The 245,553-nt window shown below is 51.1% G+C and overlaps 14 protein-coding genes and 3 long non-coding RNA genes across 26 annotated transcripts; 7 read left to right on the forward strand and 10 right to left on the reverse strand.

The window, feature by feature from the left end:
* Positions 1–807: 807 nt before the first annotated feature.
* On the reverse strand, positions 808–5,770 carry LOC137154857 (olfactory receptor 10W1-like). The gene is made up of 2 exons (XM_067550703.1): positions 5,758–5,770; positions 808–1,754 (listed from the first exon to the last, which is right to left on the reverse strand). The coding sequence occupies exons 1-2, from the start codon at positions 5,768–5,770 to the stop codon at positions 808–810; spliced, it is 960 nt and encodes a 319-aa protein (XP_067406804.1).
* A 1,827-nt stretch (positions 5,771–7,597) lies between these two features.
* LOC137154894 (uncharacterized) lies at positions 7,598–8,328 on the reverse strand. Its single transcript, XR_010920300.1, has 2 exons — positions 8,194–8,328; positions 7,598–8,038 (listed from the first exon to the last, which is right to left on the reverse strand). It is a non-coding gene; the product is annotated as an uncharacterized lncRNA (long non-coding RNA).
* A 4,824-nt stretch (positions 8,329–13,152) lies between these two features.
* Positions 13,153–14,094, reverse strand: LOC137154895 (olfactory receptor 10Q1-like). Its single transcript, XM_067550744.1, has one exon. It carries the CDS (start codon positions 14,092–14,094, stop codon positions 13,153–13,155), a length of 942 nt encoding a protein of 313 aa, XP_067406845.1.
* Positions 14,095–36,268: 22,174 nt separating this feature from the next.
* On the reverse strand, positions 36,269–47,913 carry LPXN (leupaxin). The gene is made up of 9 exons (XM_067550745.1): positions 47,823–47,913; positions 43,332–43,486; positions 42,931–42,986; positions 41,175–41,277; positions 40,709–40,891; positions 40,200–40,373; positions 39,965–40,046; positions 37,314–37,462; positions 36,269–36,979 (listed from the first exon to the last, which is right to left on the reverse strand). Exons 1-9 carry the CDS (start codon positions 47,833–47,835, stop codon positions 36,713–36,715), a joined length of 1,182 nt encoding a protein of 393 aa, XP_067406846.1. The 5' UTR covers positions 47,836–47,913; the 3' UTR covers positions 36,269–36,712.
* Positions 47,914–66,349: 18,436 nt separating this feature from the next.
* LOC137154897 (uncharacterized) lies at positions 66,350–68,414 on the reverse strand. The gene is made up of 2 exons (XR_010920301.1): positions 67,732–68,414; positions 66,350–67,159 (listed from the first exon to the last, which is right to left on the reverse strand). It is a non-coding gene; the product is annotated as an uncharacterized lncRNA (long non-coding RNA).
* A 644-nt stretch (positions 68,415–69,058) lies between these two features.
* ZFP91 (ZFP91 zinc finger protein, atypical E3 ubiquitin ligase) lies at positions 69,059–98,072 on the forward strand. 2 transcript variants are annotated; one of them, XM_067550624.1, is made up of 11 exons: positions 69,059–69,697; positions 70,404–70,429; positions 83,323–83,538; positions 83,831–83,867; positions 85,314–85,406; positions 86,014–86,142; positions 92,159–92,209; positions 92,669–92,747; positions 93,326–93,440; positions 94,048–94,147; positions 94,369–98,072. In XM_067550624.1, the coding sequence occupies exons 1-11, from the start codon at positions 69,351–69,353 to the stop codon at positions 94,880–94,882; spliced, it is 1,707 nt and encodes a 568-aa protein (XP_067406725.1). In that variant the 5' UTR covers positions 69,059–69,350; the 3' UTR covers positions 94,883–98,072. The 2 variants fall into 2 exon arrangements, with proteins under 2 accessions (XP_067406725.1, XP_067406726.1); XM_067550625.1 differs by having other exon boundaries at positions 85,317–85,406.
* Positions 98,073–100,256: 2,184 nt separating this feature from the next.
* On the forward strand, positions 100,257–104,005 carry CNTF (ciliary neurotrophic factor). Its single transcript, XM_067550746.1, has 2 exons — positions 100,257–100,370; positions 103,529–104,005. Exons 1-2 carry the CDS (start codon positions 100,257–100,259, stop codon positions 104,003–104,005), a joined length of 591 nt encoding a protein of 196 aa, XP_067406847.1.
* A 3,800-nt stretch (positions 104,006–107,805) lies between these two features.
* LOC137154899 (macrophage-expressed gene 1 protein-like) lies at positions 107,806–110,423 on the reverse strand. Its single transcript, XM_067550747.1, has one exon. It carries the CDS (start codon positions 110,323–110,325, stop codon positions 108,169–108,171), a length of 2,157 nt encoding a protein of 718 aa, XP_067406848.1. The 5' UTR covers positions 110,326–110,423; the 3' UTR covers positions 107,806–108,168.
* Positions 110,424–119,495: 9,072 nt separating this feature from the next.
* On the forward strand, positions 119,496–127,598 carry LOC137154800 (serine protease FAM111A-like). Its single transcript, XM_067550626.1, has 3 exons — positions 119,496–119,817; positions 120,589–120,710; positions 121,680–127,598. The coding sequence occupies exons 2-3, from the start codon at positions 120,615–120,617 to the stop codon at positions 123,540–123,542; spliced, it is 1,959 nt and encodes a 652-aa protein (XP_067406727.1). The 5' UTR covers positions 119,496–119,817; positions 120,589–120,614; the 3' UTR covers positions 123,543–127,598.
* A 7,248-nt stretch (positions 127,599–134,846) lies between these two features.
* DTX4 (deltex E3 ubiquitin ligase 4) lies at positions 134,847–157,224 on the forward strand. 3 transcript variants are annotated; one of them, XM_067550629.1, is made up of 9 exons: positions 134,847–134,960; positions 141,153–141,876; positions 146,431–146,492; positions 146,996–147,157; positions 147,484–147,545; positions 148,369–148,521; positions 150,390–150,551; positions 152,683–152,772; positions 153,786–157,224. In XM_067550629.1, exons 2-9 carry the CDS (start codon positions 141,260–141,262, stop codon positions 154,017–154,019), a joined length of 1,542 nt encoding a protein of 513 aa, XP_067406730.1. In that variant the 5' UTR covers positions 134,847–134,960; positions 141,153–141,259; the 3' UTR covers positions 154,020–157,224. The 3 variants fall into 3 exon arrangements, with proteins under 3 accessions (XP_067406730.1, XP_067406728.1, XP_067406729.1); XM_067550627.1 differs by lacking the exon at positions 134,847–134,960 and adding an exon at positions 134,998–135,910; XM_067550628.1 differs by lacking the exon at positions 134,847–134,960 and adding an exon at positions 140,750–140,859.
* Positions 157,225–159,622: 2,398 nt separating this feature from the next.
* MPEG1 (macrophage expressed 1) lies at positions 159,623–161,837 on the reverse strand. The gene has a single exon (XM_067550749.1). It carries the CDS (start codon positions 161,835–161,837, stop codon positions 159,675–159,677), a length of 2,163 nt encoding a protein of 720 aa, XP_067406850.1. The 3' UTR covers positions 159,623–159,674.
* Positions 161,838–170,307: 8,470 nt separating this feature from the next.
* LOC137154804 (uncharacterized) lies at positions 170,308–173,162 on the reverse strand. The gene is made up of 5 exons (XR_010920298.1): positions 173,017–173,162; positions 171,932–172,048; positions 170,704–170,763; positions 170,552–170,595; positions 170,308–170,460 (listed from the first exon to the last, which is right to left on the reverse strand). It is a non-coding gene; the product is annotated as an uncharacterized lncRNA (long non-coding RNA).
* Positions 172,341–180,655, forward strand: LOC137154803 (snaclec purpureotin subunit beta-like). The gene is made up of 6 exons (XM_067550630.1): positions 172,341–172,498; positions 175,079–175,197; positions 177,505–177,651; positions 178,753–178,867; positions 179,674–179,743; positions 180,288–180,655. Exons 1-6 carry the CDS (start codon positions 172,450–172,452, stop codon positions 180,319–180,321), a joined length of 534 nt encoding a protein of 177 aa, XP_067406731.1. The 5' UTR covers positions 172,341–172,449; the 3' UTR covers positions 180,322–180,655.
* A 2,257-nt stretch (positions 180,656–182,912) lies between these two features.
* On the forward strand, positions 182,913–199,163 carry TBX10 (T-box transcription factor 10). 5 transcript variants are annotated; one of them, XM_067550632.1, is made up of 9 exons: positions 182,913–183,114; positions 184,068–184,240; positions 192,487–192,771; positions 194,937–195,038; positions 195,611–195,782; positions 196,456–196,611; positions 197,016–197,083; positions 197,627–197,715; positions 198,123–199,163. In XM_067550632.1, exons 3-9 carry the CDS (start codon positions 192,707–192,709, stop codon positions 198,419–198,421), a joined length of 951 nt encoding a protein of 316 aa, XP_067406733.1. In that variant the 5' UTR covers positions 182,913–183,114; positions 184,068–184,240; positions 192,487–192,706; the 3' UTR covers positions 198,422–199,163. The 5 variants fall into 5 exon arrangements, with proteins under 5 accessions (XP_067406733.1, XP_067406736.1, XP_067406737.1 ...); XM_067550635.1 differs by having other exon boundaries at positions 195,650–195,782; XM_067550636.1 differs by lacking the exon at positions 197,627–197,715.
* Positions 199,164–199,552: 389 nt separating this feature from the next.
* On the reverse strand, positions 199,553–213,512 carry TCIRG1 (T cell immune regulator 1, ATPase H+ transporting V0 subunit a3). The gene is made up of 20 exons (XM_067550631.1): positions 213,481–213,512; positions 210,460–210,580; positions 209,897–209,975; positions 207,833–208,062; positions 207,273–207,367; positions 206,920–207,046; positions 206,669–206,751; positions 206,088–206,181; positions 205,686–205,898; positions 205,025–205,175; positions 204,616–204,755; positions 204,366–204,523; positions 203,949–204,042; positions 203,685–203,803; positions 202,835–203,048; positions 201,481–201,597; positions 201,156–201,275; positions 200,532–200,652; positions 200,111–200,282; positions 199,553–199,961 (listed from the first exon to the last, which is right to left on the reverse strand). Exons 2-20 carry the CDS (start codon positions 210,574–210,576, stop codon positions 199,880–199,882), a joined length of 2,526 nt encoding a protein of 841 aa, XP_067406732.1. The 5' UTR covers positions 210,577–210,580; positions 213,481–213,512; the 3' UTR covers positions 199,553–199,879.
* A 10,421-nt stretch (positions 213,513–223,933) lies between these two features.
* Positions 223,934–227,660, reverse strand: NDUFS8 (NADH:ubiquinone oxidoreductase core subunit S8). Of its 2 annotated transcripts, none has more exons than XM_067550637.1 (7): positions 227,564–227,660; positions 226,885–226,942; positions 226,655–226,717; positions 226,257–226,346; positions 225,821–225,993; positions 225,135–225,263; positions 223,934–224,909 (listed from the first exon to the last, which is right to left on the reverse strand). In XM_067550637.1, the coding sequence occupies exons 2-7, from the start codon at positions 226,922–226,924 to the stop codon at positions 224,778–224,780; spliced, it is 627 nt and encodes a 208-aa protein (XP_067406738.1). In that variant the 5' UTR covers positions 226,925–226,942; positions 227,564–227,660; the 3' UTR covers positions 223,934–224,777. The 2 variants fall into 2 exon arrangements, with proteins under 2 accessions (XP_067406738.1, XP_067406739.1); XM_067550638.1 differs by lacking the exon at positions 227,564–227,660 and adding an exon at positions 227,158–227,349.
* Positions 227,661–233,110: 5,450 nt separating this feature from the next.
* LOC137154809 (aldehyde dehydrogenase family 3 member B1-like) lies at positions 233,111–243,311 on the forward strand. 2 transcript variants are annotated; one of them, XM_067550641.1, is made up of 10 exons: positions 233,111–233,434; positions 234,821–234,983; positions 236,136–236,246; positions 236,444–236,564; positions 236,815–236,900; positions 237,193–237,274; positions 237,646–238,032; positions 238,267–238,433; positions 238,756–238,855; positions 239,362–243,311. In XM_067550641.1, the coding sequence occupies exons 1-10, from the start codon at positions 233,325–233,327 to the stop codon at positions 239,553–239,555; spliced, it is 1,521 nt and encodes a 506-aa protein (XP_067406742.1). In that variant the 5' UTR covers positions 233,111–233,324; the 3' UTR covers positions 239,556–243,311. The 2 variants fall into 2 exon arrangements, with proteins under 2 accessions (XP_067406742.1, XP_067406741.1); XM_067550640.1 differs by lacking the exons at positions 233,111–233,434; positions 234,821–234,983; positions 236,136–236,246; positions 236,815–236,900 and having other exon boundaries at positions 236,443–236,564.
* The last annotated feature ends 2,242 nt before the right edge of the window (positions 243,312–245,553 follow it).

Raw genomic sequence — 245,553 nt, forward strand, 5'->3', positions numbered from 1 at the left:
TACCCTCACTGTTAAAATTTTGAACCTTCTGTCCAGTCTGAATTTGTCTAGCTTCAACTTCCAGACATTAGGTCTTGTTAGACCTTTGTCTTTTAGACTAAATAGCCATCTATTCTCAGACTTCTGTTCCCGCTGTAGTCACATATACACTATGATCAAGTCACTTCTTAACCTTCTCTTTGCTAAATTACACAGATTGATCTCCTGGAGTCTATCACTGTAAGGTGTATTTTCCACCCCTCCAACTATTCTCTTGATTTTGGAATGTGTAGGAAGCAGCAGGGATTTTTGGCATCGAAGCGAGAGAGAGAGAAGAGACTTTTGGATAACAAAAATCTGGAAGTTCTGTATGCCAAAAATTTTTCACTGGAGACATTCAAGTCTCTCCCAGCGAGAATCCACCAGCACAATAAAGTAATTTAGTAAATTTCAGCAGCATCTTACGACTAGCATCTGCAGTGAATTCAAAGGCTTCCAATTTGCATTCTCCACAGCAGAACTGAGTTAGCCTATATGGCTGAGAAAGAAATCCCACCCTGTACTCTATGGTACACAAAACTAGATGTGTCCAGATGCATAATTCTGTTGCTTGGACAGATTTTTGCTTTCCTCTGAAGCATCTGTCCAGACCCCAGACCAGATGGATGCAGGAATGAAGCAGGAAGAGGGCTATAAAGTGAGTTGGGCTATTGGCCTGCAGGAGGCAGGATAACTGGTGAGATGGACTAAGGGCAGCTACTGACTGTGGGAGATCCAACGTGTCATTTCCCACGCCGACCTGTATCCTCGGCTAAGCTGTTACCCTGATCATCTCCTGATGACTTTTGCAATGGCCTCCTTGAGCTCCTTGTTTCTCAGGCTGTATATCAAAGGGTTGAAGATGGGGCTTCCAAATATGTATCCCAGTGAGATCAGCTGGTCCAGTTTATCTGACCAGCTGCCTTTGGGGTGCAAATAGACCAGGCCGCAGGAGCTGTACTGCAGCAGCACCACCATCAGGTGGGAGGAGCAAGTTTGGAAGGTGCGGCGCCGGCCCTCGGCCGAGTGGATGCTCAGGATGGTGTTGATAATGTAGATGTATGAGACGCAGATTAGCAGGAAGGGGAGGGCGACTACCAGGACACTGGCAATGAACTGGGCCATCGCCTCGGAGTGGGTGTCGGTGCTGGCCAGCTTCAGCACCTGGTTGACGTCGCAGAGGAAATGGTTGACCATGTTGGAGCCACAAAAGGGCAGGCGGAAGATTAGCACCGCGATCTGAAGGGAGAGCAGCCCCCCAAGGGCCAGTGAGGCGGCCACCAGCCCCAGGCAGAGCTGCCGCGTCATGAGGCGTGTGTAGTGCAGGGGGCGGCAGATGGCCACGTACCGATCGTAGGCCATGGCCACCAGCAGGAAGCAATCTGAGCTGCCCAAGCCGATGAAGAAGAACATCTGGGCCCCACAGCCCCCGAAGGTGATGCTCTTCCTCTCCTGCAGGGCATTCACCAGCATCTGTGGGAAGATGGTTGCGACGTAGCTGAGCTCGATGACGGACAGGCCCTCCAGGAAGAGGTACATTGGGGTGTGCAGGCGGGTATCCCCCTGGATCGCCACCAGGATGAGCAGGTTTCCTGCCACTGTGGCTGCGAAGACCAGGCTGATGCCCGTGAAGTGCAGGGCCTGAAGCCCCAGGCGGGTGGGGAAGGCCAGAAACATGAACTCTGTCACCACCGTGCAGTTCCCTGGGGATATCAGTCCCGCCGTCTCCTGCTCTGCTGGGAGACAGTGAGAGACACTGGGAGATGTATGGGGCCAGATTCCTCAAGTCACCCAGTCCCACTGCTTTCCCCCATGGCTTCTCATAGCTCTCCTTCCCAAGGCCTGGCTGCGCTACGGCGGTACTGCCGGTTGGACACTTGCTCTGGTGGCGGCCACACGCCCTCAGGTGCTGGGTGGCAGATTCTCCCCAGTGTCAGCCCCCCTGTCGGGGTTTTGATCCCCCCCCCCAGTCCGGCCTGCAAGACCTCTTGGCTGGTGGCATCTCCCTGTGCTGGGCCCTGTGCCCAGCATCCCCCTCGCTCCCGGCTCCAGACGGCTCCAGCCCCAGCTCCCCTCTGCCTCAATGCTGCCACTGCTCTGCCTTCAGCTCAGCTCCCTGGGCTGCTCCTCTGGGTCCTGCCGCTGCTGCTCTCCTTAGCTCTGCCCCACCCCTGCTCTGCCCAGGCAGCTTCAGCTCACATGAGGATGGGGTGGGCCCCCAGACCCCTGACTCCCTCATTGGCCTTCCTGCCCTGTCAGTCAGGCTGACCTGAGTGTTGGCCTCTCCCCATTGGCCCTGGGGCCTGTCCGTCTTACACGTGTGCTTTCCCAGCTCTGTGCAGATAGCTGGTTCAGCAGACCTTGATAGTACGACCCAGTGCAGTTAAGTGCTGGAGGCTGAAATGTTGTTGCCTGGGTAGCATTCTTTAGGCTGCTCAGTGCTTCTGTCCTTGAAGCTTCATTGTTATCAGCAGATAGGCCAGCATGTTAGTTCAGCAGACCTTGCTGTTACTCATAAAGAAAGAATACCGGCATGGTTCAGGGACAAAGGCCTAGGCCAGGTGTATTGCCATCAAGACACCGTGCTAGTGCCCTAGTTCCACGGTTACAAGGACACTAACAGGAGTGCCCTGTGGCAAGGAATGGCTCAGTCAGCAGTGGGACACTCTCCCTCTCAGCCGAACAAAGAATTAAGGCGCAGGACCCCAACATTTATAGGCTAAAACAAACTACTAACATACACAATTTACACACCACCTGACATATTTCATTACATCTGTTTGTTACCGCCCCTTGTTCCCAGTATCTTGGACAAAAAAAATCCCTGTTCATTGATTTGTCAAACCATCTTATCACGTACTAGACGGGGACGTATCTGTACTAGCTGTGATAAACTTACGGAAATATCTAGTGCCTAGTACATGAGCAACGACTCCAAGTTCATGTACTGGACAGTGAACTTATAAGCTTCTGCTTTAAAACATGGCCTGACTTCGGTTCACAGTCTCTGGTTCTGGCCTCAGATTTTACACCAGATCCAGTGCTCCAGGCTCGCTCTCTCTACTACAACATGAAGGCTGGTGTCACTATCCCTCATGAGGTCCACATACACACATCCCAGGCCTTATTCATGCCTCAGTTCAATTTGGGCGGCCTGGTTGGCCTTGCTAAATTAGCTATGCACTCAGAGTCCCCTGGACTGGATCGGTCTCTCTTTCAAACATTTCAGAAGATTGTGGGCCAGAAATGACTTCCGAAAAATGACACCTCCCCCAGCTTAGCGGATCGCACCTGTATTAGCACTGAGGATCTTCTAGCTCCTCTTTTCCACTGAGCAGCCTTAATAATTCTCTGTTCTTCACAAGAGTGTAGACACTGGACTCCACACAAGGAAGGGACTGTGATGCTATCTGGTATATAAGTGACCATTTATAATATTATTGATGTCAATATTGCAAAAATTGCAATAATTGGTACAAGTTATGCCATGTAAGGTATTATTGGAAAAGTTATGATTTACTGAATATGATAATCTCATCTATATGTGTGTATCATATTTGTATTGTAAACTATGAATATGGATGATATTTCTGCATCTGAAATTTGTGCTGTGCTACTGGGCTACACTCCCAACAGATTAGCACCAGCACTGTTCAGTATGATTCAGGTCCAATCAAGGGCCATCAGCTATACAATGAGACCTGGCAGGGAGAGAAGCCAGGGGTACGCCTATGAGTCATCAAGACATGTAGAAACAGCCTGTGAACAGGGAACTCCAAGTGCTTTTCCAATCACATGTGCTGTGGGGTTGTGTTTGAAACAGGCCACGTGGCAAAAGGATATCAAAGGCAGCTGCTCCATCTTGTCTTCATTCCTGCTTCCTTCCTACCTCTGGATCAACTATTCTACATCTGAAGCTGTGAAACAAAAGACTGACACCCATCCAGGTACTGGATGTACTCCAGAGGAACTGTACAAGCCTGCAAACTCCAATACTGCTAAGAATCTGATATATATGGACTTTGAAGTCATTTGTATGTATCTGATTGCTTTGACCCATTACCATCTCTCATCTTGTTTCTTTCCTTTTATAATAAACCTTTAGTTTTAGTTACCAAAAGATTGGCTGGCAGCGTGGTATTTTGGATAAGATTTAAACCAATATTGATCTGGTAATGTGGCTGACTTTTTGGGGATCAGGAGAACATTTTATACAGTGAGCAGAGTTTTAAATAACTTCTCACTTTACTGGACCTAGATGCTAATTGGGAGCCAGAGACTGAAATGTTATAAAGGGGGCTGTGTATTTCTTTTCTCTCTTTTTTTTTTTGGTGCTTCTTGATAACCAGTGTGAGAAATCAGGAGCACTATTGGTGGCTGGTTGGTGAATCTAACTTCAGTGTTAGCCAGCAGTTCTGGGAGAATATGTTCTCCTTTTGCAGCTTGCCCTGACCTTGGCGTTTTCAATGGGCTACCCTAGTCACGTATGAGTCACAGGGAGCATTATCTCCACTCACAGATGGGACAGCGGAGACCTGGAGAGGTTCTCAAAGTTGTCTGAGTTCAGAGAGGAGGAAGTCAACCCAGGCTGTGGGTTATAGCACCTGCCATGCAATGGATGAGTATCTCTGGGTATATACAGGTAGAAATGGGATGGAAGGGTCGGTTGGCACACAATGTGAGATGCTGAGAGAGAAGGTACCCCATACTAATGGAGCTTTCAGTGCTACTGAGGCACCAGTGGGACCGATGGGCCATCCATTCAGTTGGAATCCATGGCATTGTGTTGATTCAGGCGCCATGCAGGGAATATTTAGTGTCTGGAATGACAGGGTCACAGCCAAAATAGTTACATCTGCGCGTAAGGCAGGCCTGGGGCCCACAGACTCCATTGCACCCAGGCTTAAAGTTAAATATGTGCCAAGGTGCTGTCCTGAAAAGGGACGCTTTGCTGACTTGGAGCCTGTAGCAGTAAAATCTGATTAATTTCAGGCACCACAATACCCAGGAGCTGCTCCAACACAAAGCCATTTGCAGTGCGACAACTACACTTTACAAATATAACGCACCCTATTCTTATGGGCCAGTAGATGGCACTGTTTATGCATAGGATCAGCATTCAGTCATCTCTACAGTTTATATTTCTTCATCCAGAAATTGCTAGGAAAACAATCCATCTTCAATTCTGATCTTCAGCAGAAATTAACCTCACGGGGTGTGGGGCTGGGGGCTAGGTTTGTAGTTCTCAGGAGGTGAAATGCTTTCTATGTGGCCGTGGTGGAAGGTGCACCTAAGAAATGGGAGAGGGTGTTGATAGCTAATTCCACCAGTTGAGTCTATGAATTTGCTTTTAGGCTTGTAGCAGGGATCCCAAGGATGTTAAAGCAATGTTGCCAATTTCGTATGTCCCAAAATCATGGGATGGACCCCCAAAATAATGAGATTGCCTTAAAAATAATGACTACATTGGAGGGGGCATTATTTGCCTTCTGATTTTAGAGGTTTTTGGGTGCCTTTGCTTCATATTTTCAAGCTTTCCTCCACTATCACAAGGAGAGCTTGAAACTCACTTTTAAAAAAACAATTAAAGCCGAGATTCTCTTGCAATCAATGGATTCCTGCAGCTGTGGATTATAAGAAACGCACTACACGTCATGAGGCTGATGATAAAATCATGACAGTTGGCAACAGTGTAGAAAGGACAAGGAACGGCATATAGCGCATCCGCCGATGTCTAACCATTGACCGCCATGCTGGTGAGGACTAACTGGATTGCAAGCAAAGTGGCAGATAAGAAGGATCAGGAGATTTTTGTTTATGGGCGAGTTCCTGCATTTATGTAGCCAATTTTAAATGTCTGCTTGTCGGACCTTGAGCACGCAGATGGATCTGTGGATGTGTCTGTGGAACGCCATCCAGAGCCCCATTTACAAAGAGCTCAGTTGGCAGCAGGATCCCTGATGATAATAATATCTAGGTCTTTTGTAGCCCTTTTCATCAGGTAGATCTCAAAGTACTTGACAAAGTAGGCCAGTATCACTATCCCCACTGGTAAGACAGGGAAACTGAGGCATGGAGAGGCCAAAGAAAATGCCCCACAGCCTTTCACCAAAACCCCATAATCTTTCACCAATACCCTCAGCCCAACCCCTGCACGGCCTTCCCAGCGTTCACCACCTCCTGAGGAGGAAAGGATGGCAATGGGGGAACAATGTCCTTCAAGCCAGAGAGGATAAATCAGCACAGCAGGACTGTGAAGGTTCTTGACTCACCTAGAGGGGTGGCTTCTCCTGAGTGCTCCAGCCTGCATGGACGGGAGTCTCTGTTGGATCCCAGTCACCAGGAAGGCATGTGTGAGTCGGGGGGGACCAGCACAGGGGTCAGGTTGCTCAGCCTGGAGCTCAGCAAGTGGAGATAGTGGGGGAAACTGGAGCTGCCCAGCCAGAAGGTGTATTTATCTGTCAGATCAGACCAAGAGCCCCTCCCTTCTAAGCTGTCACAAAGAACTGGGCTGTGACTAGGAAAGGATGGGAGGACCTGGCTCCCTGGAGCCTACCTGGTCTCCGCCCCTGGAGTGAGTCCTCTGCCAGGCTCCCCCTTGGGGAGCTTGTTCTCCCATCTAAATTCCATGGGGTTCAGAGGGATGCTGGGGAAGGCATTTCTGCCACTCCAGTGTCAATGGGATGATTCTAAAGGCCCAGCTGCTGAACTAACCCCTATCTCAGGAGCTGGGGAAAAGGTGTAGTTCGTGTCAATGGTGCCCACACACAAATACACACCCCTGGGATATTCCACCATCATCAGCCCGCATGTTGACTGGAGTTGTTTCAAATGTCCCAGCGCTCATCCCTCTGACATGGAACTGAGGGCCCAGAGATGAAAGGCTCCACATCCCCTTCCCACCACCCCTGCACCATCCCCTCAATTTAGTCTGGTAGCTTGTAAAATCTTTGGGGCAGGGGGCTGTCTTTTTGTTCTGTGTTTGTACAGCAACTAGCACAATGGGGGCCTGCCCTGGGTCTGGGGTTCCTAGGCAACAGCAGAACACAAATAAACAATGGAGGGGAGAAACTATGGATCCCCTTCTCCAACACCCAGAGTGATCCAGCCTCCAGACAGGTTAAAACCAGTGTCTTAGAGTGCAAGAGATCCATCCTCTGTCTTCTGAGGAATCCATTCCCCCTGCTGTAACCTAGATCCAAACAACTGAGCTACTAGGAGGAACCATCACACCCCAATGAAGTGAAGAAAAGGACCGAGAGAAGGCGATGTCATATCTGTGAGGGCACCAATCCTGATTTCTTAGGAGCCCTGGGACATTTCCTGTGCGAACCCTAGGACAGGCCAGGTGAGTATGAGGGAAAGATGGGAAGTAAGTTGCCCTGGGATGATCCATATGGCTTTTCTCCTGTGGAATCTCCCCACTGCTTTCCCCACACCTACCACTGGGCCCATTTTAATAAATCCCTCTGAGCCCCTTGACAAATGTTCCCAAACTGGGAAATGGTTTTGGTGGCAAAAGGGCTCCTTAGGGAGAGATGACAGGTCTGACCCGAGACACACAAACATGGCAAAAATGACAGGTGAGACATGGATAAAGGTTGTATCCAGCGGTGACAACAGGGCCATCATGAATGGAGGGAAGTAACTCCACTGGGTGGAGGGTCGGCTCCTCACACAAAGCTCTGATGATGCACCTCCATCGCAAGAAGGACCCGCTACTAGTGCTGTCCCACAAGAAACACAACTACAGCTACCTAGCCTGCAACACTCCTGAAAGTCCACTTCTCTATGCCCCCCAGCTTTGCCACTTCATCTCAGTCCCCCTTTCCTGTAGCACCTTGGTGCTGCTTCAGTCCTGTTCCTCTCCCACACACGCAGCTCTACCACAACATCATCATCATCATCATCTCTGTTACAATCTTCCTCCTGGTCAATCAGTCAGTCACTGAAGATCTAGCAGGCTAAGGGTCTGAAACATGCTAGGCTGAGTTGTCATCCAGGTCTCTTTAGGCCCCACCTTGATGGAGAAAAGAGTATGGTTTTAGCTCAGTGGCATTATCTTGATTTGATGGAAAAGGCTCATTAGGACGTAGGCTGACATAAAAGAGGTGACTAATGGAGCTTGGCTTATTTAGCCTATGTTAAGCCCAGGCCATAGGCTGTCTTGCCTACCTGTCAGGGCGGGAAGCTGGCCTAGTGGTTGGAGCCAAAGTGACCAGAGCCCAAGCCAGGAGCCACGTTACCAAGTCCAGGAAGTAAGCCAGAGCCAAGAGCCAGCAATCAGGAGCCCAGAGTATCAGCTGGAGCAGAAGCCAGGAGTAACCAGGGGGAGGAAACCAGGAGTACCTGGCCCAGAAACACAGCTGCCCGTGTGGAACACTGAGCCATCATGGCTGTTGCGGTGTTTAAGAATGTGCCTACTGGAGTCTTCAGCCAATCGGAGGGCCAGGTGCATTAGAAGAATCAGCTGAGGGGCAATGAGCTGGGTCCGGGCTCAGCTATGGGTCCCTGACAGCCTAGCAAAACAATGGCTGATTTGAGTGCTCTTTATAGATATGCCAGGGAGGGAGAAAAGCTATTTAATCTGAAGGACAATGTTGGCACAAGAACAAATGGGGATAAACTGGCCTTGGGTAAACTGAGGCTGGAATTTGGAAGACCATTTCTAATTGCCAGAGGGAGATTCTGGAGCAGCCAATAGGAGTATCAGGGACAAACAACCTGTGACACGCTATACCCCACATACACCCTTATAGTGTGATTTGTGTATCATTCATGTTCACCTTTACAGTGTAACTGTGTATGGGCTGATGCAAAGTATGTCATATAAAGTGTTGTTGGAATGCTCATGGCACACTGAACATTGTTGTTATGGTAGCATGTCTCCTGCAATGTCACACTTATGTACAGATATGAAACTCTACTATGTCAAGACCCCAGATGTGTGTCTCACACGGCTTGAATAGATGCAGATGAACACAAAGCTGAGTGATCATGCCTCGCAGAGGCATGCATATAGGAACAATGGACTGGCTTAAGCACCTGTGAGCACTTTGGCTCAAGTGGAAGAAATCATGCCCATCGTGGGACATGGCCGATCACCTGACCCCAGGGGGTCAAGGAGACTTGTTCAAAGAGAGGCATCTTTGTCTCAGGGCCCTCCCTTGGAATCCAGCTATATAGCAACATCAAGGACACTGACAATGGCCCACCGGGGGGGGGGGGGTGTAGGGGGAGGCCTGGCTGTAAGAGGCATCTCAGCCAGCTGTGGGTAAGCTAACATCAAAGACTGAAAAGCTACTGAAATATTAAGTTTAGTTTAGGATGCTTGTTACTCTTTAGGTAATTGTGGTTTAACCTCTTGATTCATATTAATCTGACTTATGATCACTTAAAATCTTGCTGTAATCAATAAACTTATTTGTTTGTTTTGTCTAAAACAGTGCATGTGGACTGAGTGTGTGCAGAGACTTCATTTAGAGTGACAGAGCTGGTACATATCAATTTCTTTGCTAAATTGATGGACAAATGTAAATGAGCTTGCAGGGTGCAGTTTACAGCACTGAACCCTGTAAGACATCAGTTCCTGGGGTTGCATCTGGGACTGGTGGTGTTTGCTCAGGGGCAATTCGCATGAGTGGCTGGCTCCTACACTGGGCCAGGGACCGATTACTCACAGGAGGCTGGATGTGGGCTGACACAGGAGTGGGTGGTTCACACAGCAAAGCAGAGTAAATCAGGGCCCAGGAGTGAGGGATTGGGGTGACACAGCTATACACCAGTCCAGATTGCAGGGTAGGAACGTCAAACAACCTAAGTAGCTTTAAGGTGGAGCTTGATACATTTATAAACGGGCCTATATGATGGGGCTTCCTGTGAGAGCAGGGGACAGGACTCAAGTCCTATGTTCCTATTTGATGCCTAGCTCTCTTTGAGGTTATAACGTGGCCATTAACATGTGTGTTAATGTAACTCCTTTGAGCTAGCACACTTGAAAAGCATATTTTTTGCCCATGAAGAGAAGGATCTAGCAGCTCAGATTGGTTTGCGGGAAGCATTATCTGCATTCCCAGTTTGTGGTTGGGCTTTTTTGTTGTTGTAACGCTAGGGTTCCTTTAAAGTGTAGATGGGGAATCATGACTGAGCATTTCCTCAGGGGACGTTTTCCAGCAGTTGAACCTGGGATACAGAAGTCTCACATTGATATAATCATAGATCATATGGCCAGAACTTAAAGTGGAACAGATGCAGAGTAAGGCTACTAGGATGATCCAGGGAATGGAGAGCCTATTTTACGAGAGGAGACTAAAAGATTCATAGATTATACAACCAGAAGAGACCATTGTGATCATCTAATCTGACCTCCTGCGTAACACAGGCCAGAGAACTGCCCTGACTTAATTCCTGGTTGAACAAGCACAAGAAAAACTTCCAATCTTGATTTAAAAAATTGCCAGTGATGGAGAATCCACCATGATCATTGATAAATTGTTCCACTGATTCACTCACTCACAGTTGAAATTTTGAATCATATTTCCCATCTGAATTTTTCTAGCTTCATCTTCCAGCGAATGGATTGTATTATATTTCTGTCTGCTTGATTGAAGAGCTCTTATCAAATATTTGTTGCCCACAGAGGTGCTTATAAGCCTATTTTCCAGAAGGCAGCCACAACTTTAACTCCCCTCCACAAAATTTCATGTAAATGAATAATGTCTCGATGGGGCAGACTGGGCAATATCAGTATTATTCTGGATGAACTTGGTGCCTGCTTCTGTGTGTCTGTTTGTAATGGGTTATTTGTTATGGAACAGCCTGGGCTCAGGGCTGGGCATCCCACAATTCCTTAGCTCCCCAATCTGGGGCAGCAGTGCCAGGAATTTCCTTCGCTGAAATAGTGTGAAGATAATATTAAGAGGAGAAACCATGCGTGTCTAGGCACAAGGCACTGCTGTGGGTCAGGCAGATTGAGACATCAGTGTCAGCCCAGAAAAAAACATTTGACATTCCTGAATCAACATTTTTGGCAGTTTTTGTTCCATGAAAAGTGTTGGTGTGTTCATGTTTCATCCCAATTTGGGAAGAAAACAATTATACAAATATTGGACTCTCCCACAAGATGGAAATTCCAATTTTTTTAAAATCCCCATCTCGTGATTCTGATTCTTAATTTATTAGCCACTAACTTCAGCAGCTTCCAGGGCTGGTGCCCAACTTGAAAAGCACTTTTCAGAGAAGCTGAGAACACAGAACTCCTGCCAGAGTCCCTGGGAGCTGTGGGTGCTCAGCACTTTTGAAAATCAGCCCCCACGCCACTCAGGTTGGGCACATAGAATTGTAGGGACCCAATATTAGTTGCCACTTTTAAGAATTTTGGTTATGGTGTTACTTCAAAGTGCCCATTGCTGATCTGTAATATCTCTCTCTAGCTGCCCAGACACTCTACTCGTAGGTGTTAGTAATGCATGATGCCAGGGAGGGGAGAACCATTTATCATGTATTTTATTAACCAGGGTGCCAAGTAAACAATAATTTTTCCTCCAGCCTGAAACAATTTCCTGGCATTACTAGCTGGAGCTGATTCTAAAAGGATTCTTGGTCTGCCCCCTTTTCATTTCCCCCTTCCCATACAACCTGTCCAGTAAGAGTCAACAAGAAAAGGAAATTCAATGATCACTTGGTTCTGATGCATTGGGACCCTTTGGCTGGGTGTAGTCAGAAGCAAAAAGGGCCAGGTTCAAATACCTGGGGGTTCCCCTTAAAATTAACAAACACACCAGCTTGAGCACCCACAAGAAACCTGGGAAAAACCTTCCCTGGGAGCCCTTAAGAGGCAACACTTCCCCTCTCAGATGCATCAAGGAAACGTTATTTAGGGGGAAAGGAACACAGCTTTAATTTAGGAAAACACAACAATAAATCAACCGTACATTTATGTGAATAGTAAGTAAAACACTATATCATGGGCAGTAGTCCTTTGCCTCAGTTTCCACACTGGTCAGTGTGACCATCCGATGGACAAATGTCCCTTTCACACATCCTTTTCTCCCCTTCCCCTCCAAGTCCATGGTTAGCATAGTCCTAGAGCCCAGAGTACACTTCAGTTGGTCCATCATCAGCCCCTGTGGAGCGGAAGTTTGATTAGCTTCTATGAAGAGATGCTTTGCCACGGCCTCTCTGTTGTTTCTTGTCATGCCATCGCTTCTAGTTGCAATGCTAGCTTTATGATACTTCGCAACACACAAGCACCTGTAGCTTCAATGCCAGATCTGCAGCCTGCAGCACCTAACACAGCTATAGCAATTATAACTCCAGGGGTGCTGAATTAGTGGCACCTTGCTACAGAGGGTTCTCTGTCATCAGAATCGTAGATCCGCATCCTCAGGATCCTAACCCACACCCCTTCCCACATTCACTCAATTCTATCCTTATATTGGAGAGTGAACTAAAGAGCTAAGAAGATGCTTGAATGTTATCTTTACACTTACCTTCAAAATGAAATGAAAGGAGAAAAGACAAGAAAAACCCATTGTGCCCCCATTTCCATTACCTCAGGGTGCCAAATGGAGGTTTTGGTTTGGGTGACTTTTTGCTCAGTGCACGTTCAGTATAGTGCCATTGCCTTTTTGTCACACGATAAGGATGAGAACATTTCATTATCCTTACCCCCAAAAGTTAATTGTATTTTAATCAGAATGACCAGAATGTTCACATTGGGAGGTCCCAGTAACAAACATGCAAATGAGGTCAGGCATTGTGCCTTTTCCTCCAGTTCACCAAGAGATGGTGGCAGAGAGCTCCTTCCCTACAGCTGCCACAGGATGATGCTAGTTTTCACCCTGACCCTCTGATTTCTTGTGTCCTCTGCAGGTTTATGCCTCATGCACGGCAGCAATTAGGGCTGCCTATCAGAACCCATACGTTCCACTCCCAAATCCTCCAGGGCATCCCTACATCCTACCCATGGCATAGAAACAAGTGACCCCTGCTGTGTAGAGTGACTGGGCCTAAGAGTGGAAGCTGGGACTCCCCATGGTGGAGGAGAGGGGCAGGGATGGCTTGCAGAGATGAGGCTGGCAGGCGTAGCCTGGTCTCCCAATGGGAGAAGGTGGTAGGGATCGATTGTGCCCCTCACTGAGGCTGGGATGCCAGTGCCCGCCACACGGCTCTGCTCAGGGCCTGTTTGATGTCCTTGTTTCTCAGGCTGTAGATGAGGGGATTGAGCAGTGGCGTGATGAAGGTGTAGATCAGAGCTATCTGCCAGTCCTCGTCCTCCGCCGTGCCGGCCTTGGGGCGCAGGTAGACCAGGCCGCAGCAGCCGTACTGCAGCAGCACCACCATCAGGTGTGAGGAGCAGGTGTGGAAGGCCCGGCACCGGCCCTCAGCCGAGCGTATGCGCAGCACGGCGGCCACGATAAGGGCGTAGGAGAGGCAGATAAGGAGGAAGGGGACAGCCAGCACAGCCACACCCACGCTGAACAGCACGGTCTGGTGGAGGTGAGTGCTGCCGCAGGCCAGCCGCAGCACGGGCGGCACGTCACACAGGAAGTGGTTGATCTGGCGACTGCAGAAGGGCAGGGCAAAGACCAGGGCTGTCAGCTCCAGCGAGAGCAGCCCCCCGAGGAACAATGAGGCGGCCACCAGCCGCCGGCAGAGCCGCCGTGTCATGATGAGAGTGTAGCGCAGAGGGTGCCGGATGGCCACGTACCGGTCGTAGGCCATGACCGCGAGCAGGAAGCAGTCAGCACTGCCCAGTGCCACGAAGAAGAACATCTGGGCCCCACAGCTGGCCACGGGGATGGCGGTGTGGGTGTCCCAGACGCTGGCCAGCATCTGGGGCACTACCACAGTGGTGTAACACACCTCCAGCCCCGAGAGGCTGCCCAGGAAGAAGTACATGGGCGAGTGGAGGCTGCGGTCGGTGCAGACCACCCCGAGGATGGAGGCGTTGCTGCTGATGATGGTGAGGTAGAGCAGGAGGAAGAGCACAAAGAGGAGCTTCTGTGTCATGGGCACGGACGAGAAGGGGCGGAAGACAAACTCGGTGACGAGGGACTCGTTGGCGTGGCCCATGGGCCCCGGATGCATCTCACCTGCTGGGAAACCAAGGAACCAAGAGTTACACAGTGTCTCACCATGCCCCATCGGCTGTCACAATGCATCAGACTCCTAGTGGTTAGGAATGGGGCTCAGAGTACCCTGCTGCAATGCAACCTGGCTAAGGCACTGAGCCGGGAGCCGACAGACCTAGGTCTTCATCTCTGCGTTGCTGAGTGAGCCCAGTGGCATCATCTCAGCTCACAGGGTGACTTTCAACTTTCACGGCTAAGAGTTTTAAAAGCAGCTGTTGGTTTTGGGGCCCAAATGGAGACCTCTTAAAGGAGTCGTTTCAAAGGGGATTAGGTGCCTGAATATCTTTCAGTATCTGGGCCTGAGTGCTCAGCATTTTCTAATAATCACACCCTGTTTGTGATGTCCCAGGCTGGGCACCCGAAATCACGAGTCGCTTGATTGGAGCCCCTTGTTGTGATACTTCCCGGCCTGACTGTCTTTTGCCGTGGCTTCATTTTTACCATCCCGGAGGGCTGCAAGACCAGCTGAGCTGGAGAAATTCTGAGTATCTGGGAATGTGGGGTTAGAAGGGAAAGCAGAATGCTAGCTCAGACACACCCAGCCCCCGCTGTCATAAATAGACCCACGGGGTGCATGGAGCTAGCTAGTCTGAAGGAAGCACCCCAGGTCTGGGAGTTTATGGTGAGTTTATGGAAATCAGCCAGCCCCAGACCTGAGGGTAGTGACAGGGCCCTTTGCTGCAGGTTGGTACGGCCCAGAAGGACAGTTCTTTTTGATGTATTGCCCTCCCCCCCTTGTCTCCAAGCCCTGGCCCTGATCTGAGTGGTCAGGTTGTTTGTATCCCCCCAGATCCTGGAGGCTGGGGAGGTGTCCTGGCCCCCCCAGATTGCAGAGTGGCAATGGAGCTGCTGCTAGTACCTATTGCAGCCCCATGGCCACTGCACTCCCTGGGCCTGAGCCTGCTCTCACATGCCCCGGTGAGAATCAGGAGTGACATCAGGGAAGTCATTGGGATCACACTGGAGGGAGATCAGAGTCAGGTCCTGTCTGCAGGGTATACTGGTCAGTGGCTCCAACAGCCCAGTCCGCAGACAGGGGCAAGGAAGGTTTGCAGGGCAGAGCTCCGTGGCGCTCGGCGGGGAGGAGGCACAGCTGGGTGCAGGGTGCCCACAGCCTGCCTCACACAGATCGGGGCAGGTTGGCACAGTACCCCTGATCCCAGACACAACCAACCATTCCCTTGGATCTGAGTCATGGGCACAGGCGTGGAACACACATGGATATACACAAACGTATACACACATACATGCACACACTCATATACACAGAGCTACACGTACATGCATACACACACACACACACTCACGCATGCACACACACGCACAGGCACTCCGGCTGCTGGGAGGGACCATTCCTGACAGGTTTCCTTGGGGTATCCCTTCCCGATGGGCACCAGCCTTGCCCAGTAGCATGGCCTGACGCCCCTCCAACCCCCATGGTGTGGTTGGGCTTGTGCCCATAGCTATCACTGAGGACATAAGGTAAGTAGGGGCAGGGTGTCCCAGAGGCCAGGAGAGAGCTACCTTCCTCCTCCTGCTACCTGCCTCCTCCTCATTATTACCCCCATCTCCGGGCAGCACAAGGCGCCTCTGTAGGCCAGGTGCCCCAGTCCCCCATCTCACCAGACAGACCCTGGGCTGGTATAAATCACCATGACAGTTAATGCAGCACATTGTCACCAGCGGAGGATCCCAGTAACCCACTGGGGGAGACTTATCAGCAGGAGGGGACGAGAGCTGGGGAACGCACTGTCGGGAGCAGCCCTGATCAAGCAAGGGGGAAACCCGATGGGGTTCACATCCAAGAGTACATGGTACATCCATCCTGGCAAGAAAGGAGGCTGGCCCAGTGGTTAGACCACTAGTTTGGGGGTGGTCAAGTAATCTACTCTGCCACAGCCGTCCTGTCCAAGTCACACAGGGTACGTCTGCCTTGGAGCCGGGAGGTGTGATTCCCACGTTGAGTAGATTCCCACCTGCCTGAGCTGGTGCCTAGACATAGTTGTGTGGCTGTGGCTGTCTGATTTACGTAGCCAGGGGGTTGGGTGGGATTGTTCTCGGGCCTGCCACTATGGACATGCTGCTACCTTTAGGCACAAGCATAGCCCCGGTACATCTCTGCGAGCTGAGACTCACACCTGCCAGCTCAAACGTCGGCGTGCCCACAGTCTCTCTGGGCCTCGCTGCCCCCTTGGCACAACAGAGATAACTCTGCCCTACTGCACCAGGGAGCTGTGAGGCATTCGGGTCCTCTGGGGCTGGCCAAGGGCCCGGGATAGCTGGGGGAAGGGAAAGGGTAGAGATGCTGCAGGAATGACTGAACCACGGCATTGGGCCAGTAAACCACAGTGATACCCCAGTTCTCCAGGAAATCTCCATCCCTGATCTCCTCTTCTTCTCCCGTGGGGCCAGCTGAACACAGCACTGGGTCCGTGAGTCTCAAGCCTCATGCTTCAGAACCCCAGCAGAGCGGAGAGGAGTCCTGCATCAGCCGCTGTTGAATACTGGGCCAGAGGGACCCCGGTTTTATCCAGGCTGGCAATTTCTTCCCTTTCCAGGGTCTGGACTGGTGTAAATCACCATGACAGTCAATTCAGCTGTTTGATATCAGCAGAGGATCCCAATAAGCTAACAGGGGAAGATATCAGCCGACCGAGTCCCGGTCGGGGGAGAACTGGGGAATGCGCCATAGAAAGCAACGTTGTACTAGCTACGGAGGACCCAGTGGGCTTCACATACAGGAGCCCATGGTACGTTCACCCTTGCAGGGCAGGAGGATTGTCCAGTGATTAGGCACCCCTTCTCCTTGGAGGGGTTGTCATCATGGGGACCAAACCCAGGATCCAAAAGCTTGAGACAAGGGATGCAGCTCTGCTCCCCAAGACTCCTGCAGACTCATAAATCTTTCAGCGGTGCAGTCACTAGCAGAGGACAGGGTGCTATATGGAATAAACCAGGGTTACAGAAGTATCCAGGCTCCAGCTACAGACTGAGTCAGGCTATCAACCCCTAGAGCTCTTTGCTCTGCTCCAGCTTCAAAACTTCTGAGGTTACCCCACACTGATCAGGGGCTGGGACAGGACCCCAAATATTCTGATACCACTTCACCAACGATACTGCTGCAGCTGTACTGAAACAAGCCAGCCCTGATGTACTTCCAGCTCTCTCTGTGCTGAGCCTTGGGGCGTTTTCCTACCTCTCGCGCAGATGTGGGAGAAGCTTATATTAAACTATTAACCATCACAGTGCAGCTGTGGAAGGTAGAACCTGGGGCTGGATGGAGCAGCAGTGGGGAGAGAGCCCCACCCTTCCCAATCACAGCCGACAAAGCCCAGGGACAAGAAATGGGGGGGCATCTCCACTCAGTCATTGCCCCCCTGAGCTAGGACACCACCCTGAAACTGGTGCATTCTGGGTAAATACGTATGAAAATGAATATGCTGAGCATCTCCCCCCCCCACACACACACACACATTCTGGGTTCCCAATTCCAGGCCCCAGGGCTCCATGGGATGCTGGAGCAGGGTTTGCTGGCTCTGGGCAGGGGTTGAAATGACGTCCTTACCCCACCAAGTCCTGGCCGAGTCCAGCTCCTGGAGCGGCTTGGGGTGGTGATGGATTGCGCTTCATGCTGTCACCTGGCTAGGAGGCCAGCTCCAAAGGGCGATAGTGACCCATGTCCCAGATGAGACCTCGGAGACTGCTGGGTGACGGAGGGCAGAGAGCTAGCGAGTCTGGCAATGTCCAAAGGCTCCTTGACGCCGGGCTCTGGATGCAGAGGGAGCCGGTGGAGGGATGTCAGAAAGGGGGAGTGTTTTTCTCTAGCAGTGTCAAGAGACAACATTAGAGCATCGCCCTATCCCATTGCAGCCTCTGCCTCCGCCCTGATGCAGCCAGGGTATTTAGCTTCCCCTCCGAGATCTGTCCCTGGGGGCGCCACCTGCCCTGCCCCCTCATCCAGCACTGATATGCACTTCCTCAGTTGGAAACAATGGAGTCTGATGCCATCCTGCCCATGCCATTCTGGCCATGGAATCTATGGCCCCCTCCCAGCAGGGTCTCTGCCAGGCTCTCGTTCTGGGTTCAAAGAAGAACTGGATAATTGCATGGAGGAGAGGTCCATCAATGGGTGTTAACCACGATGGCCAGGACACAACCCCATGCCCAGGGTTAACCAAAATATCTACTGGTCAGAGGGGGATTGGTCTCTCTTCTCTGCTCTGAACACTTGCCCTGAAGCTCCATCACGGGCCACCTTAGAGACAGGATACTCAGTACAGCCATGATCTGAACCAGTGCATCAGCTTTTATGTTCTCCTCACTGTGGAGTACCAGACAGCAAGGCTCAGTGGATCTGCAATGAGAGAGATACAAGGGCATCACATCACCCACACCATCCTTTTCCCCATGTGGGCACTAGCTACTCAAGGAATCTTTACCAGTTGTGCTATTTTAGCCTGGAAGTAGGAGCACAGGGGGTGCTGTTACAGAGGTTACCCTGGTTTGAAGTGGTTTCCATTACATACAGTGTTTACAGTTTGGTTCAACAGCTCTCAACACCCCCTCTATAAAAATTGTTCCAGCTCCCCTGCTAACCAGCTCCTTCTACATGACAGTGTATGGACTGGCACCCACCACCTGACTCTCCACAGTCACCAGATTCTATAGCTCAAATCCCATCTAAACCTTACCTCATCACTCCTCTTTATAACTCTTGCTTTCGTCCCAATATCCAGGATGGTCCTAGGCTCTCAGTGCACTTGCTGTGAGCTACCAGAGTATTGTGGGTAATGGTATATTCAAATGAGGATCACTGGGCCTCCCAATTTGGCAACAAAATCAGTTTTTTCCTGGTTGCCCTGAGCTTCCTAGTTGTGAGTAGGCAAAGCATTGTGGGTAGTGGCATATGGAAATGAATGGCACTGGGTATCTCCATTTGGTCTCAGAACCCTCATATCTTATGCCACTCCTAGGAGCTTCAGGGACTGTGGGCAACATTTAACCCCAATAGAAATCACGGGGGCCTGGCTGCGTTGAGAGTGGAGGGGCCCCTACATCCATAAATGGGCCCTGTGTTGGATTCCAGGGTATTTTATGCCAGATGGGAAATCTCCCCTAGCAGCCAGGCCTAGGTAGCTCCGACCCCACTGCAGCCAGGCTGGGCCGGTCACAACCGGTCCATCCCCTCTAGCCACTGTAACATGCTATCCTCATGCCACCCATCACAATGGGCTCTGCCCACCCAGGTTGGATATTAGGGCTATTTCTTGAATCATATCAGTCTTCATGTGTCTCTAGCGGTGTTCCTGAGAGTGGTCTCCACTGTGGGTTTTTTCATCACTCTTCCTCCCCATCCCCTGCTGGTGCTTTGGCACCCCCTGCCCTCCCCAGCACCCTCTGGGCCCAGGGGGATGCCTGTTCCAGACACTCTAAGATCAGACCCTGGGCCCTGTTCTCATCTGCCTTGTTCCTGTGCCGAGGGCAGAAGTGGCACTGAGCCACCAGTGACCTCCCTGCCTTCCATGGCCATGCATGGCACTGCACACAGCCCCTGCTGGATGGGGCAGCTGCTGTTATTAACAACACAAACTCTCCAGTCCCTAAGGCAAAGAACAACATGCCTAGCATAAGTTAGAGCAGTCTCAGGACTGCTCTAACTTACTCTCTGCTCTGCAGGCCGCCTTGTGGGCCCTGGGGAGCAGAGAAGACCCAGAGCTTAGAGCACTGCGGCCATGGCCCTGACACATCTCCTATGCCAGAGGCTGAGAACAGGGCTGATGCAGGTTCTTATGCCAGTTCCATACTAGCCAGAGAGGCCCCTGCTTTGGGGGATTCTCGGAGAGACTTTCAGGACCCTCTACTCTGCCAGAATGAGGGAAAAGGGTCTGCATGAAGAGCCATACTTCTATCAGACAGGTGAGGCCAAACCTGTCCCATGAGCTGAGATCCTGGAAGCTCCCAACAGGTCACTGGAGCCAGGGAGCCCAGGGAGGTGGGGCTGAAATTTACTAAAAATTCAGTTTGAAGGGTTTGGGGTTTTTTTTGGAGGGGGGGGGGGCAGGGAGAGGGTTAGAGTGTTACCAAATGTTGAAATTTTCAGCTGAACATTTTTTTTTCTCCATTTTTCTTGAAATTTTCTGCAGGAATAAAACCCCATTTTCCAACCAGCTCAACAGACAAAGGCCATGGAATGGAAGGAGTGAGGACAAATCATTGCTATGGATGAATAAATAGGGATGAAAGGATGGATACAAAGGAAAGCCCCTTCTGTTAAAATGTATGACTGTAAGCATGGACACCAGATGGATCAGTGAATGGATGGCTGGACCACTGGATGGATGGATGGATGCACTGTTCAGGATGAACTAGAAGCAGCATTGTGAATGGAGTCCCATCCCACCACCTTTCGCTAATAAGAATGGCTGGACGCTGGAGCCCATATGGCTTGTGAACTGTGAAGGATGGAGCAGAGATGCTATAGCTACCAGAGACAGCCTGGTGACCATTGCCCCTCTGGAGAGTCACCATCAATTACAGCTGCACCTCGCTGCTCTTCTGGATGGCTGTTGCAGACAGCACCTTGTTGAAGAAGGGCTGGAGTCCTGGAGGAAAAGGAGGAGGAGGACAGCTGAAGTGGTGCAGGGACCAAGCCATATCTTTTAGGCTGGGGATCAAGGGAGAATCAGGGGAGGACGTGGAGGATTATCTGGAGCATTAGTGCCAAGTTGTTAATTTGGCCCAGAATGGAATTCTAGATCTGGGATCTGGCTGTGGGTGAATGACAGCCAAGCCCCAGGGCTAGGCAATGGCTGCTCATGGGCCATCCTGGAATGAACTGGCAGAGGGCTCACCACTGTTCCTAGGGAATGCCATGGTCAAGAAGCCGAAGGGCAACTGAGCACAACAAAGGGATCATAAAGTCTCAGTGAAATGAGACAGACAGCACCTCCCCACTATGGAAAACCTTTACCCTAGCAAAACAGACAGCAACAGATTTCCACCTACTCCTCCCTATGTCTTCCTGATCTTCAAGGCCCTCCATGGCCTGGATCCAGTGTATCTGAAAGAGCCTAAAGACCCAGGATGGGGACCATAGTCAACATCTCTGCTCCTCTGGCACAATGCAACTCACTCACACCAGGGCAAAGCTGGCCTGTGCGGGAGACAAACCATCCTTGGGCTCCAGTACTAACCCGGGGAACAAACTCCCCTGGGAACTAAGGACCATCTCAATCCTCCCCACCTTCCTCACCAAGTGCAAGGGACACTGCTCCAATTGGCCTTTGCTGATAGAAACCCAGAGCAGCAAGGACATCTAAACAAAACAACCCAACCCCAGAATGTGACTCCACTGCAGTGAAATTGCTGCAAGTCTCTCCATCTTCGCCGGGGCCCCTATGCCTCCTTGTTATCAGACCCAACCTTGGCCTGCAGGGCAAGCAGGAGCGTCTCATTAAGGGCCTGAAGCCTGCAGAAGGGAATGTGCTGCACCCTGGGCATTGTACAGAGAACCATGTCACTGGACTGAGTTCCTAGTAACTCTTAGCTGCTATTCCAGTGAGACCAGGCAGCCAGGGTATTGGAGCAGACATGCCTTGGATCCGACCCATGGTCCGTCTACCTCACTTTCCTGTCTTTGCTAGTGGCCAGTACCAGAAGTGTCAGAGGAAGGCATAAGAACCTTGCAGTAACAGATGAGGGATGATGTTATGCTGGAAGGTATTAAGGGCAACCATGGATCACAGAGCTGGGTAAAGTTGATCAGTGTGCTAAGCACCTTTACTCAGGCTAAATGAAGGAGCAATTACATGCTCTTTTGTGTAGTAAGAGATGGAACAAAATAAGCCACCACCCAAGGCCAGCATGGAGAGACTTGAGCAGAAGCTAAGCCATGTGGGCTGAAGGCTTTCCCTAGGCATTGATTGAAAACAAAGGGACTGGGGCATTGATTGGTTACATCTGTGTGTCTGAGCGGCAGACAGAGAAGGAGACAGCAACCAGACAGCAAGAGAAGCAGCAAAGAGTATGGTCCTGAGAGGAAGCAAAGAGACAGAGGTCTTTGGGGCGCAGGGCTGGCTGGGGTGGCAGACTTGGATTTCTGAGTAAGGAAGCTGTGTGCTATTGTTTGTTCCTATTGTGTTCAGGGAAACAGATCTTTGTCTTCATTCTTTGTAAATGAACAAGATTGCAACAAAGCTATACTTGACTCATACCATCAATATCTCCTCCTAATTGAAACAATGCATCAAGGTCCCAAATATTGGCAAACTTCTCAGGCTGAGGGGCACAATTATCAGCCCCCATTAGGTGTCATCCTGGTCTCTAGTAGAGATTGGGTTAAGCCCTAATGCAGTAGGTTTACTATCCCTGCCACACGTTTTGTTAGGATTAACTATGATAATATTCTTGATATCCATGCTAAGGTCAACAAAATTCTGTCAAAACTGTTTTTGAAGGCAACTTTGGTTTTAGCTAAACAAAATATTTTTACAAAAAGTGCCTGCTTTTTGCAGAAAATTTTGATTTTCAAAAAAAATCTGAACATCCACAAACCAAAATTTTTCAGTTTTCAGTCAAAAACTTGAGAAATTTCAGCTGAAATTTTTCTTTTTTGGGGGCTGGGCTCCCCAATTGGACTACATCTCCCATGATGCACCACAGCAATGTAGCTCCCATGATGCACCAAGGTATCTCAGCAATAGGGGAGACCTTGATTTATTATAGGAGATTTAGTCCAACCAGAGAGCCTGGCCCATGAGGAAAATGGGGACGTAAGTCTCCTATAAAGCACTGCAGTTGCTTTTCTAAATCAAATTTTTGGTTTTCAGCCCAAAGTTTTCCATTTTAGGGGGGTGGGGGGGACTGTTTTGGCTCTAAGTTTTTGGTTTTCAATTTTTCACCGAAAAGATGACATTTTCTGTGAAAATAAAAAAAAGGTCCGATGAGCCCAAGTCCAGTCCCTTTGTGAATCTTGACAAGTTCTTGGCCTCAATGACTTCCTGTGGCTGAGTACCACTGGCTAATTACATGTTGTGTGAAAAAGTATTTCCTTTTGTCAGTTTTGGAGTTCCCTTCTGTCAATTTCACTGACTGTCTCCTTGTCCTTGTGTAAGAGACAGAACAGAAGTCCTGATCTCCCATCTCTCGACTAGTCTGTGTTTTACAGACTTTTATCACATTCTCACTTTATGAGGTAATCAGTTCCAGTTTTTTCAATCTCTCTTCATAGAAGAGTTTTTCCAGGCCCTTGATCATTCTTGTTGCCCTTCTCTAAATGAGCAACATCCTTCTGGAGATGGGGCAAGCACAGTATCCTGAGGCCTCACCAGTGATTGATATAAAAGCATTATCATATATTCTGTCTATAACTCTTCTGCTAGGAGTTGACAGGAGAAGAATGGAGCAAGTTCAAATATGTAGAGATTCCTCTGAAAATTAGCAAATGCACTGCCTTGAACCCCCACCTAGAAACATACTTCCCCTGGGTGCCCTTAATAGGCAATACTTCCCCTATCACAAGCACTGGGTCTGTGTACAAAACAAGGAAATGTTATTAAGGGGAAAGGGCATTATTTTGGGAAAACACAGCAACAACCAAGCCCTAGTTGGGATGATATAGCTGAGGTTAGTCCTGCTTTGAGCAGGGGGTTGGATTAGATGACCTCCTGAGGTCCCTTCCAAGTCTAATATTCTATGATTCTATGACTAAATCAACAATATATTTATGTGGATGTCAGCATGTGGGAGCTCTTGGGAAGGAGCTTTCCACTGCCGTCTGTTGGTGAACTGGAGGAAGAGACAGAGATAGCAAGTCAGTTTCATGTTTGTTATCCACCTCCTTTTCCCACATTTACATTTTGGGTGTAGTGGTAATGAAATGTTATTATCCTTGTTGTGTGACAAAAGGGTCTCAGGCCTGTACCTAATACGCCTTAGGTAAAGAGTCACCCAAACCCATACCTCCATCTGGTACCACTGGATAATGGAACTGGGACAATCAGAAAAGTGAAAAAGCTGCTTCTTGGAAAGGAATATGATTATAGAGGTAAGGATTCTGTTTAATGTTGCAATATACCGTTGAGCTCTCTTGCCAATGTCGTGAGAGAACTGAGTGAACTCCAGTAGAGAGTTAGGTCTAGCCCCCGTCCAACAATTCTAGAGTTGTCTGGGCCTTGCAACAAGATGTGACAACGCAGTGAGAGAGGGCAGCTTGGGGATAAAAGACAACAGTGTAAAGGCAATGGTGAGTTGTCTTTTCATGGAAGATGAATAGATGTCCCCTAGGGGCAGGAGATGGAGCTCTCCACATGCACTCCTAAATTTTAACACTTCACCTGCCACTGACACCACAGCATGAGTGAGCTGTGCAGAAGGGGAAAGGGGGGTGTAAAAAGGGACATTTATCCATTGGATGTTCATGCTGGTCGGTGGGGAAACTGAGGGAAAGGGCTACTGGCAATGATACTGTGGGGGTTAGACATGCCCAGACATGCCCAGGTATGTGCTGACAGAGATATTATATTTGTGTCTGACCATTTTCTCATTATTACCCTTTAGGGGGGTTATGTGGGGTCTCTGCCGAAAGTGAAGGTCAAGCTGATTTTCATGGCTATTGTGAGATGTTTGTCTGGGAAACAACTGTAGAGTCATGGATCATGTAGGATCCTGTGTTCCAAATCTGGACACCTGAAAATGAAACCTAGCACCTGAAGAGTGGAGAGCTGAGAGCTGAGCCAATCAACATGAGAACAAGGAACACACCTGGAGACAGCTGTTGTTTACTGTCTGGAGTAGATGCAGGTGGGAGAGGTACAAAGGCAAACCCCAGAGTTCTAGGATTGAACAAGAGCAGAAGGTTGGCCCAAGTGGGGATCCATTACTGGAGGGGTCTCTCTGTCAGCAGGAGTGGCTCATGAAAACCGGGTCGCCACTTTTTGGACTGGTCAAGCTCTCCAAGAACTAACCACTGGGTGAGAAACATCTTAGTAGACAGGAAAGTCACTGAGAGACAAGGTGGATGAGGTAATATCTTTTATTGGACCAACTTTTGTTGGTGAGAGAGACAAGCTTTTGAGCTTACAGGGAGCTCTTTTTAACATGTGGGAAATCTACTCAGAGTGTCACAGCTAAACACAAGGTGGAACAGATTGTTTAGCATAAGTACTTAACACATATTTCAAGGGACCATTCAAGATGAAGTGGCTACAACCAACCTGCATATAGCAAAGTCATTAGTTAATAAGTACAGGCTCTAGATTGCATTTTATGTTCTTATTTTACCTATAACCTTATGTTTCCGAACCATTTACTGTTTAGCTCACAAACTCTTGGCTCAGCACAGCAGCTGGAGCAGTGTCAGACCTAACCCCCGGACAAGCTGTCTCCTTCCTGTTATGCTCCACACCCCATGCCTACATGGCAGGGCCTGGTCCTGTTGTTCTTGCAGCCACTGTTTTATACTTAGAAAGGGATTTTGACAGTGGAACTTTTAAAGAGAAGTGGGTGTAAGTTCCCCTGCCTGCATGCATGTGTGTGTGTGTGTTGTGGGGGGGATTGTTTTTATGATGGTAGCAAGGGCCCAATTGTGCCAGGTGATGAACACATGTGAGCGCACATGCAGAGCATATTTCTAGACTGTAATCAATTGCACTTAGAGCAGACATATCCTGTAATGGAATGCTACACTGTATTACACTGTTCAGCCACTAGGCAGTGCATTAAAAGCAGAGCATACACGGCACAGCATTAAAAGATCTGATGATGAACACATCTGGCATGTATAAGCAAGCTCCGTAGCCGGTCCATCTCTGGTACAGTAACATGACAAAGGGTCAGAAGTAAACTAAGAACAGAAACAGAAGGAATACAGCAACAAAGGTTGCAAACAGAAGGAATAAAGCAACAAAGGTTGCAGGATCTCATCAACATACTGCTCTTCAATGCCCCCCGGGAACTTCAGCTTTGACAAATCTTCAGAATGGAGAGACTGGAAACAATATTTTGCAAGATTTCACATTGCTACCAAGCTTCACAAGGAAACTGATCATATATACAGGTATCATCTTTAATTTATGGTATGAGGAAGCAAGTGAACCACATCTTTAAATTCTTTGACTTTACTGAAGATAGTCACAAAGATGACTATGAAAGGGTTCTGGCTGTGTTTGATGCATACATACTTTATACCTCAGAGAAATGTGGTTTATGAAAGAGCATGTTTCCACCAGAGAATTCAAGAACCAGGGGCAAATACTGAATGTTTTATAAGAACTCTGCATACATTGGCTGAAAACTGTGATTCTGGGAATGCAAAACATAAAAATATCAGAGACAGGCTAGTTATTGGATTAATAGATATAATTTTTTCACAGCAGCAACAAATGAAGAGAGATTTAACTCTAGGCACAGCTATACAGGTTGCAAAACAACCAGAATTAGTCAAACAGCGGAACAAAATGCAGGAGCAAGATGAAAAACCTGAAACTAGCTTAAAAGCTATAAACAGACACTTGAGTGTTAAAAGTCATTATCATAAAACCCCTGAGATAAGGAGAGAAAACTGCCAGGCTAAGAGAGACAAATTCCAGCCTCCATGCACAAGGTGTAGAAAAAGTCATTTCACAAGAAATGATGCATGTCCAGCCAGAGGCGTATGGTGTAATACATACATGAAATATGGACATTTTGCAGCTGCTTCCTGCACCAAAGCAGAGTCATATGACAGACAATCAAGAGCTATTGTTTCTGGAATCTATCACTTGTGGTGACACAAGCTGTGGACCAGTGCTCGGTGTGGGTCACAGCTGAGAAAATCATACAGACTGATAAAGATAGGGCAGACACACCCCAAACTGGTGGTTATTCTAACATTAGATTCACCAAACCAGTAACAAAATGAGCTTCTGTAGTACCACACTGCTTAACAAGAAGCCAGTCCAATCCTTTATCACCACCCAGACATCTGGTCTTTATGATGTAAGGTTACTGAAAACCAGATTCATCAGATATAAAGTTCTTCCAGTCCCAAAGGATCAGCCACTTCACCAGGTCAATATATAACTCAGATCGTATCCAAAAATCACACTGATGCCAATCCTTTAGTAGCTAAATCTAAAGGCTTAATAACAAACAAGGGAAGAAGACAGTTGTTAAATGATTAAAAGAATCAGATACATTACACTTGATTGTCAGAGTTTTCAGGTCAGGATAATAGCACTGATGTTAAATCTGCTAGCTTGTAATAAATCTCTGGTTCATCCAAGCAGGTCGGGGGTCATTCAGTCCTTTATTCAAAGCTTCCTTAGAAAATCACAGTCCAGAGATGAGAAGCAGGAATGAAGACAAAGCAATGGTGTCACAGCTTGCATTTTATAGCTCAGCCCATGTGCATGAAAAGTTACTGCCCAACGTGGAATCCAGGGTCACATGAGCATGGAATGTTCCTAGTAAAGGATGGATTTTTAGATCATATGTCCTCATCAAAACATGCTTTGCTGAATAGGAGTAGCCATTGGCTCCATGCTGTCTGAGGCGTTTTTAGGAAGGGCTCATTGAAGAGCTGATTTCCCTTAATGGTCCATCATCACATGAGTGACCCATTAACCAGTGATGGCTCGTCTGAATGTAAATTTGTCTAGGGGTGTCACCCAGGGACACAGCACATGTTTGAGATACAAATACATAGCAAGTATTCATAACTTCAGGGTCCTCTAACTTGCCTCCTATAGAGTAGTTCAAAGGGAGCAAACCCTGTAGATTCTTGGGGTACACTCCTGCATGCATACAGTAGATAGCGAAGCAAGACATCCAGTCCTTTTGATACCTGGCCACATGTATTTTCAGCATAGATTTCAATGTTCCATTGAACCTTTCCACTGGACCATTGGTCTCTGGGTGGTAGAGAGCAGCTTTTAGTGCTTTACTCCACACATTTTCCACAACTGCTTAAAAACAACAGACATAAAGTTGGCACCACGATCTGACAAGATTTCTCTGGGGAAACCCACTCTGCTAAAAATAGTAAATAATGTTGTAGCTGCTGTCTCTCTCTCAACATTAGACAATGATGCAGCCTATAGATACCTGGTAGTAAAATCCACCAACACAAGAATATACCTCTTTCCATTCCTGAAAGATTTAGGGAGTAGTCCTACAATATCCACAGACACTGGCAAATTCCTCCCCAATAATGGGGTAGTGGCTGGAAGGGGGCCTTACTAGGTCTCTTTAACCTTTTGTGCTTCTGACACAAATCACAGATCCTGCAATAATCCCTCCCTGTCTTGAAAAGTTGAGGCCAGTAGAAATTTTGCATTAGCCTGTCAAATGTTCTGTCTATACCCAGGTGCCCTGCAAATGGACCATCATGAGCTAACTTTAGCAAGTCACCTCTATACCCATTGGGTACCACCAGCTGTTTGCAAATCCCACCATGGGGATGCTTTTTCTCTGTAGGAGACTCTTTATACAGCAAACCATCTTGCATGAAAAATCTGCCTCTTCTTTCCCCACCTGGGACCTGATTCTGAGCATCAGTCCTGGCCCTTTCTAATGAAACATCATTTTTGCGGTGCCACAATTAACTCCTTCTGTGTTTCATTCAAGTTCAGAGCCTCCTTTGATGTCTCAGACAAATTCTCAACTGGCACAAGGTGGGAGACATTTTCTGTCTGTTCACAATTTCTCTTATTGTCACCAGTCTAGGCACCTGCATCAGAACCATACTTCCCTTGTTGTCTGATTATGACATTAACTTGACTAGACATAGTTACAATATTATTACCAACTAAAACATCAGCAGGTAGCAAATCCCTGACACCAACCACTAAATAACATTCAAAACTTTGCCACTTAAGGTGGATCCTGACTAATGGCACTTTCACAGAATACTCTGAGAGAGCCACTAGAGTTACACTCTTGTCTGGCAGCAAATCTTCTGGCCTGACAAGACTAAAGTAATATCAGATACAGAATCAAACCAGCCAGTACTCATGATTCCATTGACCTTTGCACTCTTTATGAATTCCTCATTTCCTCTCCATGGCTCAGTCTTCACATACTTCGTGAGACTAATTCCTTCCTCAACCACATCTGAGCTCAACGAGGTAGCATTAACATTTGCAGGGACTGCATTTGGACTCAAGATGGCAGTGCTGGGGCATATTTAGCTAGCCTCCATATTCATAGTGACTTATAGAATTTATTGTGTGGTTTGGGGGTGCTGGCTGTGGGGTATTTCTAAGATTTGGACAATTTGGTCTTATGTGGCCGGGGGCCCACATTGGTGGCAGAGAACCAGCTTCCCCTTATGGTAATCATTTTTATACTTTGTGGTTCCATGACATTTTCTAACCAAGTTGGGGCTAGACTTACTTTTAAACTCTCCCTCTCTTTTAAACTGTGGTACAGAGTGATTATTTTTTCCTTGGGGCTTACGCCTTTCAATTTCTATATTCTATATATGATCAGCGATTTCTGCAGCCTTTAAAACCAAATTAGGTTCCCTATCACAAATTGCTACTTTAATATTTTCAGGAACTATTCTTAGCAGTTGCTCCAAAGTAATCAAATCTAGCAGCTTATCAAATAAGCTTTTGCCCCCATAACCCATTTTTTTACATAACCCAACAATTTATGGGCACACGCCACATAAGTAAAATCATTAGACCTTTGGAGATTTCTAAATTTCAGTCTATAAGATTCAGGGGTAAGTAATCTTAAATTGCTCCAATATAGTTTCTTTAAACCTTACATAATCCATAGGCTCTTCTACCCCCATTTCATTAAATACCTCTCTGGCCCTTGTACTCAATCTGGTCATCAGGAATTTTGTGACTACCCCACAGATGGTCAAAGGTGGATAGAAACTGTTCAACACATTCAGAATCTTTATAAATTGGACAGATTTTCTCCTAGACTCTACAGTTGAGAGGAGATGGAATTCCAGGCTGTGGCTGATTCTTTTGCTCTCCCAGGACTTGGAGTTGAAGTGTGGTAGCTTCCTTCTCAGCTTGTTCTATTCGCTTCAGGTGAGCTTCCTTTTTTATTTCAGCCTCAGCTAGGCATCCCTGGTATGTGCCCTCCTCTGCCTTCTCAGCCTCTTTTTTTTCTTCATTTGAAGTTCTGCCAGTTTTTCTTCATGCTCCAACTGCTGATTGTTTGCTAGTATCTGTATTTGAATTGCTTCTTCTTCTGCCTTCTGGTCCCATTCCATGAGCAGATCTCTCATCTCCTGATCTGAGATGTCCCCTGTAAGGGCTATTTTCTTATCCCTACATCATTTTAAAACTCTTTTGCGCTCAGACCCTCATATAATCATGGTTGACCCATGGTCACTGATTTTTAATCCTTAAAACTCTCAATCTCAAATTTAACTTTTGAATAGTGTGGGGTCCTGATCCAAAGCCCAGTTTACCTGGTTCTGTGGAACCCACTGACTATGCCAATATGGACCAATGCCTGGTGTGGGTCACAGTTGAGAATGCCAAATTCAGGACAGACTGATAAAGATAGGGCAGACACACCCCAAACTGGTGGTTATTCTGACATTAGATTCACCAAACCAGTAACAAAATGAGCTTCTGTAGTACCACACTGCTTAACAAGAAGTCATAATACAGTCCCCTTAGGTAATCCTCCCCTTTATCACCACCCAGACATCTGGTCTTTATGATGAAAGGTTACTGAAAACCAGATTCATCAGATATAAAGTTCTTCCAGTCCCAAAGGATCAGCCACTTCACCAGGTCAATATATAACTCAGATCTTACCTAAAAATCATGCTGATGCCAATCCTTTAGTAACTAAAAACTAAAGATTTAATAACAAACGAGGAAAGAAGAGAGTTGTTAAATGATTACAAGAATCAGATACATTACACTTGATTTTCAGAGTTTTCAGGTCAGGATAATAGCACTGATGTTAAATCTGCTAGCTTGTAATAAATCTCTGGTTCACCCAATCAGGTCGGGGGTCATTCAGTCCTTTATTCAAAGCTTTCTTAGAAAATCACAGTCCAGAGATGAGAAGCAGGAATGAAGACAAAGCAATGGTGTCACAGCTTGCATTTTATAGCTCAGCCCATGTGCATAGAAAGTTACTGCCCAACGTGGAATCCAGGGTCACATGAGCATGGAAAGTTCCTGGTAAAAGATGGATTTTTAGATCATATGTCCTCATCACGTGTCCTTACATGCTTTGCTGAATCATAGGGGTAGCCACTGGCTCCACGTTGTCTGATGCACTTTCAGGAAGGGCTCATTGAAGAGCTGATTTCCCTTAATGGCCCATCATCACATGAGTGGCCCATTAACCAGTGATGGCTTGTCTGAATGTAAATTTGTCTAGGTGGTATCACCCAGACACACAACACATGTTTGAGATACAAATACATAGCAAGTATTCATAATTTCAGATACACAGATGATACATGCGTATACACAGGATTATCATTCTTAGCAGATTACATTTTTTCCATTGATATCTTACATGACAGACTTTGTATTAGATTTACTGCAATTGTGTAACAGTAGTGATATGTTAGTGATTCCTACTGTACATCTGGTCATCATTCTTTTCTATATAGCATCACACAAGTAATGGGTTAGCCCCATGAAATTACCCAGGGATCCAGGTGGGTATGCCCAGCCCACACTGCCACCCCTTTGCTGCTCTGGGACCCAAGCTAGGTCAAGCTGAAGTCACAACCAGTGATTGCAATCTAGACAATCCAAATTAAAGCTAGCTCGGATATGTCAGATCAAGATGCCTTCACATGCCATGACTGCAGTCTAGACGTACCCAGAGCAAGTGACAATCCTTCCCCAAAGAGCTAGCAATCTAAATACATAATGGAAGAATCATTATCCCCGGGTTACAGATGGGGAGCTGAGGCTAAGGGATTGGACCAAGGACATATAGAGAGCCTGTGGCAAAGCTCGGTAATGAAGCCAGCTCTTCTGCCTCTTGGACCACTTCCCTATCCACTGGGCCACCCTTGATCTCACATAGATGTAATGCATGTTTCCATGAGCTCTCCAGCAGTGTTCCCATAAAGATACTCTTATAGGATGTCATGAAGGTTGTCTTGGGCTGCTGATCCTGGCCCATTGACATGAATGTCCCATTGCTGTGCATGATGGATAATGCTCAGTCATCTGAGTCACTGAGTCAGAATGGGGTCTTTTCTCTACATCACCAGCGAAAGTACCACAAGTCCTGTTTCCACTGTGATGCTGAATACGTGTTGGCTGATGACTTTTCATCAACTGCCACAGCTGCTGTGAGTGGTGGGATCTGCCTTAGAAACTGGGGGGCAATGGAGATGTCTCTTCTCCCAGTTATGTACATCTCCATGGTGGCTGCTGCATGCTGCTTATTGTCCAGTATTGGCAAGCGCACAAGGGAGCATAGGCAGCAGGCTACAGAAAGGGCATGACTTTCCCTGCCAGTGGGGAGGGAGGTTGAATGCTGCGGGCACTAAGGGAGCAACTGTGATACAAGACACACCCCACGCTCTACTGTGACTTCCTCCAGCGATTTCCCCTTAGCTGGGTGCAGGAAGCAGATGCATGAGCATCAGATTCCATTGTGATGTGGATCAGCAGATGAGAAGACCATAGGAATGCTCCTCTCAAGATGATCTCTGAACAGCTGTGGGTTCACTGCACTCACTTCAGTATGGCTGGCTGGGCTGGTGCCTTTATAGCCCAAACTCGGTTCCCCCACAGCAGTCAGTGGAATGAACTAACAGCTTTTATTGTTTGCATCACAGGAACACCTAACAGCCCCAGCTGAGATGTGGGGCCCATTGCACCAGGTGCTGTGCAGACCCCCACTGAAATCAGGGACCCCATTGTGCCAGATGCTGCACAGAACCTTACTGTGCCCTGAAGAGCTTACAATCAAAACAGACCAAAAGGGAAACTGAGGCAGAGGGTGATGCTCACGGTCACCCAGGAGGTCAACGGCAGAGCTGGAACAGAACTCAGGTCTCCCGAGTTCCTATCTCCTGTCCTAGGCTAACTAGACCTTCTAATTGGGTTACATTTATTATTTACAGGCAACCAAATCTCAAATCCAACCCATGGGAGCACTCAGTGCTGCTGGCAGGATTCCTCCCTGGGGCAACTTGTGCCTTAACAATGGGTAACGGCAGAGCTGTGTGACTGACCCAGTGATGCAGAATCAGGGACTTGTGTTTTACTACATCGGCTGGGCAGGTAGGCTGCTAAAAGGGCAGAGGCCCCAGTGCGTGCTGCTGGGCTGCTTCTGGCAGTACCATCACAGCAGCTAGGGTGGCATTCAGTGTACCAAGGGACGGAGGCGTAATAAACGGCAGGGTCTTGCGGTAGCTCCTAAAGGAGTTGACCACCCACCCTGGTGGCCACCAGCTTTGCCCCCCAGGTCCTGTCCTGTGGGGCCAAGATCCACGCCCCTGTCCTGAGCACTCCCTCCCTCTCCCCATGCCGAGTCTCATTAGAAGCCTGACCCATCCCCACTGCGATGGAACCGCTCCTCTTCCCCGGAGCGCCATCTCCTTCCCCCACTGGATGCTCTGCCACAGGCTAAGCAGTAAGAGCTGTTCTCACAGAGGGAGGGTACAGGACCCTGACGCCGGGTGCCGGTCTGGTGCCAAGAAGCTATAAGGTTGGTAGATGGCCTGTCCATAACCAGCATGGCCATTACCATCCTGTGCTTGGATACTGGACCTCTGGGCAGGTGTGCCAGAAGCTCCCTTGAAGTGGGGAGGCTGCAGGCACCCGAACCATGGCCCCACCCCCCACTCTGCCCTTCCCCAATGAGTCCCCGCCCTGCCTCTTTCACCGAGGCCCCGCCCTCATGCCACCTCTTCCCCCAAGACCCCGCCCCTCCCACTTGCTTCTCTCCACCCGATCACTCACCCTTAAGGCAGGTAAAAAGTGATGGGGCCATGGCCCCCTCACCCCCCCCATTCTGGCACCCCTGCCTATGGGTGTTCTTCTGTCTCCACAGCATGGTTAGTCCAACTGGGCCAACCTAGATCAGGGGAGATTCTCCCCTGCCCTGAGCTTTCTGCAAAGGAGGGGTGAGAAGCTGCCAGAGCAGAATGGAAGCAAGATAAGGTAAGGTCTGGATCCTCAAAGGTATTTAGGTACCTAACTCCCATGGGAGGATATGGTGCCTAAATGCTTATGCAGGGAGTATGGTGAGTGGAGAATCATGCTCGGTGACTTTGACTGCAATCTGCTGCTGCGGCTGTTGATTGCATTCTGCTCAATTACCATCCACTGGGATGGATTAGTCATGCCAGACCACAGACAGCCTCTGCCAGGAGAGCAGCTCAGTACAACAGTTGTGAAGAGGCATGCAAGGAGGCGGCAGATGGCTGTGGTTTGGTGCAGTGAGCACCAGCCAATAACAACCATCACGGCATTTCCTGTTGACAAGCGCAGCACAGGCCTGTGGGATGGCTGCTGGCCAAGGTAGGGCCATGTTATGAAGACACGGTTACAGAGAGCTCTTCTACCCAGAGCAGTTCCAACAGGTGGAAATTTTCCATCAACATGGGGGGGAAGGGGGGTGACAAAAATTGGGTTTTTAACTAGACTTTTTGTTTCCCTTCAAAGGGTTTGCTTGCCTCAGAATTTTTTGTCCAAAACCCTCAATCTCCCAAATAATTTGATTCTGAAAAGCTGCTGCAGTGCCTTATGGGAGTTGTCATTGGGTGCTTCGTGCCCCCCTTCTCCTCTGAGAGTTGGGCTCCCCAGCTGGACTTTGTCTCCTGTGATGCACCGTGACAACGCAACTGCTAGGCTGCAGCCACCTCCCCTCACCAAGAGGGGAGATTGTGGAGCTCTTGGGAGATGTAGTCCAACCAGGAGCCCAGCCTGTAGAGGAGGATGGGAGCAGAAGACACCTGAACTACAGATCCCATGAGACACTGTGGCTTCACTGGTAGCAGGATGAGGTGTTCAGCCAGTGCTGGAGTCAAGCATTAACCACTTCAAAGATAAAAAGATGATAATGGAAGAAGCTGCCAGACCCTTTTCACTGATTTTATTTTTGTAGGTGGATATTTTGTTTTAATATACCCCAAAAAGCTCACAGGCACACTCTACCTCTGCCTTCCCCTGTGTGGAAAATATAATAATGCCAGTCTATAAAGCACTGGTGTGGTCTCATCTGATTACTGCGTGCAGCACTGGGCAATCCCTCTCCATAAGGCTGTTGCAGAACTAGAGGGGTTCAGAGAAGGGTGACAAGAATGAGCAAGGTCCTGGAAACACTCTCTTATGAAGGGAGATTGTTACCTTAGCGAGGAGCCGGATAAGCGGGGACTGGATGGAAATATATAAAATAATGAATGGTTTGGAGAAGGTAGATTGGGAGCTTCTGTTCTCCCTGTCTCCTAATACAGGAAAAAGGGGACAGCCAGTGAAACTGAGAGATAGCAAATTAAAAAAGTAAGTACTTTTTCATACAGTGCAGAATTAGATTGTGGAACTCACTGCCAGGGGAATTCCGCTGATACCAAAAACATAATAAGGGAGTGGATATTTACACGGACAACAAGAATATTCAGAGTTCATGATTACAAACATATTGTGGAACCCATTGGCTTAAGACAACTTCTGACTATTAGAGACCAGAATGAAACCTAATACAAGGGGCAGATAATCCCACATCTTCTACTGCAGGGTTCTTACCTCTTCCTCTGCAACATCTAGTACTGCCACTGTCAGAGACAGGAGACAGGGCTAGACGGAGGTGAGGGTCTGATCAGGTTGGGCTGAGAACCTTCCGGCCCAAAATGGAAACGTGGATGTGATGTTGGGGAACAGAAAATAAAGACAGATTCTGCTAATGAAAGGGACACGACAGCTGCTGGATGGACCAAGTCTTTACATGGAGCAATGAGCTTGTTCTATGTTAAACCTGCTCCCCCAGCACCAAAAGGCTCTAACCCACCTCTTGACGCCACTGTGTTTGTTCTTCGTTCCTGATTGCTCCCCTCTGAGGTGAAATCCAGGGATGTGGCTCCAGAAGTCTCAGGATCAACCCCTCCTTCCCCTCCTCCCCACACTCCTGTGCAAACCCACAAGCCAGACCAACCACAGAGAATGCCTGGATGTTTATTTCTGGGCAGCACCCTCATCCAATTACATAGACCACGAGTATAGCTCCAAGGTGAGAACAGAGGAGCAGGTGAAGTCGTGCATCGGAGGGGAGAGAAGCAGAGCACAGCCTGAAGGAGCAGAGTGGCCAGGCAGGGATGATCAAGGGGGAGGGGCAAGTTCCAGGGAAGGAGACTGCAGTGGCTGTCACTGGGGAGGGACTAGAGGAACCCTCCTTGCCCAAAAGATACTGGGCCAGGCCTTTAGCTGGTATAAACGGGCAAGGCCAGCAATGGAGCTCTGTTGATTTAAATGATCAGTGGTTTGGGCCAACTGAAGGGGCTGCTCTTTGTTGACTCTGGTCCCCCTCCCTGTATCTCAGCCCCGGACTAAGGATGCCAGAGGGGGTTGTCCCATGGAGCCGGTTTCAATGCGTAGCCCCCTCCCCTCGGGCCAGCGTGGGAGTCACACGAAGAGCTTGCCATAGCAGATCTGGCAGTAGGCTTTGTCGCCATGGTCCCGGAAGGTGCCCTTCTGCAGCTGGCCCAGACAGAAGGCGCAGATGAAGTGCTCAGGGTGGAACCTGCGCCCCATGGCACTTATGCAGCGCCCGGTGATGGGCTTCCCACAGCCGTGGCACACTGAGCCCTGGCGCTGGTGGAAGTGAAGCTCGCAGTAGGGGCGGCCGTCTAGCTCGAAGAAAGAGCCCGTGGTGAAGCTGCAGAAACAGTCCTGAGGGGGAGGGGAGGGAGCGTCAGAGAGTCGGGGTATTGAGACTTCATCCCTAACTAAGCGCCTTGCCAACCCTGCATCCCCCTCTCCCGTCCCGCCCCCATATGGGATCTGGTCCCTTCTCCAATCTAGCCTTTGGCCCTTCTACCCTAGCGCTTCACCCAGCCAGCCTCCACACGGGAACTGGTGATCACACTAAACTGCTGTGGAGGTTTTTAGCACTCCACAGGGGAGAACCTCCTGACTCTCACCCGACCCCATCCTGCTTCACCTTCCTGAAGATGAAAGCCCAGGTGTCCCTCCAGCCCCCCCGTGTGGGACTCCACGCACTCACCCCACACACAAAGCACTCGGGGTGCCAGACGCCCTGGAGCGCGGACAGGTAGTTATCCATCACGGGCCGCTCACAGGCTCTGCATTTAGGAGAGAACATGGCCAGGAAGTCCTTCTTGCAGTATGGCTTCCCATTCTTCTCATGGAAACCTGCGGAGACAAGCAGGGAGAAGACATCCATGAATCCCATGAGAGGTCACAAAGAGTGACCCTTCCTGCCCAGCTCCAAACCTCCCCCAGGGAGCTGGAGTATGTACCCAAGTTACACTGCCAACTCGTATTCCTGCTGGGCCTGGGCAGTACACTGCATATGGATACTCCTCTTTAAGATGCGAATTTTTCACAGCCACACCCCTCCTGTTTTCCTTCTCATTCAGCGTTGCTCCCCCTGTGGCCAAACTCAGGAATTATAGGGAGAGGTTCTCACTAGTTTTTAGGGCTCAGATATTTAAAGGTATTTCAGGCGTTGCTGCGGTCAGCGTAGCAATGCCTAACTGATTTAGGAGCCTAAGTTGCAGAAAGTGTCTAAATCCCTTTTGAAAATGAGATTTAGGCTCCTAAGTCAGTCAGGCATTGTAACGCTGAGCACAGCAACGCCCAAAATACCTTTAAAAATCTGAGCCTAAGGGATGTTGCTTTATGACTTTCCTAGTCATTGCTGAGAATTCTCTTAGAGAATTGCCCTGCCTTACTGAGAAAGGCTGGGTTTGTGGTTACAGTCCTGCGCTGGACCCTCACATTTGGGTCCAGTACCGAGCTCTGTCACAGACTCCCTGTGTGACCCTGACAAGCCACTTCTCTATGGACCTCAGTTCCCCTTCAATAAAATGAACATAACCATCCTTCCATTCTCCCACCCTTTGTCTTGTCTATTTAGTCTAGACATTCTTTAGGGCCAGAACTGTCTCTCGATGTGTGTCTGGGCAGCGCCTGGCACAAGAGGGCCCTGATCTCAGCTGGGGCAGGGACTGTCTCTCGCTGTGTGTCTGGGCAGTGCTCGGCGCAATGGGGCTCTGATCTCAGCTGGAGTCTCTGGGTGTTACCATAACAATAAATAATAATAATAAGCCAGACATCCCCGCAAGCAGGAATTCATATTCAACCCACTAGCCAAGGAGCTGAGTTAGGCAATCTCATGACAACGGGGTGCACTACAAGAGATGGGTGCATGTAGAACCGGCTGCCACCTGTAGGGACAGAACTGGGATAAGGCGAGATCACTGCGCCAGGAATAGTATTTGGATCATGGAAGAGGCCCGAGTTAGGATCACGGCCCCATTGTACTAAAACTGTGCACAGTCCCTACTCCAGTGGTTAAGCACCTTATCGCTAGCCAAACTTCTCAAACTTAGTACTAACAAGAAGTCACTGAGGTGGGGAGTCCCTGAGAACAAAGGCAGGAGGGGACAAAAAAAGAACCAGCCCCAAGAGGAGCTGGGACCTGAACTCATCAATTAAACTTTCCACAACATTGCTGTAATTAGCAGCGTGGGAATGAGCAAGGCCCTCGGCACTGGCTGTCTCTGAGGTGCCAATTACTGAGCAGGGCTGGCGGGGACACGGCCGTTGAGTGCCTGCCTAGGAAACCATCCCATGGCAGAGACGGAGTGTTTTTGCTCCGGGCACCTGGGGAAATTAACGTGCAACTACTTCGGGCAGCCCAGCACACACGCATACTGCAGAGGGAGGGAAATAGGGTCTTAAAGGGGAACTGATGGTGAAATGGATGAACAACAGCTGCTGCTGTGGGGATTTCATGCCACTGGCCAGGCTCTGACCATGTGGTCACTGAGCGTCTTATGGGCTCCGCTGTGCCACCATGGCACAGTTAAACACTGTCTGTGTGACACCTGTGGGAAATGGAAACCAGGGCTACTCCCTGGTGCTAATGGCAAGAGTGCTGGTCCCAAAGCCTGTGTCCGGTAGGGCCTCAGAGTGAGGGAATCTACTCGCATCACTTAGCAGTATTGCAGTGAATGCCCAGCAAAACGGCTGTTCCCTTCGAGAACTGCTCCTGGTCTGTTGCCCCTCACAGAATCACAACTCATGACAGGAGGCCCAGGATGGAACAGCAGGAGGAGGGAGGGTGGGGAACCCAAGTAAGGATTATGGGTAAGGAATGGTTCTGTCATGACGGTCATGGATTCTGTGACTTTCTAGGACCTTCGGGACTTCTTCAGGGGCAGGGCTGGAGCAGCGGTCAGCCCCGGGGTTGCTGTCATACAGCTGACTGGAGGTAAGCCCTGGGCCCGCTGGAACAGGAGCCTGGATTGAGTCAGACCCCCTGGGATTGAAGCAGCAGCAGTCAGCCCCTGCTGCAGGATATTTTTAGTAAAAGTCAGGGACAGGTCGCAGCTTCCATGAATTTTTGTTTATTGCCCGCGACCCATCCCCGACTTTTCCTTAAAATACCCGCAACAGAATCTTAACCTTCATTATGGGGCACTGACAAAGGGGGGAGCTCAGGCTGGGATAGCAGGCAGCTGTGGTTGGGATTGAGGGGCACTGGCAAACCTGGGGGGTGGGAGGAAGCCGAGAACAGGGGGGGAGTCCAGAGCTGGGATAGCAGCATGGCGGTAGTCAAGACAGAGGCCTAGATCCATGTGGAATCCCAACTTTCCACGTATGGCAGGAGAAGAGCAGGGGACGCACCATCATTGTCGAACATCTTCCCACAGTGAGCACAGAAGAAGTGTTCTGGGTGCCAAGTCTTGTCCATGGCCGTCAGGACTTTCTGCAAAGAGAGAATGAGGTGATGGGGGCATGCACTATGGGCAGAGAAGCTACGAGAGGTGAGGGGTCAGAAAAAGCAGCCTCCTGGATAATCTAACCAGGAGCCTCCCCTGGTGGGAGTTAGAACCAGGAGGGCAGGGCCAGCTTCATTTACCTCCAGGATGGGCGCGGCACAGTAGGCACAGCGGGGGGAGAAGAGGTGGTGATAATCCTTTTGGCAGTACCCCAGGCCGCCTCGCTCATAGAAAGGGCTGGTGCCCATCTCCTGTCCACAGTGGGTGCAGGTGAAGTGTTCGGGATGCCACGTCTTCCCAAGAGCTGTGATCATCTAGAGACGGGACAAAACCTAGGAAGTCTTCACCCAAGGAATCTCTGCCACTGAGCCAATAGGTACACAGGGGACCCAGAGGTCTGGGGAAGCCATGACAGGAATAGGGGCCCTCGCATGGTCCCAGAGATGGCAGCTGAGACAGCAGGAGACTCAGCTTTAATGGAACTTCTTAGGGGAAAGAGATCCCTTCCCCTAAAGGGAGGACTGGGGGAAACGTACTGCCTGACCAAGCAGATCTGATAGCTCTGAGCTGCAATCGAGAGTGGAAGGAGCCATCCTTGGTGGGACTGAGGGACCGGCAGATAGCCTGGGTCCGTCCCATCCCCTCTCACCTTTCCAGCGATGGGTTTGCGGCAAGAAGCGCAGTCGCCCTTAGGCACGGCGGTGATGCCAAGGTCCTGCAGGTCTTGCGTCAGGTCCCCCAGCATGCCCTCAAGGGTGCTGCTGGGGCTTGGCCCCACCACAGGCGGCCCCCCAGCATGGTCCGGCCCCACGGCACAATCCACCGCTGAGATCTGCAGCAAAGAAGGAGCTGGAGCTGGGAGAATGTTCAGCTTCATGTTCCCGCCAGGGGCTCTGCCCTACAGCTCCCCCCACCTTCCCCTCACTGAGGAAGCTGTTTCTACTGCACGTGGGACCCAGCAACAGGAGAAGGAAGCCAGTCTTTGCCATTTCCAGTAGGAAAGTGAGGCCAGGGCCATTCCAGACGAGGAGCCCAGGGCCTGCATTTCAAGTGAAGCTCCGTGAAGTGATGCCCCTGGTTCTTCTGGACGAGGGGGTTGCGTGGCCAGGACTCACCTTGGATTGTATCTGGCCCAAATGGGATAAGAGCTCATCCAGCTGCTGGGCAGCCGACAGGGGAGGAGGTGAAGGAAGCTGCAGCTGCGGAGCTGGAACCTTGCTGCAGGTGGAGGAGAGAGATCCATGTCAAAGAGGAGAGCCGATCCCGGCTTCAACCACACCATGAGCCCCCTTTACCCAGTTCCCAGCAGCCAGACCCTGCCAGCCACCACCAGGCCCTGGGAATGCCAAGGGCTTCGCTGGAAGTGTGGTGCCCACCCCAGTGGGCATGCAGTGGAGCAGGGTGGGAGGGGTGTTTCCCTTCTCCCCATCCCCAGTGAGCGCCTGACCCCCAGAGCGGACGCTGGATGTTCCTGTTGAGGAAGTGAATTAAGATAAACTGAATTAAGGGCGCTTTAACTTTGAATGAGAGCATCCACACGGGGGTTTAATGTGGTTTAAGAAACCCACTTTAAAAGGTCATTTGGATTAACTTTCCTGAGTGTCACCATGTAGACACGCACTAAATTCAGTCAGGGTGGAAGGCTGGGCAGGTGGGGATGTGTCTGGGAGAGAGCTGTGGAGTTTAGGGAAGGCTTCCCCCAACAGCCAGGTAGTGAGCAATGGCCCTGGCAGGAAGGGAGGGGTGGAGTTGGCTCTGGGTGTTTGGAGGGGGAGGAGTATAACCCACAACTAGTGGAGGAGGCAGGAGAAGGAAATGACTGGTAGTGGGGATGGGGGTCAGTGGTGAGATGGGGGGTATTCTAACCATGCGCCACCCTCTGAGCCAAGCCACGCCCATACATCCAGGTACCACCCTCTTACCAATCCAGATACCACCCCTTTATCCAACCTTGCCTACAGACTCCCCAGCCACCTCCCCCCCACCTTAGCCAAGACCCTCTCTCACCCCCAACTTACAACCCACAGATCTCCAGTAGCTGAATATTTCTTGGGCCACGGTCGGCAATGACTTAAAGAATAATGTGACATTTAAATCGTTATTAAGCTCCCGATTCAATTATTTCAATCAGAGATGGTAAGGACTTCAAGCTAGAGGCCATTTTGCCATGTGCGTACAGCAGTTGGCACAATGGGGCGCTCCTGACTGAAGCCTCCTCTACACCAGTACAAATAAATAATTAACCCACTAGTACAGCTCCTTCGCTGCCCACCATGTACCTCCCTTCGCCCCGGCAGCAAGGGAGCCAAGGAGCATTTGCACACAGGCACCCTCGGGTAGCGTGGTGCAGATTTGCTTCTCTGAGGTTGTAAGCAGAGGTTGTGGGTCCTCCCCACCTCCTGCGGGGGAGGTGTGTGTGTTAAGCCTGTTGATTTGTACAATGGCAGATGGACTGGTAACTCCCCTGCACCACCGTGTCCCCAAACCCCTCCTTCACCCTGGTGATTCTGCCATGTTTAGGGCCTCATCATTTGGCCCGGAGAGCTAGTGTTCCACCCTGCCTGCCTGCAGACTCAGCCCTGAATCCCACCGTGTTCAGACTGAGATGGGCACAACTCAAAGGGTTGGAAACTTCTTTTTGAACCATGCTTAGATCCTAGAGAAACTGACAAGGCCACCGGAGAAGGGTTGGTGTGGGCAGTGCCCCCTCAAACCGGCTCTCTCCGACCGTGGCAGGGGATCAGGGTTGGTTAATTTTTCATGAGGCACCATGAAGGAGCGGGCGTTTGTGGGAAGCAGTGACGAGGAGCTACGGACGGGTGTGCTGGAAGGATCAATAAAACAGTTGTCCCCTCCTTATACAGCATGTACCTGTAGACATTTTCGGCATCTGATTCCTGGAGCTGAGTACTTAACGCGGGCTGTACCTGGAAACACAAAGAGCAAGGGATATACAAAGAATGCAGCCCATTTCCCTACCCCCAATCCAGTTATACTGTATTTCCAGATCCTGCCTCGCTGTGAATGTGCCTAATTAAGGAGAATTAGTGGTTAACTGATCATCTGGAAATCCCTCCTCCACCCTGGGCATTCTCTTAAATTACGCAGGAGGGGCTGGATGGGCCCGGAACATCTCTAGGGCACAGATTTAACTTTCTGCGGGAGACAACCTTCGTGTGCTGAGTTCTGCAGGGTCTCAGCCTCCCCGTTGTAGAGAATGTATTTCTGCTGGGTCCCCTGTATGTAGCCCCTGCATGCACTGATGGGAATACCTGCTGGGTCCCTGAGGCGACTGGCTTCTGGTTCCGGACAGCGCCAGTCTCAGGTGCTGCCGTGGCTGGCCTCTGCTCACTGGAGCTGTGTGTCGGAAAGCAGTAATCCCCTTTGGGGTCCTTAGAGCTTTGCTCCAGTTCTTCCAGCAAAGCATCTGAACAGGAAAACCAGTTAGAGACAATTAAACAATGTACACTACCCCCTGCGTCCTCCACACTGGACACATAACACTTCACCCCCACACCTGCCATCTCCTGGGTGCAATCTATTGGCTCTCCAAGAGAGCACACCCTATTCCCCACACCCTGCAGGTGGCAAATCTCTCTACCACTGTCATGCCGAAGCTAGCATATCCCACTGATAGCAGCCACTGCTAGCCGGTCCCCCTCACGCAGTGAGGAAGGGCTGACCCCTCCCCTAGCCCTGGTCTCACCAGACAGACAGTCTCTGTCTCCTCTTCCTGCAGACTGGTAAATCACAGGCATCTGTGTCACTACTGACAAAGCCACCATGCTGTCCCTTGACCAGGCCTGCAACTTGAAACACACGCCAGAGCTCACTGGCCTTTCCTCCATTCTATTCCCCCAGCCAGGCCCATCCTTTCCTTCCGACTACTCGCACTCATCATCTGGCGGGGACAACAACCTCCTCTTCTCTGACACCCCCAGCTCGCCCCCTTCATCCATGCAAAAGACTACGACTTCTTTCCCTTGCCAGTCAGCCTGATCACATCATTATTCCCCCTCCACTGGCCCTCTTCTTCCTCTCAAGCTCAGGCTTCCCGTCTTCACAACTCCATCCCTCCCTACTTATTCCCTCATCTTTCAGGGAACGTCTACACTCCAGTCCCAAGATGTGATTGCAGCACCTGGAGACAGATCTGAGCTAGCTGTGACCTAGTTCAAGTATGTACTCAGAGTCCTGGGTGGACAGGGCTAGCCTGCACAGCTGCCTGTGCTGTCTTGACTTCCTGCTGTTGCTACTCTAGTTATCTTTGATCTAGCTAAATCAAAGGTAGCTCATGTAGGTCTGCATATGTTGCCATCACACCTTCTGATTGTCAGGCAGATATACCGCCCCCTCTGCTCCACCATCTTTGCTTTCCCGCTTGTGTGTTCCTCCTGGGAACATCCCTGCTGTCCTTAATTCATGGCACATCGTCCCTGAACAGGTCCATAAAGCTACCCCCCCCCCCCCTCTCCTGCTACACATCCTTTCTCAAGACCCACTTCATAGATTTTAAGGCCAGAAGGAACCATCTCATCTGACCTCCTGCATCGCACAAGCCAAATAATTACCCCTACTGAGCCATACATTAAGCACAGAACTTCTGGTTCAGCTACATGGTACCTTTTAGAGAGACATCCAGTCTTGAGTTAAAGAGGCCAAGGGATAGAAAATCCACCCTGTCCTTCAGTAAATTAGCCCAATAGTTAATTTCCTTCACTATCAAAAATTTGCACTTTATCTTGTAATCTGAATTTGACTCCTCCCTGTTTCCAGTCTTTGGACTTTTTTCTGCCATTTTCTGGTAGATGAAAGAGTATCTCCAACCCACATAAGTATCTATAGACTGTGATCAAATCTCCTTTTAACTTCTTGGATAAGCTAATTCAATTGAGCTTCTTAAGACTTTCACTATAAGGTTTTCCAGACTTTGAATCATTCTTATAGCTCTCCCCTGATGTTGTGTCTGCCACAACTCCCATAAGAATCAGCCAACATTTAAGTTGGTGTATGCCAGAGAGCCTAAGGATGTTAGGCACCCAACTGCAACTGAAAGTGAATGTAAATCTGGCACCTGAATCCCTTAGGATTCTTTGGAAATCCCAGTCTAAAATATCTAGGTTGAGGGGCAGCTCGAGAAAGTAGATATTATTAACATATTGATGTAGATAGTCAGCTAATGGATCTCACAAAAAAATGTGCACAACAAATGTGCACAACAAACTCTTTTCCCTCATCCTATGTATGTGTTATGCTGGAAGGTGTCAATAGCAGCCATAAATCATAGACGTAGTTGAGGCTGATGGCTGTGTTCATCACTATTCATTCAAGCTAAAGGGAAAGAGCAACTAGGCCCTTTTTATGTACTCAGTAGTACATTATGTAGTGATAGCTGGAAATAATAGAAGCCACCACCCAAGGCTGCAGGGAAAGGCTTGAGTCAGAGCTAAGCCAGGGAGAAAGAAAGTGGTTTCCCTGGGACTGACTGAAAACAACAGGGCCAGGTGATTGTTTGGCAAGCTGTGTGTGTGAGAGAGACGAAGAGGCAAAAAGTGAGAGAAGCAGTCATGAGCACGGCCCTGGGAGGAACACAAAAGACAGAGTTTGTTTGGAATACGCACTGGAAAGGCAAACTTGGATTTCTGAGCAAGGAAACGGTCCCTTGTTGTTTTTTCCGACAGTGTGCAGGGAAATGGGACTTTGTGTCCATTCTATGCAAATGAACAACATTGCACTAAACAACATTAGACCTGATTCATTGCACTGATTTCTCCTCCTAACGGAAACAAGCCAGCAAAGCCTGGGATATTGGCTAAATGCTTGGGCCAAAAGAGTAGCATGTGTCCTTTTTCTCTGTAGCTGATAAGATCTTTGGAGCAGGGATCTATGCTTTGTTTATACGAGGGCTAGCACAATGGGGCCTTCTTTTCAAATTTGTGGTTTCTAAGGAGGCCAGTCTTGTAGGTAAGGAACTGGACTGTGGCTCAGGATTTGATTTCCAGCTCTACCATCATCCTGTGTGATCTTAGAGAAGTCATCTAATCTCCCTGTCACTATTATTTATATTGGGCAAACATTTAGAGGCCTCAGTCAAGGACCCTTTGGGCTAGGTGCTGTACACTCAGATAATGAAAAGACTCAAGGAGCTTCCAGTCAAAAGACAATTGGTGGATATAGCTAAAGGGTGGAGCACATGGAGAGACCCGTCTCTGCCACTGGCTTGCTGAGTGACCTTGGGCAAGTCACGTTCCCTCTCTGTGCCTCAGTTTCCCCATCTTTAAAATGGGGGAAATGATACCGCTTTCCGTTGTAAAGCACTTTGAGATCCTCTGATATAGAACAGCTTGGTACTGTTATTGTGATCAGTGTAATAAGCAGCAGACACAAAACATCAGCTGCCTGTCAATTGTTTCTTAGGCATCACGGCAGGAGTTTTAAAAAGAGACATGAAGGTGCCTCAGCTTTCTGCCTGTTTCATCTTGTGGCAAGGCATTCCACAGTCTAATTAAGCACTGTGTGGGAAAGTATTTCATTTTATTCATTTTGAACTTGACACCTTTTAATTTCACTCAACGTTCCCTTGTAATAATACACCCCTGCCTGCCAGGAGTGTTCTGAAGACAAATCACGTATCAGTGAGGTGCTCAAATACTACAGGGACAGGAGTCAAATAAGGACCAGGAGAGATTGTTCAACCATCAGGCTGTTAGGCTGTGCAAAGCCAATAAGATCGATCTTCCTAATCTGAAACTGGGCCCTGTGAGGTGAGCAGCCACTTCTGAAACACTGCAACTGCCAGGCTGGTTCAGACCTGACGACCGTCTAGGCCAGTATTCTCTCACCGACAGTGGCCAGCACCAGGCACTTCAGAGGAAGATGCAAGAAACTTCTCAATCCCTAGTGATTAGAGGCTGGCCTAAATCTCGAAGCACGAGGTTTAATATCTCTTCCAAAACTGTACACAAGCACTGCTATAAGCAGAACATCCAGTTATCCATCTGCGTCTAATCCCTTTTTGACTCCTGCTAAATTCTTGGGCTCACTGACACCTTGTGGCGAGGAGGCCAATGGTCTGTGTGGGAAAAGATTCCCTTTTGTCCATTTTGAACTTGCCACCTTTTAATTTCATTCACTGCCCCCTTGACCTTGTGTTGTGAGTTGGGGGGAACAGAAACTCCCTCCCTCCCAGACAGAACCTCTGCATCATCATCCCCGGCCTCGACTTGCCATGTCTGTATTATTACCATCCCTTGTTGAGGTTAGCAACCCTACACTCTGGTCTCTCTATCTCATTATCACATCCGCTTCTTGTTCACACCATTATCAGACATCCCTGTCTCTCAATCATCACCCAGCCTTGCTGCGGTATCGCATGTCCATCTCCCCCACCAGACTCGCTAACTCTCAGTATTTCCTGAGACACAGTAGCAATGACTAGTTCCAGGTTCTGCTGCAGCCCGCCTTCCCCTCCGGTGCCCCTTTGGTAGCACACAACCTCATTGTAACCACCCTCTGGGCACCGTTATCCCTGGGAAGAGAGGGGTCATGCTGCAAAGGGGACATCGAAGTCACAGCCCCGTCTATTTTGTCTTCTAAATTTGCAATTTAGGTGAGGAACAAGGAGAAGAAGAGGAGAGGAAAGACAGAAATACCCATGCCCTCCTGGTAGCCTGGCTGCTGTGGTGCCAGCATCAAACCCAATTTGGGGGCCTAACTCAAGAGTCCACTCCTTGCTCTTCCCCTGAAAGGGGGGGCTCACTTACCCAAGTCGTCCATCCCCCGTTCGCACAGAGCCCTCTCTCCACCTTGTACCGAGGAGAAGAGCCAAGATCTCTCTGGTGGCTCAAGCACAGGGCGAATGAGCAAGGCAATGAGCGAAAGGCTCCTGCAGACTCTTTCGGTTCTGCTCTTCAACTGCACTTCCTCTCGTGCCACTTCCTCTGCACCTTCCCTTTTTTGTGGGTCACATGATTCAGATAAAGCGTGATGTACTCACTCAGACCACAGAGAAGGAGAAGCAGGGAGGACTGGCCCAAATAGTCTTACAGATCTACCACACAGGAGATCCGGGTGCTTTCTTCTGTGTGATCAGGGCACCCTGGTGACCCTGCATCAAGGGGAGCAATTGTACAGAGGGAGAATATCTCTGAACTCATTCTGCTGGGAGTCTTTATCCAGCTGGGAAGAGGTTAATGGGTGAAGAACCCCTCATGGCTGTTGAAAGCCAGCGAAGATCCATTATTATTCAATTGTTCAAGAAATCACCCTGTAATGTTAATATCTTCATTTGTTACCATTTTGTCCCAAGCCTACTGTGATATGACCGTGCCCAGGGTAGCCAACTGATGATGCAAGGTTCAGGGCAGGCTGCAAAAGGAGAGCAGATTCTCCCAATCACTGGTGGGTGACGCTGAAGCCCGGCTTCCCAACCAGCCACGAACTGCTTCTGATTTCCCCTCACTGGTTATCACGAAGCCAGTCCACAACTGCCCACAGTCCCCTTTATTGCATTCCAGCTCCAGGCTCCAAATCAGCACCAGGTCCAGCAAAGAGACCAGTTACTTAAACTCTCTGCTCTTTGCTAAAAAGGTTCTCTCTGGCCCCAAAGGGTCAGCCATCGCACCAGATCAATATAGGTTTGGATCTTACCCAAATATCACGCTGCCAGCCAATCCTTTAGTATCTAAATCTAAAGGTTTATTGTAAAAAGAAAGAAAGAAACCATGAGAGAAATGTTAAAGGGTTAAAGGAAATCACAGATATACAAATGATTATAAGTCCATTTGCATCAGGTTTCTGGAAGAGATGTGGATTTGCAGGCTTGTATAGTTCCCTCTGGTTCACATCCAGTACCTGGATGGGTCTGAGTCCTTAGGTTCAGCTGCAGGATGGATAAATCCAGAGGTAGGTGTAAGTCTGCAGCTGGACAGGAACAAAGGCAAAATGGATTCTGTGGTTTGATCTTATATACCCTCTGTCTTTTGGCCATGTGGCCTGTGAAACTTACAGGGGCTAAAATGGAGTCCAGAGTCACATAAGCAGGTTCTGGTGACTCATTGGTGATGCTGGCTTTTCCCTCTAGGCCCCTTGCACCTGGGAATGCCTTAACGGGCCATTATGCAGGCCATTGTTCTGCAGCCTTCCTATCTGGGGTGTTGCCCAGGCAGAACAATTTGAAATACAGATATCTCAAATACATCTATAACTTGCATTTCACATATTACACATGAACATAAGTATTATTATCTTACTTAGTATATTATAACCTTCCGAACAGTACCTGACATGGCATATCCCACATGGATTATTATGATTCTGCCAAGCTGATGTCACACAATATACTAAATGCCCCCCGTCTCAAGCCAGCCCGCATGACACCTACCCTTTCTGAAGAAGTTCACTGGTCAGGTTGCCATGTAGATTATAATAGATCTAGCATCAGCTTTTGATACCTTCCAGCCAGAGGCTTTCCTGACAAACAGGGATGGATGGGGCACTGGATGCTTTCTGGTTGCATCAGGCAGCTTTTCATCCAGCCTCTGGTGAGGCCACATAAGGTACCTTTCTGATGCCCTTCCTGCTCCAGTCTGCCCAAGGATTTGGAAGTGTTTGGGGCTGCAATGGCTTCAATATGCTCTTCTCTATGTCTCCTTTCCATCAGATCTGGACTGTAGTTTCCTTGCTTTCCCAGTGCCTTGCTGAGATATGGCTCTGCAACAAAGTTGACTGAGATGTTGGATGCAAACATATAGAGAGACACTCATTCGGGAAAGCTGAAAATGTTGGTTGGCAAAGGAGATAGAAGAACTGCTCCATCCACCAATAGTTACGTCCCCAAAGAGGTCTACAACTTCAGAGAATTTGTTTTGGCCATTAGTCTGCCCCTGGATTCCCAGGTACCAGTGAATCCACCTTCATGCAGTTAAAAGATGCAGCTTTTCCTTAAGAATGCAAATTTCTCCATTGCCATGCAAGGCCTTTGTCACTTCCAGGTTAGATTGCTGTATCATGCTCTACTTAACCCTGCTCTTCAAAGCCATGCAGAAGCTGTAGCAGGAGCAGCCCACTTTCTCAATGGAGTAGATTGACATGAGCATCTCCTGTGCTCCATGAATGCCAATAACTTCCCCATGAATGCCAATTATCTGTTTCTGGATGCAAATCAAGATGTGATCTGTTAAACTCTATAGTGTTTGGGATCCAGCATCAGAACATAAGAACGGCCATAGTGGGTCAGACCAATGGTCCATCTAGCCCAGTGTCCTGTCTTCCGACAGTGGCCAATGCCAGGTGCTCCAAAGGGAATGAACAGAACAGGTGATCATCCAGTGATCTATCCCATCGCCCATTCCCAGCTTCTGGCAACTGGAGGCTAGGGAACTTCAGAGCATGGTTTTGTATCCCTCCTCATCCTGGCTAATAGCCATTGATGGACCTAACCTCCATAAACTTATCTAGTTCTTTTTTGAACCCTGTTATAGTCTTGGTCTTCACAACATCATCTGGCAAAGAGTTCCATTGTGTGTTGTGTGAAGAAATACTTTCTTTTCTTCTTTTTAAACCTGCTGCCTATCAATTTCATGTAGTGACCCATAGTTCTTGTGTTATGAGTAAATTACACTTTCTTATTTACTTTCTCCACACCAGTTATGATTTTATAGACTTCTATCATATCCCCCCTTAGTCATCTTTTATCCAAGCTGAAAAGTCCCAGTCTTTTTAATCTCTCCTCTTATAGAAGCTGTTCCATACCCCTAATCATTTTTGTTGCCCTTTTCTGTACTTTTTCCAATTCCAACATATCTTTTTTGAGATGGGATAACCAGATCTGCACGCAGTATTCAATATGTGGGCATACCATGGATTTATATAGAGGTAATATGATATTCTCTGTCTTGTTATCTATCTGTTTCCTAATGATTCCCAAATTCAGTCAGCTTTTTTGACTACTGCTGCACACTGAGTGGATATTTTTAAAGAACTATCCATGGTGACTCCAAGATCTCTTCCTTGAATGGTAACAGCTAATTTAGACCCCATCATTTTATATGTATGCTTGGGATTATGTTTTCCAAAATGCATTACTTTGCATTTATCAACATTGAGTTTCCTCTGCCATTTTGTTGCCCAATCACCCCGTTTTGTGATATCCCTTTGTAACTCTTCATAGTCTGCTTTGGACTTACCTATCTTGAGTAGTTTGTATCTGTCATGCTGGGTAGATTAGGGGAGGCATTTAACATATGGGTTAACATCAATGTGTCAAAATCATAATATCTCATGTGAGATATGCCATGTCAGGTATGGTATGGAAGGTTATAATATGCTAAGTAAGATGATAATACTTATGTTCATGTGTGATGTGTGAAATGGAAGTTATAGATATATTTGATATATCTGTATTTCAAATGGTGCTGTGTGAATAACAACTCAGACAGGATGGCTGCAGAACAATAGCCTGCTTAATGGTGAAAAAGGTAAAAATCTAAAAGAAATAAAATAGTTGTAGGTATAGAAAAGTAATACTTTTGCTATATGCATATATTAACTTAGAAAGTTACTTAATCAGCTTCAAGCCTAAGAAATGCATGAGAAAGAAAAGAAGGGGGGGGCTAATAGATAAAGAAGAAGTTGAAGGCCGAACAGACATCAAGCGCCTGGATACAGATAAAGGGCAAACCACAAGGTGTAGAAATCAACGTCTACCCCCCTTCCTGCTTTTGCTAAGGCTATGTGCCAACCTAGGTTAATTAACGGGCCCAGTAGTCGGGAGTTATCTTCCTTGAAAGGAAAAACCCTTGACTAAACAATCCCGTTAGAAAAAGGTCAAAAAGGCACCTTAAAAGACGCATGCGTAATGAGGTGTTAGAATATTATCGCACGCCCTGCATAGAAAATTGGTTCATTAGCATGAACATGGAATGACGTTTGTATGAAAAAGACCATGTATGTAGTAGGCGGTCGCGAAAGGTGTAAACCTTTTAGTACCCAGCCAATGGGGAACGAGGGGAGGGATTCTTTCGGCCGGGATAGGAAATATATACTGCTGAATAAGAAAGGAGAGGGGCGCTCCTTTCAGAATAGATTTTTGTTCTGGAGTTGTGCCCAGCTTTGCAAACCTGTTAAAGAAATAAAACTAGTTTTTTTTTACTCTTTACCTGTATCCGATGTTCTTTATTAGACCTTTTTAGTCCTAAGTGGACAAATTGAAAAGATATTTCTTACAATGGCCCATTAAGACATTCCCAGGTGCAAGGGGCCCAGGGGGAGAAGCCGGAGATATACCTGATGAGTCACCAGGATTTGCCCATGTGAGTCTGAACTCCATTTTAGTTCCTGTAAAATTCCACAAGCAGCATGCCTGATGAGGCACCAGGACTGGCCCACGTGGCTGTGGACTCAATTTTAGTGCCTGTAAAACCCTACAAACCGCATGGTCATGGCCAGAGGGTATATAAGGCAGAGGCCTTGGGAATCCATTTTGTCTTCAGTCACCAGTCTTCAGCCAGGACTCAGCTTCAGGTACCAACTTACCTCTGGATCAGCTCATCTACAATTGAACTGAAGATGTGAAACCAAGGATTGAGACCCACCCAGAGATTGGGTGCACACCAGAGGAACTGTACAAGCCTGCAAACTCCACAATTCTTCCAGAAACTTGATGTATATGGACTTACAATCATCTGTATGTATTTGATTTGCTTTGACCCTTTAACATTTCTCTCATGGTTTATTTCTTTCTTTTTACAATAAACCTTTAGTTTTAGTTACTAAAAGATTGGCTGGCAGCATGGTATTTTAGGTAAGATCCAAACTTATATTGAACTGGTACTGTGGCTGAGCCCTTGGGGTCAGAGGGAACCTTTTTAGTAAAGAGCATAGAGTTTAAATAACTGGCCTCTTTACTGGACCTAGTGCTGATCTGGGAGCCAGAATCTGAAATGCAGTAAAGGAGGCTGTGTGTATTTGTGTACTGGCTTCTGTGGGGATTCAGAAGCGCAGTTTTGTGGCTGGTTGGGAAGTCTGGCTTTAGTGCCACCCACCAGTGCTGGGAGAATCTGCTCTCTGTTTGCAGCCTGCCCTGACCTCGGCATTATCAGGTGTCTACCCTGGGCATGGGATGGGTCACAGTATCATCTGCAAATTTTGCCACCTCACTGTTTACCTCTCTTTCCAGATCATTTATGAATATGTTGAACAGTACTGGTCCCAGGACAGATGCATGGGGGACACTTCTATTTACTTTTCTCCATTCTGAAAATTGACCATTTAGTCCTACCCTTTGTTTCCTATCTTTTAACCAGTTACTGATCCTGGAGAGGACCTTCCCACTTATCCCATGACAGCTTACTTTGCTTAAGAGCTTTTGGCGAGGCACCTTGTCAAAGGCTTTCTGAAAATCCAATTACACTATATACACTGGATCACCCTTGTCCACATGCTTGTTGACCCCCTCAGAGAATTCTAGTAGATTGGTGAGGCATGATTTCCCTTTACAAAATCCATGTTGATTCTTCCCCCAACAAATTGTGTTCTGATCATTCTGTTCTTTACTATAGTTTCAACCAATTTGCCTGGTACTGAAGTTAGGCTTACTGACCTGTAATTGCCGGGATTCCTTCTGGAGACTTTTTTAAAAATTGGCATCATATTACCTATCCTCCAGACATCTGGTACAGAAGCTGATTTAAATGATAGGTTACACACCACAGTTAGTAGTTCTGCAATTTCACATTTGAGTTCCTTCAGAACTCTTGGGTGAATACCATCTGGTCCTGGTAACTCATTACTGTTTAACGTATCAATTTGTTCCAAAACCTCCTCTAATGACACCTCAATCTGGGACAGTTCCTCAGATTTGGCACCAAAAAGAATGGCTCAGCTTTGGGAATCTCCCTCACGTCCTCAGCCGTAAAGACAGATGCAAAGAATTAATTTAGTTTCTCTTCAATGGCCTGATCTTCCTTGAGTGTTCCATTAGCACCTCAAACATCCACTTTCGCACTGGTGGTTTAGCAGGTTTTCTGCTTCTCAGGTACTTAAAATATTTTTTGCTGTTACTTTTTGAGTCCTTGACTAGCTGTTCTTCAAATACTTTTTTGGCCTTCCTAATTATATTTTTACACTTCACTTGCCAGAGTTTACGCTCCTTTCTATTTTCCTCAATAGGATTTAACTTCCACTTTTTAAAGGATGCCTTTTTGCCTCTAACTGCTTCTTTTACTTTGTTGTTTAGCCACGGTAGCACTTTTTGATCCTATGTTTTCTAATTTGGGGTACACATTTAAATTGAGCCTCTATTATGGTGTCTTTAAAAAGTTTCCATGCAGCTTGCAGGGATTTCACTTTTGGCACTGTACCTTTTAATTTCTGTTTAACTAAGTTCCTCATTTTCGTGTAGTTCTGCTTTCTGAAATTAAATGCTACTGTGGTGGGCTGCTTAGGTGATTTCCCCCCAACAGGGATGTTACATTTTATTATTTTATGGTCACTATTATCAAGTGGTTCAGCTATATTCACCTCTTGGACCAGATCCTGTGCTCCACTTAGGACTAAATCAAGAATTGCCTCTCCTCTTGTGGGTTCCACCACCTAGCTGCTCTAAGAAGCAGTCATTTTAGGTGTCAAGAAACTTGATCTCTGCATCCCATCCTGAGGTGACATATACCCAGTCAATATGAGGATAGTTGAAATCCCCCATTATTATTTAGTATTTTTATGTCTATAGCTTCTCTAATCTCCCTGAGCATTTCACAGTCTATCACCAACCTGGTCAAGTGGTCAGTAGTATTTCCCTACTGCTATATTCTTATTTTTCAAGCATGGAATTACTAGACATAGAGATTCTATGGTACAGTTTGGTTCATAAAATTTTTACTTCATTTGACTGTATGCTTTCTTTAACATATAGTGCCACCACCCCACCAGTATGACCTCTCCTTCCAATATATTTTGTACCATTGATTATCCTCATTCTACCAAGTTTCTGTGATACCTATTCTATCAATAGTCTCATTTAATACAAGGCACTCAAGTTCCCCATCTTAGTACTTAGACTTGTAGCATTTGTATATAAGCACTTAAAAAATTGTCACTTTTTAGCAGTGTTTCTGATCAGATCCTACCCATAGTTTATCATCTTCCCTCCTCTCCTCCTTACTAATATATAGAGAATCTCCATTAATAGATCCTCTCCTAAGGGACGTCTCAGTCTGAACAACGTGCTCCTCCGTACCTGTTGGCTTTCCCCCAGCCTTTAGTTTAAAAACTGTTCTACGACTTTTTTAATTTAACGTGCCAGCAATCCGGTTCCATTTTGGCTTAGGTGGAGCCCATCCTTCCTGTATAGGCTTCCCCTTTCCCAAAAGGTTCCCCAGTTCCTAATGAATCTAAACCCCTCCCCGCCTATACCATTGTCTTACCCACGCATTGCAGTTCTGCCTGTCTAACTGACCCTGTGCATGGAACTGGAAGCATTTCAGAGAATGCTACCATGGAGATCTGGACTTCAATCTCTTACCTAGCAGCCTAAATTTTGCCTCCAGGACCTCTCTCCTATCCTCCCTAAGTCATCAACCTTGATACCTTTCAGCACCATGTGTTGCTGACAAGCCTATGGGATCTAGCAGGAGTGGATGAGTCTCTGAACCTTTCTGGCAGTATCGGGCAGCTGTTCATCCACCTTCAGGGCTCTCTCAGGTGAGACCTCCCAAAGGAGAGGCTGTTTCACTCCCATGGCACCATATAAGCCCAGCTCAGATGAGGTGCTTTTGCACAGAGCACTTAGTTATGCACTTTTGGGAATTGGAGGCAGGGCATTTCCAATGGAGGGGACACTGAACTCTTACAGAACTCTTATACTATGGACGTGCATCAGAGCCATTTTTTAATGTGTTTTGATGTGTTCTTGATGTGTGTCTTCAATAAAATCAAGGTTTTTGGGGCAAAAGCACTCTTGTGTGTACCAATCATTTATCAGACGGAGATGTTGTGTCGCCCACTGATTTATTTTCTGACACTGCCTGGAAAACAGAGACTAGCTACCATCGCTTTGGGTTCAGATAACCACAGGTAACAGCAGTGGCCACTATGGGCAGTTGAACTTTATCATTGTATCATAGGACAGGAAGGGACCTCGAGAGGTCATCTAGTCCAGTCCCCTGCACTCATGACAAGACTATGTATTATCGACCATCCTTGACAGGTGTTTGTCTAACCTGCTCTTAAAAATCTCCAGTGATAGAGATTCCACAACCTCCCAGGGCAATTTATTCCAGCGCTTAACTACCCTGACAATTAGAAATTTTTTTCTAATGTCCAACCTAAACCGCCCTTGCTGCAATTTAAACCCATTGCTTCTTATCCTATTCTCAGAGGTTAATGAGAACAATTTACCTCCTCCTCCTAAGTGAGGCTTCATTTAATTGTTCCGGGTCAGTAGGAGGAGGAGTGCATACTATTGATGTTATTTGTTGCATTTTAATAGGGAATGCACTTTGCATTACCAGAACTAGCCACTGGATGTCAGAGCAGCACCACAACAGAGACCAGGATCTCAGAAAAAATGCTTTCCTGGTTTTATTGCCTCTTCACACTGAGCTGTGTGGCCAATTTGTTGTGACTGGGACTGATACATAATGAATTGAAATTGTGGGTAAGAAAGGGGCATGAGGGAATGTCAATTCATGACACTTGTAACAAAATTCTGCCCTGAAGCCAATGAATACACCACAAACATCACCCCAACACTCTGCGAGACTTTATAGAACGTATCTCAAATTTATGTAGTCATTTTTCATTAAACCTAGAGCTTAAACCTCCTTCCTCCATGGCCCAGGTCCCCTCCAATGCATTGCTAGAGAGCTTGCTGAACCAGTAATCCAAACGACAAACTCCAGTGCCAAAGACACTCCTAATTTTATAGCATGGGTCCCTCACGATCAAGGTCATTCCCAAGCTACTCTCATGACCATCCGTGCCTGAGATCTAGTGCTAGAGTCATCCACAACTCCATATAACAAGCCAGAAATCCCCTCAAAACCAAATGCATGCATGCTTCTTTGAAGCACAATCAGTACCCCTTGGTCCCAGATCAAATGCCCAAATGCTTCCCAATCCCCTGCCCTAAATTTTTCACCCCAGTCTAAACCAATGGGTTTCTCTTCCTCATTAGATCCAAGGCTTAAGCTCCTAATCAAGTTCCCAGCCAGGTAAAGAACACAGTTTTATGTGGGGAAAAGTAACCTTCTAAGAATGCACAGCAACGAGGGGATGAACACAGGAGGAGAGAACAGGGCTTAGAGCAGAGACTTGTGCATTCCCACCACAAACCATTCAACACCTCAAGGGAGCTGCTGCCCTTGCCACAGCCTCAGACCCCAGTATCCCATTCCCACCCCTGCTCAGCTGTCACTCTCTGGCTACTATGGAATCTCCACCCCATTCCTCAAATAGCTCCACCCTCCGCAACTGTCACCCCCAACTGCCGTGACACCTACTCTCTCCGGCATTGCTCATGTTATGGAGGAGATGCACCCTAGCATCCCTGCTTACTCTCAGGAGTGAGATATTGGCCTGTATGGCCCCTGCCTATGGAAAATGCTGGCACAATTTGAAATTTTGTCCCTATCTACCTGCATCGATACCCCAAACAACCACCCAGAACCTTTTCCCCACCGTGCCCTGCTTGATCGATGAGCTGTGCACTTGCCAGAGGACAGTGAGAAAGAGGTGTATTTTACAGTAATGCATCAATGCTGTTATTACACTCACAATAATGCTTCTGTTCACTGTTTAGTGTGCTTCTACAGATGTGCCCTTGAGGGGAAACCCTCCACTCCTGCTGAGCACCTGATATGAAAATGACCACAGAGAAGCAAAGAGGAGATGTTCCAAGAACTCCTTCAGTCCTCTGAGGCATAAAAAAGAAAAAAGAAAAAGGAGTATAGAGACACACTGTGTCCAAAAATCAGAAAACAGATAGGCAGGAGAGGAGGGAAAACCAGGAGCAAGTCACTGCATGTCATGAGTGCATGATAAGAGCCATGGAGGAGCAAACGGATCTACTAAAGTTACTTATAATGCTGCAGACTAAATTCATATGTGCTCGCCCCTCCTTGCAGCCAATACAGAACTGCTTTCCATGCCCTCTCCAAACTTCACCCACACGTTCCTCCACCTGTCTCGATACCCTGTTCACTCCATCCCTTCAGACAGCTTTCAGAATGATAGCTGGACTTACACCCAGCTGTCATAGCTGTCACATTGCTTCTCACTGCTTTCTCCCCTCCATCCCAGCTTTTTGTATGTGTTGTGAATAATTGTTATTGAATAAAGACATAATCTGAGCAAAATAAGCCATCTTTATTTGTCTCTTGCACATAGTGATTGCACCTCACACTGATACACAGTGCAAGATGCATAGTAGTCATAAAATGGCACAGTGCTGTTTACAAAGCATGTTATTGGTGCTCATTGTCAAAATAGTTCCTCCAGGCCTCTCTGATTTGAATGGCCCCGTGTTGTGCTCCTTAATAGCCCTGACATCTGATTGTTCATATTCAGCCACGAAGTAATCTGCCTTTGAGCTCCTTCCAGAGTGAAACTTTTCACCCTTAGCTTCAGAAATATTATGGAGCACACAGCAGGTAGCTATAACCATGGGAATATTTTCCTCATTTAGGTCCAACCTGACATAAAGGCATCACCAGCGTTCTTTTAATTTGCCAAACGCACATTCAACAGTCATTCGGCACCTGTTCAGCCTATTATTTAAGCACTCTTTTTGCTATCCGGGTTGCCCGTATAAGGCTTCATGAGCCATGCCAGTAAGGGGTAGGCTGGATCTCCCAAGCTACAGTCATTGCAACATCCCCCATTGGAATCCTTTGGTCTGGAAAGAAAGTCCCTGCTTGCACCTTTCTGTACAAGCCAGTGTTCCTGAAGATGTGTGTGTCATGCACTTTCCCTGACCAACCCATGTTGATTTCAGTGAAATGCCCACAGTGATCCACAAGTGCTTGCAGTACCATAAAGAAGTACCCCCTTTCTATTGATGTACTCTATCGCAAGATGGTCCGGGGCCAAAATTGGGATATTCATGCCATCTATCACCCTGCCATAGTTAGGGAATCCTATCACTGTAAAGCCATCCCTTATTTCACACGTATTTCCAACACTCACAGTCCTTCGTAGCAGAATGCAATTGATGGCACTGCACACTTGCAATAACACAGCTCTAATGGCAGACTTCCTGACTCCAAAGTGATTAGCAACCAACCTGTAGCAGTCTGGAGTTGTCAGCTTCCACACGGCAAACACCACACTTCTCCACTGAGAGGACAGCTCTCATTCTGATGTCCTTGCATCACAGGGAAGGGGCGAGCTCTGCATAGAGTTCCATGAAGGTGGTTTTGCACATTCAAAATTTCTGCAGCCACTGCTTGTCATCCCAGACCTGCACAATGATGTGATCCCATCACTCAGTGCTTGTTTCATGTGCCCAAAAGTGGCAGTGCACCGTGTGCAGATGCTCTGTGAATGCAAGCAATAATCTGGTGTTGTTCATTTACATGGCAGGTCTGGCGCCTCGGATTCCAGTTACACTTGGGAACTCATGATATACTGCATGATCAGCTGAGATGAGTTAAGAACACTGACATCAACAGTGGAGAGCAGTGCAGGATCCATTCTTTCAGATAGAAATGGTGGGAGCACTGAAGACTGGGGCCATTGAAAAATGCCGCGAAACGCAATCAGAAACCCATGGAATGACGGGATGGAAATCACTGCATCCTGGGATGTTAAGCCTGCATCCATGATGCACTGCGATCTTCTCCGCCTTCCCTCAACCCCTAGCAGAACAAGGTGACGAGTTGCACACTGCGATAGCTGCCCACAGTGCACTGCTCTCACTGTCAATACTAGAGCACCAACTGTGGGCACGCTTTGGTGACACAATGATGCTGTGTGGACAGGCACAAGCATTGTAATAACAGCGCTTTTTTGATCATCACTGTAACTTGCGTTGACAAAACTTTCTAGTGTAGACAAGGTCTAAGGAAGCTTTGAACAAAGGACTGAATGACCCCCAACCCATTGGGTGTACCGGAGAGACATATTACAAGATAGCAGATTTAACATCACTGCTATTATCATGACCTGCAAACTCTGAAATCAATTATAATTGATATGATTCTTTTAAACATTTAATAACTCTCTTCTTTTTATATATATTATTAAACCTTTAGTTTTTAATTACTAAAGGATTGACTATGGTGTGATATTTGGTAAGATTCTAAAGTATATATATGGACCTGTGGGGGGTGGGAGGTGACTGATCTTTTGGGATTAGAAGAAACTTATGTATGATGAATCTGGTTTTCTGTAAACTCTCACCATAAAGACCAGCTGTCTGGTGGTAATCAGGGGCTGGCGTGCCCAGGAGACTGTGTGGCTCTCTGTGAACTAGTGTAGTGATACAGGAGCTCATTTTTAGAACTGGCTTGGTGAAATACAACGATAGAATAAACCACCAGAGTTTTGGGGTGTGTCTGCCCTGTTTCTTACAGTCTGTCCTCAATTTTGATATTCTCAGTGGTGACCCACATCAGGCAATGTCACACCCTCTCCCCTACGCTGCTACTGTCTTAGATTCTGTCCTGGGGTGGGAAGGTTTTGAGTAAGTTCCTGTTGGGGATGACTTGGTTTGTGTTAAATTATCCAGTGTTTCTAACAGTGGTTACACAATTTTATCTTTTAATTCTTTTCAAAGTGGTGACCTTGGCCAGCCAATTGTCTAAACAGAAGAACACATGCATTTCCCATCTGCGCAGATAAGCTACAACTACTGCAAAGCATTTGTGTCAAGGTCAACGCCTTTGGCACCGACAGCAGTCCAAAACACCAGACATGAAATCGGTTGCGTTGTTTTCCTACCATCATTCTGGAGACACACCCATTGGCTAAGACGCATCCGTATGTGCCAGTAAGGCCCTGTTTAAACTACAGATATTTTCTAAAACTTTCCCTATTGATTCAGCCTCACTGATGTTAGAAATGTTGGGAGTTATAGTGTAGATAAGATGTTGCTGGCATTTATAAACATCATGTTATGAAACCGTACATATATAGGTTTAATTGACATTCAAAATGGTGTTAAACATGACACACAAAGCTCTTTGGAATGTTTCTAACTCTCATACATTAGCCCTGTTAAAGTCCTAATAAATTAAAAACAAGGCAAAAAGAAGTTTAATCTGTCTTTTATGCCTCCTTGAAGTTTGCCTTCTGATACCCTCCCCCCCCCCTTCGCCCTCTGCAGCTTGTTTTCTTCAAAATAAAGACTTCATAGATCCTATGTACATGTGAATTACTGAGCTGCAATTTGAGTCTTTTTTCCTCCCCCAATCTGCTGAGAGGCAGCATTGTAACAGCTTTAACCAAGACAATGTAGCTGTGTGTTAAGTGCAAGGGGTGTTCCTAGATCTTGTCTAGGTAGGTGAAGTTGATTGACATAGCTAGTCCACTAGAATTTAGCTATTCTGGAATAACACCCCTTTGTAGACACTCTGTTTTGAAATCAGAGTGATTTTATTCTGGAATAATTACTCTGCAACCAGAACAGAGTCATTATTCTAGAAGTCACATATTTCAGTACAGAGTATTCTCATGGGGGGAGTTATTCCAGAATTGCTATAGCAGAATAATTATTTTAGAATAACTGTACTGGTCAATTTCCCTCACAAGCCTTTAGAGAAAGACATGTTATTTGTATCTGCTTGGAAAACAGCAGTGATGCCAGAGATAACTGTAACTTATGTGCTTCTCCCTTAAGATTTTCCTTGCAAGGGAGAAAAATTTTAAATTTCAAAATGTCTGACAAGAGGGATTTTATCAAAAAATGAGTACAGAAGTGAATCTTTATGGATCATGAGTCCCAAACTGAAAATGTGAACAAACTAAGGAAAAGCTTTGCAGATCATTTATAAAAATGCTGGTGACCTAACATTGCTGATGTGAATGAAGCCAGAAAACTGCCCAGGGATAGCCTGAGACAGAGTTTCTGCAAGGTCCTGAGCGTACAACCAGTTGCTTTCCTTTAGAAATGGTGGGATGGTTCCCAGAATGACTATCTTGAAGTATTTTGGCCAGTTATTGATTAGGGTCCTTGGATGTACTTTTTGATGTTCAGGGAACACAAGGAATAAAATCCCTTCCCTCTTTCATACTATGGCATGGCCTTGAGGGTTCTCATTTTCAGCAGGAACTGGATTTTATGAAGCAGCTCTTCATAATAAGATGGTGCCCCAGAGTATTCTCAAGTGAAAAAATCTGGAGGGGTTTTGTAACCTGACTGTCTAGCTTCACCAAACAATGCTCAGGACCTATGAATCCAAAATGACCAGAGGCCTTTGGGAATAAAAGGCTATTAAATCTGCTGCCAACAAACAAAGATCCTGACAGGCTACTGAAACTGTTTAGCTGGCTAAATTCTCTGAAATTCTTCAAATTCCCTTTGGTATTTGATGTCTGTGACATTTAGCCAGCGAGGGTTAAGTAGCCAGCAGGCTGGCAACCCAAAATCAACCTTTAAGAACATATTAGAAAAGTACTGAAATGGTAAACAGGACCATCCCCTGTAGATAGTTATCAAAGCCATGTTAAGTAGCCTAGAAGTTTATGTATAGAGCTGCATTGACAGAGAATCAAAAGTAGATATTAATTGTATTTGTCTGTGTTTACCTATAGCCTGTTAGAAGTTTAACAATGGGACCTAATTAGTTTGTAGTCGCTAAACTTCTGTTCCTATCTGCAATGTTTCATTACTAGATTCTATTAATTCAGAGATCAAAAAAGGTGGAATTCATTGTGTAATAATATTGTCTTAATTTCTCTTTGAAATTTGTGACTCCTGTCATGCTGGCTGGATGGAGGGGGGAAGGGGCATTTATTATATTATTTAACATCAATATGTCAAAATTATAGTAATTCATGTCAGATATGCCATGTCAGGTACTGTTAGAAAGGCTGTAATGTGCTAAGATGATAATGTTTATATTCATGTGTTATATGTGTAATGGAAGTTATGGTTATGTTTGATATATCTGTATTTCAAATTGTGCTGTGTCTGGGCCACACCCCAGACAGGATGGCTGCAGCAATGGCCTGTTTGATGGCTCATTAAGAAATTCACAGGTACAAAGGGCCCAGGGCGAGAAGCCAGGGATATACCTGATGAGTCACCAGGACTTACTTATGTGACTCTGGACACCATTTTGGTTCCTATGAAATTCCACAAGCAGCATGGCACAGACCAAAGGACATAAAAGGAAGCTGCCCGAAATCTATTTTGTCTTTCAGTTTTTTGTCTATCTTTAGTCTCTAGCCTACCTCTGGATTAACTCATCTACAACTGAACTGAAGCTGTGAAACAAAGGACTGAAACCCATCCAGGTACTAGATGTACACCAGAGGGATTATACAAGCCTGCAAACTCCACAATTCTTCTAGAAACCTGATATATATGGACTTTCAAATCATTTCTATGTATCTGATTGCTTTAATCCTTTAATGCTTCTCTTATAGTTTGTTTCTTTCTTTTTATAATAAACCTTTAGTTTTATTTACTTAAGGATTGGCTGGCAGCCTGATATTTTGGGTAAGATCTAAAGTTATATTGATCTGGTACTGTGGCTGACCCTTTGGGGTCAGGAGAAACCTTTTTGGTAAAGAGCATAGAGTTTTAAATGACTGGTCTCTTTACTGGACCTAGTGGCTGATTGGGAGCCAGAGACAGAAATGCAGTAAAGGGGGCTGTGTATATTTGTATTTTGGCTTCTTAATAACCAGTGTGGGGAATCAGAAGAACTGTTTGTGGCTGATTGGGAAGTCTGGCTTCAGTGTCACCCACCAGTTGGGAGAATCTGATCTCCTTTTACAGCCTGCCCTGACCTTGGCATTTTCAGGTGGCTATCCTAGGCACGGACAGGTCACAATTCCACATTGTAAAACTACCTGTGAACTGCATGAATGATTATTTGCCTTATGCTAATCAATGCAACTTTGGTGTATACCTACCAAATAGGGATTTAGTTCAAACCAACAATGTGCATTACCTGTTCTTCATCCAAGAAAGGCCCACTGTGATGTCTGCTGTCAGTAGGCTATTAGTGTTATTCAAATAACAAATATCACAGGATCTTTTTCAGGGGTTAAGGCAACAAGCCACATTTATTGTGGATACAGAAATTTGGTAAATAGTATCAATAATGCAAATACCAGGGAAACAGGATCAACACTGTAACAATATCAATATTGTGCTTTACTTAGTGAAATAGTATCAATAATGTAAATACCAGGAAAACAGTATCAACATTGTATCAATATCAATATTTTGCTTTACCTCTTGATTACAAATACAGAGACTCTTGTTAATAAAGTATACTTCACTGAGACCTTTCAATTGGTACTTTCATTTACACTCATACACATAGACAAGCATACACAGACAGGGAGACAGACAAACATACATGGGGTCTCACAGATGTTATAGTTACCAGCCTCTTGGTGCTCATGGTAGTCACTAGCCAGGGGACTGTAGCACGAGGGTGAGGAGCAAGGTTTGGCCCATGCCCATTGGTACTCCTGGGTGGTGTGGTGATGTAGACCCGAACCTCCAGCCTTCATCTTTCTGTCCCATTTTATAGGAAAAATATCACATGTAAGTCTATGGGTTTTTGCTCTGTCATGCTGCGTCTGCATTTGGTGTGATCCTTAATCACCCACATTGTTGCAAGCCTGATCAGATTTTGTTCTTTGAAGTGGACTGATTCCGAAGTTATCAGGGTGGACTCCTCTTCAACCAGTTGAGTAGTAAAAGTTATTATCTTCGCTCCTTTCTTCCTCTCTCAAACCTGTGAGGTTAGGCTGGTGTTTTTCTTCAGCATGTTTTGACATCCCCTACTTAGATCAATTGTTCAATAACTCTCCCTGTCTACACCACCTCAATTACTCAGCCATTCACACTCCAATCACTCAGTGCAAACTCCTAGCTAAAGAACTTACATGTATTTTAAAGAAAACATTATTTCATTTTTGATTTAAGCACATATAAAATAGGATTTTAACAAATATTCAGAAAGTGGGTAAAATCAACAGATAAAATTGTCAGTGGAGTGGTTTTACTAATAATATTAAAACAGATAGAATTATTCAAAGTAAAGACAGACTTGAATTATTACTAAATAATATGAATTGGAGCCATGTCAAACTGGAATGTAGGACTTACAGAGAATAGCTTGGACAAAAATCTGGGTTCTCTTATTCCAATGATATGCAGTAAATGAATATTTTAAAGAGACCGAAGTGAACATTTCAAAGGGTAAAACAATAAGAGTCAGTTGAGGTTTTAGCTTTTGATTAAAGGTACAGTGTATCAGGTTAAAGTGCCTCTTGGTAGGAAGTGGGGGGGGGGGGGGGCGGGAGGAGGTGTTTGTGGCTCTGTTCTTTCATATATTTCATAAAAGCAGGATTGGGCCAACATCAGCCTGCTAGAGAACTATAAAGGGACTTTGGGGCCTGATCCTTACTATCTCAGATCTGCTTAAACTTTGTCAGGGGAATTATAAGCCTTAAGGACTGAGGTCTCCAGTTTGACTCTGGATTATCCCTGCAAATTCCCATGGAAGAATTTGAACAAGCTCTGTACATGATCTGCCTATTGGACTATAACCTATTGAACTAATTCTAGAAGGACTTTTACAAATCATCAGCTCACCATCTCTACTACGAAACTGGCGTAAAACTTTACTCATATCTGTATGTATAATGATCTTTTAATCACAGTATTCTTTCCTTTTTAATAAATCTTAGATTAATTAATAAGAATTGGCTGTAAGCATGTATTTGGGTAAGATCTGAAATAGTCATTGACCTGGTGGGTCATGTGTCCACCTCTTGGGATTGGTAGAACTTTATATATGCTGCATAAGACTTTAACTAATCCTCACTATATAGACTTGGCTGTCTGAATGGGAGCCAAAGGCTGGATTGCTTAAATGGAACTGTATTTTAGCTTGTTAGTAACCAGTAAGGTATTACAGAAATTATTTTGATACTGGCTTGATTTATTCTATAATTAGAATTAACCACCAGTTTTATGGATCATCTGCCCTATTCTTTGCAGATTGCCTTGACTGAGCATTCTCAGTGTGGATCCTCCATTGACCACAGTCACAATGTCTATGTCTGTAAAAAAGGGATGCTGTACCCTACAAATTCTGCTACTGAAGTGGTGTGAACTGCATAGAAGGGGACTGCATGCCCTTGAAACCAATTGTGGAAGTAAAAGCTGGTTTATGAAAAGGAACCTTCCTCTTCTCACCCCCATGGCGGCAGGGAGGCTGAGGAGCAATACACAAACATAAGAAACCACAGGGTGGCCTCCCTCTCCTTTGCCTTTTGTAAAGTGGCCTCCAGCTGTTCCCCAAAAGGTTCTCTCCTATGTAGGGTAGGTTCTCATGCTTTTTCTGGATCTCCTAGCCAAAACCAGAGACCTGGAGCCAAGCAGATTGATGGGTGGCCATTCCAGAAGCAGCACCTCTCCCTATTGTATTGTCCGCATCAAAGGCTGCTTGGACCTGATACTGAGCCACACTCATGCCCTCGTTTTGGAGTTCCTGGTTTTGATCCTGCAAAAGGGACTTAGCCAGGGTGGAAGCCTATTTTCAAAGCTCAACTTGTCCTTTGGTCGTTTATCCGGCAATTCAAAAGACAAAGGGTTGTGGCTGCCGAATGGTACACCCTTTATCCAAATGAATCCAAGTGTCAAAGCGCAGAGTTCTGGGGCATGGCCCCAGGCATTTGATCAATATTTTCTCTAGCCATCGCTGCCTCTTGTGCAGGGACAGAGAGATGTAACCAACAGCGTCTTCAAAGAGTAAGTATTTTCTCTCATTGTCATTGAGGCAGGGGCTGTAGTGTGGCATGTCTGCCACACTTTGTTCATCAGCTTGGCCAAGACAGGGTGCAAGGGCATGGCAACCATATTGGAGGGAGGCTCATCATCCATGTACCTATCAGTGATGCTCCTTGTAGATTCCTGCAGCGGAATTAAATCAAAATGAGCCAGTTTAGCCAACTGGGTTTTTCTAATGCAAAATCACTGTCCTACTGTACCTCTGCACTAAAAAAGTACTTAACATCAGATGAATCATCTATTGCAGATGTGCCACAGCAACAGCCACCATTCCGCAGAATGTCACAAGGCTCCCAGTCAGCTGACTCTGCATGGTATGCTGATAAAGTTGGGAGAGTTGATGCTGCCTCAAAGGATGTTGATAATGATTGCACAGGAGGCATTGGCATCCAACCCGATGCTTCATGTGATAAGGGAGCTGGTTTTTGGGATGCAGATGTCAAATTTGGTCCAAAAAGTATCTGAAGCTCACTGGAGCTCAACAAAGGGTCTGAACTGAGAACAGAGGATGGTTCTCAGTGCAGCCTTCGCAATTAACTGAAGGTCCGAGAGAATACACTGCCACTGAGACTCTCTGGATTGGTCTTCCTTTCCTGAATTTACATGGAAGGAAGACTGTGGAGATTTTGACAAGAAGCTGCCTGGGATTGTCAGCAGAATAGGTTTGAACGTGGCTGACTGTCTCTTGCTCTCACCTAACATTGTTTCGGGGAAGGCAATGCCTTGTCACGGAACCCAGAGCATGGTTCCATTGAGTGCAAAAGCTGAGACGTGGAAAGTGTTGAAGTCGTGCTGAGGTCTCAACCTTAGAAAGTATTGCTAAGGAGCGCTTCCATGGAGCTGCCCTGCTGGGCCTAGCTGCAAGCCAAGTTTGTGCCAACATGTGTGGTGCTGACACACAGTTCTGGTGCTCAGCAGCAGAGGCCAGCTCAAGACTGTGCTTGGCACATTTCCCCTTTATGGCCCCATTGGCCAGTTGGCAAGAAGAGCTTCCCTCGGGGAGGTGTCTTTGAGAAGGGAAGAGGCTGTTAGAGGGATGGAAGCACTCTCTATGGAGCTGGCTGGCCTAGGGCACCATTCTCGTGCAGGTGTCATGCCCAGGGCCAGGCCGCCAGGGGTTGTGCACATCCCTCACCAAGCTATTCCCCTCGCACAGCACTGCTGCCTCCCCTGTGCATGGGAACGGGAGGAGGGGCGGCAGCAGCAGGCACCCAACCCAGCTCCACTAAGAGACCCATGCCCAGGTGCGGAGCAAGGGAAAGGCTTGATGGACTGCAACCAAGGAGGATCAGGCACCAAGTCCTGAGAACTCCCCCTGCCCACAGGGGGCGGGAAGAACAAGGGCCTTTTGTAGATGAACAACTCAGGGGGACTAGCATTTCCCAGCAAGCTTTGGGGCCACTTCCGGTTTCGTGTCGCCTGCGAGCGGACTCCCAGCCTTTGAATTCGGAGACTACAACTCCCACAATGCGCTTGGAGTCCGGGCTCAGGCGGAGCCGGCAGCGGAAGTGGGCAAACGTTCCGCAAGCCCCGCCCCCCCTGCGCCGGCCGCCATTTTGTCACCGACTTTCCCCCGCCATCCGACGGGGCTTTTTTTTTTTTCTTAAAGGAGAAGCTACAGCCAAAAAAATACCCCTCCCCCGCTCCGGCACCGCGAGCGGCGGGGACGGCGGGGGAGCCACTGAGGGGGGTGCTGGGGGCTAACGGCTCCCTCGCGGCCTCTCCCACGGACCAGGGACTCGGGGGGACCGGAGGGGCCCAGGCGGCGGCGGGGGCGGTAGGAACCACGGTAACAGCAGAGGCCAGGCGAAGCGATTGCGCCTGCGCGGCACGCGCGCCACCTAAACCCCGCGCTGGAGGGGCTTTAGGGCAGTGGGGGGGTAAAAAGGTCACCGAATTGGGCGCGGGCGGCGCGAGACGCGACTGTTAATCTGTTCGCGGGGTGGGGGGGGGGGGAGGCGCGCGCGTGCGCGCTACGTTTGGGAACGCCGACGGCGCGCGTGCGCGCTCCGGGTTAACTGCGCTCGCCGATTGGCGGGCAGACGCGCGGACTAAACCCAGTGAGGCTGTTGATTCGCCGGCTCTGGAGAGGGGCGTGGCGTGTCCCTGATCCTTGCGGTTTGATTGGTGGGCGGCGGGGAAGGGGCGCCGTGCCCCGTGCCCGGCCTGAAGCCGAAGCCGGCTTCTAATTGGCTGCGGTTGAGCGGCCGCCCCTGCGTAGGACGGGAGCGGGAGGGGAGGTGGGCGGCGCGCGACGCCGCCGGGGGAGGAGCGAGGAGGAGCAACCGCCGCGGCCCCTCCGCTCGCCGCCCCGATGCCGGGGGGGACCGAGCTGCCGGGGGGCGCCGCGGAGCAGGCGGAGACCCAAGGGCCGCCTCCCGCCACCGGCCGCCGCCGCCCCCCGGCTCCCGAGCAGGGAGAGGAGTCTGGGGGCAGCCGGGTGCTGAGGGGAGGCCGCGAGCGGGTCCGGGCCGCCGCCGCCGGCGGGGTCGTGGGGGGAGCCGCTGCCGCCGCCGCCGCCGCATCCCGCCGTAGGAAGGCTGAGTACCCCCGCCGCCGCAGGAGCAGCCCCGGCGCCCGCCCGCCCGAGGAGCCCGAGCCGCCGCCGGCAGCTGCCGCCCCGCAGGGAGCCGGAGGCAAGAAGGGGACTCCGCGCCCCGTGTGAGTACCGGCCCGGGGGAGATACCGGGGGGAGACTCGGGATCTCCTTCCCCCCGCCCCACTGATTGGCGGTGGGACTCTGGATCTCCCCCCGCCTCACACACACACACACACACTAACGTGTACACACTGATGAGGGGTGGGGGAGAGAAACTCTGGTCTTTAGTCTTATCCGAATCCACTTGTACTTCACTTCTCTGTGTTCAGATATGTACTCCTATTACAAGAGGGCCCTCTATTCAGAAGGGCGCAGCCTTTGCATTGTGCAAAAAAGGAATTGCTACTCAAAGGCATTGAATGAAAGTTATGGTAGTTTGGCAGCTACTTGAGTAGTGCTGGGGTTACGGGTCCACTGGCTTGAAAGGTGCATGAAACTCTTAAGACAGAGCAATAAGGGCATGTCTCATGTAGCCGAAAGAGTTTTCCTGTTAATATGCATTTCAGAATGTATTTTTGTCTCAACATACGAATGCCATAGATTTTACTCAGTGTGAAAGTGAAGGAAGGATCCCATGAAGAAACTGCCAGTTTTATTTGAAAATGGTTAAAAACCAGCATTTCAGGACAAGGAAACATTTCTTTTGCAGGAGCTGCCCACACAGTTTAGAAGTTGAGCTCATCTTCTTGTTTAATGGGGTTAAATGTTAGCTGCTGCCATATTACATAAACTATCTGTCACTTATATTTACTTTTATATTTCTTTCAGTTACACGCATAAAGCAGCTGGTAGAGGTAAGATCAGAATGCCTCTTTCATTCTCATTTGTTCCTTATGATTAATGTGTGGCATCAGGGAAAGGGAGACCTCCTCTTAAGGCTCTGCTGCATCTTCCATTTTAAGATAATATTTCTTGTTTGTTTGGTGTTTAATACTGCAATAGTGCCCCACGGCCCCAGTCAAGATTGCGGTCATATTGTGCTAGGCTCCATACAAAAACACAATTCAGGATTTGAAGAGCTTCCAAAGTTCATGGGAGTCTCTGTGCACATTGGATTACAGGATATGGCCCTAGTGTGACACATGAAAGGTGCAGGAAGAGGGATACGTTCAAATATATACACTTGTATGTACATATATATTTGGTCTTTATTATGAATATTGTCATCTATCGCCATCTGCCTCTCAGTAGATGGCAGTAGATTTCTTCTAGGTGCTGCAGCACAGATGACTGAGAGATTTGGAGGAGAGGATAGTGGCCTTGTGGATCAAATCAGGGAGAGTATTCAGTGTGTAAGGGGCATCATGGGAGGAGTGGAAACACTATGTGCAAAAAGCTGACAAATGGATATGCAGGCTGACAATGGTGGAGCAGAGGGATGATAGAAGCTTACTCCTGACTCAAGGGGTTTCTCTTGAAGCAGTTTACAAAATAAGGTTTAATGCAGTGTTTGGCAGGTTGAAATGGGGAGAGCCTCACAGAGCAGAAATCTCTGAGCAAACTCAGAACACAGAGACTGTATACATGCACAAACTGCTCACTTTTCTCTGCTGCAACTTTCAGTTTAATTTTGATTTGTAGGCATTTGTGCCCCCCAAAATTTGGGGCATCTCTATTCAAGTGATGTTCTACAACTTCCTATTAGCAATAGTCTGTGTTGTCTTTTGTTGAGAGACAAATAAATAGTTGAGGAGGAAGAGGAAGGATTGTTGGATGCAATGTTATAAATGAGCAATTTGAGCCTTAGACCCAAGGCGCATACTGAGACCTTACAAAGGGAGAAACCAGGGGCATCTTCAGAGTTCAGTCCAGCTGGGTGTTAAAATAGATCACTCTTCCACCTGCCAACCAGTAAACTAATTCTGTGATGATGCACAATGTGTGCTTATGAATTTATTTAACGTATACACCACTAATAAATGTTCACATTTTGCTGTGTAAAGAACATAATTAGTGATGTATGTTGAAAGAGTTTTAGTGCCTTCTAAGTCAGAGTTAAGGTTGCTGGAATGTGAAAGGGGAATGTCACTGCTGTTTATTGGATGCATGAATCATAATTAAACATTTATGTAAATTATTTTACATAGTCACTCCCAATCTACTAAATGCTTAAGTTTTTTTAATTGGTCATGCTGCTAAATTGGCATAATGCTTCCACTTTTTTTTTAGTTGCTTAACACTTTCTGAAACTTCATGTTTCAAATTGAAATTTCTTAAACTTAGTCTCTGTTTAAAGTTTAATTTTTTTTAAATTTAAGCAATGAATGCTTTAGCTGCCCTTAAATGTGAAAATGGGGAAGACAATTCTCCACATTGAAATTCTGGTCCTTTTTTCTTTATGAACCAGCCCTGAAGCCAAAATGGATAGCTTGAAATTTGGAATGGAAATAGACCTAACTGATGAGCTGTGCCTAGCCTTGTTTGATAGGAAAACTTGCTTTGAGTTTTTCGCCATTTTTAAAAAAATCCCATACCAAGTAAGAACAGTAGAAGAGCAGTACGTGCAGGAGAGCAGTAGAGCTGTACATGCTCAAAGCATGCACAAAAAGAGCTATGTTTATTGATTGTACAGCACCTAGCATAATGGGTTTCTAGTCCATGGCTGGGACCGCAGACACTGTGATGGAACAAATATTATACACTCCATGTTTGTACTGAGTGAACCTGGGAACATGGAAATGTCCAGTCAGGTATATTACTCTGTATTGTCAGGAACACGTGGGGCTGGGGAAAGTTTAAAGGTGTACAGAAATTAGCCATATTCTGGTTTACTGTAGCTTTATAGTATAGGAAGATGCCTGGCACTCTTCACCACCACACAGCTCATGGTGTGCAGGAGAGCGGCTCCCTCCTAAGATGTGATGGGCTAGAATATTTTGGTGACATCTAACCAAATGGTATCAGGTTGTGTAGCTTACATGGTATAATGTCAGTTCTTGCTAGCCAGCAGATCTTTGAATCCTGGAGAGTGAAGCATCTTTTGTCTTTTCCCATCTTTAAAAAATATATATATCCCTAGGAAATTCCATAGAATGCTAGGTTGGTAGAATATTGCTGTTGCATATTTAAAGATTCAAGTCAACATTAAATTTATACATAGAATTTAACTGGGCATCCCTATAGTGTGCATTATAGTGTGATTTATTTATCACATACCATTAAATACAATATGGTTTACAGTTTTTTATTTAGATTAGTGGTTTTAAACCTTTTTTGGCTTGTGGACCCCTAACATTTTTCAAATGGAGGTGCAGACCCCTTTGGAAATCTTAGACATAAACTACAGACCCCCTAGAGGTCCAAGGACCATAGGTTGAAAACCACTGATTTAGACAAATGTGTACAGCATCTTGTAATGACTGCTCATTTGTGTATACCCCACAAATAGTTCATGGAAATCATTTAGTTGAAAAGTGCACAGTAAACCCTATGTACACAACATTCATCTTATGTATTCCACTGAACAGGAGTGTAAATTTTCTGCAGTACAGTAAATAGGCCACCAAAATTTGTAGCTTAGTAAGCTTGTAAGCTCTTCGTACTTGGAATTGTACTTAGAGTTGCAAGCATCTGTGCTGCATCTTGCAAAGAAAATGTATAGTTTATGGGTGCAGAAAGAATTATTATTTAATATGTTTATTACAGTAATCCCTAAGGGCCAACCAAGAGAGGGGCTCCATTGTGCTAGGCAATGCACAAAGAGAGTAGTAGATGGTCCCTACCCTGGAGAGCTTACAGTCTCCATAGACAGGACAGACACAGGGTGGGAGAAGGGGTGTAACACACAAGCAGAGTGAACCATGAGATGGCAGAATTATTAAAATAAAAGCCATAAAGAATTGCGATGACCGTAAACTAGTGTTGTGTAAAAGAATAAAAAAAATTAGCGTAGTATATATCGAAGGGCTCACCAGATCATTGATTTCAGTGCATAGGCACAAAAGTCTGCCTATAGAATCTGATAGCAAGATCGTGGGAAGGTTAGGGTTGAAGAAGGTGTGCATTGTATTTGATTATTTGTATTTGTGATTGTTATCAAACTAGCTCACATGAAGGCAGTTAAAGTTACAAAGTCAGCCTTAATTATTGTTTCCTGGTTGTGTGCTTTATCATGCAACTGTAATAGTATCCTAATATATTTTATAGGTTGATGGTATTTTGAGATGGTCTTGTACAAGTACTCCTTTAGTTTTATTAACTATTTTTTCAGTATACTATTAAATCCTTTTTATATAGCTCTTACATAAAGTCTGCATGAACTTTCATAAAACTAATATCCATATAGTCATAGACAAACTGTGTACTATAGTTCATATGTAATTTCACTCAGGATTAGATATTCTCAAGAAAGATGTTAAAACTGTGACATTCTAACTAAAATGCTAAAATTGGGAACTACTGGTTTGTAGATTTAATAGTTACATTTTGAATCTTGCTTTTCTGTCATCTTTGAATTGAAAATTGACTTCATAAACTGAACTTGTCAGTCATGCAGATAGTGACCCCTTTAAAGCTACAAAGCAGCTTTCTTTCTAAACCTCATCCCACCGTTGATCTGACTTTACTCATTGATATATTTTCAGCTAAAATTTTTGGTTTCTGTCAGAAGCTGAGTGTTTTTGAAAAGTTTGCATAAAATCCTTTTATCCAGTTAGACGTTCTGAAGGGTTTTAACCTCTTATAAAAAGATATTATTTGGTCGGGGCTAACTTGGTGTGTGAATAAGGCCTTAAATGAGCAAGAAGCACTTTGCTAAGTTTTGAAAAAAGGTGTGAATATTTGAAACTTCAGGACTAAGTACTTGCAGTAGAAACATGCACAAAAGTGCAAACTTTGCTTTTAATTATGGATTTTCTGCATTTGTATGTAGCCTAAGGACTCAGTTGCTGGTTCACAAAACACATATGCTTTGCCTTCAGTTATTAGTGCTTGTAAGCTGTGCAAGAAGTTTGCTTTTCTTTGTTCCTCTGGAAAAAGAAACTAACATTCATGCAAAGTAATTCACATCGGAAAACATAATCCCAACTATACATATAAAACGATGGGGTCTAAATTAGCTGTTACCATTCAAGAAAAAGATCTTGGAGTCATTGTGGATAGTTCTCTGAAAACATCCTCTTAATATGCAGCAGCAGTCAAAAAGGCTAAAAGAATTATGGGACTCATTAGGAAAGGGATAGATAATAAGACACAAAATATCGTATTGCTTCTCTATAAATCCATGGGATGCCCACATCTTGAATACTGTGTGCAGATCTGGTTGCCCCATCTCAAAAAAGATATGTTGGAATTGGAAAGAGTACAGAAAAGGTCAACAAAAATGATTAAGGGACTGGAAAAGCTTCCATATGAGGACAGATTAATAAAACTGGGACTTGTCAGCTTGGAAAAGAGACAACTAAGGGAGGATATAGTAAAGGTCTACAAAATTATGATTGGTGTGGAGAAAGTAAATAAGGAAGTATTATTTACTCATATCACAAGAACTAGGGGGTCACCAAATGAAATTAATAGGCTTCAGGTTTAAAAAGTACAAAAGGAAGTATTTCTTCGCGTAATGCACAGTCAACCTGTGAAACTCCTTGCCAGAGGATATTGTGAAGGCCAAGACTATAACGGGGTTCAAAAAAGAACTAGATAAATTCATGGAGGCTAGGTCCATCAATGCGTATTAGCCAGGATAGGCAGAGATTGCTGTTTGCCAGAAGCTGAGAATGGGCGATGGGATGATTACCTGTTCTATTCATTCCCTTTGAAGCACCTGGCATTGGCCATTGTCAGAAGACAGGATACTGGGCTAGCTGGACCATGGTCTGACCGCGTATGGCTGTTCTTATGTTCAATCTTAAATTTGGAAAATCAGACACTAGAGTCACAAATCCCCTAAGTAAATCCCAATCACATTCAGTGTTTGTATTTTTTGCCTTATTCAGTGCAAACCACTAAAGAGAGCATTCTTAAAGTATACCAGGAAATATACAAGAAGTTTAACATGGCAGTTAACTTTTCCAGAGTATAACTTGAGTGCCCTGATCTTGCAACTTTAGTTTTGCATTGTTACTTTTTTGCATTTAATACAGGAATTACTTTTGTGTCCAGATACTTCCTAATTGTATTACTACAGTACACAGTAATACAACTTGCTACATCTGTGTTTCTGAAGTTGCAAAGAGAAGACTTACTCTGTTTGAGAAATAGAGTGGGACTACAGAAAGAAGTATTATAATGCTACAAGCAAGAGGGAAGAGTTAAAGGAGACTTATAGGATATTTTTAAAAACAGGGTTTGTCCTTTTTTGTTTATGATGTATAATGAAGGCCTGAAAGGTGTATTCTGATTTTTAACCTTAGAACCTTGTTAGAAATATCAAGTCTGGTCTCTTTGTGTTTTTCTGGAGGGTCTCAGATATATATATTATGTGCTTATGTCTTAGTTGAAGGGGTGGGTATAATGTTAGAAGGATGGGGATATAGGCCCAGAATTGAAGTGTAATGAGGCTTTTGTTTACTTACCACAGCAAGGGTGGCAAATCTTTTAACAAGTGTATCCTTTCTCCCAAGTGTTCATTACATAATGGAATTAAAGGAATGATAAAAACAAATTTTAAAACATGACTAAAAATCCCTTCCTATCTCAATTGCTCAGTTCTGTTGTGATGTTATAGTTCTCTAGTTACCATGGTCTTTCAGTGTGGATAAGACCTACATTTCTAATTGAAAAAACAAGCCAGAAAACCTTCTTGGCAAACCTTTCAAGTCTTTATACATTACAAAAAGAAGCAAAAAAGGAGCCTCAGATCATTTTATTTCCTTTGCAGGTCACCATTATGATTGAGTGTGCAATTTAACTCTGGATTTACTGATTCTTTCTTGTGTTTAACTATGCAGCCTTCACATTGCTTTACTGGGATGTCCCTGGATTTTCAATCAAAAATGAAAGAGAAAACATGTGAAGTACATGCATGGATATATAAATGTGCACATGTTGGGGGATTTGACCTGTCAGAGATGGGGCGTATGTTTTTTGTGTGGAAGATTCAGCAAGGCTGGGTAGAGAGGTTAAGAACTTATGATCATGTGTACTGATGTGCAGTCTGACTTGAAGGATTGTTACACATACACACTTAACAACAAGATGAATATGGGTGAGGAGATAGGATGGGAAGTATCCCTGTGTACCTTTGCAGAACATGGCTGTAAAAAGAGCACATTAATGAGTGTAGTCTGTATATATGTGTCCAGGTGTGAGTTACTGTGGTACTTTGCGTGTGTTTCTGGGAGCATCCATTGAGCAGCGAATGTCAGTCCATTGTTTAGGGTTGGTGAGGGTGTCAAATCCTTTAGCCATGCTACTACTCAGTTTTAGCTCCAGTGACGAGACAATCCAAGTAGATATTTCATATTGTGCATATAGGTTGAATATTCAGATGTTTATAACATCACATATTTTATAAACTTACAAATGAGGACTGGTCTTCATTAGGAGGGTAGTCATCACAAATTTGAAAATTGAAATTTAAACTATGAGTTAACCCTGAAAAAGTGTATTGGACTTAAATAACTCAAATTGCCAAACTAATTCTTCTTGAACTTCCCCAAAAATAAACTTTATGTTGCATCCAAAAAAGTAAAGTTTCAGAAGTGTTTGAAACAGTTGCAAACCAGAGGAAATAGGGGTTTACACTAGACTCGTTTTCAGCCTCATTCGTAGCTGTGCCACAGCAGAATGACGAAATCATATTTAATACAGCTCGATAGTCAGACGATTGTGCTATTTAAAAGTCTGAATGTACATCCCAGAAAGCTAGCTTATATTAATACAGTTTTGTTTTCAGCTTAGTAGCTCACCTGAAACTCTATAAAGCACAACTGAATCATTTTTTGCTTACATTTAATTGTGCATAGTTAATTTGATTGTCTACTCTGCATTCAGAATGCCACTTTCAAACACTCAGAATTTAAAAACGAATTTTTTAAAATTCAACAAAAGTCCTTGCTCCTCATTTAAGAACCAAGTTTAGTTAGTTTGGGTTCTTTGTACCTGGGAAGGTGGGAAATGAATAGGTAAATGGCATTTTTGTCATACTGTTGCAATTCAAAAAAATAAATAAATAAAATTGATTTTTGCAACAAAAAATTATCTTTGGACTCAGATGGAGCATAAAATGTTTTAGCCCTAAATGGGAGTCATAAATAAAAGTTCATGAGCACCTGAAAATGGGTCTATAATGGGAAGGCCTGCAAACTTTTATATAGCTTTCACTGGCAGTGAAATCTGCAGTCCTAGAATAAAAAATAACACTGTTGTAAAAACTAAATACAGCAAATTAAACAATTGCCATTTTAGTACTTACAGTGATAATGGTTGAAAGGGTCCCCAAACTGCTCCTGAAAAGGCACCATGCCATACTGACGGAAAGGAGCAACTTAAAACTCACTTTCTTTGTTCCCTCTTTCTCTTCCCTACCCCTTCCCTGTCTGCCTGTTTGGTTATCTCCCCCTGACTCCCATCATCCTTCTGTTTAATGGGAGGATTGGAATACTTTGTTTTTATTGATGGAATCTCAACTGTGCACTCTTAGGAGCTGGTGCATGGGGGTGACACCATCAAAATAGCCCACCTAAGTAATCAGAATGAGACTGCATATTCATTGTCCTCAGCCAGTTCTAATGGCTTGAATCAGTCACTTGTAAGATACCATTTTAGACTCTTCCCTCATCACATGATTGATTGTACCTGCTTATTGTCACTGGCTAACAGCAGCCAAAAAGTTTTAGCTATGATGTACTTTTGGTACACTTGGAAATCAAGCTAAAGCTTCAGTTGCAGATTTTACAGGAGATTGTGGCTCTTAACAATGGACCAAGTTACATCAGCTTTTCAGGAGACAAGAAATGTAATAAAGCTCTTGACCCATTTTTTCTCTTTATGGTGAATGATATATTTTAGCTGTCCAGTATCTGATGCTTCTCCAGGATTTCACTTTCCTTTTCCTCCAGTGTTCTGATTGCATACACACTTCATAGACAAGCTCTCCTTGAAGTGACTCTTCTGCTGGGACTCTTTGCTCAGCCAGCATGCTAAAGTACTGATGCACTCTGGCACTCTTACATCACACCCATTGGGTTGAAGAGAGCAAGAATGTAAACCAAACTCCTGGAAAGTCACTCTTAAGGAAAAAGCTGGTATGGGATGGTGGTATGCTACTGATAGATAAGAAGGAAGTGTACTAGAACCGTGGAAATTTCACTGTTGCCTTCCAGTGAATTCTTATGAGCTGTGTGAATGTGTTTTTTGCCATGCTGCAGAAAGCTGAGCTTCAGAAGGAAAAAGTTGTCTCAAGCAGTAGAAGAGTTGGGCCTTTAGCCCTTTTGATATGTGGCAGCTTCAGCTACCCTTACGTACACATAAAATAAATTGAGTGACTCTGATCTCAGGTTTGAAGGAGAGAGGATTTTCTGCTGCGGTATCTCTGTGCAAAATGCTCCAAAATCCGAACTTGCACAGTGAATAAAACTGTTTACCTCATGCATCTAGAGTTGGGACTCGTGCCCAGCAGGTGTTGAATTGATTATGGAGCGTTACTTGAAAGCATTCAGTTGAGAGAAGTGAAACATTGCATGTCCAGAGTTCTGTCCCCTTGATAGCTTGGCATGGAACAATAAAAAGTCATAACAAATCTGTGCAGCTAACTCCCTTCTTTTCACTGGGCGGTATTTTCATTGCATGTCGTAATAATATTTAAAGCAGTTTAATGCTTACTGTGATGGAAGTGGAAAAGCTCTCTAATTTACAAATGCTGTATGTTGATCTGGTTATTAGGATGTTTACCCTGTGAATGTATTTGTAATAGGGGGCTGTAAGGATAAACAAGCAGGAAGGGAGGAATGGCTCATGATGGAAGCTGCTTCTCAGCAAATATTTAATTAAGAGACAATGCCAAGACAGGGAAAGGCCTGGGAACCAGATCAAAAGAACTCAGGTGTCACTCTGTCAGGAAACAAGGATGGTTTTTCAGGGCAGTTTCCCAAGAGAACCAAAGTAAGACACAGGCACCTAGGAGGTGTCTGAAGGGGGTGCCTAGGTCACCCTCAGGAAATGGAAAGCCTTGGGGTAAGATAAACACGCATGTAGACTGTTTTAAAATCCTTTCTTCCTCCAAATGCTCCAAAATCAGAACTTACACAGTGAAGAAAACTGTTTACCTTGTGCATCTAGAATTGGGACTTATGATGCCCAGCAGATGTTAAAATAAACAATGTTGTTGTTAGAATAAACAATCCTTTGGTTTAAAAAGGCTGTTTGGTCACTATACACCAGTGGTCATAGAGTCCAGAAGAGAAGAACCGTGGGTGCCAAGCTTACTCAGACCTGCCTGGTAAGCACGGTTGATGCACAGGATGCTGTAGCTCAGGGCCCAGTCTAGGAATAGGCCAGTCCCAAAGCAGAGAGAGAGCACCAGGTGGGGTTGTAATATGTCTGCAGCATCCCCAGTGGAAGGATAATGGCTACCACTAACACATTGGGTCATGTGAGCTAGACAAGAATACAACAGTGGGAGAAGGTGCTGCCTTTTCCTTCAGAGGGTTCTCCGATCTATAGACACAGATTGCGTTCAGAGTAATAATTGTTAGGGACGTGTGAATAATGAATTGGAAGGCTGGCTTCTTTAAAAGAATCACTCTTTTCCTCCTTCAGAAATGGCTAAGCATTCTGCGGAGGAAAGGCTTGATTCTACAGTGGTTCATTGGGATCTCTTCTTTAGGACTGATGAATTGCAGTGAATATCAGTTCTGAGTTCATCTGTTACTAAATCTGAATGTTTGTTGCAGCTACATCTTGCATGACACAACTGTGACTTTTATAAACATGGCCTATATGTGCCCAGGGTAGAGAATTCTGATGTTTGTAATGGTTTTAAACTAATAGATGTACATTAGTTCACAACAGATTTTAATGTAAAACGAAGAATATTTGACTTATTGTATTTTCCCAATATACGTCAAATATTTGTGTTTTGGCTGTACAAAACTCAGTTTAACATGCAAAGAGCAATGAATCTGCTAGACAAACTGATACTAAGCAGAGGAAAGTGTGGTAATGAGAAATCGGGAAATGACTTATTAAACATTTTTACTTCAAACAAGTGCCATGTGGTGTTTTGGGTAAACTTTATACATAACTCTGATTGAAGCCTGTTTCAACTTGATTCACTGAATTAAACCTTAAAATATTAGTTTTTGCCACCCTGCCAGCCAAATAAATGTGTAAGACATATGTCACATCTCCAAAGTGGTTAACATTTTTCAAGAACAGTTGTAAAAGGGTTAGCACTTATGTAGAGGTGGTACTTGATAGGGAAATCTCAATTTATTCCATGGACTGATTTGTAAATCCACCAAAATGAGAGCATTTTGAATTGAGACAGAGGTAAAGCAGAATAGGGCTACAGATCTTAACAAACTGGGCAGCAGAGAAATGAAATCGGTTATGCTCTGAAGTTAAAGCTTGCTCAGTATATAATGGGGGAGGAGGAACCAAGTTATGAAAGTTGGTTCCCTTTGCCCATCTGACTTCATTAATTCTGGGACTCTGAATTAAGACATCAGAATGATGCTTTGGGTGATTTTCACATCCATCTGTTTGGGCTGCTGTTTTCTTATTAGAATTCAGCCCCGATATCAGGAGAGGCCATTTAGTCTGTCTCAACCTGTCCTTACAAAACTAGGGGCAAGTCTACACTATCTCTTATGTCGATATAACTTGCGTCACTCAGGGGATGTGAAAAACCAACACCCCCTCCCTCCCGAGTGACGCTGGTTACGTCGCCTAAGTACTGGTGTCGACATTGCTATGTTGGCAGGAGACACTCTCCCACTGACGTAGCTACTGTCACTTGTGGAGGTGGAGTAATTATGCCAACAGGAGTGCGCTCTCCTGTTGATTCAGAGCATCTTCACCAGATGCACTACAGTGGTGCAGCTGCACCTATATAGCGTTTACAGTTGGGAAACTAAATTGCTTACTTAGCTAGATTACTTACTCACTTTGCCAGACTTTCCAAGAATAGAGAGTACATACAAATGAGCTAAAATAGACAAGTAAAGAGGAAAGTATGTATGCTCAGTTTAGAATGGAAGTCTCTTGGAGAGCTGCACTTTGTTTATGTTCTAAAGCAGTAACAAAATAGTGAGCATAGCCAACAATTTTTTTCTTCTGCACATCAGGATTCAGTAAGTGTAAAGATGCACTTGGCTTCATTAGGGCTAATCTGATGGAAAAATGAAAAAAAATCTGGGAGTTACTGGAGTACAAAACGAATCTTCAGTTTTTCAGAAAGTTGCTCACACAACTATTTAAACCAGTTTTATTGACTTCCTAAACATTTACATGTGGGGTTTAATCTCAGATGCATCAGCCCAAAAGGAATAATTTTTAGTAGTTAAAAAGGAGTGAAAATGCAGGTTAAGAATGCGAGGGCTCTTTAAAATTATTAAAGGTGATTGTGATGTTGCTTGCTCTTCTTGCATAGAAACTAGCAAATTAAAGCAGATTCTTCAGGATTGTTGCAATATGTAAATTTCAGTTTAAACTGCAGTGTTAGAGGAGTCTATGAACAAGATTTTCAGTGTGAACCAAACTTTTGCAGATTTTTTATAAAACTTGCTTACTGAACTCTGCTATTTCAGTGCTTTATAATAAACCAGAGGAAAGTGAAGGGCAACAAAGACGATCAAGGGTCTGAAATGGCTTCCATACCAGGAGCGACTAAAAAGATTATTAGGGCTGTTTAGCTTAGAAAAGACACAACTAAGGGGATATATGATAGAAGCCTCTAAAATCATGAATGAATGGTGTGGAAAAAGTGAATAGAGAGGTGGTGTTTTCCCTTTCCCTCAATTCAAAAACCAGGGGTCACCCAGTGAAATTGATGGGCAGCAGTTTTAATACAAACAAGAGGAGGTACTTTTAATACAATGCACAGTTAACCTGTGGAACTTATTACCAGACCATGGTGGGATGGCCAGAAGTATAACTGGGTTCAAGAAAGGACTAGATAAGTTCATGGAGGATGGATCCATCGATGGCTGTTAGCCAAGATGGTCAGGTATACAACCACATGCTCAGGGTGACCCTAAACCTCTGACTGCCAGAACCTGGGAGTGGAAGACGGATGGATCTCTCCAAAATTTCCCTGTTCTGTACACTTGCCCTGAAGGTCTGGTACTGGATACTGGGATAGATGGATGATTTCTCTGAACCAGTGTGGCAGTTCTTGTGTTCTTAAGTCTTTTCCATGTGAGCTGTAGTCTGAGAAACTTAATTTTTAAAAACATCAGATTATTTTGTTATCTTTAGTCTGAGTTACAGGGATCAGGGTGGCTTCCAGAGAAAATACATGCATAGAAAAGTGTGATAAGATTTTGAAGGGCAGCTCTGTTTATATGCTGTACCAAGAGTCCTCCTCTGTGAGGTGAAGTATCTAGCCTGTAACCTGTCTGTATCACTATGCAGAGGTAGTCTATATCTACAATTATTAAAGTTCTCCCCTTACCCCCTTACTGTACAGAAAGGGACATTTCCATTATTGAATAAGCAATAAACTGGTGGAGATGTGGCCAGCAAAGTGTGGAGATGGGTTTGTTCATTGTTAACCTAAGAATTGCTTTGGGTGTTTCTCTCATAGATCCCAAAGAAGAGAGGGAGGAGGAAAATGTTTCCACCATTCTCACCCACGGGTCTCCTGTCCGTGCAGCCAGGCCAGGCCGAGGCTGGCGCAGCAGCAGGACAGCCACTGCTGCTCGCCAACGTGACACAGAGAATTTGCGCAGCTCCAGGTCTAAGACTGGATCCCTGCAGCTCATCTGCAAGTCAGAACCAAATACGGATCAGCTTGAGTATGGTATGTAGCAATTGGGAGTGGGAAAGATTGGGACTAAAGTTTGAGCAATGCCACCAGGACAATTGGAGGCTGACGATTTAGGTACAGGAGACGTGTTAAAACATGAGCAATGTGCTGGAGTCCACTGGCAAAAGGCTTGGTGCCTCACTTTCCTGGGCATAGTCTTATCAGCTGCACACATCCTGGTGCTGAACATTGGCTGAAATGCCTCCAGACAGATATGTACATTGCAGTCTGCTCTGTGTCCCTTGTGAACAGTGATTAAATACCTAACGGTGGCCTTTCTTTTCAGAGGTCACTGAAGAGCATCAATCTCCAACTGGAATCAGGTAGGAAGCTCTGGTTTGGGCCTTTTTCTTTCTGGTTAGGACCATTGGAAGAGGTGGTATCAGCTTGATTGGATCCAAAATTAACTTTTCAATCTAAAGGATCCTGAATTTACCATTTTCATTCAGTTTTGGGTCTTTCCTCACTACCCTGGATTGGAGGTGATACCTTACACCGCAGAGCATGAAACGATGGTGTGGGGAGTAGGCAGTATGATGTGGATTGTATCCAGGCTGATTACATAGCATAGGGACTCCTTCATCAATAGATGTTAATGTCAGGTGGCTTGGAGAACCATTGTTGGTAGAGCCTAGTAAAGCTTGAAAAGATAAAGCAGGGTTGTGTTCCCATCAGGCTGTTAGGCAGAGCAGAGCAGCCTTTGCCTGGAGGGTCTATTTTGAAGCTGTCTCTGATGCATACTGTCATAGTTCAGGGCAATTGCACCTGTAGTCCTCCTCTGTAGTCCAGCAAGGGCACCTGCTATCAGCCCTCTGGCTCCCCAGCTATCACCTCTCCTGGGGAAGACCTGCATCTCTCTCCCTCCCAACTCTGGGTTATTTCCAGGCTGCACACTTGCCTGCCTACACTGTAAATTCCCCAAAAGGCAGACTGTCTTAGCAGGCCTGCTTTGCCTTCTCTTCAGAGGCTGTAAACAGTGTAATTGCAACAATTAGGTGACCACACCGCTCTCTCAGCAACCACATATATTCTTCAGGTAAAAGCATTACTAGAACATTAAAACAATAAAAGAATCTACATGCATGCTAACAAGCTTACCAGAGATCCCACCCCCACCAGCCCCAACAAGGGCCCTGGCAGATGAACAGCTCTTCAAACCACACCCAGGGTTTTTCCCCTGTGGTTACAAGTTTGTAATCCTCTTGACTCAGAACAAGCACCCCCATGAATCTGAGAGTCATTCTCTTATCCACTTCATGCCTTTTGATCTGTCCTCTTGTAACAGGTGGTCAGCAGACAAAAGGTGGTCTTTTCCTCAGGAAACTTCAGAGGCTGAGTTTGTGCATCCCTGGAGGAGTTTACAGTTGCATAGACATCCCCTAGTGACTTCCCGGAAAACCCACTTTAAAAGTCCACATTGTTTCAAATAGTCCTTTGAAGCTCAGAACCCCTAATAGAGTTTATATTAATCAGACTCCCCACTAGAGACATTACATACAGTTCCCCAATAATACAGAAACTGGTGCATTTTCAACAACGAACTCCTAAGATACTTAAACTTAATTCATTAAGGTTCAACTTAATTCCATAAGGTTTGTCCAGGATATGGGAGGAAATTGTCAGATCTATCACACATCACTTTCCTTAATTTTCCCTAAGCACTCTTGTCTGAAGGATATTCTGCCCTGTTCCAGAGAGTGTCATGCTAGACTTATTTCATATATAAGCAGTTCCTACTGCCTCCTCTCTTTTGCCTTCTCTGTCATCAGCAGTGATGAAGAGGAGGAAATGCTGATCAGTGAAGAAGAGATTCCCTTCAAAGATGACCCAAGAGACGAAACCTACAAACCCCACTTAGAAAGGTACACTGGATTATATACGTATATAGCTTGCTAGGCCAGAAGGGACCATTATGATCTAGTCTGATCACCTGCAGAAAACAGGCCAAAGAACCTCACCCCATAATTTCTGCATAAAGCCTAGAACTTTGTTTGAGCTTCTAGCATCTATTTTAGAAAGATGTTTCTGACATATCTTTTCCAGATTGATGAGTCCCACAGGCTGTGTCGGTGTCACCACTGCTTAGAGCTAACAGGAAGATTACCTTATCTAATCGATCAGGAGACTTGGCTTTGAGTGCCACTGTCTACCGGCTTCTCCCTGTACCTTGGTTTACTACAAGGATTATCACCCTCTTTGCAGGGAGGTGCATGTAACATTTGTATAGGAGTCCAAAGTTGCCTGTTGAACTCCTTCCCCTCATGGACCTTAATTAAAAGCATAGGACAGAAGGAATATGGAAGGGGGAGACACAGCAGAGATGGTTACTAGAGTAGTGCAGGTCCCAGGGATTGCTGAAGTGGGATGAGGGGGAGGGTAGTGGTGTTTGCACTGTAAATACAGAGGGCACTATGACAGACAGAGGACTCCTGCTGAGTACTAGAGGGTATCATATTTGTATCTTTGCAGGGACACTCCAAAGCCAAGGAGGAAAGCAGGGAAGGGGAAGGAAGAAAAAGAGAAACAGAAGGAGATTAAAGTGGAGGTGGAGGTGAAAGAAGAAAGTGAGTTTCGGGAAGATGAGGAGCCACCCAGGAAGTGAGTAAAAGATCCCAGAAGCAGCTTTTTCTGCATGTATGCTTTTGTGTAGGCATTCTGGCCAGTGTCTTACGCTTTCCCCTTAGGGTTTTGTGGGAGACAGGAGTGGTTCTTTCCCCTTCTTCACCTAAAAAGTGATTGAAATCAGTAGGGTGAAAGGATCAAAATTCCTTATCATGGTTGGGGATCACCTCTTCTAAGATCCTGTCCATGCTGGGCAAGGAGACATTAAAAAACAGTATTTCAGTATGGTTCAAGCTAAATAGTCTTGTAACATGGCATGGCCAGCCAGTCTGGATGAGGCAGCATTGTGTGAAAACAGGCTTTGGTTTTGTGTTTTTTAATTGTATGGCTTTAAAACACATTTTATTGGCCCCATCTATGCTGGTCATCTAAACTGTATTAGAAGTGATGTGAGATGGAGCAGTTATTCACTGTGGCTCCTTAGCTCATTTTTAAGCCCAGTGTAGAAGAATCTGCATAAGGAAACTAGTCTGGAAGAGTGAGATCTTTCTCTGGAGCATGCATCCAGGAAGACATGAGCATTGTTTACACACTGCCATGGGAGAGGGACCCCTCTTTCATATCTGAGGCAGGCATGCTTGGGTGTGGGAAAGCAGAGAACATAAGAATGCCCACACTGGGTCAGACCAGTGGTCACCGTAGGCCAATATCCTGTCTTCCAACAGTGGCCAATGCCAGATGCCTCAAAGGGAATGAACAGAATAAGGCAATCATCAAGTAATCCATCTGCTGTCATCCAGTCCCAGCATCTGGCAGTCAGAGGCTTAGGGACACCCAGAGCATGGGATTGAGTCTCTGACTATCTTGGACTTATTCTCCAAGAATTTATAACTGGATTCAAAAAAGAATTAGATAAGTCTTTGCCTTCACAACATCCCGAGGCAACAAGTTCCACAGGTTGACTTTGTCATGTGAAGAAATACTTCCTTTTGTTAGGTTTAAAAACAATCTATTAATTTATCAGGTGAACCCCTGGTTCTTGTGTTATGTGAAGAGATAAATAACACTTCCTTGTTCACTTTCTCCACACCATTCATGATTTCACAGACCTCTATCATAGCTGAATAGTCCCAGTCTTTTTGAATTCTCTTCATATGGAAGTTGTTCCATGCCCTTTGCTGCCTTTCTCTATACATTTTCCTTTTCTACTAAAACTTTTTCAAGTTGGGGCAACCAGAACTGCACACATTATTCATGATGTGGGCATACCATGGATTTATATAATGGCATTATAGTATTTACTGTCTTATTATCTATCCCTTTTCTAATGGTTCCCAACTTTGTTAGCTTTTTTGACTGCCACTGCACAGCGAGCGGATGTTTTCAGAGAAATATCCGCAATTACCCCAAGATCTCTTTCCTGAGTGGTAATAGCTAATTTAGACCCTATCGTTTTGTATGTATAGTTGGAATTATGTTTTCCAATATGTATTCCTTCGCATTTGTCAACACTGATAAATGAGCATTGTGCTGTGAGTCCAGCAAGGGCTTATCTAAGCCAGTGGTTTTCAGCCTGTGGTCCCTGGACACCTGGGGGGGTCCACAGAGTACATAGAAGATTTCAAAAGGGGTCTGCACCTCCATTCAAAGTTTTTTACAGGACCACAAATGAAAAAAGGTTGAAAACCATTGGTCTAGATGAGCAAATAGTTCACCGCAAGCTAGGGTATAAATCTCCTTTGCATTAGCCTGCTGCACGCCAGCTGGTGCTGTAGACCCTGCTGCAGCGCACTAACAGTTCTAGCGCACTTTGGCCTGGTCTACACTGGTGACTTAATTCGAATTAAAGTCCCTTAATTCAAATTAATTACTCCCGCGTCTACACTTGCACATTGTTAATTCGAATTAAGGAGCCTTTAAAATCGAATTAATAAAACCACAAGTGGATTAGCGCCTGAAGTGCATCAGTTAATTCGCATTAGTATGAGTGTGGACGCAATGGGACTTAATTCGAATTAATTGGCCTCCAGACTGTATCCCATGATGCCCCATTTCAGTACCGTCCCCCAAAGCAGCCCCGGAAAGATTTAAATCTTCATTTCCTGCGGTAAATGGGTTTAAAATCCAAGCTGCGATCACCCCCCCACACAAAACAAGCCCTTTGCAGTTTGTCTCTTTAAGGGTTTGAAAGATTTCACCACCACCCTCCCCGCGTGGTGAATGCGTTTTAAATGCCCAGCAAGCCCTTTGAAGTTTGTCCCTTTAAGATTTGTCCCTTTGAAAGTTTAGCCCTTTAAAGTTTGTCCCTTTGAAAGATTTCACCACCCACCCCTCTCCCCGCGTGGTGAATGCGTTATAAATGCCAGCAGTGAGAGGAAATTCTTTGCTACATTGTTTCAGTGGCCAATCATGAAAATTGATACTTTCTTAAGAGTTTATTCACAGTGATTCGTGTGGATACATTATATCATGCTTTCCATCAGTGAAATAGAAACATTTGTATCACTGTATTAATATACTAACTGACTCGACTCCCTTGTTATTTATCTTACATTCTACAGACACCTGTAGAATCAAAATCAAAGGCAAACAATATACAGGGGGTGGTGGGGGGAGCGTAAAAGGCAAACAGCATACAGTTCTAAAGTAATCCAGGATAAGCTGCGATGTATTTGTCATGGTCAAAATGAGAGCATAGTTCAGCTGGCTCCACGTGCCTGCAGCAATGGCGATCGGGGGAGTAAAAAAACAGCATGAAAATCCTTTTCCTGTTTGTTTGGGGGTGGGGGAAGAGGGTGGGGGAAGCAGCGCTGCATCCTGGGATGATGACACTCATCACAACAGCCTCTATGGTTAGTTGCACTGTGGGATAGCTTCCCACATTGCACTGCTTTCTAATTCGAATTAAAGCTGGCCAGTGTGAACGCAAGAAACCAGCACAAACACTGTAGTGTGGGCAGTCTGCAGCGCTTTCTGTAAATCGCTTTCTGTAATTCGAATTAAGCTAATTTGAATTAGTGCTGCTGTGTAGACATAGCCTCAAATTGACTCCCATTTCGAAGTGAGGTAAATCAGAGTGTACTAGGGAACTTTTAGTGTGTGGCAGCAGGGTCTGCATGGTCAGATAGTACTCAGAAGACTAATGCGCTGTAGATTTACACCCCAGCTTCCTGCGCATTGTTTGTCTAGACGTTTCCAAACTGTCTTGAGGCAGATGAAATTTTGCAGCAAATAGGCAGGATCCTATTGCACTGGGGGATAAAAAAAAAAATAGCAAACATAAAAGTAACTTGAAAGCACTCGGTGTGAAACCTCAAAAGCTTCAACCTCTTTCATTGCTCTGTCACTTCTTGAGCTAAACATTAAAAAGCTCCTCTCTTTAGCAACTGAGATAAATCATCTGGGATGCATCTAGGCAGAGGTTTTCATCCTTTCCAAACTACTGCACCCCTTTCAGGAATCTGATATGTCTTGCGTGCCCCAAGTTTCACCTCACTTAAAAACTACTTGCTTACAAAATCAGACATAAAAATACAAGTGTATCATAGCACACCATTACTGAAAAATTGCTTATATTCTCATTTTATCTGTATGAAATTTTAGTTTGTACTGACTTTACTAGTGCTCTTTTATGTAGCTTGTTGTAAAACTCGGCAAATATCTAGATGAGCTGATGTATCCCCTGGAAGATCCCTGCGTACCTCCAAGGGTATGCATAACTCTGGTTGAGAACCACTGATCTGGGGCAATGGTTTTCAACCTCTTTTTCATTTGCAGACCCCTAAAAAATTTTGAATGGGGGTGCAGACGCCTTTGGAAATCTTAGACATAGTCTGTGGACCCAAGGTTGAAAACCACTGATCTAGGGTCAGGGGTTTCCAAACTGGGGTACATGAGCCACTGGTGGTATGTGAGCTTAGCATTCCATCAGTTCACTGGTTTATGCACCATTTTCTTAAGTTGTTGGGAAGTGAAGTTTGGGAACCGCTGGTCTAAGTCAAGGCCTCACTGTAGCATGATGTAAAAAGGAGCATTTTAATCTTGAGAGAACTTCTGGATGGGAGAGGGAGAAGAGCAGGTCTCTCTCTGCTGGACTGCATTGGCAAAAAGTCAGCTGCATGCAGAGTTCTCAGTCCCCAACTGTGGTATCTGTTCTTAGCTGTGGTTGTTGATGTTTCTGCAAGTCTAATATTAAAGTGCAGTGGTCCTCTGAAAAATAATTCTTCTAAACCCTGGCTTTGTAGGGCCCCCTGATATCTTCAGTGACTCCAGTTCAGACCTACTCAGTTTGAGAAATTAAAATTATACCAGTCCTGTGAACTCATCCTGAGATCTGACAGTTCCTGCGGGTTCTTACTAGCTCACATATTGCCAACAATGAAGATTCAACAAACAGAATATTGTTAACAATTCTGCTTTGTGAACCAGGAAAGAATCCACCTCTCTGCTATAATCGTATTCATACTGCAGTGTTAACAGAAGTAACACGTCACTTTAGGCAGGTCTGTTCCAGAAGGTGGTGCCATTTTTATACAATTGTTCTTCAGAGCAGAACCACACTTAAAGCTTTTTGTATCTAGGTGTTTGTTGAACAATCACATGGGTTGCGGTGTTCAATTCTTGAGTGCTTGATATTGCAGACTAGAGAATGCTGAGAGAAAAGCAACAAAAACTATTCGAGTTGAAAAGATTCTTATGAGTATATATTAAAGGATTGATGTGATGTCTCTTTTTTTTTTTAAAAAAAGAGCTGTCTTACTTTGAATCTTCTTGTGTCCATGTCACACCTGATTGTTTTTCTGACACAAGAGGTTTTTTGCTATTTTTTATGCCTGTTAGCCATGCAGAGCAGAGATAGCAATGGAGAGTGAACTGACTTCTATATTAGCTTGACTATTAACAACACTGAGTGCAGAAGCTCTTGTGCTCTTTATGCCAAAAGGGATCTCACTTTACTTTCAGATCCCAGCTTTTTTTTCTGGACAGTTAAAAACACCTCCTATAAACTGAGCAAACTTGATAGTGTCAACCCCATAGTCTCATGGACTGTTGCATCAGAGAATCATAAATCAGAGTGATCTCTTCTATTGGGTCTTCTAAGCCATATCCCTCATCTCTGTCAGTGCAGGTTCTTCTTTTGTCTGATACCCGTGTTAACAACTTCTGTTTCTTTTTCACTATACAGATTTTTTGTGACTACTAGTGTATGTTTTAAAGATTCTCTGTGAGCTCTTTTGTACAGCTTTGTGAGCTCTTTTATATTTCCAGAGGGGTAGCCGTGTTAGTCTGTATACAGCAAAAACAATGAGAGTTCTGTGGCACTTTAAAGACTAACAAATTTAATATTTTTATATGTGTTTGTATAGCATCCAATATCTTGATGGCCTCTAGGTGTTACACGACAAATAATTGACCTGTATGACACACATACCTGGCTGCAGGGAAAAACAGTAAATGAAAAATGTCTGTGGGGAACTGTGCTTTCTGCATCTTTCAGCTCCTCATTCTGCATGAGATCCAGAGCAGTGGGACGGATTAGCTACATGGGCTGAGCATGGCTGGATTGGTGGGTTTGGCCCCCTCTTGTGGCATAAGAATACAAAAACCAAAGTTATTGTTAATAGTTCTTATGGAGGGACTTCCCTATAAGAGTGGCACATTCCCACTGGAAGGAATCTACTCCCCTCCCCCCATAATCACTTGGAAATCCTCTAATGTAGTGTTCTGGGGGCTGCAACAAGTGTCTTAAAGTTTGGACGGATGCTGGTTGTCTTAGGTCATATACTGTATATAGCCTTGATCCAAAGGCCGTGAAGGTTAGTGCAAAGACTTATTGACCTCCATGGGCTTTAGGTCAGGCCCCTGTGAAAGCTATTCCTTGCTCCCCCAGACTGGGACTTCCTCAGGCTTTGAAATGGTGGATTTCTCCCATCAAACAGCCATGCTATGAATTGATCATGTGCAGATGGCTTCCTGTTCCATCTTGGTTGTGCCCTTGTGCCTTGCATAAAGGAGCATAAGTTTTAATCCTCTCTCTCTAATCCTATCACAGGAGAGGACGGAGGAGAAAAGATGATAAGAGTCCACGGCTGCCCAAGAGAAGGTGAGTGGCTTTCCTTTTCTCCATCTTCCTTACTGTAGATTTAGCCTTTTCCATTTCTTGAGTGGAGGGATTTACCCCCTTCAGAAACAGTTATTTCGTATATGTTATTGGGCATAGTTTAGAAATAATTGTAGCTCACTCAAAAGCTACCATGAGATTCGCTATGGATTTTGGCAGTCAGGTCATTTTCATTTTGAGCTGACAAAAGCTACAGGTGCTCTCACTGTCATTTCTTGGTAATTAATTAGCACATAGGGGTGGAGAGATACAGTGGAGAGTATGCTTGAATAGAGTCCCTTTTAGTGCACAAATTGAAATGAGCTGACTCGCAGGACAGTTGAACTGGTGAGTCTTCACTTCCACATTTTCAGTGAGCTGCACTAGCTTTCTTGTCTAATCTGTTACTGCATCTACTTCATATTCTCCAATTAACCTCTTTACGTATTCTTGTCGTCTTAGGAAGAAGCCTCCGATACAGTACGTACGCTGTGAGATGGAAGGCTGTGGCACAGTCCTTGCCCACCCTCGTTATTTGCAGGTCAGTCAGGTTCTTCCACTTGCTTGGATCTGGGATCAGGGAGCTGCTACTCGTTCACCGCAGTGTTCCTTTTGAATGCTGTTTGTTGGTAGGGGAGGTGCTGGTTTATTGAGTGCAGCACTGGACTGGGACTCAAGAGATTAGGTTCTGTTCCCAGCTCAGCCCACTGGGTAACCTTGAGCAAGTCACTTTCCCTACCTGTGCCTCAGTTTCCCCATCTGTTAATTGGGGATAATGATGCTGACCTCCTTTGAAAAGTGCTTTGAGATCTACTGATGAAAAGCACTGTAGAAGAGCTAGGTGTTATTAGTAGACAGTAACAAGTAATGTAGCTAAGCCCAGCCCTGTTGTAATTGTACCATACGTGTGTCTTCACCTGTATTTCTGCTTTTCATCAGATCTCAGAGCCTGGTATAATTGCATCCTGTTAGCTCTCCTGCAATGCAGAAGGAGGTTGATTGTAGCCCTTTACAGTCTGTCATGTTGCTTACATTATCTTCTCAGCTGGGATCTGGTTTTCAGCAGCTCCTTTGGTCAGACAGGAAGGAGGCTTGTAATTTTTTTGTTGTCTTTCCTAGCACCACATCAAATACCAGCATCTGCTGAAGAAAAAATACGTGTGTCCCCATCCCTCCTGCGGACGGCTCTTCCGGCTCCAGAAGCAGCTGCTGCGGCATGCCAAACACCACACAGGTACTGGAGAGGTGGGAGAATCCAACCCATCATCCCATGGGTGGATGGAGAGGGGAAACACCTAGGTCTCCTGGGGTGAGGAAGAGTCTAACCCAGGTAGCGTAGAGGTGTGATGGCTGAAGGCTATTCCCTGCCTGCTGGGACTGCTGCCTAATTGCTCACACTCTCACATTAGACAGTGAGAAGAGGTAGAAAGAAGCCTCTGGATTTGTACTGTAGCATTCTTTTATATGGCATATCGGTTGCCTTTTTTAATAGCGTCACCCTGTTTTCTCCACATTTAAGATGCTCTTTTCAGGCTTTACTTTTGTCAAGCATGTGGGATTGGTCAGCGCTCCCCTTTGAGACCATCAGCTCTACCTTTAATCATCCTCAGGGTTTGCTGTTGAGCAACCTGAGACACTTCCTCCTTCATTAATCCTGCTGAGGTCAGACTGTTCTTAACACTTAAATTGCTGCCTCGCTTTCAGGTAGCTTCACCCGAGAACCTTAAAAATTAAAAGTGGGGGCATGGGGCAGTTTTCAGGTGAGTGGACTCTCAACCCAAAAATGTGGTTCTGATCCAGATGCAAGTGCTAAACTGAGAGATGTGTCTGCTGCTTTACAGATCAAAGGGATTATATCTGCGAATATTGCGCCCGGGCATTTAAAAGTTCCCACAACTTGGCAGTGCACCGGATGATCCACACAGGCGAGAAGCCTTTACAGTGAGTACTTCCGCATTGTCTTGCCTTGCCTTTTGAAATGTGCCTCTACTCCTTCAGCTGGCCACATTTCCCCCAGCCACAGCTGACTCTGCCTCCCACTCCTGTCTGTGATTCCTGCAGCTCTCTCTCACTGTCCGGGCTTCACTTCCCTGCATTCTCTGTTGCATCTTCTCCACGTGTGTCCATGTTCCTATACTGACCTCTTTTCTCCCACTCCCCAGGTGTGAGATCTGCGGGTTCACCTGCCGGCAGAAGGCCTCTCTGAACTGGCACATGAAAAAGCACGATGCAGACTCTTTCTACCAGTTCTCCTGCAACATTTGCGGCAAGAAGTTTGAGAAGAAGGACAGTGTGGTGGCACATAAGGCCAAGAGCCACCCAGAGGTGCTTATTGCTGAAGCACTAGCTGCCAATGCAGGCGCCCTAATCACCAGCACCGACATCCTGGGCACTAGTCCAGAGTCCATTGCTCCACCCACCACCGATGGCCAGGGCCTGCCCCTCCTCCCTGACCCCTTGGGAAGCACTGCCCCTAGCGAGTGCCTATTGCTGAACCCCGATGGGATGCCAAAGGCGTACTGCAGCGGGGCTGAGCGTGTGAGCCTGATGGCCGATGGCAAGATCTTCGTTGGTGGCAGTAGCAGTGGGAGCACGGAAGGGCTGGTCATGAACACGGAGATTCTGGGAGCCACCACAGAGGTTCTGATTGAGGATTCTGACTCTACCGGACCTTAGCAGTGAGGGAGCACGTGGTTGTTGGGACAACTCGGACTTTGTATTTAAAAGAAAAAATGGAGAAACTTGTTAAAAAAGAGAGAAGTTAAACAAATTTAAAATACTAGTAAATAAGCGAAGGGCCTGCTCCCCTCCAGCGTGGATCACAGCACACCCCTCTTCCCAACCCCTTCTCTCTCCTACTGTCCCTTTTCAGAAAGGGGATGCTGCCATTATCAGAGCGAGACAGACAGAGCAAAGGAATTCTCCAAGTGAAGGGAAGCAGCCAGAAGCCCTCGCTCCCCATCCAAACCCAGGCGCCTTCCCTGCTCCTTGACAAATCCCTGTTTGCAAACTTGAAGGAGTTTGGGCTCCAGACCAGCTTCTCATTCGTAGGACTCCCTCTGCCCAACTTCTATGCATTGCTGCATTCTGATCCTTGCAGTCTTGTCTTCTTCCTTCTGGGGCTGGGAGTTTGGCTTGGCACTTTAGGGCCCCTCAGCGGGTGAGCTGTAAAACAGCACCTGTTCCCCCTCTCACACCCCTCCCCTCCGTCACTGACGGGAAGTGGAGGGAACACCCTGGCGCTCAGATGGTGCTTGCTTGCTGAGATGCTGGGGCTTGGCTCTGTACGAGAGCCCTGTGTGGGAGAGGCAGTGAGAAGAGTCTCCGACTGGTGACGGTCATTTGCACTTTGAACATGTTTCGTTTTTGTGTGGTGGTAACAAAAGTCCTTATTTATTGATCAGAGGGTCTGGTATTTTTTAATTACATTTGGGGGGGATCGGGCTATTCCATGGTGGGCTCCCTTACATCAGTGGAACTCCTAGGGGTAAGCCATGCTGGAGCAGCAGCTGCTAGGGCTGACCCCCCACCACAAAGAGAATCAGGGTGAAGAAAGCACTATGGAAGCTGCGTAGCTGTTTGTACACAGGGCAATGTGACAGACCCCATGGGAGAGACTCCATTTGCATTGTGGAGCTTTGGAGCAATTGTTTGCTTTGGGGTGGGGGGCAGGTGATGGGGGGTGAGTAGCTTAATTTTAGGGCTCTGAACTGCAGAAATACAACTTATATTGTGGTCTCTCTCCCTCCCCAGTTTATTCCAAGCTCCTCGCATTAACACTTTTTTTTCTCACTGATTCATCCTCACTCCCTGGCATTGGAAGGATTAGCACTGTTAGCCAAGGGACTTATTCCAGGTTTTGTGACAGCGGTGTAACTATGTGGTGCAGATCATCACATTCCCCATCCAGTTCTGCTTCTCCTTTCCTGAAAGAGACACAGCTCTGGGGAAGAGATGGGGCATAGTTGTCTTACATGTGATTTGAATAGAGGCAGACTGGCTGACATCTGATTGTGGGAATGCCAGCTTCTCTCCCTGCACAGACACCCCTGAAGGATGGGGTGGGTTCCCCCTACATATGCTCTGTACAGGGCCAGATTTCGCATTTGGATGCAAATGTTCCTCCTTTCTGTGAAACACAGTGGTTCGGTTTTGCCTGGGCGCGAGACATGGGTGCGCGTAGCCTAGTAGTAAGACAGTAGTTGTCCCTCAGAAAGGTTTAAGACATCATGTGTCTTAAATATTGAACTGTGGACCTTGGCTCTGTCCATTGTCAGAAACTTTGTGTGGTGACCCAGTGACCTTGCAGTTGTTTGCTTTTGGGAAAAAGTGAAGATTTACCTGTTTGGTCATGTCCAGGTGGCTTGGAGGAAAGTTACAAATCTGGTTTGCTGTAGAGCTGGTTGGAAAATGGATTTTTTTCTGCAGAAAATGTTGACAAACTAGAAGAATTTAATTTTCATTGAAAATTTACCACAGAACGTTTTGACTTTGTCTAAAAACTGAAAACAAGCTGACAAACAAAAACTTCTGGGAAAATCACAGCAAAATGTTTGTTTCTGTCAGGTCAACCCACACTGAAATATGTATGTCAAACATATTGCAAAACATTTCACTTCAGCTTGGGTCAGTTTAACATTAAACTATGTTTACCTGAGCTGCTGTAGGTCATACAATCTGGCCAGGGAGCCCAGGCCATAGGATCTCCCTTGATGCACCATGTTCTTCCTTCTTTCTGATTGGTTGTGTGTGTCATCAAGTCACCTGGTTGTGGTGCATCGTCGGATATGTAGTCCAGCTTGAAAGCATGAACTGTAAAGTTGTGCCATGAAACACTGCAGTGGTAGCTTGGGAAGATGTGATTTAATGTTGAAATGAGACAAAACCAACTTTACATTTGGAATGTTAAATTTTTTCATATCCGTCAAAAACATCAAAACCATTTTAATATTTCCAAATTGAAGATTTTGGCTTTAGGGCAGGAAGTTGAAATTTTCTGCAGAAAATTAAATGAAATAAAATTCGCTCAAAACCAGTTTGGATGGAAAGCTTTCAACCAGCCTTAGATATGTAGTTTTGCTGGCCAGGACGGCTATGGCCAACTCACGTGACACACGAATTTAAAACTCTTCTAGTCTAGGTCTTCACTTTGCATGGATAAATGCTGTTGTGGTGCGGGTTAACTATGGCTGGCCAGTCAACCAGACCCTGCTACAGACCAGTTCCGCAGAAGCTGTGTGAGAAACCCTCCGTCCCTTGGTTTGAAGCCTGGTGTAGACCAGGCCTTCCGTGGAACACTAAAAGGAGAACTAGCCTTATCAATTTCCTTTTATTTCTAAGGATGGCACTAAAATGCTGTGTTGGGTGGAACACTCACTCGCTGTCGGGTGGTGCAATAGCTAGACAGTCTGCGGTGGAGACTGCCCCATGACTTAACCTGCAGAACGATGTGACCCAGTCACCTAGCGTGGGTGATAAGGATGTGGGGCTTATGTGTTTGATTTTCTTCAGCAGAAGGAAAGTTTATCATATTTCCAGGAGGTAGCAATGAGTGGGTAATTTGGCTCTGAAGTCCTTCAAACCCGTCATCTTCTGTGCCGTTCTCCCATACACTCTTCTCGTTTTAGCCTTCCTCTTCCTCCCCCCTTCCCTTTGATCTCAACCTGTTGTTTCTGCCCTTAAACGCAGCCTTCTAACCTTAAGGCAGGAGAGACCTGTGTAACTTCCCACCCCGGGTTTAAAAAACTAAAACTGACACTCAATGACTTCCTGCCGCTTCTCCCCCTCCATTTCTCTCCCACCACTCGCATGCAGTTTGCTTCAATAAATTATTGTAGTAGTTTGCAATAAACATTTTTGTATTTTTTCCCCATGTATTTATTTTTTCCTCCGGCCGTGGGAGCACATTGGGGAGCTGGGCTTAGGGTGCTTCCTTTTCCCCTTTCATGTATGCTGCTTGTGGTGACTGACTTAACATCCCTTCCCCTCCCCCCCTTACAGTGTTCAGTGTGGACGCTCCCCATGTAAGCTGCACCCTCCGCAGTTGAAGTTGCCTCTTCTGCGCAAGCTTAACTTTGATGACCGGATGCTGAGTTTTGCCCAGGGGCTGTTGCTTCGTGCATGCGGCCTCAGCCACCCACCGTGTGTCACTCTGCCACCACTCCACCTGGCATTGATGCTTTCTTTGAAAGAGCTGGCTGGGCATCCTTCAGTTCCTGGGACAGGGTGGGGAGGCAGGGGACGCAACCCGGGTTAGCATGAAACCTTGCCATTGGGGAGCGGGTTAAGCTTTATACTGCTTAGCAGCACTACCTGCAGTAGCCACCAGGTGGCAACACAGCTGTTGCATTGGCACACCGCTCTAGTGTGGAACAAAAGCTGGGGAGAGGAGATGCATAAGCTGACAAGCCTTTGAATGTTAAACCTTGTCCCACAGCAATCTCCACAGGGAGAGGGGGAGCCCAGGTAGCTACCTGAACCCAAGTTGGGGAAAGGCTAATGTAACATGTAATAATAAAGGGATGCTCTGCTTTTCAACTCCTGTTTTCTCTTAATCTGGGTAAGACATAACCAAAATAAATGTATAAAGGAAAACACAATAAAAGTTGTTTGTCTTGGTGCATGCAGCTTGTCTGCAGTGGTTGTGGATTGTGCTGGGACATAGGGGAAGGATATAGTTATATATTAGCAGTGTGGGAGCCATTTGTTTTCAGTTATTTTTGAAAAGGCTAAAACCCAATTACATTCCCAGGGGACTGCAAATAAGCAGGGATGGGGGGCAGGGTAAGGATGGATGCCCCTAGTACCATGCCAGCTGGATGGAGCTTTTTCACTCTACATTACCAGTTTGAATCATGGTCAAGAGTATCTGGAAATCAGGCTGAGCTGTTAGGTGACATGAGTGTGGAGGGTCTGTCTTCCACCTAGGACACGCTCATCTCTAAAAGCATTGGAACTCTGAGTCTTAGCAGAGAGCCAAATCCTTGTCTGTGCATTTTTGGGTCCACAAACTCCTGTGCGTGTGCAGAAATGGGGCGGTTGCACGTTCTGTCCTGGATTTGTGAGACCTCAGCAGGGGTCTCTGGGCCTGAGCTCCCACAGTGTGGACTGGTGCTCTCTCCAGCCTCAACTTGGGGGGAAAGGGGAGAGAAGCGGCCCATGGTGACAGAAAAAGTTCACTGTCTCTGCAGTGATGGGCTCAGGAAATGAACCTAGCTGGGATTTTAAAACCAGCCTAAAAGAGGTGGCTTGATTTTCAAAACCACTGAGCAGCCGCTATATTCTGTGGACTGCAGTGGGGAGATAGAGGGTGCTCAGCATTTTGGAAATCAAGTCACTTATTTAGGCAACTATTTTTGAAAACCTTGGCCCCTGTGTAATGGTTGCAGCCTCTGGCTGTTGATCAGATCCACTTGCTGGACTAGAAAATTCAATTAGGCGTGGAGAATGCATTCTTATTTTATCTTATATTCATTTATCTGGCTATGGTTTGTCTTTTGATTAACATTGGCCTACAGATCTGGGAAGAGAGGGCTGAGGGCACTAGACCTGGCTCAGCATGATAGGGAAGAGGGAGAACATCCCAAACAGAACAGGAGGATGGGGGGGAAGAAAGGATCATATCAGGCTTGGTGTCTCATGTCAGTGGGGGATTAGCGGGACACCCGTTTGGCAACGGTCTGTGAGTTGTGAAGGACAAACATAGCTGCAGAGGAGTGGACTAGAGCTGTACGGAGGTAGGTTGTGGGAGAGGAAGGGTGGGGTGAGTGGGAGACTGATTCTGGACCAGGGATCTTGAAGGAGCATGGAGGAGGGCCGTGGAAAGAGATGAAAAATCTGTTGCTCATCTCGGAGGCAGGAATTCTCAATCCCTCCCCAGACCTCGGGATACAAGGGGGGGAGGGGAAGGGCGCGTGAGTGGCCAACGCACGCTCAAGCTGGAATTTGCGAGCTGAGCAAGGGATTTTTCTCACTTGGCCGTGGCACAAAAAGCCCTGTGTGATCCCTCTGGCTCAGCTGCTGTCTGTATCTGGGACAGCCGGCTGGTGCGATGGCTTTGGCTGAGCGAACGCCTGGGACCCTCCAACGCCGCAACCTCTGCAGCCGTGCCATCCTCCTGGCCAGGAAGATCCACTCTGATGTGGCCAGCCTCCTGGAGTCCTACGTGAGTCTCCCCCTCTCCTGCTGATCCCTCGGCCACTCGAACTGTGACATCTTGCCTGGCGGCCAAGCAAGGTGGCACCTGGCTCTGGCACTGATGCTGCCTTTTAAAGCAAAGGGGGTGGCTCTAGTTTCACCTCCCTGGCTTGGGTTTGGGGTGCAGCTTCCCATACTAGACATGGCTGCATATTGGGTACAGGTATAGGATGAGCATGGGCGGTGGGGTGTGGAGGGGTGGTGTTATTCAGTCACTTGGAACAGCCAGCAGATGGAACCTGTAGGGTGAGTAAAAAGCTCCTTGTGCAGCCTCCCTGGAGGTAGGGGATAGACTGAATTTCTCCTGTGTTTGGCGCAGGGAGAGGAGTAATCAATGCCTCCTCCACTTGTTGCAGAGAATCCAGGCTCTTCTTTGTCCTACTGTGCCTCTAGTGTAGGTTCTAGTGTCTTCTATCACTCTTGAAATGGAAATGCAGCCACCTCTAAGGTAGAGCACTTGAGCATGCATCATACACACCCTCCTGGAGAATGAACTAGCGCCCTCCAGAGCTGAAAGCCTGAGCTGCTCCAGCATGAGCTAAAGACTGCTACGACCTCACCCTCCTATCTGGATCAGGGACAGAGAGCACATGTAACATGCTCAATTGAGGCTGTCTCCAGTTGACCCTTTGATGGGAGGGAGCATCCATCTATGGGATGTCATGGGTGGTGTGGGGGAATTCAGGCAGGGGGTGGGTTAAAGTTCGTGCCCTTCACCCTAAAATGCAGCAGGAGGTTTGATGGTGGGAGAGGAAGGACTTTGGGTTTGTCTCAACAGATGCTAGAGTGTGGTTGGAGGGGGAGGAAGGTGGGTGTTAATATTCAAGGTCCCTCTGGCATGGTGCCCACAGAGCTACTTATAAACTGATCAAGTCACCTCTTCACCTTCTCTTTGTTGAACTCAATAGATTTTGCTCCTTGAATCTATCACTATCAGGCAGGTTTTCTATTCCTTTAACCGTTCATGTGGCTCTTCTCTGACCCCTCTCCAATTTATCCACATCCTTCTTGAATTGTGGGTCCCAGAACCGCACGTGGTATTGCAGCAGTGGTTGCACCTCTGCCAAATACAGAGGTATAATAACCTCTCTGCTCGAAAGTCCCTTTTGTGCATGCCAGGATCACGTTACCTCTTTTGGCCACAGCATTGCCCTGGGAGTTCATGTTCAGCTGATTGTCCAGCACCACCCCCAAATCTTTTTCAGAGTCCCACATCGGCAGCACCTAGGGCTGGCTACCATTTTGGTTGACGGCAGGCCTTGAACCAGGAATTTCAGAGCTAAAAGCATGACCTGCTGCAGCTTGAGCTAAAGAACCAGCCTCTCTATGGAAGGCTGTCGCAGACCCATATCCTTTGTGGCGCAGGGACAGAGGGGGACACAACATTGGCCAGTGGTTACCCCCCACCCCACCCAGCTGTCCCATTTAGGGCTGACTGAGGTCAGCCGCCTTAGGTCAAGAGAACAAGCTGGGCAAGGGGCAGGCCACCTTGTCCCTGCTGGTGGATTCACCAGCAACAATTTCACAAGCTCTTGTCTCCTCCTGAATCATTTCTCGGTTGTTCAGACAATGTGGAGCAGCCAAGGGTCAGGGCAGTGACCGTATCAATCGAGTTCTGGTTCATAATAATCAAAGCTTCCCCTTCCTTCCCTGGCCCTGCCATGGCCTGGCTCAGTGCCTCAGTGATGGGTGACTTTGATATGCCCCAGGGTACAAGCTGGACAGCTGTGTCCCCTCAATACTCCAGCCTGGGGTGCCTTTTACACTGCTTTGCTGTGAGAACAACCCCTCCTGGACAGGTCTCACACAGTCTCTAGCATGCAAAATCACTCCCAGCTGTATTACGTGAAGGCTCTGGCTAGCCACTCATGTATTACTTGCAGGGCGATGCCAGCAAATTCCCAGTTCGAGACCTTCCCCCTGAAACATGCATCTTGTACTGCCCAGCCTTCTCCTGCTGGATAATACAAGCTCATAGGAAGTCTGTCATTTCATCAGTGGAAAATGATATGCACAGACCCTGTTATCTCAAGTGGAGGTTCCTACACCCTTCAGTCCAAACACACTGATAAAACAAGTTTATTAACTACAGAAAGATGGATTTGAAATGATTACAAGTAATGAGGCATAAAAGTCAGAATTGGTTACAAAGAAAATAGAAAGATCAAATGCATGCTAAGCGTCTAACAAGCTACGTGAACTTAAAAACAAAAGATTTCTCTCACCGTAAGCTGTCTGTACTGGCTGAAAAGCCTCCCAGCCCAGAACTCCTGCCCCAGTTCAAAGGTATTTCCTTTGTTTTTCAAGCATTGTAGCTGCCGAGAGTAGAGACATGGGGGGAGAGGTAATTTGTGCTTTGTGCGTGTCCTCCATTCTTATACCCTTCTCCCCTCTCTGAGGATTACCTCCAGCTGGGGTTTAGGCAACAGGCAGGCAGTTTACATGGAAGCTTCCAGCTGTCCTATTGTCAATATGTATAGTTCTCGCTTACACCCTTCTTCCTGCCAAGAAATGGCTATTTAATAGATGATTGTCCAATTGATTATGCTGATACCTAGCTGGGGCACCAGAGTGTCTTTGTCTCTGAAGAAATGGTTTAGGCCTGCCTTTTTAACTCTGGAACATGTCACAACAGTGTTATGCAGTAGAATCTTATAACTTTACATACAATGTTGCCACACACATTTTACCCAGACAATAATGTTCAGCAGATTATGAGTTTTCAAATGATACCTCCCAAGGCATCGTTGTACAAAATTTATCCTAATGTAGTAAAAAGGTACAGTCTGACACCGTGATACTGGGATTTCCCTTCTCTCTGGGATGGATTCTGGTTATCAGGAGAGGAGTAAGTGGGTAGGATGTTGAGGGGATGTGACTGGGTTTGGCTGGTGGGCTGGTGAGGTGGAGTGGATTGTTTTGGGGTGATGGTGTGAGGGAGGGGAAGCTGATAGGGTGGAGATGGGGGCACTGGTGGTGAAAGGAGAGGAATGGATGGGGCTGATGGGGAGGTGATGGTGGGAGGCAAAGGTGGTGAAGGGAGGGGAGGTGATGGTGTGGGTCACTGGGGTGAAGGGAGGCAAGTGGGTGGGTCTGATCTTTCTGTAACTGCTCCCCCACCCCCAGGTGGAGAGGCAGGGGCTGGACAGGACCATCAGCCTGGACTCGGTGGACGGAGTGCCAGGCGCGGCTGTGGAGCGGTGGGGTGAGCTGACGGTGGCCGAGCGGCTGAGTGCCAACCTGCAGGCTTACCGGGCATTTCAGGCGCTGCTGGGCGAAGTGCTGGAGGAGCAGAGGACTCACCTGACCCCGACGGACACTGACTTCCATGCCTCCATCCAGTCCATTCTGCGGCAAGTGGTGGCCCTGGCCTACCAGCTGGAGGAGCTGCTGGTGCAGCTGGGGCATGGCGGGCTGGCCTGGGAGGCGGTCGGCCCCGAGGACCCAGGCCATCGCAGCTTGTTCGAGATGAAACTGCGGGGCCTGAAGGTGCTCCGGGAGCTGGCTCACTGGACAGTGCGGTCCGTGCGAGACCTGCGCCAGGTTGCCAAGCACAGTCAGGGCTCTGGCACTGCCCATGGGGGCCAGGCCCAGAAGGAATGAAGCCACTGGCCTGCCTGCCAGTGGGGCAGATGGGGCCACCCTCCCCCACTCCCTTCAGCAAGCTCTCCCCCCCTCCTATGGGGATGGGAAGGTGGGGTGGCTCAGCTGTGGGCAGGGGGGTTGAGGGAAGGTGTGGGAAGGCTCTGTGTATGAGGGGCGGGGACAGGAAGCATCTCCCACCTCTCAACTTAGAAGCGGATGACCCCATTTGCTCACTGTGGGGAATCCTTGGTCCAGCTGTGAATCAGCTGGAGCCGGGAGCAGCCTGGGGGGCGAGCAGGGCTGCTACAGGGATTCCCTGCATATCCCTGGTGGCATCCTTCTTTTCCCTCTCCCACTGAGCTGCCTCCTTCCTCCTTCTCCCCTGTGGCAGATCCTGGCTACAGGGTCAGGCTGGGCCCTAGCACAGGGAAGGTGGACGTGGGAGGGGGGACACAGTGCAGAGCAGGTCAGATGTGGGAAGGAGTGAGATCTTGGCCACTGGGGCGGGGGAGCGATGTCTTCCAGGGCAGCGAAAGGAGGGGATGGATAAAGGGGCAGGGGGCTTGTCTGAGGCGGAGGGAGAAGGGCAGAGGGATGGGGAAGAACCTGGGAAGGGGAGGGAAGGGCAAATGGCAATGCCCAGGTGAGGACGAATCAGGCTTTCCTTCCCGGAGCTCTACGGCCAGGTCAATGGCAATAAATCTCTCTTGAACCCAGGACCCCGCCTGACTGCCGCAGAGCCCCCACCCACCTCCCACGTGCTTTGAGGCTGGTTGAGGGCATTCTTGATTCCCACCTCGGCCTTGCATTGCGCGTCCCCTGCCCTCAGATCACACTTACTCTATTTGATGGTCTGGCTACAGGGGGGCTGAGATCTTAAGGGAAGAAGGCCAGAGAAGCGTCTTCATTTCACTCCCTCCCCTCCCCCCAGCCTTGGCAGCTGGGGTCTCCTCTCCCACCCCTCAGCCTTGGCTGCATTTAACCAGTGTCTTGGTGCTTGGAGAGCTAACCAGGAAGTAACAGCTCCTGCTTAACAGTGAGATGGGGGCCCTCGACCAGCAGTGCTCCTGGGCCAGGGGGCCATGTGCGGCTGTACCAGATGCTCCATGAAATCCCCTAGGGCTGTCACTGTGGCTGTTGGTTTGATGTGGTAGGTGCCCAGAGGCTATGGTGGTGGGCAAGAGGATAAAGCTTCAAAGGTGTGAAAATCAAGTGAGCAGCGGACCCGTTCTGCCTGACGCAGGGCAGGGGGCTGGAGATGCTGCTAGAGCTGGCTCGCTGGACTGTGAGAACTGTCTGGCTACGGCCTCTAACCCTTTCCAGACCCTGATCCCCATTTTTCAGGTGGGGAAACCGAGGCATGGCATTGCCCAAGGTCACATGAGAAGCTTGCATCAGATGCAGGAGGGGAACTGAGATCTGCCTACCTGTCCTGCCCCTTAACCACGCAACCCGCAAGACTGGATTGGACTGATTGATCTGGCTGTTTTGGGGTCATACACTCCCACCTGGGAGCACTGAGCCAGGAGAAGCAGCTGCCAGGATAACCCTGTTAAGAAGGCCTTAGGGCCCCAAAGTGAGTGTAGTAAATTCCACTGAGGTTCCCCGGAAGAGCATTCTCAGCCTATCCCCCCACATCTTCCCTCCTGCATCTGCCCTGGAGACAGAGCAAGAGCAGAGTCCCAATGTATAGAGAAGACTTGAAAAGCCTGTTCTCTTTTGTTTGCGCCACTTTTCCTGGCTGACTCCCAGAATGGATGGAGAAGAGGGGTAGGATCTGGCAAGAAAGGCACAAAAAGAAGTGACTTGTATCCAGACTTTTTTTTTTTTTTTTTTTTTTTTTTTAAAAGCATGCATTTAACTCAAGTGCTTTGTAAACTGGTGGGAGAAAAAAGATCTGAGTTAACAATACATTCAACTGAGGGCTGACAGCTGGAAATCCAAACCTGGGCCTTACTTCCAGTTACCCTGCACAGCCAGGGACACAACTTTGATCCTGATGTTTTGAAGGTAAAACACAAGCAGAAAAATAAACTTTTAGTTGTTGTTTTATATGGAAAAATATCCCTTTCAGGATTTTAAATCTCTGTATCTAACAAAGGCTTTTCCCTAATGCTTATCCCTTAAAATATGATACCTATGTGTTTTTTGATAAAGTAGTAAAACAGACCATACACCCCCCTCCCCCCACACACACACCTTCCTCCACAGGTCACCTTTAAACACTATCCTTCTCCCAGGGCTGGTTTTAGAGTATATGGTTAACTTTTCTCTCAAATATTTTGATACATGTGCGATGGTCTAGATCTGATAGAATTTCTGGCTTTTTGCTTTTGAAAAATTGGAAGGAATAATTTAATCTCTAACTGTGTTGATGGAATAATTAATGATGATATTTTAATACTGACCCAAGGAACTTGGAGCCCTGTAATTTTACAATCTCACTCCACGATCTCTGCTTCTTGTAGAGGGGATCTTAGAATGATTTGCTTGGGCTAGTAGAAGGTTTTCTACTGAAACCTGAACATAACAAAGTGATTGAGGAAGAAACGGAATCTGTATCTTGATTTTGCTTTTTCACCCCCCAAAAAGTTGCTTTACCTATTTTTGTTAGAGACACAGTATGTTTTGTTTTCTTTTGGACACACACAATATTTTGGACTTAGCAGCGGTTGAAATGTTTAGCATAGTTTGGGGTGATCATTGCTGTCAGCTATTTAATACTGAGCAGAAATAAAAGACTTGGAATGTAGCAAACAAAATGTTTGATGGCTGAGGGAAAGGAAGGTGGGGGAATACAGAAGCGCAGGGTATGAGGGTAGTTGTATGGCAAAGTAACTGACTTTGGGCTGTTCCCTCCCCTGTCCCCATCTCTCCCCCCCCCCCCCCCGCCTCCCGAAGATTTCACCACAGCTTCACCTGCCCCCTCCCATGCAAGGAAAAAAACAACAAAACAGAAAAGGAAGAGAGAAAACTGAAATGAAAGTCTTGAAACTGCATGAGTGGGTGAGCCAGGAACATTAACCCTTAGAGTGCTGCAGTCTGGGCTGCTCCTTAGCCTTGCTAACTTCCTCCCCACCCCCCTCCATCAGCAGGGCTCATGCCTCCCATCATCGCCTGTTACAAACTCCCTATTTCCCCACCAAGCCCCCATCGCTGGTTCCCACCTACCCCAAACTGATGGCTCCTCTGTTACCTGCCCCCCCTCCCTTATCTCCAGTTATCAGCAAGCTACTGAAAGTCCTGTTCCCCAACAGCGGCCTCTCCCCCACAATGCAACCTCCCTGCTGGCTGCCACCCACTGCACAGCCTCTAACCCCCATCTCCCCACCACTGCCCTAACCTTCCTGAAAACCACTGGCAAGTCACCCTGCCCCCCCCCTTGTCTGTCCCACAATCTGCCCCTTGCTGCCAAATCCACCCAGTAAGGAACATGGAGGGTCCCAGCATGCTTTGCAGCTCAGTCCTGCCCCACAGCACAGGCTTGTGGGTAGCCACAGGAGATTCAATAGCAGCCCCAAGAAAGATGGCAACGTTGTGAGCCAGGGTGAAGGTCTCTGGCTAGGCCCGGAAGCCAGGGGCAGCTACTCGGGTCTGGTGGGGGCGGGTGGGATCCCAGCAGAGCCAACGCTCACTGTGCTCATTGCGCTATGTAGTGCAGTCATCAAAGCCCAGCTCCTGGCGTCGCAAGAGTCCCTGAGAGTGTCCGCGTTCCTTTTTGTATAACGTTTCCAGCCCTGCTGGCTGTGGGAAAACACCCCCATGACGTCCCCCTCCCCCAATGCTGGCAACACCCAGGAAGAAAAAAGACAAACAAATCCCTCAAAACGTTATTTTAATCAGTCTCATGATTGTTGAACCTGGGGGCCTAGTAATCCCGGGATCCTATGTACACATGGTCCCCTCCCCTTTAAGAGGCAGATTTTCCCACTGCCAGACACCTACTTTCCTTTGTTCTGGTTGGTGGGTGGAACGGTGCCCCCCTTTGGCCAAACATAGGAACTCCCTTCCAGTTGCTAGGGGGTTGCTAGCCTGTTCTAGACAGCCTGCAACCCTAATGCATTAATGTTATTAAAAGCTACTGCTGTCCCAACCTCACCACACCCCGTGCCCCTCACCCATGGGGCGTGAGCCATTCAGACCTCACCCCAGGGAGAGTCCTTGACCCGGTTCATGGGGTCTCAGGCCGAGCTGGTCCCAAGAGACGTGGTGGCTCCATAGCTCCCTTGCTCTTCCACGACACAGCTGGACTGTACCTCCTGGTATCCCCTGTTCTTGTACCTCCGGGTGCCGTAGACAGCCACGGCGATCGCTGCCACCAGGACGAGCATCACAGCCACTGAGATGCCAGCCACCGCGCCCCCCGTGGGCCCCGTGTGGGCCTGAGCCTGGAAGAGCTGGGCCATCTCTCGCTCATCGGTGATGTTGGCTAACCGCCAGGCTCCAGTGCCCTGCAGCTTCACCCAGGCCTGGCTGCTGTCCCCCTGCACCAGGATGGTCTCGGCCACGCTGGTGTTGGGGGTCGGCTGGCGGAGGAAGGGCGGGAGCTTGATGTGTGCCAGCTGCTGGGCAAAGAGCATCCCCGCCTGTAGGCAGTAGAGGATCTGGCAGCCGTCGCTCAGATAGGCTTTGTGCTGGCTGTAGCCCTGGGGGCACTTCATGGGGTAGGCAGTGGCAGAGTCCTGGTAGAAGAAATCCTGGAGGATCCCAGGGCTCTGTCCCTTCAGGAGCCCAGCCAAGGGGTTGCCGGCCTGGCAGCTGAAGAAGCCGCCGAAGGGCAAGCTGAAGCGGGTGCCCATCTCGTAGTCATCGCTCACGCACACCTTCAGCCCATCGAAGAGCGAGAGTGGGTAGAAGTAGGATGGGCAGGCGTGGGCTCCAGTGAGCGGGTTCTCCTCCCCGGCGCTGTACAGCCCCCCAAAGAGGAAGCCAGAGCCCTGGGGCACGGGGCCAGTGGCGGCACACCAGTGGGCCGTGAAGCGCACCGTGGTGGGGTAGTAGCGGACGCCGCACACCTGTTGGCAGCAGGTGAAGAAGAGCCAGCAGGTGTGGCACTGCCGGTGGCACTCGGCACGGGGCTGGCTGGCCGTGCGCTCCTCGCCATGCAGCGGGATGGGTGTGTAGCCGGCCGGGCAGGAGAAGCCCCCCGTCAGCGGGTTCTGGGTGCGGTAGGGCTGGCACATCTCTTCCACTGCCGGGCCCGACATGCCGAGGCATTCCTGGAAGATACCCCCGAAGGTGAAGTTGGTGTTGGCCCCCAGGCACGAGCCATCATCCACGTTGGCCTGGAAGTTGAAGTTGCTGGCGTCGGCCTTGACGCAGCCCGGCTGGGTGTTGACGGCATAATACAGGCGGATGGCCTTGTCCACTGTGACCGCCACCCTCCTGGCTGTAGGTGCCGGCAGCTCCGGCAGGGCCTCTGGGCTGATGAAGAAGGGCAGGGGCAGGCCGGCCTTGCCGATGGCCACCAGGTGGTTGGGGATCCCTTCCTGCCACTTCTGGAGCGTGATGCCTGGGTAGAAGGGCACGCTGCCCCGGCTCTCGATGCGCGAGGCCACCGTGTTCTCCAGATAGCTCTTGGTCAGCTCGTCCTGAACCTGCGCCGCGGCGCCGATGCCCACGTTGACCTTGCCAAAGAAAGTGGCAGAGGCCGAGGCGGTGATGCCCGCCTTCAAAGCTACATTGTCCTGCAGGAAGATCTGTTTGATCTGATCCTCCTGGATCAGGCTGGCTCCGGCCTCCAGCGTGGTCAGGACGTGGGTGCCATAGTTCAACACCAGCAGTTCAGCCAGGTACCTGGCCTCCCGGCTCTGGTTGTTCTCCAGATGGTTACCGATGGCCAGGAGCTGGTGCCGGAAGCTGGGGTGGAGGGTGAAGGCCGGCTGGGCCTTCACCGAGTAGATATGGTGCCGCACTTGCACCCGAGTGGTGACCGTCTGGTCATAGATATTGTAGGTCTTGGTCTCTTGGCACCCGGCAGAGAACTTCCCATTGAGGACGCCTAGGAAGGAGGCCTCGGCGTTGATGGAGCGGGCAAAGGCATCGGTGTAGGAGAGCCAGTCCTCGATCAGCTCGGCATGCACTTCCACCTGGCTCTCCCGGAGCGGCACCACCTCCACCTCATCCGGCAGCAGGTATTCACCATCCTCCGTGGTGCGGCACTGCGTGTAGTTGAGACTCATCACCCGCCCCACCTCCACATTGCGCAGGTTGTCCCAGCCCCCTCCTGGCAGCACCTCCAGCACGCTCACGTTCAGGGCCTTCTTGCAGGCCTGGAAACCGGGTTCCATGGCACCCACCCCCGCCGCCATCAGCAGAGCCCAGAGCCAAGGCACCATGGCCGTGCTGTTCGGGAGCCGAGCTTCCTTCAATGGGATGAGGCCCCTGCTCCTCTCTGTGTCCCCTCTCAGTTCCTTGCTCTCTCCTGAATACCAGCCTGACTCTTTCCCCAGTGAGATTTCTTGTACAGGAAGCCTCTGATTTTTAAATGTGCAGATAAAGCACCCACAAAAAAAAAAAAAAAAAAAAAAGAACAAAAGAGGAACGCTTGCTTTGTCCAATGGCCTTCGTGGAGGTGAAGCCTCTGGATACGCCCAGCACTGAGTCACCCACAACATCATCTGATTTACTCTCCCCTCAAAAGAGGAAGAGAAACTAAATTAACTTTTAAAAGTTCCTATGCCCTGTGGCACCACCCCCTGGAGAGCAGATGAGAATTGGCTAGTGTGAGGCCTTGGAATTTCCAGCCCCTGGCACAGACCTAGTCCAAACAAGTCCTCTGACTGGGGTGCAGCGGAAAGGGGATTCCCTGCGTTGGCTTTTCAAGCCAAGGAATTTCCCTCAGAGAGGCCCCAGTGGGCCAGAGCGACATTGCCAGAGCTGCACAGCGTGCAGTGGCCAGGCAAGATCAGCCCTGGAGCTGCGGAGTGGGGAAGCAGAGGGTGGGGAGGAATCTGGCAGCCCTTTGCTGCTATGCCTTTCTGTGCCGAGCATGGGTAAAGGAGGAGTCCTGGGGAGCAGGCCCCCTGCTCAGTAATGTCTCTCATGGCTGTTTGGAGTGAGGCCAGAGCCCCCACTTCCATGCCCTTCTCCCCCGCCGGCCAGCTTTTGGCGGACGATCAAGGCCTGGCCCAGGGCCATGGGCTGTGCCTTGGTGTGAAACAGCAGTGGGGCTCTTCCTTGCCCATGGCTGCAAGCGGGGGAGAGGCCCTGGGCCTGGGCCAGAGAGGGGGAACATGGTGCAGAGGATCACTGGGGAGGCGGGCACTGAGGGGCAGCCATGTGGAAAGGGCGCTTTGCAGGCTGGCACATGATCCTGGCCCCAGGGTGACTGCGGGGGGGGGGGGGGAGATTTCTCCTGCCTTGCTGATTCACTCACGCTGATTCACTGCCTGAGGAGCTGCAGGTGGCTGTGAGCCCCTGATGGGACTGAGACCCGCAAACACCGGGGAAAGGGCCAGCAGCTGAGGCGGCTGCTGCTTCAGAGACCAGGAAATGAGCACAGGGGGATCGTGCTGGTGGCAGTAATCCCTCTTACACCCTGAGGGAGAAGCTGGCTGTTTTTGGGCAGGGCTGGTGGCAGAGCCACTGAGGAATTGCGGTGGGGCAACGGGGTCACTTACAATCACCCATGGGGCTGCAGAGCTCATGCTACACGTACGATCCAGGATCAGGGCCCTCCTGGCTCTGCCAGCCCTGAGCTCCTCCGCCCCCAGCTCCGCTGATGCCTCCTCAATCCCAACCCATAGCTCCCTGCTAGTTGAGCCCTTGGCTTCCCCCCACCCCCTCAGTTTTGCTGGTGCCCCTCAAATGAACCTGCAGCCATTCTGCTCTCTTGCATGGTCCAGTCAGAGAGCCGTAAGAAAACCAACGTGTCAACCCATCCTAGCTTCCAACCAGCTCTTTTCATTAAAGTCTCAAGCTAAAAACACAGTGTATTTTCAGCAGTGACCTGTCACCAGAACAAACATGGGGTCAAGCCCTGCAAAAAAAAACCAACCCTCAGTCCTTGCGGGGGGGAGAAAAAGGGGGGGATCATACCAGAGACACCAGAGGATGGTAGCCTTGTTCTTACACTGGTCTGGCACCTCCTGCCGATCAAATCTCATTGGATTGAACTGAAAAAAGGTGAGGAAAGGAGGTGAGTGCAGTGCTGAGCCCGCAGGGTGAAAAATCTTTCTGAGATCCTTGTAGTTAACAATATCCCCAGCGTTAGATCACCTGCAGGTGTTGTCAATTGGCGCGCATGTGTGTGCTCTCGCTATGTGCTGTCCCCGCTCTGCGCAGGCCACGGACCCAGCAGACCACTAGGATCTTACCCAGAAAGACCACAGACTCGTGAAGGACTAGATTTATTGCTGACGAAGCATGGTCCTAGTGCCCTATACGTGCAACCGGCACACTAGCACATGTAGGCCCGTTACAATGGACTCAGCTCAGTCAGTGGTGGGACTTTCCACTGCTCCCTCGGCCGGACAAGGGTGCCCCTCCTATGACGCCTCTTTTATACATTGGTATAAACAAGTTACGTATCATGCTACCGACAGAGTTATCATGCTACAGACAGAGTTACCGACCCTCTGCCTTGTACCTGTTGGTTTGAACAAAACATCTCCATCCATCATCCTGTGCTCCTATCCTTACTTGGGTCAGCGTACTCCTGCACCGTCTCCCAGGACTGTGTTTATGCCATAACTGTACATTGGGGCGTGCCTGGGCTAGCCTTCAGGAAGTTGTTTACATGAATACCCAGGGCCTAGTACTTCTTGGAAGTGCCTGTGTTTTAGCAACGCTAGCCATGCCTTTGTCAAGTTCATGCACCGGACAGCGAACTGGTAGGCAAGCGTTTGCTTTAGGACAGGACCTCACTTTTGCAGTGAGCCTGGCTTTTGCTGACTTTGGTTCAGGCCTTGTGCTCCAGGCTTGCTCTCTCTCTATTCCAGTGTGCTAAATGGCTCTGTGGGTAAGAGGTGGCACAGATGTGGTACCAGAACATCCAAACTCTGATGAGGAACTACATCACTGTCCCTGAGCCACATCCCAGAACCAGACCCCGCCCCCTCAACTTTCAGCTGGCGTATGGCAGCACCATTCCACTGCATGTTCAGTTGCCATGAATCCAACGGACTGCACTGACTGACACCAGCGGGGGATGTGGCCCATGGATGCCCGCGGAGCTACGGTTGACCGACCCAGCTAGGGATCGCTTTTTATAACTGTGCAATTGCTCCCCCATAAACAACAGTGACTTTTGTTTTTTTGGGGGGCGGGGTGAAAGTCCTGTCAGCATCCCAGTCCGGCCAGAGCCTGGATGTGGCCACAGGTTGGTCGGGGTGGGAAGGTGGCATAACTAGCTTAGATCTGCTCTGAGGCCTCCCCCACGGGAAATTGCCCACCCGCCTGTCCTCCTGTCCAGTGACCTCGCTCATTCTCGCCAGCACAGCCCCTGACCTTCTCGCTATGTTTTCAAGGGCTTCCCACGGCCCTGCTGAACAACCAAACTATTGTCTGTGAAGCAGCTGGATGAAAACAACCCTCCTCCTGCGCTTTGATTTGGAAGACCTCTGTGGGCTGTAAAGAGGGGGGTGCCCCAGAGCAGAGACTACGTCAGCCTGACCAGCCGCCCCTCCCCATGGTTTTTTGCACAGTTTAGATCATAGAACTCTCGCCTTCAGTGGGGACAGATGGAGCAGGGGGAGCTGGCGAGCAGCTCCCCGCAAAGCCACTTGTGCAGCTGTGAAAGGCACCCCCTGCTTTTGCTGCTGTTGTCAGCTGGCGTGCATGTGCTCGCAGGACGCTGTACCAACCCCACAGAGAGCCAGCTTAGCAGACCTTGGCGGTACTACCCAGAAAGACCACAGGCTTGGTTCGGCGGCGAAGGTGCTTAGCCAGGTTAATTGCTGACGAAGCCCGGTCCTACCGTCCCTTAGGCACTACAGGTGCCCTAACACATGTATGCCCATGATGATGGCCTCAGCTCAGTTGCCCCTCCTATGATTTCTCTTTGATATATCGATACCAACAAGTTCCGCATCATGCTCCTGATGTGTTACCAACATGTTATCCCCTATGCCTTGCAGCTGTGCATTCCAACAAAACATCGCCAGCCATCATCCTGTTCTCTTTGTCCTTGTTTTTACTCGATGTGTGCGCCCGCACCATCTCACCGGCCTGTGCTTATAGCAAAACCGTATGTCGGGGTCTACCTGTGCTTGCCTTCTGGAAGCTATTTACATGAATATCCGTCTGGGAGTGTCTGTGTTTTAGCAATGCTAGCCATGCCTTTGCCGAGTCCATGCACTGGACAGCGAACTGGTAGGCAAGCGCCTGCTTTATGACAGTGCCTGACTTTTGCTGATCGCCTGGCTTTTGCTGACTTTGGTTCAGGCTTCAGGCCTTGCACCAGGCCCTGTGCTCCAGGCTCTTTCTCTCTCTCTGCAGCTGGAGGGCATAGGATTCCCTGGAGGCCCTGGTGTGGCTCACCCCGCCGCCACCTCCCCCGGGTCCCTTATGGACCTTGGAATCTGTGTTATTGGGGACTGTGCCTTTAAGGGCTGACCTTCACAGACAGAAAGCCCGGGCAGGGTGCTGGGAAGCTTTTGTCACGCAGCCAGTTGGAATTGGACACAGCGTGAAGCAGAGTATTGCAAGCCCCTTAAGCACTGAGGCCCAGCTCCTCAAAGGTATTTAGATACCTAACTCCCATTGATTCAGCAGGAGTTAGGTGCCTAAATACCTTTGAGGATGTCAGCTTAAGTGTTCACTGAATAGCATAGAACCGACCCCTTGATCCTTCCCTGGATCTCCAAGCACCCAGTGCTCCTGGCCCCGTCCTCAGGTTCTCCCAGAAGTGGGCAGGGCAGAGTTATTTAGTCAGGTGCCTGGTCCCTTAATTGTGGTGGTGGTTGAGTTGTTCCATTTCGTGAAGGAGAAAGTCCAGGGGAGGGCAACGAAAATGATTTGGGGACAGGAGCACGTGACTTATGAGGAGAGGCTGAGGGAACTGGGCTTGTTTAGTCTGCAGAAGAGAAGAAAGAGGAGGGATTTGTTAGCAGCCTTCAACTACCTGAAAGGGGGGTTCCAGGGAGGAAGGAACTAGGCTGTTCTCAGTGGTGGCAGATGACAGAACAAGGAGCAATGGTCTCAAGTTGCAATGGGGGAGGCCTAGGTTGGCTATTAGGAAAAACTTTTTCACTAGGAGGGTGGTGAAGCACTGGAATGGGTTACCTAGGGAGGTGGTGGAATCTCCATCTTTAGAAGTTTTTAAGCTGCAGCTTGACAAAGCCCTGGCTAGGATGATTTAGCTGACGTTAGTGCTGCTTTGAGCAAGGAGTTGGACTAGATGACCTCCTGCGGTCCCTTCCAGCCCACATCTTCTATGATTCTATGATCAAGTAGCATAGAACAGTGTAACTAATTCAGTGACTGTTAGTGCCACCTACAGGCATAAACTGGAAAGGCACGTGACCATTGCTAATTTTCATCCACTGCAATTACGCTGGGCAGGTTGGATTTACATATATATAAATTTCAGTGGATAATATTGATGTTTATTTTAAGCATTGTTTATTGTTATCAATTTAAATTTTCCCAGTTGCAGCCAATCATGGTGTGGGGAAGTCAGACAATATTTGTTTACTGACAGGCTCTAATAAATTCTCAAGCAGCATTTTTCTTACTTTGACTATCTGTAAATTTCAGTTAGTATGGATGGAAATGTTTTTCATTGGTTTGTGTGTATGGGGAAGTCATTGTTACTGACATTTACCAATAAAAATCTAATCCTTCCAAGCCTAATTGTAACAAATTTGTCACCACTGTGCTATACACATAGAGCAAGGATGGAGCTCAGCCAGAAAGGAGGCAGAGATAGAACTCCAAGTTCTCATGGTTCAAAAGCTCAGTTTGTGCTAAAAGAGAATCTCCATTAGCTATTAACAGTATAGGTTATGTGACAAACAGAGTACTTCTGATTCCCAGCAGTAGCGGGCACTAGTAACACATACACACGATCTCTCTCTCTCTCTCTCACTCTCTCTCTCCAGTTCATGACAATGCCATATAAAGCTTTAATGGGAGAAAGTGACAAGAGGCTGGAAGACCTCAGGAGGAATTGGAGGAGAAGACTTGGGGAAGTGGGAATATCTTTATGGGAAAAAAATCTCCAGGGAGGAATGAAATCTCAGGGGTGTGCAGAAAAGACTTGTAAAAAATAAGACAAAATTCAGTGAAAAAGAGATTTAATTTGTTCATTAAAGAGACAATTTACTAATCGGTGTATTTGTGTTTTCATGCTTTCGGAGAATTTGCTTTTTAAAAATATAACCCAACAGATTTGCCACATGCCTCAGAATCGGAGAGGGAAAATTCTGCAGATGATACACAAACTCCCTGCTGATTTCCCAGAGATGCCAGCCATTCGGTACAGTGTGATTGTATTGCAAGTCCCAGCAATGGGACCTTTCTGCTATTAATTGTTAAGTTGAGTTTTTCCACTGCTTTAATTAATTTTTTTTAATAGTTGAACAGAGGCACAGAGCATCCACAACTTTCATTTCCCCATACCAACACAACCAATCTGAGTTGTCATGCAGCCAGACATCAGTGTGTGCAATTTCATTATATTCTTGTTTAATTTAAATTGTGATGGGGGTCTGCATTGATTTATCCACCCTCTTCCATACACTGTAGCAATTGCACTGTGCACAGCCAGTCAGATTCCTCTGGAAGGGACTTTGATCCCAGCAACTCTTAAATGAGACAGTGATTGATGTCACAAACCTGTTCTGGGCAGGGTGGTGGTGATAGAGGCCAGTGCCTAAGAGTCCCAGAGAAAGGAGGCTTGCAAAGTTTATTTCCCAAATCAAACTGATCCATTCACTTCCAGCAGGTGTGACACACTGCACCCCATGTACACCCTTCTGGTGTGATTGTGTATCATTCATGTTCACCCTTATAGTGTACCTGTGTATTGTTTAATGCAAAGTATGTCATATAAGGTATTGAATGCTCATGACAGGCTGAACATTATTGTTATGTTTCTTGCAATGTCATGTGTATGAAGCTCTGCTATGTAATATTCTCAAATGTGTGTCTCACATGGCTTGAATTGACCCAGGCAAACACTAAAAGCAGAGGTAATTCAAATACACTGCATGTTAGTGCCACTTACTGGCATAGATATGGCAAGGTAAGTGGTTATTGCTAATTTTCATGCCCTTGTAACACTTATCACCACTGTGCTGTACACGTGGAGCAAGGACAGAGCTCAGGGAGGCAGTGAAGATAGAACAAAGCTTCTCAAGCTCTAAAAACAGCTTACTCAATTCACCTGTGCTAAAGGAGAATTTCTGAGCAGTACAGGGCATATGATGAGTATAATACTTCTAATTCCCATTCTGATTCTGATTAGAGGGTACTAATAACACATTCACACTGCCCAGTTCATTATAATATCATGGGAGAAAGTAGTAATTTCTTTATTATTTCAAATCAAGAAGCTCATAAACATGTAATTTTAGTTGGGGCTTGTTGTTGCTTTAAAATTAGCCAGTGGGAAATTATTGGGAAGGAGTTGATGTGGAGAGGAGCAGAAAGTGAAACTGATTCTCTGATGCCTTGCAGTGAGGTCATTCATACCTGTACAGAGTGAGTATTAAAATGTCATTGAATCAGCATTGGAACATTTTGTACTCTCTCTAGAGCTCTAGGAAAGAGGTTGTTGTCCTATGGCATATGGCTTCTGATGGCACAATTAATTAGATATTGGGTAGGTGAAGTAGCCACTCTGTCACGGCAGCATCAGCCGGAGACATCAAGTGCATACATCCACTATCAATAGGAAAGCATTCCATGACAACCTGGAACTTGGCACACTGTTTGTTTGTAAGCACCACAGGGGCAGGATGGCCACCTTGTAGTATTTTGGGAATAGCTACTTGTGAGATAAAACAATGAGAATTTTGTAGCACTTTAAAGACTAACAAATTTAATTTCAGCAGGCATAAGCTTTCGTGAGCTTCAGCTCACTTCCTCAGATGCAGTTGGTAAAAATGATACAGCAAATAGAAAACATATATAGAAGGCAACATATGCATATCCAAGGGTATAGATAACAATGGGGTAGGTGGATAAAAGCCGGGTACTTGAGGCTTAATGACAACCATTGAGTAGGAGGTGAGAATGGGTGATCAGAGCAAATTATTTCTTGTAATGAGATAGCCATTCCAAATCCCTGTTTAAACCCAGTTTGAATGTGTCAAGTTTGCAGATAATTTCTAACTCAGCAGTTTCTCTTTCAAGTTTGTTTTTGAAGTTTTTTTGGAGAAGTACAGCAACTTTCAGGTCAGCAACAGAGTGCCCTGGGAGATTGAAGTGTTCTCCAACTGGTTTATGGATATTCTTTTTTATGTCTGATTTGTGTCCATTTATCCTTTTGTGTAGTGATAGTCCAGTTTGGCCAATGTACATGGCAGAAGGGCATTGCTGGCACATGATGGCATATATTACATTAGTGGATGTGCAGGTGAATGAGCCCCTTATCCAACCTGAAGCAAATACTCACCAGCAACCATACACCCTACAAAAAGTCTAATCCAGGAACCTATCCCTGCAACAAACCCCATTGCCAGCTCTGCCCACACATCGACTCTAGTGACAGCATCACTGGTCCTAACCATATCAATCACACCATAAGGGGCTCATTCACCTGCACATCCACTAATGTTATTGCTGTATACAGACTAACATGGCTACCCCTCTGGAACTTACTTATGAGCTGTGGCTCCTTTTAGAAACCAGGAGGAAGAGGAGGGACCCAGTGGGAGTCATCATGTTTATGTAGAACAGAGGTGGAGAAGGTATGTCCAGTAAGTCCCTGTGAATAAAGTTTGTTCTTCTTTCCACTGAAACCTGAGTAGTCTTTAAGTTAGTGGGATACCACCAACCATCAAGCAGCCCTGGGGTAAAGATGTGCCTTAAACCCCGTGTCTAAAATGGATCCTGTTGTAATGAGGAAGAATCTTTAATTTGGGCCATGTGGTTGTTCTGAGAGCGAGGGGATCGCTCTAGGGGGAAGATGGGAATTTCGCAGGGGGAGATATTTGGGGAGGATCAAAGAGCTGGGGGGGGGTGGAGTTTTAAAAAACAGGGAGCGCTGGAGTGAGCTATAAAAAGTCCCATCATGATTCTAACAGACCCATTGCCACGTCGGCCTCTGCCTGGAACGACACACCCGACACTGCCCCTTATGGAGCAGCAACCCCGCGGGCGTAGTCGCCCTACCAGCGCCTCTGCAGAACGTGGGAAAATCCCCTGCCGCTTTCCCACTCCATGAGGGCGGGCCCCATGGAACTGAAGGGGAAGTTGTCATGGTGACCGAGCAGCCCCTCTCCCCTATTGGCTGCGTTCTTGGAACGAAGCCCGGAGACCTCACCGCCCCCCTCCTCTCTCCAACCCCGCAACAGCGGGGAACCGGCAGCCAATCAGCTTTCCAGGACGGCAGCGCCTAGGCCCAATGACGAGTGGATTCGCTCAGTTCCGCCGCCTTGCTCAGCCGCCCCGGCGGCCAATGAGAAGCGGGTGCCTGCTGTGATCCGCCGCCTCGCCCGGCCCCACTCCCTAGGGCGGGAATTATGTGATTGGTTGCCGCAGGCCTGTCTGCCGCGCGCGCCTTGTGGGCGAGAGAGAGAGAGACTGGGACGTTCGAGCCGCGCGCGCCTTGGTGGGAAGAGACCGGGGCGTTCGAGCCGCGCGCGCTTGCCTGGACTCGGATCCGGGCCTGAGCCCGAGCCCGAGCCCCGGCAGCGCGGAGAGCAGAGACCCGAGAGCCGGTGAGAGGCTCGAATTTAGGTCCTCCCCCCGCGGGGGATTGACCGGGAAGGGCCCTGTGCGGGAGCCGAGAGGGCCAGGTGGGGAGCAGGACCCCGGGGAGCATCCTGTGGGGGCCAGGAGGGAGGGCAGGACCATGTAGGCGGCTGTCAGGACACGATGGAGGAATGGGAGCACGGAAGGACCCCATGGGGAGCTGGATGGGGGGAAGGACCCTGTGGGGGTCTAGGAGGGAGAACAGGAGCCGGTGGGGGCCTGGAGAGCAGGACCCCATGGAGGGATGGGAGCCCGGAAGGATCCTTTGGGGATCAGGAGGGAGGACAGGATCCTGTGTGGGGATTGATGGATAGATCTCATGGGTGGCCAGGAGTGGGGGAGGACCCCACAGGGAGAGTAAAGTGGGTAAATGAATCAAAATCTCTTTTCCAAAGGAAATAAAGAATCTCTCCCACCTAGCCAGTCCCTCTTTCCCTTCCTCTTGGGTACCTGCCTGCCCCCCTACAATGGTAAGTGGTCAGTACTGAATGTGACCTGTTGCTCCAGCCAGGTGGGGACAATTCATAGGGATTGCCAAAGGGAATGGTGTTTCCAAAAGCCTATGTGCAATGGCGTGCTGTTTCCTAACCCACTCTGCCATGTGCCATGGATGCCTGACAGGTAGGGGTGGTGATGAGGTGTGAGGATGATGGACAGAACAGATGGGAGGTGAATAGGAATTGTCTGTACTCTCCTGCAGCTGTCTCCTAACTCTGTGAAATCTCTTGACTCCTCAGTTTCTTGTTCCTGTTTCTGAGCCAGCATGAGTACCAGGAAGCCCTGTTCTGCCAGGAAACGGCCTGTTGGCAGAAGTCCAGCCAGGACCTCCCAACAAAATACCATTGAATCTTGCTGGCAGGTAATCCACTTTGAGGCAGGTTTCCTCATGTGATAAAATAATAATACATTAGCACTGTGGTAGCCCAGACAAGCTCCAGTTATGGTCCAGGACCTTACTGAGCTAGGTGCTGTCAGAACACAGAATGATAAGACAGTCCCTGTCCCAAACCCCTTACAGGCTAAGTATAAGACAAAAAATATGTGGGGACAGATGATGGGAACTCAAGGAAACAATGAGTATTGGTCAGCGTGACAGGCAGTAGCATGAGCACACCAGCTGTCTAATTGTTGTCAAGTTCACACTTGAAGCACTGGTCTGGGCTTTGGTTTTGATGTAGTCATTGTCACCTCAGAATGACCCTGCCATCAGGGAGTGTGGGGGAGTGTATCATTTCGCTTTCAGGCCCTATCCACTAAATGCTCTTATTTTGCTTGGGTGTAAGGTAATCCTGAGCATGGTTTAGTTAACGTGTGCAACACAGATTTACTGGGTTGCAGCAAAACTATATTAGTCAGTCCTCCCAGGCAATCCCACAATGCTATGGGAAGGACTAGTGGGATTTCGTGTCTGAGTGAGCACCAGAGATAATATTGCCAATCAGAACATGTTTTGGAAGGAGTGTTCAAAGCCCTTTCTAATCTTTTATTTTTTCTTTATATGTTACTATTCAAATGCAGATTTTTAGGAAGGGAACTAAGTTAAGGTTAACAGGAACAGGTGCAATATTTTGGGATAATCCCCTCTGTGTTCTTGGCTAGAACCAGAAGAGCCATGCCAGATTTTACACTTTTCTCTTACATGGCAAGACAGGATTTTATGGAAGTGGTATGTGAACATGCATGCAGTGCAGACACGACCAATAAAGCCTGCCGTGATGTACCTCTCCACTGAGTCTTGGTGCATTGATTTAGCATAACGCAGGGCTACAAATGGGAAATTGCAGATGTTGTTTATTGACATTGTGGGTTTTTTGTTGTTGTTGTTCAGCAAAAGAATGGGCAGTCTACACCAAAAAGGATGAGATCTCACACTGGCGCCAGTCCTCTGAAGGACATTGGTAATACCCTGATGTCTAGTGAGAAACCTGGAACCCAAGATCCTGGACCCTGTGGGGATAGAGAATTCACTGTTAAGTTAAATGGAGGGAAGTACGTGGTGAAAGGCAAAGCCAATGACAGTATTTACACTTCCCTCATGGCTCTGAAAGATGTCCAGACTCACATCGAGAAGCAGCACGGCAAGGAGCTGTATCTGCAGGGAAAACAAGGGATTGAGGCATTTGTGAATTTGGGAATGCCCCTCAAGTGCCTGCCTGAGAAGTCCCACTTTGAAATGAAGTTTTATAAAATGAAGAGAGACCAGGAAGGTGGCAAGCAAGGACACCGCCAACTCGACACCACAGGGACTGAATGTGTTGTATTTTATATTGCACCCCTTGGAAAGAGAGCACCTGATGGAATGCAAATTCAAAAAATAATGTGGTGCCAGAAGCTTGTACAAGAGCGCTGCAAGATATGCATATTTGCTCCGAAAGGGGAGATCATCAAGAAAGCTCTGTGTGAGGATGGACGGTTTCTGCCCATCTTGGAGGAAAAGGAGTGGTGCCTAGTGGAGAACAGCAATAAAATAACCATTAGTGAATTTCCTGTCGATGGGCTAAATAATCGCTCATTTGAGGTGGAGCTCAAAATTGAACGTGCCATTAAAGCAAGGACTAAGCAGCATGGTGCAGCCACTGGGGAGCAGCAGGGGGAAGCATTCTATCAGTTTAAACCCGCTGTTCTGGCCCAGTATTCTGAATTAAAGAATCAAAGTGAATTGATCGAAGAGTTCTTTAACGAGGAAGTTACAGAGTCAGGCAAACATGTCAAAGATCTGCTGGAATTGCATAGAAAAAATTTTAGTAAGGAGGCGAAGAACTCCACTCCAGTTAGGGTGCATAAACTCCTTGCTGGACTCAGCAACTCAGTAGGGTATATAGACTGGGACTACAATGGAAACAGGGGCTGTGCCACCTGCTTTGTGTTATCTAAGGGGTACATCCTTACCTGTCGTCATGTGGTGAGCGATGTAACAGGACCAGGAGTCGAGGAGCAGTACTGGGCCCAAGTTAGTCCTTCTGTCAAGGTTGCCTTCTCTTATGAAAACAAACACCCTGAGGAAGATGATTGGTTCGACGTTGAACCACGCTTGGAAGTCTCAGACCAGGCCCTTGATTATGCCGTCTTGAAATTGAAGGAACGGAGCACCAAATTCCCAGATGGGTTAGCAAAATTGACATCTTCACCACCATGTAGCGGCCTGATTTTTGTCATTGGCCACCCAGATGGAAAGGAGAAGTCCACAGATGGCTGCTCTATAGTATCCCCGCTTGAGCGGGGGTGGAGGTGCATTGAACGTCTCCAGAAACGGCAGGGAGAAGGCCACAGCAGCACCAGTTGTGGTACCATCCCTGAGAGCAGAACCACACACTGCATCCACATGTTCACCCCAAGGAGCTTCCAGGAAGTGACTAACAATCCTGACATAGTCACCTATGACACCAGCTTCTTCTGTGGCTCCTCAGGCTCACCTGTGTTTGATGCCTCAGGCCGTCTGATTGCCATGCACACCGCTGGCTACTTGTACAAGTACCACAGCCAGGAGCACAGCGTTGTTGAGTGGGGCCATTCGATGGAGGCCATTTTGTCTGATATCAGAGAGAAGAATCCAGAATGCTATAAGTCTGTGCTCTGTGACCTTGCGGGAGATGCTGAGGCTCCCTCTGGTGGCTCTGAGGACACTGTAGAGGTTCCCTATAATAACAGCGCTGAGACCAATGATGTGATGATGGAGACTGATGGTGACTAGGAAAGTGAAGAAGACTTGGAAAGCGATGACTTAGTGGAGGATTTAATTCCATCTCCAGTACCCACTGCCATAATCCTTGCAATGTTTTTCTGATGCCACCTCCCAGTGGCTTGTTTGTTGGAACAATTTTATATCTGCATTCCGCAGCCTTTGTCATTCAACTTATTTTTGCTTGGTGATTCCCATCAAAATTGAACCCTGGTCTTACCCACCCACAAAATCCCCATTCCTCTGACTTGACTTCACTTAATACACATGAATAACCACTTACGCCCTGGGAGATGGTGGTGGTAAGAAGAGATCCTTACCTCCATGGGTCTTGTTCCATCATTTGGCTGTGTAACATGCATCTTCACTGCCAAGAGATGCAACTAATTAGTGGGCTCTAAAAAGGATTCTGTAATTAAGCAAGCTTTGAAAATACCATGTTCTGTCTCCACAGGAAGAACCTTACTCTGAGGTCTTTCTTTCTGGTAATGAAGCAACAGGGTCATAATTTTAAATTAGGGAAATTTTAAGTTTTAAAAGTTAAGTTTTATATTATAGGGTTTTTTTTTTTAATTCTGGCCATTTATTTTTTTAAACTAAGTCATGAAAACAAGTGTTATAAAATAAGATTTCTAGAGCCTTAGACTATGGATTGGGTTATCAGGGAGGGATTGAATCCTACTGCAGGGTTTTTTTGTTTCATGCCGAGGTCTTGTCTACATGAAAAAGTTGCACCAGTTTAAAGGTGTGAAATTAAACTGATTAATTTACACAGAGATCTGCACTACTTAAACTAATCACTTTCTTTCACATTTTAGCAACTTTCTCATGTAGACAAGGCCTCAGAATCAGCTGAGTCTTTATAGAACTGTTCCATCTGCCAGACAAGTTTTATGGAGCATAGAAACTTTGGGGTGAGAGGAAGCAACTAATAAAACAGTTGTTTTACTTGATTAGAATGAAAAGACCCCAGGACAGCAGTGTCAGAACTTTACCCTAACGTGGTTAATATGGCTTGCCAAGATTGAAAGGTGAACTGTAAACCACTTTTAAAATTGTACTTGTGTCGTCTTATACCTCCAAGAGGCAAAAAGGTTTGAAAGTTCTTACTTTGTGTGTGTGGTCTGATCTTTCCTATGTCTTAGGGATGTTCCTTGTGAGCTCTCACTCCTTAACTAAAAAGGGTGAGGCTATTCAATCTTCCTTTATTCAAAGGCTTCCTTTATTCAAAATGTTAATCAGTCATTGGAGGTAAACAGGTGTAAAACAAAACCCAAAGATTTAAGCAGTCTACTTAAAATTCTTTCATGTTAAATACTTAATGTTGTTGTAGAAAGCTAATCTTTTGTAAATTTTAACTGCACAACTTTTTTGCATGTATAATCTTTTGCCTTTGGAAAAAGGAAAATTTCTATAGGCAAGCATTCCTGTTCAGTGCACAACTCCTAGAAGTAAAGAAGATACCACTGCCTCGCAGGTCATACGCTGAGAGACTAACTGATGCATCTTAATTTGATGTTTCAAGTGTGCCTTTCCAGCACTGCACATCTATGCATGTCCTAACTGGATCTGAGTGTTTTAACGCACCAGGTAAAGACAAATAGGACCAAATCACTTTTAATCCAGAATAAGAGCATCTGTGGGTGGGAGACAGTATGTCCTAGTGGATAGGGCATAGGACTAGGACTCTGGAGATCTCAGTTTAATTCCTGGTTCTGCTGGGTGACCTTGGGCAAGTCCCTTCCTTTCCTATGCCTGAGTTTCCCTATCTGTAAAATGGGGATAATGATACTGAACTTTCTGCAGAGGTCTTTGAGATCTACTAATAAAAATTACTCATAAGAGTTAGATGGTCTTTTCATCCAGATGAAAAGTGCCTGCACATGGAGTTATTTAGGAACAATTCCATGTGTAAAAAAGTCTGGGCTTTCTCCTCAGCCATGGCTATGTACCAACTAAGTTTCAGACATCATCTACTCTTTAGTGGGGGAGTCCAGCAAACTTTTTTTAAGGGCAAGAAAATATTTTCCTACAACGCAGCTTAACTGAAAAGATTTTCCTTACCATTTTCCTCAACATATTCCTCTTTGGACAGATGCCAGCTATGAGAAAAACAATTCTGCCCTAGTGTGCACAACTCGAAAAATTCCAAGCAGGTAAAAACAGGGTTACAGTAGAAACAGTTGTGCAGCCCAAACTCCAGCATTCAATGCTAGCTAAATGCTTCTGGGCGAACTGCAAGAAATGAAAACTACAAGCTAACCAGGGTCAAATGTGGCCCTCTGTGGGGAAGCTCCATGTGCTGCAGACTGATGCTGGGGCACTTGTACCTCCTGGTCCTCACTAAGTCTACCCCCACCCAGTGCTAGGGATAGAGGTGCCATCTTTTGGCCAGACCACTTGTGGTCATTAACAATGCCACAGCACTTTTTTTGAAGCCAAACCAAGGATATTAGCCATGCTATTCTAACTAAAGTCTGTCCCTGGTAATTTGATTTTAATGAATAGGAAGGAAAAAACTTGTAATTTCAGTCAAAGTTCTTCGCGTCTTTTTCTGTACATTGTGTTGCGCATTTACCTGTTAAACTACATTTCACCCTAGAGGTAACAGTGTTTTAGTGGTAGGCAAGCGATCCCTATATTCAATGGGATAAAAGATGCATATAGGCTTTATAGCTCTGGCAACTTAACCCTTTTTTCCTTCTGTATGTGGTGCTCACTGGTGGTGGATCTCAGGAATTAGAGAGTGTATTTCCACATTGCTTTCTTTTATAATCTTATTATTTGGTTAGTGGCTTTTTGCTTTCCATCTTTACTGGGAATAAGCACTCAGGAATCAGACTTGTCTGGAGAGAGGAAGTCACCGCACTTTTTATTAATTGCACTAGCACTTAACTGACTCGGAGTCTGCTCAGGATTCTGAAATCATTTAGTTCACCCCTGAGTACGCTCAGAGGCGTAACAGGCATTAGGAGCATTACTTCCATACTAACCCTGCATTATTATCAGCATAACTCGTCATTTGTTCCCTAGCGTTACAAGCTACAGGGACGCTCACTGGCAATATATAAAATCCAATTGTCCCAGTCCTTGTGCTTCAGGGCATGAAATGATCACCCATGGTGAGGTCTGAGAAGGAATTTCCCTCTTGTTCAACACTACTCAAATGGCCAAATGCATTATGGAGGCTTTTTGCCTTCTGCTTAAGCATCTAGCATTGGCCACAGCTGGTGTGGGATTCTGGGAACTAGATGGACCAATGCTCTGAGTTTTTATAGGAGATCTGTTCTTTTTGCTGTTTATTTCTTCCCAAACCCAAAGTGATGATGAGTTGTAGCTGGATTTAATTTTATATCTAAATTATCAGTGTTGTGTGTGTGTGTGGCTGAGGAAAAGATTTTTCTGGCTTGTAGAGCAGGTGTTGCATGACATTAGAATTGGTGCACCAGACTCTACAGGGAGCGACACACGCACTTGTATAAGAAATACTGTCTTCAAACTGGGCCACAGAATGACACACCCTTCTTCAGTTTAACCTGACACATTCCTTTTTATCTCAATGCCTGGGGGATAGTGGTGGGAGAGGGGAGTTTCCTGCTCTTTTTGTTCTCGCTCCTGTGAAGCGTTTTAAAGTAAACAGTGCCCTACACTGTTGGCAACCCAGCGGTTACAGCCTTACCTTACCGCAGGGAACCTCAAAAGTGAAACTGACTCATTGGTTTCATCGAGCAAGTTGAGACTAACGAAGAGTACATCAAGGTCATAAGTAAATTAGATGAATGATTTGGCTTTTTTAATTCTCTAAGATGAAGTTAGTAATCAGATAAAGGAAATAAAGGCTATTGAATCTGACAATGTCACCTAGAAAAATTCTTAATGGGAGAAAATAAATGTTCATATCTTTGTATTGATGCTCGTGCTGATTATATACATACCATACTATGTATCTGTACTGCTAAGTCCTTATACATCAAATAGCTGTGCAATCTGTCAATCTTTTTAAATGTTTTTTAAAAAATCTCTCATTGTGATGCTTTCATTGAAGTTTTTATTAAGCCAGTAAGAAAACTCTATCATTTAGTATGTATTGCGGGAGGGGAACGGTCAGGTATGGAGTTCAGTGAGTTGGCAGAGTCCAAAAAGCCTCCAATGGTATCACCTTGTACTGTGAGTGCTTCAGATCTGACATAGCAGCTCAGTGCCCGGACAGCAAATCTCCAGAGAAAATCACTGTTCTGTAGGAAGTGGTGTCACTTCAGTAGGCGGTGCTCTTCCCCCTCCATACTCAGCCAGCCTTGAGAGCAAAACTGTTGGAGGGAGATGTAAAACAGAGCCTTGCTCCTTGGAGCCTATGGTCCTTCAACCCTGATGTTCCAGGCAAATCCCCGCTTGAGTTATAGCTCTGTAAAGCTCTGGATGAAAAGGCTTTGCTAGTGAAAACTCGCCCCAACAGAGCTGAATCTTCCATCTTCCTCATTGGGTGGAGATCTCGTGTCTGCACCAGTCCCCTTCAGTGACTGGTAATTACACACAGCTTGGTGTTACTGTGATGCCCAGTGCCAGGAACTCCTTGGTACAAGGGCCAGGACACTGGTGGGTTTTCCTTATCCACACACTCCCTCCATACTGACTCTGCCTGAGCGTCACAGATCTCTGGGCCAGTAGCTAACTTGCTGCCTTTGTAAATCCAGGCCCCCGTGCTCTGGACTGTCAGTTTCATTTGACTAGGGAAATGTGAACTAATTTAATCTCCATCCAAGAGATGCCACCTCCTGCTCTGCATCCGAGGAAGGGTCTTGTCTGCCAGCCAGATCTCAGATCTCAGCCCCAGGAGGCAGCTGTTCTTTCCAATCACTGTCGCTCTGGGTGCCTTGCCTCTGCACTGAAGGAGTTGGCTCAGCCCTGAAAGCTGTGCTGTGCCCTTTGCCAGCAGTGCAGGGAGAGACTGACCAGAAGCGGGAGATCCCAGCTTCGCTCCTGAAGCTTCAAGGCACTTGGGCATCGGTCCCAGACTTTTCACTAGGTGACTTGTTTGTATCCACTTGGGCACTGGACCAGATTCTTTGTGGCAAAACCTAAAATAGACCTGATGGCTCGTCATGAGAGGTGCCAGGGTAGGGATGTTAACCCTGTTGCCCTGGTCAAACTCGAATGGGTCTTAGACCCACCCCTGCAGCTTCAGTTCACCATGGGATTCCTGTGCAAAATACCATGCATTTACCACGCTCTTCCCCAGAAGTGGCTGCATCTTGGCAATGGGGGAAGCAGACACTGCCTGTAGGTTATACCAGTCTGGGTCATTCAGGGAATGTAAGATCTTTGCTCTGGATATTAACCCCTGAACCCCAGCTGGTATGACTCCTGAGAAAAGCTTGATATCATAGCTTCTCCTCAGTCCGAGGTCGGCACTATTTCTTCTTGCCCTGCCCTATCTGGTCCTTCCTCCCCCCTCACCCCCAGCACTGTCCCAGCTTCAGAGTGTTGGCTAGCATTCTTCAGCTTCCCTGTACACAGATGCAGTGTGTGTCACTGTGGTCAGTCCAGGGTGATGGGGCAGGCAGCCGGGAGCTGCTTAGGATCCCCCTGGTCTCCTTTGCTTCTGCCTGCTTGCTTGGCTGGGGTGATGTCTCTGATCCTCTGCCACTTCACTCCATGCTGTCCTAGCTATGCCCCAGTTGTCTTTACCTCCCTGATTTCTCCCATCCATTCCCCCAGCTGCTCTCCATCCACCCCTCTGCCCAATTATTTTTAAATCAGGACCAGAAGGGGAATTAAGGGAATTTTTAAAAAACCAGTCCGCTCTTTATTTACCTTTCACCTGGGCCTGGAAAGCCCCAGCAGCAGCAGGCTAAGAGGATACTCCCTGACAGTTTGTTTTCTAGAAGAGCACAGACACACTCTTGTTATCTCTGCAGGAAACTGCTTCCTGGTGCCTGGCCAAGCCAAAACAAACTGGGGTTTGCCTGTAGCTACTGGAAGCTCACAGCTTGATTAAGTGAAGGATGCTCATGATCTCTGCTCATTACCAACCATTTTCATGGAATCCTAAAAGATTAATGTTGGAAGGGATCTCAGGAGGTCCCCTAGTCCAACCCCCTGCTCAAAGCAGGGCCAACCCCAACTAAATCATCCCAGCCAGGGCTTTGTCAAGTGAGGCCTTAAAAACCTGTAAGGATGGATATTCCACCATCTCCCTAGGTAACCTATTCCAGTGCTTCACCACCCTCCTAGTGAAAATGTTTTTCCTAATACCCAACCTAGACCTCCCCCATTGCAACTTGAGACTATTGCTCCTAGTTCTGTCTTCTGCAGCCACTGAGAACAACCTAACTCCATCCTCTTTGGAACCCCTCTTCAGGTAGTTAAAGGCTGCTATCAAATCCCCTCTCACCCTTCTTTTCTGCAGACTAAAAAAACCCAGTTCCCTCAGCCTCTCCTCATAAGTCTTGTGCTCCAGCCCCTGAATAATTTCTGTTGCCCTCCACTGGACTCTCTCCAATTTGTCCACATCCTTTCTGTAGTGGGGGCCCCAAAACTGGATGCAGTACTCCAGATATTGCCTCACCAAAGCTGAATAGAGGGGAATAATCCCTTCCCTCGATCTGCTGGCAATGCTCCTACTAATGCAGCCCAATATGCCGTTAGCCTTCTTGGCAGCAAGGGCACATGGCTGATTCATATCCAGCTTCTTGTCCACTGGAACCCCCAGGTCCTTTTCTGCAGAACTGCTGCTTAGCCAGTTGGTCCCCAGTCCTTTCCTTCCTCTCTTTGCTGGCTGCTCCAGGCACAGAGGAGTAAATCTAACATTGTTTCAGTACTAGAACTTTTAACTGAGTGTGTAGCCAGCTGGTTGGCTCTGTGCATAGTTTATGCCCACTCTTCTCAGGGTTAGCACACTGGCATTTGATGGCACACGTCAGTTTCTTGTAACCAGGGCTGAATACGGTCTTTACTGTACAGAGGTGACTCTCTCAGCTGTGCCACTGTCACTGGACTGGCTGAGCTCTCTGTGTGGTAGTATCCCCCAGAATGCATTGCTTTGCCAGTGCAGCTCTGTGTGCACATCCTGTGCAAACTCTGTCCCCTGCTGGGGCAGGCTGGGAAAATGGCCTAGATTTTCCCACAATGCAATGGCTCAAAACACAGTGTGGGTGATACCAGTGCACAAATGAGGGTGATGGCAGGGTGTGCCGGGGGGCGACAGTTGCTCTGTGGTTTCAGTGAGGTTGTATTGGTAACCAGTGCAAAGGAGGGCATTCCAAACATCTCATAAAAATAAGGTGGGGCTTGAAGCCCCCAGAATTACTAATCACTTCTGAGCTGGGGAGTAGTTAAGCCTATCAGGGAGCAAAAGATGTGGCATGGCTGAGAGGGGACAAGCCCACTAGGGGGCACCTTTCTGGAGTGGAGATTTTTAGCGGGGAAGTGCTGATTTGTGGAGAACAGGGGAGACAGGAGTGGGGCGGGACCTCTGCATGGCTTGGGGATCTCTGCCCAGCAGCTGCCTTCCCCTGTTGTGGGGTGCATGAGCTGCCCAGGGCTCGAGGATGGCTCTGGTGTGTTTCCATGCGACGATGTCTTTGTGGAATTGTTTCAGTGGGGCTGGAGGCCAGCCAACAGGTCCATGATCAGGATCACACTGCCACAAGCGGCCATGCAGTTCCCATGCTGCTGCCACGCAGCTTTGTCCAGCTCCGTAGCGTAATCTTTCGAGCAACACACAGTTCTTCTCAGACCTGAAGAAGGGCCCCATGTAGCTGGAAAGCTTGTCTCTCCCACCAACAGAAGTTGGCCCAATAAAAGATATTACCTTGCCCGCCTTGTCTCTCTAGTAAACTATGGTGGCAGTAACTGAGCTCCGGGGAATTGATGACCCTTAGCTATGTAGCACTAGCTTGGCCAGCAAAGAGCCATGGGTGGAACTGCTGGCTTACATGGATCATCTCATCTCGGCTAATAACAATACTACGTCGAACAGTTGATGTGCCTTTTACAGCTGGATCTCAAAGCACTTTCCAAAGATGAACTAGGTCATAGCCCCACTGCACAGAGATTCATAGATTCTAGGGCCAGAAGGGACCACTGTGATCATCTGGTCTCTAACCTCCTGTCAAACACAGGCCGGAGAACTGCCCCAAAATAATCCCTATTTGATCTAGAGCAGATCTTACAGAAAAACATCCCATCTTGGTTGAAAAATTGCCAGGTTTGGAGAATCCACCACAAAGCTTGGTAAGTTGGTCCAATGGTTAATTAGCCTTGCTGTTAAAAAAGGGCACCGTATTTCCAGTCCAAATTTATCTAGCTTCAACTTCCAGCCATTAGATCTTCCATTGGATAGAAGAACCCTACCCATGATCAATCTTCTATTCTCCATGTAAGTACTTATAGACTGTGATCAAGTCACCCCAGAATCTTCTCTTTGTTAAATTCAACAGATTGAGCTCCTTGAATCCGTCACTCTACGGCACGTTTTCCAGTTCTTTAATCAGCTCAGGGGAAGGAACTGAGACCAGAGAGACAGAGACCTGATCGATACTTTACAATTAGATCGACCTTGCTACACCACTCAGGGCTGTGAAAAATTTCACGCTCTGAGCGCCGTCGTTAGGTCGACCCAACCCCCAGCGTAGACGCAGCGAAGTTGACAGGAGAATTCACCTTCTGGACGAATCCTCGGAGAGGTCGATTAACTACAGTGATGGAAAAATCCCTTCCGTTGATGTAGGAAGCGTCTACACTACGGGGCTATGCTGGCACAGCTGCAGCGGGAGGCGGCTGTAAGCAGATAGCTGTGGGATAATATTCAGCCGCTAGGTGGCCCCCTCTGTAATATCCCTTACCTGAGCATAGGCCGGCCATACCTGGCTGAGTATTAATGTCCCTTAAAGGGCACACGTCTCTGGTCACGCTGCTATGATGGCAGCTCTGCAGCCAGGCCACATCTGGTGCAGGAGCCTGACCTGCAAGTATCAGCCCTGCAATCTACTGTGCGCAAGGCGTTCATGACAGGCCCAGCCCCTCAGAGGTATTTAGCTGCCTGACTCCCATTAAAATCCCTGGATCTGGGCCTAACTGATTCCTGAGTCCAGAGCAGAGCTGGGAAGCGAACCCAGGAGTTCTGGTGCCCAGACATTAAGCCCCGCTGGGAGGATGTGATGCCTCAGCGCTACAGATACGGCCTTCACTCACATCACACAGCAAGGTGTTGGGGGGGGCACCAGGCAGCGGGCGAGCGCGCAGTCCAGCCCATTGGTGAAGGAAGGGTGAGGCTGAGCTCTCGGTTGGCTCTCACCTCCTTTTCAGGGCTCATCATTAGCTCCACGATAACGATTTCTCTTTTTAGACGAATACTAATGAATCCAAGAGACTTAGCAGGGGCCCTGCTGGGGTTAATTATGGGACTTTCCTGGGGGTATGAGAGCCGCCCCGGCCACGTGACTCTGGACATCCCAACTGGAGGCTGCCATAGTGTGAAATCGGATCCCTGGCTCCTGGGTTGGTGTCTCAGGACTGTGGGGGGCAGCTGTAGTGCTGCTGGTGGCTCCCATCTAGCTGACATCTGCTCTCCCAGCTGCACCTACTACCGCTGCCCTGCTGGGGAGTTGTTGGGCTCCGTGCTGCTGAGAGGGAGGCATCACTCATGCCTAGGAAGTGGGGGCTCTTGGGCAGGCGAAGAGGAAACCTGAGCTGGGCTTTCCTCCCCCGCCCCACCCCTGTTGGGGGAGATCTTTCTCTGGCAGCCAGCCCCATTGGCTGGAAGAGTTTGGAGCCTTGTTCAGCCATGTGGGGGACAGAGGGGAAGGGAGAATCAGTGGCAGGGGGTAGCAGCCAGGAGGGAGTAGGGTCACAGTTAGGAAAGGGCTCAGACAGTTACAGAAAAATTTTCTAGCCATGCTATAACCCTAGCATCCCCAGGAAACTGCCTGCATCCTGGTGAAGGGAGGCATCTTCTTGACCAAGGCTTCTCGACCTCCTGAGGGGGTGTGATTTTTACCCGTTTAACTCAGATGCTCAGCAACAGCTGCGAGAAACACTCTGTGCATCCGACAAAGTGGGTTTCTGCCCACGAAAGCTGATGCCCAAATAAATGTTAGTCTTTAAGGTGCCACAGAACTCTCGCTGTTTTGCTAAAAACAGACTAACACAGCTACCTACCCCTCTGGAACTCTGCGTGTGAAAGGGGCATCAAGGTTTCAGGGCAGTCAGGCTGTGGGTGCCGTTCTCTACGAGTCAGGAAAAGCTATTGCAGTTCACAGACCTGGTGGGCGGTGTACTGTATGCACAACCCAGGCTAGCGGCACCTTGTCTTCCTCTAGTGGCTGCATCACACTTAGAGATTTATGAATGCCAAAGCTTCGGGGCTGCCAGAGCCCACCCTTTAGCTCAGGCAGTCAAAGCCACTGCTTTATAGCTGCCAAGAGTCACAGGTTCAATCTCTGTAGGGAACTATTTATGGTGTCACTCCACTGCATGCTATAGACAAGAGATGCTGGCTCTGTGGTTGTTACCATGTGTAAAGGCAGTGGGGAAAGAAATGAGTGATCTTTGCAGGTGGGGTTGAACCTTCAGGGAATCACTACGCAAGGGTCACTGTTCCTCTTGGGCCTATGCCCAAGTTTCTATGAAGCAGCTCCAACAGAATGACTCACTAACACATGACCTTGATGCTCAAGTCACTTCTCAGTAAAAAGGCTGTGGGGATCCTGTTCCTTCGCAAGGATTTGCACCACTGGCATGCTTGGGTCATAAAGACCCAGACACCTGGCTATGAGTTGCCTATTAATCAGGGTTTGCAGCTGTTCAAATGGGTGCTGGCTGTGCACAGTGCTCTGTCTGTAAACACCAAGCAGATTGTGTTGACAAATTCTGAGGATGTTTGGGAAGGGGAGGGCTGGCTGGGAGGCAGCCAACACAAGCCCTGAGAGCGCAAACCAGGGAGATTTGAAAGGGATCATGTCGGGCTTTAAAAGCCACAGATCTGAGTTTAGGAAATTAGGAGTTAGGCATTCAACTACAGAGCTGTGTGGGGAAGACCAGGGCAGGAAGAGCAGGGGGTTGTGAGTCAGGATCAAAGGGCACCAGCAGGGCTGGGCTAGTGGGGGGGCTGCAGGCTGGGATTAAGGGGCACCAACAGAGCTGAGGGGCACAGGGCTGGGATAGTAGGAGGCTGCGGGTTGGGAGTGGGGGGAGCACTGGCCCAGCTGTGTGTGTGGGAGGGGTGGGACTCACAGCCACCCTCAGGCCCACCTAGGACCTGAATCCCCCGCCCCCACCTTCTTACATCAAAATGCTGATAAATGGTTTAACCTGCAGGTGACATCCCCCTGTTTTGGGGCAAGATGGTTCAGCCCAACCCTGCAGCTGCAGTTTCAGCTACGTGGCCAGCAGGTGGCGCCCTGAGTGACGCTGGGCGGGGCCGGGCATGAGGTAATGTGGTGAGAGGGGAGGGGTAGCGTGAGGGCGCTGGAGACGCCGCGTTCCTGGCAGCTCGCGCTGCGGTTCAAGCTCCCGGGCCCCGGCTGTAAAACCCAGGCAGCGCATGGAAGTTGCTTAGGGGGACGGTGCAATAGACAGGCGGGAAGCAGGCGACCGGGCCGTGCAATGGGGCATCGCTTCCCGGCTTTAGAAAGGGGACATCGCGCTGGGTGACGGCTTGCATTTCTCTGCCTGCGCCCGGGAAAGCCCGGCCACCCGGATTCCTTTAGAGCAAAGAGGCAGGACTGGAGAGCAACAGGGAGGTGGAGCCGCTGCTCATCCCGTGCAAAGGGGGGAGAAGGGGGAGAAGAAAAACTAGAGCATGAAATTCCAAGAAGGGCTTGTTGCTGAGAGAAGCAGCCGCAGCAGCAGGAGGCGGAGGAGCTGCAACTGGTGTAACTGAGCACCACCCACCCTCCAAGAAACCCAGAGCCAACGAATCCCCGCCCGTCCCGGGCGCCCCACTGCAGAGCAGCGCCCCGTGGCCGGGCGGCAGCAGGGCTTGGCGGAGGAGTGCAATGGCTGGGCGCTGCAAGAGGGCTCCGACGGGGCACGTTGCAGGGAGGGGGGAGTGAGGGCGAGCTGCGTTCCCCCTCCACCTCAAAAGCAGCCAGGAGAATCGCCCCCCTCCTCTCCCTTTGATTTGTTGCAAAGGTCGCGGGCCGATGCGGCGCTGAGCCTGGCCGGCGGAGCCATGCTGCTGGCTTCGGCCGTGGTGGTCTGGGAATGGCTGAACGAGCACGGCCGCTGGAGACCCTACAGCCCGGCCGTCAGCCACCACATCGAGGCGGTGATCCGGGCCGGGCCGCGGGTGGGCAGCGTGGTGCTGGGCCAGGCGGACCCTCGGCTGGCGCCCTACCTGCTGGACCTGCACTCTATGCACCAGTTCCGCCAGGACACCGGTGAGTGGGGGACGGGACCGGCCGGCCTGACCCGACCCGACCCGGATCGCCCCGCACGGGCGGCGGGACGGGACCGGCCCGGCCTGACCCGGATCGCCCTGCACTATGCACTGCCTTATAGGAGGGGGGGAGCCGGTCCCCTATTTCCTGTCCGGATCAGCCCGTCCCGGTCTCAGATCGCTCTTTCTTTTCTCTGCCCTGTAGTGCCGGCCCTGGTCTATATCACACTATATTGTCATGATTGAGGGGCACCGGCAGAGCTGTGAGTGGGGGGAGCGGGGGACGCCCAGGGCTGGGGTAGGAGGGGGGTGTGGGTCGGGACTGAGGGGCACCAGCTGAGCTGGGGGGGGGGGGGGTTTCCCGAGCCCGTGAGGCCGGTGTTCCCAGCCGAGCTGCGCCTGAGGCAGCTCCTGTTGGGATGGGATCTCTGGGTATTTCTGAGGAACAGGAACCTACCCAGGAAAGCCACCTAGTGAGCGCCTTGCCTGGGAATCCCTGGGCGCCTGTGATCTCACAGCCACCTGGGGAATCCCTCAATGTATCCCCAGAGGTGGGGGGAAGAGAATCCAGTTGGGGCAGCTCCCCCAGCGTGCCGGGTGTGGAGCAGTGCAAGCCTGGCACGGGGGCTGTGGGTAGCCGGTGCACCTGGGAGGGGGTGGTGGAGCCAAGGTGATAAGGGAAGGGGCTGGAGGACTGGCAGGGGAAGAGGTGGCAGCGAGGGAGCGCTGCAGGCGTGGGTGGGGGAGGGGAGTCAGAGCTGGAAAAGACCCCCACTGGGATGGGGCAACCCCTGCAAGCAGAGGGGATCCCGGTTTGGTGTCAGCCCCTCTCCGCTCTGTTATGAAGTGGGGATGTGCTGCCTCTTGGCTGAAGCTTTGCCCCATGGAGAGGGCAGTGCAGAATTTGGCTGTTGGCATGGGGAGGGCAGGCGGCCCCAGCTAGGGCTACCATTAGGCCGCAATGGCCAGCTCCTTGGCTATTCTCTCTGATACTCTCGGCTTGGTGCCCTGTGCAGCCCCGTAGATCCAAGGGGATAAGCTGGCTGTGGGGGCAGCGCTGGAGTTGTCAGTGGTCTTGGCCCAGACCTGCGTGGCTGGGCATGATGCTGAGGCAGACGGTCTCCATGCCCCCAACCCTGGACATTACCAGGGGATCGTGGTCTGGCACCTGGGTGGTGACCCAGGCGGTGGGCCCTTCTGGATGGGGTGCTGGTTTTGTTCTTGACATGACACCCCCTCCAGAAGCCACTGGTGTCCGTGGCTGGGAGCTGTGGTCTCATGGCGGTTGTGCCCGTCCGGGATCCTGTTTCATTTTTCCATGTTGCTGGGCAGGGTTCCAGAGCCCTGCAGGTGAACTGCTCCTTGTGGGAACGGTGTTCCTGGCACAGAGATGGTTTTAAACCCATCCCACCCCCCCACTCCCCTGGTGATAGAAGAGGGGCTCTCCATTTCTGTACAGGCCTGAGATCTGCAGCCAGCCGAGCTTTGGTGGGATGGGGAGTTGATCTCCAGTGTGGGGCTCCCCCTACATACATGGGGCTCCCAGTGTGTGACCCCTCATTCCCCAGGTTCCAGCTGAGAGGAAGTAATGGTGAAAGGGGGGCTCTGATGGAGGGAGGGGAGTGGGGCGGCCAGGCCCTCCCCCCCTCCACCCACGGGCAATTGTTCTGCTTTTGGCTGGCTTGCTCTGAATGTTGTTATTTTGGGTCATTAAGGGGCTCTGATGTGGGGAGGTCGCGACCCCGGCAGGGCCTTGAATAGCTATTGTCTCTTTTCTTCCCTTCTTGAATGGGAGGCCGGCTGCAGGTCTCTGGCTATGAGGGGAGGAAGGGGGGACTTTCCCACAGGATTGCTGCACAGCACTGGACCTGCCAGATGCTGAAATGCCAGCACTGGCTCCTTCTCCTTCTCATCTGGGATTATAATAAATTATGGAGCTGGGGGGTGTAACTTGCTTTCTGGTTCAGAGCCTGATTTCTCTCCCCGCCCCTCCCCACACAGAAATCCCTCAGCAAATCCCTCTTTGTCCCCCACACATCTCATTGTGTGGCCTTTCTTGTTGGGAGGGGGGGAACTTAAAAATTATTTTACCAAAAACTCAAGAGTAATTGATCTTGACAGAATTCCTCAGCCAAAGTTTGAAAAATCAGGTGGGAGTGATTCAGCCCCCCTCCCCCGCCTTGTTAATGTGCACAATTAAAAACCCTATTGTGACCTCCCATGGAGATTTAATAAAGTGCTGCAGCTGACAAATTGGGGTGCTGTATCCCAAAATTGTAGCCCTATAACTATAGAGCGGTGCTTATGCTGTGATAGCTGTGCCCATTTGGGAAGAGACATAAAACTATCCCGGTATAAACCGTGCTAGGTGCGGTACTGATTTAAACATTTAGCTAGAATCTCACCAAAATAATTACAGCGGTACCCAACAGGTGTGTAGAGCAGCCCTGAGATTCCTTGTGTTTTACAACATGCTTACGTGCGTGTTATGAAGCACTGTGTGTAATTAAAGTTAAACTCCAGTTGTCAGACTAAACAGTCTAGGTTTCTCCTTTGTTCACATGCTGAGCTGCAAAATTCAGTGTTTTCTATTCTACTTCCACCACTGCAGTATCTGGGTGCCACACCATCTCTAATATTTATCCGCACACACCCGTGTGTGTGTGTCTCCGCTTTACTGATGCGGAACTGATGCCCAGAGAAACTAAGGGACTTGCTGAAGAACATGCAGAAAATCGGTGCCAGAACAGAGAATTGACTTTGGGTGTCCTAAATCCCAGGCTAGCACCCTAACCACCGGACTGTCCTTCCTCGCCGGGATTTCTAATGGGCATCTGTCATTAGTACTGATTAGTGCTATGTTGTTTTAAAGTCTGTGGAAATTTGTATTTTTGGGAGCACCTTATCTCACAAAGAGCCGAGTCTGGCAGCTCCACATGTGTTTGGTGCGGTAGTGACTGGATGAGGTGTAGCATGTAGGGCTAAAGGTAAGTTTTTTCATAAGAAGTTTGATCCTGCAATATCGAAGTCAGGGGAAATGGTGCTGCTGACCTTAATGGCAGCAGGGCTGGGGGCAAGAGGGGAAACACAATGGAGCAGTTTTGTGCCACGGACATGTCTCTCCCTGAGATCTCATGCTGTCAGAATAAGCCCAGCACGGTTTTAAAACACGAAAACATTGGAGTTCGTGCAATACATTAACTAACTGAGCAGCACTGGGTCAGAGAGGGTCCAGACAGCATCCATGGAGTGCTGGATCTGAATGGTGTTGTCTTGTGTTCCATTGACTAATGTGGTTTGGCTTTGCAGGATCTGTAGTTGTAGCGCTGCTTTCTCAAGTGTGTTGCCTTGTGACAAGTTTTTGCATCAGTGTCATAAAATGCTTCCTTTAAAAACTAAGGAAATTCCCAAACACACAAGTGTTCGAAGGCTACACAGGGAGATTGGTTACTTAAAATGGGAAGACAAATTTTGTAGTAATTTTAACAACAAAAAATCTGAGATGCAGGAAGCTCATAGATGAGGTTCCACAAACAAACTGGACTCTGCACTTTTACCAGTGCCTGTCCTCTCCCCATCCCCCAACTCCCTTGCACACCCACGCTTCAGCCACATTCTCAATATGCACTGCAAACCTTGAATTACCAAAAATAAAAGAACCCCCTTGCACCATGCCAGAGGTGAAATGAGTTAGAGGGGCTCAGCCCAGTTCTGGGGTGCCCACACAAAGTACTGGAGCCCACTGGGACTCCCCCAAGACTGGAGTCTCATGAGTTTTGGGTTCTGATTCGTGCTGGGAATACTATCAACTGCTGTAATGTAGATACACTTCTACACCCCATTCCCTCCTTTTCATGGAGCTGCAACTCACACATAGCCTCTCCTTCCATTCAGCCACCTGTTGACATGGAGATGCATCTCTGCTCTTATCCCTCCACCTACAGCCCAGAAATAATGTTGCCTTGGATACCTGTGGCTTGGCTCGGCTACAAAACGTAGCCACCTTTGAATGCAGTCCTCTGCGGTTCGTTTACATGGACTGGGACTGAGTGTTACAGACAGTGTCAAACTGAATTCAGTTTGATTCAGTGAATGTCATGGCTGCAAACTGCCTTCGGAGATGGTTATGCTTAGGAGGAAAAGCAAAACCCAGGGGATGAGAAGCTTAGGCTGCCCTTTCTGTACCCTGTTGATTGCAATGCGCCTTGTGTCTGCAACCTCCGCAGCAGTAGCAGATTCCGTAGGGAGGTGGAGTCAGAGTTAAGGCTCTTTGTGGAACCATGGCTGTAAATTTTCTGACTTTTTTACAGAGTTTAAAAAAAAAAAAAAAAATCATTATTTCTAGCCCATAAAGGCCGCAGATCAATTGGGCACTCATCTTGCTACACTCTCACGTTACATTGGTCTAACTTAAAATCGGTTTATCAAAGGAGTGCAACTTTTGTAAATCTATTGATGAGGGACAAGCTGCTACTAGCTGGGCTAAGGCCTGGTCTACACTTAAAATATTTGTTGCCGTGAGTGTGTGAGAGTGTGTGTGTGAGTGAGTGATAAAAATGTCTTTTTGCTGGTGTTGCTTATTTTGTTCTGGGAACAGATATAATCTATACCAGCAGAGGAATTCTTGTTGGTATAAGCAGTGTCTCCACTAAGAGAGTTTGCCAGGGTAGCTATACCAGCACACCCTTTCCTTTCTAACAGAGAGGGTGATTAACCACCAAAAAATTTAGCAAGGCTCGTGGTGGATTCTCCATCGCTGGTAATTTTTAAATCAAGGTTGGCTGTTTTTATAAAAGCCCTGCTCTAGGAATTATTTCGGGGAAGTGTTACACAGGCAGCCAGACAAGATGATCTCAGTGTTCCCTTCTGACTTTGGAAGCTATGAATCTAGTGTAGACAAGGCCTGATGGAAGAGAGTCCACACGCGCAGTTGTGCTGACAAATGAACAGGTATAAAATCAGCCCTTCCCCGTAAGCTGATGCCACTTTCTTTGTAGTGCAAGGAACATTCTTTGCTTCAAAGACATAAAGTCCAGATCCCTGAAAGTGCCTAACTCCCATTGGTTTCAGTTACAATCTAAGGCTCTGGCATCTTGCTTTTGGGGTGACCTGGTTGTGTCTTGCATCCCCCGGCTCATAGCCCCCATCCCATCCCATGGATGCTCTCGGGGAGTGGGGTAAGGAGATTGTCCCTAGTCTGGCTCCCAAAGACTCTTATCTCTGTATTCCTCTCTGCCCTCCAGGCACCATCCGCCCGGTGCGGCGCAGCTACTATGACCCCTCCTCGGCACCGGGCAAGGGCGTGGTGTGGGAGTGGGAGAATGACAGTGGCTCGTGGACGCCCTATGACATGGAGGTGGGCATCACCATCCAGCATGCTTACGAGAAGCAGCACCCCTGGATCGACCTCACCTCCATCGGCTTCTGCTACATCATCGACTTCAGCACCATGGGCCAGATCAACCGGCAGACCCAGCGCAAGCGCCGCATTCGCCGCCGCCTCGACCTGGTCTACCCCCTGGTCACCGGCACCCTGCCCAAGTCCCAGTCATGGCCGGCCAGCCCTGGCGTTCCCAGCTCGCCCCCAGCCCCGCCCTGCACTTGCCCCCAGTGCCTTCTGGTCATGAGCGTCAAGGCAGCGGTTGCGGCCGGGTCCAACAGTGGGACTAGTGCCATGGCCCCCCAGCAGCAGCAGCGTAAAGCCACCTCCCTGTCTGGCGGCCCCAAGCCCCCCATCCTAGCAACTGGGCTGAAGCCCCCGGATGGCACGGCCACCACACGCAGCTCGCCGAAGACCCTGGCCTCCCAGGTGAGCCGGAGGCAGGCGGCCAGCACACCAGCCCTGAGCTCGGCCACCAGCCCACCTGCCGCCAACGGTAAAGCCACGCGCCCCAGCCTCAACACCCTCAACCGCACCCACCTGCAGCGCCTGGCCATCGCCCAGTCCCGCGTGCTGATTGCCTCCGGGTGAGTGAGTGAGCGAGCGAGGTTCCCACTGGGGTTCTTAATGAATCTGGGGGGGGAGGGGAGCAGGGTGCCCAGGTCACAAAATGCCAGCCCTCCGCTAGCTGGCGCTAATCGTCCTCCCTCTTATCCAAGGATCAGTGAAGGGGGCTATGGAGTCCTTGGTGGCTTTTGGCAGGACCGTGCCAGGGGGAAGCTTGCCCTGGAGTAACCTGTTCAGCACCCACTCTGGGAACAGGCTTCCAGAGCTGCCCAGCTGGACCTTTCAGCTGTGTTTAATTAACATCTGTTGAAACCAGACCCTATGTCGGGGGTCCCGCTGTTTGCTTCTGGTGCCCTTCACCCTCAGCTCTGTCCATAGGTGCTGCCCCCGGTAGCATGGGTCTGTCCCTCATGGCTGCCCCTCTGGGACCATGCCATTGCTTTGATCTCACGCTGTGTCTGTACTTTCATTTTGGTGTTGCTGCTCTTTGGCTTTAAAGGCCTTTGATAGTCCCTGCTATCACGGCCAAGCTGTCATGGGATGGGAGGCAAAGTAGTGGTGTGGATTAAAATCTGGATAGGAGTCAGAAAGCAAAAAGTAGGGTCAAGTGGCCAGTTCTCATCATGGCAGAAGGTGAACAGGGGATATAGTTTTCCTATGAGCCCCCAATGTGTTTGTTATATTTATTAGTGATCTGGAAAGGAGGATGGATGTGCAGGAGACACAAAGATGTTTAGATGAGTTAGGACCAGTGAGGACTCCGAGAAACTTCAAAGATACCCAAACAAGCCAGAGGGATGGGCAACCTGATGACACTGAACTTCATTTATCAATAAATGCAGTGTAATGCACATCGGAGGGGAGAATTTAAACCACTTGTGCATTATACATTAACTGCATTGGCTCAGGAATAGGTTGCCATTGTAGATAGCTCAGTGGAGACCTCTGCTCAGTGTGCAGCTATGGTCAGAAAAGCAAACCAGGCATTAGGATGCATAAGGAATGGGATGGAGAATAACACAGAGAATATTGTAGGGCTAATACATCAATCAGTGGAGTGGCCTTGCCTGGCTGTCGTTGGCAGCACATGTCACCCTGTCACCAGAAGGATGTAGAATTAGAGGGGTTCAGAGGAGGGTGGTGAGAATGGCCAGGGTCTGGAAAAGATTGAAAAAGACCACAAATATTACCTTACAGAGGAAATGGATTAGAGGGGACATGATGGAAATCTGTAAAATACTGAGTGGTCTAGAGAAGGGAGATCAGGAGCTGCTGTTCTCCTTGTCTTATAACCTAAGAACATGGGAGAGTCAGTGAAATGGAAAGGGGAGAAATTCAAAATTGATTAAAGGAAATATTCTTTCACACATTTTATTATTGGCCAGTGGAACTCACTGTCACAGGATGTTGTTGAGGCCAAAGACCTAGCAAGGTTCAAAAAAGGACTAGATATTTCTGTGGTTAACAAGAATATCCAGAGTTATAACAGTCAATGCTAACAAACATTGTAGCAGGGTATTGCATCTCCTGCTGCAGGACTTCAGCCAGTCTCTAGTAGAGAGCAGGATGAGACCTAATGTAGGGGGAAATTATCCCATGTCTGCGGCTGGCTCCTTCTGCCACATCTGGTGCCAACCACTGTCGGAGACAGGAGACTGGGCTAGATGGATCTGGGATCTGATCTAGAATGGCAGTTCCCTCCATGAGTGAATCCCCACCCAAGTGTGCAGGATGCATTTACACCCAAGGACTGGTCTAGGTCACATCAGCCAGTCACGGCACGGCGTTCCAGCCAGAAAGACTTGGGAGTTTTGTTAATCACTGGCCTGGGGATTCCATAGTGCCTGTATTTTAGCTACAGCTGGTGGAGGAAACACCAAGGTCCCTATCCCAGCTGGTGTAAATCAGTGGGCCCGATCCCCAGCTGAAGTCAATGGGCCATTGCTCCATTGACTTCATCTTCTGATTTACAGTTGTTGAGGATCAGGCCCAGAATCTTTCTGGTGGCTATCTGTTGGGGCAACAGGGATCCCTCGCCTTCGAATCTACATTGGCACAATCCTCTGGGTGTGGTGGAAAGTAGAGTGAAGAAATAAAGCCCCTGTGACTGTAGCCCCCATTGCGGCCCCTATCTGTCCCCCTCTTCCCGCCATGGCCCCTCTCTTTCCCCATCGACACATACCAGAGACCTCCTTAACCGTAAAATGGGGGAGGCCCTCAGTCCCCTTTTGAATCTTAATGAGGTTGTGAGACATTCTTTCACTCAGCCCCACGGGGGGGATGGGTGGGCGCTATCAAAAGGCCTATAGAAAGCTTTTCATACGGCTGCCAGATGAGAAAACATCTCGCCCCATCCCCAGAAATCCCTTTCTTGGCCATTTAATTAGCGTGGCTCTCCCCTTTTGTCTGGTTTTGCCATCGGCCTTCTGTCGCCGTTCGCCCGTGCCCGTGACCCCTCCGGGAAACTTTCCCATGGAAGAGAGCAGGAGGAAATGGCCATGGGAACAAAAGAGGCTGTGAATAGTTTGGAGACCCAGGCAGGGTTTCTAAAGACCAAGAAAAAAGGGGTGGGGGGGCACGTCTCTAGATTAGAGGATTCTTCGTCTCTGGCTAGGCCTCAGTCTGTCGCTATGGCAACTGTTGTCCGGCTAGAAGGTGCCCGGCTCTGGCTTGCCCTCCTCTGTTGCTGTGGTGCCACCCCCGGGAATGAAATAGATCCCTCAGCATCCCCTGCCCTAAGCCGTGCCAGCAGTCCAGCCAGGAAATGGCATGTTCTGATTGAGTCAGGCATACCAGTGCTCCTGACGTTGCACTGCCAGACCCTTTTGGCTCACCGGGGAGCTCTCATTCTACAGCCTCGCGGGCATTTGTCCCTTCCAAGGCTGCCGAATGGGACGCGGGCATCCCCCAGTGCAACATGTGAGGTATCGTTTTGCCATCGTCGCCCCCTAGATTCCCCATTCTTGCTCACTTCTTCCCCTTGCCCCCCAAACCTGCTTTGCCCTTCAGAGGAATATGCCTTGATGGAGAACATGAGCAAAGAAAGCCTAACTGAGACACTAGCAAGTAGCGGGGTTGGGGGAAGGGGATAATGGGATGAGAGAGAGAGAGAGATGGACACCCATTGCGGGTTCAGCCGACCCCACTGGCAATGAGGGGCGCATGCCCAGTGAGCAGTCTGCAATGGCGCATGTGTCTGCAATTTCTTGGGCTCAGCATGGTTGGCAACAAACACTGGACACCAGAGTGGGGTGTATAGTGGGGCCTCTGCCCCTTGAGTTTTGGCTTGTGCCCAGAGCCCCCACTCCATGGTATATTTCCCGAGTCTTGCAGCAGCACCTTTTCCTTTCTCTAATTCCATCTCAGGCGGACGTGGTCATTAGGCTTTGCGCCGACCCAATGTCTTGCGATATTCAGTCCCAGCGCCGTGAGCTGGGCCAGATCAGCGCTACCACCCCCAGGGCTTGGTTGTAGTTCCAGATTTGATCGACTGCAATCTACCAGACCTAGAAATGAGTTCTTGGATGAATTGGAATTGCCTTGATTGCCATGGCAGAAGCACAATTTGTACTCCTTGCCTGGCTGCAGAATAGCTAGCGCCGGAAAACAGTGCTGTGCTCCATCTGGATGTAACTGGAGCTTTCTGCTGTTATCAGGCTGGCATATACGGGTCTGAAGAGCATGTGTGGGTGGATCGTTGGGCTGAGGTGATTTTTTCAGGGCCAGGTCTGGAGGTTCGAAATACTCCAGAGGGTCAGTGCAGTTGTCGTCAGGACAAGGAAATCTTTGGGGTAAGGCCTCGTAAGGGCTAGATCTCTGCTGTAGCATCTGCCCACGTTCTCCTTAGCCTGTCGTTGTCTCTGGTGCCCTTATTTTCAGATCATAGGACAAGTGTCTCCCCCCACGCACAAGTGCACACACAAACTCACCCCTCCAGCCCTGTGCTCCCACCTGGCTTGGCTGCACACCCAGGCTCCCGGGTTCCCATGCCGGCCTCTCCTAGACCAGGTTTTCCTGCTTGGCCTGCAGCCGGATGCAAAACCTGCTGGTCCGGTTGGGTTGTGTGAGTAGTGCCTGTCCCATCACCCACGAGGAGGAGTGGCATGAAGAGAGGACGGGCACCAGCTGGGTGCAAGGCATCCTGGGACGGGGAATGTGCCACACGCCCTTGTTGTGGCAGCTCCCACCCCAGCCCCCTTCTCCAGTGGGGAGGGGGGATCTCTCATCAACTTGGTGCCCTGCCACATTCGCTTCCTCGTTGGCTGAGCCCCTTGTGTGGGGCAGTTGTGGCCGGTGGTCCCCAGGGCGCTCAGCCCTCCAGCCCCGAACCGTATCCCCTGCTTTCTGGGGGATTCACCCCTGCCTATTGATGTTCCTGCTCCCTCTCTCTGTTAGGGGAGCTCCTTTGTGCCCCTTGCTAGCCCTCCACTCTCTAGCCAGGACTCCTAGGGAAGGGAACAGTGGCCTGAGACCGGGGAGCCTCTGGGAACCTATGGGTCCATGCATTGGGTCAATCAGTGGGGCAGGGACTGGCCCCACTGTGAATTCTGACCTCCCCCCATCCTTCCCCTCAGGGTCCCCACCATCCCTGTGAAAAACCTCAACGGCTCGAGCCCCGTTAACCCCGCGCTGGCAGGTGAGGGAGCCGACCTGTCGGGCTGGCCTAGCATGACTGAGCAATAGAGATCCCAGAGGGAAGGGGGACAGACCCACACCTCTGGGGCTGGTGTGGGGAGTGGGCTTTGGGTGGCACCTGTGTAGAAGAGGATGGGGGGAAGCTGTGGCAGGAGGGGGGTTTCTGGGCAAGCCTGTACCCCAGAGGAATGGGGGCAGATTCGGGCCCCTTTGTTTGCCAGATAGGAGGGGGATCCCTGTTCTAGATGGGGGATGGAGGGTGGGAGGGGGACTCGTAGTCTGTGGTTTGGGGCGAGTGGGGCTGGGGTGTCTGCTCTATGAGGGTGCAGGGCTAGGGAGCATCTCTGGGTTTTATTGAGGGAAGCAGTGCTTGGGCAAGGGGGATTCATGGGGGGGATGTATGTCTGTTACAGGTGGGGGGCGGCTTCCGGCTGCTGGCTAGAAGGGTTTGTGCGGGGGGGTGCCTGGGTTTTCTCAGGGCCTTTCCCCATCTCCCTCCACCAGGAATCACAGGGATCCTCATGAGTGCAGCGGGGCTGCCTGTCTGCCTCACCCGCCCCCCCAAACTGGTGCTGCACCCCCCACCTGTCAGCAAGAGCGAGATCAAATCCATCCCGGGCGTTGCCAACACCTGCCGCAAGACCACCAAAAAGCAGGCCAAGAAAGGTGAGTGCGAGCCCTTACCCAGAGTCTCGGGGCGTGAGGTGTCACCCCCTCCCCCCTGCACACCCCTAAGGGGGAGCCCCTTCCTATCCCCATGTCCTGCCAATCTCCCCTCTAGGGGGAGCCCCTTCCCTTTGGTGCCATTCACCCTGACCTCGCTGCATAACTTCTCCTCCCCTACAGGCTCTGTTCCCACCCTCCCGCCCATCCATCCCTTCCCCTCGGCCCTCCTTTTCTGGAGTGCCTCATGTCTCCCCAGACACGTTCAGGGCAATGGGGGCAGTGACTTTCTTGCTGCCACGTGCTGGTTCTTTTCCTCCCCGACCCAGGTAAAACCCCGGAGGAGGTACTGAAGAAATACTTGCAGAAGGTGCGTCATCCTCCAGATGAGGTGAGAGCAAAAGGCATGAGGGTGGGGTGGCCCGGTGTGCCCAGCTCCCGTCTATTGGTTTCTTGGGCTAGGTCGGTCTGTCTGTCTGTCTGCCCCTGTCTTGAGCTAGGTCTTCACTGCCCAGATCTCTGTATTTTTGCAGTGCATTAGCTCTCTAGCTGTACAATCCTGGAGAAGACAAGGCACAGGTAGATTGGACCTCGCTGTAGCTGGTCAAAGTCAATGCATACCCGCCTCCCACCCGGGGTGACCTCCACTAGCTACAGCGAGATCAGAGCCCCCTCTGCCCCAGGATTGGACAGCCCGCGAGGGCTGTCCTGCCTTGGTTATCTTGCCGTGCAAACGCCCCGTTTTGGGGAGGGAGATGAGTTGCATGAGGTTGCTCTCGCCGAGTATGTGGTGTGGGGCCTTGCATGCTGTGTGTGTGCTGTCTGAGCGGGTGTGTGCACGTGGCAGAGTTGCACTCAGGGTGTTTCGTCCCTGCTTGCTTCTGGCTGTCAGCGTGTCTTGTCCTGAAGGGTGCTGGCAAACAAGGCTAGGTTACGCCACTGGAGCTCACAGGTGCCTGTCCTTCCCCAGAGCACTCACCCTACCCTAGGGATGGGGCTGTGATTCCTGGTTAGCTGAACCTCCACACTGAACCTATCACGGGGGGTGGCAGCTCTTCCTGTCTGGTGGGACCTGGGATGAGACACCCCGCCACCCTCCCATTCACTTTGGCCTGCATGCTCAGTCACTGCCAGCTTGGGCTGGGTTTGGACCTGGTCCGTCCATCCGTCTGACTTGATCTTCTCCTCTCGCTGCCTCCCCCGCCCCCGAAAAGGACTGCACCATCTGCATGGAGCGCCTCTCCACCCCGTCTGGCTACAAGGGACCCCAGCCAGCCGTCAAGCCTGACCTAGTGGGGAAGCTGTCCAAATGCGGCCACATCTACCACCTCCACTGCCTGGTCGCCATGTACAACAATGGCAACAAGGTGCGTGGTGGGCTCTGGGAGAGGCGGTGGGGGGCTTAGCTCAGCTGCCATGCGGGGTTCAAGCGAGGACTGGGTCCTAGCATAGAACGTTCCCTGGGGTTGGATGCTGAGCCAATAATCACTTCACTTGCCTGGGGCTGAATCTTCCCTCCTGATAGGCTGTAAGAGCCCAGCATTCGCTCTGTTATTTCCCCTGATGCCTCCCATTGGCTCTGTGGGACAGGAGGGTGTTGCTTAGCGGCTTTGCAGTGAGCACTGATTGACCCTTCCCGAACGCTTGGCTGTCTCCATGATCATCAGTGAGTCGAGTTGAAACCATTCTCAGCGTGGGTCTGTCTCACATCTGGCCCTCCCTGTCCAGAAGGTCTCTTCCCTTAAAGTTTTCAGTGAATTTTCCACAGCTTTCCTGTGGTTTTATCCTGTTTCATTAAGACTCATCCCTGTGCTGCAAAGATGATCTGGTTTGCTGCCCTTCATGTGCTGGAAGTGAGACAGTAGTTAGAGATACAGACAGGGAGTCATGAGACTGTTGCTGATTTGCAGACATGGTTGGAAAATGTCCCCTACCCCCCGGAGAATTTTGAGTTTTCAGCAAAAAAAATTTAAAACTAGAATAACTTGGCTACAATCAAAATATTTCCATTTGGAAAGCAAACTGTGGTGCCTTGTGGGAGTTAGTTTGTGAGTGAATTCTGACACCATTCTCCTCTATTGGCCAAGCTCCCTGGTTGGATTACATCTCCCCTGGTGCATCATGGTCTCATCTCTTGGTGAGAGGAGGTGGTTGCATCAAGGCTGGTGGATAGCCATGATGCATCATGGGAGATGAAGTCTGGCTGAGCAGCCCAGTCCATAGAAGAGAATGGGAGCACAAGACAGCTGAACTACAACTCAGTTTCCCCATCTGTACCATAGAAGGTATTGTGAAGAGAGCTGAATAATGGATTTTTTTGGTTTGCTGCTGACAGTTTTGAAAAACAAAAAAATAATAATAATGGTTTGGGTCAAGCTGAATTTGAAAATTCTGAAAAATTTTGCTGCATCAAAAAAGCTCGTTTTGGGTTGAATGAAATGTTTCAGCAACCCGAAATATTTTGTTTCTGGGCATTTTTAAAGATGTAGAGTCACAAAAAAGGACAGAGAAGGAGACGTTGGTGCTACCTCCTTTAAAGCTTTTTCCCAGTGATTTGGGCACTCCCCTGAATAGACAAAGATTCAATTCCCCCTCTGCAATTGAAATTGGGGGTCTCACATTGCAGAAAGGTGGGCACTGGGAGAGGTCTCTGTCTTTTTTTTTTTTTTTTTTTTTTTTTTAAAACAATTCACGCAGATGAGCGTTGATCAGTGCATTCTTCTTTGGAAGAAGATGCATTCAATATATTCTAGGGAAGGTTGAAGTTTTTCTAATGAAGAGCAGCTTTTCAAACCAAACACACATTTTTGTTTTGTTTGAAATTTTTTTAGGGAATCAAAACATTTTTTTGCTTCATTTTGATTTTCGTTTTTGGGGTTTGCCCTCACTGAAAAAAGTTGAGGGGAAGGTGTGAGGAAGAAACGTGAAACTTACAACGAAACTTTTTGGTTTTAATTTTAAATGGAAGAAGGGAGGAAGAAATTGTTTAGTCAAAAAACCTGAAGAAATGGGGTGAACAATTTTGAAAGAAACAAAGAACGTTTCATTCTAAATAATTTTATGGGAAAAACTCTTTTTGATCATTCATATTATTTCCCCGTCAAGGTGCGCAGCAGTCCGTGTGGTTCAATATTGGGGAGAGGGGAGCTTGGGGACAACAGTGAAAGTGGGAGGCTGGAAAAGTTCTCCTGATTTAATTATTTCTTTCTCTCCTTTCTTCCTTCGGTGCTCTCAGGACGGGAGCTTGCAGTGCCCAACCTGCAAAACCATATATGGGGTGAAGACTGGGACTCAGCCCCCTGGGAAGATGGAATATCACCTCATCCCCCACTCGCTGCCTGGGCACCCTGACTGTAAAACCATTCGCATCATCTACAATATCCCTCCAGGGGTCCAGGTGAGACCCCAGCTCTGCAGGAGGGACGGGCGTGTGTGACACTTTCCAAAGTTACCTGGGGTTGGGAGGCACCTCACTACCACCTTAACATGAGGAAGCTTTGTCTGTGCCTGCAGGGGGTCAGCTCCCTGCCTTCATAGGCGACACACACAATCCCCTCTAGGCCTTGTCGGTCCCCCATCACTCAGTGGGGTAGCAATAGGCACACTCCAACCCTTGAGCCCTCTGAGCATCTCCTTGGAGTGTCCAGCCCGTGCTCCACTTGACACCCTCACAAAATTCACAGGTTCGCTGCTCCCAGAGAAGCGGTACGCTCCAGCTTACCAGTTTCACCTCCAATCATAGAACCACAGGTTTAGAAGGGTCAACCAGGGTCATCTAGTCCAACCCCCTGCCAAGATGCAGGATTTGTTGCATCTAAACCGCCTAAGACAGATGGCTATCCTGCCTCTGTTTGAAAACCTCAGTGAAGGAGCTTCCATGACTTCCCTAGGCAGCAGGTCTGTTCCATGGTCCTGCTGTTCTCACCATTACAAAGTTTTTCCTGAGATTTAATCTAAACCTGCTAATCTCACCCTTTGAGAGCAACTTTTCTCCATCTCTTTTTTATGGCAGCCTTTCAAGTATTTGAAGATTATCATGTCCCCCCTTCATCTCCTTTTCTCCAAACTAAACATCCCCAGTTCCTTCAGCTGTTGTTCATATGTCTTGTATTCTATCCCTTTGATCAGCTTTGTCACTTGCTTCTGGTTGCTTTCCAGTTTCTCTACATCCTGTCTATATAGTGGTGACCAAAACTGGACACAGTCCTCCCACAAAGATCTAACCAGCACCAAGGAGAGTGGTACTATCACCTCCCGTGACTTGCATGCTATACCTCTTTTAACGCAATCTAAAATTGCATTTGCTTTTTTTGTAATAGCAATCACAGCTCCGTGAAACACACGGAACTTATCTAAGTGTATAGTGAAAACAAACCACAGTTTATTTAAGAAGGCACAGAGATTCGAATGATGGCAAGTAGAAATTTTGGAAACGAAAGATGATGACATATAAAGTAAAATCATAACGTGTGTTCTAAAACCTAGACTTCCCTAACTAAAGCTCACCCCAAAGCCCTGCCAGTGTTTTTCAGCCAGGCCTGGCTGTGGTCCTTTTTCCATGAGGCAAGACAGGCTATCAGCTTGTGTCCTCAGTAAAGAATGCAGGGGGTATCTCTGCCCCCGCCCCCCTCTCCCCCCCCTCCCCCCCCCGAGATATACCCCAACAATCCATCATCTGTACTTGTAAACAGGATCCCCCTCCTGCTGTTTTATTTCATCCTGTAAATGTCCTCACTAGATTAGCATTCTGGCTATGTATGCGGATAGATCAGTAGCAGAAAATAGACAATGGCAAGACAGGGAGGTAAACTCAGCCTGGAAGGTATTGGTCTGAGGCAGGTCATCCCCTGTTTGCCTGCCTTAACTCACATACCTTAAGAACAGAATTTTCAGTATAGATGCATAACTCCTTAAATATTATCTATACATACCTTTCACAGGGATTTTGACGACCAGTGGGCTACTGCCCATGACACCTCATGTGCCATCCTTTAGTGAATTATTATGCATATATCTGACCCGGGGATTCCTATAAAACTCTATGCACCCCCTGTGCCCTCTGCCAGTTGGCACCAGGAGATCCCTGGATTACAGCATGTGGGTGTGGAGGGCATTTCTTCTGAGAGCAGCAGTTGCTGTATTGACCCATGTGGTGCAGCCGTGGAGAGATCTCTGCAATTGCTCCATACCCCAAGGGCTATCTGCGGTTGCGACCTGGTTCCAGGAGGGGACGATCGTGCCAGCCAGCAGCTGTTTATTTGGAAGTACTGCCACCAGGAAGGCTGTGTGGGGAGCTCGGAGTAATGTCTCTCTGCAGGGCTTCGGTTCCCTCACTCTGCACCCCCCTCCTCTCCCAGCGGGGGCTTGTAGCAGATCCAGCAGTGGGTGATGGGGTCACTGGAGGACGCTGCAGTTGCATAGCTCTGCAGCAGGGGGGCGCCGCGATGACTCAAGATTAACCAGAGTTCAAGCACCTCCTCAAGGTCTCAAAGGATGCTATCTTTCTCTCTCATTCTCCCTCTGCACAGGGCCCAGAGCACCCGAACCCCGGGAAAAGCTTCACAGCCCGCGGCTTCCCTCGACACTGTTACCTCCCGGACAGCGAGAAAGGCCGAAAGGTAAGGGGCACCCTGGCCAGTCTCTGCCTCCCAAACCCAGGTCATTAGGGCAGTGTGGGGTGGGGTGAGCTTTACCAGAGGGGGCAGCTGGTCTGGGGAAGGGAAATATACAGTAAGCAGGCATAGCACACACCCCTAATGTGCCGGATGGAAAGTGATCTCCAGACCTGGAGATGGGACAGATCACCGCTGCAGCGTGGGGTTATTGTCCTCTGGAGCTGAAGAAAGAGGCTGTCACCTCCTCCCTGGAGGAGCAGTTGAGGGAGGGAAATCTGTAGAAGATACAGGATTGCTGGACTAGCCCAGGTGTCTTTGAGAGGATGCTGATGATGGGAATTCATACGGGATCGTAGCCTGGTGTGTGTGTCCCTGACGCAACCTATTCTTAGGGGACAAGCTTTAGCCATAGGATGCACCAGCTCCTTTCACTTGGTTTCCTGCAGAGGACCAAAGATGCCAGGAGCCCACCATTTCGGTGACGTCTCTAAGGACGATCCAGGCCTTTTCAGAGGCTATAGGTTCATTCCAGCCAAAGCCCCCGTATACTCTACAGCCAACTAAACCTAAATTCAGCAGCGCTCTGTGCGCAAGAGACCAGATGCAGCGTCAGCTCCAGACCCTTAAAAAAACAAACAAACAAACCCAAAATCAAACCATGGAGATTTTATTTTCGTATCAGAATTCAATAAACTCTAAGTTTGCGGGTCATAACGTGTGGCAGCATTTTGTATGGAGAAAACTGCCCTGCGATAGCTGTCGTGGGAGGCAGGTGGAGACTGGGGTTGAGGAGCCAGGTTGGTGGTGGTAGGGATAAGTATGTCATCTGGTTGATCAGCTATGAAATAGTTAACAGCGTTATCATTTCACCTATCATTGTTAGGTTTCAGAGTTAACACCACACTGGGAGGAAGGGCCACTTGAGCTCTGGAGAGTCTGTCTGCAGACTTTGGCCTGTCTTGGGGTGGGCTCTCAGTTGCTTGCCTGTTAACCCCTTCCCTCCTGCACTCCTCCAGGTGCTGAAGCTGCTGCTGGTGGCCTGGGACCGGCGCCTGATCTTTGCCATTGGTACTTCCAGCACCACAGGCGAGTCGGACACTGTGATCTGGAACGAGATCCACCACAAGACAGAGTTCGGCTCTAACCTCACGGGTCACGGCTACCCTGATGCCAACTACCTGGACAATGTGCTGGCCGAGCTGGCGGTGCAGGGTATCACGGAGGAGAGCACGGCCCTGGAGAAGGACTGAGAACCGGGGGAGGGGAGGGGGGCATTCCTTTGTGGAGGGAATGGTGCTTTGCCACGTGGCTGTGCCCCACACTCACTTCCTCCTCCCTGCTCTGGTGCTTGCACCCCGCCCCCCCCCCCCACCTCCTTCTTCCACTGCCGTGAGGCTCTGAGGGCACCAGTCGCACCATTGAGATGTGTGGCTTGCAGTTGGGGCGGAGGAGGAGGCCTGTGGAGCCTCACCAATGGGGATATCTGTGGGGCCAGGCTCCCAACATGGGCGCCGCCCCTCACCCAAGGTTACGTTAATCTTGTTGCACTTGCCTGGGAAGGGGGAGGGGGATTGAACCGCTAAACCCTGTGAAAATGAACTGCCTCTTTGGGCATTGCCCAGTGGGAAATGCTCCTGTCCCATAAGGCAGCTCCGGTACCGCATGGCAGCTGCTGCAAAGGCCTGTGGGAATGCCAAGGATTCAAACCAGCCCCCGTTGTCTTGCCCGGTTAGGAGGCTGGTTGCGTGTTGTCATGTCACTGCTGCTTTCATGTTGTGAGCTCAGTGTGAGTTGGAAATGTGCTGTTCACAAGTCTGGTACCCTGTCTCACCCTGCCAGGCCTGCCTTCCCGGTCCCATCCCCAAATCGGGTCAGAACCAGGCCTGCTGCCCACTCGCATCTGAGCCTGGGGGAAGTGAGATGGAAATCCCATCTCCTTGGTATGTTCCAGACTGGGTCTGGACCGGAGCTTGGTGGGTACAAGTCTCCTTGCGCTGCTCCGAAGTGGGCTGAAGCAGAACTAGTTCCTTAACGGTTCGTTCCAGCCGGTATCTGAATGGTACTAGAGCAGGGGATGGGAATCTGTGATGGATGGATCAGAACCAGGCCCATTCTTCTTTCCCGCCCACTCTCCCTAATCCATTCCAACCTGGGTCAGAACTAGTCCAGCTGGCTCAACTTAGTCCAGTGGGAGGAAGGAAGGGGAGAGAAGGGAAGTGAAATCCCTAGTTCTCTGATCCATTGTGTACTGGCTCGGAACCAAGTCTGGTTCTGCCTGTCTCTGTAAGTGGCGTTTGCTCTAGGGTCCTCCAAAACTGCGTGTGCTGATCCCTTTGTACTGGGGAAGGAACCATGCCCCAGAGATGGCTGTGTCTGGTCAGAACTGGGGATGAGTTGAGTAATGTTTGGAGGGGAGGGGAGGTCCGATTTCCCTGGGCCCCCTTGCGTTCTTTGAACTGTTTGTATGGGGGAGTGCCCCCTGGATACTGATCTGAATTTATATACCTCATGTTTTGGGGATTTGTTGTATATATGTATATATATATCTCCCGTCACGCTTGACGACATAATTGCCGCTAGGACGTTTAAAGGAAACGGTACTCAAGTTAGACCCGGAGGCCAGGTCTGCTGGCACTCGACATTCACTGGGGAGGGGGCGAGGCAAGCCAGGTGGCTGTCTTGAAACAGAGGCGCCAAGTCAGGCACAGCCCCATTTCAAAATGGCTGCCGCACTGGCCCCGCGGGATGGTGGGAAAAGGGCACAAACACACGTTCCCCGTTAGCGTGACTCTGTGCTGTTCCCCTGAGTGGTGTTTGATTCCTAGTGAGCCCAGACCCATAGTCGCCTCTCGCCAGCAGTGACGGGGGGGCCTTGGCCATGCACCGGCCCTAGGGTTAGCCCCCATGTTGGGGAAATGGGAACCCAATAAAATCTCCTAGGGTGTCCATCTCCATAACTCTGCTCAGCATCTGTGGTGCTGCCACCTAGTGGTCTCTTTGCCCCTCTGTAGCTGCAGTGGTGGGGCCCCTGGCTATGCCTCCCTCTTGTGAGACGGGGAACGGGTGGGCGAGGGGGCTCCCCGCTGGTATCCTGGCCCTCTCCTGTCTTGTTGCTTAGGTCTTTGGCTCCTTGGGCTTTTCTAGCTCTGGGATTTCCCCTCCAGCCCTTGTGAAGTCCCTGTAGGGCGGATGCAGAGGAGAAAGGGGCAGGTGATGTGGCTGGGTGGGGGCAGGTGAGGCGGGAATGGGAAGGGATCGGTGTTGTGATTGGCTGCAGATAGGGTTTGACGGAGGAAGGGAAACCCAGAGACTTCACAAGGCCTGTTCACGCTGCCCCGGAGGGTTCACTTCACAGTGGCCCTTTACCTGGGTGCCTGAGGGGCTGATCCTTCCCAAACTACCCTGGAAACCCCCTTCATTGCCCCCCAGCAACCCTTCTCTTAGTGAGGGGCTGAGATCATTCTGTCCTAAGCACCCCCCCATTTGTCCCCAGTGGGTGCATGTGTCCCAAGATCCACTCCTTTCTGTATTTCTCAAACATTTTCTAATGATGGGGGGAAGGGTTGTCATCCTGCCCCCAAACCAGAACCGGGGAGGGGGGGGATTTTCAACCAAAACCTTTGTCAGTGAAACATACAGAAATTGAAACATTTCATGTCGACTTTGCTGGCTTGTTTCAGTCCAAAGGAGGAGGGGGGGGACACTAAAAAAGGGGAAACTTTGCATAAAAAATTTTTTTTTGCTTCAAAATCACCTTTGATTTTCTTTTTTAAAAAATACGTTAAAAATGCTCTAAACTTGAAACAAATTTTTTTTTCTTTTGGATTTGCCAGGATTTTTCAACTTCTAAATTATTTTTTTATTTTGGAACCACCAGCAAACTGAAAAACATGAATTGCACAGATATACTCCCCACCTTTGAGATTCTCTGCTGTGAGTATCTCAGCTCCCTGCCCTAAGCCCCACCCAAGTCCCGTATTCCCCCCTCCTCACTAGTAAGATCCTCACACAGACCCACCTCCTAGAAAAAGCAAAATTCCCTTGGGAATTAATAAGCCACTCGGGCCCTTCTATGCTGCTCGCTTCAGTCTGACTTGGTTTCCTGATTGTTCCTCCTAGGGTGGGGTGTTTAATATGTCTCTCCCCCCAGTTTAGTTTCTAACTGTGGTTTTATACTTTCTCCAGAAGAACTGGGGCAGGGTGGATGGGCCATGGGAAGGGTCATCCCTCGCCCTCTCCTTGTGTGTCCTCGTGCCGGTGGCTGTGGGGTGTGTGGTGGATGCTGGGAGTGGGGCAGTGTCCTGCTATATATTGTGGTGTTTGTGAACGGTGCGCTTTGCCCGTCTCTCTGGTGTGTTGCCATGCGGTGGCGCTGCCCGCCCGTGAGGGCTGTATGTGCCAATTAATAAATGGAGAGCTCTCCTGCCAGGCTGGGGGGCGTTTGCTGTCTGCGTCTCCTGGGCCTGTCCGTGTGTCTTTTGTTAACCGTTTGTGGCATTAAGTGGATATGTGAGAGCCCTTTCAAGGGTGAGGGTCGACCCAGGGCCCAAAGGGAGTTACTGAGTCTGAGTCCACGCCAGAGCTTCGTGTGCTCAAAAGATGGTCTCGTTCACCAACAGAAGTTGGTCCAATGAGAGAAATTACCTCGCCCACCTTGTCTCGCTAATAATCTGGGACCAACATGGCTGCAGCATCGCTGCAAACAATCTTTACATTTCAATGAGTCGAGTTGAAACAGTTCTCTGCGTTGGTCTGACCAAGTGGGCACTGCCTCCCTCACACTCCAGATGCGATGCTGTCTTGTTAGCTGGGAATATTTAATACCTCAAGGAAGCTTAGTCTTTCTTTCTCTCCCCCATCTGCCTCAGAGTCCATTTTATGCTCCTTGAGCGCAGCAAGACGTAGAACAGGGTGGGTTATACTTGGAGTGACCCCTAAAAACTTGGGGCTGTTTCCCTAGGGAGGAGCAGGGCCAATCTATGCAGAACCTTCTTGATCTGGGAATCTGTCCATCCCCCTGAACGCATGCTGGATTTCATAGACTACCACACAGTATATATTTTTTTACAATCTTTTTTTTTTTTTTTTTAATGCATTGTCGCCTGTGCACTTAACTGCTGCTTGAAATAAAAGAGAAAAGCTGCATCTTTCTAATCTATTTAAGTAACCTGCCGGAGGTTAGAGAGAAGGTAGTGGCTGGTTCAGAATATTGAGTTCCTCTCCTGCATCCCATTCCCAGGAGGCCATGTGTCCTTAATGGCATGTGAGCCGGCCGTGAGCACTCAGAAATGGGTCGCGGGGGAGGGAGGGGAGGATTGGGGTGAGAGGCTATTTTCAATAGAACAGCACCTACAACCATTTTTGTTCTTGCTTTTATGGGCTGTCTCCTGGGAGCACACTGGAGAAATTTCCTCCTCCTGTCTTATGATAGCACAAGAGCAGGGTCTTTGGCTGTAGTGTTTTGCTCTGCCTCACTGGGTGCTAATGAGGTCTGTCTGTCCATTGGCTATCTGCTAGCGCCTTCTCCCAACCGCCCCACCCCCATCTGCTGGCTGAACATCTTGGCTTTCCAGCTGGGGAAACGGCCACGCGGTAGTGGCGGCTTGCCAACAGTGGCTGCAGAGTGCTGTGCTCTGTTAATCTGCTGCTGTGACCCACCAGGCACTGTGGCAGCAGTCTCCGTGCAGTGGAGGGCGAAGGGAGGCCCAGGACTGTAGCATGAGAGGAAGGGGCAGGAGAGGCTGGTGCAACACCCCAAACTACACAGCCCTTGAGGTGTGGTCACATGGGTATAGGTGAAATGAAAGGCGTTAGAAGCCGCTATGTCCGGGCAGTGGGTGCCAGTGATTAAAGAGAGAGGCAGGCCCCAGACTTAGGGTTCCCACAAGGGGATGGGGGCTCTGAAATCCTGGCATAGAGTACTTGTATTTCCCCATCCCTTGGTGTCAGCTCCTGGCATTGCTGCATGCAAGGGTAGATATCTGCATGGCTACTGGCTGAGATGGCTCTGAATTTGTCCCCCTTGACCATAGATCCATTCCATCCCCTGCTCAGACACCTCTGAGGGTTGCAGCCCTACCTTGCTGGAGCTTTCCATGGAGACTGGCTCCTATTCTGGCTGGTTAGGCTTTCCCCTTGACATCTGGGCACTTGGAAGGGGCTCATGATTTGGGATGCTGCAGTTATGGGGGGCCCAAAGTGACCCCCCAAAGGGCTGGGTGCCAGGCTAGTCTGAATCGGGGGCCTCCGGGTGGGCCTTAGGGAAACAGGCCCCCAGATCATTCTGAATAAGTGGCAGGAGGTTTGTAGGGTTGGTGGGGGTGAAAGGGGCAGAGAAGCTCTGGGCTGGCCCATGAAGGGGCATTTAGCGTGATCCCTACACTGTGTAATGCCTGGGTCAGAGGCTGGCCCCCCGGCCCTCTCCCCCAGCGCTGTAAGGTCGCAACCAACCCCCGTCCACTGCAGCTTGTTTCCGGCTACCCTGCTGGTTAATTACCCTCCCGCCCATGGGCCCCAGGGGAAAGCCAGAGTTGCCCTCGCTGTCTCTGTCATGGCTGGGCGGTTCAAAGCACAGACAGGACCCGTCCCCACTCCAGCATCTCCTTGAGGTAGAACTCAAGGGTACCCCTGACCTGACTCCCGTGCATGCACACCTCTAGCTCCAGGAGGCTGGCCTGGCCGGGGGTGGGGGGTTGCAGCTCAAACTAATTAATAGTGCAGTGGGGACCCAGCTATTGAGTGGGGGAGGGGCACGTGCCTGTGCCACGCAGTGGAGGGATGGGATGGGGAGGGAAGCTTGCAGTTCTGCCCCGGGGAAAGGAAGACCTCACAGCTCTGCGCAGCGGGAAGCTAGGTGCTGTGCCCGGAGGTGGAAGGGGGCTTTTCCTAGTAACAGCCAGTGGGAGTTAGCCTGCCTGGCTCTCCGGGTCTTGCTGGCCTCTCTCCCCCAGCTCAGCAGCGGTGCCGTACGCACAGCTGTCTGGGACCAGGCTCTGCCCCTCCTCCACTGCACGGTACCCCCTGCTCTTGTACCTCCGGGAGCCATAGACCGCCAAGGCGATGAGGACAGCCAGGCCAGTGGTGACAGCCACTGTGACGCCGGCTGTCTCCTTGCCCGACAAGCCGCCCCCACTGCCCAGCCCTGCGGCGCGGCGCGTCTCATCAGGCTGCCCGATCCGCCACAGCTGAGTCTGGGTGTCTTTGACCCAGGAGCGCTCTCCATCAGCGCTGGTCACCAGGACAGTGTCCATGCCCACCAGAGTCATGGCAGGTGGGCGGGTGTAGGGAGGGAGCCGTGCCGGGGGCAGAGCCCCTCCGGTGAAGATCCCGGACTGGACGCAGTACTCCACTTGGCAGCCGTCGCTGATCAGGGCCAGGTGCTGGCTGAATCCCGCTGGGCAACGCTTCAGGTAAGGGTCATCTACCGTCCCCTTGTGGCCCCCCGCCAGGGGGTTCCCCGTCTCGCAGCTGAAGAGCCCCCCGAAGGGCACGGAGTACCTATACCCCATCTCGTAGTCCTTGCTGACACACAGCTGGAGCTGGTCGAAGAGCCTCAGCTGGAAGAAGCCAGAGGGGCACGACTGGGCGTTGGTCAATGGATTGGCACTCCGAGAGCTGAAGAGACCCCCAAAGAGATACCCAGAGTTCTTGGGGACCTGGCCGCTTGCCTTGCACCAGAACGCACTGAACTGGACCCGGGACAGCCAGAAGACATCCTGACACACCCTCCTGCAGAACAGTCCCAGCACGCAGTCGCGGTGGCACTCCAGGTGGCTGTAGCCTTCCTCTCTTTCCTGGGTGCTCAGCCATACCGGGGCATAGCCTGCGGGACAGGAGAACGCCCCGGTGAGTGGGTTCTTTTGTTCTAGCCCCTGGCAGAGTACGGCGGTATCTGGGCCTGCCAGCGGGACACACTCCTGGTAGGTGCCCCCAAAGGTGAAGTTGGTCTCAGCCCCTTTGCAGGAGCCGTCATCTGCATTGGCGTGGAAGTTGAAGTTTGTCGAGGTGGCGTCCGTGCAGCCAGGGTAGGTGTTGAAGGTGTAGTAGCGGCGGGCGGCCGACTCCACCCTCTTGGAAAGCTTCTTCACTGTGGGGCTGGGCAGCTCTGGCAGGTGGCTGGGCGTGATGAAGAAATGCAAGGGCAGGCCAGAGCGGTCAATAGCCACCAGCTGGTTGGTGGTGCCTTCTTGCCAGGTCTTGAGGGTGACGCCTGGGTAGAAGGGCATGCCACCAATGCTCTCCACCCTGGAGCTGGTGCGGCTGGCCAGGTACTGTTTGGTGAAGCTGTTCTCCATGTCCAGTGATCCTCCAGTGCTGAAGTTGATGATGCTGTGAAAGGAGGCCCCTGCTGAAGCGGTGATGGCACTCCGCGTGGACATGTTGTCCTGGACAAAAGTGGATTTGATCTGATCCTCTTGCAGGAGGCTGGCCCCAGCGTCCACTGAGGTGATGACGTGGGTGCCATAGTTCAAGATCAGCACTTCTGACAGGAAGTCTGCCATCCGGCTCTGGTTGTTCTCTAGGTGGCCCGCAATGGCCACCAGCTGCTGGCGGAAGCTCTTGTCCAGGGCTGCCCCAGGGTCGAACTTGGCAGTGTAGACCAGGTTCCTGATCTGGACCCGGGTGGTCATGGCCTGGTCCTTCACCTGGTGGGTCTTCAGCTTGTGGAAGTCGCTGGAGAACTTGCCGTTGAGAGAGGAGAAGAGGGAGACCTCTGCATTGACCGAGGCGGCCGTGGCACTCTGGTAGCCCATCCATGATTCTATGATCTCCGAGTTCATCTCCAGGTTGCTCTGCTTGCGTGGGATGGTGAAGACCTCATCTGGGATGATGTAGGAGCCGTCTTCTGTGGTTTTGCACAGCGAGTAGCCCAGGCTGATCACTCTCCCCATATCCAGGTTCCTTAGATTGTCCCAGCCCCCTCCAGGCAGCACCTCCAGACCAGGGAGCTTCAGAGCTTTCTTACACTCCTGAACCCCCACGGCAGGTGGTGCTTCTGGAGGCTTCTCTGCTCCTTTCACCCAGGCCACCAGGCTCCAGGAGAGAAGGGTTCCCAGCAATTTGTTCATGGCTGGAGCAGCGCTCGCAAGATGCAGCCGTCTGAGCAGAGAGGAGGCAGCTGTCAAAATGCCCTGGTGGCTTTAGCAGCTCCGATCCCAGCCCTCTGCGAGTTCCTCCTTTCTGGGCTCGACTTAGTGATCAGAAAGAGGGAAGTGAGAGTGGATACATGTGGGAATCAGACAGAAAGCCAGCCAGTATGGCAGGGCCCTTCACCTCCCTCTTCGTGGTGGCAGGAGATAGATAGATAGCTATTTCCTGTTCATTACAGTGCCCAAAGGGCTGTAGAGCAATGGATTATTGCCCTGTCTTCTCCTGCCAGTCTCCCATTCTGACACCGGAGTCGCCCATCGGCTGAGTGGGAGCAAACGCTGAGACCTTGCAGGTCAGCTTCCCAGTGCAGGAGCAACTGGAATCCACCCTGACTCTGCCTCAGTGAGCATCACTTCCTTCATTTACATCTCGGCACCAGTTCTGGAAGCTTGGGTGGTCATACACACCGTGTAGCGCAACCCCTGCTCCTGTGAAGCTGAGCCCAGCACAAGTGCCGGGGTCCCAGGGAGAGCTTTCCACTCAGCAATTGACTCCAAGGGGAGCCCAAGTCAGAAAGCCAACTATCCTGCCAGATGCACAGATCCCTGTTGTTAGAACTGTCTGTCACCCCACACCACCTGCACACACGTCTTCCGAAACTAAAAACTTGCTCACGCACTCAGAACTGAGAAGACTGTTACAGCGCTCTCTGTTGTAACAGTGAAAAGGGGAGAGGTCCCTGCCTCCACTCCACATCCACACTCTAATTCCGGGTGGCACAGGGACTTGCTGACACCAGGTCTGCATGGGGAGGGAGTGAACCCTGGCATTGATCTAGTTTCTGCACCTGCACTGCTAGAGATGCTGTTGCCCAGACGGGGTTGAGTTTAACTCAGTGCTGTAATGACTGAAGTGATGGAGGGGAGGGGTTGGTTTGGCCAAAACTTCGCTTCTTTGCAGAGCCCTGCAGCCTGTTGCTATCCCAACCCGGCCCCCCCTCCTGCTCTCCCGCTGTCTCTTAACCCTGACCCACAGCGCCTGGCTGTTCCAGTCCTGGCATTTCTTCCCCCCTCTCCAGGCCCACCAGCTCATCCCTGCCGATGCCCTTCACTCCTGACCCCCAGCCCTCTGCTATCCCCTCCCTGCACTTCAGCCAGCCTCATCTGCAGCCCCCTGCCGACCCAGCCCCGGACTTCCCACACCCAGCTCTGCCTTTGCCCCTCAAGCCTGATCTGCAGCCTCCCCTGTCCTGCTATTACACTCTGAATACCCTCAGCCATCTCCACCTTTCCCCTTTACTCCTGCTACGCAGCCCTTCTTGGCCAGGGAGCCAGGGGCAGCCCTGCCATTGCGCTTCGCTCCTCACCCCAGCTGTGACTCTGCTGCTCTACGAACCGAACCGCAGCTGTGGTCAGCAAGTCACGGCAGTCATGAGGCGAAAGGTTTTCTCTTCTCGTGCCCCTGAGCAGCAGTTTCACTTCAACTATTCGCTTATTTCTATACTTTCTTTGCTCCCAGGGTGGGTCCTTCTGTACTTTAGGGTTGTTAATTTGCACTGTAGGGTGGTTGGTAGGTATTCTTCTGCCTTCAGGGTCAGAATGGCAGTTGGTGTCTTTATTCCCCTTTCTGTTGTCAGAGCAGTTGAGGTTGGTGTCTTTTTATGCCCTGCACATACATTCCTCACTCACACGAAGCGAATTTATCAAGATGTTTTTAGGTTCAATAGTTACGAGTTTCAGGAAAGAGCTCACTGCAAGAAACTAACACGATGGAGTCCACGTCTGCCACACTAAACAGCACTGTACCATTATCATAACAGTAGAGGGAACATTTCTCTCTGTCTCTATCTCACTTATGTAGATGCCTTGTTTTACTGTATCTGATTTGTTTGCACAGCTCCTGGGGAGGGCTCACACAGAGAGATGCAACACAGGCAGCCTCTTCATTGGACTAACACTAAAACCAGCCAGGACTGGCTGAGCTATCCCCTAATAGTCCAGCTCTATTGCTATGGCAATTAGGCAAGACACAAAATACACCACACTAAGACTGACGCATTTCTCTTCCTGAGGGCTCTCCCAACACTCAGCTGTAGGGACAGGATGCTCTTGACACGAAGAGTGGCGCACATGCCCTTATCTGGCCAGCCAAAGGTTAACGGTGAATCTTGCGGCTCCAAAACGTGTCTAAAGAGGAATAAATCTTCCAAGCGGCTGCTATTGCTTCCTCTTCCTTAGGCCATCACTTCCTCTTGCAGGACAGTTTCAGCAGAGGATCTAAAGGGGATGTAGGTGAAGGGCGGGGGTGCATTGTGGATGCCGGTTATTAGCAATCCTGCGACTGACAACTTTTGGTTATTTGCAGCATTGTGCAGGGAACCGATCCCACCCCCTTGGCTTTACTGTCGGATCCTGCTGGTTAATTATTATATTTTGCCATGCACCTTTGTTCCTCCCCTTTCCCACCATCCCCCACGCGTGGCTCTGTTTCTCACAGAAAGCCCTGACCACAGGCGGATGGCTGGGCTGCAGCCAGGACCGGAAGCGCCCTCGTGGTAGGGCATGGCCCAGAAAGCACAGGGAGAGGCACCGTGTAGCTCTGCAGGCCCCTTGCTCCCTTTGGAAAGTCCTGGCATCCAGGCTGCAGCCCCGTTCCCTGCTGTCCGCAGTCCCCCCTCCCACTGCACAGTCCCAGGGCTCCTGTGCGGGTGGTGAGGCGCACGCCACTGTCTGCGGCATGGGCCTTTTCTGCGCTGGCAACTTTTTGCTGTGAACTGAGAAGTTGCTAATAACCAGCATCCACTGTGTGTGCATGTGTCTATACCTAACTATACTGGGTGGGGGGAGGAGTGTCTGCACCTCTCCATATGGTGTAGCTATAATTCCCTATACTGTGTGTGTCAATATCCGTCTATACGGTGTGGGTGTAGTATGTGTGTTTATATCTAGCTATACTCTGTGTGTGCGCATGCACGTGCGTGTGCATTTTTATCTATCTCTACTGTGTGGGTGTGGGTGTCAATATCTAAATATGCTGTGTGTGTTTATATCTACCTATCCTCTGTGTGTGGGTGGGTGGGTGGGTGTGGGCAAAGCCATGAGGACTACAGATTTTATAGGCATAGCTACCACTGGGGGATGTGGTGATAGCCCAGAACGCTGGTCTTATGGGGGAGGCACTGGCTGGGGACCCCCAAAATCTAGGGTCAAATCCTAGTTCGGCCTCAGACTGCCTATGTGATCCAGGCCAAGATGCATAATCCAGCTAGTGCCTCTGTGCAATGGGGCTAATATCCCCCTGCCCCCCATGTCTCCCAGGGTGGCAGGAAAGCAGTGGGAGGCCAGGGGAAGCAAAGGCAGAGGAGGCCAGGGACCAGTTGAGCTGCAGGGTATCAGTCACAACCAACAGGAGGAGCCGTGAAGAGGGCAGGAAAGCTCTTTGCAAGGCAGGACCAGCCGCGTCACAGACACAGCCCTGTCCTTGCTCCTTTTAAACACTGGCTGGAAGTGACCCGGAGAGATGGCCTTAAAAATAGATAAAGCAGCTAGCAGATGGTTTCCTGGAGCGTCTGTTTCCTGAGGCTGAGCAGAGCAATGGGTGTGGTGTGACAGCTCTGGCAGGACGGGACGGCTGGGACAGGTGACGTCAGGCTTAGGAGGTCAGAAAACAGGGAAGTGTGAGCGTAACGTGCCCTGCACGTGAAATTGCCCAGCCCAGCGGCCCCCCCCCGGGCGGTCGTTTGAGTTTAATTTTACAGGCCCCATTCCCCCGTGTTCAGCTATGACAACATGGTGGGCAGGGCCCAAAAGGGCTAGCGGGAAGCTTGCCCCCAGTAGACAGCAGGCAACTAGGCCTTAGCTGACTGCTCTTCGAGGCGGTAGAGAAAATGGGCTGGCACGTCTGACGCGAGGCATGGCTTTAGAGCAGCCTTTGCCACTTCTGCCCGCCCCAGCAACCACAGCTGCCACGCCTTGGGGCTGGCACTAGAGCCGCTGATTTACCTGAGCCACTGGAAGAGCAGGCGGCAAGGCGGGGTCGCGTGGCTCAAGCCGAGCCAGGATGGAGGATGTCTGAGGGGAGTGGGAGCCTGGAAAGGGCCGTGGTGCCGGAGGATCAGAGAGAGCGAGGGGCAGAGAGCATGGGGGCTTGTTGGGGGAGATGGATGAGCTTGAGGCAGCCGGGGGGGGGAAGAATGCTGGTAATGGGGGTACGAGGCTGCAACTTCAGGGAGCTGGAGGGGGGGAAGCTGCCCTGCCCCCTGCTTCCCATTAAACAACTCCCCCTGCCTATATCCTGCTCCCACCCCCAGCTGCCAGCCTGCCCCTGTCCTACACCAACCCCATCGTGAGTCACCATAGCAGCTGGCTGCTGCTGCTTTCCCCTTTCCCTGCTGGCTCCGGCCAGCTGGGCACCGCAGCCTGGGGGCAGACAGGTCTCCTTGCTCTCCGTGCTGGTGCTGGAGGAGGGATTGCAGGGAAAATTCCATTCAGCTCCCTGAGGGATGCGGGAGCTCCTGGCAGGGCTGCAGAGAAAGGGAAGGGGCAAATGCAGGGCTTAAATAACTGGGAGCTGGCAAGTGGGAGGGATGGTTTGTCCGTCTCCCCCACAGCTCCTCCTCCTCCTCCTCTCCTGTGGCAAGACCCCCCAGCTCCCGGATGTTTCAATCTGCTTTAACCACTGGGCAAATGAGGGTGCGTCCTGCTGGGAGCAGGGTCCTCGCAGCTGCCCTAGCGAGTGGAGCTGCATGGGTGTGGTCGCTTGGGCTCAGAAGTTTAAGGAGGGGGCTGGGCTTCAGAGTCGAAGCGCCAGCCTGAGCCGCAACTGAGCGCCACTGTCTACACAGCCAAGCTTAGCACTGTAGTGTGTGCCTGCGTATGCTGAGCTGGGCTCGGAGGCTCACTGCTGCTGCCTGTGTAGACAGGCCCGATGAGCTATTTTTCAGACCTCTTGCAGCTCTTCTCTGAGCCCTTTCCAATTTTTCAACATCCTTTTTGGGGAGGCGCCAGGAGCAGACACAGTATCTGGTCTCGCTGAGGCCGGATACAGAGGTTACATCACCTCCCTGCTCCAAGTTGACGTCCCCTGCTTCTACAGCCAAGGTCTGCCTTTGCCTACAGCATTGCCCCGGAAGCTCATGTTCAGCTGATTTTCTACCATGAGCCTGAAGCCCTTTTCAGGGCCACTGCTTTCCATGACCCAGTCCAGCCAGTGTATCTGTCTGCCCTGTGTTCTTTGTTCCTGGATGCTTGATCTTGCATTAGGCCCCGTGAAAACACATGTTCAAATGAGCCAGTGCTGTGCTGGTGAGTCCTGTGAATACAACCCACCTTCGGACCCAGAGAAATGCCGCCCCAGTGTTAACGTAGACTTCCACTAAAATCTTACCGTCCCTTGGCTTGGACAAGACTGACCTCTCCTGGGAAGAGAGCGCTTCCTCACAGCTCTTACCACCCAGCAAGAGTTTTATGGGGGCACTGGAGAGGTCCCCACACCCCACTCTCAGAGTGAAACGGGGTTGCTGAAATAAATCTTCTCTAGGAGAGGCTGCACAGCTGCTGCTAGCTGAACAAGCTGCTGAAAAGGTTTTCACCCTGTAGGACCCTCTTTAGGAGCACATTTGATTGTTACCCCAATTGCCCGGAACAGCTAGTTGACATTTCTGCGGTCTTGCAGCGTGATCCAGTTAGGAGAAGAAACTGAAGATGGAATCTGGTGCTTTTGACGCAAACATGTTCATTTACAAACAAGGTACAAAAGACCTGTTCCCCTGAACGCAGAAGGAACCAAAATAACGGAAGGCTGCGTTCTTGCTCACGGGCCCACCCACGCTACTTTCAGCCACCAACCCTGATCCCAGGACTTCCCTCTAAGCTCCTCCCCAGGGTGTCAGGAATAAGACCCCGCAGCTGGGGTGGGTCACTCTCCTGACAGCCTAATGAGCTGCATCTGCGAGACCACCTGACAGAGGGTCCCATCTGACTGGCTGAGGAAGCTAGCAGGCACTTCAGCAGCTGCTCAGAGCATTTTCCCAAGGCTGTGCTAGCCAGCCCCGCTCCTGCCTCACTCCAGGTAACCTGGTTCTGACCATCAGCTCCAATTTGTGATTTCGGTTCTAACCTGGGTCTCCGATTCCTGGTCACTGACTCCTGCTCCAACCACTAGGCCCATCTGCCCACCTCCTGGTCTTACAGGCTGCTGCTTTGCTTGCTTTCTCAGCTTCTCCTTCAAGTGATGGTCCCTACTGTATTCCACTGAGGGAGCTGGAGCTATTCAAAGTAGTGGTGTCCGTGCGGGCCACGCATGCGCTCTTGTACTGCCTCATGGTTTCATCCGAGGCGATAAAGGACGAGCTGGACTGATCACACCCTCAGTTCCTTCTCACCACTGCATGGTCCAAGTCAGAGCTTCTGCCATTCCCTTGTGACACACTTTCCAAGTGTAGCAGAAAAGATTGTTTTATTCTTGTACATTGTTAGAATTTACTTGGTTTTGTGTGGTCATTTTTAGCGTTAGTTATAGTTTTCTTATGATTTAAGGGCTTTGGGATGCCACTTTGGCCGGTCCTCCCCACACACCCACAGCTGGGTACTGGATTATCCTGAAGGCACCTCAGCTTGTCTCACCTTCACACACACACACACCCTGGTCAAACAATAGCCAGTGGAACCCCTGCCCCCACAGTGCTAGTTTCTGGGCAGACTTTGCTGGGCCTTGTTTTAGCTGGGCCTCCTTAACCAAAACCATCAGTTTCAGGGTGGTTTTAACCTGCCCCATCACAATTATTACAGGTCTACGTTTCACAGAATAGCAAGTTCTCCACTGATTCCTCCTCAATCTGCTTTCTTGCTGTTCAGTGTCCCCACCTTCTCCATGTCTCTCGTCTTCTCCCCCCTTCTCATCTGTCATTTTGTATAGATGGATAAGGGGTTAACTGAGGTCAGGTCTACACTACAGACCTATATCGGTAAAATTACATCACTCACTCCCCTGTTTTCACTCCCTTGAGTGCCGTAGTTACATCGACTTAGTGCTGTCCACACAGTGGGGATTATGTCGGCAGGAGAGCTTCTCCTATCAGCAAGGGAGGTGGATTAATGATGCCAAGGGGAGAAGCTCTCACGTCGGTGTAGGAGCATCTTCACTTAAGTGCTACAGCAGCCCAGCTGTGTTGGTGCAGCCTTTGAAGTATAGACCTGCCCTGAATATCCTGAACCTGACACACTGTTCCATTTAGTTACTGTCTCGTCCCTGGCTCCACTAAATACGGACAAACGCTTTGGCGCAAATGGATGGGTCTATAATAAGATTCCGGGATTGTCACTCTGTCTGCATGTCACGTGGAAGCCTAGAATGTCTGGGACTGAGTGAAGCGATGGAAACAACTACAGACAAGACTGGTTTAGAGCTCTCTCTTTGTTTATAGGTTCATTAATCCCTGGGCTTTGCATCCGTTATCCCGTTTTTAAGTTCTCAGCTTTTTTTAAACACGTCTTTACAAATCACACCCGTGTGGCCGTACAGTACAGGCTTTCCGCCAGTTTTAAATAAATGTTTCCCTTCAATGTTTCAGGAGACCCTTTCAGAGAAATGGATTTTGTTTTTCAACTTAATCCCAGAGACAGAACACCACTGAACTTTTCCAGCTACTGCAGCTATGACGTCCGTGATGGACTTGCGTAACCAGTTGTGCAAGATGGTCTGGATCAGAGTTCGTTATCTGATCAAACTCTGCAAACAGAGCAGGTCTAAAAACCACCTTGGCTCACCTCAGTTTGTCCACATTTTCACTCAAGACCAAGGCTTTTTAAATAGCGTATGGTAGAAAAGTCCAGAATCCAGTCATGCTGGTTTGGCAGGCATGTAGTTCTTATACAGACAGTAGAGGTTGTGAAATGAAACTCATGATAGGACCCCACCACGAATCCAATCCAAAACGGACACCATACCTGAACATCGAAGCTGAGGGAGAAACTGTCCCTCGCTCTTTTCTCATGGCTAAACTGCTCCTTCTGTACAGTTGCTCAAGTCTGGTGTCCGCACATCAGAAAGGATGTTGAGAAACTAAAGGGTGGTGAAGACAGCTACAAGAGGTTTGGAAAACCTGCCTCAATGAACAGCCGCCAACGGGGAAGGTGGGGAAGTGACTTGCCCAACACCCACCGGGTCAGTAGTGGAGCCAGAAATAGAATCCAAACTTCAGACTTCCAAAAGGCCTTTGACAAGGTCTCGCAAAAGCAGCCCACACACTGTCAACCAATGCATGCTGGAGGGGAAAAGTTAAACCACTCCCGCACCTTACAGGGTTCTAAATTAATGGTGTCATCTCAGGAAAGGGACATCCATATAGACAGTGCAGTGAAAACCCGGCTCAGTGAGCACAACTGCAGTCAAACACACAAACGAGCTGTTGGGGTGCATAGATAGAGATGGGATAGAGAATACTCCAAGGACTGTTTCTAGTGCCTTTATTCAAATCAATGATGTGGCCTCATCTGGGTACCACGTGCAGCCCTGGGCACCCGTATCTCCAGGAGGATATTGCAGAGCTACAGGGGTTCAGAGAAGGGCGATGAGAAAAATCCTGGGGCTGGAAAAACTCTCCTATGAAGAGAAATTGAAAAGATGGGTGATTTTTACTTTAGAGAGGGGGATGGGAAGGAGGGGCTAGGATGGAAGCTTATAAAATACTGACTGGGCTATAGAACGGAGGTCAGGGGCTGCTGTTCTCCTGGTCTCCTAGCATAAAGAAAAGGGAACAGTCAGTGAATCTGGAAGGTGGGAAATTCAAAACTTTTAACAGGAAATACTTTTTTGTACAGTGCAGGATTAACCTGTGGAACTTACTGCCAAAGGATATTCTTGAGGCCAGGAAGACTGCAAGATTTAAAAGGTAACTGGCCATTTCTGTGGATAACAAGAATATTCAGAATTATAATTAGTGACAACAAAAATTGGGGCAGGGTTATTAAACCTCATGCTTCAGGGCTTAAGACAATCTCTAACTAGTAGAGAGCAGAATGAGACCTAAGCTTATCCCACATACTGAGAAGTTCTTACAGCTTCTTCTTCAGCATTTGATATTGGCTACTATTGTTGACAGGAGACTGAGCCAGTCTGGCAATTCCTGTGCTCCTGTATTCCTAACCCAGGCTTCCTGAATTTTAGTCTAATGTCCTAGCCACTAGGCAACACTGCTTCTCTGAACACTGCCTTTCTGAAAGAAGAAATAAAAAAATCTTATGTGGAACTAGTATTAGGAACATATCAAAATGAATAGAGTGGACGAATGCATCAAACTCACGTGACTCCTTGAGAACAGAAGTCACAGAAGGTCTTTCTGATAATTTACGGTCATCAGAAGATGTTGATGGCTTTTTGAGCTCCCACACCTAAGTAGTTCCACAGACAAGTTCTGCTCTCTTCTTTTCAGTTTCTAGAGGTCCATGTAGAACAGGGATTTGTTCTTCACCTGCTCTTTACAATGTGCTGAGTGGGAGGACAATGGTAGCAAAGCTTTCCTTGTTGGGGTGCAGCGATTGGTGTTTGGATCTCTGTGTGATCTTGGGGGGGGGGTGTTAAATTTGGCTAAGTGATACTTCGCTGCCGAGATGTTCAGCACAGTCTCAGGGTCACAGGCACAGATAGCAGCACAGTTGTTCTCCCACTCACTCTGCTGTGGCTCACCAGTGTGATTGTATGCCACGAGCCGCTCTTTGAGTGTTTTTTTAGTGCAGGTTTGATGCAGGTTTGATGGCCTTTCCCTGGACAGTTGAACGTGGTTGCATCAGAAATGGCCTTTATTTGACCCTTCACACAATTCCTTGACCATCTTTGGGAGCAGCAGGAAGACAAATTTCACTGCTTCTCTTTCAAACAATCTCCCCTTCGGCCCCCCCTCTTCCCTCCACCCACCTGTCATGACTAGACTATCCAGGATTTTTTCAATCCCAAATTAGCCCTCTGCAAATAATGTGGATAATTTGAATGCTGAAGTTGCCATTGTGTGTTTGTTTTTTAACCAGTGTTTCTACCTAATTTCCCTCCCTCTCTCCAAATTGCTATCCCTACTTACAAGTGAACTGATCCCAATGGGCATGATCCATTTGCACACTTCTCTTTCAGAGCTGAATTTTCCACTGCCAGGCTTTTGCTTTCTCATCTTTCCACCTGTGCAGCCACTCTGCCCTCCCTAGAGTCAAGAAAAAGAATTGCAGGATGTGGCATAGCTATTCTTCAGGTCCCGAGGAGATTTCCTTATGTGTTCTTTCTCCCATGCCAGCCAGTTCCTGCCTGAAAACAACTAGTATATTTGTCCAAGCACAATAAAGCAAACAGCTGCAGGGCTTACCCCACTGGCCTCTGAGTGGAGAAAGGGTTAAACCAGGCCCCTGGAGCCAGAAGGAACACAGCAGGAAAAACAAAGGTGGGTTGGATGAGCTTGCTGTCAGGTGATTGATATCAAAGTTCCTGCTTCCACCTGTTCCCTGTTTGTTCTGCTGTGAGCAAAGCCAGAAAGCCCAACTGGAGGGGAGCCTCTGCAAGCCAGCTAGGCTCTTGGGATTTGCCTGCTGACCCTCATCCTCACCAGAGATGGATCCCAGGACGTCCTTCTACTTCTTGCTCTTCTTCATTGCCCGGGGTGAGTTGGGGTGTCCTTCCCTGAAGATAACCCCCCCACACCCACAGTGGTTTTGTAGGCACCACTGCCTGACACAGAGGGCCTTATGGAATCATGGGGAAGTCCTGGTCCTGGTGGAGAGGTGTCTCCACCGCACACCACGTCTGCTGGATCAGCATCCATTGCTCCCCTTTGCTGGGTTTGGGCAAAGAGCCCAAGGACTGAGAGGCCCATGGAGTGTGAATCCCCTGCTCACCCCAGGCTTGAGAGGTGGAAGGTGAAGCAGAGGGCGTCTGGCTCCCTGCCGCCTCTTCTTCCTCCCATCCAACCAACCAACCAACTCTCTACTTTAACCTTGAAGCCTCCTTTGCCTCCCCATCCCACTTGTGCCCTTTCCATGCACCTCTGCCTGGAATGCCCTCCTTCTTCCTATACATCCGGAGTTCCCCCTCTCCTCCAAAATCCTCCTCACCCCTCACTTCTCGCTCCCTGCTTTCCACTGTAGGTCTCCACTGCTGGGCTGCCTACTTCTCACTCACTGTGTCATTCTTCTGGGGCAACTCTTTGGCTCTGGAGGTTTCTGGGCAGGTTGTTCGCTTGGGAGCTGGGGTGCACGTTTAATTGCATTTGGTGTTTTGTGTGCCTGGTTCTTTTACTTTGCATCTGGTAGTTTTCATTTCCTGTAGGACCTAGAACAATGGAGAGGGCCTCTATAAAAAACAGTGAACCAATTAAGGGCTAGATGCTGGCCCATCTAATGCTTCCAGAAAGAGGAGTGAAGAGACACAAGTTACCTGTTTCTTCCTCTGCATTAGATGCCCGTGTTGCAGGTGGCAACGCAAGGAGAGTAGCTGTCTGTGGAGATGCCACTACTGCTGCCATGCAGGGAGGTGGGCAATGAGTGAGCAGGGGCGGGGAAGGGGTGGAGCCATCACTCTGTCCATGCCAACACGCTGGCCTAGGGGCTGCGCCTGTCACGGGCCTCACCCTGCCTGACCTATCGCCTCTCCTGTGCTATATCAAGACATCGATTCCTGCCACCTGTTGGCCCAGGACGCCAGCCTCCATCACCCCATTGGTAGGTTTTCGATCAAGCTTCTTTGTGCTTACTCCCAGGATGCTCCTCACACCTGGGAGGAATTGCCCGTAAACATCCACAAAACTGCCTCCTTGTCCTCCTTCAAAAATCTCTCCTACCGTGATACCCACAAAAACTTGACATCCGCTAGGCTGCTGGTGTGCTGAGACACCTGCCCAGTGTGATCTCATTATTTCCTTCCGCTCCCCCATCTGTCTGCATCCAGCACTCAGCCTCGATTGTAAGCTTTTGGGACAGGGCTGTCTGCATGTTTTTTGTACAGTGCCTAGCACCATGGGGCTGTGGTCCATGATGAGGGCTCCTAGCTGCTACCATACTACAAATAAATAATAATAATCAGAGTGCCAGGCCCCGGGAGGGGGGGAGGGGGAGTGGTTAATCTGCCACAGAGCCAGGGCTGACACAGTTCAGCGCCCCCTTCTGGAGCAAAAGGGGGAAGCAGTGTGCAGACCAAATCAGGTCCCGATCTGCTCTGCAGGCAGCACAGCTTCCGGCAAAGCCATAAGTTAGCTCTAGATAATGTCGTTCACGTTCTTTTAATTTTCCTTTCACTCTCAACTCTTCTCTGTTCTCCTCTTCCTTGGATCATGATGGATTCTCTGGCCACTGTTATCCAGGCAGTCACACGAGATAATCTCCAAGGCCTTCTGGCCTTGGAACCAATGAATTTTGTCTCTTGCCACCTGTTATGTTTGTCCCATGTCATTTTTAAGCAAGAGGCCCCTGTCTTTTTCACTGGCTGTAAAGCGCCAAGCAAAACGCCACTGCTGTATTCATAATTATCATGTATGAAAAAATATTCTTGCTAAATGAAGCCATCAATGAAAATCATTACCAATAATAGCAACCACTAGATCTCTCTTCTCCTTGCATGAGGGTATTGATATTGCTATAGTGGTGCCACAAGGTGGGGCTGTTACACACAATCTCACAAGGCCTCCGTGTGTGAGCCAGTGTACAGTCATAGGAACATAAGAACGGCCCTACTGGGTCAGCCCAATGGTCCATCTAGCCCAGTATCCTGATCCATCCCTGATCCATCCCCAGTATCCTGATCCATTCCATCGTCCATTCCCAGCTTCTAGCAAACAGGCTCAGGACACTTCAGAGCATGGTTTTGCATGTCTTAGCAGACATGCTGCTATGTTAGTTTTGTAATGCAATTTCTCTTTTTGCAGGGAGGGGGGACTGTTGCAAAGGGCAGGAGGGTTTGTTGCTCCCTGGGAACCTGGCACTGGTGCATGGGCTGCGATCCCTAACAGAGGGGCTTGAATGTGTGCTCTTTGTGACCACCTCTGTTCCAGGACTGGTGCATAAAATGTAAATAAATAAGGTCCACTAAGAAACTACTCAGACTTTGTGCCACTGATTTCTCCTTCAATGAGCAACTGGTATAATATTTACCTGTTTTTGGGATCGATAGGTGAAACATGCTGTATTTATGTTTCTCTCTCTCTCTCTCTCTCTCTCATTTCACTTCTGGTTCCTTCTCTTGACTCCAGATGCCTGCTCCCAGGAGAACTGTCTCTGCGCCCGCGGCTTTTGTGATGAGGGCTGGGTGCAGTATCGAGACTTCTGCTATAAGGCTGTGATGGAACCGACAAACTGGCCCGAAGCTGAGGCAAGTCTGATTGTAGGGAGGCAGTGTGGCCTAGAAAGAGACCCGGCATGGGAGTTAGGAGAGCTGGATTCTGTTCCCAGCCTGGTTTGCTGGGAGACCTTGGGCAAGTCACTCCTGTCTCTGTGCCTCAGTTTCCTCATCTGTAAAATGGGGATAAAGATACTGACTTCCTTTGTGAAGTGCATTGAGACCTTTTTTTAAAAAAAAAAAAAAAAAAAAAAAAAAAAAAAAAAACCCCACGTCCTCTGCTCCTGTCTTTTGCTGTGCCTCTCTGGAGCCTCTCTGCTTGAGAACACTACATGGAGTTGATCTACAGTGTGTCCCCCCCTCACTTTTTCTGCATTGTGTGACACCTTATTTGCAATAGCAGATCCTCAGCCCCTTAGACCAAGGACTGGAGAGGGAGGAGCTCCCTCCCTCAGAGATCTCTGCTGGCACTAACGCCGAAGGAACGTCTACACTGCCATTATAAACCCCATGGCACTGAGTTGCTGAGCCCGGGTCAGCTGACTTGCCCGGCTAAAAATAGCTTTGCCGATGTTCAGGCTTGGGCTCTGAAACCATCCCCCCCTCGCAGGGTCTCAGAGCCTGGGTGGCTGCTGGAACCTGACTGTCTACACTGCAGTTTATAGCCCCGCAGCCTGAGCCCCCCAAGCCTCCACAGCCAGGAGGGAGGTCTTTGATTGCAGCTTAGTAGATGCTGTCCCCTGACACTGCCTTTATGTGCCCGTTCTGGGCACATGGGTTAATTAGCCCGGTAGCTTTCGCCAGCCCATCCCCGATCCCTCAATTAGACACAGCTTTGCCCCTCAGCTTGACTCGGGGTGGGGGAGTGGAGGGGGCTATTTTAGTTAGCGATCAGAGGGGTGGCCCAGCTGCTGTCGCCCAGCTTTCTGGCCCAGCTCTGCTGACGAGAAGCACTTTACCAGAGCTGGAGTGTATTAACAGGCAGGCGCATTTGCTGAGCAGGGAGAGAAGTGGGGGACAGGAAATGCTCTTGAGGGGACACGTTGCTAAGGGTCGGATTCTTACCCCACCCACGGTTCCCCTGAGTTCAGTGGGACTGTGGGCGGAGTGGGATCTCATGCAGCAGGCCTGTTCGAAGGGGTTGACTGACGTCGCTCATTAAATCCTGGGCCATGTGAGTGAATCTGCCCCCTGAGCGGCAGGTATGATTCCTGCTAGGGGGAATCTTGGTCTAAGCCACAACTCTCCTTTGCTATATGAACAAGTTTGGGGGAATTTCCCAGCCTTCCATATTGCCTCTGTTCACCGCCTCTGATGGATGTTGTTCCCCTCCCACCGACATCTCGTCACTCAGTAGCTTGCACTCCACGTGGCGGCATTTCTCTGGGGGTCTGTAATGCGCTAACTCTCGAATGCTGCATGCCCTCTGTGCCTCGATGGCCAGAGCTCTCCTGGTTTGGGGGGGAGATCAGAAAAAAACGAAAGGGGGAAATGGAGGACACAAGTCGTTTGTGCCATCCGGTTAGCAGTGGCATCAGCTTCAATCGCCTCTGTAATTGTCAGTGGATGGCAGCCTTTGGCACCTTCCAGCATAACACAACCCCTCATCTTAGTAGTGCCCGTCCTCCCCACAGACTTATAAAGTGGTGATGCTCCGAGGTTGGCTCTACGCTCAAAATGCCACAATGGAGCCTAGAGGCTTACTACAGCCACGGGAGGGATTCTTCTGTCACTGTAGCAAACCCACCCCTTCAAGGAATTTTTCTGTTGCCCTTGTGGCATTTACACCGCGGCGCAGGTCGGCTTAACTCTGTCACATGGGGCAGGAAAATTTTCACAGCTCTGGGTGATGTGGTTAAGCCGACTGAAATTTCCAGTGTAGCATAACCACAAGAGAGAGAGAAAAAGAAGGATTATAAAAATGATGGAAGGAGGGACACACACAGCATGTGGGATCTCTGAAATGCAGGATGGCATGGAGCAGGGGGGGACAGGCTGTGGAAATGGAAGGATGCAAGTAGCTCTGGGTGTGCATTAGCAGCCCTGTAATCCATGGCTTCCAGCACCACAGGGATTCTGCTGTATTAGTCCCCTTCCCGTGAGGGAAACCAAGGTCTGAGAAGTTAAGAGACATGCCCAAGGCCACTTGGTGAGTCTGTGGCATAGCTGGGAATTAAGCCCAGCTGTTCTGAGGGCTAGCCCACTGCCTCAATGACAAGATCACCCCACTTCTCTAGGGCCCTGACCCACTGATGTTGACAGGAATTTTTCCATACGTTTTTGGTAAGGCGTGCTAGTTGTAGCCACGGGTGATTTTTTTTCCTTGGGTTGCCTTTTCAGATGAGATGTCAAAGCTACGGGAAGAATTCCCACTTGGCCTCCATCCACAGCGCAGAGGAAAATGACTTCATCTTTCATCTGATGGGCAAGCCGCTGGATTACACTAAAGGGCAGGCCTACTGGATCGGTGCACATGACACTTTCAAGGTAACTACTGCCTCACCCATCTGGCGCAACCCGGACTGCAACATCAATGCAATCACTAGGGACGGAGGGCCAGCCTGGCGTTTTCACTTACACCAAGGCTACCCCACTGCCATCCGTGGAGTTGAGGGCAGATTTTGGCTCCCCATGTCTTATGCTGTGGGCTTGTATTTCAATCTGAAGCAGAGCAAAAAGAGTTTGCCTGGATTAGGTGTCCTCAGTTCTATCCCTGGCTCTGCTGCTGGGGTGGTTGTAGGCAAGTCCTCAGCCTTGCCTTGTGCCTCAGTTTCCCCATCTGTAAAATCAGGATACCGATACTGACTTGCTTTGTAAAGCACTGGCACTCTACTAACAAAACGTGCTATCGAAGAGGTAGGTGTGGGTGTTGTTTAGCTGCAAAGCATGCTGGGATACAGTGTGTAGAAATGCTGCTGTGGGAACCTCGGTGCTCTGGCTAATGTTTGTGCTCTAAAAACCAGGCCCGGACGTCTAAGCTTGCAGGAGGGTTATAGCTGGGTGTGGCATGGCTGTCGCGTGTGCCCATGTAGCCCCTCTGCTGCTGGCGTTGGCCACAGCTGGGGAAGGTGTGTTGGGATCCGCTGGAGGCTGGTAAGCCCCCAAAGTGGAGGTGGCGTCGAAAGGTGAATTCAATGCCAGCTTAGGGTGCAGGGGAGGATTATAACAAGCAAGGCTCTGCTCACTCTACCAGCCTGCCAGCTGGAAGGATGAGCTAGTGGTTAGGGCAGCACGAGCGGGACTCAAGAACCCTGGGTTCAGTTCCTGGCTCTGCCACTGTCTCCCCATGTGACCTTGGTGAAGTCACGTCATCTACCCTGTGGAGAGTTCCCCTCTCTGTAAAATGGGAGTGACCCTTCCCCTCCCCCTTGGGGTGGTGTGAGGTTGACTCTGTCCGGGCTTGAGAGGGTCGCAGTGAGGCAGGACAGAGAGACAGCTAGAGAAGGAGCCTCCACAGCCGGGATGGGAGGTGCAGATGCGGTGTGAGAGGCAGTGCTGATGGGGGCTATTGCTCCATCTCCTCTCCCCCTAGCACTCCCCCCCCACCCCACCGTGGTTCAGTCATTAACACCTTAGCCCTTTCTCCAGGAGGGGTCTTTCACCTGGACGGACGGTTCGGAATACACTTACAAGACCTTTCCTCAAGACCAGCCTGATGGCCTCCCGGGAGAAAACTACCTTGGCTCCTGGATCCTGGAAAATGGTGGGGAGCTTTGTCCTGGGCGGGGAGGGGAGCAGATGGTTGGTGGCTGTGTTTGGTGAGGGTTGGCTCATTATCTCTACCCCTCGGCTCTTGGCGGAAGATCATTCAGATTCAGTTCCTGCGGGTTGATTAGAATATCTGATCAAACATTGAACTGTTTGATTTGGTCCCCTGCCGGTCCGGCTAGGTCCACTGACCTAGCTAGCTTCTGCTTCTGACTGTGGCTTATGCCAATTTCTTCAGGGGAAGAAAACCCATGCCTCCCCCACCAAAAAACAACAACTCCAAATCAAACAAAAGCCCTCCCAGGGGGCCAGTTGCCTGCGGGTTACACTTCTATCAGTGATCAGCACATGCACATAAGCACGAGGGAGGGCTGACAATCCCAGTGCGTTGCGACCGACTTTCAAAGCGAACTCCACAAATGGAACAGGGTGCAATCCCCTCAGGCCGGGCTCACCTCTGGCCTGCCCTGTGTGTCGTCAGATTTACCAGAGCTACACAGGTGCAAAGCGAGATGCAAAGCAGCAATGGATCAAAGCAATGTTGCTTTCAGCCTTTCTTCTCATGCCTCATCTAAGTTCCCACTAGTGTTTTCCAGGCTCTGTCTACATCCACCCCATCCACCCATCCGGCTACATACACCCTATCTATCCACCCCAGTCATGACCGTCCACTTACCCACACGGGCGGGGTGGTTTCATTAGTTCTCACATGCTGATGATGTTCCTAGTCATGGAAGTGTCTGTTCCTCCCACCGAGCAGTCTGTTCCTGGGTTGATTCCTTCTTACCTCGTCTCTTTCAGGCTTGGTCACCTGGAATGACTATGATGCCAGATCCTTCCCGTTCGTTTGCAAATACACCCTGCCGAACAGGTACCATCCAGCTTTGCTCCCACCAGGGCAGGCTATTTTTCTTACCGGTGAACTCTAGCAGCAGTTGGAGGTGTTACAGTCGGTGACGGTTCGAGCACCCGCAGGGCCCTATTGTTATTCATATTGCAGTTGCGCTCTGACTGTGCCGGCCACTGTGCAAACATGTAGAAAGACACAGTCTCTGTCCCTATGAGCTCCACATACAGCGATGCCAGTGTCCTTCCTGCACAGTGCCTGCCCAGGAAGAGAGGTCTCTAGGCAGCTTAGGCTCCATGGTTCCTTTGGCCCCTAAACTAGCCAGGCTCTCTGCCCTGGGGCCAGATTGAAACTAGCACTCCCAAAGGGCAAAGGCCCCATTCCCCATCCCCTGAGCTACCTATCTGGGGCCAGATCAGAACTGGCACCCCCTAGAGGGGAAAAGTCCTATATCTCATTCCCCCCCCCAGCTCCAGATCAGAGCCATCATCCCCTAGAGGGGAAGGGTCCCATCCACATCTGGGCACCACAACCAACAGCTGTTTCTCTTCCTCTTTTGCATGAGCAGCGCCTGTGCTCGCACCTGGAGGGGCCGCTTCTGATATGGGGGAAGATGTGGCCTGTATCCTGCGGCGGAGGCTGTGTCAACTTCCTGTGCTGTAGCTTCACATCTGGAACAATTTACTGCTGGCTCTTATCCTGTCTTTTGTGTCCTGGGTAGAACTGGGCAAATGACAGGCTTTGGGGTTTGCTGGGAATTCTGAAAAATGGGGGAAGGGGGATTCATTTTAGGACAAACTGAAAAAATGATTTAAAACTTTTTCTGCAAATGGAGGAGGGCGGGGACTCATTTTGGGTCAAATGAAAATTATCTTTTGCTTTTGATTGTTTTAAAACTTTGTGTTTTCTTGCTTTTAATAAAACTAAAGGACATTTCACAGGGAAAAGTAGTTTCAAACCCCCCCAAAAAAACTCAAACCGTTTAGATGGTTTCTGAATTTGCTTTTCGTTTTGACCGATACAATGTAGTGAAGCCAAAACAAAATTCAGTTTCACTGAATCTGCATTTTTCCACCAGAAAAGGGGTTTGTCTAAGAAATGTCACCCAGCTGTATTCCCAGGAGCGGCTCCTTATGGGAGCCACTTTCTAACACGAGCCCTCGGCAGGCTTGGTGCCAGGGAACAAAGGAGGTCATGACTCACAGAGCCACCCACTCCAGCCTCCAGAGCCACCCCCCTGACCACCACGCTCTCACTGGGTGATGATCAGTTGCAGTGCGGTCCTGGACAATGACTGGGCCTCCCAGGTGCTACCATAATACACCTAATAATGTGCAGGGCCTAGCACAACAGAGGTCTCGTCTGTGACGGCCTGCCAAGTGCTACCGTAATACACCTACTAAATAATGACCATGGAAATGTGGAGTCGGTAAGGATTCAATCGGCTCCTGAGGAGTTGATGTTTTTAACCCCCAAAATGAGCTGGGGACAAAGGGACGGGCAGTGAGCCATGGGGAAAGGTGTATAAAACCACCGTACCTTTGCCAGGTGCAACCTTCAGCGTTGCCTTGGGGAGGAGGCCGGGTTCAGAATTCCCTCGTCCCTCAGGGAGATTTAAAGGGACAGGATGGTTTCTACCCTCTCCCCCAGCTGAATTCCCACCTGAAGTCATCAAATCAAACCAACCCAACGGGGCTGTGCTGAATCCCTGGTGGGGGATGATTGCTCTGGCAAGTGTTGAGCTTTGTCACCTCTTGACCATAGACACTGTGGATTGAACCCCAGAGCCCTTATCCATCCGGCAACGTTGGGGCGTTTGCCTGGCGAAGGGCTGTGTGAAACCTGCAGTCTCACACCCCCATGTTACGAGGCTCCCCTTATGGAGACTCTTCTCCTGTGGGGAGGCAGAGTTTGCTCCATTGTAGAAAAACGAGGGGTTCATTCTCCCCAATCTGCCTGGATCCTCTGAGACAATCCCCTTGATGACAGCGTGTAAGCCCTGTCAAGTGGAGAACAGCCCAGGCACCAAAGGGCTCTTTAACTTAGTGGAGAAAGGCAGCACAAGAACCAACAGCTAGAAATTTAGAGCCACCAAAGTTTCCCTGGGTGAGTGAGTAAAGCATGGGACCAGACTGCCAAGGGAAGAGGTGTCTTCAAATCCAGCCTGGAGGCCTTTGAGGAAGACACTTTAGACCAGACACAAGTTATTGGGCTCAGTGCAGAGGGAAATGGACAAACTTTAACTCAACCATCAATTGTCCCTGAGATGCCCTTTAAGGGGCATTTTCTCCCACCCCGGCTGCAGAGTTGGGGCACCCCAGGAAAGGCAATGCAGTCTCTGGGGCATTCTCCATACAGCTGGTGGGGGGGGGGGGGGAGTGTGATTTGTCCCTCCAAACCAAGGGCATGTCATATTGCATCCTTCCACCCTGGTGTGTTGGTAGCTGCGCTGGTAGTTTCTCAGGGTGCCCGTATCCCCTGCCCTGTTCTGGACTCCTCGTTCCCACTGATGTGTTTGCCTCAGACAGGCCAGCCAGCTTTACCTGGGATCCAGGCTCTTCAGGATGGGGTCACCGCAGGGTTGAAGGGCTGGCTCGGTGCTGGGAAAGGCGTGGCGGGGGTTCCCATGCGGCTGTGGCACTCAACGCAAAGTGGCTGCCCAGAGCAATGTTCTGGGAGGACAATTACCTTTGCAGGCTGTGGTCACCAGCTCTTTGGAGGAAGAACCTGCACCCCAGGATATTCGTACTGGTCCTTTGGCCCAAGCCAACAGCTGACGTGGGGGCCTCTGTCACCATGAGCAATCGAAGATATGAGTCAATTCTATTCTTTGGTGCAATCTTGTGCTTCTCCAAAGAATGCACACACCATCCTGTTGCCCTGAACACAGGAGAAACCAACAGCAGCAGACAGCTTCCATGTCAGAAATCCCCACAGCTGCCTCTCCAGCGGGATCTCTGCCCAAGAAGCTCAGCGTCTCCTTGCTCCCAGAGCCACGCTCACAATGGCTTCTTCTGGCTTTCTCTGTCTCCCACGCACACACGCTTCAAAACCAATCACCCAGCCCCTGTGTTTGCAAGCAGGGAAACTCCTGGGCACAGGCAACACCTGGGGACTGATCAGCTGTCTGCTGATTGGGTTTAAGAGAGGGCACCTGAGGCCTAGGCTAGTACCCTGGAAGCTGCCTGAGAAGAAAAGAAGAGACCCAGGAGCAGCAGGGAAAAGTTGCCAGAGAGAAAGAGGAGCAACACTCTTGAGAGCATTAGGCGTGGAGTCTGTAGCATGTTCCAGGCAAACCTGGTTTCAGTTTCTGTGGTGCCTCCAGCTGTCAGGCCACTCAGGACCCTTCCCACCAATTGCCTCCAGCTGCTGTTGTGCACGGTGACGGAGCACAAGTAAGTGTGAAAAAAATGTAAGCCTTTAAAAATGGCAGGGGAGGGGGCTGTTTGCTTATGTGGCCTAGTGCAGTGGTCCCCAAACTTTTTACCCCACATCTCCCTTTACCTTGTCTGCATGCACCACCCCACCCTCTCCAGCTGGGGCTGGGTCAGGAACGGGGCCATCGCTGGGGCTGTGGCTGGGAGCGGGCCACAGTTGGGGGATGGTGGCCAGGGCCGGGGCCCGAAGCTGGGAGACAGGCCAGGGTGGGCCCTGACAGCTGAAGCCACAGCTGGAGGCTGGGGGCCAGGGCTGAAGCAGAGCTCCTGGCAGAGCGGGGCTGGCGGGTGCTCCCTCCCCACCGTGCTGTGCCCCCCTGAACTTTCTCCCGTGCCCTACCCGGGGGGGGGCCATACGCCACAGTTTGGTCTCGTTTAGTCTGGTCTAGTGAATAGCACTGTAGACTGGAATCCAGGAGATGTGGCTTCTATTTCTGGCTCTGCTACCACACCTTGGGCAGGTGACTGCCCCTCTCTGAGCCTCAGTTTCCCCATCTGTAACAGGGATGCGAATACATTGTGAAGCGCCTTGAAATCTCCTGATGAAACGTGCACCATAAACACTAGGGTGGACTGGTCTGTTCTCTAGCCTTAACTACAGAGCTCTGTCCCAGCTCTCCTTACAGCCTGAGACCCACTGGATGACCCTGTAACTACAGGCTGTTGCGCAGTGATGCAAACACCCAAGGTGTCGGCGTTAAGGCTGAGCCTGGTTTTGGCATCTGCTGGCTTGTGAATGCTCCGTCTTCCTGCACAATGATTTTTTTAATGGGATGAATAAAATACATTCCCAATTAGGCCAGTCCAGTGGCATGCTCCCTAGGGATTAGGGCAGGGTTAAAACAAACGGTTCTTGTATCCTGAAAGTTTTGGATTTCATCAAATGCATTGTTACGTTTCTGGTCTGTTAGTTTCATCCAGCTCAGACAAGGCTCCCATTGGATATTTCCTCACTCTTCATGCTCCATGGACTTAATTCCCAACACAGGTTGAGCTGTGACAGCCACGATCAGAAAAACAAAGAGACTTCTCAGGGCCTCTAGATACACGCCCCGCCTTTATTCCTATTCCGAACATCATTCAGGTGGGACAATTGTCTAATTACTCCACAAGTATGAGACATCATAAGATGGGCCCTACCAAATTCATGACTGAAAAATGCATCCCGGGTTCTGAAATCTGGTCTCCACCATGAAATCTGGCTGGTGGGGTGGGGGTGGGGAATGGGGTTTTTGTGGGATTGCCACGTTTACTTCTGCACTGCCTTCAGAACTGGGTGGCTGGAGAGACAGGCGCCAGCCAGGCGCAGTGCCACCGCCAGCAGCAGCAGTGTGGCAGTAGAGGTGGCATGGCGTGGTACTGGGGTTCTAACTCTAAATCTTAGCAGTTTCCCTTATCCAAGGCGACTTACAAATGTAACCGTGGTACAGGGCAATACGCCTTGTGTACATACTGTATGGACACATCTGTCAAACTTGCTATTTATGCTGGGACCAACCTGCAAAACGTGTGTGATTTCTCTGCAATTTAAGTAGACCCTAATGACAAGTCAAGCTGTATAGTTATCACTGTAATGATATGTACCTGCAGTCTAGGATTCAGACACTAGATGTCTCTATGCACTTTACAGAGTTCCAAATGGGGTGTGGGCTAGGGTGACCAGAGCACAAATGTGAAAAATTGGGAGGTGGATGGGAGGTAATAAGTGCCCCTATAAGACAAAGCCCCAAATATTGGGACTGTCCCTATGAAAACAGGACATCTGGTCACCCTAGTGTGAGCCCTGGTAAACAAAGGTAACACAGCCAGAATTCACGCCCCATGGAAGCAATTTGGTGGTCACTGGTGTGGCTGTTTTTCTTTCTGTTTAAGAAGGGTTAGGATCCCATGGATCACAGCCACCACTGAATGGTGCTGTGGTTCGAATTTAGCATGATCCTGCTTTGTACTCCCAGTTATAGATCCCTGCACTGATCTTCCACTTCTCGAGACCTCCGAAAGAAGGTGCAGCTGGGCTAGATGAGGTGAACTTAGTTAGTGCCCTCTTTTATGGACAGTTCCAGAGGGGTAGGTAGCCGTGTTAGTCTGTTTTTAGAAAAACAGCGAGAATCCTGTGGCACCTTAAAGACTAACACATTTATTTTAGCATTTATCCATGGACAGTTATTAAAACCAAGACGTGGCTCCTGCGCCTTGTTGTCTCGACATCCCCTGTTTCCCCCATCACTCTCTCCCAGTCTATGCATGCACTTTACCTGCAAGAGCAGGCTGGGAAATGCCTCCATGGACTGCCAGGAACTAACATGCTCAAGAAGCTGAAGAGCTGTGTAGCACGGGACTTAGGCCCACCTCTTCAAAGACATTTAGGTGCCTAACTCCCATTGTTTGTTTTTAATGTGAGTGGGGTGCCTAAATCCCTTTGAAGATCTAGGCCTTAGAATATCATCCATCCATAGGCGTAGAAGCCTCTGTGAGCTTTGATAAGGCACTCACGGGGGTTGTCTTATAGCATTTGACGCTATAGTGTAGCCCCTGTTGCAGCTATTTTTATGTATAGAGGCTCCTGGGTTCAAGCCTTAGTGGAACCAGCTGAGCCCTAGTTCTAGAGCGTAAAACCCAGTGCTGCAACTTTTAGGGCTGATTTGATTTCTCCGGGAGAGACAGTGTTAGTCCCCAGCCCTCTTGTCTGCCATGTTGATTCAAACAGGCTCTTTCCCAGTGAAATGCAAAGGGATAGTGTTGCCTAGGGATGGGGCACTAGACTGGGGCTGGAGAGACCTGCTTCTACGCTACTGGCCTGGGGCAAGTCACTTCAATTCTTTGTGCCTCAGTTTCCTCCTGTGAGTAACAGGGAGAATGGTGCTGACCTGCTCTGTAAAGCGCTGTGAAATCTGCTGGCCTGTGGCCTGGCCTGTGCTGCCACCATGTGGCCACTTCCTGTACTGCCTTTAGCACCCTGGATTCTGTGGTGAGTCCAATGCTTGCGGTTTGGGTCCTGGGGTCCCCACTTTGCTGCACAGCTGGGAGGGGGCTGATGAGATTGTAGGTACAGCCCAGTCTCCTGCTGACTGAGTTGCTCAGCAGTGAGACCCTGCTCAGGACTGACTCCGGGAGGGAGCAGCATCGCAGCTGTGACTAGTGTGACCGAGTGGTTTAGGCTTGGGGCTGAGGATCTAACGGGGGGGGGTGCCCCAACCCCCCACTTTTGATAGAATGTTTTAGTTCCCTCTTGACACCAAATGTTCTGGGCCTGTGGCTGACAGGGAAGAAGTCAGAAGATGCATGGTCCTGCCCTTCCCAGCCCATCAGTGACTTTTCAGCCGTCAGGTCCGGGGGGGGAGCTGGTGACAGAGGATCAGGGTGCTGTCAGGAGTCGGCGGTGGGAGGGGCCTTGGCTGGGGCAGTCTTGGGACTGGGGGTAACCTGACCATTGCTGTGCTCTTTGCTCTAAGGGCCCATCTAGCACAAAGGCAGGCTTGCCCAGGTGACGAGACAGATCAGAGTACCCCAGGGAATGGTCTATGACTCCCTGGCCAGGCTGTCACAATGCTTGACTTCACACTTGATATTTAGCTGGTGAAATCGAAGTCTCGAACTCCCAGCCAATTTGTGGTTCGTGCCCTGCCTCTTAACGGTCTGCCTGGAGGGTGGTACTCGCGCGCTGCAGCCATTGCAGGGCCGCTTGACAACTGCCACGTCCCCTCTGCTATGACACAGCACCTGGGAGCCTCGGGCGTGAGACCTTAGTGAGTCCTCTGCTCCAGTTTCCAGGACTCACTGGCGCTGAGACCCCATATGTTCCCCGCCCCCAAGATCCCCTGTAACTGAGCTGTGACTGCATCTCTCCCGCTACTGTGCAGCCCCCATTCCCCACTGGCCAGAGCCACAACTCCATCCCCTGTTCTGTCGAATCCCCCCAGAGACCTCCGGCTCAGACACGGGCCCGTGTCCTTTCTGCTCTGCTAGACAGGGCTGCATCACCTCTGCCAGGTTACGGGGCTCTCCAGCCGCGGGAAGTGCAGCCCCGCCGCTGCATTGCCGTCCCACGGCTGAGACGTGGTCCCATCCCCTTGCCTAGCGCAGCCCCCGCTGGCCCTCCAGCACAGAGCCACAGCTGTATCCCCAGCCCACAGCAGGTCACGGGCATCTGAGCCGCCCTGTGGCTCTGGGCCCCCGCTTGTCTGCATCGTGACGGGTGCCCCAGTGGATCCGAGGCAGGAGAACCCCTCACGAATCCGGGTCCCCCGGCTCTCCGTCCCCTCTCTGAGCCTGACTGCTTTCTGCCCTGGTCTCACCCCAGCCCCCAGCACAGCATAAGCTTCTTCTCCAGCCGGGCCTCCACCCACACGTCTCATCCTCCCTGTCCCCTGCAGTGCCATCCAGCTCTGCCCCATTTATCTCCCTCTGTCGCCAGCGCTGGCAGCTCCAATAACTCCCTGGCAGGGCAGGCGCCTATCGAGCGCTGAGATGAGCAGGTGTGAGAGGAGATGCAATGGGGCTGACAGCAGCTTGGCAGGGGGAAGATGGATGAGGGCAGAGGAGGTCCTGAGCCCCGGGGGCTGAGTACAGCCAGAACGGTGGGGTGGGGGGGCCCTGTGCTCCAAGGGGGGGGGACTTACGGCTGTGGTTGGTGCTGCTTAGTGGGACAGCAGGGAGCTTGAGGGGGTGGGGGCTGGAGCAGGGCTCAGACTGGGCACGGGGATGGGGGAGCTCTTGGCCTGGGCTGGGCCTCTGGAATGGGGAGAGGGAGCTAGAAATGGGGGTTCTGGAGGTGCAGGCTGAGGGATTTATCCGGGGTTAGGTCTGTGCCCAGCACACGAGCCCGACTCCCAGCTGCAGCAGGATCTGTCTATGCAATGGCTGGACTGGCTGCCTGGCCTGGTGACACCGGCCCCTGGGGCAGGGTTGGGGGGAGTCGTGAGATCGGTTGTGATAACGGGGCCTCTGACTGGACCCTAATTGTGAGCGGAGCTCGAGGTGGCCTGTGTGAGTTCAGACGGTCTCCTTGCGGTTCTTTTCTCACCCTATCGTGTGTGTTTGTCACGTTTTTATCCTAAAGAAAACCGGATCAAACTCCAACAAATCCATCTAAACCACCCTCATCCACCACCGAAGGGGGCTTAAATACCAGCCAACAGGCACTCAGGCAAGGCTTTCGCTCTCTGTGCAGTGTGTTGGAGTGGGAATTTGCTGTAAATATTCTATATGAAGACCATGTGTGCCTCAGTTTTCCCCCATACGCTCATTGTCACCTAGGGGGTGGAGAAGGGCTGTTTACTCTCAGGCAAGCTACAGCAAAGGTGTGACTGGTGCCCAGCTGTCTTAGGTTTGGGGACCATGGAAATGGAGGCTCTGTGAAGACAATGGCAAAGCCAATCACCGGGACATTTAGTACCTAGTCGCTAATGAGTGTGGACGGCCCACTCCTCGGCAGGTAGCCAGCTGGGGAACAAAGGACTGAAGAGGTTGCCAGGTGGGACTCTCCCAGGAATTTGGACAAAGGGACACACAGGGACAGAGCCAAGGATGGGGGAGGGGATCACACTGCTTGGCTGGGGCTCTGAATAACCAGAATGGACCCGACTGTATTTTTTTTTTCCCTAGCCAAAGACTTTCCCTGCTGTGTTCCAGATGTCTACTGAACCCTGCAGCTTTTATAGCGCCGGCTGAGTCGCTGCAGATGCTGAGATGGGGGGTGCCTTGCTCCCTTTGGGGGAACAAGCCTCTCTTAGGTGCCCATCTCAGCTGGACTCAGAGAAGGGCACTCATGGTGTGAAGTGGGGTGCTGGAGGTTCGTACCCAGGAGGCAGTGGAGCCCAGTGGTTTGCCTTAGTGACAGAGTGGGATCCTAAGGGGATCTGGCACCCTGAAGGGGGTTGTCCCCTCCCAGGCACTGTCCCAGAGCTGAACCAGACCTGTGACATGTGGCTAAAAGGAAAGGGGAAAGCAGATGGTGTTACGATGAAAGCTTCAGCGCTTTACACTGCAAAGATCTGAGCCGTGTTTCTCGTTCTGTGTCTTTAACAAAAGGCAAACTAGCTTGTGATAATGGCTGCTGTTCCAACAGGACACACCAGCGCTAAGTGGACACGGACCCCCAGGGCGTGAGGCTTTCATTACCCTCTAGGGCCATGGGTACACACAGGGTACACTGCTGTAACCCTGCAGTGTCGCCACAGCCTGCAGCATGGGGTTATCACCTGTCCTGGCTTGCCCAGGATTGTCCCTTTGCAGAGGTAGCCGTCCATGGAAATCTGTAAGGGCGAAGCTCCGGGATAAAGTACTTACATAGCCCCAGACCAGCGTGAGCTTCAAGCTTAACCACGACCTCTAGCCGTTAGCAGGCGCACTCAAAGTGCTTCACAAAGCCGAGCGTAGCATTCTCCTCATTTTACAGGTGGGGAAATGGAGCCACAGAGTGGGAAAGCCACCATGGTGACCAGTGCCAGAGCTGGGAAGAGAACCCATTCCAGTTCTCCAGCCTTCTACTGTGCCAGGTTACTTGGCGGGGATGAGGGGATTCTGCTTCCCCTGCAGTGGGGGTGGTCCCGTGCTGTGTCGAGCGTGACACAAGGGGGCGCATCCTCAGATTTTCCTGGTCGGGATGGATGTGCCTTTTTCCACAAGGCAGCGTTTGCACTGGAGTTGTGTTGCTTTGCAAAGCATGGCGCTGTCCGGTCCTGGGGACGCACACTGACCCTGCCGCCCTGTTCGGCTTTATTTCATTTGCTGAACTGGCTTTAGAAAATGAGAGCTGCGCACGTAAGTTCCTGGCCTGCAGGACGAGCGGCTCGCCCGTTGCCATTGCAGGGTTACACGTCTCCGAGATCTCAACCTGGACAAATAACGGCGGGTTCTAAAATGTTAGGAAAAAAAGTCTGATGAGCTGTGGGCAAATATCCCAGTGGTTTGATTTCAGTCGTTCTATGGCTGGTGGGAGATAAAAGGGGCATCAACGCAGCTGTGAAAGGAGGAGCAGGAATAGCGAGGGAGACAGCAATATGGGGTTGAGGCGGGAAGGGGAGCCCAGGGGGCAGCAGGCCGGAGTTGAGGGGCACTGGCACAGCTGAAGGGAAGGGGGTCCAGATCTGGGCTAGCAGGGTGCAGCGGGCCAGAACTGAGGGGCAAGGGCTGAGTTCTGTGGGTGGGAAGCCAGGGCTGAGGGTCTGATAGACTCGACCCCTTCCACTGGGCTTGACCCTGCTCCTGGTGATGCCAGCTCAGCCAGTGCAGCCCCTGGCACGGTTACACTGGGCTCTGGGCCCTCTCACTGCGTGGGGCCAGGGAACAGTGATCCACTCCCACCTCAGGCCTGGGAACTGTCCGGGCCCCGCCTGGCTGGGTCTGTGTCTCATGCTCTGGGACTGTGCAAAGGAAGAATTCATTAAGGCCTGAGCGGCAAAGCGACACCCTCCCCCCAGCAGGGAGGTCAGCGCCCCTGCGACTCGGGGGAGGGGGGGGCAGGGGGGGGAGATATTGGCCGAGTCCAGTCCCACTGGCGGGACACTCATCAATAGCTGATTGCGGAGCTGCTGCCAGTGCGGGGGGGGGGGCGTTTCTCAGCTCATCTCGCCCGGAGCGGGCCAGCGCCCCCCGAGGCCGGGCAGGGTGAATCTCCGCCCCCTGAGCAGGAGAATAAAATCGCCGGGTCCAGCCTGGAGACTTCAGAAAGCGAGTTAGAGCTGCACAGGGCCAGGGAGACAGGCTCTGCCCAGAGTCCGGCGCGACACCCGCTGCTCCGATGGCAGGTAAATCCACCCCAGGGGCTCCACCGCTTCAACCCCATTGGTGACCTTTCCTGTTTGCCCATCTACCTCCCTAAATTCAATCCGGCTTGTCCCTCGGATGAGCCCCGCCCGTGTCAGGCTCCCATCACCCCCACCTCGCCCGGCTCCCTGCGTCAGGGCCGTGGCGTTTTGCACCTGTCCAACCTACAGAGAGTTATGGGGCGGCGAGGGACTCAGCTACAATGCCCGGTGCGGAGGGGCAGGCTGTGGTGGTGGTGGTGGTGGTGGGGGGGATCGGCATGCACATGGCCTGAGTTCTGCAGTGCGTGGTTGGGGACAGGGGTGGGACCGGGCCCTGCCCTCTCACAGGTGGGTAATGTCGCAGAGTCAGTCATTGCGGGAAAGCCGGCTGGGCTCCTGCAGCCATTCGGGGCCTAGCTCCAGCGTTGAGGGGCTCACTAGGGAGTGAGGAGTGCCCCAGGGTGACGAGAAGTTGGCCTCTGTGTATCGCATGTTGGCTGGGGGTGCAGGGTCCCTCCCCTACGGACCAGGGGCGGGAATCATTGCAGACTATAGCATTAACTGGCAGCGTGTACTGAACACAGAGATGTGTGTTACCCACCTGTACAAAGGTGTGCATTGGGGGGGGGACAAAGGGAACTGGTGGTTAGAGCAGGCGGGGGCTGGGAACTAGGACTCCTGGGTTCTAATCCTGGCTGTGGGAGGGGTGTGGGGTCTAGTGGCTAGAGTCAGGGGTTGGGGGGCGGGTTAGAAGCCAGGACTCCTGGGTTCTATTCCCCCAAGGAAGGGCTTAGGAGGCTAAGGGAACTGTCGGTCTGTGGCCTGGATGAGCTATGGCTGGGGCAGTTGTGTAGAGCTGGATGTGAGCAGGAGGCAGAGCTGAGAGGGGAGCGGTCTGTTGGGGTGGCATCACAGTGCCCCCGCCCCGCACCCCACCCCTGGCTCAGAGCCTGTGGGGAGCAGTCTTGGCTAACGCCTCTCTGTGAAGTTAAAGTACAAACACCAGCAGAGCAGGGGGCGCGCAGGCCCAAGAACAGGGGCTCAGTGATCACTGGCTGGGGTGGGCAGAAGCCATAGACTGGGCTGGGGTCTCAGGAAGGAGCAAGTGGCCCTCGGATATGGGGCCGGGGGAGGGGGTTTTCCCTGAAAGGGGATTGGGGTGAGGAGAGGTGCTGAAGCATCAGAGCTGTGAAGCCCTTGGACCCGCAATAATGACGCTGACAGTCAGTGAGAGCAGTGGGGATGCCTCCCGTGCAGGAGGCACTGTGCAAATCCAGATGGACTGCGGGGAGAGATCAGGGGCTTTATGGAAGGAGCCCAGGGCTGGTATTGTGGAGGGCGGTGGGACTGAGGGGCATTGGCAGAGCTGTCAGGGGCGAGCCCAGGGCGGGGATAGCCAGGGGCTGTGGATCAGGATTGAGGGGAAGCGTGGGGGGGGGGGGAGGGGTGTCAAGGGGCACTGTCATTTCCCCAGCTCGCAGGCACTTTGGGGCTCACCAGCCTTATGGTCTGTGCGTCTGTGTCCCTGCCCCGATGCCCGTCTCCGCAGGAGCTTGGTATCGACTCTCTCCCCCTTTGCCAGCGTTCCTCACAGCCAGCCTGAGCGTCCTGACGTCGGACGGGGGCCCCTTCACCTCTGGCCCTGAGTGGGGCAGCCCCGGGGGGCTCCCTGCCTCCTGGGGCACCCGCCGGCCTGCAGCAGGTTTGGTGCCCCTGCTGGGGAGGAGGCCGGCGGGCTCGGGGATGGAGTCCAGCCAGCCAGGAAGAACCAGCGTGTGTCCAGCGTGGCGGTGCAGCTGGAGATGCGTAGCCTGTGGGAGGAATTCAACAGCCTGGGCACCGAGATGATCGTCACCAAAGCAGGGAGGTAGGTGGGCGTCGCCCAGGCGGGGAAGTGCAGGGACCCCCGTGTCCCCTCACGACATTACAGCCCACGGGAGGGACGGTGACTGGTGTGGTGTCCCCGGGACCCTGTCTTGGTTCCATGCGAGGGGATACGGGGCCGTCCCCAGCCACCTGGTGGTCTGATCTGGCCCCTTGCAGCCCCAGGCAACACGACTCATTCCCTGGCCAGAGAAGCCCCTCGCCCAGTGCTAAGGGCTGGTAGCCGGTGCCACACGTCACAGCTGCTCAGGACCCCATTGCTCAGGACTTCGACCTTTGGAGGTTTGGGGGGCGGGACAGGCACTGCCAGGAGCCTGGGCAGAGCCGGGAGCCAGCACTCCCTGCCTGGTTTGGCTGGGCACCGGGGCATGGGGGGAGGGGGGTCTGATTGGGATTGGGGGTCTTGAGGCTGCAGGGCCTATTAAGAGGGGACTGCGTGGATAGTGTCAGGGCTGGCACCAGCACTGCCCCCAGCCCCTGTGCCTGGACCTCCAGCTGCTCTGTCCTGCTCTGATTATAGCCATGAACCACTGCTGCAACCCCCATAGCAGCGCTGCCCCTCCCGCCAAGTGCTTCAAATGCACCTCCCCCCTATGCCAGCGCTCTGCCCCCACACTAACCTCCCACCACCCCTAGTGCCCCCCTACACTGCCCCCTGGCTCTTCCCAATGGCCCCGCCCCCCAATCTCTCTCTCATTTTCTTGCTCACCTTTGTGCTCACGTTGCCACAAACTCGTGCTTACTTCCACCCTGTCCAGGCTGCTGCACGCCCAGGTCCAGGGGCATCTGCTCCCCCCCAGACCAGGCAGCGCAGCCCCTTTCCCCTGCAGGTGACACTGCTGGGCCCCTTGAGCAGGGAGGAAGGAGAGGACTGATGACCCCAGCCCCTCCCCTCTGATGGCCTGCAGAACCCCTGGGGTACAGCCTGGGAGCTGTGGAACCTCTGGGGACCCTTATCAACTATTTAGCTTGGGGTGAGCCCTCCACCTCACTCTGGCTGGTGACCCACAGACAGTCTCTCCAGATCCTATTGTCACTCAACCCGACAGCGGGCGGCACCAGGCACCCCATTTAGTTCAATGAATGCTTTCCCCAGACACTCACAACCAGCAATAAACTCCTGCTGGCACCTCAATCCAGGACCACACCATCCAACCTGGTCAAAAAGCCTGAGCAGTGGAGATTATTATCCAGTCCACCCTTCCTTCAAAGTGGAAGGAACGTGCCTCAGCTTTCATTACTGAGCAGTTTGTCTAAACACTTCACTCAAAGACATACTGGCTAAGATAGAACATAAACAAATTTATTAACTACAGAAAAATAGATTTGAAGTGACTGTAAATGGCAAATGTAAAGAGATTAAAAGTAGTTACCAAATGAAATAAACATAAGATCACCATCTAAATTCTACACACTAACAAGCTCTTGAATTAGCAATGTCTCACCCTTGTTAGCTGGTACAAACAGTTTCTTAAATGTAGGCTGGGCAACCTTCCTTGCCTGGGACTCCCCTCCCCTTTTTAAAAGTCCTTTTGTCTTCCAGATGATCCTTCAAGTATTCAGCTGAACAGTAGTGGAGCCCCCTGATGTTACACTCCCCCTTTTACTGTCTGTTTCAGCTTAGGAGCTAGAACAGTCCATGCATGTGATGTGGAGGCTGTTTCCCATGGGTCAAGCAACCCCATTGCAAATGTGCGTCCTACAGTGATACCTTCACTGTAAGCAACCCCGGTAGTGGAATCTTTCCTTGATGGGCTATTAGCACGTCTGGCCACTTCACTGTTGTAGCTGAAAAGCTGATTTAGGTGGTTCCCACCTCACAATGTGTGCTAGTAGCGTTTATGATATCTGATAACATCACCTGCTATGGTAGCACATACAATCCAACAGGATATTATGGCTTAGCAGATCAAGACTTTTAAACTAATACTACAAAAGATGTACCTTGTACAGAACATATCATAATGACATGGTGACTTTAGAGGTTCTGGGTGTTGTTCTCAGACACAGAGTGTCACGGACCCCAGCACCCCCTCTTCCATGATCTACAACCCCAGGCCCTTCCCCTGTGACCTATGACACCAGCCCACCCCTGTGCAATAGGGATGATCCCAGTGCCCCCATCCCCTCCCCTCCCCTCTCCCGCAGGAGGATGTTCCCTACCTTCCAGGTGAAGCTCTCCGGGCTGGACCCGCTGGCTGACTATGTGCTGCTCATGGACTTTGTGCCCTTGGATGACAAGAGATACAGGTGTGTGTGGGGGGGGGGGAGGGAGGAGGAGGATATAGGTGGAGGAGGCCAGGGCTCAGGGACCCTGCCATGACAGCGCCTACCCAGCCCCTCACACCAGAGCCTTGAGCAGAGCAGCCTGTGGGGTGGGGAGCCCAGCCCCATGCTGGACACAGCACTTACAGCTCTGGCAGCTGTGCCCACCCCCACCTGCCTCCTGTACCTCCACTGCCCCAGCCACGGTTGGCGTGAGCTGTACCTTACTCCCCCAGCCCCTCCCTGCACCCTGCTCCACTCCTCTAGCCTCCCCCACTGCTCAGTTGCACGCCCCAATGCACCACTCATGGGGCAGCAGCCAGAGATGGCCCCAGTTGTCAGCCCACCTGCTCCCCCCACGGCAGGATCCCAGCCACCATGGAAATGTCCTAGAGAACAGAACAGGAATTGGTTCCCCACCAATAGGGGGTGGGAGGAACTGCTGGGAGGACACCCAGAGACCCTAGTCAATGTTATAAGGCCTCTACGTGAGGGTAGTGGCAGGGGGGGGTCCCCAGGAGCTGGTGTGTCCCCTCCCCCCCCGTCTCTCCCTGCAGATACGCCTTCCATAGCTCCTCATGGCTGGTGGCTGGCAGAGCGGACCCTGCTGCGCCCGGCCGTGTCCACTTCCACCCCGACTCGCCCGCCAAGGGGGGTCAGTGGATGAGGCAGATAGTCTCCTTCGACAAGCTCAAACTCACCAACAACCTGCTGGATGACAATGGCCACGTAAGCTGCCGTGCCGCAGCCGGGCACATCGAGTTGGGGGGGGGGATCGGGGGAGACAGCACCTGAAGGCTGCAGAAAGCTGCTGTGGCACAGCTGGGCATGCTGGGTGGGGCGTGGGGGTTGGGGGGACAGCCCCTGAAGGCTGCAGACTACCCACATGCAGCATTTCCTGTCTGACCAGAGACCCCCAACCCTACCCCACCCCACAGGTCCCCCTTACTTTATGAAAAAGGTTACGCAATGGATGGATGATGGGGACCCCGGGGCCTTTCCCCTTTAGGGGGTGCTGCCTCCAATCCATCCCCAAGGTCGGAGACTGGCTGGCTCACGGGGTGGGGAATGGGGCACAGGGCCATTCCCCTCTAGGGGCAGCCAGCGCCAATCCAGCCCCAGGGCAGGAGGTCTGGCTGGCTCAGGGGAACAGGGTTATAGCACCATGGGCAGGAGGCTGCTGAGCGACACGGCGTGGGACACGGCCCGACAGGGTGGAACAGGGTGGCATGGGTAGGGAGAGTAGGGGCAAGGTGCTCTGTTGGGGGTGTGGGGGGGGAACGCAGAGCCATGAGATACTTTGCCATAGTGTGAAGGAGGGGGGTGGGTGGGATCTGTTGCCAGGGGCAGTGGCTGTCGTCTCGCTGCCCAGCTCAGCAGGGCTCTTCCCCGGCACACGCAGATCATCCTGAACTCCATGCACCGGTACCAGCCCCGCTTCCACGTGGTGTATGTGGACCCGCGCCGGGACAGCGAGCGCTTCGCCCACGAGAACTTCAAATCCTTCGCCTTTGCAGAGACCCAGTTCATGGCGGTGACGGCCTATCAGAACCACCGGGTGCGTGGGCACACGGGGCACTGAGCCAGCCTTCCCTGGGACTCAGGCTGGCCTCTGTAGTCCCCCCTCCCTGTGTCCCCTGCATGCAGGAGATCCTCCCCCACACCTCAGTGCCTGTGTCACAGCGCCCCCTGCTGGGAAGGGTGGGGCTGGGCCGTGCAGGCTCCACCCCCTCCCTGCTGTCACAGCGCCCCCTGCCAGGTGGTGGCCTCCTGGCTGTTTCTGATTTCATGCAGGGGGTGCAGCAACTCTCCCCCAGGATTCCTGCCCCACTATGCCTGGGGAGTTGCTGAGCCAGGCAGGTGTCCCTGGCCTATTGCCAGCCCCCAGGTGGGCGGGGGGGAAGTGTTTCCAGGGCTGGTTTTGCTTCCGTCACCTTGCTCTCTCACTCTCTCTCTCTGCAGATCACGCAGCTGAAAATCGCCAGTAACCCCTTTGCCAAGGGGTTCCGGGACTGCGAGCCGGATGATTGGTAAGTGCCCCCCCCCCCCCCATCACCCTCTTCATCCCGCAGGAGGGGGAGCACTGGTGATTCCACCTCCCCCCCCCCCGACCCCCACTGATCTGAGTGGGGGGGGGGGAGTAGAGACCGTCTCCCTCCCACCTCAGGGTTCACGCATTCAGCCGCCTCTGTCACATGCCAAGCTGCAATGGCCCCTGCCCCCCGCGCCCGGGATCCCAGGAGGGGATGAGAAGAGCAGCCAGGAGAAGCAAGTGATGCCCTCAGTACAAGGGGGAGGGGACCTGGTGCTAGCCACAGTCACCTCCCAGCAGCTGCCCCTGCCATGTACTCCAGTGCCCGCTCCCCACTCCTGCCCAGGCCCCCCCCGACCTGAGTCAAATGTTGCAGAATGGTTTGCACAGGGACATGTTTAGCTCATTAAATAATTTGCCCCAATGGTCTCCCGTGGGAGGGAGGGGCACCTCTGCCCATCTTCCTCCCCCTTCCCCCAATGTCTCACCACAACTAGGCCCCCCCCACCCCGTTTCTCACCCTTCCCCTTCTCTCATGCAGGCCTGGGGTGACAGGGCCCCTGCTGGGCCCCTTGGCCCGCACTCGGGGCATGGGCCCCTCCTCCCAGCTGAAGGCCACGCAGGAGAAAGGTAACCCCCCCTACACAGCTATGAGCTCTGAGTCTCTGACAGAGGGGGTGCTTCCCCCCTCCCCCAGCCCAGCTGGTGCATACAACGGGCGAGGAGCGGCTTTGGGACAGGCTGGGCACACCCCAGGGCTGAGGCTGCCTAGGGAGGTGTTGGGCTAGGGGGGCCGTAGGGGGATGAGGGTGCTAGAGCCCCACCTGGCAGCGCAGGCCTGGGACGGAGAGGCGGGCAGAGGAAGCCATAAGCAGGTGCAGGCACTCTTGACCGTGGTTTCTCGCACTGGAGGTGGTAAGGGGCGGGGCTTGGAGCCCTGGAAAGGGTGGGGCCAAGGCAGGGGTGGGGCTTGGGAGCCTTGGCACAGCAGCCCTGCCCTGGATGTGAGCGGCACCTGTTCTCTGCTCTCTCCCCAGGACTCCCGGGGCAGCGCCGTGTCAGGGGGGAGCTGACCCCCACCCTCCTGCGAGAGGCCGTCCAGCTCCAGCACCCGCCACTTGTGCCCCTCGGGGGAGCCTGTGGCTTCCAGGACAGCTCACCTGCCCCGCGCCCTCTCCCTCCAGAGCTGGGGGCACCTGCGTACAAGCCCTTCTCCTACCACAGCGTGTACATCAGGGCCAAACCACGAGGGGCACCTTACCCACTCCCCCCCAGCCTCCACCCCTTCAATGTCTACAGTGCCAGTCCCTCCACCCTCAACTACGGGCAGCAGTGACGGGCAGCCATGGCCTCAGCCGGCTGCTGGGGGGGGGTGCCCAGTAGCCACTCTGTCCCCCTCCCTCCCTGCACTCACACACTGCGCCAGGGTGGGCCCCAGCTGCAGTGTGACGGGGCAGGCTCCAGGCCGAGGGACTGCGTCTCACTGAGCACTGCGATGCCCTGCTCACAGCATCTCGGGCCAGAATGGGCTCCCCAGCCCAGCCTGCTGTGGGCTGGCCCAGCCAGCTGCTGGGGGGCACTGGCTGTGTGGCTCCCCTCCCTCGCTGCTGCTGTGGGGCTGGCCCCATGGCTACGAAGCTCTTGCTTTAGGCCATGGGCTGCCCCACAAGTTTTCCTAGCTTGTGGCCGCCCAACTTCTGCGGGGGCCTGGCCAAGAGTCTGCTTGTCCTGACCCCAGAGCAGGGGGGGAAGCAGAGGCTCAGCCTGTAGGGACTGAGGGGGCCCATCCAACCTTGTTGCCCACAGCTTACCCGACACCCAGCCCCAAGCAGGCAAGACTCCACCAAGAGCTCCGGGGGGAGGGTGCTGGCTGCCACCCCCTGCCGGCACTGGCTGAGGCCTGCCGGCTCAGCAGGGGCTTTGCTGGAGAGCTCCCCTCCCAGCCTGGGGGAGCAGGTGGTCTGGCTTGGGAGGAGACCGTGGGTCCAGTGCCTCTGGTAGCTGTGTGAGCCTTTGGCTTTGGGGGGAGCCCTGAGCACTGGAGCAGGAGCCACAGCTCACAGCCAGGACGCAGGGCAGAGCATTACCCAGAGCCCAGGGCTGGACAGATCCTGCCCCTCCTTTGGCCCAAGCAGGAGCATCCTTCAGAGAGACTCCCCACCCCAGGCAGCCAGTGCTGATCAGCCTGCAACCCCCTGGAGCCTTGGCCCCAGCTGACCTGGCACATGGTCCTTGCCCAGGAGTGTAGACAGCGTCCCCTAGTGCCACTGTGTGGTAACTGCAGCTCCATGCTGGCTGGGGCTGTGCAAAGTGCCCCTCCTGTGCCTGCTTCTCCTCCATCCTTCTGGCGTGGGGTCTGCTGGGGGAGCTGCCCAGGCAGAAGGCAGGTCAGAGCCCGGGGAACGGAGCTGGCCAGGCCCAGAAAGCACCGCTGGAGGTGCAGGAGTTCTCCGTCACAAACACAACAGGGCCAGGGGCTGTTTCACTTTTTAATCGTAAAAAAAGACGGGACAGAAATCATCTGTGCCAAGGCAGGGAGCGCCAGGCCCCGGAAGGGGGAGGACAGTACCAGATCCATGGGGGCGGGGGGTGGGAACAGCACCAGGCTCTGGGTGTGGGGAGGAGGCGGGCAGCACCAGGCTCGGAGGGAAAGGGGGCCAGAGGCCATTAGTGAAGGTGCAAACCCCAAGTGAGCTCCCTGCTCAGGGACAGGGCAGGAGGGGGTGCCACCCCTTCGGGCAGTGGCAGCAGCGGGGGGGCACAGGGCATCTGGTGCAGAGGGGCTGAGCCGGTCCTACTCCCAGCTGTTGAGGGAGAAGGCGAAGGGGCTCAGTTTGTACCCGGCGCCCACGTAGAACTTGTTCTGGAATTCCACCCTGCAAACAACACCAGAAGGGGGATCATCAGTGCCGGCATCACCCCCGACGCCCTCCCCCACCCTAAAGGCGGTGCTGGGCAATAGAACCCATCCCCTACAGTCCAAAGTGGCTCCCCCTCCCACTGGGAGCTGGGGCCGTGGGCTCACCAGTGCAGGCGCAGGGCGTGCAGGAAAGCCGACAGTCCCTCCATCACCAGCAGGATGGCCACGGTCAGCACCGCGAAGAAGGCGAAGACAGGCACCAGCAGGGCCCCGCCGGCGAAGGTGTGCAGCCGGAAGCCGTTCCGCATCACCATGGTCCACAGCACCTCCGACAGCTCTGCAGGGGCACTGGGGGGGTCAGAGTCCAGCCCGTCTCCCCTCTCCACCCCTGCCCCTCACGTGCCTCCCTCCCACTCCCACAGCCAGCCAGCCAGCCACAACCTCCCCCCCGCCGCGCCAGCTACACCTCCCCCCTACAGCCACTGGGGGGGGTCACAAAGCACATATGGGCCAGGCTCAGCACCCCCAGGCAGAGGTAGGAGGCTGTGAGATTTCCCCCCCCCCCCCCCCACTACCCCAGACTCACGTGCATGGGCCAGGCTCAGCGCCCACAGGCGCAGGTAGGAGGCCGTGTTGGAGATACAGCCCAGGCAGTACTCGATGGTGTGGATGGCCTGGTGCATGAAGACTTCGGAGAATTCAAACTGCTGGAGACACCAAAACGTGCACAGCGATCACCCAGGAGAGCCACCCAGCCTGCTGTCTGCCGGGGGCCAGATCTCCCAGTGCCAGAGGCGGGCCGCGTGGGTGCCAAGCCGCCCCCCTGTACCCATCCCCAGCTGCCATGTTCAGCCCGGCTGAGGGCGTCGCTGAATGAGAGAAGGCTGTGATTGGGGTGGGGGTTCAGCCCATCCCTGCCCCTCTTCGCTTCAGAAGCTCCTGCCCACACCAGGGCCCCTGTGTGCCATGCTGGGGGTGCAGTTCGACAAGCCCTGGCCCCTGACTGGCCCCAGCCCCATTCGGTGCAGGGGACATGTCCATCCCACCCTGCTGTCCTACAGCTTGAAACGTGGCCGGGGCCTGACCTGCTGAATGGGATTGGCAGGACAGCAGGACCAGTCCCTGTCCTGGCACCATGTGGCGTTCAGGCTGCCTCCCCTCCTCTCCCCTCCCCCCCACCCACCCCCCAAACTGCCATGGGGAATCTCACCTCAGGCTCGGGGCCAGGCCCGCCACGCTCCATGTCAGCCTCTGTCAAGTTCACTGAGTTCCCCGGCTCTGGCGAGCTGAGCAGCGGCTGGCGCTCCCCTGCATCCACTGGCGGGCCGCGCTGTGCAGAGCCCAAACACGCACATCAGACACTGGGGGTCGGGGGGAATGGACGACACCCTGGCCCCACCCATCACAGCCCCGGGTCCTGCCCCCGTGGCACCTGCAGCTCCCCTCCTGCAGTTGGAAAGGCCCCGCAGAACCACACAACCCTGCCTCTAGCCCAGCCCACCAGAGGCCCCCAAGGCCCCAGCCCAGACCCTTACCCCGGGATGAGGGCTCCTCCTGTGGCGGTGCTGGCACCACAGGTACAGAGGCGTGCCTAGCAGCAGGACAGGCACTGAGGCCAGTGCTAGGACGACCAGCACGATCTGCACCGTCATCTGCAGTGGGGAGAGAAGGGGGGCGTGAGAACAGCATTCCCACCCCTGACATGGTCTGACCCGCCCTATCAGTTATCAGGTTAGAGGGGCCATTGGTCCAATCCAGCATGGGGAGATACCGGGCTGGATGGGCCCGTTGAACTGGGCTGGCGGGGAGGAGATACAGGGGGCTGGATGAGCCCTGTGACAGGCGGGGGATTTGGCCATGTTGTTCCAGGGGCTCCCCTTTGTGCTGAAACCCCTCTCCTGGAGCATGCCCCTTTCCCTGTACTGCACCCTCCCTAGGGGACTGGAGCAGCCATTTTCAGCACCTAGTGCGATGCCTCTGGCAGAGACACAGGCTCAGAGCAATCCAGGCCGTTGGATCCAACCATCTCTGTAATCAGCCCAGCCCCCTGGAACAAACCTCTCTCCACACCAAGGTCAGGAAGGAGGGGGAGAGAGCTGGAGCCCGCACTTCCCACCCTTGAAACACACGGGTGAAGAAGAGGGACTTCTACAGTGGCTGTTGCTCTGTGTCGGACTGTCACCAGCACAGGCAGAGAGGGGTTGCCCAGCCCCAGGACCTGCAGGAGCGGGGATCGAACCGGGGGTTGCAGTCAGGACGGTTTCTGTGTTACAAAACTCTGTAGCTCTAGTGCTTTGTTGAGAGTAAAGTGTCCAGTTTAGAAAATCCCTTGACTCAGCCTGTGTCCCTCGCCAGCCTGCCCCCGCTGACCCCGAAGGAGCTAATGGAGATGTGCAGGGCGCCCACAGCCATCTGGGCTCCAGCAACGCGAGTCTAATCAACCAAGGATCTGGTTCTGGGGCCCAGGCAGCTGTATTGCCCCGCGTTCCCCAGGAAGTTGTGGCAGACATGGGTCCAAGAGCATGCCCAAGAGACCCAAAGCTAGAACAGTGACCCAACTCTGCCCAGCCCCAGGGGGTGAGCAGCACATGGTATCCAGCCCTGGGTCCCATCACAACCAAATGAGGTTTGGCCAAAAGCAGGGCTGGGCCAGGCTATTACGGGCCCGTTGGTCTGATCTGGGGAAGCAGAGGGGAAACCTGTCTGGGTGGGAGCCATGGAAAGTGGCTGCAGATGCTGGCCTGGCAGGACTGTCCTAGATGCCCCACACGGGGCGGGGGGGTTCCCAATCCCAGGCAGAGCAGGGATTCCCTGTCCCGGGCACAGCACAGCAGGGACCGGCCGTCAGGGTTCCCCATCGCAGGCACAGTTGGTCATTGTCAGGGTTACCTGTCCTGGGTACAGCGGGTGGTTGTCACCGTTCTCGGTGAACAGGAACATGTCGATGAAGTGGATGAGGATGCTGGGTGCCACCATGGAGTTGGTGGCGTTGAACGTGACCCACTTGTAGAAGATCATGAAGACGAGGTAGCCGAAGAGTGCCAGCAGGAAGATCGCCTCGGGCAGGAAGATCAGCACCACCTGGTACCGCTGCCTGAAGTGCCTGTGTGCCCGTGAGAGAGGGGGTTGGCCCAGGCTCTGCAGAGCCCAGCTGCCCGCCCCCAGGGTAGGAGCAGGGAGCAGCCTGCGGCCCTGCACCGCTGCCCGGGCTGCAGCCGGGAGCACGAATCCTGGCAGGCAGGATCCCAGCAGCGAGGGGGGGTTCAGGGTGTGCACTGGGGGGCCGGGCAGGGGCAGCAGGCTGTGCAGCAGCCTCCCACAGGGGCCTTCGTCATAGCAGAGCCACTCCTGCTCAGACAGATGGAGCCATGGGGCACCGGTGCCAGGCCAGCTTAGAGCACTGGCCCCATGGGCACAAGGGGCTGGGGCCAAGCCGGGGCGGAGGCAGGTGGAGGGCAAGGAGCGTCCATCCCCAGGCTCAGGCTCCAATCCTTGGGTGATATCCTTCCCCCCCCAGGGCCAGGATTTCATGCAGAGGCAGCTCCCTGGGCACAGGGAAGGGGCGGGGGGGGGGGGCAGAGTCGGGGATGCCCAGGCAGGAGGGCACAAGCTCTGGGGCACGTGGCCTGCAGGGCCGAGGTGCGATGGGCTGGTCCAAGCGACGGGGCACAGGGTGGGCAGTATGCGGCTGCGTGCGGGCGGGCGCCCTGCCCTCTCCCCCACAGCAGCAGTGACTCACACGTGGTTGAAGACCCCGAGCAGCACCCCGAAGCTCATGTGGACAATACCCAGAATCACCGACATCTTCATCTTGAAGGAGTTCAGGAAGTTGAGGTGGTTGTTGGCCAGACTCCAGATCTGCAACCCCAGGCGAGAGGAAGCGTCAGAGCCCGGGTGGGCAGGCAGCTTCCAGGAATGAGAGCCGGGAGGGGGAGAGAGGGGGGGACACAGACAGGGGACGGAAGCCGTCAGCCACCGAATCCCCTTATCCCTCCCTACTCACCGGGTCGATCCCGAAGGGGTAGGGTCCCTTGAAGACTCCAGTGACGTTGGGGTCCAGGGTGAGGAATGCGTGGTTGGCTAAGAAGTTGGGGTCACTGTGGGGACAGGTGGGGGGGTGTCAGTGCCGGAGGGACAGGAGGGGGCTGGGCAGAGTGTGGGGCACACACGGGGCGGGGCAGGGCAGGGGAGGCAGTGCTGATACAGAGCAGTGAAGGAGCGTGCGGAGGGCAGGTGGCAGAGAGGGGGCACATGGGTGTGGGGAGCCAGGAGGCAGGTATGGGGCAGAAGGGGGGGGAATCTCACAGGAGGAGGGGCGTGAGGAGAGGGAGGTACAGATGGGGGAGCAGGTGGGGGTGCCATGGGGGGAGTAGGGTACCAGGTGGGGGTCCCGTGGGCGGAGAGGAGGAGCAGGGCCCACCTCCAGTTGGAGTGGTTGGCCATGGTGGCCACGCTCCAGGCTGAGGGGAAGATGGTGGTGGCCTTGCTGAAGCACTCGTTGTAGATGAAGCCGGTGTAGACGGAGAAGGCCCCCATGAGCAGGATCAGGTAGCGCCCCTCAAAGAAGGTCAGCCAGATCTGGGGAGCAGACAGACAGAGGCACGGCTCCGTAACAGGTCCAGCTCCCTCCCTCCCTTCCCCGCCTTCGACGCCCCCCCCACTCCGCTCACCTCGTTGCGTGCCTCCCGCAGGCGGGGGCTGCTCTCGGCCAGCACCATCCCAAGGGCGAAGAGGAACATCAGCAGCCCGTGGCCCACGTCCCCGAACATGACGGCAAAGAGGAAGGGGAAGGTGATGATGGTGTAGGGCGCTGCGGGGGCAGGGAGCACGTCAGCGAAAGTTTCCCCCCTCACCCCACACGAGGCCCCCCCCACCAACCCCCTGACCCAGCCCCACACAGGCCCCGACCACCTTGCCACAGCCCAGACACGGGGCCTTCCCCCTCTAGGGGGCACCAGCTCTGATCCGGCCCCAGGGCAGGGGACCGGTTGGCTCAGGGGAGCGGGACACGGGGCTTTTCTCCCTCTAGAGGCTGCTGGTTCTGACCCCGCCCGAGGGTGGCCCCCAGGGGTCCCTTACCCGGGTTCACCTCCTGGTAACTGGCGACCCCGTAGGCGTCGACGATGTTCTGGAAGCCGGCGGTGAACTTGTTGGTGCGGATGAGGGTGGGGGGGCTCTCGGAGCTGGGGATCCGGTGCACGAACGACTCCACCCCTGAGCCGCTCTTGTGCTACAAGGGAAGGAAGGCCTGGGACCAGGGATCCACGAGGAAACACTGATTCTCCCCCCCTCACACTCACACACACACACACACCCCCACCCACCCCCCTCTGGCCCCATGGGGAGCAGGCAGGGACTGGCTGGGCTTGGCCCAGCCTGGGGCACGGCCTGATGAGGGCAGGGCAAGGTGTGGAGGGAAACGCTGCAGAGCAGGAGGGGTGAGGTGGGGAGAGGCACCTACTGATCCATGGTGGGGGGGAGACACCTACTGATCCGTGAGGGGGGTGAACATGTACTAATCCATGGCAGGGGGTGGGCAGGAGAGACACGTACCGATCCGTGGGCAGGGGGGGAAAACATGCACTGCCCGCCCCTATGCCACGGATCAGGGGAGACACGTACCACGTACCAATCCAGGGGGGATGGGACATGTACCGATCCGTGGCACAAAGGGGGGGGGGGCAGAGGCACGTATCAATCCGTGGCACGGGGAGGAGGGAGGCCATGGGGAAGCACGTACCGATCCGTGGCGCAGGGCCTCTTGCACCTGTGGCAGGTCACGCACAGGGCACCACACCTCGGCAATGAGGCACTTCTCGATGACGTTGAAGCTGCACTGGTTGAGGGTGAGGTAGATGGCCTTCATCTTCTGCACCTTCACGCGCCAGGCAGGCAGGGTCAGCATCACCTTCTGCAGCACCTGGGACAGGTACTGCTCCGTCTCCCCCAGCACCTGCCAGGGAAAGAGGGGGTTACGGGGGGGGCAGACACCAACCCCCCAATATCCCAGACAGCTGAGGCCACAAGCCCCCCGACGTTTCTTCTCCACCCTGGTAGGGGCCTCAACTGCTGCCCACCTCCCTGGGCCCCATAACACTGGTGGTCACTGATCAGCGAGTGTCCCCGGCCCCCCCCATCTCACCGTGGTGAGGTCGTTGATTTGGGCCTGCAGCCCGTTCAGCGTCTCCAGCCGCTCGGCCTCCCTGTCGGCGTAGGGGTACATGTGGCAGTGGAAGCTGGGAGAGACACGCACAGACCAGATGAGTGGGGAGGGCACGTCGGGGAGAGAGAGGCGGAGTTGGGGGGTGGCAGGGGAGACCGGACAGCCTCGGAGGGAGGGGGAAGGGAGGGGTTTGGTGGAGGCACAAACATAGGCCATCAACCCTGCCACCAGTCGTCATTCAAACCGTCCCGACGCTGCAGAGCAAGCACGGGCGCCTCCGATAGCCAAGAGGAGTCGAGCCAGCTCTCCCAGGGAGCAGCCACGCCAGGGGGCAGGGGAGGGGAGGAGCTGCCTCCCTCCCTGGGGGGTCCCCCAGCTCCTCTGACCGGAACGAGAGCTGCCCCAGTGTGGCACCAGGACCGCCTCACCCCACAGCAGTGGGGCGCCCGGAGATTGGGGCAGGAGCGGCAGGGGGAGGGGTGCGGCCGCCAGGGCCACGTCTGGACAGATGGACGGAAGGCGAGGGGACGAGGGCGAGGGCGAGGGGGAAGAGCTCTCACCAGTCGGAGATCTTGCGGATTTTCTGCCCGATCTGCTCCCCCCAGTAGGAAATGAGGAAGATAACCCAGGTGATGCTCTCACCCTGCAGGGGGGTGGGGAAGGAGCACATTACCCAAAAGCAAACCCACCCCCTGGCTCCTCCACACCCCAGCCCGCTCAGAGCAACCCACATCCCCTCCAGGTCTGCCCCCCTCCCACAAAGACACCCCGACCTCCTCCAAGCACCCTTCCCGCAGCCCCCCACACGCACCGTGGCCGGGTCCTCCATGGGCTCGGCCATCTCCACGAAGTTGGCGATGAGGTACCCACGGCAGGCACGCCACAGCAGCCGCTCGAAGGCGCTCACCCGCCACGGGTGGATCACGCCCGCCACAAAGCTGGGGGGGGGGGAGAACAGAAGGGGGGAGCTGGTATTCCAGGGCAGAACAGGCCCAGGGCAGCACCCCGGGGCCACACTGGCCTCTGTGGCACCACCACAGAACCCGGGCAGAGCCCCACTGCTCCCCCATCCCTCCCCCCACCTCCGGGTTGTCTCAGGTGAGGCCTGCCCCACGGCGGCTGACCCGTCCATAATTCGTCCCGCCTGCGCCGGGAGCGACTCACTTGATTTTGACATCGAGTCGCTGCGCCATGGAGGGGTTGAGCAGGGGCTCCTGCTCCGAGTGGGCGCGGGGGCGGGCAGGGGAGCCCAGCGACGCCTGCCATACAGGAGAGAAACCGTCAGGGGAGCCACCCAGCCCCACGGGGCCCCCTCCCCCTCCTTTCCTGGGGTAACTAGTGCCACAGTGCCCCCCTCCTCCGCTGGCAACCTCTCCCTTCTTCCCCAGGGAGCCACCCTTGCCCCCCCCCCCACACACACACACCAGTCCCAAGCTCTAATCACAGCCCTGGGGGTGACCCACTCCAGCCCTCCCTTGGACACCCTCACTCCACGCATCCCCTCCCAGCCCCCCGACCCTGGGACCCTCTGCTCTGCCCCTCCCAGCCCCCCAGCCCTGGGACCCTCCCTCTGCCCCTCCCAGCCCCCCAACCCTGAGACCCTCTGCTCTGCCTCTCCCAGCTCCCCGAGCCTGAGACCCTTTGCTCTGCCCATCCCCTCCCTGCCCCCTAGTCTCCCCTCCTCACCCCCAAGGCCACAGCTCTGCCCCCGCGTCACGACTCACCGGCTGGCCAGTGAAGCGCTGCCCCTCACGTAGGACGTGGGCATACTCCCGCAGCTCCCGCAGGCGCCCGCCCAGCGACTCCCGGTTGCGGCTCACCTCGCGCACCTCCTGGGCCAGCTGCTCTGACTGTTCCTGGATGTGCAGGGCATCCCGGGGCAGTGGAGCCGGGGGGCTTTCGGGGCAGGGCCCCAGCGCCAGCCCCGCCTTCCGCAGTTCCTGCTGCAGGAACGCTGCGCAGCAGGGACACAGCACCCATTAGCACTGCCCGTGCACTGCTCCTGCCCTCATCGGGTACTCTGCTAGAGAGACCCTCCAACTGCCACCATTGGGTGCCCAGTAGGAGACACCATTGGGTGCATAAGAACATAGGAATGGCCACTCTGGGTCAGCCCAATGGTCCCTCTAGCCCAGTAGCCCCTCTTCTGACAGTGGCCGGTGGCAAATGCTTCAGAAGGAATGAACAGAACAGGGCACTCAGTGAGTGATCCATCCCCTTTCATCCAGCCCCAGCTTCTAGCAGTCAGAGCCTTTGGGACACCAGAGCAGGGGGCTGCATCCCTGACCATCTTGTCTAATAAACATCGATGGACCTATCCTCCATGAACTTATCTCATTCGTATTTGAACCTAGTTATACTTTTGGCCTTCACAACATCCCCCGGCAATGAGTTCCACAAGTTGACTGTGCGTTGTGTGAAGTAGTACTTCCTTTAGTTTGTTTAAAACCTGCTGCCTATTCATTTCATTGGGTGACCCCTGGTTCTTGTGTTACATGAAGGGGTATTCACTTTCTCAACGCTATTCATGATCTTATAGACCTCTATCATATCTCCCCTCAGTCGTCTCTTTTCTAAGCTGGACAGTCCCAGTCTTTTTTCTCTCTCCTCACATGGAAGCTGTTCTATACCCCAAATCATATTTGTTGCCCTTCTCTGTACCTTTTCCACTTCTAATATATATATATTTTTAGATGGGGCGACCAGATCTGCACGCAGTATTCAAGGTGTGAGTGTACCATGGATTTATATAATGGCGCTGTGATGTCTTCTGTCTTCTTATCTACCCCTTTCCTAATAGTTCCTAGCATTCTGTTAGCTTTCTTGACTGCCCCTGCACAGCGAGTGGATGTTTTCAGAGAACTAACCACAATGACTCCAGATTCTCTTTCTTGAGTGACAACAGCTAATTTACATCCCATCAGTTTTATATATACAATTGGAATGATATTTTCCAATATGCACGACTTTGCATTTATCAACATTGAACTTCATCTGTCAATTTCTTGCCTGGTCAAGCAGTTTTGTGAGATCCTTTTATAACTCTTCACAGTCAGCTTTGCACTTAGCTAACTTGAGTAATTTTGTATTGTCTGCAAACTCTGCCACCTCACTGTTTACCCCTTTTTCCAGAACATTTATGAATGCTGAACAGCTCTGGTTCCAGTACAGATCCCTGGGGGACACCCTTATTTACCTCTCCATTGTGAAAACTGACCCTTTATTCCTACCCTTTGTTTTCTGTCTTTTAACCAGTTACTGATCCAGGAGAGGACCTTCCCTCTTATCCCCTGACTTCTTACTTTACTTAAGAGCCTTTGGAGAGGGAACATCTCTTAGGCTTTCTGAAAGTCCATGTACACTACAACCACTGGATCACCTTGTGCGTGTTTGTTGACACCCTCAAACAGGGAGACCCCCCCTACTATGGGGTACCCAACCAGAGAGACACCCCCACATAACTGGGTATCTGCCACCACAGACAAACCCCCCTCCTTCCCACCGTACCCCTCTCCCTGTGGTCCCCGCCAGCCCAGGCCCCCATCCCTTCATACAGTCCCTGACACCCCAGAGAGACCTCCTACCCTTCCACCTCCACAGAGAAACACCCTTCCCTCCCCCCACTCCACAGAGTCCCCTTCATTCCCCACACAGGGTCTCCACCACCCCACAGCCTCCCCTCCCTTCCCCTTCCCCCTAGTGTTCCCAATGCCCTAGAGAAGCCCCCCCCCCAAGTCTCCCTGTCCCCCAGCAGGAGCCCCCTCCTCCTAGGGTGGCCGGGCACTCACTGAAGGTTTTCTCCATGTCCTCGCAGCGCCGCACCTCGCCCACGAAGCGCCGCTGGAAGGCGTTGACATTGGGGTTGAGCTGCGGGGGGCCAGAGACAGCACATCAGAGCTCAGCCAGAGACCACCCTGCAAGGGACCCCGACTCCAGGCAGCCATGCTGGGACCAGCCACCCCAACAGCCCTGACCCCCTGGTCAGGGACCCTGATTCCTGCCCCTGCTGGGGCTAGCCGCCCAGACACCCACCCAGTCAGGGACCCAGACTCCTGCTGCCCCACCCCACTAGGACTAGCTGCTCTGAACCCTCCCACTCAGGGGCTCCAACTCCTGCTGCTTCCCCCCAGCGGGAACGAGCCACCCCAACACCTCCCTGGTGAGGGACCCCGACTCCCACTGCCCCCCACAGGCACCAGACACCCTGGCTTCCCCATGCCCCTTCTTCCCCGCACTCAGGGACCCCGATGCCTGCCCTCTAGCAAAGGAGACCCTCCAATCACCCTCGCCAACGGCCCGGCCCTGCCCTCCCCGCAGGGGGGCACCACACCCCGCCCCGCCCTGCACATACGTCTCTGAACTCCACGAGCCCCCTCTCGCCCAGCTCGCTGACGCAGGCGTAGGCCGAGGCCGACTGCAGGAAGAGCTGGGCCAGGCACACCTCCTCGCTGCGGAACATGGCGCCCATGGTGCTGCCAGGGGAAGGGGAGAGTCAGACACGCTGGTGGAGACGAGCGGCGGAGGGGCAGGAAGGGGGGGGGCAGCTCCCAGAACCACCGCACTGCCGGCAGCTCTGGGGAAAGAGCAGGCACGGCCGGGAGCCCCAACTCCAGCTGGGAAGGGGTGACGGTGGCTGAGACTCCAGCGTACAAAGCTCCCTCGCTTCCCGAACCACGCTGGGCACCGGCCGTCTGTCCAGCTGGCACCTCAGCCAGACACTGACCTCAGGACAGCCTGACAGCTGTGGGAAGATGCGCAGCGTAAGCGACCCGTCTGGGGACAAGGACCTGCAGCTCTGACCACGGGACACAGCAGCTCGGCTGAGTCACCCTGGGCTTTTCCCGAGCTCGAGCTCGGAGGTTGCAAAATAGTTTCCAACAGCACCATCCCCACCCCCCACCGCAGCCGCCAGCTCAGCCTCAGCCAGGCCTGAGTCAGGGTCACCTTTGGGGCTGGCAGAGCCGACCCCCCACAGCCCATCAAGGAGCAGGAGGCGGGGAGGGGTGCCACATGCTGCCAGGCAAGCGATTTGGGGAGAAGGGGGTCTAAAGGGAGCACTAAGGGATCCTGAGCACCTCCCCACCTCATTGCAATCGGAGAGTGACCGGAGCCCTGCAGCCATTCTTGAGGCAGAGGGAGGAGGGGATTCAGGCTGCAGCCACTTCAGGGAGGGATTCCTACCCCCTGCACAGGGTCCCGACCATACCGGGAGCAGAGTCCAGCTGCCACCGTGGCACTGACCCCACACCTGGCCCATCTTGAGGCATCCCCTGCTCCTGCCCACGGCAAACAGGACTCCAGGGGGACACCCAGCCCAGGGGACACGGCTGCGGTGGGGGCAGAAGGGCTGATATTTCTGAAGCTGCCACCAGCCTTGGGGGCCCAGCCTGAGGCGCTGCGGGACTCGGTTCCCCCATGCGGGACTCGGCCCCAGGGCTGGCCTGCACCGCATCATTCAGGGAGGCCCTCTCGTGGTTCCTCCGGCCCTTTTTGGGGCACCGGCTCGGCAGCCAGCCCAGCCACAGCCAGCTCCCCCAGCCTCAGAAGCCAGCATAATGTGGGCAGGGAAAACAAGCAGATTACAGCAAGCAGGGTGGGGAAGGCCACATGATAAAGCGCCACCGACTGTGCCCTCCATGTTGGCTCCTTCCCTCGACTCCCCATGGAACAGCTGCCCCCCACTTCCAGCCTGCACTGCTAGCCCTGGGGTCATGCTGTCCACGGAGGCGCTAGCGCGTCCAAGCCAATATCCATCCCCTCCGAAGCCAGGCACAGCTGGATGCGGGGACCCCCAGCACCAGGTGCTAGCCCTAAAGATACAATCAGAAGAGCCCATAAGCAGAGTGCTCTATGGGCATGTCTACATGGCAACTGGAGATGTGATTTCCACTAGTGTGTGTGCCTCTTCCCAAGTTAGGAACTACAGCTCCATCTGTAGGGTCTGTGACACAATGGGAATTTTCTGTACTATTTTTTATTAATCCTCTGTGTGCCTCAGTTTCCTCTCTATTTCATATTGTTTCCCAGTGGGTGGGGGAAGGATCGTTTGCTCTCAGGACAGGCCAAGAGGCTAAGGCCTGGTCCACGCTACAAAGTTAGGCTGAAGTAGGCCGTCTTCCACCGATCTAGCTGTGCACATGTCCGGCTTTCACTTCAGCTTGGCTGGGCTCTGGCTGACCAGAATGGCGGATGCTTTAACCTTCAGTTCCCTCTGCTGACCTAAGGACACCCTGTGCTGTGTAAAATAAACTCGGCTGGTTTGCCAATGCTGTGCGAGTCACTGCAAATGCTGACTGAGGCGCATTCGTTCCTGAAGAGTGAGTGGCCCAATCTTTCCCGGGAGCCTGGCTCGGCTGGGCAGAGCTCAGGCTGTGAGTACTGGAGCCCCAGAGGTTCAATGGAAGGAGGTGGTGAGGCCTATGTCCTACCCTGTACAGGAAGAGGGAGAACCGCTGGGCCCAAGCCTTGCTTCGCTCCATTTCAACCGCACCTGCACCCCACCCCACTGAAGCACCTGGCCCTATCTGGAACAAGCCCAGCCCCATCGACTGCACAGGGGGATCACGTGCTGTGAGACTGGCAGCGTCCCAACCATGCTAGAACGCGGCTTGCCCTGTGTTCATGGTCTCTGGATGAAGGGCACGGTCCTGCCTAGCAAGGGAGCAGCAGAGGAAGGCCGTCCCAATGGGTAGCGCATTCCCTCCGGCCACAGGTTCCAGTCTCTGCTCTGACACAGGTGCCAGGGGGCCTGGGGAACGGACAGCAGCAGCTATTGCGAGAAGGCTCTCCAAGGTCCAGGGGTCCCAGCCTCACCCTGAGAGGAGGGGGCATCGCAGCTCTGGCAGACCACCAGCTGTGGTGGCCTCTGCAGGCCCCAGGTGGGGTCAGACTCCCAGGTGGCATGGAGCCAGGGCTGCTCTAGGGCAGCCCTGGGAGAGGTGGGGCCTGGCTCCCAGCCCCTCAGTTTTACGAATGGGGGGCGGACGAGCTCCCTACTTTGGCCAGGCTCACCCCTGTCACCCAAGTGCCCAGCCAGCCCCGAGGGCGCGGGGTTGGGGGGGACCCACTGCCCGGGATGTGCAGGAGCCTAGCGGAGCCGCAGCTGCGGGAAGGGACGAGGGGAGGCAATGGGTCACCCCGCTGCAGGGGGGGCTGAGGGGAGGGACAAGCGGCGCCCCGAGACGGGACGGGGGAAGCCGGAAGAGGCAGCAGCCAAGCAGGAGCACGTGGGGCCAGGCCCTGCCCCATCGCACGCACCCCCCAGCAGCCAGCCGCCGCCGGGTGTGTGGGAAGGAAGCTGGGGGCGCGGATCGCAGCAGCCCCGCACCGCGAGAGGCCGGGCTGGGGGCGCCACGCCGGGGCTGGCTCCTACCGTGCGCCGCGGGGGCTCCAGCTGCTGCTAGTCCCCGGCTGGGCTGGGGGGGACGGGACTGGACTTCCTCTTCCCTCGGCGCGGCGCGGCGCGGGCGGGCGCGCGGGCGGCTCCCGGGGCCGGGTCAGATCCACCCCCGGGAACCTCCCCCGGCTGCAGGAAGCTCCCCGCTTCCTGCCCCATCGCTCCCCAGCCTCGGGGGGGGGTCACTGTCTGGGGAGTTGCCCCCCCCCCCCCGTCCGCCCAACCCCCGCCAAGCCTCATCCCCACACGCCCCCCAGATGAGCCCCCTCCCTGCATCCGGACCTCCCCGCACCCAGAGTCCTCCAGTGAACCCCCACCCCACCTGCACCTGAACCACCCTGGCGAGCCCCTCACACCCAGACCCTCCCCCCACCAAGCCCCACTTCCCTGGCACTTGGATTCCCCCCCAGCCCTGTGCACTGAAAGAAAATAATTGTCTGCTTGACCACAGTTACTCCATTTTAGTTCATTTTAGTGTTCTGCTATTTTGTAGAGATTGCCAGCCCCCTCCTTTTTTGTTCTTACAGTGCTTGTCTTGTACCAGGGTCAGAGAAAGTGATCCTAGAAGAAGCAAGGAGATAGCCTCAACTGGTTTTAACTAGTTATATAGCCTTGAGAGAGAGACCAAGCAGCCCTAAGAGATAAGCTGAAATCTTTTGCTAGCATGTTTTCTGTTATGAATACTTTTAGAAGAAGTAGACCAATAGTAATAAGGATAATTTTAATGTACCTATAAGTATTAAGAATTTATGCATATATAATTTTTGTCTATGTTTGTATAAATATGTAAAAGAGCATGCCTTCAGGGTCTCACACTGACCACTTGCTGGGAAGTGTCTGACCTCTGCAGAAATAAAACTTGGAGACTGCCCGACTACCTGCGTGGATCTCTTTTCTATCTGGTGCAGGGTAAACGAACCTCATTTGGAATCTTTTTTCCAACAGCACCCAGAATCCCCTGCCGAGCCCCATCCCCCTCATACCTGGACCAGAGGCATGCACAAAGGGGGCAAGCAGGGGCACAGCCCCCCCAATAATCAGCAGGGAAGCCCAGAGCTCCTCTGACTCTGGGGGTGGGGGAAGAAACAGAGAATGTGCTCCTCCAGAAGTGCTGGAATTTAAATTCTTGTGCATGCCCCTGCCTGAACCCCTCCCCCCACTGATCCCCAACCACTTTCACTTGGAGCCCCCACCTACTGAATCCCATTCCCCCTGCACCCAGATAACCCCACACAGAAACCTCTTGCCCCACACCTGGGTCCTGTCCCCCCCAAGTCCCTCCATTCTTCAATCCTGCCGGGCTGAGCTTGCCTACCTCAATGTGGGATCCCCCCACATTGAACCCTCCTGCACCCAGATACCTCTGAACTTGGATCACTTCCACCAAGCCCCTCCCCCCTCACCAGAACCACCGTGCCAGCCCCCCCGCACCACATGCAGCCAAATCACCCCATGCAGAATCCCCCTGGCCCCTAAGCCAAATCACCACCCTCAACACCCAACCCCTTGCCCCTGGATACCAGCCTCCCAGGCCAAAACATACAGCCTGCACCCCATATTGTGGAGCAGGATGGGGCCTTCCATAAGGGGTGCTCTCCCCTCTCAATCACTGCTTAACCCAGCATGGCAACATACACGGCCTAGAGCATTAGCCCCCTCCAAGCCCCCATGCACTGGACTCCTCTTCCTGCTAATCCCCCTGCAGCAGGCCCCTGAACTCCCCTGGGCCTTCACACCAGGCTTATGAAGGGCAGTCCCCGTGCAGAAAGAGATCCCAGATGTAATAGGGCACCAGACCCTGTTGAGGTGGCTCGCCTGGGTGGCTTCCTGGACGTTGCTGCCCATGGCTCAGCTTGGATTCACACTCACAGTGATCCCTCATCCCATCCTCCCCGGCCCCAGCAGGATCTTGGATTCTAGTGCCAGGATCCACACTCTCAACCCAGCAGGATCCATGCCCTGAGGTTCACGTGCCCCACTGAGCATGGTGGGATTCTTGCTCCAAGGGGTTAGTAGCTCCACTGACTCTGAGTCCAGCTGAATCCATGTGACTGTGTTTCCATGGCCAGGATGGAAATATCTGCTTCAACATGACTGCTGATTTCCCCAGGGCATTTAGTCACATCCCCAGCGGCAGATGCCAGAGCCCCTGATCCCAGCCAAGGAGCCTGTGTCATTGATTCCAGGCCCTGCCTGCCTCCTGCCCCCTCTTCCCTGGCTCATCTGCTTGCTCCAGTGGGCATATCCAGGGCTTTTTCCATCTGCAGGGTGGCCCAGTGGTTAATTTGTGCCAGGGCTGAGCCCCGGCTCCTCTAGGCTTGGCAGATCATAAGCCGCAGCCCCTCTGGGCTTGCCATGTCAATTATGAAAGTAAAAAAATTGATTGAGCCCCAGTACCTTTCATTACCAATTAAGCACTGGGTGACTCCGTCTGGCCTTCCCCTTGAGGAATGTGCCATTACCACCCTTCAGTGTCCCCCTAGCCTGTCTTTGAGGCCCTAGCATCCATATCCTGGCTCCATTGCTCCTGGCAGGCAAGAGAAGACACCCTGTCCTGAGCCCCCCATGAGCCAGTGCGCCAGGCTCATACAGGGCAGTGCCCGTGCAGATGGAGACCCCAGTTGTTATAGCAGGGCACCAGGCCCTGTTGAGGTGGCTCCGCTGGGTGGCTTCCTGGACATCTGTACCCACAGCTCAGCTTGGCCAGGAGCCCCTTATCTCTTGGTGCAAATAGCACTGCCGGCAGCCCTAGGCCCGTCCTGTGTTGTAAGCACAGTACCCACCATGGCCTGCTACCACAGCTCCCCAATTCTGTGTCGGGGGCCCTATAGGAGCTGGGATCTCTCGGGGAGAGAAGGGCCCTGGGCAGGTGCAGTGATTGGCAGGGCAGCATCTAGAGAGGGGAAACACTGGGCTTTGCAGTCCTGCCTCTGGACTTGGAAACAAGCAGGATCTGGGCTCATGCCTGGGGAGTCATGAGAGAGCATGGAGAGGCCTCCCAGCGAAGGAGAGCTGGGGGAGGAGGAGCTCAGTGTGGAGGTTCCTGTGCTGCTGTTGGGCTCATGGGATCCAGACTCCACTGGGGGGAAAATGGCCTCTGCAGCAGCTGGGGGGAAGCGGGGAACCAGCATTTTCCCCAGGAATTGAAATTAGGGGGAGTGTTTGCATTTACAGGGGGCTGAAGGGTGAGGCTGCGAGGGCGAAGGTGGGCTGTATGGCACCAGAGTAAAAACTGAAAAATATTTCACGACCATTTTATTAGCTTTAACTCATGTTTTAAAATCATCAGGCAAATTAAAGTTGGCTACTCAAGCCTTCTGTGAAGCACTACAGCTACATCCTTCTCGGTTTTCTTGTTGTAATTTTGCAGAACTCTGTTAATGAGCTTCTCCAATGCCGTGTGTTCATCTTTGGTGGCTTCTCGTGTGTCCGGTACTTCCATTTCTTCAACAGATAGGCTCATTAGTTCATTTACATGAGCAGGCAGCAGGCAACTTCTTTCAGAACACAAAATTCTACTCTATGACACAAATGAATGCTCAGCTGTAGCTGTTGTGACTGGGAGTAGCAAGAGATGAATTTTATTAGTAGTAGCAGTATATAATTTAGGTTTGTATAAGTATTTAGGCCTGTGTATTGCCTGAGATAATATTTTGGGCTTGCTTGCCTGCCTGAAAGTTAAGGTTTTTAAAATACACATGTAAACAAAGAACAAAGACATTGTGAGTTACTTTTGCCTAACCCCAACCAGATGGCTTTTCTTTACTGCTGTGAGAAAAGATAAGGGATGTGGTTAAAATGTTTGGAGGTGTAGTGGGGGTTTGATACATGAATGTACAGACGAAGGGTAGCTTTGATTTTTTTTAAAAAATAGACACCAGAGCAAGGTTAAGCAACCAGTTGGGAGGAGAAAGGGGGTAAAGGAATGTGTAAAAAAGAAACACTAAAGGCCCATAAAGTGATCATGGCCAAAATATAATTTTGCTTCTTACTCCTTTCATGGGTACAAAAGAGGTGGTACCAAGCCCCCAGACTTAAGACCCTTTAAAATGAAACATGACCATAAATTGGAAGAGGTTGTATGGGGGACACTACAGGTTGAAATAAGCCTACCAAGAAGAAGGAGGGGGAGGAGGGAGCTCTGTTGGCGTGTAAAGCTATGGTTAGGGGAAGAGGAAGTGCTATGGGGGTATAGAGCTATGGCTAGGAGGGAAGGAAACTTTACTGGCATATAAAGATACGGTTATAGGGGGGAGCCTGACTGGTGTAAAGGGCTACGGTTTTATGCTTGCTTGTTTAGACCCAATAAACCCATCGCATTATCTGCAAATTAAACTCTGGCCTGTTGCTTTCTGTCTGCAAACGTGTCTGGGATCTGAGAGAGACGGGGAAGGAGAGCCCTAACGAATTCCTACTCCTTTCATCCCAGAAAAAATAGCACAAAGATTGGGTGAAGCCACTAGTGATGAAAAAAAAGTTGAAATCAAATCTTCATTCATTCATTCATCACATGACATTCCATTCTGTTCAAATTCTCTGTTCTGTCCTGAACACATGGCAGCCTCATTGCTGGTAGTGCAACACTCTGCTCAACTGTCGATGTTTTGTAAGACAGGCATATGTCAAATCTATGTAGAGGTTGAATAGATTCCAGAAGTCACTGTTGTAGATTTGTAAAAATCAAGTCTGTGTACTTCTTCAGCTGGCTTAAACACTTCTTGTCCTCTTCACTGCAGGAGTCGATATAAGTGCCTTCATCAGTCGACTTCTGGACTGAAGTCTTTGCTTCTTCCAGTATGTTTTCAATTGATATCTCTCTGACTGATCCAACTATAGTTTCTGTTGCTGGCCAAAGATCTACTCCTGTTATACGTGGATGACACTGTTTAATGATCCTAGTGGTTTCAACAGTTGACTTACAAGAGAGAGAATGGTGATCGTCTTCTCTGAATGTAGTTGCAAAAGTAGTCCACCAGCCTCACTACTTAGATCCGTCCCATCTTGGTAGATACTTTCCAAAGCCAATGGTAACGGTTGCAGTAATTTTAAGACAACAGCCAAGGATCACTCATGATAAAGCCAGTGGGCTTTCCCAGATTGGACTAATTTGAACTTCAGTCCCAGAGCATCCTCTATTTTTTCCAAGACATTCAGTCGTTTTGGACGCTTGTTGAAAAAAAGAGTATAACAAAGACATTAAATTTATGGCTTTTAAAATATCTTTTGAAGACTGCAGCTTGTTCTAGTGCTAGTTGAGTAGATCATAGAATCATAGAATTGTAGGACTGGAAGGGACCTTGAGAGGTCTTCTTGTCCAGTCCCCTGCACTCAAGGCAGGAGTTAGTATTATCTAGACCATCCCTGACAGGTATTTGTCTAAAATGCTCTTAAAATCTCCAATGCCGGAGATTCCACAGCCTCCCTAGGCAATTTATTCCAGTGCTTAACTACCCTGACAGTTAGGAAATTTTTCCTAATGTCCAACCTAAGCCTCCCTTGCTGCAATTTAAGCCCATTTCCTCTTAACCTATCCTCAGGGGTTAAGGAGAACAATTTTTCTCCTTCCTCCTTGTAACAACCTTTTATGTACTGGAAAACTGGTATGTTCCCCCTCAGTCTTCTCTTTTCCAGACTAAACAAACCCAATTTTTTCAATCTTTCCTCATAGGTCACGTTTACTAGACCTTTAATAAGTTTTGTTGCTCTTCTCTGGACTTTCTCCAGTTTGTTCACATCTTTCCTGGTGCCCAGAACTGGACACAATACTCCAGTTGAGGCCATATAAGCATGGAATAGAGTGGAAGAATTACGTCTCGGATCTTGCTTACAACACTCTTGCTAATACATCCCAGAATGATGTTTGCTTTTTTTGGCAGCAGTGTTACATTGTTGACTCATATTTAGTTTGTGATCTGCTATGACCCCCAGATCCTTTTCTGCAGTACTCCTTCCTAGGCAGTCATTTCCCATTTTTTATGTGTGCGATTGATTGTTCCTTCCTAAATGGAGTACTTTGCATTTGCCCTTATTGAATTTCATCCTATTTACTTCAGACCACTTCTCCTGTTTGTCCAGATCATTTTGAATTTTAATCCTATCCTCCAAAGCACTTGCAACCCCTCCCAACTTGGTATCGTCTGCAAACTTTATAATTGTACTCTCTATGCCATTATCTAAATCATTGATGAAGACATTGAACAGAACTGGACCCTGGACCAATCCCTGTGAGACCCTACTCAATATGCCTGTCCAGCTTGACTGTGAACCACTGATAATTACTGTCTGGGAATGGTTTTCCAACCAGTTATGCCCCCACCTTATAGTAGCTCCATCTAGTATGTCCATGAGGTCATGTGAGACAGTATCAAAAGCCTTACTAAAATCAAAATATATCACATCTACTGCTTTCCCCCATCCACAAGGCTTCTTACCCTGTCAAAGAAAGCTATTAGGTTGGTTTGACATGATCTGTTCTTGACAAATCCATGCTGACTGTTACTTATCAGTTATCACCTTATTATCTTTCCGAGTACTGAAGTTAAGATGGCCTCTGGTGTGTGTAGGAGAGATTAGGGTTACACTTTCTCTGAGCAAAGCTTGTGCTCCACCATGTCTTCCAGAGAAGTTTGCAGCTCCATGAAATGCACAAGGAGCCATCTGTTTGGAGTCCAGTTTATAAGCATTTAACTCTTCTAAGATGTGGTTTGTCACAGATGCACCCAATGTGTCAGCCTATAACTTGAACATCTAGAAATGCATCGACTTGGCCACCACTGATATCAAGAGAACATACTGTAGACCGTGAAATTTCAGCTAAGCTGGGCCTACTTATAAAATTAAACTACCAAATTAATAAGTGCATATTGCAGAGTATGTGAAATGGTGACTGGAGTCCATTTTGAAAAGGGGTGATTGTTTCTTATTGCAACACACCCATGCTGTCTTTCTATTTTCAAAGTATGTCTGGTATTTCATTAAGGTAACTGTTTATTAATTGCCTCTCTGTCTGGACCATTTTCCCTAATGAATTTATCCTCTGGGAGTAACTCATCTATGCAGTAAACTGAAATGTGTTAAATGCAGGGCGTGCTAGACCTCCACGGCTCCAGACCTCTCAAAATACCTTAGGATCAAAGCTAATGGCTGGATGCCACCCCAGGTATTGCTCAATTTAATCACAACAACCCCAATACCCCTTTGTTTGAAGGGTGGAACACTGAAGCTAAAGAACAAATCTAGGTGGCTAGCACCTTTTCACTAATTAAAGCACATGGGAATTCCTGTGTTTACTCATGTAAATTACCAAAATGCTTTGAAAAACATTGGATTTAAGAATATAAAAGAGAAGCAATGGAAATAAGAAAGCAGGCAAGCTTTAAGAGAAGAAGAATCACTCTTGACAAGAAACTGACTAGAACTACCATCTTGCCCAGCTGCCTTCTGAGACCACGGATCCAGGCTCTCAGGGGAAGCTGCTAAGAAACCATCACCGCCTCTTGCCTGCATTGGTGAGGATAATTGCTTTTGCAGCTAAAATATACTGGACTTTTGGTTTGGGGGCTCATTTTATATGTTTATAAGTATAGTAATTAAAGCCTTTCTGTCATTATCAAAGGAGAGTCGTGTCAATTCCTGAGCACACTAATAGCAGATCCCAGTCTGTGAGTTAACACATACACAATGACTGAATACTTGACATCCATTTGCATCACTGTATTCATCAGCCGTGCATGCAATTTTTTTTTAATTTGGTGAAAGAGTTCTTCACTTTCTCAACTGCTGAGTCTTTCACTGTTGCACCGCATGCTTCTAACCACTCAGCTGAGGTTCTTGCAGAAAGATACAGTAGTGAGCGTTTGCCGGTCTTGTTCGGAACCAGTGTCCGGCTTCAGGGTTAACAAGTAGTGTACAGTATCTTGCTTAAGTAGATGGTATGATGTGACAGCCATGTTTGTTCACATAAACTGTGTTGTGCCTCCAGAATTAATAGCCTCAGTAAGTACTTCTAAAATTGACTTTGACAGTGACTGGCTTATAAGGCTTGCTGCAGTCCAAAGGCTTGGTGGTTGACAGTTTTGGCTTTACTGATCAGTCTGGCAAACCAAGTGCCTGAAACCGAGTTTTTGTAGCCATGGGAAGCTTTCCTTCTTTGTAAGCTTTTTTGCAAGGGGTGCACCTATAGCCGTCTCTTGTGACTTCAAGTTTGACCAACCGGTATCAGGAACTGCCTTTAGGTTGTGGAGACACCATTTCTTCAATAGGTGGCTGGATGTTCAGCGGTAGATACGTCACTTGAACCTTCAGGCGACAGGTTGGTATATTCTTGGCGTGTTCTTCATCTGGGTTGGTTTGACCACTGAGGGGGGTGGAAGAGGGTGTAGGGAAACTGCTGGGGAGAGCTGGCTTTACAGACTGTTCTCAAGGGCAGATGGAGCCTCATATGGCACCTCCCACCATCCACAGCACAAACCGCAGCTACTAAACCTCCCCTCCCCCCCGCAGCTGCACCTGTTCCACCACATTCCTGGATAGGGCTCAAACCTCAGACTTCAGGATCTAAACACAGCAGCCTTTCCTGCCTGGGCTTGGAGCGACCCCTGTATGCCAGGGGTGGCTGGAGCAGGCTCAGCAGCCTCTCCAGTGGGACCCAGTCACCGGCAGGGCACAGAGCGCACCCCCAAGGGGGCGGACGGGCCCATGTACCGAGGAAACAGTTGAGAAAGCGCAAGCGAAGCCGTGCTTGGAAAAGGTCAGTGTATTAATGCGCCCTCCTGCTGCCCAGCCATCCCATAGTACAGAGAGCGCTGCCCCACAAGGAGAGGGGTGCCGGCAGGAAGTTAAGAGCCGACTCAAGCTCAATGGCTGAGCTTCTCCTCTCCCCCTCCCATCAGCCAATTTAGGCCTGCTAGGACCCTGCATTTGAATCAAGTACCCTAGCCCCTCGCTGCAATGGACACAGCAGTGAGTCCCAAGCCCACTAGGCTAGGAGGGGTCAGGCAGCCCAGATTTTGGGGAATGGCTGGAGGAAAGGGTCTTGAGCCATCTCCTCTAGAGTACGATGAGGTGAATAGGGCAACTGCTGGGTTGGGTCGTGGCCCAGGGAAGGCAGGAGCTGTGACCCACAGGGATGGTGGCAAGTGATGTCTCATTCCCAGCTGGCACTAAACAGGGAGCAGCTGCAAACCCCAGGGAAGACAGGGCAAGCCTGAGGATCTGGGTGAGGGGCGACCTGGGGGCAGGGGACTCAGCTGGGCCAGGTGGAGAGAGGGAAAGTGATCAGATAGCAGGATATGCTTGGGGAGGGATGTGCCCACAAAGGAGGCCAGGCATGGATCTGCACAGGGCCCCTATACTGGAGCAGGGCAACGAGGCCTCTCGCTGGCCATGGGTCCCCTGCCCCAGGTCCCAGTGAGGAGGGCCAGAGAAGGGGGAGGGGTTGGCTTGCAGTCTCCTTTCCTTCCCTGCAAGGAGGGGTGTCTCCACAGCAGGGGCAGAGAACACCTTTCGGCCCCCGTCCTGCCCATTTAACTGGTACTTTCCCGCAGGAAGGATTCCCGATCCCTTCCCCTTGGCTCTGGCAGGCTTGGGCTGGCGATGAGAAGCCCAGCTCGTCGGGCTGTAGCTGGCGCCTTGCTGAGATTGCAAACATCTTGCCAATCTGAAACAGGCGCCGGGGCTGGTCAGCTTTGGGCCTGTTGGATATGATGGGAGGGTGGGGGAAGAGGGGCTGCTGTGACCTAGCTGACCCCACATGTGATGCTGGCAGGCCAGGTGCTAGCTCACGCCAAGGCACTTAGGCCTTGACTCAACCCTGACAAATACTTAGCTGGAGCCACTCTGCTCACCTGGATGTTAGTACAGTTAAAACAGGTGTTGGTTTTATAAAAGCATGTTCAGTTAGACATTATAGAGTGTTTGTAGATTACTGCATGCAGCAATCTCCCTTGTACCTGTATCCCATGTTGTAATATTAAGTGTTTGCTCTGCAACTGTAAATCAGCAGACAAGAGAGAAGCATTACCAAGTATGACATACTAGTTTGCTACAGGGGCTATCTCCTCCCAACAAAAGGCCCAGAGACACTTGTAGAGCTATTGTGGAACATCAGAAGACACTAAGGCAAGCTTATCTGGATAAGCTAGAGCAGAGTACCCAAGGGGACTGTCTGTGACTCCATGTTAAAGGCTGTTATAGTACCAAAGGTGTTTATGCTTGATACTTGGTTGGTGAAATCTAGAGTCTAAGACTCCCAGACAAATTGGGGTTTGTGCCCTGCTTCTTAACAGTCTACCCTAAGGTTGGTACTCACGCTCCCGCGTCACTGCAGGACACCTTGACACCACAGGCTTCTGGGAGCCGCTCATGAGCCAGGGCAGATGCTGCCAGAGGGGCCTGGACCTCATCTCTGCTGGGCAGTGAGAGCCACCCATGTGCCCTTTTGGCATTAGCCATCCAGGGGGAGTATATTCCAGGCCACCATTCACCCAAGTGCTGGAGGAGAAAAGGAGCCCAGCTCAGCCAGCTGGGGAACTTCTCTAGCTCCAGGATGCTTGGGGCAGAAGGCAGAGGAAGCAGCCCCCTGCCAGGGCAAGAGATGGCAGCAGCGCAAGACAGAGCCAGGACCAAAAGCAGGCAGGGACAGATCACAATCTGGTTCGGCATTTGGCACCTGAACGAGGCAGCAGCGCCCCCCCATCATGCCCAAGCTTATTTCTCATCCGCCAGGGCAGGGAGGGGCAGTTCTGGAAGAGCAGGACTGAGCCAACAACCACTGAGCCCACCCTGACCCTATTAGCCCTGGAGCTGGGGGAGGAGGGTGTCCCCTCAACAGCTGCTCTTCTCCCACAGACACTGGGGGGCGGGGCAGTGTAACCCACAATTCCCAGAGGTGCTGGGAATGAGCCAGGGCCATTTACACGCCCAATGTGATGTGTAGCATTGGGACAGCAGGAGGGAGTGGTCCTGTCCCCCTTGCCCCCATTCCAATTCTTTAAGCAGAGTCTCATCCCCTGCTCAGAGCCTTAGCTTCCCCTCCCTCCAACACACACACGTACAGGAATGACAGCCCCCAAGCAAGGGGTTATTAGGTGGGAGAGGCTCTAAGATCCTTGGACAGCTGCCCCCTACGCACTCAACTCTCCTCACTGCATCATGCGCCCTGAAGCCCCTTTCTCCCTGAAGGCAGCTGCAGAGGAGCCGTGGCACTGGGTATAGGCCCTTTATTGCAAGGGTGGGTTCAGGAAGCAGGCTGGGCAGCACGGTGAGCCCAGCTGTCACCGGTACAGGTAGTCAGCCTCAATGTTGGCCGCAATCTCGGCCTCCCACTTGTCCCCGTTGTTGAGGAGCTTCTCCTTGTTGTAGAGCAGTTCCTCGTGCGTCTCGGTGGAGAACTCAAAGTTGGGACCCTGCAGACACCAGAACAGCAGACGGTTTCCACTGGGCCAGCCTGCCAGCAGGGCCTCCCCAATACAGAGACCCATGGGTGGGTGGGCAGACAGACACTCCTCCCGTCCCACGGGGACCTCCCACCCACCATACAGAGACCCATCGAGCCCCGAGTGTATGGGGGCTGGTATCGGGAGAGATGGGACCCCAGGACCCCACCCCCACACGCAGCCGGCCATGTTCACCTCCACAATGGCGTCCACAGGGCAGGCCTCCTGGCAGAACCCGCAGTAAATGCACTTGGTCATGTCGATGTCATAGCGCGTGGTTCGGCGGCTGCCATCGGCTCGCGGCTCAGCCTCGATGGTGATCGCCTGGCCCGGGGAGTGGGGAGGGGAGACAGGAAACACGCTCATTCCCTGCCCCAGCACCCCTGCTCCAAATACTCCAGGGAAAAGTGGAGGTGCTGCCTGCTTGGCCGAGGGCGACACCATGGAGCTCAGGGGGCTGGAAACTCTGCCGTGGAATGAGGGGGAAGCCCTCACATACGGACCTTTGCCAAGGAGACTGGAGGAAGGGCTGAAGCCGTTGCCCAGACAGAGTCAGGACCCAGCTGTATCGGCGCCCCTACCTCTCCCTCCTGGGACCAATGCAGCTCACACAGGCCCCCCACGTACAGCGCATCCAGCTGGGAGGGAGCCTTCTGAGGCATGGGCGTCCAAGCTGGGCAACAGGCTCTCAGAAGGACCAAACCAAGATCCCCTTGGGAAGAGTTTCTAGGGAGGGGAGTGGAGCAGAGTGCCAGGGACCTCATCCCAAAAGAGGCACTTACTTTGGAAGCACCATGCCAGAGACAAGCATCTGAGAGGGGCCCTGGGGCGGGGAGGTGCGACTCCACATGGGCCATCCCTGGAGCAAGGGAGAGGCTCACCTGGGCAGGGCAGACGGCCTCACAGAGTTTGCAGGCAATGCACCGCTCCTCTCCAGATGGGTAGCGGCGCAGGGCATGCTCCCCACGGAAACGCGGGCTCAGGGGGCCCTTCTCAAAGGGGTAGTTGATGGTGGCAGGTTCCCGGAAGAGGTAACTCATGGTCATACCCAGGCCTGGAGGAGGAACCAGGGGAGGTTAGAAACCCCCCCCAAAGAACAGCAAAGATACTAAGCATTGCCCACATCCTACACCCCCTCCATGCAGAGGCCCTCACTGCCGTCTCACTGACACAGGGGGGTGTTCAGGCCTGTTGGACCCTCACAGCCCCCTCACCCCAAACCTCAATCCCGAAGCAGCACTCACACCAGATTCCACAACAGCCATCCCATTCCAGGTCCTGCCATCACAGCTCACCCCAACAGAGTCCAGGGCTCACCTCGGATGAGCTCCGTCCACAAGAGGGTTTGAGCGGCCCGGTCGGTGATGGATTTCATGTCCGATGCCTGCACCTGTACATTCACATACTCTGTAGAGGAGACACGAGCCATCACCGCCCTGCACAGACCAATGTAGAGGGGCTGGGACGGGCACCTATCCTCTGGGTACAGTGCCCTAATGGAGCATGGAAGAGGCTCTATGGCAGCCTGGAGAATGGAAGAGACCTAACTTGGATTATGTGCCCCTCGGGGGAAGGAACTCTGGGTGCAGCTCCCTGGGAAGTGGGGGACAGGAGAAGACGGTTAGACTCCATGCCCTCCAGAATGGGTTCTGGATGCTGTGCCCCCATGGAGAACTCTAGGGGCAGCCGTGGGGAGGGCTGGAGGCGGTACTCACTGTAGGACTTTCTCAGGGCTGTAACACTGAACAGCCGGGTGAGATTCAGGCAGAGCGGTGTCCCTGGGGAATCAAGGAGACAGGTTAGAGAATGCCTCACTGCCGCCGGGGAGAGCTGCACTCTACTCCCCTCCCCAGCGCCATGGGGCAACAGAGAAGAAGGCGGTTCAGCCTACAGCCCTGCAGCATGAGGGAGCTGGTAGGATTTCCCCCACCGCTGCAGTCCTTACCTGTGCAGGAAGCTCGACATATCATCCGCAGCGCTGCCATACTGAGCCCAGGGCAATCCTGCAGCATGGGGAGGGGAAGGCAATGTCAGCTCCTGCACTCAGCGCTGCACCTACCCACCACAGGCCAGCCCTGCCCACCAGCCCCTGAACCCAGCACATCACACCCTGCGGCCAGGATTAGAGTATGGCAACGCAGCTTCTCACAGGGGTCCTGAAGCTCCCTCCTCCAGGCATAGGACCCAGGCATCCGGGGCCGTAGTGCAGTGGACTTACCCACAGGGGTCTGCAGCTCTCTCCTTCAGGGATGGGACCCAGGCATCCGGGGCAGAGCCTCACCGTGACGGAGAGGGGCTGCGTGACCTAGGCACCATCCCAGCCGTGGCTGGATCTGGCACTAGCCAGCAGAGGCACCGGCAGGCCCAGTTCGCTGCGGAGAGTCGAAGGAACCCAGGCGCCCTGCCCCGCCCAGTAGTGGCAGAGGGCGGGGCTTGATTGGCTCCGCCCATGGGAGGAGCCCCCCGGCCAGCTGTCGTGCGCATGCGCAGTCCCCATCGCCCCCTGGCTGAAGGTCCCAGCGATGACCCGAGGCCGGGAGGACTGATCCCGGGGGAGCGGCTGCCGGGCTAGGCCGGGGGGCGGGGCCGCGCGCCCTGCGCGGGGCCAGGGGGGCAGAACTCACCCCCGCGGGGACAGCACCGTGGACGGCTGCTCCGCTCCGAATCTCTCCTGCGAGCTGGTGTGGTGGCCACCAGGCCTGGCGGGCTGGGGGCGGGGGAACTGGGGACCGGCCGGCGAGGGCGAGGGCCAATCAGCGCGCGTCCAGCTCGCATCTCATTGGCTACGGGGCCGGAGGGAGGCGGGGCACGAGTCCTGATTCGACAGCGCGAGCATGACGCAGCGTAGCTGGGGTTAAATGATTGGCGGAGGGGTGGGAGGGGCTTGAGGGCGGGCTCCCTATCGGCGACCTCGGTTGATTGGTTGTTGTGAAAGCTGTGGGACGGAGTCAGGCAAGCGGATTGGTGGATGGGGAATGGGGGGCGTGGCCAGATCCAGAAGGGGCAAGAGGATTGGTGGAGAGGAATGAAGGCGGGACACATCCGGAACGGCCAGAAGAATTGACGGGCGGAGCGGGTTGGGGGCGGGCTTACACACAACGGTCGCACGGATTGGTGGAGAGCCGGCCGGGGGTGTATACTCCTGAGTCCCCACCCACTCCCCACGTGCCGCAGTGAGTGGGTCTGGGAGGTTTTCCTAGCGCCGTGGTGGAGCGGACCCGACCGTCTCTAGCTGGAAGGGGTTTGAACTTTCAAGGCGGCCGGAGTTAATCCGGATTAGTAGAACCCTGCGTGGGCGGAGCGGACCCATCCACCAGGAGTTAACGAGGCCTCACTTCGGTTTAGCCGAGTCCCTCCGGCAGCGGCTCTGGAGGGTGAATCCGCAGGGATTGCCCTTTAGTTCGTCCGGTTTAACTGCGTGCCTGCCCTTAATCCGGATTAATTCACCTGTGTGTAGACAAAGCCTGCGTGCATCCCCTGTGCCTCGGTTGGGATCACAGGGCGTGGTGCGGTGACAACTGTGGGGTGCTCGGACGACAGGGAATCCGGAAGTACCACAGAGAGGGACCATGGGAAGAGTGGGAGACACTGATCATGGGGGAGAGGGTGGGGCAGTAGGTTGTCACTGAGTTTGGGCGAACCTCTTTTGTCCCCAGTGGCAATACGGGCTGTCCTATGTGATCAGTTTAATCAGCTCGTGGCCAGAGGGACTTCAACGATGGGGAGTATTGGGGGTTGTGCCCTTCTCCAGCCGGGGGAGCCCATTAGGAGCTGTTTGCTTGCTGTTGCTTTAGCAGTGTGAATGGAGCTTGCACCACGCTGTGACAGCATCCCCCTTCGGGTGCCTGGCTTTCTGGGAGCCATCAGCAGCCCTCTTTAAGTCTGACTTTCAGAGGTTCCTTTGTGTGTCCACACGGACCCGCTGCCTTGGGGGGAGATGGAGGTTCTCAGCACCCCTTGAATCAGGCATGGCCTTGCCTGAACTTGACGGCTTTGAGGCACGAACGCAATGAGCCCTTGGCTCAGTGAGCACCTAGGCACTCCATCTCCCCCCATTGTCTTACAAGACCCTGAATGTTAGCTCTGCAGCCAGACAGTCTAGGTAACCTTGGTTCTCCGGCTGTGCCAGGGTTGTACCATTACGGACAGTGTCAACAGAGGCAATCAGTGCTGGTGAACTAGCTCCTGTGGAACAATCCATGCTTCCACTGCTGTCCCACAATGCACAGGGGTCATTCCTTTGCCGGCCTGCAAACTGCTGTGCAGAGAGGTATGGTAGAGGAACCCCGACAACATGCTTTGCTGTGCTGCTGTGTGTGGGTGGGAGGCATAAATGCCAGGGAAGCAGAGCTGCTAGTGCAGACCACCTGGGCATGACCGCAATGGCCAGTGTGTCTAACATATTAATCATGATCCAGACCTGTATGCTGCATGCGGGGGATGACAGGTGAGTCAGGCACCTGGAGGGTGGGGGTCTCTGTGCTGTGGGTTGCTAGAGGACATGCTCAGCACAGTGTGAGCAGCTAGTGCTACACACCAGTCATGGCTCTGGTCGGCAGGGTAGATGGCACCATTTCTCTTCTGTACCAGCCTCACCCCTGACGCTGCTGCAGAAAGCCATACTCAGCGCTTACCTGGCCATCTCCTGGCTAGATGTGAGCTGCTGGCCTGAATGAGAACTGCATTCAAAAAGGGAGGCCGAGCAGGTGTGTGAATATGGGCTGCCAGGAAGATCAGGGTTCAAGTCCCTGCTCTGCTACAGGTGCCCTGGGTGCACCGGGTATGTCCCTTAGCCTCTCAGCCTCAGCTCCCAACCGTGCAATGGGGCTCACAGCTTTGCCTAGCTGCACTGGGAGTGAGGGGATAAACACACACGAGTGTGAGCTGCCCAGACACTATGGGTGCTAGATAAGGACCTGAGGTAGAGAGAGAGCGCAGTTGTTTACCGCAGTGCAAATCTCCCCTGACTCGGAGTGAGCCCTTAAGGACCGGCCCTGGGACAGGAGAGATGCCCAGGACAAGGAGAGGAGCTGGCAGCCACGTGGCTGGGCATCTCAGCTGCTCTCATCCAGCCTTCCCCAGGAGGAGCTGAATGGGGAGATCAGAGCAAGTTGCCCTGGGGCTCCTGCCTGCTCTTTGGTTCCCATGTGCCCTGTTGCTGCTCGAGCCCCCTGTGCGTGGGTGTCATCCCCTCATCCTTGGGGAAGCTTTTGGGTGCACTGAACATATCCCTTCCCAGCGGCCTTTGCAGTCCAGGAGCCATTCCACGCCGTCAGGGGACAGCAGAGCACCCCGTCCCTGGCAAGCTGTAGAGGTTTGCTGGTACGCCTGTCCTGATGGGAATACTGTGACTACACCACTATAGCTAGGTGGGCAATGCCTCGGGGAAAGTCCTTTTGCCAGTTTATGGGGGCTCCCTGAGCAAAATAAACTATTGTGGCAAAGGGATTTGGATTTTTGCTGGCCTCGCTGGGTGCCCACCAGGGCTCTCGCTGGTATAGAAATGGGAAGAAATCACCCTCGCAGCCAGCCTTGCTAAGCCAGAGACGTTTCTAGCTTTGGCCAGCTCCAGGTGTCTGGGAACGTGGGCAGGTAGGCATCTGCTGGTGCTGCCAACCCAGTGATTGCCAGGGCACAGACACACGCTGCTCACAGGAATGGCCCATGCTCCCAACCTGAGCACACGCCCGTTTGCCCTGAGCTTTCCCGAAAAGGGGCTGTTTGCTCTCCTCCCCACTCTGCTGGACGCACCATGTCACAGGGTTAGGGCTCTGCTCCTGCTCCCTCCAGTCAGGGGTGCTGGCCCTGGCACCTCCTGAACCTGTCCTGGAGGCTCTGTGCCACCCCAAATGCTATTCCCTGAGCCAGGCTCTGCTGACCCCTGTGTCAGTGGCCTCCTTCCCCACCCACTTCAGGGCCCCTGAGGCCTGGATAGCCCCTCCCACTCCCTGATCGATGCTGGACTGACTGACCGAGGCACTGCAGAACCCAGGCATCTGGAGGCCTGTCCCTCGCAGCTGCAGTCAATGCTTTCCTGCCAGATGGCAAACATGGGAGTGTGGGGCGGGGTGCAGGAGGTGCCACATGGGGTGGGCTGAAGGCCTGTCCAATTGAACCATTTCCTGACTGCTGGGGAGGAGCCGTGAGGATAGAGCAATGGCCAGGGGCCAGGACGTGAGCAAGAGGGAACCTGCCCCAGTGCAGCTGACACCCTGGGGGTTGTCACATGGCAGTGGGGACACACACACCAGGAGGGGGCAGGTGAGAGCTGCACTAATAATGCAGGCTAAGACAGCGAGCTGGGCCAGCCAGGGGGCAGCATGCCTGGGGAGGGGGATCCCTTAGCTGTCTGGGGAGCAGCCACGCTGGCAGAGAGTGTAGGGTGGCAGGTGGCTGTGAGACAGGGGCTGTCCAGGACAGGATTGTGCTGGCTCCACTGTGTTATGATCCTTGCATAGGCAGAGCAGGGATGCTTTCAGACCATGCCTGCTGTCTGAGATGGATGCCAGGTTCCCAAGGGGCAGAACAAGGGGTGGGGTGAGTCCTGCACTAGTCCCAGGAGAGGGACTGGATGGGGCCTTTCCTGTCCCTGCAGACTCCGGCTCAGAGGACCTTGCCCCAGGTACCAGAGCTGAGCTCTGCAGACTTTGGTCCCTCCACACAGATAAACCTCTAATAACCCTTGAAGCAGCACCAGGCTCATCACAGCAGGGTGACACATCGGGAATGCCACGCAGCCGGGAACTAACAGCCATTGCAACCCCCTGGGCAGGGAGCAGACCGGGCGCTGTGCAGAGGAGAGGAATCAACACCAGCGAGGCTGGGGGTTCCTGCACCCCCTCTTACTCAGGAGTCTGGTGGGTCAGCGCTGCGTGAATTGGGGAAGGCGACCCTGTTGGGGCATTGCCAGCTGTGGAGGTCCTTGAGGAGAGTACCCATGGAGAGACACAGGGGCATCGGTGCACAAAGACAGCAGGGCAAGGGCCTCAGGTCTCTGGGACTGCCCGGCCCATGTACACCTTGGCACTGACCAAATGCCTCTGCTAACGCAGGCCTGGGGCAGACTCTGTGCTGGGAGAGTGGGGCAGGCCCTGGCACCCCATCCCTGCACCCAGCAGCCCTGGGGAGTGGGTGGCTTGGTCCCTGTTCTCTGGGTTCTCCTGTAGAGACCGGACAGGGCAGGACACTGGAGTGCTGTCCCTTACTGAATGGCCCAGGCCATCCTGGTGCAACCCTGTCCCCTACAGCACTCAAGTGAGGCCCATGGACCCAGCCCCAGGGGGCGCCCAGGTCAGGATGGCAGGGGCCCTCTGCTGAGAAGACCTTTGAGTGGACAGAGAAGCCAGAGCAGAGCAATACTGTTGGAGTCCCCCATCTCCTGGCCCCCCATCCTCCAGCCCTCCCCCCCCCCCAGCTAGACTGGCCCCATTCAGTGCCTCCCCAGACCCTAGCTCAGCCAACAAACAAAATTGGGGTGTAGACATTTGGGCTGGGGCTGGGGCTGGAGCCGGAGCTCTGGGACCGACTGTCCCCATCCACAAGGGGGGGACGGTTCCAGAACCCAGGCTCCAGCGCCAGCCTGAACATCTGCACAGCTATTGTTAGCCCTGCAGCCAGAGCCCCATAAGCCTGAGTCCACCGAGGTGGGCCAGCCGTGGGTGTTTATTGCAGTGCAGTCAGGCCCTTGAACAGCACCTCTGCTCTGGACCGAGCCCCTAGGCCCAGCAAATGAAGGGTTCACAGGATGTGTTAAGCCTTCATACCCACAGCCCCAGCAGGGCACACCCCCTGCCCCCCAGGTGGGTCAGATGCAGCATTTGGGGGGCATTTCCTCTTCCCTTTGCAGCTAAAAACACTGTTGTCCTTTGGCCTGAGTGGTTCATTCAGGGACTTGCCAGGCTGTTTCCATTAGATGATTAGGAGAAATGGATGCTACGTGTCAGGGCTGTTCTTTGGGTCAATCCCATTTCTCCCCAAAGAATGAAGGCAGAGTCCTGTCCCCTGAACTTAGCAGGGACAAACAAGAGGCAGTTCCCTGGCTCAGAAATCCAAATCTGCCCCTCCAGTGAGCTTCCTACCCAAAGAAAGCCCAGTCTCTCCTTCCTCCTGGGCCATGTTCTTGGCTGCATCTCTGGCAGCTCTAGTCTCTTCCCTCACACACACAGACACAAGCAATCAGTTCTCTCTCTTGCTCCACCCCCCCCCCCAAATTTGCAATCAATCCCAGGGAAATCCATTAGCCTGTGTTTAGCTTTGCCATGAGCGTTGCCTTGGACAGTGGCTTCCTAGTTTCCAGCTATCAGTAGACAAAGGGATATTTAATTGCTCGATTCCTTTAGCCTGAATGACAGGTGCTTAGCACAGCCATTGACTTTAACCAGGTCTATGATTGTCTGTAGATCAAAGACACGGTTGACTGAAGCCACCAACGCCTTCAAGGATAACAGCGTGCCTCAAAACAGAGACACAGGCAAGATGGACTCCAAAGCTGCTGGGTGAGGGACCGACTGCCTATGGACACCAGGAGACCAAGCTCTGAGGGTCACCGTCAGCAGTAGAGCCAAGTGGGTGGGTTAGCAGGGTTAAGGCTTGGGGCAGCCTGACCCCCACACCCCAAAGGGAGTCCAGGCCAAGCCCTCTTGGCTGCCACAGGGTCACCAGCAGGATTAAGGCCTAGGAGGGGAGTGGCAGTGCAGGGGTCTTGGGCTGAGCCGCCAGTCCCAGCCCTTCAGAACATCTCCCTGGGGAGAGCACCCAATGGCAGTCTCCCCCAACCCACAGCACAGGCGGGGCAGACCCAACCTCGGTGAGATGCGGGTCCTCAGGCCAGGCGGGTCAGAGCTGCTGGGGAGATAAATCAGCGCTCCCAAGAACTGCAGGGCAGAGCCAGATAAAACCCATGCGCCCTGGCTCCCAGCTGCCCCTGCCACCACATCCCACTCCCCCCCCCCCGGGGCCAGGGAGAGAACCCAGGAGTCCCGGCTCCGGCTCTAGTCCCAGCTGCTCTAAGCCTGGCCGGGCGCTGGTGGCTCCGGCGGGGATGGGGAGGAAGGTGCAACCAGGAAATAGCAGCCAGCGTAGCGTGGGAAGCTGAACCCGGCACGCCACAGCCACACCCCGTCTCCTTCCCCTGGCTCGGCCCCGGCCCAGCCAATCACAGCCCTCCGCCCAAGGGCCGCTGCCCAATCAGCAGCAGCGCCACGGGAAGCGGGCGGGGCTGAGCCAAGCACAACAAAAGGGCAGTGGCGGCTACCTGGCGCCGAGAGATTCAGGTACGGGGGGCGGGGCCTGTTGCAGGGGGTGGGGCGAGTAGGCAGTGAGGGCGGGGCTTGCTGCATGGCGCTGTTAAGTATGGGGCAGAAGAGGGTTAGGGGAAGGAGCCCAAGTCAGGGCTGCAAGTGCCCCCCTCCTTCCCAGTCCCTGATTTTCCTGTAATCCCCACCCCTTTGGGCCCCTCTGGGCTGGATCACCCCCCTCCCCATCTGCAAGCCCCAAGGAATAAGGGGGCAGGCCCCCCCACTGCTTAGCCCCCCCCCCCAAAGGAGTCAGGGTTGGGGGCCATGGAGATGGTTGTGGTCAGGGGCTCAGAGGCCATGGGGCTGAATGGAGTAGCAGGGTTCGAAGGGGCAGGAGTCAGGTGGGGTAGGGTTGAGGAAAGCAGGTTCACAGGTGCAACAATGGACAGAGACAAACAGTTGGGGCTGTGGGGATGGGCGAGCGGCAGTGGGGTGGAAGGCTCAGAGGCTGTGGGGACGGGCAGAGGGAAAGGATTGGTGGCTGTGGAGAGGGTGGGGGTCGCTGGCTGTGTGGATGGAGAGCTGGGGATGGGGCAGGGACTCCAGGTCTCCCAGCACAGGCTGACCTGCCCCCCTTCCTCCCAGCATGAACCCCTACGTGGGTTTGGTGAGCAGCTTGCGCGATGCCTGGCTCGCGGGGAAGATGCGCACCGTTGAGCAGCGGGTTTCCCAGCTGGAGGCGCTGGGCCGCTTCCTGGACGACAAGAAGCAGCCCATCCTGGATGCCGTGGCCTCGGACATGCGCAAGGTGAGCCAGGCCGGGCAGGGTTATGCTCAGAGCCCAGTGTAGGGCAGGGGAGCAGGTCTCCCTGTAGTGCAGGGCCAGGGGGCTGTGGAGTCTCCCTGGGGATCCCCCACAGCACAGAGCTCAGTGGGGCACTGGGGTCTCATCTGCCCAGGTTCCTGGCCCACCCTCATCCCCACAGGAGCCGAATGCCGTCGGTCGTGCACTAAGCGAGGTGACTGAGGCATGTGATCCCAGCTCTCTCCTCTCCTGGGGTGGGATTGTGTGTGCAGGGCAGGACTGTTTTGGTAGGGTCTTGTTAATGCCCTGGCTGCTCTGGGTTGCTGTCAGCGAAGGCTGGTGGGAGCAGCGCCTGGACCTTGGAGGGAGAAGATTTGGGACAACCTTTAGTTCCCGGAGCAGTTCATTCCCTGGGCTGTGACCGGCCCCCACTGACGCTCTGTCTCTGGCACAGACGAGCTTTGCCCTGGTGGCAGAGAGTCCCCCAGGCCCGAGGACGAGGAGCAGAGCTGTTGATCCCAGCCCCCATCCCAGGGCTTTAGGCTCTGTTAGATACCCTGGGTCCAGGCCATGGAGCACCGTGAAGCTACAGACACAGCCCGTGTCTCTCTAGTCCATGGGGTGCTAGTGCAGGGCAGGAGGACGGGGTGAGGGGCTCCTGGCAGCCCATGGCACTGAGGGGAGGGGCTGTGGTGACTTGCCCCAGCTGGAGTTTCTTGCGGGCAGATGGCTCCGTGCCCGGGTCTCTCGCGTTACTGGGGTCCAGCCAGATGGTGACAAAGGTGAGGAGAACCGAGGCCAGGGATGTCTCACCAGAATGGGATGGCGCCCCACGGCTGCCTGGCGATGGCAGAAGGCCTCGCTCACCCATGTGGCTGTGTGAGAGCCTGGCGTCAGCGAGGAGTCCAGGCCCCTCTAGCCTGGGGACCGCACTGACCCGTGAGGGGCCCTTAGATGCGGGGGGTGGAGAATGGACCACATCTGCCCCCACCTTGGTGAGCTGCACCCAGTTGGTCCCTTCCCCAGGATGGCTGTGTCTCCGCCCCACACCGCCCTTGGAGTCTGTGGTGGTGGATGTGCAGAGCTGTGTGTCCAGGGGCAGGGGAGGTCCCCTCGTGGGCAGGGGATGAAGCTATCGCTTCTCTGTGCCCCCAGCCCCCCTTCGAGGCGGAGCTCTCTGAGATTATCCTGGTCAGGAACGAGGTCAACCACGTGCTCAACAACCTGTCCAGCTGGATGAAGGACGAGTTCGTGGACAAGAACCTGGTAACGGGGGGGACACGCCACTGGGGCTGAGCTGTGGGGGGGAGAGCAAACACATGGCCAGGCCTAGCTCTGGGGTGGATGGGAACAAGCACCCAGGGTTGAGCTGGGACATGTCCCCCAGAGCCCACTTCACTCCCCATCTCCCCAGGGCCTGTGACCCGCTGCCCCCAGCTCCTGATGCTCAGCCTCTCCTGCAGGTGACTCAGCTGGACACGGCCTTCATTCGGAAGGAGCCCTACGGGGTGGTGCTGATCATCGGGCCCTGGAACTACCCCTTGCACCTCATCCTGATACCCCTGGTCGGGGCCATCGCTGCCGGTGAGTCCGGGGCCTCCCCAGCATGGATCCCACCCCCCCAACCTGGAACCTGCCCTAGGGAGAGCCCCATCTGCAGCACGTCCCCACGTTCTCTGGAACAGGGCTCCCGATCCAGCCCCAAACAAGGCTCCCGGTTTGTTCTCTGAGGACACCTCCTGGGGGCCCCCCAATGGCGGGTAGGGATGCAACAGCGAGGCCCTGGGGGACAGGGGTGTCTGCGCTCTAAGTGACGTCCCGCCTGCCCCCCCAGGGAACTGTGTCCTCATCAAGCCCTCTGAGATCAGCAGCAGCACTGAGACGCTCGTGGCTGAGGTGCTGCCCACCTACCTGGACCGTGTAAGGAGCTGCCCCCTCCCTTGGCACCACGCCCACCTCCTGTGCCCCCTTACACTGAGACACTTCCACACACCTTGGACCACGCCCGGCCCTCCCTTGAGCCCCTGCCCTCCCCCCCACTGAGTTGGCCCCAGGGCCCCTTTCCCCATGATGCTCAGTCAGCCCCGGCAGCCAGCGTGACGGGGACAAGGCCCCAAGGAGCAGAGGGGGCACAGTGTGTGGATGGGCTAGGGTGGGGCAGAGTAAAGGGGATGGGACAGGTTCTCCCCACACTCTCCCTCTCCCATTGCAGGACTGCTTTGCCGTGGTGACCGGGGGTCCCGAGGAGACCAGCCAGCTGCTGGAGAACAAGTTTGACTACATCTTCTTCACTGGTAAGTCCCGATTCACCCAGCCCCCCGCCATAGACCCCCTTCCACTCCATGGGGCACAATCCAGCCCCCCCCCCACAGACACAGACCCTGGCCCTTCCCTCTCCCAGGGGACTGCCCCAGAGCAATTGGTGACCACGTGTTGTCCTGATTGGGCCAGGAGCGGGCTCCCAGGGGTGGGATCCCAGCTGAGTGACACTGAGCCCTGAGGTCCCTGAAGATGGGGGCTGAGGGGCACTGGGCCCCAGCCAGATGCAAAGTCCTTCTCCCTCCTGGGTGAGGCCGTGGCTGCCTGCACCCCGAGCCCCTGGCACCCCAGGCGGGGTCAAGGAGCAGCAGGTCTCTGCCCTGATGCGTCTCCCCCACTCCCGCAGGCAGCCCCCGAGTGGGCAAGATCGTGATGGCAGCTGCGGCCAAGCACCTGACGCCGCTGACGCTGGAGCTGGGGGGCAAGAACCCCTGTTACGTGGCTGACGAGTGCGACCTGCAGAACGTGGCCAACCGGCTGGTCTGGGGGCGCTGCTTCAACGCAGGGCAGACCTGCCTCGCCCCCGATTACGTGCTCTGCAGCATGGAGATGCAGGAGAAGCTGCTGCCCGCCCTGCGCCGCGCCATCACCGACTTCTTCGGCCCCAACCCTCAGGAGTCACCCGACTTCGCCCGCATCATCAGTGACCGGGAGTTCCAGCGCATCCGGGCCCTGCTGGGCAGCGGGCGCGTGGCCATCGGGGGGCAGACGGACGAGAGGGAGCGCTACGTCGGTGAGGTCCCCGGTGCCAGGGAGTTGGGCTCTGGGGTGCCCATGTCAGGGAGCTGGGCTCTGTGCTGAAGTGCCAGGCCGGGCCGTGGCAGCCCCGATGTTGGAGATACGCGTGTGGGGCGCTCCTGTGCCAGGGCAGGGCTGGGGGTGGGGCTGGATGGGGGCAGACGCATGGCGGGTGAGGGGTGCCATGTGTCCCTGTGCCGTGAGTGATGCCCACGCCCTCTCCCCGCAGCCCCCACGGTGCTGGTGGACGTGCAGCCGTCGGAACCTGCCATGCAGGAGGAGATCTTCGGGCCCATCCTCCCCATCGTCACTGTGGGCAACGTGGACGAAGCCATCGCCTTCATCAACAGCCGGGAGCGGCCGCTGGCCGTGTACGTCTTCACCTCCAACAACAAGGTGCGGGGCAGGGATCTACGGCCAGTTCTGGCCAAGGACTCATGCCCGGCGTCAGGACTCCATGCTGGCACCGGCCTTTCACCCATTCCCTTCTGGGCCGGGTGGGGGCAGCGTTTGCAGGCGACCCAGCCCTGGGGCCTGTCTCCACAGAAGAACGGCTCTGCTTTAACTCCCAGCTCCCATTGTCCGGCCCAGGCCTGGTCACCCCTCTTGGTGGGACACAGCTGGGTTGGAGGGGTTCCGGGCCAGCTGGTGGGGTGAGCTGTGGGTGGGTATCAGCCGGGAATGGGGCTCCCTTACCGTCCATTTCTGCTTCCCCCAGCTGGTGCACCGGGTGCTGGAGCGGACGAGCAGCGGCGGTTTTGGCGGGAACGACGCCATGATGCAAATGATGCTGGTCTCGCTGCCCTTTGGTGGGATTGGTACGTCTGGGCCCTCAACCCGCCCCCTCTTCTCTGCCTCCCATCCTGGGGCTGAGCCCCTGGGAGGTGCCAGCGCGCACGGCTGGGGGAAGGGGCCTGTCTGTGCTGGAGCTCCTGCAAAGGGCTGTGGCTCGTCGGGGCCTGGCTCTACCAGCTCCAGCCGTCGCTGTCCTGAGCCTCGCGGAGACCCAGCCCTAGAAAAGCGTGCGGCCTCCCCCTGCTGAACCAGCCGCCTGCAGAGACACCAGCTGGGGCAGGGCCCAGCGTCTCAGCCCAGGGTCGGTGCATACTCAGCGCCTCAGCTGGGGGCGTTTGGTCTGCATGGCTCAGCCCAGGACCCCTCTGCCTGGCTGGGTCTCCTCCAGTGTGACTCAGGCCAGCGCCTGCGCCGTGTCTGAGCCAGGGTGTGTGGGGCAAGGTGCAGGGGACTGGGCTTGTACCGTGGGGGTGGGCGTGGCCGTGCCGTGCCCTGTGCTGCCGTGATCTCAGCTGTGCTCTGTTTTCAGGGAACAGCGGGCTGGGCTTGTACCACGGCAAGTTCAGCTTCGACACCTTCTCCCACCACCGCGCCTGCCTCCTGCGCAACATGGGCCTGGAGGCCATGAACGCCCTGCGCTACCCACCCTACACCGAGCGCAAAATGGGACTGGTGCTCTCCACCTCCAGGATCAAGCGCTCTGGCTCCTGCACCCTGCTTTGAGGGATGGCCCAATCCAGCCATCCAGCACCACACAACCCATGGGTTGCCTGACTGCTATGAGGGGAGGGGCAGTTGGCGAGAGCCCCCCAGCTGACCTAGGAAATTTGACACCCCCCGCTTCCAAGGGGTTAAATACTCCCAGCCTTCCTCTTCCCCCACTGATGATGGAAGAAAATGATCTTGAATGTTTATGGATCAAGGTCTTAACAGATAAAGCCCAAGATGGGATGTTAGCTGGTGTCTGCTGCAGCCACCAAATCACACTAGGGAATAGGGTGATCAGCTCCTTACGCACCATCATGTGCAGAAAAAAATCTGCGTGATCATGGGAGGACTTAAATTTGAATGCCATACTCGGGAGGTCTCATGCCGTCAGCACTGAAAGGCCAGTGGAATCTCTACACAGTAGAGAGAACCATTTCCTAACTCAAAAAGCGTTGCCGCCACCACGGGAGAAATTCTTTATTAAATCTTGTCCCAACAGCTAAAGAGGAACTGATAACGGAACTAAAAATGAATGGGGCTTAGCTACAAGTGATCAGGACTTGGTCACATGAGTGATGTGCAAACAGAACAAAGTCCGGACCACTAATATATAATACGTGGTGCTTTCAGAGGGCCGGATCATGAGTGGTCTTTCAGGTCTGATCTGGTAAGACTCATTTCTGTTCAAGAGCAGGTCACAGTCAGGGATCTGCCACAGATGCCTTCCTCTTACCCTGGAATGACAAACTGATGTATGTTAACCCTCTGGTGCTGTTTCTTCCCGGAGTGTTGCTCAAAAGCAAGAAGGCTCACACTCACGCAATCCTTACAGCACTGGCTTCGTCTCCTCAGCAGTGGTTCTCTACTCTGTTGACCCTCTCTGCCAGACCTCCCTTGACACTACCTCCAGAACCAGACCTGATCCCACAAGAGTATGCTCGCTTGCTGTATCCCAACCTGGCGGCTCTTCATCACACGCCATAGATGCTCCTTGGTTGACTTCGCAAGAGATGAAGAGAACATGCAAAACGTCCTCCTGAAGAGCAGAAAGCCTTCTGTCTAGATACGCTTACCTGTGAAAGTGGAAACGGTTCTCTGCATGGTCTCAGAATAAAAACATGTTCTGGACTATTTGCCCGTCTGAAACAACAAGGCCTATCCGTTTGTTCTGCCAGGGATCACCTAGTACCTATCACCGCTTTCCACTCTCCAATCGCAGGTCGCTTGGTGTTCTCCAATCACATCAGTTAGATACTGAAAGGATCTGGATAGACTTTATCCCCAGGCAGCAGATTCTATCCTTCCTTGGGATTTAAATCTACTGTCATCAGGGTGGATTGGGTCCACCCTTTGAACTAGTGGCTACCTGCTCTTTACTTCATCTGCCCATGAAAGTGGTGTTTGTGGTAGCAATTACCTCCCCAAGAAGAATGGGGGAGCGTGAACCTTGGTAGCTAATCTTCCCTTCACAGCTTTTCGCAAGGACAATATGTGTTTACACCATCATCCAAAGTGCGTGACTAAAGTCGGCTCAGACTTCCATCTCAGTCACGCGATATACTGACCGACTTTCTTCCCTAAACCTCGTTCTCATAAGGCTGAGGAGAAGCATTGTACCTTGGATGGCAGAAGGATGTTAGCCTCTTATTTGGACAGAACTAGATTGTTTCAGGCCTCTTCCCAGTTGTTCGTGGCAAGGGCAGAGGGCTTGAAGGGCCACCTGGTTTCGAAGCCAAGGATCTTGTGGGGGGATTCCCTCCTGTATTTGCATGTGCCATGACACTGCCAAAGGAACCCCGCCAGGTGGGTGACAGCACCCTCAACAAGGCCTCACGCAACTTCCGCAGCTTTTCTAGCTCAAGTGCCTACCACAGACGTTCGTAGGGCCACAGCTTGGCCATCAGTTCCTCCTTTTATGAGCCATTCTGCCCTGTCGTAGCCTCCCTGAGGCATTGCTACATTTTAGATGTGCGGTGTCCAAGCCCCCCCTCTAGTTCGAACTGCTTGAGAGTCACCTACAAGTGCAATCACTGGAAGCAGAAGAAAATGGTTCCTAACCTGGTCTATAACTATTGTCCTTCAAGATGTGTTGCATGTGTCCTTTCCACAATCCACCCTCTTCCCCCTCGACATCGGAGTGTAAGAAGGAACTGAGGGGGGGTCAGGGGCAGGTCCAATGCTTAATTTGTGCCAGGGCTCAGCCCTGGCACTTCTCGGCTTGGTAGTTCCTAGCCCCAGCTCCTCTGGGCTTGCTGCATTAGCTATGAATGTAAAATAAAAATTGCTTGAGCCCCGGCCCCTAATTGCTTGAGCCTCTTTCACTACAAATTAAGCACGGGGCAGCGCTGCCCTTTGTACCATTGTGCGGGAGCAGAGGGCACGTGTGCCACCCAAATTGGCACTGCTTAGGGAAAAGCACCAACCCTGGTGCGCTGGGCGTGCACACTGCTGGAGCGGAATGGGTGTGTGCCACACACGTGAAGAATAACAGTTACAGAACAGGTTAGTGACCGTGTCATCTGCTTCCCCACCTCCAGGGAGACACGTGGGCCCTGTAATCCAAGGAGTGCCATCCCACACTTGCACCCTCACTGGCTGCTGCTGTTTTGCCCAGGGAGGGTAGTGAATAGAGAACTCGGGAGACCTGGGATCTATTCCCAGCTCTTCCACTGACTTCCTGGATGACCTGGGGCATGGCATGGCCCCGCTCTGTGCTTCAGTTTCCCCACCTGTAAAATGGAGATGATACTCATAAATTCCTAGTTTCCAAGGCCAGAAGGGACCACTGTGATTATCTAGTCTGACCTCCTGGGTAGTACAGGCCAGAGACCTGCCCCAAAATAATGCCTGGAGCAGAACTTTGAGAAAAACATCCACTCTTGATTGTAATATTGCCAGCAACGGCGAAACCACTATGACCTTTGGTAAATTGTTTCAATGGTTAATTACCCCCACTGTTAAAAATGTACACCTTATTTCCAGTCTGAATTTGTCTCAGTGCAACTTCCAGCCATTGGACTGTGTTTGTAGACTATGAAATTCAAGCTAGGCTGGGCCTACTTATAAAATTAAGCTACCAAATGTTACTAATAAGAAGCATATTGCAAAAGTATGGAGGTGGCTGGAATCCCGTTTTGAAAAGAAGTGATTGCTTCTTACTGCATCACACATGTGCTGTTTTTCCATGTCTGGTATTTCATTAAGGTAATTGCTTGACTGCCCAGTCTCATTAACAAAATTATATTCTGTAATTAACTCATCTAATCTCAGTGGCTCCGTATCCTTGGGGGATACCTTATGATCCTATCTTCTGATGAGTGCCACCTCAGGTATTATTCAACTTTCATCTCAACAAACCCCAGCCCCCTTTTGTTAGGAAAGGGTGGAACTCTGTGACAAAGAAGTGCTGGATTGTTGATTAAACAAAATCCAGGTGGCAAACAACTTCTAAACTGAACAAAAACATGTAGATCTTTCCCGTGTTGTTTTTGTTTCCTTTGTTCTCTCATGTAATTTCAAAAATGCATTGAAAACACTAAACTTAAAGCATATAAAGAGGGAAGTAATCCCACTAGCAAATGGGCTTCAGGACTGAGAAATCATTCCAGACACAGAACTGTCATCTTGCCCAGCTTTCCTCTAAGACTATGGATCCAAGCTCTCGGAGAAGCTGTCAAGACTTGAAAACACCGCCTCTTGCCTGCATTGATGAGGAAAATTGCTTTTGCAGCTAATATATACTGGACTTTTGATTTGGAGGCTCATTTTATAAGTATAATAATTAAAGCCTTTCTGTCAATTTCAAACAAGTGTCATGTCAATTCGTAAATGCATTAATATCAGAACCCAGGTGGTCAGGTAACAGTTAGACCTTTCTCTGCTAGATTGATGAGCCCATTATTAAATATTTGTTCCCTGTGTAGATACTTATAGACCATGATCAAGTCACCCCTTCACCTTCTCTTTGTTAAGCTAAATACATTGAGTTCCTTGAGTGTGTCACTATAAGGCAGGTTTTCTAATCCTTTAATCATTCTCATGGCTGTTCTCTGACGCCTCTCCAATTCATCAACATCCTTCTTAAATTGTGGGCATGAGATGGGGTGTGCTCCCCATGCTTGCCCTGAAGGGGTTCACGTAGGCCAGATGGGTCAATTAATCTATGAGGCTGCAAGATGGGGGGTATTTAATCTGAGAGGAGAACCCCAGTTAAGGGAAACTCACCTGGGGAGGAACAGGAGGAGCTTCTATAAAACCAGGCAGCTGGTGGCAGAAAGAGGCCGCAGGGAGGAGGGCTACAGTTGCTCTCCCTGGGATATGAGAGAGAAAGAGGTGTTGGCCCCAAGAGGAAGGGTTTGTCTAGCAGACCCTGGACATAGGGGTTTAGCTAGAGTGGAGAATGTGAGCCTGGGATAAGCAAGGTAGGAAGTAATGCAAGGGCAAGGCAGGAAGGTTTGGTTTGGGGTAGCACAGACCTTGGCTGCTGGAATCCAGAGTCCCTGGACTGGAACCCAGAGTAGAGGGTGGGCCTGGATTCCCCTACAGCCCCTGAATGAGTGGCAGGATGTGGGCAGTGATCTTGAAGACTGTCTGGGGCTGTTCATCCCAGTCCCTGAGAGAGCAGCTCAGCCAGGGCAGCAGATGTAAGGAGTGCCTGGGATGCTGTAGAGGACTTTGTAGAACCTCGGAAGAGGAGGACCATTGTAACTTTGCTGGAGAGCTAAGCCATGAAGATGAAGTGCTGCAGCTCCTGAGAAGCAAGAGAGGGGCAACGTAGCTAGAGTGAAACGACAGGCTGAGGAACAGCAAGAAGAGGGTGTCGGGCAGAAAAAGCTAAGCCCCAGAGCAGCCAGGGGGAGGTGCCCCTAGCAGTGGGTGGTAAACCCCATGCCAGGACCCCAGAACTGGCCAGTCTATCCAGCAGCAACTATACCAATGCTGAATATAGCAGTAAAATAACCTCTCTCTCCTACTTAAGATTCCCGTTTATGCATCCAAGAATCGTGTTAGTCCTTTTGGTTGCAGCATTGCATTGGGAGCTCATGGCCAGCTGATTATCCACCACGACGTCCAAGTCTTTCTCAGTCCCTGCTTCCCAGGGTAGAGTTGCCCATCCTGTGAGTCTGGCCGACAGTCTTTGTTCCTAGCTGGATACATTTACATTTAATCTTATTAAAACACATACTGTTAGCTTGAGCCCAGCTTACTAAGTGATGCAGATTGCTCTGTCTCAGTGACCCGTTCTCTTCTTTATTTATAACTTCCCCTAATCTTTGCATAAACTTTATTAACAATGAGTTTGTTTTCTTCCAGGTTGTTGCTAAATTTATTAAACAGTGTAGGGCCAAAAAAACCAAACCCTGTGTGACCTCTCCCCCTACTAGAAGTGTCCTGTTTACAATTATACTTTGAGATGTGGTACTTAGCCACTTTTTAATCCATTTAGCATGTGATGTGTTAATTTTGTATATTTCTAGGGTTTTTTTTAATTAAAATGCGCTACCAAATGAAATGCCTTCCAGAAGTCTAAGTATATTATATTACATCAATACTGTTACCTTTTATCAACTAAACTTTTAATCTCATGAAAAAAATGTCAGGTTCTATTTCCCATAAACCTACATTGAGTGGCATTTATTACATTGCCTTCTTTATTAATAGTCCTGTATCAGCTGCTTCATTATCTTGTCCAGGATAAATGTCAGATTGACAGGCCTATAATTACCTAGGTTATTCAATTTAATTATTGGCATAATATTAGCTTTCTTCTACTGTTCTGGGACCTCCCCAGTTTTCTGAGGCTTATTGAACATCAGTCTAGCAAGCTCCTCAGTCAGCTCTTTTAAAACTCTTGGATGCAAGTTATCCAGACCTGCTGATTTAAAAATATCTAACTTTGGTAGCTGCTGTTTAATATCCTGCCAAGAGACTAGTGGAATGGAAAGTGTTATTGTCATATGATACAACTACATCATGTGGCTTTTTCCCAAATACAGAACTGAAATATTTATTG

This window comes from Emydura macquarii, unplaced genomic scaffold (genome assembly GCF_026122565.2).
Source record: "Emydura macquarii macquarii isolate MOO-44397 ecotype Brisbane River unplaced genomic scaffold, CSIRO-AGI_Emac_v2 contig_1305, whole genome shotgun sequence".
NCBI lineage: Eukaryota > Metazoa > Chordata > Testudines > Chelidae > Emydura > Emydura macquarii.

Bases quoted from the DNA above. Each gene is read 5' to 3' on its own strand.
- LOC137154895 (XM_067550744.1), bottom strand. From the start codon at position 14,094: ATGGGCCACGCCAACGAGTCCCTCGTCACCGAGTTTGTCTTCCGCCCC.
- LPXN (XM_067550745.1), bottom strand. The intron at 37,463-39,964 runs GTGCGTCCCCTG...TTGTCTCCGCAG, and splicing joins GAAGATGTTCGACAATGATG to GTTTCCATGAGAAGAATGGG. The intron at 36,980-37,313 runs GTGAGTGCGTGG...CCTCCCCCTCAG, and splicing joins CCGAGTGCTTTGTGTGTGGG to GACTGTTTCTGCAGCTTCAC.
- ZFP91 (XM_067550624.1), top strand. From the start codon at position 69,351: ATGCCGGGGGGGACCGAGCTGCCGGGGGGCGCCGCGGAGCAGGCGGAG. The intron at 83,868-85,313 runs GTAGGAAGCTCT...CTCTGTCATCAG, and splicing joins CAATCTCCAACTGGAATCAG to CAGTGATGAAGAGGAGGAAA. The intron at 93,441-94,047 runs GTACTGGAGAGG...GCTGCTTTACAG, and splicing joins GCATGCCAAACACCACACAG to ATCAAAGGGATTATATCTGC.
- CNTF (XM_067550746.1), top strand. From the start codon at position 100,257: ATGGCTTTGGCTGAGCGAACGCCTGGGACCCTCCAACGCCGCAACCTC. The intron at 100,371-103,528 runs GTGAGTCTCCCC...CCCCACCCCCAG, and splicing joins CCAGCCTCCTGGAGTCCTAC to GTGGAGAGGCAGGGGCTGGA.
- LOC137154899 (XM_067550747.1), bottom strand. From the start codon at position 110,325: ATGGTGCCTTGGCTCTGGGCTCTGCTGATGGCGGCGGGGGTGGGTGCC.
- LOC137154800 (XM_067550626.1), top strand. From the start codon at position 120,615: ATGAGTACCAGGAAGCCCTGTTCTGCCAGGAAACGGCCTGTTGGCAGA. The intron at 120,711-121,679 runs GTAATCCACTTT...GTTGTTGTTCAG, and splicing joins CCATTGAATCTTGCTGGCAG to CAAAAGAATGGGCAGTCTAC.
- DTX4 (XM_067550627.1), top strand. From the start codon at position 135,703: ATGCTGCTGGCTTCGGCCGTGGTGGTCTGGGAATGGCTGAACGAGCAC. The intron at 146,493-146,995 runs GTGAGGGAGCCG...TCCCTCCACCAG, and splicing joins CGTTAACCCCGCGCTGGCAG to GAATCACAGGGATCCTCATG. The intron at 148,522-150,389 runs GTGCGTGGTGGG...CGGTGCTCTCAG, and splicing joins TGTACAACAATGGCAACAAG to GACGGGAGCTTGCAGTGCCC.
- MPEG1 (XM_067550749.1), bottom strand. From the start codon at position 161,837: ATGAACAAATTGCTGGGAACCCTTCTCTCCTGGAGCCTGGTGGCCTGG.
- LOC137154803 (XM_067550630.1), top strand. From the start codon at position 172,450: ATGGATCCCAGGACGTCCTTCTACTTCTTGCTCTTCTTCATTGCCCGG. The intron at 177,652-178,752 runs GTAACTACTGCC...CCCTTTCTCCAG, and splicing joins GTGCACATGACACTTTCAAG to GAGGGGTCTTTCACCTGGAC. The intron at 179,744-180,287 runs GTACCATCCAGC...TTGCATGAGCAG, and splicing joins AAATACACCCTGCCGAACAG to CGCCTGTGCTCGCACCTGGA.
- TBX10 (XM_067550632.1), top strand. From the start codon at position 192,707: ATGCGTAGCCTGTGGGAGGAATTCAACAGCCTGGGCACCGAGATGATC. The intron at 195,039-195,610 runs GTGTGTGTGGGG...CTCTCCCTGCAG, and splicing joins TTGGATGACAAGAGATACAG to ATACGCCTTCCATAGCTCCT. The intron at 197,716-198,122 runs GTAACCCCCCCT...CTCTCTCCCCAG, and splicing joins GAAGGCCACGCAGGAGAAAG to GACTCCCGGGGCAGCGCCGT.
- TCIRG1 (XM_067550631.1), bottom strand. From the start codon at position 210,576: ATGGGCGCCATGTTCCGCAGCGAGGAGGTGTGCCTGGCCCAGCTCTTC. The intron at 206,182-206,668 runs GTGAGAGCTCTT...TGTCTCTCCCAG, and splicing joins ATCCGCAAGATCTCCGACTG to CTTCCACTGCCACATGTACC. The intron at 204,756-205,024 runs GTAAGGGACCCC...CTGCCCCCGCAG, and splicing joins TTACCAGGAGGTGAACCCGG to CGCCCTACACCATCATCACC.
- NDUFS8 (XM_067550637.1), bottom strand. From the start codon at position 226,924: ATGGCAGCGCTGCGGATGATATGTCGAGCTTCCTGCACAG. The intron at 225,994-226,256 runs GTGAGCCCTGGA...TTCCTCCTCCAG, and splicing joins GTGGACGGAGCTCATCCGAG to GCCTGGGTATGACCATGAGT. The intron at 225,264-225,820 runs GTGAGCCTCTCC...TCCCCGGGCCAG, and splicing joins AGGCCGTCTGCCCTGCCCAG to GCGATCACCATCGAGGCTGA.
- LOC137154809 (XM_067550641.1), top strand. From the start codon at position 233,325: ATGATTGTCTGTAGATCAAAGACACGGTTGACTGAAGCCACCAACGCC. The intron at 237,275-237,645 runs GTAAGTCCCGAT...CCACTCCCGCAG, and splicing joins TGACTACATCTTCTTCACTG to GCAGCCCCCGAGTGGGCAAG. The intron at 238,856-239,361 runs GTACGTCTGGGC...CTCTGTTTTCAG, and splicing joins GCTGCCCTTTGGTGGGATTG to GGAACAGCGGGCTGGGCTTG.